General features: G+C 38.7%; 1 protein-coding gene across 1 annotated transcript; it reads left to right on the top strand.

The window, feature by feature from the left end:
- Positions 1-99,427: 99,427 nt before the first annotated feature.
- Positions 99,428-223,043, top strand: LOC122810689 (P2Y purinoceptor 1-like). The gene is made up of 4 exons (XM_044082259.1): positions 99,428-99,560; positions 120,070-120,132; positions 168,092-168,160; positions 221,055-223,043. The coding sequence occupies exons 1-4, from the start codon at positions 99,428-99,430 to the stop codon at positions 222,014-222,016; spliced, it is 1,227 nt and encodes a 408-aa protein (XP_043938194.1). The 3' UTR covers positions 222,017-223,043.
- Positions 223,044-288,358: the final 65,315 nt, after the last annotated feature.

Below are 288,358 nucleotides of genomic sequence, written 5' to 3' on the forward strand. Positions count from 1 at the left end.
GTAGTCATTATTGGCCACATTGTGGGTGCTGCGAAGAGCACTTCTGGCTAACATTAAAGATTGAAACAATACTAATTTCATGAACTTTAATCACACTTTGACTTAGGAATGGGGTCCATTCCCCTCATGGTATTAAAAACCCAAAAGACTTGAAGAAATTACAAAAGACTATAAAAATATGTTGGTGCATTCCTTTATAATGGAGGTAGCATTATATACACACACCAGTGGGGCAGCAGAGGCAGTAATACCGCATTTAGCCTGGTGGCAGCTGCAGGTATCATAGATATTTCTCACATGCTGCAGGGAAGCCCACTTTCCAAGGACAACATTTTTGGTTCTTTCACAACAGGATCTCTTAGTGCTTACTGCACTTTTAGCACTTTTATTTTAGGGAGCTTCCTCCATTCTCTGCACAAAAAGATTTCAGTTATAACGCTTTATAAAACTTATGTGTTCGCCAGCACCTTTTTTCTTTTATACGTTTTTCAATGCATACTCTTTTGTATAGACTTCCCATCATTTATTTCCTGTTCTTTAAGAATACTTTACTTTTATCAATCTGCCCATGAGTAATCCATTAGTTATATGCATTACACTTTAAACTATTTCATGATACATTTGTTTGACTTCTTTCTTCTTCAATGTCTACAGAAGGGTCACAACACTGTCTTTTATCCATATGAGCTCAAGTATATCTATTAAGATTTCTGCAGTCACCTTTTACAATAGCACAGTGCTGTCTACCAAGCTAGTCAGATGCAACTTTTACACTATGGATTCTGTCCGTTCCTTCACACACCCTGGTTCTTAATATTTGTACAGCCGCATTCTCATTTCTCATTTCTGCTTTCTTGCACATCAGACATCCTCATTTCCCTCTTAAATGTATTTTCAGGTGCAGTGTCTTTACACTATTTTGAGTTACTAAATCTTTCCTTCTTTTCCCCAAACATTCAGGAGACACTTAGTCATGTCTTTGCATGCAATATGCATTCTTTGGTAGTGCATGTGAACAAACAAAAGTTCACCATCTTCAAACTATATGACTTGTTATCCACCACATATTTTACATACTTCATTTTGCAACCGTGTATGACTGAGGTGAAGCTTTGTGCATTTCATTGTGCAAACCTGGATTTTGCAACAAGCTATTTTGTACTGCTGCCAAACTTTGTTCAGACTGATGTGCATTATAATTAAACTTTGCGTGATTTGCTTGCTCCTGTATTTGCTGTTTTTTCCTGCAAGGTTTCATCTGCTTTTTTCCATATCAAATTGTGTTGCAACATCACCCTTGATTGATGCAAATACTCCTCCCTGAAAAGCGACATTACTCAACTGCCAATTTGCATGCTTATTTATCAATCAATTGCCGTAGTGACCAAACTTGATTTTTCCATAGCTATACAAGCAACACACTCTTTTCAGAATATTTACCTAGTTCCCAGAAAGTGTCTCTCTGTTTAAAGCACACGCGTAACAGTCCTTTTCAGCTTTTCACCCTCTTATTGCCACTAGATTAGTTTCTCAACTTAAAAAAAGAAAAAAAATCCACCTGGTTACCCGTAGTCAAGCAAGAAAATGTATAGATTTTGTGAAGTTACTAGTCGCAGCAGACACCTCATATGTAGTGCACCAGTATTTTACAGTGGCTTACTATGAAAAGCAGTATTCCACTCAGTTTTAGAATTCTACAAACGAGAATGCCTGACTTGTTTGCAGTTAACACTTTCAGCAACTTGTTGAATATTGTAAACTTTAGCAATTCCCCACTTCAGTTTCCTTACTAGGAGGCCTTTTTCACTGCAACTTCACAAATGCTTGCCTTTTTTCAAAGCTACCATTTATACATTTTCAACTCCCTTTTTCACATTTTCAACATGGGGTCAGGGTGTCACATCCACCGTCACCATCTCTCGATTCAATCCCACTGTCCTACCTTCTTCAGACGTCATGCCTGACTGTCACAGGTCTTCTCTAATACAGTCTATCCATCTATTTCTTGGATGACATTATTTCCTTTTGCCTTCTTACTGGCTATCCCAGATTTTCTGCACCAGAATGTCTTCTGCTTTCCTGCACAGATGCCCAAACCACCATAATCTCTTTTCTTTGACATTCTCTGCAATTGGAGCTACTTGGGCTTCTGCTCTGATACCTTCATTTCATCATCTGTCCCACAGTGAACATCCTACCACCCATCTCAGGCACTTCATCTCCATTACCTTTAGCTTCATCAACTGCTTTGCCTTTACTTTCCAGGTTTCTGTACCGTGCAATAGTACTGGTCACACCACTGTTTTGTACACCTTACTTTCCAACTTCTTTGGCATTCTTCGGTCACATACTCCCCCTTACACTCTGTGCCAGTTTACTGCAACCCCTCTGATTCTAACTTTGACTTCCCTTCTCCTTAACCACCCCTCCCAGATACTGCAGTTGTGAACCTGTTTCACTATTTTTTTTTCTATCTCAACTCACAGCTTCTTCTGATCTCCCCCATTTGGTGCCACTACAACTATCTTATCTGTACTCAGTTTCATCCCATGTGCCTTTAGTTTTGCATGCCATTCTCCTATTATTTGCTGAAGTTCTTGTTCAGAGTCTGCTTATAATACCACATCATCTGCATACAGCGACTTTGTTAATCTGTGCCTTCCGACCTGTTTGTTAATGCAGTCCATCACCAGTATGAACAATGGTGGGCTCAGCGCTGGACTCTGATGCACACCCACTCCCACTGGGAACTGCGCTATAAGTCTGAACACTGTTTGTGTTTGAGTCATTGGGTCCTTGTACATGGCCTCCACTAATTCTAGCAATATTTTTGGAGCTTCAAACTATCATAGGACTGCTAAATTTAGCTTTATCTGGACTTTGCCATATGCTTTCTCCAAGTCTGGAAAATGCAGTTGGACTCTTTCCTCATCTTCTTCTCAACTATCTGTGTCACTACAAACTTTGGGTTTGTTGTGCTGCATCCTGATCTGAATCCAAACTGCTTATCTCCCATTGTACTTTTTACTAGCCTGCATATTAATTTCTCAATAACCTTGTGTAGAACTTTCATGCAGTGTGGCAGTAGTTGGATACCTCTGTACGGCACACAGTTGTGAATGTCCCCTTTGTTCTTGCACACTGGCAATAGAATGCATATTCTCCAATCATCTAGGATGCACCTTTATGCTGCTATGAATACCCTCTGGAGCCATTTCTTCCCTAACTCGCTCAACATCTTTTTTTAACTCACCCAACATCTTGATCATATCTGCTATGGACTCATCTGAACCTGCTGCTTTCCCTGACTTCATTTTCCCTAATGCTGTTCTTAAATCCATGGGGGGGGGGGGGGTGCTCTTTTTTCTCTTTCTTAATTGGCTGTGTCTGGGGAAAGTACAACTTCTGTGGGATTTTCTTCTTTCAGAAGTTGCTGGATGTACTCCTTCCATCTGCCTTTAATATCCTGTCAACTGATAAGTAGTTTGTTGTTGGTATCCTTTATGAAGGGTATCTGATTACTATCTTCTTTATTCTTCTGTCTTTGCCTTACAGAGTGAAAGTGTTTATTTGTGCCAGCTACTAAGTCACTTTCCAGAAGCTGGTAGAGTGCCTCTGATGCCTCGTTCATTGCTATTGTAACTGTTATCATAATTTTGTTGTTAGCCAACCAGTATTCCTTCTTAGCCTAGTATATCTTTCCTATCTCCTAGTTTTTCCTGCACTCTTTCTTCCTTTTGATGACTTCCTGGATTTCTACATTCCACCACCAGCTTTCATTATGTACATTATTCCATATCTGGCTCGGCTGCATTTCTGTTCTATTTGTGGTGCTGCTATTCTTCCTCAACTCCTTCTATTTCCATTTCTTCCTGTGGTGCTAGAACCCTAAGTATTTCCTTGAACTCTTCTGCTTTCTCTCCAGTTAACTTCCAGGTTTTTGGCCTCGTCTCTGTTGACTTTAGAGCCTTCCCTAATCATAGCTTGCATTTGATTGTGGCAACAAGTGGTTTATGCTGTGGGCTGACTGTTTCACTGAAGATGACTTTGTAATCATTGATTCAATCCCAATGCCCTTTCCTTACTAGGAGGAAGTCTACCAGACTTGCATGTTGACCATTCTTGTATGAGATCTTGTGACTTTCTCTCTTGCTGAACCGTGTGTTGGCTGCCATCAGAAACATTTGCAAGACAAAATTCTTGAATGGCCTCTCCATCTTTATTCCTGCTGCCCCACCCATGTGGACTCAGGCAGTTCTTATATCCTGTTCTGTTTTTCCTGATGTGAGCATTCAGGTCCCCCATTATCAACACCAACTATGTTGTCCTGCTTTATCTAGTAGGTCATGCAACTGCTGCCTGAATGCACTCTTTTCCTCACTATCATAACCCTGTTGTGGGGCATAGGCTGAGATTATGAATAGTGCCCTATCTTTACACTAGAGTCTGAATGCCATGAGCTTGTCACTAATTTTGATGATATCTCTCACTGTCTTCTGAAGCCTTTCCCTCACCACAATCCCCACACCATTTCTCCAGTAGTAGACTCTGGATCTCAAGCCAAGTGGCTTTGCTCCACTGCTCTTCCATCTTGCCTCCTGAATACAGTGGATATTCAACCTCCTTGTTATCATATTATCCACTTCCAAGCCTTGTTCTGTCATTGAACCTCATGTTTGACAGGCAGATTGGATTAGATTTATATGTTAACCATAATTTCCTATGGCCAAGTGCTTACAATATTTATAACAGGGTATGATTTCTGAAACTACTTTTGGAGACTTAAAAATATTATACAATGTTATTTTTTCTGGCAAAGATTCACACCTAGCTTCTTGAGGTTTGCTAATGTGATCATGAAAATTAATCACCCACAGCTACAGTTCAGTATGAATGGTGATTAATAAATTATTTGTTATAAAATACAGTTTTTTTCTGTGTGCATCAAAAAGTTATGCATTTTGTTAAATATATCATGTAAACTATATTGCTACAGGTTGGGTTTATTTATAACTCTACCTAATAACATTTACGTGAAAATAACAACTGTTCTCATTGCAATCATTTCACTCAAGAGAAAATGATTTCTGAATTTACCTTCTGAGACCTAGAATGATGTGTTAACAGACTTACTGTCAGGAAAATATGTCTGTTTAATTTTGTTAGTTTCGTTAAAATGATAAAAGTTAGCTAAAAAGGTGGTGCTATAGTTAAGTATGAATAGTACAAAATGGCATAAAGATTTGTTCAATGAATTTATGCTTTTATAAGTTTGTTTATTCATGCCAAGCATAACTAGTGAATTTTACTTGTGAACTATTGGGTATAAATGTATATATGTTTAGTTATTTTAACCTCAGTTCTGCTTTGATTAGATTTAGTACACTCTTGCATCACACCAAAGATTTAAATGGTAAATTCAAAACACACGTGCCACTACTACCATGAAGTATTACCCTGAGGTATTGGTATAATATAGCAATAACCCACGCCTGGGTGTGGGTAATGCTGGATTTACCCATAGTTGGTGTGGTTTGGTCACGAGGGCTCCAAACAAAGCCAACCATGGGTAAATCCAGCATTACCCACACCCAGAAGTGGGTTATTGCTATTATACAATGACATTATTTAAGAAAAAAAATAATTTTCTTAAATAATGGCATTATATAATGCCTCCTTGCTGCTCTTCCGCAGCTGTCTGGTATTCTGTGGCAGTTCTGATGTACTGCGCATGCGTATGCCTACGCAGTATATCAGATCTGTGGGCAAAAGCAACGGAGAAAGCAAGATCTCCGTTGCTTTTAACAAACTGTTTCGCTATGTTAAATGGGTTTAACATAGCGAGACAGCTTTAAAAAAAGCAACGGAGAATCTCTGTTGCTTTTTTTAATGCTGTCTTGCTATGTTAAACGAGTTTAACATAGCGAGACAGTGTGAAGCAACGGAGATCTTGCGTTCTCCGTTGCTGTAAAAGAGTTATAGTAATGGAAAAAGTCCGGGCGACCGGACCTTCTTCCATTACTATAACTCTGATTTACAACGTGCACGCTGACCAATCAGCATGCACGTTTTGTGAATATTAATGGGGGGGGGCCATTGTATAATTCCCCAGTTTAGCATACTGATGCACAGTCATGCACACTCATGCACACACCTGCATACTTTTATACATTGCTAGTTTACTTCATCCACTTCTGTGTGTTTTTTCTACTGGTTTTCATTGAATAAACATGTTTTTGGGGCTGTAAACATGAAAACTGTCATGACAGTTTTTTAACTGTAGAACATTGACATTTTCCTGACATTTTTTCTGAGCTGTAAATAAAATAATTTTCTCTGAAATAATTTTTTTCTAAAATAATATTTTTTTCTGAGCTAATACATGTTAGATATGATTAAACAGATATTTATATTCATAGTGTTCTAGTTAGATAATGTTTATGGTTAGATAGGTATGTGTTTTTTTTCTTGTATCAATCTAGTTAACTCTTTCTACTTATCTACCTATGTATATGATTTTAGTTCTTGTCACAGACCTGATGAAGGCCTTATTGCATTAGTTTGCCGAAAGCGATTTTAATTAAAAGTCTTTTTATGTGTATGTTATGCTTTTCTTAATACATGATTTGGGAATGTGGGTTGCAAATGAATAGGTAGTGTTTTCTTAACCAGAATTTAGTTTGACCTAATCAGTACTAGTCTGTGGGGATGGGTACTTGATATTCTAAAATGCACTTTTACGGTCCTGTTTATATTGTTTGCCATGAATAGGCTGGTTTAAAATTAAACAATATGTATATTTTCAACACCTACTTCTAAGTATATGTTTAACATTGTTAAAATATTTCTGATTTTTTGTTACTGAGGATCACTTGTCTATGATGCATAAAGGCTTGTTGCTTCGGAACACTACCTAGTTTTCATGATTTGGGGGAATTATTGTGACTGACTGCGGTGGTGGTGCTGCGGTAGCATTGTTGCCTCACAGTAAGACATTGCCCTGTTTGATTCTCAGCTAGAGTGTCTTCTGTGTGCAGACATGCGTGAATGGGCATACCTTCGTTGAAGGTTGTGTGTCAGGGCCGGCAACACGGCACATAAAAATCTACTGCCAATCATTAGCGGACCGGAGTTCCGCTGTGGCAACCCCTCACCGGGAAAAGCCGAAAGACACAACATTGTGACTGAGCTCATCAATGAAGTTTTAAGACCACTAGTTTCTCTCTTTTTTTTTTTTCTTACTTGTGAACTGTAGTATCTTACTTGCTGTTATAATTTTAAGATTATGCATGCTAATAACTAGTGACTTTTATATATTAACTGTAATAGTTGGTTGGGCTCTTTAACTTGGCATTTGCTAATTAATGTCATAGTATAAGTGTAATGGTATCCACACCTGTTTCTAGAGTTTTAATACATTGTATCATATTCCACATTACTGCAAATAGTATAGTCTAGATTGATAAAGAGGATAGTTATATATTTCAATGACTGTTTTAAGGAATTGTTTGAAAAGGTGAAGGTGCTGAAACTGTACCCAAAGATGTAATTGTGAATAAATATAAGCAGACTTGAGTAAGTTACAGAAGTGAATATGCATAATAAATGTATGAAGAATGGACATTAAGAGAGGACTAATTCAAGGTACTGTCTGAATAAGGGAAGCTCTAGAACCTAAACATATAGATTTAATATTTAATGTTTATAAGATATGCTTTACGTTATAGATGCCTCCTTGATCTATCTAGCTTATTAACATTTTGCAAACTCAGCCTGATGATTGGATCTAAACCTAGTCAGGAAAGTACTGATTGAATAAATATAAGAATTGTAATGACAAAACAAGCATTGTATAGCTGCATTAAATTTCTAGGCTGTCATTGTGCAAAGAACCACACAGCTATTATGACGTGTATAGCAATGAAAAGCACTGGCATATCAAACAAAGTACTACATAAGAAAAGTGACGTTTAGCAATAATGGAATAATCAGCATTAGGCTCCACGGCAGGACCAGCTCTACAGAAGTGCTCATGACTGATGTGATGCACATCACAACAAGTTACAGCAGTAGAGGCAATTCATGCATGAACACGTGCAATGTTGTGCCATACGGTTGCTTGTAGTGCCCATCTGGTGCAAGATGGGTAGCATAATGCTAAAATTCCAATGTAGACCTGCACAGCATACTGGCATCTCTGTTTGCAATACAAATTGAGAGAAAAGAGGTAGACAGAAAAGTAGGAAATTTGTGAAAAACAAGTAGAGGGAAGCACAGAATGGTAACCATAAGGTAAGAAAGTTGGGGGGGGGGGTATTTTTTGTTTGAAAGAGTCCAGTTTTTACTATTGCAAAAATACACAAAAACTGGGGAGGAGAGTGGATGTACACATACATTCAAAGGAGAGACAAATGGTGATGGGGAGGATTTGACAATGAATAAGGAATGAGGAATGACTCATAGGGGAGGTTAAAACAGGTTCATATTATGTTGTCGAAAGACAACAATTTCGAATGCTCAGAAGAGCAAAACGGCCAAATATCGACACTTTTATTGTGGGGGGCTGCGCACCCCCCACTAAATATATATACCAACTCTGAGATCGCACTACAGTGAGGAAAGGGCAAATATTCCAATCTTCACTGTACTGCGATCCTGCAATCCAAACATCGATATCCACCGGTTTCACTCTTCTGTGCGTTCGACATTGTTGTCTTTCGACAATGTAATAGGAACCCAGTTAAAACACTAGGATGGATATAGGGGAGGGTCCTAGCATGGATGAATACCAGGCCAGTGCACAGGTCAGCAAATACAGGCTTCACTCATCTGATTGGCCAATGTTATGGGGCAGTTGCTCCGCATTGTCAAGGCAGGCATCCATTTGACAGCACACTTTGGCAGTTATCAGCCTCTGCAACTGATTCCAGGATACCACTAGAGACTCCTCCTGTCCACTGTCAGTAGAGGAGCCTTCACCTCTCTGAGAGGCAGACATGGAAGGCACCAGTGAACACTCCAGGTCACCTCCCACAGGCAGATCATCATTTCCCTGATGGCACAGGTGAACCAAATCCATTTGCAACAGCCATCACAAACCAAAGTGACTGCAGCCTCACTTTCTTCTGTTTAATGTCTAATTTTGCAGAATTTTGTATAACAGGAGAAAATGATTTCACATGCATGCTTCAAGCACAGTCACCATTGTACAGTGGTCTGGAACAGACATTATTCACATCATGCTGCTGGGAGAGGTGATCCTACCTTTTTTGGCACCCAGTTAAGTTTGACTGCCACTTCTGTATATGGAAAACAAAGTAGGTACTCTTAAATCTACATGTGCAACAGTTAACACAGCAGAAGACTGTGGTATGAAAACATTATATCTCCTGCTCCCTTTCTTGAACCTTTGCCTCCCATTGGTGAAGCAGGTCAGGGTGGTGCCACTTTAGTTCCCTGTACCAGTGTCAGCACTGCTCACCAGTGTGGATAATGTCAGTTACATCACTCAGCATCTGTGGTGGCACATTTCAAGCATACACCTTATGGTCATCACAAGTGAACAGCAGGTGCTTGCTGAAGTTCCAAAGCAAGGAAGAAGATGTCAGTCCTGCTGTCCTTGACACACTAAGCAGGATTCCTGAATTTCTCCCTACCAGAAATAGCCATGGTCATTCAGTTAGGTCCACTCAAAGATCAAAATGGTATACCCATGTGCACAGACATGTTTGCGAATCATGTATTGCACGAAGTTGCACTATCAATTTAGGACATGGTCTTAGTCCTGCATCATGGTGCTTCAGACATACACATGTCTTATGTATCAGCGGTGGACACATCAAGTTAGTACAGCACAGTCCACTTCATGTTTGATGGGAAGCATTGATGAAGGCCCACCTGCATATCTGTCCTTCCAGGCACTTTTGGTCTGTAAATGAAGAAACCTGCATGAGAAGGTATGAGAAGGTATAACTTCCAACATATGTTACAGTTGGTTTTGCATGTTGCATGTCACATGGGGTTATAGATTCATATGTGTGTGACATGACAGTGGTATTGTGCTTATTCATGCTTTCACAAGTACCATCTGTGGGGAATCCAGCACAACGAGACAACAAAGGGATGGCATCCGCAGGTCACATGCTTCACTGCCACTGTGACATGCACAATTAACAGTACCATGTTTGGGCAGTGCACTGTGTAATGGCATAAATTCAGAATCAGTGGCACTAAATGGTTTCATTAGCATAACCACTGCACTATCATCTGTTGTTAGCCTGACATAAAATGGTAGCACCATTTTGCGCAATACTGCTTATAACTGTTCAAATCAGAATCAGAGGAATTTCATTAAAATGTATGTGTAGCTTCATACAATTAAGAGAGGAGTCATTTCTGATAAAGTACCTCAGCAAAAATAACAAACTTGTGGTGGATATCAGTGGCATGGAGGCAGATGTCATTGTGTACATGTAATTAGGAGCCCATGACAATTGCATGGCACTGTCCTGTTTGTTTGTGTTTGGGGAAGGGTTCAAATAGTGAAGATGGGAAATCATGGGAAGGGCATGTTGCATGGGGGTCCATGGCCATATGCTGAGGCATGGCTACAATATATAAATAGGGGAGGCTGTACATAGCACTAACTGTAGCTGACAACCAGGTGCATAAAGGTTGTGTGTGTGTGTGCGTGTGTGTGTGTGTGTGTGTGTGTGTGTGTGTGTGTGTGTGTGTGTGTGTGTGTGTGAGTGTGTGTCTGTTTGTGTCCATAGGTAAGTGTTTCCCACAATATACCATACAAACCCACTGACTGACATGTTTTAAACACAGATGTACAGGTACTGGCATGGCTACCCAATGGAGACAATGCCTTACAATGTTCATTAGTCAGGAGAATTAAGTGCTACTGCAGGTCCTCTGCACAGATGGCATGCACATCTTGGGCAAGACTTTGACAGACAAGCATTATTGGGACCAGATTTGGGAAGGGCTGGTGCAGGATATGAGTACTGTGGGTGGCAATAACAGATCTCTACAACAGGTTTGTCAGACAAGTTACTGATCTGGTACTTTATGCAAGGGAAAAGGCATGGAATATTGCTAAAAAAGCAAGCTAACCAGTAATGCAATACCTTGTCCATCCTGGGAAGAAGGACAGAGAGGTATGGGTACAGGCTATAGAACATAGTTAGACATCTCTGGGGAAGGCCAGAGAAACAACTGTTGAGTGTTTCCTGAAGGTGGGTGGAGCAGCAGGACCATGTGAGCTCCTTGTGGATGTGAGGAGCAATTTAACATGGTCTGACTATTGCACGTCCCATTTACAGTAAGTTACCATGGTGTTTGGGAAAGAGGCAAAAGACAGGAGAAAACACTCCTGTAAGCAGTATATAACATGAATCATCCATGCCTTGATCACCTCACCAGTCCCAGTCTTTAATAGGAGTTGATCCGGGGGAGGCCAGGAGGAGTAGGTAGTCCCAGCAGTCAAGGAGAGGCACTTAGGTCCACTGTTGATCAGTTGTGGGAGACAGAAAGAGAAGAAAAAAAATGAAATGGCTCACTGAGTTCAAGGAGTTTTTGTGGCACTCACTGGATGGGTGAGCAGGTCCCTCATGCCTGGTAGTTTTCTGGATGTGGGGGCTCTGCAGCAGCAACCCCTTATGCATCGGTGGTGGACATATCAGGTTAATACAACACAATCCATTTCATGTTTGACGGGAAGCATTGATGAAGGCCCATCTGCATATCTTTCTTTCCAGACATCTTTGGTTTGTAACTGAAAACATCTGCATGAAAAGGTCTGACTAACAACTTACTTTATAGCTGGTTTTGAATATTGCATGCCACATGGAGTTATAGATTCATAAGTGAGTGAGATGACAATGGTGTTGGGTTTGTTCATGCTTTTACAAGTACCACTGGCGGACAGTACAGCACAACAGGACAACAAAGGGATGGCATCAGCAAGGCACTTGTGGCTAACAGTAATGGCAACATGCTAGTGGCATAGCCCAGTGACACACTGGCAATCTCTACAATACTTCAAGAGGAGGAGTCACCCCATACATCAGAACAGAGGCCCTTTATAGGTACAGGATGAGCATATTACCTCACTAGTGCATGGCAAACATCCTGTACTTGATAGTCTGTCATAGGTTCTACCTACGTCTCCAGCCATACAGCTTTTGGTATACTCGCTGCCTCTGAAGTATGATTTGGAGGTTGTAGTGCCACCATGTCTCTGTCACTCCTATGGCTGTGACACTTGGGTTTAAAAGCCAGTGTGCATGTCAGTAATCCAGGCATTGATGGCTGCTACCCACAAAATTATGGAGATGCTGAGTGTGCTCCACGGCTTTTGGGATGACATGTACCAATTGCAGAGTGACATGAATATAGGAAGATGTTGTCAATAATGCTGCTGATGTCATTGTTGGTAAATGATGCCTCCACAGATGCCGTTATGAGACACACTGCAGTTACCATCTGTCTAACTTTGCAGGCCATGCAGTCTGTGGCAGTGGGAAGGTCTGGATGTGTGGTGGCTGGACACAGTGCTTTCCACCTCATATGACTCAGACCATTGGTGAGGCAGTATCAGTATTATATGTGGGCATACGGTCTGCCACCCCTGGCTGTGGCTAGCATCAGTTCTTTAGCACAGCATCTGGGATTTCTCACAGGGCTGCACACTCATGGTTCAGTAATTCTACCCCTTCCCTGTCACCTATAGAGAAACAGACTGACACTCCTGCTCATGGACATCACCCAGGTCAAGGGAGATGATGGTCTTCAGACACAATACATGGGGCACCCTGTCATGGTACACATTCATGGTCCCAGAGAATACCCCTTCTCTACTGTTGAACCCTGACACCACAACAGAACACAGTGGACAGTGCCAATGCTTACATCATGTCAGCTCAACCAAACAGTGAAGGATGTCAGCTCTGACTGGCCACACCCTTCCAGAGCACATAGCTACAGTATTCACCTCCCATGATGACTGTGTCCTGCTTCATCCCTAACCTGAGTGTATACAGTGCTGTCTGATGAACTTACTTACTTAGTCCTGAAACAAACAAATATTTTATGTGAGAGATGTAGTTACACTATGAAACTGGAGGCAAGACTCTCACATAAAGACAAATCAAATGCCAAACAGGTTCTCAGCACACACACACCTCCCACACTAAATAAGGACATGACACATAAACCCACATATAGGGAGGTACTCTCTAGTAACTTACCAAAAGATCAGAGGCCTTTCAAATGAAAACCACTTGCACACATAACAATGCAAAAAATAACCACAACATATAATAACACTCAGATCAGTGTCTCAACAAATAAGCCCATAAGGCATAGCAAAACAAAACTTAATATACTGGTCATAGGTACCTCCACTGTGATACATATGGATGTTCTCCTCACCAAGGTGGATAAGGAGCGGATTACAATTAGCTGCCTGTCAGATGCCAGGATCCATCAAGTCACTCAAGCACTCAGGCTACTCAACCACAAGTACTGATATGACTCCATAATAGTCCATGTGGGAGTGAATGACTTGAGATGTACCTCACTGGACTATATGAAGAGAGGGGTCTACTTTGCTTGGTTGAAAGCCCAAATACTCTAACTTTGTTTTTGTGAGATAAAAATAACGAAAACTGAAATCCCAAACAAAGCAGCTTTTCCCAGGTCAAGTAAATACTTGCTTAATGTGAGGAAATATGCCCTTTTCCCCACTGTAGTGTGATCCCAGATTTGGTATATATAGTTAGGGGGTGTGAGGGGTGGTGCACCCTCCTACATCGAGGGGTGTGGGGATGTAGCCCCCCACCTATCTAGGTTTCAGATAATATGGTGTGTTTTCATGAAGTTTTGGGCAAGTGTTTATTTGCCCTGGGAAAATTATGCAGTTCAGGATTTTAGTTTTTGTTATTTTCATTGTGAAAATAACATTCAAGTATTTGGGCTTTTGAGCATCCAAAGTAGATCTGAAGAGAGACATGACTGAGCTCTCAGATTATGTGTCACAGGCAGGTATAAGCCTAGCCTTAAGCAGCATTCTACCTTCTCCAAGGATGATGCCACAATACAAACAAAAAATGATTGACTTTAACAACTGGCTTAGTTTCTGGTGCTAGTCTAAGGAGATCTAATATCTGTCAGCCTGGGAAGACATGATTGACAGGCTACACTTGCCAGAGATTGTCTTGCACCTGTCTCCTCTAGGCTTTTGAATAATGACAAAGGCATTAGCTACCCCTACTGTGCCTTTTTTAGGCAGTGTCAAAAAAACAACCTCCCAACATAACAAAATCCTTTATAGATAAACTCAAGGTACTGCTGCTTAATGCTAACGGCATTCCCTAGAAGCACTCCTCATTTTGGAAAATGCTGATGTCTCTGCACTCATGGAGACATGGTTCAAAGGCACAGAAAGCACCATGGCCATGCAGGACTACAATGCCTTCCATACATTCAGACCACAATTGAGCACGAAAGAACCAAAGGAGGAGGTGTCTCCATCTTCGTTAAGGATAAGTACACCTTGAGATTGGTCAAACAGTATGACTCTCTTGAGCTACTCCATGTGCAATTAACTATAGGCAAAGCCCTCTACCACATCATAGCTAGCTATAGGTCCCCACCATGAAACAGGAAAAGCATACTGCATACCTGGACTTACTGGAGTCACTTGCCATACAGCCCAACACCTTACTCATGGGTGATTTTAATTATCCTACCATTGGTTGGGAAACATACATGACCACAAACATGTTGGCTCAGAGGTTCTTGGACTTTGTCAATGCAAATGCTCTGAAACAGCTAGTCAGCACACCTATAAATGGCTCAAAGGTACTGGACATAGTATTCACTAACATGGGAGAGCATTGCATCCCCCCTCCCCATGTGATGTCCTCCCTGGTAAGATTGGACCATAAATCAGTCTCGTTTGATGTGATTATAAGACCAGATACCCCATCAAGCTGAAAAATGTTTAAATATTTTACAAAGACAAATTACCTTCTACTAAGTGAAGGTATAGAAAGTTTCAAAGCCCCCTCAAAGGCAGATAACATAGACTCCTCTGCAGAGGTGTACACCAATGCCCTGTATAATCACTTAATCAGTTGTACAGAATCAGCTGTACCTAACCGGATTAAGATCAGGTCATGCTGAAAAAACAAGCCAACCTAGTAGACCCCTAGTATAAACAGGCTATACAACAAGAGAAATAAACTAATGTCCAAGAACAATAGGGAACTGGCCCAGCAGAGGAAGAAATCCCTCTCTAGCTTAAGCAAGCAAGTTAGAGATCTTGTCAAATCTTCCAAATCTAATTATGAAGCAAAAATAGCCTCTCTAGCTAAGGATAATCACAAGGCATTCTTTAACTATGTCCAAAATCTAAAATGGAATACCCAGCTATGAACTGAAATGGTTGTGGATGGCACAACCCATACTGAACTGTAGGTAATAGCCAACCTGCTAGCTGACAGATTTGGAGCACACTTCACCACCCTGTCCCCTCCAGTCATCTCCCAAAGTATACCTGCCACCATTCCTCAGCCTATTATTTCAGCTCTCCAAGGCCAAAAAAATGGCATCAATGGGATCAGACAACATCCCAGGTTGCCATTTATACAACTTAAAACACTTGGATCCCTGTTTAGCCAACAGTAATCCCTCTGCACAGAGGGGGACCATCAGCCAACCCTGGGAATTACAGGCTCATAAACTTAACTAGCCTCATCTGCAAGACCATGGAAAGAAACATTATGGACCTTATTAACAAGGACATAGGTAGTCTCCAAACTCTGGACCCAGCACAGTTTGGATTTGTTAAATGTAAATCATGTCTTAAACATGGTTGACTTCTTCAAGAATGTCACCAAGGCCCTGGATGAGGGAAAGACAGTACATACCACCAATCTTGACCTAGCCAAGGCATTTCACACAATCCCCACTTAGGTATTATAGAGAAACTCTCCCAGTTGGGAATTAACCCCTACATTACCAGATAGGTAGCCAACTGGCTCACCGACAAGACATGAAGTGAGTGACTTCACCTCTAGTAAAAGACCAGTCACCAGTGGCATACCACAGGGTTCTGTGCTGGTCCGCTTACTGTTTGGAATTTATTTCTCAGAAGTTTAGGCAAACCTGGACAGCCTGTGGCTGACCAGGTATGCTGACAATTGCAAATTAGGAGCAATCATTGAGTTCCCCGAGGATGTTAATATACTGCAGACAGGGTTAACGCAGACAAATGATTGGTGCCAAAGCCATGGATTAAAGCTAAATGCAAAAAAATGCATTCTTATTCCCTTTGGGAAAGCTGACATCCTTGCTAATTACATTATAGGCAGCACCCACTAAGTGTAGACCCAGTGGTAAGTGATCTAGGTACTCAGGTTTAAAGCAATCTGAACTTTGACCATCATGTATTTACAGTAATAAGAAAATCATTCTATGTGGCAGGTCTTATAAGTAAAGGCATCACATCTAGATCTAAGGATGTTATAATTCCATTATACTCAGCCCTCATCAGACCAGTGATTGAGTACAATGCTCCTGTTTGCATGTACACACAGAGGTTTCTCACCAGGGAATTACAGGGTGCACAAAACAAGTCTTACACTGAAAGACTGAGAGCCCCATCACTGTATTCTGTCTCCTACAGGTTGCTAAGGGGTGACCTGTGCCTGGTTTACAGGGCAGTCTCTGACCCAACCCTGATGAAAATGCTACACATTCATAAATCAAACTGTACAAGGGTCACTTACTCCAGGGATCTTAACCTAGCCTCTGACATGAAGAGGTCATGCTGGAGAGATAGCTGCATCTCACAGAGACTGCTACTTATCTGGAACAAGCTTCCAATTCATGTGAAACAGAGCCCCTCTCTGAACCTGTTCAAATGCAACCTAGATCAGTGGATGGGTGACTGAAAATTCACTCCTGGGATGGTGTCCATGTCCCTTCTGGACAGAGTAAGTTGGCATTAACTACCATAGATCCTTACCTCTGCAAACTTCACTTACCTAACCGCCAACAATTGGAACAACTTGGGATAAATATGGTAAGGAGCTGAGGAAGCGCCATTTAAGGTGTGAAAGCGCTTATCCATTTGTTGTATGTCACCTGTTTCTTTTATTTCTATTAAAGTGTTTAAAATTTTAAGCCTCGCTCTGCATCCTATTTTTGCCTCGTTTGCTGATAAATATGGTTAGGCTTGTAAGGGCTCTAGGGCTGTTAGCCTAGTAACCTTCTATGAACCTATGAACAGGGTGGCCAGTCCATATATTGCCTAGCATAAGCTTGTTGTAATACTACATTAACAATTTTATTTTGTGTTGTCTGTTGCTTGTGTCATGGCCCGTAGGTGTGGACCAGGCCCACCTTTGCCAGTGCCGTAATGTATTGCACCCACCTCTGCCTCGGCCATGGTACTGCCACAGCATGTTCCTCACCAGACTATCTACCCTGACCTTCTGCTGCTGCTGCTGTGATTGGTGTGGAAAGCTCTGGCATAATGTTCACCTACTGCTCCATTTGTTCATGTAATTCTATGATGCTCAGCATGGGATGCACAGCAAATGTCTTGATGCATGTGTCTGGACTGTATTGTAATACTCCTGATGAGATATCTAGGCATCAGAATCATCCCTTCAGTTTTCTGAATACACTTTTCAGTATGTAATGTGTTTCTGCATGAGCTGTGTTAAAGATCATTTCCTTCATGGTCTGGGAGAGTTTGGAATGAGCTCATCAATCAAGTCTCAGGTATATCTGACATCACCTCTTGAAACATACAACATGTGTGGCCTGATTTTTGCTTGCATAGTACCTGTATGTATGTCCTGTTTGTCTTGGATATGTGTGCACCTACCAGTCAGGTGACCCTGTGGGAACTCCCACATAGGAAACTTTTGTATAGGTTGGATGCATACTAAATTTACAAATCATGTGAACTGTTCATAAAGTGCACAAAATGTCCTGGGCATTATGGACCACCTGGCAGTTAAGGGATGTATCATGCCATCTGGGCCAGGTAGAGCCTTGATAGCAACATGTGTGGAATCTATAGCTCCCAGCACCTCATGGAAATGGATTATGTGACAAAAGGCCCACATAGTGTTGGCACTCTATTCTCTGTACTGGAGAACCAGATATGGTCCTCCACATATTGTAGTATTATATCATGGAACTGGTCAAGGATTTGCAAAGCTGATGCTTGCAGTATCCCTGATGTGCCTCCTGTAGGACATGGAAAGGCCCAGTAGCTAAGATAGTTAAGGCTACACATACTTTTATATCTACAGGAAGAGGCATACCATGCATCCCTCTACTTGTTGGTGATACAGTTCAACTAAATCTCTTACAGTATCTTGGTCCAATCAGAAATGATCTACAACCTGTTGGTCTCTGAGACGGTGGTATGTCAAGTGCTGTCTGTATCTCTTCCAGTGGTGCAGGTGGCCAGGATGTGTAACACTGTGGGACTGGCTCTGACAGTGGCTCACAACACATATTAGAGTGCTTCTGCAGCTGCTGCTATTCCTGGCACTTTTACTGTTGTACACCAAGAATCACAGAATTCAAAGTTGGTACACATTGCTGTATGGCACTCCATTTTACACATTTCTGACTGCCATTTGATTCATTTCTGAATTGGCCTGTCATTTTGTTTTCCTTCAAGTCTCATTTATGTGGAGTCATCATTTACATGTTATTATGCCCTCATTACAATGAGCTGCATACTGCATGATTTTGACCATTGTGTGGCTGTACTGCCAGTGTTTTGTAAGCACTCAAACTCTGCGTGAGCTGCTCAGACTAATTGTGCAAAGCTGTTGTCCTGGTCAAAGCAGGAGCATATATCTGACTGGTGAAATAAGGCTGTACAAGTGCAGTAAGAATGTTGAATAAAGCAAGCTGTGTGAGACCTATGATGTGTGCTAGTCAACCACTGTCTTCAGGACTGAGCTAATAAATGTGATGATAAAGATGATTTATTTATGAAAGAAAATATATGAAAGTCTTGTGCACCAATAAGAATAATGTGAGACTAGGATGCCAAGTAGTGAGTGTGAGACATGTAGCACAGAGAGGAGTGAGGTGGAGAGATGAAGTGGTATATTCAACTATATACCACTGATGGGCAAAATAACAGGCAATTTTATATATGTTTGTTTATATATATGAGTAAACATGGTTGGAAGCATTGCTTTATGTATAAAGGAAAAGGTTTAGTTAGAGGTGTTATGAAAGAAAAAAGATAAATGATGTACAATGAATAATTGTAAAGATGAAAGAAAAAGATAAACAATGAACAATGAATAATTGTAAAGAGATTGAAACATTCTCAGATAAGAATCTTGATACTTAGACTGCTACAGAGCAAAGTTGTATCTAACTTTCACACTAGAAAGGATGAACTGGATATCAGAATGAGAAAAATATTGTGATTTGTACTGCCATGCTCTTCATTGTCTAGAAGAGTAATGGATGCCCTAGATAATGTTATGGCAACCAGTGACTAAAGTAATAGTATCAAGAAAAGAGTTGTTATACAGTTGAACTTGGAATGTCTATAAGAATAAGCTGAGGTGTCATGTTTTATGCTTTGCTAAATATTGTAAATATTGGGGTATATAACATCACCAATAATGACTTTTCCCCAAAAAAAGAATAACAGAAAGAAAGAAAGGAAAACACACTGACTTGGGCCTAACCAGAGCAAGGGGTAACTTGAAGGAATAGGCCAGTAGCTGGCCTCATAGGTTCATAGGTTCATAGGTTGGTACTAGGCTATCAGCCCTAGGGCCTATACAAGCCTAGCCATAACAATTCCCTAGCTATTTCTTCCCACATTATTTACTTTCCTGGACCCCTGTCTAGCAGGGCGACTGACGTGATCCCTGGGGTGAATTTCCTTTCTCCCATCCAATCGTCAAGGTTCCTCTTGAAGAGGTCCAAAGAAGCACTCTGCTTGACATGTATGGGCAATCTATTCCAGAGTCTGGGGAGTCTCTGAGTCAGGAACCTATCTCTCCAGCATGTTTTGTTTATTGTGATGACAAGGTTTAGATCCCTGGAGCGTGTAGCTCTGAGGGATTGGGATTTCTTTAAGTGTAGCATGTCCAACAGCTCTGGGTTTGACATGGCCTTGTATGTTAAGCAGAGATCGCCTCTGAGTAGACGATATGCGACAGAGTATAGCTGGAGTTTTTTAAGGCGGTCAGCGTAGGGCATCTGCTTTAGGCCTGTGATTCTTTTAGTGAGGTATTTCTGAGGCCTTTCCAGTTGTTGCAGATGTCTTGAGAGGTACATACCAAATGGGGCGTTGTATTCTATAATGGGTCAAATGAGGGATGAGTACAGTGGGACAATGACCTCCTTTTTTCTGGATGAAAAGCCCTTCGTGATGAGATGTGCTACATAGAAGGATTTCCTGACTGTTGTGGCGATGTGGTTATCGAAGGTGAGACCACTGTCCACCTGTGTCCCTAAGTCTCTTATCACACTTTCTGTGTTTAGTGTACTGCCACCTATATGGTAATTCATGGATACATGTTTTTTCCCAAAGGGGATAACAATACATTTCTTGGCATTGAGCTTGAGCCCATGGCTCTGGCACCAAGCATCTGTTTCTGTAAGGCCCTTTTGTAGAGTATCCACATCATTTGGGGATTCAATAATGGCTCCCAGTTTGCAGTCATCTGCAAACTTTGTTAGCCAGAGTCCCTTAGTGTTGACCTGTACTTCAGAGAAGTAGATGCCAAACAAGAGCGGCCCCAGGACTGAACCCTGAGGTACTCCACTTGTCACTTGTCTGGAGATGGATTTGGAGTCGGCTACTTTTACAGTGTGGGTTCTATCAGTAAGCCATTTAGCAACCCATTGGGTGACGTAGGGATTAATGCCCAGCTTAGTAAGTTTATCTATGATTCCAGAGTGGGGGGTGGTGTCAAAGGCCTTGGCAAGGTCTAGATAGGCTGTGTGGACCACCATATTTTACAACTAAATGATTGCAGTCTTTTCTTCTGTTAGTGCAGAGGGGTAAAGCTATGATCTGTTAATGAAATAGTTCCTGGAGTCCATGGTTTGATTCCCTCAACCTCACCTTGCCTACTGTGTGACTCTGAGAAAGTCACTTTAACTGGACAGTGATCTGGGGTAATTGGAAAACTGGGCTAGGTTCCTCAATGTACTTCTTGACTGCATAGCTTGTAGCTACCTGTGCATCTATTCTCTGTCCTATTTCATGTCTATCCACAAACTGTTTAGGTCTTCTGATAAAAATGCAGACATCGTTTTGCTCTGTGTCCATCTGTGCTGGGCTGTCTACATGACAACATCAAATCACATGCCTATCTTTACTAGATTAAACTCTTTATACTGTTTTACACATATTTTAGACTAGTAGTTGCAGAAACCAGGACTGAAGGTGGAGGTTTCTCAATTTACATTAATAACAAACATACTTCTAAGGTGCAAATAGGATGAGGTGCTGGAGTTCCACCACATGCAGATCACCATAGACAAAATTCCGTACCATATCCTAGCCAGCTATAGGTCACCCTCCATGTCCCAAGAAAATCAATTACTATTCAACCATACATCCTGCTCATAGGATACTTTAATTACCTATCTATAGAGTAGAAATCCTACATAGCCTCAAATCTACAGGCACAGACTAAGGAACTCCATGACTACAAACACCACTGACCAAACTGTGAATACGGCCACTAGAGGCTCCAACATACTGGACCTCATGCTTACAAATATGGGAGAAGGCTGTAGCCCCCTCCAATGTCTCATCCCCTGGTAAGATCTGACCATAAAGGTGTCCCCTTTGAAATCAAAATCAACTTCATAATCCCCTTAAAACCAGTAACAGTTAGGAACTATTCCAAGGCAAACTACCTTTTATTAAATGATGTTGCTGTGTCTTTCAGCTTTTCCCAGTTAGGGGTCGCCACCTTTTATTAAATGATGGTTTGTCAAAATTCAATGCCCCTCCATACACCAAGAACACAGCAGCCTATGCTGAATTGCTGTCAAAAACTCTGTGCAACCATGTCAATGGCTGCCTAGAGGCTGCTATACCTACCAGAAGTAAGCCCAGGACTAGCCCTAGAAACAAACCACCCTGGTGGCATCCCAAATTAAACAGGATATACAACAAAAGAAACAAAATTATGGCAAAAATTAAGAAGGGTAATTCCCATAAAGATAAAAACTCTCTCATCAAACTAAATAGGTACCTAGTAGGGCTAATTAGTTCAAGAAAAGCCAACTTTGAGGGGAAGATAAGCCTCCCAGGTGAAAGATAACTATAAAGCCTTCTTCATCTATGTCAGAAACCTCAAGGGCAATATCTTGAACTGGCAGTTAATGCAGCCACATTCACCAAGCCTGGCAATACAGCGAACATGTTAGCAGACAAATTCAGTCCCAACTTTACCCCCCAACCATCCTCAAAAAAATATCTTCAAACATAACCCCTCCAACCATAACTAAGGAGCATTTACTGGCTGCACACCCTAAAGCCAATAATACAGCCTCAATGGGCCTTGATAATATCCCAGAATGCCTCCTCAGCAGTCTAAAATATGACTTATCAGGACCCCTGGAGTCATTACTTAACTGTAGTCTTAAAACAGGCTTTGTACCACGTGAATGGAGGACTGTTACAACCATTGTCCTTCATAAGGGCGGACTTTCAACAGATCTTGGAAACTATAGACCAATTAGTCTGACTGGTCTTATTTGCAAAGTCATGGAAAGAATTATCTTGGAAATTATCAAGAAGGGCAGGACCCCTGGAGTCATTGTTTAACTGTAGTCTTAAAACAGGCTTTGTGCCACGTGAATGGAGGACTGTTACAATCATCCTCCTTCATAAGGGAGGACTTTCAACAGATCTTGGAAACTATAGACCAATTAGTCTGACTAGTCTTATTTGCAAAGCCATGGATAGAATTATCTTGGAAATTATCAAGAAAGGGGTAGGAGACTTCCAGACTCTGGATCTATTCCAGTTAGGCTTTGTGAAAGGAAGTTCATGCTTACTGAATCTGGTGGACTTCATTGAAAAGATCACTAAGAGGGGGGCATGGCCAAGATGGTGAGTAGTTAACAGCACTGTTGTTTAACTCTGCTTCATTTTAAAATCTCTGAAAGGATTTTTAATAAAATACTCAAAAAGAACATTTCATGGATGGATTTATAATTGAACATCTGCTGAAAGATTTACTACAAAAATTACAAGTTTGAAACTCGTTTAATTGCTTTTTCCCTGTCAAGAAAACTAGAAAGAATTAATTGTCTCAGAATTAGCCCAGTATACAGGACAGTACTATGAAAAAAAGACATACAGGCAATACTAAATAACATCAGTGAATTATCTGTAAAGAAAGATAAATTAGATAGCAAAACTGATAATTTCAAAGGGGAATATAAAAAGCAAGTTGAAATGCTGAGTGAATCTCTTAAACAACAATCATCACAAATCTCCAGTATAGAAGAGGCAATATCTGATTTTGAGGGACGATTACATGAAAATTAGAATAACGCTGAATTTCTTCTGAGACAAAAAAAAAAACTGTTCTGGGATAAAAATAGAAGACTTAAACAACAGATTTAGAAGGAATAACATCAGGATTTATAGGATTCCTGAAAAAGAAGAGGGAGACGGTATGATTCAATTCCTTAATATCTCACTGCCTAAAACGTTGAACCTGTCTGAAGCTTTTTCCTTTGGCATTAAAAGGGCACAGAGATCACGTTCTAACTCATCTTTAAAAAAACACCTTCACCAAGGTCTGTCATTGTAAGATTTTTCTCAAGTCAAGATAAGAATTTAGTTTTAAAAGGTGCATGATCTAATTATCCAGTTAAAATAAGACGAAATACTATAAGATTTAACAATGACTATTCTACATTAGTGATATCCAACAGAAAAGCATGTGCACCACTTGTTAAAAGCTTAAAGAAAAACAATATTAAAGCACAAATCTTGTTTCCAACAGAAATAAGGATTCACCTTCCAGAAGGAAAGAAGACTTTTAACATCTTGGAAGATGCAATGGACTTTTTTACAGAAAAATAAAATCCTAGAAAAAACTGAAGAAATGGACTGAAATCTATCAACTTCTTTGAAGAGAAATGCAACAAGAGATGGCTGATTAATAAAAGACAAAAACAGTAAAAAACTGAAGGACACATAAAAATCAATGTATTTCATGGTTATGAATTCTTATTGATTTAAATAAGTGCTTGAATACTTATGAACAGGTGCTGGATATTACTTTATACAAGGTAAATAATTTATTTATTTATTTCCCTACTTCAAATGGTTACTGGTTCCCTTTTTAAAATGTTAGAGTTTGATTCTTTTAGCTATGTATGAAATTAAAGCCACTTATTTTCACTCAGAGTTTAAAAGTTAAACTATTCATCTTATTAAAAGTTAGTCATTATTATGATGAAACTTATGTTAGGTGGCACACTGTCTGATATCTTGGCATAGTTCAGTAATGGACTATTAAATATAATACAAGATGCAACAAATGACACTAAAAAGGCATGTTAAGTTACATTCTGGATTCTTAAAATGGTCCAGTAGTGTGTTACTGATAGTATACTTGACATGCAATAGCACCCTGGAGAGACTTGCTATATTATAAACAAAGTATAAAAATATAGATTTTTACATATATGAAAGTTACTATTGGAATGATATCAAATAATTAGAGCAACACTCACACTTTTACAAGTTAAACCTGGATCGCACAAAACTGTCATTCTTTTAATGCAAGCTTATATGCTATGCCTCCTTTAAAAAAAATGACAGTCTGCTTTTTATTAAGCACCTCATACAAAAAGTGCTCGGTGAATCATTAAATGTTATTTCTTTGAGTGCAATTACTTTTTGGTGGTTAGGATACTTTGATATATGTGTGTATATATATATATATATATATATATATATATATATATATATGTGTGTGTGTGTGTGTGTATATATATATATATATATATATATATATATATATATCTAGTTCCCCTTCACAAGATCGAATGGATAGAAAATCGAAATTCATAATCTCGAGACCAGAATCTCGAACTTCCATTCACGCGAAATTGTGAATGGGAGCCTTAGGTTTAAAAAAATAAAAAGTTAAGTTACCTTATTGCAGGGAGCCAGGGAGCCCTAAATGTGAATGTTCCATGACCGCACTATAGCGGAGGAATGGAAAATCTTCCATTTTGCGCTTACGTATATAGTGCAGAATGGGAGATTTCCCTTTCCTTCACTATAGTGCGATCTCGGAGTAGGTATATTTAAGTAGGGGAGTGGGGGGGCACCTCTGCGAAAACATTTGAAAGGTGTTAATTTTTTTTTTGTCCCTTTCATATGTTTGAGTTTCTCTAAATTCGAGATTCTGGTTTCGAGTTTATGACTTTCGAGTTTAGAGAAATTCGATCATACGAAGGGGAACCATATATATATATATATATATATATATATATATATATATATATATATATATATATATATATTTTTTTTTAGGTGGTTTGGAGGAGTTTGAGGGATTGGTGTGTGGTGTGGAAAAGGCTTGGATTCACTTGAGAGCATTTTCATGTGAATTGCCACTGAAGGATTGTTCATTTTCAAGCCCTTACCATGAAAACCAACTTGAAACAACTTAGAGTCATGAGCACTTTTTGATGCTATGGGAGTTCTGAAAATTCTAAGAACTGCCCAGGTTACTTCTTCCTGTCTAAAAGTAAATAATCATAATATTTTGGATCATATGCCAATCACACCCTACGCTGCTACTTTTATAAAAAAAAAAAGCAAAAAAAAAACAAAGTGTTTTTTATTGCTGTTTAATGAGCTATACTGATGTATTCTGTCATTCTTAACCTTTTCTTATCATATTTACTTTGTATTCCTATGAGATATTCTGTAATGTATATGTACAATGTGTACTATGTATTTGTATTTTTCTGGAGCTTTTCTCCCCAGGACTCCATTGAAAACAGGCTCCTTGTGGCCCAATGGACTATCCTGGCAAACAAACTGCAAATAAAAAATAAATAAAAAGTGCAAATATGTCAAAGAATACAAGTTAGATAATAAGCAGAAGACAGTGAATTGCATTCTAAATCACTGTCAGTTATAATATAGTTCTGAATGCTTGATGCTGATAGTATACTTTACATACAATAGCACCCAGGAAAGTTATGCTATGCTATAAACAAAATGTAAAAAATATAGTTTCTTACATATATAAAGTTATTATTGGAATGTTATCAAGTAATTAGAGTAACATTTACATTTTTACAAGTTGGCTTTATATTAAGCATTTCATACAAACAGTGCTTAATGAATCATTAAATATGATTTCTTAAAATACAATAGCTTTTTAGTGGTTAACATACTTTGAAAGTTTTTACTTGTTTTTTAGTGGTTTGGAAGGGTTGAAGGATTGATGCATGAAGCAGAGGTGGCTTGGATTCACTCATGAGTGTTTTTGTGTGAATTGTAGCTGATAAACTATTCATTTGCAAGCCCTTGTCATGAGGACTAGCTTGAAGCAGCTTAATTAGAATCATGAGCACTTTTGTGGTGCTGCAAGAGTTCTAAAATTCTAAGAACTCTCCAGGTTGCTTCTTCCTGTCTTTTTGTTGTGTCTTTCGGCTTATCCCGGTTAGGGGTCACCACAGCGGAACTCCGGTCCGCTAATGTTTGGTAGTGGATTTTTACGTGCCAAGTTACCAGCCCTGATGCACAACCTTCAATGAAGGCACGCTCATTCACACATGCCTCCACACAGAAGACGCTCTAGCTGAGAATCGAACGGGACGTCTTGCTGTGAGGCGGCAACGCTACCGCAGCACCACTACCGTGGGATTAGGTTGCTTCTTCCTGTCTAAAAGAAAATAATCATAATATTTTGAATCATATGCTAAGATGTCAAGGAATACAAGTTAGATAATAAGCAAAAGGCAGTGAATTGCATTCTAAACCACTGTGAGTTATTAAATACTTCTGAATGCTTGTGGTATACCAAAAAGATAGCTTATATACTAGCCTATAGAATGACACTTTTGATAAAAATTTAGGATTGTGTTTCTCTGCTATAGTCTTTTTTTAATAATAACAAAACTTAATATCTCAAAACAATTTATTATGGAAAGTTTGAATCTCAAAAGAGAAGATTTTTCAGATGTTTGTTCAGTTACTATTAGACATAACATTTAAGGAAACAATATAACTGATTTTAACACTAGTACTAGATTAAAGAGTATCAAATATATAAGAGTAAATGTAAATGTTCTATTATATGACATTCTACACTAGGATTATAGCTAAAATACAAAATCTAGGAATATAGTAATAGTACAAGACGTAGTATACAAATAGAAATAGGAAGATATTAAAATAAGTAAAATTTGTACATAATTAAAGAATATAAATATGCCTACATGGGTGGGAGATTGGCATAGTGATTAAAGTGTTCACCTTATAGGTACAAAGTACAGGGTTTGATTCTTACAGTGGGTAATTGGCTGGGCTTGGAATAGCCCGCAAGAACAGTTAGCCTAGTACTAATTTATGAACTTATGATCCTATGTACAACTTTGCAAATAGTAAATAAAATAGAAAAAATATTCAATCATCAATATACAATCAACTGACCTATAAATTAATAAATATGAAAATAGCAACTGACTTCCTCCCTATAGTAGACCAGGGAGATAATGTGAGGAACAGGAAAAGATGACTGTAGTGATATTCAGTTTGGTCAACTTATAATAAAGATTATGAACACCTGTTTGACTTTTCTAATTCATAATAAGTCACTGATGGGCTTTTTTAAGATGATGAATACAAAAAATGAGACACACTAATATGAATCGTAAGCATGAGGTAAGCTCTGTTAGTCTAATCGAGAATTTGAGAGGTAATTTGTTCATCTTTTTCAACAAACTAGAAATATGTTATTCTATGGTAAAATGTTTAGGGTTATATCATTAGGTAATTTTTTATTTGTTTCAAAAGTTTTGTCCATAGCTGAAGACTTCGGATTTTTATATATAAAGTATATAATACGTTCTGTACATAAATGTAATTTCATGATACCTGTTGTGACAAAAGGAGATACTGCCAGCATAGCTAGCTGGAATTCTGTAAATAATTATATGTCATTGGTGAATATTGAAATGATTTATACAAAATGCTTGTGTTACAAATGTATTGAAACTGTATGTCATGTGTATATCAAACTGCTTGTACAGACGTGTGTGTTGAAAAAATATATGTAAAGTGCTGTGTTTGAAATGTAACCATGTGTGCTCTGCTGGAAGAGAACAGAAATGTACCTGCACTATTTTAACTGTTTAAATGTATATGCTTAATAGAGGAAACTGGAGGGTCAACCTCAGTCCAGTAAACTTTAGAAAAATATTTGAAATTAAATCACTTTATAGGCTACGCCATAAAGAGACTATCTCTCAAGTTTCAATGCAGCTAAAGACAGAAAGTCTGTACTAGGAAGCTTTCTGTATTGTCTTTGGAGTGAACTAAGTGCTACTTTAGAAGTATGAAGAAATACAATTGTTTTATGACTTCCAGTATCTGCCAAAGATCTGAGCAAGAGCCCTTGTCCATGTATTTTACAGGTAGATGCTAAATGCTGCCAGCTGCCAGCAATGGGGGTTTTGGCCTGTGAACTAGAAGTCAGATGACCAGAAATTATGTAATTCTGCAAGCTATCTCAGCAGTAATATTTTAGATATTATTTTGAGAAGTCTCTTAGAGAGACAGAGCATTCTGCATACTGTCTTGGAGATGACAACAACAATAAGAACCATTTACCACATCTGCCATGCTCTAATGAAGTACGTTTCTAAGGAATAGTATAGGTCTCTTAGATTTAGTCAGGAATATAGTGAAGCTTAGTTTAGATGTTTTTCTTTATTTGTATGAGCCTGTAATGCAATGATATTTTAAATATTTTCTGTGGTTTTGAACTCTGATGTCACTGTGAATATATATGTAGTATTGTCTTGTCCTTTTATTATTTATTATTAAATATATTTAAATTTTTCATTGTGGCTGATCTGTGTAGTGATATTTAAGTTTTGAGAGTACTTGAATATTTATTTGGTGACACTGTGTGGGCCACTCCTGATAGCCTTGCTCTTGGTCAAACTACCATTTGCATTAGTATTAATATTACACAGTAAAATTGGACACTCTTTGTTAAGGGCCCTAAAGTAGCTGATAAGGAGTGACTGGTGGCAGTGATAACTAACTACCTTATAGTCTGGGCAGAATGGGGCATACTTAGTAAACCTGTGCCAGCCTTTCCCAGGTGTGTGTGTGTGTGTGTGTGTGTGTGTGTGTGTGTGTGTGTGTGTGTGTAACTCAAACCTCAAAGAGTGTGCGTGTCAGCTACTTGGGTAGGGACACGAAGCACTGGTTGGAGAGAGGGTGCTGGAGGTCTTGTCTTGGTGACTCATCTAAGATCTCAACTCTATAGCTGTGCCAGTTGGGAGTCTTACTGGGGACCTGGAGGAAGAGGGAGAAACCAGCCCTGGACTGACTTGGTCTCTGTGTGCTCTTAAGGGAAATTGCACTTGATATAGAGAGTTGCATTTGGAAATACTGCATGTGTACCTGCTATCCTCTCAGTGAACATCTTCCACTGTTACCAGTGGTGAGGATTGAAGCTCCTTGATTACTGGTCCAATGGAGGGTCATCACACCTGTGGTTTTTTTTCAGTTATATAAATGTTTGATTATAAATGCATACCTATTAATATTAATGGAGTGAATAATCCAGTAAAGAGGAGGAGTCTGTTCAAATACTTGCAACTACATGAAGCTCAAATAGTATTTCTACAGGAAACACATTTACTTAATAAAGATGTAAATAAACGTTCATTAAAGAATTAGTTGGTTTTTGCAGGTTCTGGATTTTGAGCTAAAAGAAGAGGCACCTTCATTTTATGAAAGAACTCAACAGTAATGCCTAAAGTAAAAGATACTTATGTTGATAAAAATGGTATGTTAAGAACTGCTATAATTGAGTAGAACAGGAAACTATATACATTGGTGAACTCTTACTAGATTCCAGGGGTTGGAGCTAAAGAGGCAAAAAATGCTTAGATACTATAGCCTTTTACATGAAAGGTGACGTCATAATGGCTGGTGATTTTAATTGTATTTTATCAGGCAAAGATTCCACTGCAGATAGAAAGCTAAGAATCACATCTTCAGCCAAACACTTAATTAATCTTGTAAATCTAATGAATTTAAAGGATATATATGAGCTAAGGAAAACAAACTCACTTCAGTTTATTCATTATTAATATAATAGATATGGAACACAAACCAATATTGATAAAATTTTTGTCACTAACAATCTGTTATCACATATCAGAAAAGTTTCAGTTTCATGTCCATTATCAGACCATAATGCTATAATCTTTAATATTATTTAAAAAACTGACAATCTAATACATCATATGAGATTACCAGCGTACATTATTAAAACAAAAGGATTCAAGGATTAGTATGTTAAAGAGATAAAACTATTTCCTAGAAATAAACATGAATGGTGAAATAACTGACATTGTCCTATGGGATTCATTAAAGGCTTACATAAATGGAAGAGTCACAAGCTGGTATATTAGTAAAACAAGAGAATGGGACAAAAACTGAATACACTACAGGCCAAAATAGACACACTAAAGTTAAATCTAAAACCAAATTATATTATCATTTAGTCTGAACTTAAAAACTTAAATACAAAATATGTTGAAATTCTAAATCATAAAGTTTTAATAAAGCTGGAAAAACTTAAACTTCAGGCATATTCAGTAAACACTATAAGCTTACATAAACTTGCTCTTTGATCAAAGAAAATGACAAAACTAAATCATATCAAAGAAATTATAACACATAGAAATAATAAAAAAGTAGAACACATATTAAAGGTATTCTTGAGGGCCTTAAAATATTTTATGAAAATATAACTAATACAAATAACCTAGATAATGATAATATAGTTGAAACTTTTCCAAGGGAAAATATAAATAATAAATTAACATGTGAACACATAAAAAAGATAGACCATTCATTTTAACAGAAATAAAAGATCAAATAAAAAAAATTAAAAAATAATAATGCACCTGGCTTAGATGGTCTTACACCAGAACTATATAAAATACTACCAGATGACGCAGTTAACATATTAGATAAGGTCTGTACAGAACTTTTTGACTGATGTTCTAAGTTTTGATACTTTATTTCCTCTGTATCAGTTGTCTTATGTATTATTTGTACTATGTTATTTCATCTATTGTATGTTATTATATTCTTACTCCTGTTCTTATTTTTTAATTTTATTAATATAGTAGAATTTACTCCTATGTATCTTAGTACTGTAGCTTTTTCTCCCTGGGTCTCCACTGAAAATGGGCTACTTGCCCAGTCGGACACTACCCGGTAATCAAATGTAATAAATAAATAAATAAATAACATAAAAACAACTGCTGGTCCCCCCATCATTGAAATATTCCCTTATAGCATCTATTTTTAAACAAGATAAGAATCATACAAAGTGTTCATCATACAGACCAATTTCACTTTGAAATGTGGACTATAAGATGTTCATGTCCATTTTAGCTAACAGAATTGACCTACTTATACCTAAACTAATTAACAATGATCATACTGAGTTTATTTTAAATAGACAAGTACAGGATAATATAATAAGAATGCGTACATTAATAGACTATGCAAACAAAAATAAAAAATAACTTTCTATCATTAGTCTTGATTTAGATAAGGCTTTTGACTCAGTTAATTGGTCATACCTGTTTAAAGCACATAAAGTGTATAATTTCTCACCTGAGCTAATTGTAATAATTTCTAAATTATACAATAACTCTTCTGCTTATGTTAAAATAGGTTCTTTTCTTTCCAACTCCTTTAAATTACAAAAATGCACAAAATAAGGCTGTCCATTGTCACCTTTACTTTTTGCATTAGCTATAGAACCCTTTGCTAATAGTATTAGCTCCAACAAGAACATTAACGGTATCAAAATAAAAGATTTCAAACTAAACATTTAACTCTTTGCTGATGATATTTTACTAACAATAGGAAATAGAGAAAATTCATTAGAACATATAATTAGTTCTAAGAGTCAGTTTGAAGAAATCTCAGACTTAAGATTTAATCATAATAAAACAAGCACATTACTAATTAATAAAAATTTTTAAAAAATCCTACAAAAAATATTGTGACTTCGACTGGAATAGCAATCAAATGAAATACCTTGGTATAACCGTTATGAATAATAGTAATGAATTGATGCAAACTTTCAACAGGTTCTTGATAAAATTTTAAGTTTAGTCACAAATTGGAACAAATTCTTCTTTACCATGGAAGAATGATTAATGCTTATTAAGATGGTAATTCTCCCTAAAATATTGTTTGTCTTACAATCTTTAATACTATCTTCACCAAAAAAATTGAAGAAGAAGATAAATAATATTCTACTTAAATGTTTTTGCCATCCTAATAAACCAAGGGCCAAATTCAATAAAGCCTACACTAAATGTACATACACTAAGTGTACACTGTTCTGAGTGAACAGACAACACAGATATAATGCACACCTTCTTCTTCCTAATTTTAGTTTTCCTACTGCTATTCTTGCAGCTTTAAATATTGACAGGAATTCATACAGGTTACCACAAAGAGTAGACTATATGTACACTTAATGTAATCTTTCTGAGTGACTATAAAGCACAAAAAATGTGATACGAATTTTATTGAATACATATTGTGTATACTTAGTGTAGGCTTTATTGAGTCTGTCCCAAAGAGTTTCCTTTGACTGGTATAGAAGAGGCTGGGATAATGGTGGAATTGTGAAATTCAATTGTATGCTACTGCAGCAACTGTAAATGTTACAGTGTTGTGGATAAATTTGTCTTATGAGTTAAAATGGAAACAAATACATCAAGAAATATTATCAGTAAATAATAACTATATCACAACCAGTCATAAACAAATAGTATGTAACAGTTTTATCTGGTTATTAAAAGATTTTTGCATAAATAGTATTGCACCTTCTTCTTTATTTATTTATTTAAACTTGTTGACCAGGAGTGTCTTGAACTCCTTATTTAAATAACATAATTTCCTCTTTCCAAAAGTTCACATATTCTAACCATTGTATTAAAGACTTAATATTTTCTCTGTTTACAATTGCATATACAAATGACTGCTTAGAAACTCATAACTTCAACAAAATGTTAGTATTGAAACAACAAAGTAATTTAATTTATTGGCATCAATTCTTAAATGGTACTGATATATATGTGTATATATATATATATATATACTGTTGAAAATTTAAGGTCCAAATACAATCAAGATTCTGAGAACTGGTTAATTTTACAAATATTTAGAGACTTTGTGAACACAGAGATATATAAGATATTTAACCTAGATAAGCAATTGTTCACCAGATTATTGGAATTCTTAATAAATATCAGTAATAATGCAATGAAAAATAAATCATTCTTGTCACAAATTTATAAAATTCTTAAGTCAAATTTCACAAATTTAGACAAATCCTTTTGGAACTGAAGAATGCAAGAAATAAATATTAGAATAAAACTATATCTTCATTACTCTGGAAAATTTTCACTTGGAAATTTTTACATAGTGCTTTTATCACTTATAACAAACTTACAATTATGTATAAATCAAATAGTGTTAAATGCTGGATATGTGATTCTGAAATAATAGCCAGTTGGACACATATGGTATATGAATGTGAAGTCATCTCCCCTTTTTGGAAAGAAATTAATAACTTTATTCAAGCTCTGTAGCCAGATAGAAGTAATATTTCTAAATATTTAGATTTATTTAATGCTCTGATTCCTGAGATAATTCCAAAAACCCAAGTTCCTCTTTTTGGTCTACTCTTGCTATAGCCAGAAAAGTAATTACTAAAATTTGGAAAAGTAAAAGCTACCCCTTCTAGTGTTAAATTTATTGGTATGGCAAAAATTGTTTGCAGTAGTGAATTGCATACTATAAAGAGGAGAACTTATAATATTACACATTTATATAAATCTTGGCTTAAAGTTAAAGACTTGCTTGAAAAATATTAATTGCTGTTGATGCATAATTTTGATGTATTGACCAGCTGTGGATCTATGTAAATAGTTGTTTGTTTTATAATTGATTTATTTATTGTTTTAAAACCAAATAAAAAAAAATAATAAAATGGAAAAGGTCACCAAGGCAATGGATGACAGGAAAATGGTACATACTGCCTACATAGATCTGGCTAAAGCATTTAATACAATACCCCACTTGGGCATTGTCAATAAACTTGCGTAATGCAGTATAAACTCCTTTAAAACATGCTGGTTAGCTAGCTGGCTCACTGATAAGACCCATGAGGTTAGAATCAGCGAGGCGACCTTCACAAAGAGGCGGGTGACCAGTGGAGTCCCCCAGGGTTCTGTGCTATTCCACTCCTCTTTGGCATCAAATTCTCGGATGTCAAAGCTAATTTCAGAGGCTTCTGGCTAACCTAATTTGCTGATGATTGCAAACTGGGAGCAGTCATTGAATCCCCCAAGACAAGAAGACCCTTCAGGAAAGTCATATAGCACACTAGCACATCTGCTCCCCTCACTCTACCCCTGTCCAGTCAAAACCACCCACAGGTCTTCAGTTTTAGTCCAGTACTTACCTCACTTGTAAGGAAGTTGCTCCTTAAATTAAAAACTACTTCTGTAGCTGTACACCAACTACCATCAGACAACCTAAAAATGGCTACAGAAGTCATAGCTTTCCCTGTGTCCACACTAATTAATAGGTCCATAGCAGAAAGATACGTCCCATCACTGTAGAAAAAAATCCTACATCATACCACTGCAGAAAGTCGGCACATCTACAGAGTTTAATAACTACAGACCAATAGTGATTCTCTCCCCCTCTCCAAAATATTAGAGAAATGCATCCATATGCAGCTGATGCAATACCTAACCTCAAATAACCTGCTGTCAGAAACACAACATGGCTTTAAGCCCCAGCACAGCACCACTACTGCTCTACTACATTTTACCAGTATAATAAACCGACATAGAAATGATGGTCTGCTTGTGTGCACCATGTTCTTAGACTTGTCAATGGCATTTGATACTGACAAACTCTTGGTGCCAAAGCCATGGCTTAAAACTCAATACGGAGAAAATCATTATAGTACTCTTTGGGAAGTTGTCCATAACAGGTAATTACATAATCAATAAAACATTCACTATTCAGGGATCTGGGAACTCATGTAGATAGTAACATAGCCTTTGATCAACATGTGTCCAAGGTAGTACGAAAATCCTTCTATGTTGCTCAACTTATAAGCAAGGACATGGCATCTAGATCCACAGATGTCATCATACCACTGTACTCTGCCCTCATCAGACCCATCATAGAGCAAGCAAAACCAACTTTGATGGTAAGATAGCCTCCTAGGTGAAAGATAACCATAAATCCTTCTTCGTCTATGTCAGAAACATCAAGGGTAGCACACAGCAATATCCTGAACTGGTGGTTAATGGAGCTACTTCAGTATGTACCTGACCAGACACATGCAGCAAATGGAAAGTCCACAAATGTTCCTTACAAAAAGAATACATGGAGTAAACAAAATGTCTTGTGCTGATTGCCTCAAAGCCATGTTGCTTTACTCAGTATCATACAGACTTCTGAGAGGTGATCTTTGCCTGGCATACAAGGCATCCCTGGACCCTGTTTTGATGAACCTTTTGCACATCCACAAAACAAACAGCATCAGAACTACTAGATTAAAAGACCTAAATTTTGCTTGTGACACAAACAGGGCATTTTGAAAAGACATATATGTTTCTCAGAGAATTCTCATTTTCTGGAATAGGCTCCCCATCCATGTAAAGCAGAGTTCCTCCCTATCCTTATTTAAGCGCAACTTGGACCAACAAAAATGTAATCACAAATTCACTCCTGGTATGTGGCCTATGTCTCTGATAGACAGAGGCAGTCAATAAATCACCCCATATATAAATCAAATTTGTGGGTCACATTTGGGTTGCACAGCCAGGATTATGAGGGCCCTAGTGGTTGTTAGCCTAGTATACACCTATGAACCTATTTCTTCACAGGTGATTGTGTTCACCCTCTCCCTTTCAAGTTTTTGTCCCCTATATACCAGTACATAGCTATGTCCTGCACATTACAACCATAATGCTTTATGTCATGTCACATACTTTCCCCATATAAGTCTCACCTACCCATCAGCCTCCAGTGCAGTCAGACATTCAAGCACCAATAATGAAAACATCCAATCTTCCTTGCTCAGCAAGTGTCAGAGCCAAAACAAACATTACGTAAATATGATTACAAAACACTGTAGGCACCTCACAACACAACAACAGCCCAGTTTTTATGCTCCTACTTTCCATAATGAATTTTGCAACAGCAGTGGAGCTCCTCCCTGTGCCAGGAAACTCCTACAATATTTCAGAAATATCTGTCCCTCCGAGCTTCCTCTTCCTCATTTTGCACATTTGAACAACTTCTATTAATGACAAACACGAGCAACTATGTAAGCTAATAAAAGCCATGGCCTTAGGCTGTTCTGATGTATATCTTATGAAGACTAAAGTGATTGCAAAATAAACTTTAAGAAGAACACATAACCTGGCTAAATATACCAAGGCACCTCGATGGCTTATATTATCAGGAGAGAAAAGTGTACAAAGTTGACCAGTACTGAATAACCTTTTTTAAACACCTTTATTGAATTATCACTTGTGACGCAGGTAAACTTATATTTATATAAAAGCAATCAAATCATATTAACAACTTTACATTCTAAGCATTATACATCACATATATTCTTATATGTTATATAATCTAAGCAACATTATTTAAATTATTTAGTAACTGTCTACACTTGAACCTCATTCCTCCTCCAAACCATTTTTCTGCATGAATTGTTCCAAAAGTTTCCATTTGTTTTAAACAAGAAACATTTTTATTAAATTATCACTTATGACATAGGCAATCATACATTTATATAAATAAAAACAAACCATTTTGACACATTTTAGTTGTAAACATTATATATCATTTATAATTTATCCAGTCGTCAGTCAAACATTGCATAGCTCATGCAAATCCTGCCTTTATTTAAACCTCATTCCTCCTCCAAAACATTATTCAGCATGTATTGTTCCCACAATTCCCATTTTTTCTGTGTAATTCGTTCCTGTCCTTTTCTAAAGATCCCATTTCTGGTTGTTTTATCACTGTTACTATATTCACTACTTCTAGTATAGTTGGTTTAGATTCTGATTTCCATTTTCTAGTAATTGCTTTTTTGGCAGCCACCATAATTAGACTCAGCAAGGCCTTACTATATCTAGGCAATTCAGATTATGTACCATAGCTCAAAAAAATAATATCCTCAGTTATACCAATTTGCTTACCCAGTATTTCTGATGGAGTCATCTGCATGGAATATTTAAAGTCTGCCAACTCATTACACTTCCAAAAAAATATGTTTCCAGTTATCTCTTTCTTCCTCATCACACCTTCAACATTTGCTGTCTACCTGAGGAAAAAATTATTTGGAGTCTACTTGGGGTATAAAAATACTTATGTAAATACTTCCAAGCAAAGATTCTAAATCTTCTAGACTTTGTTGCATATTTGGGAGTCATACATAAATCCCCTCACTGTTTCTTTGTGAATTCCTTATCCAGTCTCTCTTTCCAATCCTTTTTAACCTCCTCTGATTGATTCTTACAGATATCGTGCAATATTTTGTATGATCTACTAATTATTCCATTTTAATAGCATCTTCTGTTCCAGATTCTACCAAAAACTCTACCAGTGCTGGTCTTTTGCTTAGGATCCCCATATTTCTTTCTCTTTGCTTATACTCTGATCTCAGTCACTGACTGGGAAGAAAATCTCTAGCCTGCAGTCCCAATAAATTCTTGGCCTCTTCCCATTCTATTACTTTTCCTTCTTGAATTATTTCCTTGCAATACCTTGGTTCCTTTACCAGTTTTCTCTAGTAAATTCCAGTCCCCTCTTACCTATTGTCTACATCCCTAATTACAGTCATCTCTATCAGCAGAATTTCCTTTCTCCATTCCCATGATGGCTTTGTTCTTAGAATACTTTCTGCTATTTTATGCATATAATATTCTTTATGGTTATTATTATTCTCCTTAAGGATATGCATCCAAAATCCCAGTCTCTCCTTGTTTCTTGAGGTTCTTCCTGTTTCATCATCATCCCTTTCCACTTTGAATTATAGCTTACTGCTTGTGCTATATATAGGAGCCTTAACTTTGTAGCTCTGAAATAGCCCTTCAAATCAGATAATCTCAAACAACCTTGTTCTATTGGAAGGATCAGCTTATTCCATTTGACTTTTGCTGTCTTCACCTCCCACATAAAATCATTCAACTCTGTATTAATTGCTATGCACAACTGCTCCTCTGGATGATAAAAATATGCCTGACCTGTGTATGAGACAAAAGGGACTAAAAACATTTTGAGTGCTTGTATCTTGCTACCCATATCCATAAAACAGAGCTTCCAGTTTCTCAGTTTTTATATTATCTTTTGTTTAGTCTATTGCTACATATCCTTAGCTGCCATAACAGAATCCATTTTAATCCATACTCCTAAGTACTTCATTTTATCATGCCCCCATAAATATGGATATTGCTGAACCAATTCATGTGTGGGTACATAGTTTACAGCTATTGCTTTTGTTTTATTTTCATTAATTTTGTGTCCCAAAAAGACTTGAATCTGTCTCAAAATGTTCCACAACACTGAAATATCTTTTTCTGTTTTTATCAAGTATAAAATAATATCATCTCCAAATAAAGACAGCTTTTCTCGACTACTATACCAATTATATCCTTGAATTTCTGATTCCCTTATTTTCTTTGCCAATGGTTCCAAACAGAACTCAAATAATAAAGGGAAAGAGGATACCCCTGTCTGGTTCCTCTGCTGAAACAGAACTTATCAGAGAGGAACCCACCCACTTTAATTTTCACCTCTGATCCCTCACATATCCTCCTAACCAACCTTATAATTTTAACAGGAAATGCAAATGCTTCTATTGCCTGCTCATAAAGTCCCAGCTTACTCTGTCAAATGCTTTCTCTTCATCCAGACCTACCAACAACACTGCTATTTTCTTACATTCTGCTTCCCTCTGGATCATCATTGTTCTATTAATGCTGCCAAATGTTTGCCTCTCCTCCACAAAACCACATTGATCCACATCTATCAGTTTTGGCATCACCTTTGCCATTATTTTAGCCATTATAGATATAGAATAGATATAGGATCACAGGATCATAGGAGGTTACTAGGCTAATGACCCTAGGACCCTTACAAGCCTAGCCATGTATTACCCTTATTTCCACGATCAGCACCTATCACCTCTGTCCAAGAGGGACATAGGTAGAACCTCTGGGGTAAACTTACGATTACCCATCCAATCGTCCAGATTACGTTTGAAGAAGGCCAATGAGGTGCTATGCTTGACATGAAGTGGGAGTCTGTTCCAAAGGTGTGATAACCTCTGGGAGACAAATCTGTCCCTCCAGCAGATTCTATTAACGTCATATACCAGGTTAAGGCCATTAGTGTGAGTAACTCATGTACCATTTGAATTATGGATATCTAGCATTTCCAGTAAAGCAGGGTCAAATATTGCCTTATATGCAAGGCAGAGATCACCTCTGAGCAGTCTGTATTAAACAGAACAAAGTGACATTAATTTCAGATGGTCCTCATAGGACAGATGCTGAACACCTTGAATTTTCCTTGTGAGGAATCTTTGTGGTCTCTCTAATTGCTTCAGGTGCTTGGCAAGGTACATATCAAAAGGGGCATTGTACTCAGTTATTGGCCTGATGAGGGAAGAATACAGGGAGGTTATAACTTCTTTTTTTCTGGAGGCAATGCCCTTACTTATGAGATGAGCAATATAGAATACCCTTCTTACCACTGTGCAGACATGGTGATCAAAGGTAAGGTTACTGTCAACCTGTGTGGTCAGGTCTCTCACCAGTGAGTGCATACTTAGTGTGTTGTCATTGATGTGGTAGTTAGCAGCAACATCACTCTTACTGAAAGGGATGATAATGCATTTTTTTGGATTGAGTTTAAGCCCATGACTTTGGCACCAGTCATTTGTTTGTATTAGACCCTCTTGCAGGATGTTGACATCATTTGGAGATTCTATGACTGCTCCCAGATTGCAGTCATTAGCAAACTTTGTCAGCCACAGACCTTTAGTTTTAGCTTGCACTTTGAAGAAATAAATTCCAAACAGTAGAGGTCCCAGGACTGATCCTTGTGGAACACTATTGGCTATAGGTCTGCTGTTGGAGATGGATTCATCTAGTCTTACTATATGGGTTCTATCAGTGAGCCAGTTAGCAACTTATTTAATGATATATGGGTCGATACCTAACTGGGTGAGTTTGTCAATTATGCCTGAGTGGGGGGGGGGGGGGTTAGTGTCAAAAGCCTTGGCTAAGTCCAGCTAGGTTGTGTGCACAGATTTCCCCTCATCAAGGGCCTTGATGACTGTCTTGAAGAAGTCCACCAGGTTTAACAGGCATGCTCTCCCTTTGACAAATCCAGATTGAGTAGGGTCAAGTGTTTGGAGGTTACCAATGTCTTTGGTGATAAGGTTCATGATGATTCTCTCTGTGGCCTTGCAAATAAGGCTAGTCAGGCTAATAGGTCTATAGTTCCCAGGGTCAGTGGAAGCACCACCTTTGTGCAAGGGGATAACGGTGGCCATTTTCCATTTAGCTGGAATGAAGCCAGTGCTTAGACTATGATTGAAAAGTGTACACAATGGTGTTGCTAATTCTTGTTTGTGCCCATGTAGGATGCAGCCTGGGATGTTATCAGGTCCCATGGATGCTGTGTTTTTGACCTTAGGGCATTCACGACCTGCTCTTTAGATATACAGGGAAGAGGGCAGGTGGTAGGGATGTCTTAGAGTAAGTGTGGCGGGGAAGAGGGAGTGAGGTTTTCACAGAACTTCTCAGCTAACAGGTTAACAATGTCCACAGGCTGGGTATATGTGATATCATTAACTACCAGTTCAGCACAAATCTGAGCCTTTCCTTTTAGGTTACGGATGTAACTAAAGAATGCCTTATGATTGTCCTTAGTTGAGGAAGCTAATTTGGATTCATAGTTAGCTTTGGAGGACTTCACAAGGAGTCTTATTTGCTTATTTAAGCTGAGGAGAAACTGTTTCTGGTTTGGGACTTACTCCCTCTTACTCTTAGACAGCAATTTCTTCCTCTTATTGTAAAGCTTGTTAATGGCAGTTGTCTAACAGACAAGTTTGATCTTCCTCGAAGAGCTTGTTTTGTTCCTATCAGGTATGGCCATGACAATGCAGTTGTTCAGGTGTTTGTATAAAGCATTTGTGTAGAACTCAGCACAGTTGCTAGTTCCATCTGAGGGAGGAGGTGCTGTGAAGCTATTTATACCACCCTGTAAGAGGTTATAATCTCATTTGGAGAAGTTTTTTAGTTTAATTTGTGCTATAGAGGGGTCAGGTGTGACAGTAACTTTGAATGAGACTGATCAGTGGTCAGATCTCACCAGGGAAGACCTCAAAATGGGAATGTTACAGTGGTTCCCCCATACTGGTAAGCATCAGATCCAGGATGTTGGCATCCGTTGTAGGGGTGTCAACTAGCTGGTCCAGAGCACTGGAGTTAATGAAGTTGAAGAATCTTTGAGCAAGTGAGTTTCTGCATGAGTAATTTCCCCAGTCAATGGATGGGTAGTTAAAGTCACCCAAAACCATGGTGTTTGGGTGTATCTTGATAGACTCAAGTAGATCCAAATAGGCACAGTGGGTGTCCTGATACACATTCCTCTGCTTTATACAGAATTTCATAAAATTTCCAAAATATTTCTAATACCTCTACAGAATCTCTGGTTATCTTCCTTGTTATAGGGTCCCTAAGCTTGATGACAACCCTTTCTACTTTTTGTTGCCCGAGTCGTTGTGCTAAAAAAATTTTTGGGGCTCTGAATATTGAATTAATCTTGTCTATAGATGTCTCCTGGACTAATCAGTGGGGATAAAGCTCTTGCACCTTAATACACACACACTTTTAGAAATAAACTCACTGGAGCTGTAGCCCTTTTACATTTCTGAAAACCAAATGTATATACTATCTTTAGACTATAGCTAAATTGTGGACACACCTGACTGCAGAATAAGTGTTGCATTTCCCCCCACCGGGAGCTCTGCCTCTTCTGATAAGTGCATGCCCGAGTTTTATGTCTGTCCTCCACCACGGATTTCAAGTCAGAGCATGTGGCCTAGAACACTACTCCACCACTCCCCTATTTTGACAAAGGTGAGTTAACTCCGCCTTCTCATTTCTGTCCTTTCTCTTCCATCTCCTATAGCAGCTGGTGATAACAAAACATTTTTTTTTTATTTTTATTTTATTTTGCTTGCATTTTCTTGCATTTCTATGCACTGTTTCAATAAGAAAAAAAAAACTTCAGTGTTTTAGGGATGTTAAAAGTAAGACCTTTCAAATGAATGCAGACATTCAAGGTGCTAATGATCAGAACTGGAAAGCACAATTTAAAAAAAAGTATTTCTAGTGCTATATATTTTAAGAATGAGATTAGGTATCTAAGAAAATTCTCCTTGCATTTAGGTATTGCAGTCTCACAGTTAGTATGTATATATAGGAGGGATGTAGTCCCTCCATGTCAGAAGGTGAGTGGAACAAAGATTTCCTACAAAAATGCTATAAAAGTGTTACAGCAAGTTTTGTTCTTCATGGTTTCATTTACTCATCATTGTTTTGTGATTGCACTTTGTACTGTTAATTATTCATGCCTCAGTTTTTGTCATGTAGCTATTTCAAATATACTATTCTTTTGATTTAAATGTGACAGTGACAATGTTTGCTACAACAGAATATTCAGTAAGTGCAATTCAGATGGAGTTAACACTTTTCAGTCTTTGGAGGTGTTGAGTATCTAGGTGTCTTTCTTAGGTGGTTTTCCAAGTAGAATATTTGGGACACTCTGCAGCCAGCACTTCTGAAGCTGATGTACTGATAAACCCTATCAGAATATACTAGACTCAGATAAACACTCTGCATCTCACCTACTACTGCTTCTGGAAATACCTCTTGGGACATCTCTTTGGATTCTCTCTGGACTCTTCTCTGACTAATTCTTAGTTTAAGGCATCATAAACTCTCATTGTATTCAGTACACACATTGAGATTTATTATTATTTTAACAAATACCTCCAGCAACTTTCCATCCTTGGTATGAGCAACAAAACATCTGGAAAGTTCACACTGCTTCACAGCCATTCCTTCTGTATGCTTCTGTGTGGAGTTTTTGCTATATTTTATCTTTAATCTCTCTATCTCCTCCAAAGAGGATGGGTATTTTGTGTTCTTATCACTGCAGTATTTGTGTCTAGTTATTTTTTCTCTTGTCCTTTGGCTGAAGTAAGGAAGCAGAGATTGGTTGTCTTCTCTTTAAACTATCACCCATCAATATTTGAGCTGCAGCCAGCCATGTTGGAGTGCAGAAATAAAGCTCTGACTATAATCCAGGCAACCAGAGTTCAATTAATAGGTTGGACACCTGCTGGAGCTGGAGATGGGGAGCAGAGGAGTGATGTGGTTTTGCTGGCTCAATTGTTCATGGGGGGGTGCACATTTCTATGGTTGAATCTTCATTGGAGAGTGGAGACCCCTATGTGAACACTGGATTTAAGGGGGGCAGTGCTATCATGATGGGTTATGTCATTTGCTTTCATGAGTGACATTCCTCTGTTTAATGTTCCCATTGCATGCAAAACCCCAGGCACTTTATGGGGCATGAGCAGTAAGGTTAAGACTGAAAATACACCCCAGAAAAACTAACCACTACTAATGACTGCCATCCAACATATCAGAAACCTTTTTATACTTTTTATTTCCTATGTGCTTCTCATATATTCGTCAGCAATTCTTTTTTACCTCTTCAGACACCATTATTTTTGCTCCATGTGCACTGAGAGTTCTGCACAGAACAGTAAATCACAAGTTTTTTTCTACATCTTTTACAATTCCTAAGTGTATCCTGCTTTCACTTCTTTCCTTAGATGATTTGGCACTGCTATTTTATTTGTTTTCAAATGCAATCTTGTGTGCAGACGAGTTTTGTTTCACTTTAAATAAAAATCATGACTACATTTCTTTACTAGCTGATTTCTCTTCAGACCAATCTTTCACTGCCACGGCAGAGGCAACTGTGGGATTATTTAATTTACTTCCAGTTCTTCACAAAGCAAAATGTTCAGTTTCTCTGATAAATATAAATACCTGTCTGTATCTTTTTTCTGGGTTTATATTGCATAGTTAATTCATACTTCTGTAGTCTTGACATTATTTGCAGCCTTGGTAGAGTGCTGTATAATAACTTCTTAAATATCCTCTTAAGTAGTTTATGGTGTGTTTCAAAAACCTCTGTTTTGCCAAGAGTATATTCATGAAACTTTTCACAACCATGACCCCATATGCAAAAATGAGAAAAGGGATTGAGGATGGATGGATGGATGGATGGATGGATGGATGGATGGATGGATGGATGGATTGGCTACCAGTTATTTTATTATTTGTGCATATGTTTTCTGGCATTCTATAAGGGCTGGTTTGTCTCCTTACAGAATCACTGTGCAGTTCCATTCTGCTGGCATCCACCTGTAACACGAGTGACCTAGCCAAGTACAAATACTTCAGTGTGGGTGCTTCATTTACTGTTTAAGTATTTCAAAAATCTTATCCTCTTTTTTTGAGCTCCAATGCCATTTCATATCACATCTCGATGTTTTTTCAACTGCAATCGCATATCTCTGTGCATAGAATAAACTTCAAAAGATGCTACATCATTCTGAAACTTACAGCATGACCCTCTTGGAGAAAGCACATTATCCCAGTTGTTCTCCCCTGTATAAGTTAAATAAGTCATTTACAAGTAAAACTTATCAATTATTTAGTAATTACTGATCAGGAATAAATGAACGTTGATAGCTAATATTTCATTTGGGTACCAATAAAATAAATAAAATAAGGGAAATCAGAAAAGAGTAGAAATGAATCTTTGCTGGCATATCTAGTGGCTGGGACTGACCACACAAATGGCTAAAAAAAAAAAAAGACACATCTTGACCCAGTAGATGAACAGCATTCAAGGCTGGATGCTAAAGCTGCATTGGATATGATTTTAATGGCGGTGCAACAAGTCGATTCCAGTCTAGAAGACTTTTTAGAGAGTCCCTGACTAGAAATGCAGAGCTAGTCATAGAGCTTTTGGATAACTCAGATTCTATTACAAAATTGCAGTTGCAGAATAGATTACCAATGGACAGGGTGGCAGACCTGGACACATGGTATAAGGTGCTAGCAGAAAAGTATATTGATAATGGGGAATCGGGCCAGAACAATGAACCTTTGGATTTTGAACATTCCTGAGTGGCTGGAGTGTTAACACTGTGCTGCCTTTATACAATAGCACTTAATGGAGTTATCCAGTCTTCCAGAAGATGCAGCCAGAGTTGAAATAGCATATTGAGTCTACATGCTGGTGTCTAGTGCTGCACAGTGCTGGCTTATGATGGCATGTCTTGACAATTTCACAATGAAAGATATGTACGGAGGTTAACAATTTTAAATTCTGAGAGTGCAAGTCCCAGAGCAGCAACACTGAACGTGCAGAAATTGTGACTTTCATATATTAAATCTGAGATTACTGTGTCTTGGAATATTTCCCTTTTCTCTGAGGCATGGCAATCATGGAGTTACTGATACATGTAGGGTTGTGTGAGGGGTGCAGGGGCAACAACTTTAAAGAGAACATTGATTGTTGATATTTACTGTTCTGTAGTTTCACTTGTTTTTTTTTTTTTTTGTAATTCTTGTAATTATGGGTCTCAAGAATTATCATAGGAAGCCATTACCAAGCCAGTTGTAGAAACCTAGTAGCATTTTTAAAATAAGATGCCAATATGTATTCATGTACAATAACTATTCAGGGACCACCAGACAGACAAGGGCAAAATTCAGTATAGTTATAATGGGGTTCTGGTTCAAGAGAATGTGCTGCATACTATGGTATATGGTTTGTTTGAAGTTATTTCTGCCCACAGGAACAAAGATATTTCTAGAGTTTCTTAGCAGGCACTGATTTTGTAAGAGAGAAATGAATTGCTTGATAGACAGCAAAAGGAGACTGCTGTTGAGAAGGAAGCAACTGGGAATGATCAGACCACTGAGTGCTCTGCATTTAAAAGATAATGAGGAGTACACACTTTCCAATTATTGAGGAAGAAGTTTGCAGCTGGGCATAGATTTGCCTCTTCACCTGGGGTAGGTGGGGGAGGGTCCTATCCGTGACAGTCAAAGTAGAAATGAATAGAAATGATAAATGAGTATGAGCAACTGTGTCACAGAACTTAATTTTTATATTTATTAAGAAGCCACTTACAATTTTTGTGTATTTACTGGTGGCAGTGTTCCACTGCATATAGTTTGTCCCATAGAAGTTTAATTGGATTTATACTGAACCCTGAAGACAACTTTTATTTTTTCTCTCTTTTTCAACAGGTTGACTGGCAACTTAAGTATACACATAGCAGGCCCATCCAAATAGGCAGTCTAAGTCCATTCAATCCAACCACCATTTAATTAGGACAAACTGTGTACCACCTCTTGCCCTGTGCTTTAAGTAAGTGTTAGGGGCATCCAGTCGTCTGTGTATATTTTTGCCAGTATAGTGATTAGTCTGAAGACAAGTGCTATAATGTCCTAGTATGTAAGCTATAGCCTTGTAGTCTGTAAACCCTCCTCCACTGACTTCCTGCTGGTCATCTTTTACTCTCTCTTCCTAACAGACACTGACATTTTATTCCTACTACTCAAACTATTTATTTCTCTTATATTTTTCTTCATTTTCTAGACTTGTTACTGCCATTATTTATATCTTCCTGTCTTTCTTTAGTGGAACTGCATGCCTTCAGTGAAGTCATCCTTGATCTCCCCCTTCCTTTCTTATTTCGTCTTGCCTCAGACAGTTACTAAACCAATTTCAGCTCTGAGCTAGCATTTTGCAGAGTCAACATCAGCTCAGCAGACTCAACTGTCTCCTTAGTGTGTTTTTATTCTTCAATAGAAGTGTCTCTGTAAGCAAATAGATATGCATGTAACTGTGAGGTCTGCAGTTTGAACACCAGTCTGTAGGCTATAAATATATGTAAACTATAAATATTATGGCAGCCTAAAACACAGAACTTTGTCCACTTTAATTGCTCAATTTTCTTAGACCACAGCAGTTCCATTGGTACTTTCTCATTTAACTGTGCACAATTAATTTGTTTTAGCAGTCCACTGTCTCCCTTCCTTAAGTTTATTTCTCTTCTTGTGTAACCACTTTTGAGTGCTCAGCCAGTATTTTTTTCAGAGCTGAACTATTGCATTCTGGCTTACTTTTTCTCATTGTTTTGGAGGTCTGTGGGGGTTGAGGTAGGCTTTTGGACTTTGCATTTCAAAGTCCATAGAAACTTCCTTTTATTACACAATTGTTCAAACAATCAAGTGCAATTTTTTACTGTTATCACCATTAGTTAGGTCAACGTGATACTGGACTAACTCCTACTAAAACTGTGTCCTAGAGCAACAAAATCAAGATATTAATCTACTAGCACAAAGGCCTTTTAAACTGCATTGTTCCTTTTACTTATCTATCAGCAGATTTGTGGCTGTTTATGTTAAGTCACTGAAATTGTTTTCTTTGTCTCTTGACAAGTCTTCAACCCACTTCCCTTGCTAACACTTGGGCTTACTCTGCTTCCCTGCCCTACCCCAAATCCCACACCCCCCTGTTACTCTACATTTATACTTACATAGCACCACCCACATATTCCTCTAACATACCATCAGTTCCCTCCAGTAGGAAAACAGTCAATACAATTACTCCCAATAGTAACACCCACTCTAGTTTACAACCCAAGACTCTTTCTCTCAAAGTGCCTTAATCCTTGCTTCCCATAACTATTAAATTACATCTCTACAACCAACCCACTACCCTCCTAGCATTTTATTATCCTAATCTACAACAAAGATAAAACCCAAGTTAAATAAGATACTCCTAAGTCAGATTATTTTACTGTTTCTCCTCAGTCTACTAGCCTTCATCAGCAATTATCAAATCCACTTCCTTCAAATAATTTGGACTTCAACTAGTCCTCAGAAAGAATATCAACGTCTTCCCAGCCTTTCTCCATAACATCCTATCTCTACAAACAAACCACATCTAATTTATTTTTCTATAAATATCTTAAAACTAAGTATCCAAATTTACGATCAAATATCAAACCAAGACCAAAATAGAACTGGTCACACTCTTCCCTCTGTAAAATATCAATTCAAAAATTCAGCAGAGATATTTACCTCAACCCAGGTCCAACTGTTCATAAAACCATCACTTCCAGACCCAAAATAAACCAGTCACCTAATACATCTCATAAAAGAAAAACCAGAATCCAAACTTATCTTACTAAATATGAAACTAAGAAGTATGTGCAATAACATCTCTGACATACAAGCTTATCTTGACACATACAGTCCTGATGGAGTCATGGCTACTGAAACCTGGTTAAAAAAAGAAATAAAGGCTAATGAGTTCACCACCTCCCCCCAGGATACAATATACTCAGGCATGGCAGACAAAACAAGCATGCAGGTCGTGTAGCAATTATCTATAAATAGTCCCTAACCATCACCTTACTTTCACAGGAAATAGCCAAATTTAAGAATGCTGGACTACTAATAACACTCCTAAAAAATCAACAATAGGAAAAACTATATGTTTAACAGCAATTTATATACCACCAGGGAATAATGGTGATACTGCTGAAAGCATCATGCATTGGATATCCCAACAAATTAACCATGAAACTACAATATGTGGAGATTCAAATATAGACTGACAACTCATAAATTCCACTACCCCCACTGAATTCATAAACTTGTATGACTTCAGACAATTAATAACCATACCTACTAGAATTGGTAAAACTTCAGGAAGACATTCAACATTAGATTGGATTCTTACAAACAAAACCAGACAAACTGACAAAAGTAGGCTGCCTCTCAGATACCATAAGTGACTACATGCCAACATATGCTATTAGAACTTAACATAACCTAGATAAACATATTATCTGTAAACAAATATGAAATATAACCACTTTTAGTAAAGATATTTTCAATGAAACAGTAAAAAAATATAACTGGAATGTACTTAGAACAATGCCACTAGATATTGTAGTAGAACACATTAATAACGTATTTTTACAGAACTTAAATAATCTAGCACCAGTATGTAATAAAAGAGTAAAGTCCAGCCCTGCACCATGGCCAACAAAAGAAACCAAAAAATATGATAAAAAGGGACAAAGCCTGGAAAAATTGGTATAAAAATAGAACTCAAAATGCCTTCCAGCAATTTAAACACCTTAGAAACCTTGCAAAACTCCATGTCAAACAGGATAAATAAACATACTATACCAACCTACAAGAAAAACATGCGAACAACCAAAAACTGTTTTGGTCATTGCTAAATAAACTAGTCCACCCTGGCAAGACCACTAGTCCCTCTCCAGAAACAGACGATATGAGAGACTCTATCCCCATACAGTTTAATTCCTACTTTCTACAATCAATATTATCTCTCTTAGACACTAGCACATCTGCTCCCCTCACTCTACCCCTGTCCAGTTAAAACCACCCACAGGTCTTCAATTTTAGTCCAGTACTTACCTCACTTGTAAGGAAGTTGCTCCTTAAATTAAAAACTACTTCTGTAGCTGTACACCAACTACCATCAGACAACCTAAAAATGGCTACAAAAGTCATAGCTTTCCCTGTGTCCACACTAATTAATAGGTCCATAGCAGAAAGATACGTCCCATCACTGTAGAAAAAAATCCTACATCATACCACTGCAGAAAGCCGGAACATCTACAGAGTTTAATAACTACAGACCAATGGTGATTCTCTCCCCCTCTCCAAAATATTAGAGAAATGCATCCATATGCAGCTGATGCAATACCTAACCTCAAATAACCTGCTGTCAGAAACACAACATGGCTTTAAGCCCCAGCACAGCACCACTACTGCTCTACTACATTTTACCAGTATAATAAACCGACATAGAAATGATGGTCTGCTTGCGTGCACCATGTTTATTTATTTATTTATTTTATTTTACATTTGCTGACCGGTCTGGTCTAGCTGGATATATGTCCATTTTCAGTAGAGACCCGGGGAGAAAAGCTCCATGTGCAAAACAATATGAATAATACAATAGACAACATATGGTAGACCAAAAATAGAATAAAAACAATATATAATAAAAAACATTTAAGTATGGTCATAAAAAAAAGTCTACAGAATAATAGAAAAAAAACCACATTTAAAATATGGTCATGAAAAAGTCTACTGAAGAATATATGTAAAGTATATGACGGTAAAGCAGTTAAACAATGATGATAATAAAGAAGTAATTATGAAGTAATGAGAGACTCTATCCCCATACAGTTTAATTCCTACTTATGTTCTTAGACTTGTCAATGGCATTTGATACTGTCTCACACCAGCAACTGCTTGTTCAACTCTCCTCAACAGAGCTTTCACACTCCTTGTTGTGGTTCCTTAGTTACCTGTCTGGAAGGCAACAAACTGTTAAATGGCAACAAACCTACTCATCCTTTCAACCAGTTACTACAGGTGCTCCTCAGGGCCCTATCTTGGGTCCTCTAATATTTAATACATTTATTAATTATCTCCATACCTCCACTTACCATGCTAGCTTAGTTCAGTATGCAGATGACTCAAAATTAATATGTGTGGCTTCAACAATAAATAACCTCCAAAACATTACCCAAATATCTTTCTCCTCCGTAGAAACCTGTCTCAAAGAATCAAACCTCCTACCCAACCTCCAAAAAAACTAAGTTAATTCTTTTCACCTGAAAAGGTTGCCAAAATCAAAATAATCTTTTACCATAAAGTCAGCAAATAATGCTGTAATTGAAACTGTAACTCACAGTACGCTTCTAGGCATTATAATAGATGACGGTCTCAAATATGACCGCCATATACTGCACACCATTAAATCTACACACCAGAAACTAGGCTTACTTTATAGGATCAATGGATTCCTTACTGATACTGCAAGAAAAACTCTAGCCACCATCTTCTTACTGCCAACTCTCTTATATGCCTTTCCTATCATAACAAACTTCAACAATAATCAAAGAAAGATACTTGCCTACTGCTACAATAAGATAACTAAATTTGCCACCAGTCTCTCTCATAAAACCCACCATTGTCTTAGCTTAAAAAAAATAAACTTTCTTGAACTGCACAAGTGTCTAACATATTCACAACTAACTACAGCACACAAACTCATTCATCATCCATAAAAATGCCCTTCACTACAAAACTTATATACTACCCTACTGTCCAGAAAGGGACCTCTGTTCTAGTAACAAATTCTTATTACTTACAAATAAGTCAAATGATGTTGCAGGTGACTTGCTCTACAATACATTGCTAAACTCTGGAATAGTATCCTGTCAAAAGATTTTTAATACTCTTAACATATACTGGAAGAATCACGCAGCAAAAAAGGTAGGCCAAAAAAGAGTTTATTTAACATGCATGGAGATCTGCCACAAAAAGTTCTTGGTTGTCAGCAGTCTAATTTCTACACACTTTACATGGGTTTTTATACCCTCTTTCATGCATACTCAGCAGCTGGTTACTAGACAAGGAATTTCAGTCAAGGCTATAAATTCACTCAGTGGAGCCTTAGATGGTAAAAAGTCAGACACAAGATAAGTTGGTGCCTACATCAAGGTAACATCTATGCACTCCTCCTTGGTCAGAGGTCAGTCCCAAGATAGGCCTGTGCCTGGACCAAAGTAGCATCTGTGCATTCCTTTCTGGTCAGCAAATTCCTTACAAGAAAACAACTCATTTTAGCTTATTTCTTTGCACGCAATGCAGTTTCACATTTTAACCCTTCCTATACAGGATACAAAGATGTTGAACACAAAGATTCTTACTACATTTCCCCTCACACCACTTTGTATCCCCAGTAATACATTTTATTCATACAGGTTTTAACACAGTTCATTTCCTGTATATTCAGAATAATAAGCTTTAGTTGCATTGGCAGACAATACACTTGATATTATCATTCGGATGCAAGGAATGCAGCAACAACCCAACAGTAGGAATATAATGGCACCAATACATATAGCAATTAAGACATTCAAAAATACTGTTCCCCAATTTCCAAACCAATTCTGGAAAAAGTCAGTCAATGGATTCTGTCCTGGTTTTGTAAGTTCAGAAACTTGTTGTAAGATCTCCAAATGACTGTCTATATCGTGCTCATTGTCAGGAATGAAAGAACAACACTCCTCCTGGATAAGAGCGCAAGTACCTCCTTTCGCCGCTAGGGTGAAATCGAGCGCCATCCGATTCTGCAACACTACAGTCCTCATTGCAGTTAGCTCATTCGTCACCAACTCTAGTGCAGAAAAAGTTGCATTGCTCAGAGTTTCTAACAGTTTTGACAGTTTTCTGAGCTCCCAAATAGATTTTACTGTCCCATAGGCTGGAAGAATACCAGCCCAAGAAATGACATCATCGCCCAAGTCCATGTGTGACAGTCCCTTGCTGCTACTGTGGGCCAAATCGTGATGATAGATCCAGGATGCATCAATATTACCTACGGGATTAACAGGTTTATTCACAGCACGTACATTTCGTATTTTACCTTGCGGAAGAGTAAATGAATGTCTTATAGCTGGTGCCAAATAACCCAAAAAACAACTGCCTGACCAATTCCTTGGTAACCATTTGTATGCTTTTTTACCACAGACAAAATAACAGTCATTCACTTTAAGAGTGATATTTACTGGAATAGAATGATTTCCTTTGTCTTGTATCCCTTTAAACAAAAGATCATACACAGATAACATTTTTTCAACAAAACTTGTGACATTAATAAGCCCTGTACTATTAATAAGCACTCTTATAGGCTTGAAACTTGTTGCACAGTGCCCATCTAATGTACAGTTATGAATTATGGTTACATTACATTGACTCCATCCAACCTTAATTTTTCCAGATCTCTGGAAACATACAGTTCCATTCTGACGACCCATGAGGGGTAATGCTATTTTGTCCTTTACGGCTACCTCCGAAGTCTCAAATAGTAAATTGGTCCATGTATCATTTGCCCCCAAAGGGACTGTACCTAACATCAGACCACCATGTACAGTCGGGATAGCTGTGCATATCCAACAATTTGAAACATTAAAAGACAAAGCATATGCATATTTAATAGCCTGATATGTGTTAAAAGGTGGATGCCAAGCTGTATTTTCATCTCTCTTTGTTTGGCTAGTTTCGTGTGAAAATAAAATGGCCACAACAGAAAAACAACACTTACAATCACTAATAACAAAATTATTCTACAATGCCTTTGTGGGAAAGGCTGTCCCCTTCCGATATTTTCCTGCATTGCTACAACAGTCAGAAAAGTTCATACAAAACAGGATTACTGCTAATCAGTGTTCCTCAGGGTACTCAAATTCTTTTCCAACTCAAATTTCCTGACAATCTTGCAATGTGTCAGGTGGATCCAAGATGTTCGCTCCTTTATTCGAACTGCTGTGGGTGTCGAAATCAAAACCTGGTATGGACCTTCCCACTTGGAGAGGCCCACGTTTTCTTTTGACAATTTTAATCCACACCCACTCGCCAGCCTTCACTTCCAGGATCCTGTTGTTCTTCTGTTCTGAAAAATAATCATTCGTTAGAGAAGTGTTAGTTTTTGTCAGCATTTTCCTCATGTAATCTGCTATCTCTTCACCCTCACGTTCCGCAGGCAAAAGACCTTGCCACTGCGGGACGTAATAAGGTCTCCCATATAGTAGTTCAAATGGTGTGACCCCTTTTGAAGTGGGAGTGGTACGCATGGACAGGAGTGCCAGAGGTAAGCAGTTTATCCAAGACTGATGTGTCTCGGCCATGAGTTTACGTAACTTGCCTTTGAGAATGCCATTATGGCGTTTAACCAACCCTGCTGACTGTGGGTGGTAGGCACAGTGATGTTTTAAGTCAATCTGAAAAACGGCAGCCAGCTTTTGAATAACTTGGTTTACAAAATGTGTGCCGTTATCAGAATAGATGTGTGGGTAGCCCAAAATGAGGGATAATATTATTCGTAAGGGCCTTGGCTACCGACAGGGCATCTGGATGTGTTACTGGAAAAGCTTCAACCCATTTTGTAAAAGCATCAATAATGACTAATACAAATCGCTTTTGTTGAACAGGGGTTAGTTCAATAAAATTCATACAGATTGTGTGAAATGGATACGGAGGCAGCGGGAAAGCTGCTGGAGTGATTCGTACCACCACCATGGTATCGTGCACAAAGCAGGCACGACAAACAAAATCGTTTAGCATATGCTATAAAGCCCTTGGTCCAGAAAATTTGCTGGGTCATTTGAACCATAGCAGCAGGGCCCAGATGAGATGGGCCATGCGTCACTAATGAGGCATACCTAAAAAGGTTTGTTGGCAAGACATACTTATTATTTGGACCTACAAAAACTCCTTGCTTCTGAATAGCCCCATATTTAACCCATCGCTGTTTTTCCTGAACTGTACTAAGTTCCTGCATTACTTGCAAAGTTTGTAGATCAAATTTATCTGTAGGATGAAGTTCCTTCTGTGTGGTCTCGAGTGCAAAAGTAGAGGTTAAGGCTACACTTTTGCAGTTTTGTCAGCTAGTGCATTTCCAAGTGATACTGGATCCTTGGCATTTGTGTGCTGCGCACTTACAGATGGCCAATCCCCGTGGCAGTTGGACAGCTTGTAAGAGGTTAAGAATTAAATCTTTGTGGGTTATTTCCTTTCCTGAGGCAGTAACCATTTCCCTATTTTTCCATTGCTGTGCAAAGACATGGACCGTGGAAAAAGCATACTGACTATCTGTGTAGATAGTAACTGCCTTATTCTTGGAAATGGTACATGCTCTGGTCAAAGCAATCAATTTAGCCGCTTGTGCGGACAGATTCCTGGGGAGAGGTTTTGCCTCTAGTACCTTAGTCTCAGTTGTGACTGCATAACCCACTTGTGTAATACCTGCCTCATTCTTACGTGCTGACCCATCTACGAACAGGGTCCAATCTGAATTTGCCAAAGGCTGATCCTTAAGGTCTGGTCTTGGCAAGACATTAGAGTGTATTAAGTCTAAACATACGTGAGGGGCACCGTCATCAGCTGTAGGTAACAGCGTGGCTGGATTAAGAGTGGTGCATCGCTCAATGGTCATGTGTGGTTGTGATAGTAATGTTGTCATGCAGGACAAGTGTCTGCTAGGAGAGAGAAAGGTAACTTTATCCTGTAGAAGTATTACCGCGACAGAGTGTGGTACCCGTAAAGTAAGGTCATGAAACAAAACTAGGGTTGCAGACGCCTGCACGGCCAGTGCAGCTGCGACTACTGCTTGTACACAGTGTGGCAACGATTGTGCCACTGTGTCCAGTTTACTGGAATAAAAAGCTAATGGCCTCAACTTATCCCCATAAATTTGCAAAAGAACCGATGTCATAAAGCCCTGCTTACAATCTACTGTCTGAACAAAAGGTTTTGTATAGTCAGGGAAGCTAAGTGTTGTAGATCCTGCTATCAGTTGCTTTACCCTAGTAAATGCCTGTATTGCCTTATCTGTCCATTGCAGCGTCATGTGCTGCCATGGGAAGTGCAAAAATAAGTTCTGAAAGTGGACTCACTTCCTCTGCATAATTGGGAATTCAACTACGACAAAAGTTAGTTATTCCTAAAAATGACATCATTTCTTTTTTTGTACTGGGCATTGGTGCCTGTAAAATAGCTTTTTTTTTTACAGCTATCCAGTTGTCTACCAGCATTTGAAATGGTATAGCCTAGATATCGTACTTCAGCTTTACAAAATTGTAATTTAGATTTGTTTACCTTATGTCCCTCTTTCGCCAAGAAATGCAATAACCGAATAGTTTCGACTCACAGACAGCCTCGTGGGTGCAGCCAGTAAGATGTCGCCCACGATAACAGTAGATGACAGCCATGTTCGTTGAAACTGTGCCAGGTTTGTTGACATTTCTTAAAGATTGTAGGGCTTTCACAATATCCCTGCGGCAGCCTTGTGTAGGTGTACCGCTTGCTCATGAACGTAAAAGCGAACCAAAACCTACTAGTTTCCTGTAGAGGGATGGAAAAAAAATGCGTTACTGATATCAATGACAGAAAAATACTTATCTGTGGGAAGGATATTATTTAACAAAACAGATGGATCTGGGACCATAGGAGCCCTTGGTACCACAGCAGCATTCACAGCCTGCAGATCCTGTACCATTCTCCAGGTCCCATCCGGTTTCCTTACTGGGAACAAGGGTGTGTTACACGGTGAATCTGTGCATGGAATTAAAACCCCAGCTTGTAATAGAGCCGTGATCACTGGTAGAATGCCTTTTTCTGTCTTTTTACTTAGCGGATACTGACGCTTGTGAGGTCTAAAGTCGGATTTTGGAGTTATTTTAACCTGTCCTGCTGTTCTTATTAGCCCAATGTCATGTTGCCAAGGGACCATAAGGAATCTGACACTGATTGTAACTTTAATTCTTCCTGTATGTTAGGAGATATAGTCAGAATGGCCTCCCGGTGGTGTTAGCCTGTCTACGGAGGTGCACTGTTGGTCTAGCCTGGGTGACCCAATTTAGTCTTTGTACCTGTACGCCTTTACATGCCAACTGTTCTGGCGTCATTTTAGCCCATTCAGTAACTTTCCTCCCACCAGATACCATGCCATTTGTTCTTCCCTTGTTACAGAGACATGTGCAATAGAATTATTGAAAAAGTAACTGCATATCTTTTGTAAGACTGCATGTAACTGCAGAATTTCCTGCTTTATTCCAATATAGGTTTTGTAACAAGATTTTTGTGACCTTGTGTTTAAAGAATTGCTCTTCATATTTGTCGCCTGGTCCTACATACTTTTGTAGTACATTGTACAGTGTAGTTGTTTAGCTACCACTGGCGGTTGTGTGCCATATTTGCTTAAGGCCAAATTAGTTAGCTCATTTACTACATTTTGTGGTCCAGTTTCGACAAGATCATTACTGTACCAGTAGTGTAAATCACCCTGCCCCACCTGCAACATAACATCTTGAATTTCTACTGTTTGGCTAGAATCCTGATGCAGTCGGCACAGCTGCTATGCCAAATACGTGCATCAAATTTCTCCCTAATAAGTTTACAGGGCAAACTTTGGAAATAATGACTCGAAATCTGATAGTTTGGTTAGTTTCAGGGTCCGTGAACCATAAGGGTTTAGATAGTGGTTCTTTATAAATGCGGCCATTGGCTGCCTTGACTAATACATAGTCATCAGAAGTTACATCAGATGGCACTGCAGAGGTTTTTAGCAGGGTCCTGGAGGCCCCTGAATCACACAAAAATTCTACATCCTTTCCTTTTACTTGAAGTGTGATAATCGGTTGTGCCTCTAGCTGCATAGTTACAGCCAGCGCTGTTAAATTAACAACCTGATATTCGCCTTCGTCTGAAAAATCAGTCATTTCATTCTCCCATCCTGCACATTCTCCCTTACCCTCTTCGTTTATGTCCTCAAAAGCTTCCTTTTCACTCTGCCTTATTGAGTCTGGCCCATTAGCCTTTTTGTCCGGGTCTGATTCACCTTCACCACCATTATATAGTCATGCTGACTCGTGATCCGGGGTGGTTTTAGTTCTTTCAGAAGACCGGCAATCCCTGGCAAAATGTCCCTTTCTGCCACATTTGAAACATTCTCCTCTTTTCTGTCTGCCTTCATAATCTTCGGAATGTCCCACATTCCCTCTTCCTCTGCCCCTGCCTCTGCCCCTTCCTCTACCCCTGTTAGTCGGACCTTGCAGTAGCATAAGTGTCCCATCTTCACTCACCGTAAAGGTTTGAGCTTGTTTCTTTTTCCTTTCTTCTAAATATTTTTCTGCATGTCTTGCATACTCCAGTAAGGGTTGCAGACGTGCCGTCCTATGGTCTATCATATGTTTGTGAATGAAGTTACTGATTGCAGTCCTACATCCTTTTAAAAAGGCATTTTTTAACTGTTGTTTATAAGGTGAATCCTTTTCTTGATTGGGTGGTTTGTCTATTCCACTGTGGTTATCAAAGCACTGGGTAAGTCTGTGCAAGTAGTTGTCTACTTTTTCATCGTCTTCTTGTACACATCTATTGATACAGGTCCAGTCTGCCCTAGGCTTCCATTTTTCCATAATACGGTCTAGTAAATCCTTAACCTGCTTTTGGTGGGAGTCTGAATTGTAGGCAAGTGGTCTATCATCTTCCCTGGTTATGGGGTCCCAGTCCCCACAGACCAGGTGCCAGTTGGGACCCAAAATTTGTCGAACTACTTGCTCCAGCTCTACGGCATTTAGCTTGTAACTTTCTATCATGCCTGCGATATCTTCACAAAACTTGGTCATGTCTAATTTTGGGTGTGGTATGCCCTCCACAGCTTTTCGGATGTCTTCCCGTGTCCAAGGTCAGTAAACTAAAATAGTGGGACCTTGACCGGGTGTTCCTGCTTGTGGATTTGCTACTTCTATAAGGGGATATGAGTCTGCAGATACTATATTTAATTCATCTTCTTGCATTTTAGCTTCCTTACGCGTCCATTCTGATTTATCTATATTACGGTTTCGGAGTTCCAGGGTTTCACCTACTTATTTTGTCAGTACTACAGAGGGTACAGTTTTATCCTGATTCTCTGTGTCATTTTCCTGATACTTGGGTGGACTAACCATGTCTTTTCTAACTTCGGGATACAAGGGCGGGGCTGTTGGTCTACGACAGGCAACAGATGTCTTATCATCCTCTTTTCGGACAAAAAATGCATCTTTTGCACTCGAGCCACCATCTCCCTTATTTGAAAATTGTTCCCTATGTCTCTTATTAGCTTCTTCTAACCATTTCTGTGCTTGAGGAAATCCTACCTTTTTTTGTTTCTTAACCTTACCTCCTGTGTCCTCATGAGGTCTCTCACTAGATTTTGACATTCTGATTTATTCAAGGTACCACTAAACCCATAGTCTTGTTTCCATTTTTTTATATATTTCAAGTTTTTCGGATGTAATTTAAACATATATTCCTCATCCTCAGTCCTTTTATTTAAGCAGCCCTTCCTAACACAACAACTGCTTCCTGTTCCCATTTTTTTTATTTAAAAGAAAAACTGTTTCCTTTTCCTGAGATCTCTACCGGTCTTTTGTAAAATTTTAAACAAAAGAAATTCCTTTATGACTAGTCCCTTTTTTAAAAAAAAAACTTTTACAAAAAAAGCTTACCTTACTGCGGATCTTCCGCCTCGTTAATCACCGTCCACGGATCGAATCTAAGAGTGACTGGCCTCTACTTACGACTTCTTCGTCGGAGGTCTTTTCATTCAAGGGAGCCCGAGATTCGTTCTCCCTTCCTGTACAGGTTTTTCAGTCCCTCTTATGCGATTCGCATCGTGAAGAGGTGGCCCCACGTTGCCAGAAATGTCAAAAGATTTTAATACTCTTAACATATACTGGAAGAATCACGCAGCAAAAAGGTAGGCCAAAAAGAGTTTATTTAACATGCATGGAGATCTGCCACAAAAAGTTCTTGGTTGTCAGCAGTCTAATTTCTACACACTTTACATGGGTTTTTATACCCTCTTTCATGCATACTCAGCAGCTGGTTACTAGACAAGGAATTTCAGTCAAGGCTATAAATTCACTCAGTGGAGCCTTAGATGGTAAAAAGTCAGACAGAAGATAAGTTGGTGCCTACATCAAGGTAACATCTATGCACTCCTCCTTGGTCAGAGGTCAGTCCCAAGATAGGCCTGTGCCTGGACCAAAGTAGCATCTGTGCATTCCTTTCTGGTCAGCAAATTCCTTACAAGAAAAACAACTCATTTTAGCTTATTTCTTTGCACGCAATGCAGTTTCACATTTTAACCCTTCCTATACAGGATACAAAGATGTTGAACACAAAGATTCTTACTACATATCCCCATGCAAATAAAACTCTCCGACAAACTCAGTAGTTTTAAATCACTGCTTAAAAAACATCTTAACCAGTCCTGGTCCTGCACATGCTCATGTCAGTGTTGAATTCACTGTACTATACTCTCCAAATACTCCCCTTAAACATAACATTCTCAACCTCTTACTGAAATGACAAAACAATTTTTATACATAACTGCTGCCTGCACTATCCACTAAGTTGCACGTGTGCTTTCTCTTCAGTAACTTCCACCGCTGTAAAATCTTAGAATGTATAAATGTAACTACTATTTGTGTATAAATGTAAGTAGAGATGTAACTACTATGTGTTTGACTGGAACGTATTATAATGCAATGTAAGCAAATGGAGCTTTTCTAACTGGGCCTCCAATGAAAATGGGTATTACCCAGTTGGACTTTCCCAGTAAACAGACAATAAGTAAGTAAATAAGTAAATAAATAAATATTATTCCAGCTCATGAATAATGATGCATAGCTGGACAGTTATGTCTAACTCATAGACTGGCTGATGAAAAGTATGATGTAATGGTAAACTGTTTACTGGCATTTTTAATATGTGTACTGTGTTTGCAGTTGGTGATTGCTTCTCTCATAGGTGTACACGGATAAGAGGATAGCTTAGAGGTCAGTACTTTGAATAAGCAACTTAGGCAAAAGAAGGACACACTAGTTATGACTCTGGCACTCCAGATGTCTATAAACTCTGATTTATAAAGTACTTTTAAGAAAACAAAGGTATTTGTGGTAATTTGGAATAATATGATGGAATGGGATAAGTTATGCACTGGAAATGTATTGATTCTGTCTTTCTCTGGAAAGAGGCCTGCACTTGATTTTCTCAGGAGGTTATTTGAGTTTTGTTTACCCAATCAGCATGGGGTGTTCAGTACTGAATTGATACTGCAAGGCAGTGACACTGTTTGGGGACATGGAGAAATGGTGGCTTTTGGGACAATACTCTCTAGTTTCATCCCCAAACTGCAGAAGGAAAAAATTAAAAGAGAATTAAACAGTCATTACACATGAAATTTCAAGGCAGGCTCTGCAGCAAAGTGAAAGACAGTTGTGCTGATTATAATCAACGCAAGTAATAAGTCTTTAAAAGATATGGCAACAATTTAAATTTGGGCTGCTTAGTGCTTAGAATCTGCTTATCCTTTTCAGTAGGAAGGAATGAAGTTACGAAGGAATGAACAGTATTGTCTTTAGTGTTTTTCATCTTTTCGTTGTGTAACTGAATCAGTTGGTTTCTGTAATTGAATGCACAGACATAAATTGACATATGAGATGGTCTGAAGAAGGGGAGAATTTTGTATAAGAATTTGAAGTGTGATCTGTAGCAGTAAATAAAGTTATATGTTATGTAGAGCTGTGTGCCTTACAAAATCATACCCAATAAAGTGGTGGTTGGGGGCCATACAGGGGGGCACATATGAACTGGCAGTTGTGTTGTTTCTATAGAATAAAGAATTACTGTCTGCAGGCTGGTTTTGATTGGGGTGCTTAACTGTAGTCTGCTCCTACTCATTGGAAATCACAGTTTAAAGACATAAGGTTGGATCAAATGGGCAGAGATAGCTATGATATTACCAGCATGTTTATATAGTGTATTTTGTTTGCTAATGTAATTTATATTTTATTATTGTTGATGGTTTATATGTTTCAGAAGTATGTAAAGCTAGAAGCTACGATGCAACATGTCCATTGGGTATTTTCACTTGTTAAATTACAAGATGTTAAGTGTAAAAGGGTTGAACTCTGTTAGAAGGAATGGCAACAGTCCAAAGGGTAGTGTTAGAGAAAGCTATGTTAATTAGGCCAAGCTGCACCCAGGGAAATTCCCCTTAATCCGAAGTTGAGGACAAAAAAAATAATAATAATCCTCACTAAAAAACAATAATCCTTCAAAGCTGGGGAACAAAAAAAAGGTCCTTATACTTGGTTATTGCTACAAGTACAAACAAACAAACACCCCCACACACACACTAAAAATAAAAAAAAAACACATTAATTTATGCAGTCAGGATATTGGCTGCTGTTGCTTAAATGAATGCTGTTACTACTTTCATGCCCTGATCACATTCTCTAACAGCTTAAACCCAGGGCAGCCACCTTTTTTAGCCCACGTTAGCTGTGGTACTGAAAGTCTAGTCACTAAAGAAAGGCTACAGAGATGGGAAGTATGGGGAAGATATGTTAGGAAAGGCCATGAACTGTAGTTATGGGGAGGTCCTTAAAGGTATTGATACGGGGCATCAACAGACTTACTCACCTTATCAAAGGTAGTTGAATATTGCAGTATTTCAGTCTAATGTAAAGAGATGTAGTAGGTCTGTAAGAGACTCATTTGGATAATCCTAGCATTTCCAATTCTTGAAGGGGTGGAAGGTAACCTTTTCCAATCAAGGGTCAAGGAAAAGAGGGGTGGTTTTGCTGATTTTGAATACCTGCTTATTTATGGTATAGAATGTGATCACAGATACTCACGGTAAGAAAGTAGGAGTTAAGGGTAAATGTGACGCAGTCAAATACACAGTTATTAGGTGTTGGTAGTATAGAGGGATAAAACCCTGACTACAACCCACAAAATCCAAATTTGACCAGTGGCTTTTAGAATTCAAGGGGGGGGTGTTGTATGTGAGACACCAGAATGTTGTTACCAAAATAATGAATGCTATTGGAGTACCCAGAATACACAGGGTACCAAGAGTAGGCCATTATGTTGGTAGTTATTTAAAAAAGGATTGGATTGGCTGATGTCACTGACTGCCTAGACTAGAGAACAGAGTGCACTTTCTGTTTGCATAGGTTCAACACAGTCTCCAAGCTAGATAAGATTTACATCAGAAGGGAGCATACCTATCTGTTTATCAAAGCTGATACTCATCTAATAGTTTCATATCATACACCAGAAAACAGGTTGTTCAACAGATGAAAAAGCACTGGTAATTTCAGATTTACTGTTTGAAGCAAGATTTGTTTAGGGAATGGAGTAAGATCTTGATTATGGACAAGAAGATGATGGCACTTGATGAAGGATAAAAGCTGATATTGCCTTGGGGGATGACTTCAACACATTCACTACCAAGTCAGTAAATGTTCCCATAACAGACTTATGCACAAAAAAGAAGAGGCAAGAAGAAAAGAGGATGAGTGAAAGAGGTAAGGAAGCAAGTAGTGCAATAAATAGGAAATGTTACATTTTAGTGATATGGTTTTGAAAAATGTATATTTTCAAAATTCCCTCAGCTTTCAAGATAGACTAGTCCATTTGAGACATCAAAGAGTCATCAGTATTATTTATGCTTAAACTTTCCTGTAAATGGGATTAGAATGAGTTCACCACAGGAAATAGTTGAGATATTTTGTAATTATTAAGAAAATTGTTATACTGCTGAAATAAATGGGATGGAAAAAGAAACCCAAATGCAGGATTTTTTTTTTTTTGCAGGAGTGAGCCTACCTAGGCTGATGGACAAGCAAATCTTGTATGTGATCACCCTGATAACCTCACAGGAAATACAATAACATATTAGGAAACAAGATTTCAGAAATAAACATTGGATTCTTGTAGACGTTTGGAAACAGGTGGATTGAATTAAGTTCCTTATTTCTAAAACTCTTTAATAATTTTTTTGAGTATTAGTCACATTCCCAAATCTTGGAAGAGATCAGGAGTAGTTATAAGCCTAAATGAAGGTAAGAACCCTGGGCTGCTCTCTTACTACAGACACAAAATATTGTGGGACATAAAATAAATATGGATGGGACAATGGCAATAAAGCTGAACTAAGTCCAAGAGTAAGAATTTTCCATATGATATCCATATCTTTGAAAATTTCAGTACTTTAAATGCCTTGGGTTGTGGTTTTAGCTCTTCAGTACTGGCATCAAAAAACAGGACATTTGATGAGATCCTGAAAAGAGTTAAGGAGGACATTAAAAGTTGAAAAATAATTACATTAATAAAATTTGACCATTGTATATATGCAATACATTTTGTAGGTCAGTATTCCAGTGGATATAAAAAGTTTTCACACCCCTGTTAAAATGCTAGGTTTTTGTGATATAAAAACTTGAGACCACAATAAATAATTTCAAAACTTTTCCCACCTTTAATGTAACCTATAACCTGTACAATTCAATTGAAAAACAAACAAATCTGTTAATGGAAAAAATATAAAAAATAAAAAAACGTACAATACGCTGGTTGCATAAGTGTGCACACCCTTAAACTAATACTTTGTTGTGTGTGCACACCATTAAACTAATACTTTTTTGAAGCACCTTTTGATTTAATTACAGCATTCAGTCTTCTTGGGTACACACCTGCCATTAATTAAAGAGACTCCGATTAACCCCAAATAAAGGTCAGCTGTCCTAGTAGGATTTTCCTGACATTTACTCAGTTGCCTGCTACAGCAAAAGCCATGGTTCGCAGAGTGTTTACAAAGCATCAAAGGGATCTCATTGTTGAAAGGTATCAGTCAGGAGAAGGGTAAAAAAAATTCCACAACATTGGATTATACTATGGAACACAGTGAAGACAGTCATCAAAAAGTAGAGAAAATATGGGACAATAGTGACATTACAAAGAACTGGACGGCCCTCCAATATTGATGAAAAGACAAGACAAAACTGGTCATGGATGCTGCCAAGACCTACAGCAACACTGAAGGAGCTGCAGGAATTTCTGGCAAGTACTGGTAGTGTACTACATGTGACAACAATCTCGCATATTCTCCATATGTCTGGGCTATGGGGTAGGGTTGCAAGATGGAAGCCTTTTCTTACACAGAAAAACATCCATGTCCATCTAAAATTTGCAAAACAATGCATCAAGTCTCCCAAAAGCATGTGAGAAAATGAGTTATGGTCTGATGAGACCAAGTTTGAACTTTTTGGCTACAATTCCAAAAGGTACATTTGGCGCAAAAACAACACTTCGCATCACCAAAAACGCACCACCCCCACGGTGAAGCATAGTGGTGGCAGTATCATGCTTTGGGGTTGCTTTTCTTCAGCTGGAACTGGGGCTTTACTCAAGGTGGAGGAAATTATGAACAGTTCCAAATACCAGTCAGTTTTGGCCTAAAACCTTCAGGCGTCTGCTAGAAAGCTGAAGATGAAGAGGAATTTCACCTTTCAGCACGACAGTGACCCCAAGCATACATCCAAATCAACAAAAGAATGGCTTCACTAGAAGAAAATTAAAGTTTTGGAATGGCCCAGCCAGAGCCCAGACCTAAAGCTAATAGAAAATCTGTGGGGTGACCTGAAGAGGGCTGTGCACAAGAGATGCCCTTACAATCTCAAAGATGTGGAGTGCTTTTGCAAGAAGAGTGGGCAAATACTGCCAAGTCAAGATGTGCCATGCTGATAGACTCCTACCCAAGAAGACTAAATGTTGTAATTAAATCAAAAGGTGCTTCAACAAAGTATTAGTTTAAGGGTGTGCACACACAACAAAATATTAGTTTAAGGGTGTGCACACTTATGCAACCAGCATATTGTACACTTTTCATTTTTTATGTTTTTTCCCCTAACAGATTTGTTTTTCAATTGAATTGTACAGGTTATAGGTCACATTAAAGATGGTAAAAGTTTTGAAATGATTTATTGTGGTCTCATTTTTTTATATCACAAAAACATGGCATTTTAACAGGGGTATGTAAACGTTTTATATCCACTGTATATACATTCTAAGCCTTTCCAACTTAATCCACCTAAAAAAAAAAAATAATTATGAAGGCAGCTATAGGTGCTACAAGTGGATTTCATTTGGGTGGGGGGTAAACTTTGCATCTCCTGTGATTGATTAATTTTAACTAAAGAATGAGACGTGGTGGGGTTACCAGACCTATGATAGTATTATGATACAAACAGTGCATATTAACATGTTATGCCAACTAAAATCAGAGAATAAACGAAAAGCAAAACGGCTATACAGGTAAAACCCAGTATATAAAAAAGAGAAGTATATGAGAGAAAACACTATACCGGGTACCACACAATAACGTCTTTATTTAAACAAAGTAAAAAGGATTTTTACTTTGTTTAAATAAAGACGTTATTGTGTGGTACCCGGTATAGTGTTTTCTCTCATATAAAATCAGAGAATTATTATTCTAATTAGATGATATTAGCTTGGGCATTTGAGGCAAGCAACCAAACAAATCAAAGGAAATCTTTTGGAGGAAGTTTGAATGGGGCATTTGGCATCATATTTTTTAAACAACTCCTGGCAACAGTTAGATTTGTCTTAAGAAAGAAGGGAGTTTTGGAGTACAAAAAAACTTCTGTTACAAATGGGTTGTTCCCTGGATATAATAAGAGGAGAACCTAAGAATGTAGAAAAAGAAGGCAACTGTTATCTTTAGGAGTGATTAAGAAAGGGAAACAGCTGTATGGACTGGAAGTTTACCAAAATAGACTAAAAGAGGTATGGGGAACAGAATATGAGGGGCCAATATCAGCTGTAAAAAAAAAAATAAATATATGTATATATGTATATGTATATGTATATATATATATATATATATATATATATATATATATATATATATATACACACACACACACACACACACACATATATATATATATATATATATACACACACACACACACACACACACACACACATATATATATATATATATATATATATATATATATATATATAAATAATTTATATATATATTCTGAGTGTATGAAATATTTGAATATGCATGATGGCATCATTAGGAAGCTTCAGAAAATGAATAAGGAGCCAAAAGAAATACATGCTTATTTGTTGTCAGAGTTGGAGATGTTTAAAGAAAACCAAGTGGATTATGAGGACAGAGCAATATGGAAAAATATTCATATTATTGGTGTGTGAGATAATGGAGAAGGACAAGATTGTATAGTTTATGTACTTCTGAAAGTGGTTGTTTGGCCCAGACTACATGCTAGCCAGATAGAACCTGAAAGGGAATATAAACATTTTGCTTCAGTTTTGGCAATAAGGTTAAAAGAGACTAGGCACAACTTGGTTTGCTTTGAAACTTTTAAGAAAAAGACCAGATTTTGTCACTACTTTGGTGACTAGGTAAGCTGTATAAAGTTGGAGATAAATGTGTTTACTTTGACAATAATTATTCTTTCAATACTTAGTAAAAGAAAGCCCAAATTTTTAATTTTTGTGACAGAATGTCAGCTAAGGAAATAGCAATTTTGTGTGGTTTATTTGTCAATTTTCAAGTTTTTTTTTTCCAATTAGGTTTAAGACATTTGTGGATTTCTAGAAAGCTTTCATAATAATTAAAGTATAACAATAACTGTGAAAGAAGAATATAGGGTGACAGTGTCTATGGCTACTACCAAAACAGATTCTGAAGGAAAATGTTTTATCTGACAAAAATACTCCTTTGAATACGTTTTTGGACTATTTTAGGTCCCTTACCCCAGTGACCATCAGACTCTCCCTCTCCACTTACTTCATTAGCCCATTCAGTCCCCTCAAAAGTAATAGCCCTATGACCCATTTATAACCCATAGAAGTGGGAACCAAGCAGCAGATACTAGAGGTGTAAGCTATCTGAGCTCAGGGTTTCATTTTTGCTTTAAGGCTCTAGCCTCTTTGTGCATGACCAGTATTGCCCCAGGGTGTATGCAATTGGTATCAGTAAGAGCATGCTTTTTGCTTCCTCAAACATAATCTCTCAAGACAGATCCCGCAGCAGTGCTGTAAATCTTCTGTTTTTACCAGGAATTCTAAAAATGGGTCATGTACTTGGACATGTGCCCTCTCCCTCCCCCAAAAGAGGGGTGAGCTGGCAAAGCCATGTTACTCCTGTGTTCTCCCATTCTAGCTTAAGTAGGAGCCCAAACCACTGTTGGAGCACAGATTGTCAGCGTTATAGTCACTGTTTCATCCTTCTATGCCATCTGAGCTTGTCTTATTTCAATAAGTTGAACATGTTTCAAAGACGTGAATGGGAATAATTTCCTGTTCTTTAGAAGCTGGATGGTGCATAGGTAAAAAGCAGTTCATGGCATGATGAAGAAGGCTAAATGAAAGCTGCAATGCAATGAATGGTGTTCTCATTTCCAAAGTACCTTGGATGGCCTAGGGTAAAGGACAGAAGAAGCCCTCATCCCCTCCTAGGATTTTACAATGAACAAGATACTGATTTTTAGTTGGGAGTTTTGAAATAAAGACAGTTAGATATATAATTAATGAGGGCTCATATTACATGCTAGACATTGCAAACGTATCTCTTTGTTAATAATTTTTAATACAATTGTGTCCTATAGAGTAAATGTTAATATATATGGCTAATGGTGTGTGTGTGGGGGGGGGGGGGCTCTGTCCTCTCCTACTCTGTCCTGGGAATCCATAAAAGACAAGTTGTTGATCCATGCTGAGTATTTAAAAGTGAAGGTAAAATACTTTTCATGAATGGAATGAATACAAAAAAGAATACTGGATACTTATATATTTGCTATAGAAAGTAAAGAGATCATAAAATCTTGAACTGGAGTCAAGTTTGAGATACCATAGTGGAGATCGACCATCCTGATTTGCTACCCAGGATCTAATTTATTTCCCACCCCCAGGCATGGCATCATTAGATAGGTGCAGTACTCTCAAAACAGTTCCTTACAATTCTATATAAAGAAATGCAAGGGATTCCTGCTATGCCAGGAATGGGTGATAACAGTATGAGCCCTACAGGGCTTCAGCAGACTAGCCATATCTGACCAAAGTTGTCTGGTGCCACAGCTCCACCTGTATTGCATCCCATGTACTGCAGACAGTGAACCTGACTGTCTGCCTGCAGTACCACTTCTGATCTACAGGTAGAGCTGTATGGCCAAGAGGATGTCCTGCACAACAGCACCACCTACATGACAGATGGGAGAATGCATGAATGACATGCACCACTGCCATCATGTGCACATTCTCACCATTCTCAAACCAGGACAACCATGTAGGGGCACTAGCCCACAAAGGAATATCATCTATTGTTAACATTTTACCTGTCTAAGCTGTCCCTACTATAATTTCGTGAGAGCTCACACACACCTTTACTGTGCATGCACACTGTCTGTGGCCTACTCCTCAATGGCTTCCAAACACTTGTAGAAAAGCTCCTCTTGTATGTGGAACTTGCTACTGCAAGCAGTCTGCTTTCCCACCATGTACTGCTGGCAGTCTGCTTTCCCGCCATGTACTGCCTGCAGTACCAGTTCTCTCTTACAAGTGGAGCTGCTGCATCATTAAAATTACCCATAAACTTTTACTGGCTATTACATTGCTTCCGGGTTTTACATTAGTGTGCTTTGGCAATGTAAATCTCTAAAGGGTTTTAACATTTCAAGCCCAACTCCTCTTTTGGAATTAGATGTACAGCTCCACCAGTCCATATTCATATATGCCAAATGATAGCAAGTGGGACAATTGATTTTGAAAACAGGCATGGAGTAACTGCTTAGAATAGCATGTTACCGCATGCCCAAAATCTTTTGGCCTACCACTGCTTATATTACCAGGTGAATTGTTACCAATCAAAATTACCAATAGTGGCTGTTTACATGACACCCGTGCCCATCTTCCTACCTTTGCTATAAGACAGCAAAACAATACCCACAGACAACCACAATACAATGAGGCACATGGCTTCTGCAAATTCCAAGTGCAAATATTTATTTCCAATCTTCAGCTGTGTAACTGGCATATCCTAAAAAATGCCTTTAGAGAAAGCAATTTCAAAATGTAAATTGATAAGTATTTCTGAACATACTAAATGAACTTGATCCCATCAGAAAAAAAAGGATAACAATTTAACCCAGCACCTTGGATAACTAAAGAAACCAAACATCTTTTGCACATCATAGATAATTCTTGAAAACAATGATCACAAAATAAATCTCAAAGCAAGTGGCAAAACTTCATCATGTCAGAAACTGTATCCAACCCTTATCAAAACAGACAAAAAAACTTCTAGACTAACCTCCTCGAAAAGCACCGAAATAACAGAAATATCTTCTGGCCATCAATGAAAACTTTTCTCTACCCTAATCAAATAACCATACAAACACCATCAAATAATAACACCAATGAGATTGCCACCCAGTTCAACAACCACTTCATCCAAAAAGTTTTATCTCTTGTAAAAATAATGCCTCCTGTACACCTCCGCACCTACTCAACCAAATGATCTCACAACATCTTTCTCCTTAAAAGCTATCCCTACCTCAACAATCAGAAAAAAAATCCCAAAATATAAAACCTGCAGGTTTAGCTTGCAAACAACCTTCCAAGTGAATGCATCAAAATGGCAGCAGGCTCACTGTCTTATCCATTATAAATTCTTATTAACCATTCCATTACAGATAGCCATGTCTCAGCCTTCTGGAAAAAGTCTTACACTCTTACACAAAGATGGGTATTCAACAGAATTCTCTAAAAACAAGCCCATCACAATGATCTCTCTATTATCAAAAATCTTGGAGAAATGTATTCACACAGAACTCTTCAACACCTCACTGCTAAAAACAATCTCTCCCAGACCTAACATGTATTTCATCCAAGTCATAGCACCACTAATGTCTTTCTGTATTTCACCAACACAATTGATCATCATAGAAATGCAGTTCACTTAGCCTCATCCAACTTCCTTGACTTATCAAAAGCATTTGACAATGTCTGTCATCATAAACTACTAATTGAACTCTACTTCTAAGGCCTCTCCTACCCTTTGTTAACCTAGTTCAATAGCTACTATAGCAACAGGCAACAGGCTGTAAAATGGCAACATCCTCCTTGAAGGCATAATTGCCAAGGCATTAGAGGTGAATAAAGTTCTATTTCTCATCTGTGGCTGTTGTTTGGATCCTGATATTTTGTGGTGCTGTGGTTTTGCTATAAAATGGCAACATACCTTATCAGCTTTCCTTCCAGTTTCTGTAAGTGTCCCCAAGGCTATATTCTCTGCCACCTTTTATTTAACATAAATAAGTTACACTCAGCTACAAACAAGCTACCATACTGCAGTATGTCAATGACTCCATACTCACCTCCTCTGCAACAAGTCATACAAAACTCCAAACAATTATCCAAGCATCCTCTTCCTCTGCAGAATCCTAGCTAGCAAATGCAAGCTTGTTCTCAAACTCTATGAAAAGTAAATTGATATTCATACTCAAACAATTTTCTGTCCTGAAACACTCTTTTAATATTACATCAACCAATAATGCTATCATTGAAAGGTGATGACTGTACCCAAGGGTGAGAGACTGGTGATTGGAGCAGATTTCAATGGGCATGTTGGTGAAGGGAACAGAGGGGATGAGGAAGTGATGGGTAGGTATGGTGTTAAGCAAAGGAATGCAGAAGGTCAGTTGGTAGTGGATTTTGCGAAAAGGATGGACATGGCTGTGATGAATACGTATTTTAACAAGAGGGAGGAGCATAGGGTGACATACAGGAGTGGAGGAAGATGCACACAGGTGGATTATATCTTATGTAGAAGGGCCAGTTGGAAGGATATTGGAGACTGTAAAGTGGTGGCAGGGGAAAGTGTAGTTAGGCAGCATAGGATGGTGGTTTGTAGGATGACATTGGTGATCAAGAAGAGGAGGATGAGTGTGAGGGCAGCACCCAGGATCAAATGGTGGAAATTGAAAAAGGGTAATTGTGAAGTGATGTTCAGGGAAGAGTTAAGACAGGCACTGTGTGGCAGTGAAGAGTTACCAAATAGCTGGGTAACTACAGCAGAGCTAGTAAGAGAGATGGCTAGAAAATTGCTTGGTGTGACATCTGGAAAGAGGAAGGAGGACAAAAAGACCTGGTGGTGGAATGAAGAAGTACAGGAGAGTATACAGAGAAAGAGGTTGGTGAAGAAGAAGTGGGATTGTCAAAGAGATGAAGAAAGTAGACAAGAGTATAAGGAGATGAGGTGCATGGCAAAGAGAGAGGTGGCGAAGGCTAAGGATAAGGCGTATGAACAGATGTATAAAAGGTTAGACACTAAGGATGGAGAAAAGGACCTGTACCGATTGGCTAGACAGAGGGGCCGAGCTAGTAAAGATGTGCAGCAGGTAAAGGTGATAAAGGATAATGAGGGAAATGTACTCACAAGCGAGGAGAGTGCGTTGAGCAGATGGAAAGAGTACTTTGAGGGGTTGATGAATGAAGAGAATGAGAGGGAGAGAAGGTTGGATGATGTGCGGATAGTGAATCATGAAGTGCAGTGGATTAGCAAGGAGGAAGTACGGATAGCTATGAAGAGGATGAAGAATGGAAAGGCTGTTGGTCCAGATGACATACCTGTGGAAGCATAGAGGTGTTTAGGTGAAATGGCAGTGGGGTTTTTAACTAGATTGTTTAATGAAATCTTGGAAAGTGAGAGGATGCCTGAGGAATGGAAAAAAAAAGTGTTTTGGCACCGATTTTTAAGAATAAGGGTGATGTGCAGAGCTGTAGTAACTACAGAGGGATTAAACTGATCAGTCACAGCATGAAGTTATGGGAAAGAGTAGTGGACGCTAGGTTAAGAAGGGAGGTGATAATTAGTGATCAGCAGTATGGTTTCATGCCAGGAAAGAGCACTACAGATGTGATGTTTCCTCTGAGAGTGTTGATGGAGAAGTACAGAGAAGGTCAGAAGGAGTTGCATTGTGTCTTTGTGGATTTAGAGAAAGCATATGACAGGGTGCCTAGAGAGGAGTTGTAGTATTGTATGAGGAAGTCGAGTGTCAGAGAAGTATGTAAGAGTGGTACAGGATATGTACGAGGGTAGTGTGACAATGGTGAGGTCTGCAGTGGGAGTGATGGATGCGTTTAAGGTGGAGGTGTGGTTACATCAAGGATCAGCTCTGAGCCCTTTCTTATTTGCAATGGTGATGGACAAGTTGACAGACGAGATCAGACAGGAGTCCCCGTGGACTATGATGTTTGCAGATGACATTGTGATCTGTAGTGAGAGTAGGGAACAGGTGGAGGAGACCCTGGAGAGGTGGAGATATGCTGTAGAGAGAAGAGGAATGAAGGTCAGCAGGACTAAGACAGAATATATGTGTGTGAATGAGAGGGAGGATAGAGGAATGGTGAGGATGCAGGGAGTAGAGGTGGCGAAGGTGGATGAGTTTAAGTACTTGGGATCAACAGTTCAAAGTAATAGTGAGTGTGGAAGAGAAGTGAAGAAGAGAGTACAGGCAGGCTGGAGTGGGTGAAGAAGAGTGTCAGGAGTGATTTGTGACAGACAAGTACCAGTAAGAATGAAAGGGAAGGTCTACAAGAGGGTAGTGAGACCAGCTATGTTATATGAGTTGGAGACAGTGGCATTGACAAAAAGGCAGGAGTCAGAGCTTGACGTGGCAGAGCTGCAGATGTTAAGATTTGCACTGGGTGTGACGAGAATGGACAGGATTAGGAATAAGTATATTAGAGGGTCAGCCCAGATTGAAAGGTTTGGAGACAAAGCTAGAGAGGCAAGATCACGTTGGTTTGGACATGTGCTGAGGAGGGATGCAGAGTATATTGGGAAAAAGATGCTAAGGATGAAGCTGCCAGGTAACAGGAAAAGAGGAAGGCCTAAAATAAGGTTTATGGATGTGGTGAGAGGACATGCAGGTGGTTGGTGTGACGGAGCAAGATGCAGAGGACAGGAAGAAATGGAAACAGTTGATCTGCTGTGACGACCCCTAATGGGAGCAGCCGAAAGAAGAAGAAGATTGAAAAGGTGTGGTTTGTTCACTTGAATGTATGATTTGCCAGCTGAGAGGGGTTGGAGGAATTCCCAAGCTTCTCCAAGGATTATTTAACAGGACTGCAATGAAAGTGACCACTCTCAATGATAAGGTATTTAAATGTATGGAATTAGTGAAATAATTATATGATATATGAAATGCAAACGGTAGTTAATAGAGTTTTATACATACATGCATATTTAAAGTTGTTAATATATATAAAAATTAAATATTGTGTATGGTATGAGTTATGATAATAATTTTGATGCAATGGACTGATAAGCAAAATTATACCACCATGTTTGAGAAGAATGATGCAATTATATTTAACACATGTAGTCTTTGGATATTTATTATTGGTGAGTGTCTGTTTGTTATGTTATCTAAGAAAATATTTCAGTCCTTTTATACTGCATTATAAGTTTATGTTTAGACAAGGAATCCAGCATTTTGCTTTGGATGTAGAATGTAGCAGCATGCTTTCCCTAAGTTAATTTCAATGGATAAAATTGATATAATTTGCTTTCAGTAGAGGAAAGAGTGAGAGGGAGGCACTATATCACATCTAGAAATTTGAGGAAGTGTAAGGACATAACAACACTGACACCCATTGCATGTCCCACTTACAGAAAATGCAAGCTAAGCATGCATGAGAAAGGGGAAATGAGGTGGGTTCTCCAATATATCTAAAGTTGGTCCACTCCATGCCACTTGACTCTTATCGGAAGAGGAACAAATTGATTAATAAAGATCTCTGGCTAAAACAAACGAGCCATATGACTCTCATCTAGCCAGGAATATCTGGCTCTCACCTCAGCTAGAATGAATGGGCAATTGGGTCAAGGTACAGGAACATCAGGCAGGTATAGGGGATGCTAAAGAAAAAGGAATTTTATATTTACTAAAAATAAAGCAAAGAAAAAGCAGTTGCAAAAATGAGTCCAATAACTTTTTGAAAGGACAAGCAATGGATAAAACACCAGGGAGTGAATAGATTTGACAGTAAAACCTCAAGCTGAATGAAAATAAGTACAAAGGCAAAGTTACAGAGTCGAGTTACATCAGTTAAACTTTCCTTCAGTGTGTGTCTAAGGCCAGATAATGAGAAAGTCAGAGCACTGGAACAAATGCCCTCAAAACAGGATAAACATGGTTATGAGATATCTTAGCATGCTACAATATTTTTTTGAAGTTTACCATGAATATCAGAAATAGCTGTGTCATAAAAGAAAGGTACTATGGTGAAGAAAAAATGAAAACCTGAATTGCTTAAATAGTTGATTAACGTGCCTGCACTAAAGTATTCTGATGTTAATTAGCCAGTTACAAATAGATGCAAACTGGAATGTAACTGGTGAAATGATTTTGCAAGAAAAACAGTTGTTATTCATTTATTTCATTTATCCTCTGTTGACTGGGTTAGTCCCACTAGGCTATTGGCATCTTTCCAAGAGTGTTCTGTGCTGGTTTTTATGCTACTAGAGAAAATTTGGCTTGGATATAGGGGAACTTCCCCATTTATTGTTCTTGGTAGTTGAACCCATTTTGCATGAGCACTTCCTGTTTCCATCCTAGGCATGGAGTTGGCCTGGAGAAATAGAGAGGCAGATAGAGAGACAGAGAGAGAGAGAGAGAGAGAGAAGGATTGAAGGAGATAATGGAGTGGTGAGAGAAATGGAGGAGAAAGCCAATTTCGAGACCGGGGAATGCATGCAGGATTCTGAGGAGATGTTTCAAAGAAATCTCTTTGATAGTGATGAGTCGGCAAATGATGGATGTATAATTACAGCCTTCCAGTTGAGAGGTTTGTGGGGTGATTTACTTAAAGAAATAGTGATGCAGAATGAGCCAGAAAATAAAGGAAACATTTCCTGGGGGTAGATTATAGAGAAAATATGAAATGAGGCTGCAGAGACAACTCTGAATGATAGTGGTTCAATGGAAAAGAAAACACATGCACAGAAAGTAAAAGAAGGCAAAAGGGAGGTAGCAGAAAAGTAAAAGGCAGACGAAAATGAAAAAAAAAATGAAAGTAATTGGTAAGGATTCAAAGTAAAGAAGACAAAGAAATTGACAGGTATGAAGTGTGGGACAATTCGATAGCTCCTTTGGGTGTAAAAACACAAGGTAAAAGCATTTATTCTTATTAACAAAGAGAGATTTTGTGACATTATATTGGAGACTGTTTTTTAATGGAAACCTTTCTTCGAAAATATGAAAAAAAGAAAGACTGTGACTTATGGAATCTTTATGTGATAAAAGCATTTAACAGGGAAACAAAAAAGAAAATTTATGCACAATTTCAGAGGTGGAAAGAGAGACTATGAAAGGGCATTTGAAAACTCTATGTAAAGAAATACTGGACACTGTAAAAGTTTATGATAAAATGGGTTTATGAACTGGCATGATAAATGTGGAGGGAAATAGGAGTGTTGTAAAATACTGTGGCTAACCCAAAATATGTTTTTGTTTTGCGGTAAAGGACATTTGATAAGTAGCTGTGATAAAAGAAAATGTTATATTCGTGGAGAAATGGAACATGATGCAAAATATGGGAATTGAAATGTTATAAATATAACAAAATTAGACATTTATGGATGGATTGTAAAAATTAAAATAAGAGTAAGGAAAAAGGAAAATAAAGACAAGAAAAGTAACAAAGTAAAGAAACTGTAGAAGTGGTAGAAATTGCAGAAGAATTAGATTAAAAAAATAATGAACAGGACACAGAAGAAGGTTCTGAAATAAGTGATGAAGAAGACATAAATTGGGAGACAGTAAAATAAAACATTCTATTGCTAAAAGGGTAAAAGACAGAAAAACATTTAAGGTGACAAGTGCAAAAGAAAAACAAGAAATGAAATGGATTAAAAAAGAATATATACAGCTAATGGGGTTGATATAATGGCTAAGGTGTTTGACTTACAGACACAAGCTACAGTGTCTCATTCTCACCTTTGGGAGGGAATTGGCTAGGCTTAGAAGAATCCACTAAGGCTGCTAGCTCAGTAATTAGCTATGAACCTATGAAACCATGAATCTAAGGAAAAGGGAAAATGAAATGTTTTAGAGTGCTTTCTGTAAATGTGAATAGCATTAAAAATATAGTAAAAAGAATAAGGATTTTGGAGTGGTATAATACATGTGATGTAGTTGTAATTACATTAGAATCCACAATATTTTTTAAGAAACGAAGAAATATTACAAACAGAGAACTATGGGTGGAAAGATAATCTGGAATTTGGGACATGAGAAATATTCTGGAATAGCAGTATTCTGTAGAAATACAGTAAAGAAATTAGATGTAAGTTCAGCAAACACTGGAAGATTAGCAATTGCAGATTTAAAATGGAAGAGCAATTATATAGAATTATAACATATGCTTATACTAATAGTAAAGAAAAGGAAAGCTTATTTCATCAGATATTAGACTATGCAGTGACGAATACAAATATTATATCAGGAGACTTTAGTTGTGATTTAAGAGGCAAGCTTAAAAAGAAAAGAAATTATATAAGAAAAATGTAAGAAATTAAAAGAAGTGCTAAGTTAAAACTTTGTGACAAAATTCATGGACTTGCAAAAGAAGTATGTATAGAACTGAAATAGATTATTTTATAGTATCAGAAGGTTTAGTTATAGGAGAAGGGGAGGTAGTTGAAACAGGATTTTCTGGTTATGTTGTAATATGGCTAGAGATAAAGGAAAACAAGGAATACATAAAATAGGCAAAGAAATAAAAAGGTTAAATGAGAAAGCATGGAATGAAGATGGAAAGAGAATACAGTTATGGAAAGACCATATCACTATGAGAACATTTTATAATTCTTTATAAATAAAACCTTTATCTGAATAGTGGATGATATGTAAGAAAAAATATAAAACAGTTTTTTTACACTGGCTATATGATATGAGAATAGTTGTTGTTGTTGAGTCTTTCGGCTTTTCCCAGTTAGGGGTTGCCACAGCGGAACTCCAGTCCGCTAATGATTGGCAGTAGATTTTTACATGCTGAGTTGCCAGCCCTGACGCACAACCTTCAACGAAGGTACGCCCATTCACGCATGTCTCCACACAGAAGACGCTCTAGCTGAGAATCGAACAGGACAATGTCTTACTGTGAGACGACAACGCTACCGCAGCACAAGAACATATATTGATGCATTGGAAGATTTAGAACATAATGATAGAAAGTACTTTGACAAAGAAAAAGCATTACAAGTAAGAAATCAAGAAAAATACAAGAATTGTTATATAAGCAAATATATTGTTAAAAGGAAAAAGAAAAGCATTACAAGTAAGAAATCAAGAAAAATACAAGAATTGTTATATAAGCAAATATATTGTTAAAACGAAAAAGAAAAGTATTGAGTTACTGCAGATTAGTAAAGGAAAACGGTAGTGTAATAAGATAAATAAACATGTAAAAGGGAAATAGAAGGAACTCAGGAAAAGATTGCGAATAGTGTAGTACAAGTACAAGAAATATTTAAAGAAAAAAGAGGGTAGTGAAAAACATGGAAAGTAAAAACATGAACAGAAAAGGAATAAGGAGTTGGATAAGTAGAGTTCTGTATATGAGCTAGATAAAGTATTAGGGCAATATAGATTTCTATGCAAGACCAGATGGAATAGGGTATGAAATGTATAAAAAATTTAAGGGATTGGCAAAAACAAATTAAAATTTTGAATGAATGGTTAAATAAAGGTTTTATTTATGAAGAATTATGTGGTGGAATAATTAAATTCATACAGAAAAAGGAAGATAGAAGACAATTAAAAATCTGGAGACTGATAGTACTGAATAATAATGATTATAAGATCTTTATGAAAATAATACAAAAGAGATTTGTAACCAAAATGGAAATATTGTGTAAGATAGTATATATATTGCCAAGAGTTATTAATGATAGTTAAAGAAATTGTGGATGATATTATGACTAGAAAGAAGAAAAGGCAAAATCATGATAGGAGACCTTAATAAGGCATTTGATACAATTGGATATGAAATCTTATGGAGAAGAATGAAAGAATATAACATATGTAAGAAAGTTAGGAAATTATGTATATTAATCTATAGTAGTAATAATACAGTAAACATACTTGTAAGTGGCTGGTTAAGCCAAGAGGTGCACATGAAGAGTGGTGTAAGACAAAAATGCCCAATGACATGTATACGGTTTGCATTAGTTATGAAGGTGATAGTATGTGAAATAAATTACAAAATGAAGGAGACTGGGTATATAACACCTGATAGGTTAAGAATTCCAACTCTGTTAACATATGCAGATGACATTATTATAAATTGCGAAAACATTTGGATAAAGAAGTAAAAGAAGATAAAAGAAATAATTTGTCCAAATGAGTTTCTAGAGGTGATAGGGATGGCTTTAAATAAATAAATAGAAAAGTAAAGGTTTAGGTAATGTAGTAAAGATAGGCAGTATATATTTTACAATGAATTAAATTTCTGTGTTAGGTAGAAAATACTATAAACACCTAAGTAGAATTCAATGGAAAAACAATCGAAGAAATAAAACAAAAATGTCTTTTCTGGAGAACATATAAATTATCATTCAGAAAAAAGGCTTATTTGATAGATTCAGTACTAATGGGAAAAATGGCATACTTGGCAATTGTATTTATGTTGCCGACACTATTTGAAAAGGAATTATTGCAGATTTTTTTTCATTTATTTGGTGTTTTAGATTAAACCCAGTAAAAAGAAGAGTTTTGTATGTAAATAAAGAGGAAGGACGTTTATGGTTAATTAACCCAGTGGTAGATGCTGTTTCATTAAATTAGTACAAAGTGCTAAAGTGGATAAACAAAAAAGATGAGAGATTACTAGTAAAACTGTATAAATATAAGCATGATAAATTTGGGGTATGGTAAAAAGGAGAAAAAGATATAAAGAGTGCGTCAATGAAAAAATAAAATGTTACCAAGAAAAATATTTTTGTAGAAAATGAAAAATTGATGATATAGAAAAAGAAAGAAAAGTATGATATACATACCTCTCAACTGTACAGATTTGTGCATAATGCCCAGATTTTGCCTCATATTTTTGATCTGTTCTTCATAAAATTTATGATTTTCTATCAAATCACTGAGATGATCCGAGGATTGAAGTCACTAAATAATGATATACATTTGTGTTTCAGACTTCATATCCTTAAGAAAAATGCATGCTAAGACAAATCATGTTATTCTAGCAACTTTCCAAGTTTATATGTGCAATAGTTAAAATCTGTACTTATTTTTGGGCCTTTGTCCCCCGATTCTGTCAGGCCTTGTCCAGTTTTTTTGAGCTAAGAGGTTGAGATGTATGATGGTATAAGAATGATTACTATGTAAAACCACAGGAAAATCTAATGGATGAAAAAGTAAAGCTATAAAATAAGAAGCAAATGGTGTAATCGGAAAGTAGATTGTCAAGATTTTTTGTGGAGACTGGTAATAGCTAAATTACCAGTAAAAAGAAATATGCCATATAAAAAGTCATAAAATATATTTACATTGTCAAGAAAAGGTAACTACTAAATATGTGTTTAAAATGTAAAAGATTTAAAAAGGTAGGGGGAAACTATGTAAAGAAGAAAGTTAGGGGTAAATTATGTAAAGAAGTTTTTTTTCTGAAGACATAAAAGAAGTGGGTAGAATAAACATGGCTATGATTAAATACTGATATAAGAATAGAAGTAAAGAACATGTTAAAAGAATGAATAAAAATAAATTGTATATCATATGGGTTATATGGAATGAAAAAATAAATGAAGTTATGTTTAACAATAAAAGGATTTTATCAACAATATTAAATAAAATGAGATGGTGGTTTGAAAAAGGAGTGGGGGTCTAATAGCAATGAAAATGTATTATGACTGTAAGGAAAATTATGAAAGTGTGTAAATATTTTTGTATATCTATATATTTGTACATTTGTAAATATTTTTAAATATGCAACTATGTTGTAAATAAGAGTTCTTTTTTATATGTAAATAAAAGACCCCTATGTTTTTCAATGGGTGTCATAGATCTTTTACATACACCTGAGCTACTACCATCTCAGATAGATGGGATATTGGTTTAATGTGTCATCCATTTATAGGTCAAGACAATATATGTTCAAACAGAAAAAGAGCTGATAGCCAAGTGTATAGTTGTGACAATTTCCATGACTATATTTGTGTGAAGCAAGTGCTACTGGAAAGTAACCATAAACCACTGTCCAGTATATTTAAGAGGTCACTACATAATGCAGTGCCCTTGTAACAGAGTGGCTAGAAGATCTTCTTGGAGATGAACAGGAAGTTAATTATGCAATTCTACAGCTGACTTTGACTTCAAAAGATGCTTAAAGAGTTCAGTAATGTATCAAGAATGGCCCAAAGGTACAAATGACTAAATGCATTGATGTGAGAGTTTGACAAGAACATATGAATACTGTGTGGAAGAAATATAGTCTTAAATTTAATTTATGGAAGAATTTGATTGCATATTAGGCATAATGGTCAAACCACATAAACAAAGCATGCCATATCAGTTAAAGAAAGGAATGTTGTCAAGAATATACATCTCATATGGTACTGTCAAGTGTAAAGAAAGCACTCTGAATGTATGTATAAATTGAATAAGACATTAAAACTGTGTTGTATATAATGATTATCAGAATAATAATCCAAAAGAAGCTATGATATCCTTTTCATTTCCAGGAAGGTTTTGTAGCAAGACTGGAACTCATTTGTTTCAGTATCAGAAAATGTTGTAGTTGATTTGAGTTAACTGTTATCCAAAGGTTTTGGAAACCATGAAATTAACAAATACTATGAATAAAGCTGCAATTAATGCATTGAAAGTATATATATTCAGGGGACAGTATTCAAGACGTATGCATATCTGACAGTGATTCATGACATACAGACATGAAGTTCAAAATATTTTTGGAACAATGGGAATTCAACATACTGTATCTAGTCCTATCTAGGCGCATTCTAATAGTCAAGTTCAAAGGGTGGTGCAATCTATAAAGAATTTAATGAAGAAGTTGTCAAACATCAAATGTTGATATTATACAGATTCTTGCTTAACACTTCTGTAATATAGACATGCTAAGTAACAAGATATTGTTCAATCATCTTCTCAGTTACATATGGGCCCCTGTTAAAAGTAACAATTCCTACATCTCCTTTGCTGACTTCTGAAAACCAGAATCAGGTTAAAGAGACTGAGGCAATGTTGAACCCATAAGTTCTTAGATATTTGTATTGATCTTCTAAAGGTAGTTGGTCTGCTTGCAGGAAAGAAAATGCACTGGAAACTGCAAGAAAAAATATCCACAAAAGGAAGAGAGGTTATGGGATTATTGTGGAAGAGAACATGGGCAGAATTTTGGCAAATTTGGATGGAATTTCCTTGAAACTAACTGTCATGTCTGAGAGGTTCTGTGATTTTGTCTCTGAGGTGGCTGAGTTACAGGGGGCCAGAAGGAACATGGCTCGGCAACAGGGCATCATAGATAGAAGCGTTAAGGAGAATGAAATAAGAGGTGGTGTATTTTAATACTCAGCACACTTTTTGGCCTTATATTCCATCCAGAAGGATTATCCAGCATAAGTTGTTCCACTACCTCCAGTTATCTATAAAACAAGAATGAACGTGAGAACAGGAGCTAGCAGGATAACATATGCCGGATAATCATTCTACATGTAATAAAAGGCCAGAATGTGTGCTGAGTATTAGAATACCTGAGTGTCCTTATAGCAGAACACTCAGTTTATGTTGACATATAACAGAGTCATAAAAATAGGCAAGGTAAACTAAGCTGGCTGAAGAAGGGTCAGATTCAATCTACTATATGCAACCAAGGACAGAGTTTTAGTTTAGGAGTATTTTAGAAATTGTCAATGGTTCAACAGGCAATATACTCATCTTTGGTACTAGAACAACTGGAGGCTATATGTTCTATTTCTATTCTAGGTGCTTTGGTTAATTTTCTAATACTAACACTGCGGTGCAGAATAAAAGAGTGTTGAGATACTTAACATGCCATCCTTTCAATGAGATGTTAAACTGATGTCCCATCTGCCTGAGTTGGTAGTAGCTTATGTGGTTGTAAAAGATTCCACGGCACTTTTCGAGTCTTATTCTAATGGTCTTGATGCCGAGCTATCACGCACAAGCTAAAAAACAAAGTAGCATTTTGACTTCATTTTGCATCCAATAAACAAGAAAGCATGCTTATTCTATTGCTCTTAAAGTCACAGCACTATTGAATTCAGTTTTGAGTAGGCTCTGTCATTTTTCTGTGTTTTCTATGTATCTGAGGTCACAGGTATTAATTGAAATGGTTCTACATATTGCACTGCTTTTCATATAGTTTTTGTGCTAAGTGGATTAATTAGTGTTGCTGTATTTACTTGCTATGCTTTTAGCTACTTTTCAAACTTGCAGCAAGCAGCCAACTAGAACTTGCAGTAGTTAGTCCTGGTGTCAGTGGTGCCAGATTACTACAGTTCTGGGAAGATAAACACTACTGATTAGAGCTTTATCTATTTTTAATATGTTCTTTCATTTTCTATGTTTAATTTATATTTTATATTACATGAGCAGTCAGCTACTGTTGTCTTATTCTAAGACTCTTGAAGCTGAGCTCCTGTGCTCAAGCTAAAAAAACAGTGGCAATTTTGTTAGAATTTTAGTTGTTTTTCAATGGCTTTTTCATTTTCTCAGTTTAATTTATATTGCACAGAGCTAAATTAAGCACAGAGAGTCTGCAATATGCACTCCATAGATACAGGTACTTTCAGTTGTAACTGCATTTAAAATAACCTGACTCATTCAAATCTTATCAGTATTTAGACTTCTGCTATGTACAGGTGCAGCAGGCTATACTCAGCTTCATAACATGCTGAGTCATGCACCTAACACCTAAAAAGTAGCTCATAGCAGTCCTTACTGGTACTACATTGTGCAACTCAGCCCAAAGTTGCTACAAATAGCTTATCTGCTATTAAGGAAGGCCCCTGAGCTGTGTTATTACAGTTGCATATATACCCAAGTTACACTTAAAACGGCATACATACGTAAGTGCACCATCCACTCTTTAACCATTGACTATCTCACTCTCTATCTTATTTAAACTCTACAACTCTCTATAAATCAATCCAATTTACTTCATGCTAGACAATATGGAAGGTCAGCCTGCTTGTCTTCCCTCTGTTGCCAGCCTCATACTATTAGATATCCTGAAGAAGTATAGCAACAGCATTATGCTCACAGATGAACTACTATTAACAACGCAAATAATTCTGTTTGTGACACATGCAAATATTTAAAGGTGGTGGACTCATTCTCATAAAAAACACAAAGTGTGCATTGTACTAAGACGGCACATACTATGCACTCAAACTTGACACATAAAGTAATGTCATATGCTGAAACTGTAAAGACACCCTCCCCTAAGCCTCATAGACTTGCAAGGATTAATTGTCAGCAAAAATCAAAATCAAACATCATGAGACAAAGGGTTTTAATTCCAGTACACTAGACAACTCCTCAAACAAAAATGTTTCACTGATTGGTGACTACACAGTGACACCCACCAATTTCCTACTTACAGGCTGGACAAAGACAGGGTGACAGTGAGTTGTCTTTCAGGTGCTAGGATCCCAGATGTCTTAAGGGCCCTTAGGACCCTTGCACCTAACAAATATAACTGCAACATGGTAGTTAGGCATGTGGTGATGAATGACTTGGGTCAAAACACCCTGAAGGAGAAACAGAGACACAAGTGAGCTCTCTTTGCATGTCATAAATCCAAGCAAGTCCCTGATACTGAGAAAAATATGTCCATATCCATGAATGATGCTTAGCTACAAAAAAAAAAAGAAAAAAAAAAGATGATTGGCTTCTACAACTGGCTAAAAAAATCAGTGCCATTCTGGTGTAGCCAGTATGTGTCAGCATGAAATGAGTAAATATGGATTTAATTTAAAACTTATTTTTAATTTTACAGAAAAAAACACTGACTCATATTTTCTAAACAAAACACTCTCATATTATAAACAGATTTAGCATGAGGAACACTAAATTTTTCTTCCCTTGAAACTCGCTTTTATTGAAAATTCATCTGATCTAACAACCCATTAAACTGTAAGAGATACTCTAGGATTCATCCTCAAATAGCATATAGTGAAGTACTAATTAATGTCTATGTGAAGGGTAAGAAATTCAAAAGACAATTGTATAATGCATTTCCTAACAGCCGAGGGCAGCCCACTGAACACAAGTACTTAAGCAGATGCTGCTCATTAGAATCCATGATCATCTGCACATTCCAACACTCTCATACTAAGTGCTGTTGCTATTGCTGTTTTAAAGTGAAAGATTTGCATTTTTAAAGTGAATTAAATTTTTTATTTTATTTATATATATTTTTTTACAGCTAATCAAGCTCCTCCACCAGCCAGCACTGGGCCCTAGGCAGCTGCCTAGGTTACCTTGTGCTGGATCCAGCCCTCCTCACATATGCAATCCTACCTTGGTTTGTGAGTTATTGATCTTTACTGTTAAAAATAAGTGCAGCTGTGAGCGATAGTGAGCAATTACAACTTTTGTCTGGCTTGCAGAACCTGTATGTTCAGAACTTTACTGTACTTAATTTTGTTATTTAGTTGTATATTACTAGTGTGATTTTTTGTCAAAGAAGTTGATTTAAGTTATCTTTGAATTCTCTCATTACTGTTTTTGATTAATCTTTTCTTTTACAATATTTTATTCATTTGAAGTTGAATATGGATTCCTTAAATGAGTATGCAATTAATTTGCTAATGCACAAATATCTTGTACAGTGTAATAAATGCTATGAATATTTAAAGGTAACAGCTGATAACACTGGTGATCTGTGTCCTTCATGTCAAAAGTTGGATGATTTGCTTACCATTGTTAGAAGTAAATCTAGACTTAATGATGATGATTGCACTTGTGCAGTTGGCATGGCTTGGAGAACTGTTGTTTCATATATTAATGAATTGACTGATGAAATAAATAATGTTAGGCATAGAACAAACTGAACACATTTAGGAAATGATGCATCTATTGTCTGCAAAGATCATTCAACCCCTATGAAACAAGAGGTTTAAATATATTTAATAATAAATAATAAAAGAACAAGACAATACTCAATAACTCAACACAGTGACTACAGAGTTCAGAATCACAGGAAATATTTTAAAATAACATTGCAGGGCAGTCTCAAATAAATACAGAAAACATCTAAACTAATCTTTACTGTATTCCTATCTATATCTAAGAGAGATTACTGTACCCTGGTTACTTACTATTAGCAAGGCAAGTGCTGATGAGAGGATGTTTCCAGGTCCAAAGACAAATTCAAAATGTACAGTCTCTGAGAGAGTTCTTAAATTACTATCAAACATTACTGCTGGGTCAGCTGGATGACATCACTCTTTGTCACCTGCCTTCAGTTCCCAGGCTAAACGGTTCCACTTTATAATCTCAAAATACTTAGACCTTAAAGTTGAATGCTTGAAATCCCAAAACCCCAAAACCGTGAAACACAAAATCGCGAACATAAGCACACCATACACCTTGCAACACATACACCATCCGACCCACACTATAACAAATAAACAAACAAAACACACACAAACACAAAAACACAAATCAACAAACCTACACTACATATAAGCGGGGGGCAAGCCCCACTGCACTCCCCATACACCCCCCCACTTATATATACTAACTCTGAGATTGCACAAACATGAAAAGACAGTAAACTCACACCCAGACATTCTACAGTCCCTCGCACACACACACACACACACACACACACACACACACACACACACATATACAAACACCACCATCCAACACTTAAACACTCATACTTTTACCTGCCTACCCTAACCCACACATACAACTAACAAACACACTCACATACACTCAAACACCTACCCAAAACCCTTACAAAACATTCACTTACCTTAAATTCCACCTAAATCCACACACTACACCAGACACCATCCAGACAACACAGTACATGTCACGTAACGTAAAGCCACAACCGCAAATTCGACTTAGTTGATTCATGATTATGCTCTTTTGCTATTTTGAAGTATCGACTTTATGTTCTCAAGATACTGAAATTCGTCCTTTCAGTATTTTGAAATTATAAAGTGAATCCGGCTAAACAGATACTTAGAGTTTAGCACTTCTGTGTTAAAAATACTTGTCTCTCAGATGTGCAGCTGCTAAGAACTCACAGAGCCATAAAAACACTTCACATTTTAAACCTAGCAATTATTTCTGTTTCAAGACAATAGGAAATCTTCTATCTCTAAACATTGTGTCTGCTTCAGTGAAACTGAGAGATAAACATAATCGTAAAACATTCTGTTCTTTTTCAGTAGGGTACACTGTGGTTACATTTTTGAAGCTCAGTACATAACATACAGTTCTGTATAAATCATAGCAATATTCACAAATAACATAGAATTATTTACAAAATTCCAGCTAGCTGGTCTGGCAGTGTCACACAGGGTATAAATGTTTTTACTGTAACAGACATTCTAACAAAAAATCAGGTGGAGATGTTATGATAGGAATTAAAAATAATTATGAGACCTGTGATTATTACATGCTCAATGATAACACCTATACTATAGACTGTGTAACTGCAACAATAAAAACAACCCTAGAAGATATAACAATTGTTGGAATGCATAGACCATTAAAGTCAAGTGCAGATGGCCTAGAGGAATTCATACTTTTCTTGCATGAAACACAGGAGGGAAGAATAATATTAGCTGGGGACTTAAATTTACCAGAAACAGACTGGAATAATATTGATTCAACAAAGTTAGTAAGGAAATTATTCACAACATATATTCAGAATCAGCAATTGCCTTAGATTGTAAAAAACCTACCAGGGGAAGGAACATACCAGACATTGTTTGTGCTCCTAAAGAAATTACTGTTACTTCAAGTCAAACTTTACCACCACAGATGTGCAGTGATCATGGGTTTATAAAGATTAATTTGTTGCTAGATAATTCTGCCAAACTGAAATCTAAACCAAAGCACAGAAGGTTAATTACAGATTATATGGAAGTAAAACAGTGACTATGTAAAACTATCTGGAGTGAGGTGTTCCATGGAGAAACCGCAGATTGAATGTGCAAAGTTTTGAAAGAGAAATTGTTTTGAGTACAAAAAAATAAAAAAAAATGCTTACAATCAGGATCTAGGCATACAACATCAGGGGGATATATTTCCATAAGAACAAGATATCTGATTAAGGTGTGAGACAAAAAATACAAGAAAATGAACTACAATTTTGAAAACTGAAATAAACTGGACAAACAGATTAAGCATAATGTGAGATAAGATCAAGAAAATGTTGATGAAAATGTGTATAAAGATGTTGAGCATAATAGGAAAACTTTTTATAGATACATAACATGTGGAAGGAATAAAGACACACAAACTGATAAACTGTGTGTAGACACTAAAATTTATTCTCAGGCACAACAGATTATAGATATATTTACAAAATCTTATGCAAAACAGTTTGGTTCCACAAAAGGGGTGATAACTTGTCCTACTGAAAACCAGGTAACCCCAGATACTGGAATCAAATTAGATTGTATTGAAAAAGAACTGCTCAAACTGCATACAAACAAAGCACAGGGAGGAGATTGAATTATTAACAATGACCTGAGAACACTTCAGCAAGAGCTTACAGTACCATTATATCTATTATTCTCTAGGTCATGTAAATATAGGGAGATTCGTCAAGATTGGAGACATGCACTTATTAAACCTGTCTTCAAGGGAAAGTGGAGTATGACAAACCCAGAGTCATATAGACATACTTTCATGTTGTGGAAAAATAATGGAGAAGGTAATATTGGATACGTTATTGTCAGAACTTGTAACATGATGTTCTATAACAATATAATAACAGCTATGAATGAAACATTGTGCTGTGATGTAATTTATATAGATTTAAATTCAGCATTTAACAGGGTCATACAGAAAACACTGATCAATAAATTAGTACAACTAGGTATTGATGTACTCTTGGTAAGATGAATAGCTGCATGGCTTACTAATAGGACATGGCAAGTATCATACAGCAACTGGACAGGTGAAATCCTTGGTTACAGTCAGGGTGTCCCACAGAGCTCTGTCCTAGGCCCTTACTTGTTTAAATTGTATCTTTCAGATCTAACTTTTTCATCTGAGGTGTTCTGCAATCTATATGTAGATGACCTGAAATTGGATTACATGTGTTACAGATAAGGCATGTGTGCTTTCATGTCTGGGACACGAATAAAGTCTTTGTGGGTTCTGTTCAAGCAGCTTTATTTCATACAAACACATTACTACTACTGACTATTAATTATAACTTAAGTAACTTATATACAATCAATGACTATGATCATGCATGCTCACTCGCTGGCTGCTCCTTCAAAACAGCACTAGGGGTATGCACATGTGCGGGTTATATACATGCATGTATAGCCTTCCATGCTTCTTAAAGATATGAGTACACACTTTATACTATGATCTACATCCTCCCTCTTTTGAGAAATAGACCATCCAATTGTTATGAGACTGTTTGGCATGCAGAAATCACAGATTATCCATTGTCATGCATTATACAATATTAAATATATAGGTATGTACAATCAAGTCCACGTTGCTGCGTATTTCACACTTGGTTTAGACACTCATCCATATTGTGTGTAATAAAATTGGTTTAAAATGGCTGACATGCGGAATGTTTGAATTACTTTCTGGAATGGAGTCAGAATACATTCTGGTCTGGAAACAGTGTCTGACTCACTCTTCAGTTTAGAGTCCACATCACAGGTACAATGTTGTGATTGCAATGATGATGATGATTCTGGTACAGGAAGAAGATGTCTGCTAGTCCTCCTATACTCCATTCCTTTGAAATTTACCAAGTAAGATCTCAGCTCTGCACAGATGCCCGTAATCTGTCCTATTCGATCAAAATCTTTTGTTATTTGGATTCCTACCATCTCTCCTTCCTTCAATGGACAAAGTAATACGCTCGATCAGTTGTAACTAGATTTCTGGATATTACACTTTTTAAACAATTGTGCCTTGATGGTTTTAGTGTTCTTAGATTTAGGCTGCAACAAACTTGTAGAAATAGGTAGCGTAGTTCTGGTTTGCCTGGAAAGTAGTCTTTGAGCAGGTGAGCCAAGAATATCATCATGGGGTATGTTTCTGAGATTAAGCAAATTCAAGAATACATCAGTACTGTCATGCTTTGACCTTTCAAATAATTGCTTTGCACTTTGCACTGCTCATCAGCTAGACCATTGGACTAAGGATATTCAGGACTACTAGTGACATGTACAAAGTCCAATTCTTTTGCAAATTTCTGAAACAACTGGCTAGTATATTGAATACCATTGAGAGAAAAAGGTTTGTGTGGACTACCATGAACTAAGAAATGATGTTTCAACTTAGTAATAACAGCAGTTGAGGTTAGGTTAGGTAGTAGATCAATCTCAAACCAATTTGAATAAGAGTCTACTAGAGCTAAGTAGTGTTGATTGTTCCACTCAAAGATATCAGTTGCTACAGTAGACCAAGGTAGTTCAAGAACTGGACTTTGCTGAAGTGGTTCTCTTTGCAAATGCTATCTGGTACTATTGCATATTGAACAAGAAGAAAGAACTTTATCAATGTATTTCAGTAATGAAGGCCAAAAGACTAATTCTCTTGCTCTTCTCTTAGTGGATGTGGACCCTGGGTGACCACGATGCAAAATCTAGATATACTGTTGTTGTAAGGAAGCAAGAACAACAATTTTATGACCTTTGAAAATAATACCATATTCCATCAACAATTCATCTCTGTAAGGAAAATACTTTTGCACTTCAGCTGATACACTAGATTGCTCTGATGGTCATCCAACATTAATATAGTGAATGAGCTTCTGCAAAATTGGATCAGTCTATGTGTTATTTCTTAACTCATCAAGTCTAATGGTGGAAAAATTACGCACTGACATCACATCAAAGTCAAAAGTTTCTGCTTTAAGCTGTTCTGTTGTAATTCTGAGAGATCTGAATAAGTATCAGCCAGATAAAGCAGTTTGCCTTAAGTGCCTGGAGTGGAATGTATAGGCTTCTTTAGAATAGCAACTAGAGGTTGATGATCAGTTTCAATCTGAATAGCTCGACCATAAATATAATCATGAAACTTGAGGCATGCAAATATTATTGCCAAAAGTTCCTTCTCAATTTGAGCATATTGCATCTCAGCTTGGGTTAGCGTTCAAGATGCATAGTCTACTGGTCTACCCTCTTGAAGTATAACTGCACCAAGACCAAATTTTGAAGCATCATAGGAAAGAGTAACTGGTTTGTTAACATCATAGTATCTTAATGCAGTTGGAGTGGGAATTTTCTGCTTAAGGTCTTCAAATGCCTTCTGGTGCTGTTCCAACCATGACCATGCAACATTTTTGCTTGTGAGCTCTCTTAAAGTTGCTGTCATCTCACTGAAGTCTGGTATAAATTTGCCTAAATAGCTGACCATGCCCAGAAAACACTGTAAAGTTTGCACATTATCTGGTGCTGACATTTCAAGAATAGCTCTTTGCTTGGTTGGGTCTGGTCTCAAGCCTGTACTTGTAAACAAATGACCAATGTATGTAACTTCTGGAAGTCTGAATTTGCACTTCAGAGGATTGAGCTTCAAGTTTACTTCATGTGCTCTGTCTAGAACTTTCATGAGGTTTCTGTCATGCTCTGCTTTACCATTGCCTTCAACCAATAGATCGTCTGCTATTATGGCACAGGGATAACCCAAAAGTGCTTACCACTGTTTTGTAAGGATTTATTCTTTGTAACTTTGTTTTGATTTTTTCTTTATTTTTGTAATACATTTCCTAGCTGTGGTACTGTCAGTGCTCTTACTTTTGTTGTTTTTCACTTTTCACTGACAGTTTTATGCTTAGAGAGAGGATATTTACTTTTATAACCCGAAAAAATTTGTTCTATTACATGCTGGAAGACTTCACTTGCAGAATGTATTCCAAATGGTATCCTTAGGAATCTGTATCTGCCAAACAGAGTACCAAAAGAAGTTAGAAATGAGGATCTGCAATCCAGCATCAGTTGCCAAAATGAACTTTTTGCATCTAAAACAGAAAATATATTGACATTAGGTATTAGAGCCACAACCTCTTCAACTGTGCGCATTGGATGATACAGTCTTTTTAATGCTTTGTTTAAATCTCTTGGATCAATGCATATTCTGATTTCAACTCAGCCTTTTTTGTTAGTGGCTACTATGGACAACACCTATTCAGTTGGTTTTTTGACTGGACAAATCACATCTTCCTGCACCATTTTATCCAGCTGAGCCTTAACTTTATTTTGCATAGCTATCAAAACTCTTCTTGATGGTCTGACTACTGAAGTGAACTTTGGGTCTAACTTCACGGAATACACAACTAGCTTAACTTGTCATCGAAAACATCAGTATACTCTGAGAAAATGGCTTCTGAAAAATTTGAGCTCAGAAATGCACTTATGTGATGAACTTCTTTAGCAAAAGAAAGCAGCTTCATCCTTAAATTATCTATGAGACCCAATAAAGATTGCACTGGCCTTCGGACTATGTAGAATAACAAGTTGTAACAGTTCTCAGCCAAATAACATGAAAGTATCACTGAACCTATGGTTTGAATTTCTTCACCTCCATAAGCAACATGTCTTGCACTACTGGTTACATTGAGTTGTTCATTAGTTCTCACTCTAGCAAATGCATCTGCTGATATAACATTACACTTTGAACCAGTGTCTACTTTGAGCTCTGTGGATGTTCCATTAGGACAGTACAAAATACTTCACTTTTTATTGATAAGTTTCCTGCATCAACTCTTTCACCAAGCACTGATACACCATCTACATAGAAAGCTGACTGTTTTGGAATCGGCTCTACTTGATCAACTTGCTTCTTTGTGCGACCTTTCTTTACAACTGTGTGAGGCTTACTTGATTTGCAAAATTTTTGGAAATGGTTCAATTTTTTACACTTCTAACATTGTTGCTGAAATGCTAAGCACTTCTCTCTTTTTGACTCATGATTCGCACCACAGTTGCAACAGTTAAGAATAAAGCTAGATTTGGGTTTTGCTGATTCATGCTTATACTGCACCAAGCTGGCACTGGAGCTTGCACCATTTTTGGAACTTTCTAGAAAACCTTGTGGCTTCTTTGGACACCCTGTAGCTGCCATGTGCTTAGACCTGCTCTTGTTTGCCACATGTTGCATACTATCTACATGTGCCTGCAGCCAAATGAAACCATGCTTCTATCACTCGCAAGCATACTTGTGTGTTTCTCCGTCACCTCATGGATTTGACAAATCTCTGTGGCTTTGCTTAATGTTAAATCACTGTCAAGAAGCAAAATCTTTCTCACAGCAGCACTGTTAATACCACATACAAGCCTGTCCTTTATCATCTCATCTTTTAAATCACCAAACCAACATGTTTTAGCTCTGTTTCTTAAGTCAGTTATATAAGCTGCAAATGTTTCCCCTGGTTTCTAATCTCATGTGTAAAACAAATGCCTCTCTAATGTAATATTCATCTGGGGGTTACTCTTTTCTCTGAACTTGCGCTTCAAACACTCAGGGTCTTCCCTTGATTCAGCTTGCACAATATGGCAGTCTGTACCTTCTCCTTCATACACTGCTGGTGCATACAATGTTCTCTTTCTATGGCCTCTGACCCTGCTAGGTTTAGCAAAATGAATGCTCTTGTGCTTGCATCTCTATCTGCATAAGCTGCTTATATAAAAATATCATACTTTTGCTCAGATATTCTCCAGTTCTCTGCAATATTCTGATCAAATACAAGTCGTAGTGGTTTTCAAAATCCGTCTGCCATATTAACACATACCAGTGAAGGGTTTTGCAAATAAGCATAAACATACACATGCACATATGCCAGAACTATTGCCAGTAATTGTCCAATGCCTTTGTACTCTAAAGTTGTATCTTTGTTAGTATCTTCGGAATTATGCGAATAAACAAACTCGTAGTGCTTTCGAATAACTGGAATTTGAGAAATAAACTTCTCATGTGTTTTGGTACTTTTTGTAATGTGGTAGGGGTGAAAATGCTAAGGTCGTTTATCATCATGTGCTAAATTCCTTTACCATCATTTTAAGAAACATTCGAAAAGTTTACAATGCGACTGAATAACCCACGAGCACTGTAATACTCTTGTAATGTAGTCTTGTCTAAGAAAACACCTCTTCCTCTTATCAGTGTAAGAAACATGCCAAGCAACTGCATAATGCAAATAAATTGAACATCTGTTGCCTTGAACTCAATAAATTTTCGAATAATTGCACTTTGCAAATAACTGCATACAGCACACTGAAATTTCCCCAAAATGGTGGTACCTTACTAGGCAACTCTCTACAGTACAAAAAGCACTCTGTAATGGCGGTACTTTATGAATAGACACACTCAGCACAAGAAACTTTTCGAAATGGCTATACTTTGACTATATTACATGAAATAATTTCACTTTGTACACAGTAAACTCTTTGAAATACATGCACAGTAATAAGCACACAACTGTAAGCACTTGTACACACTTTGAGATACTTCAAATAACTCTAGTTATGTCCTTGATACAATGCAAAGTTGTAGTTATGCCCAAATACAGCACTTTGCCAAAACACATACAGTTGCCTTGCTTTATTTTTGCTTAATGTGCCCTTTTTCTTTTCTTATTATATTTGTTTTGCTTGTTTAAAACCTTTTTACACCCAATATACTTTTCTTGTGCTTATTTTATTCTAAACATGCCCAACTTTGCCTTGAACACACTCGTTCTGCTTTAAACATGCTCATTTTTTCTTTAAACATACTCATTTTGCTCTATAGTTAATTGTTTCATCGAATACTTTTATCTTAAACATTTACATTAATTAACAAACTTTTCATACTTTCCACTTGCCTGATAATGCAGTTTGTGCCCTTGTAATGCCCCTTTAATGTATTTCGTATCGAATAAATAGTTTGTGTTATTTCTCATTAGCTTTGATTCTTTCTAGCTGTGTTTGTGCAATTTTCTCTCGGTTTTCCCTTTACTGTCGTCTTTGCACTTCATGGCTCGAAACTTTCTTCTCTCTTCCATCCTGGTTCTGACACCATGTCACTTTCATGTCTGGGACACAAATAAAGAGTCTTCGTAGGTTCTGTTCAAGCAGCTTTATTTCATACAAACATGTTACTACTATTGACTGTAACTTAAGTAACTTATATACAATCAATGACTATGATCATGCATGATCACTCCCTGGCTGCTCCTTCAAAATGGCACTAGGGTTATGCACATGTGCGGGTTATATACATGCATGTACAGCCTTGCATGCTTCTTAAAGATATAAGCACACACTTTATACTATGATCTACAGCATGCCTGCAAAACAACTTGACTAAATTGACAATTTGGGCACAGGAGAATAATATGCTGATAAATACATCATAAACTAAGCATATGAGATTTGGGCGACATAAATTGAAAGGTGAATATTTAATACAGTACATAGTGATTGAAACTGTAGACTTATTTAAGGACCTGGGTATATGGGTAGATTCAGCTATGAGTTTTTCTAATCATATCAACTAATTGGTTAATGATAGTTATAAAACTATAGGCTGTATAAAAAGATTTATAAAGTATAGGAAAACAAAAATGATGAAGTCATTGTTTGTTAGTTACATTAGACCCAAACTTGAGTATGGAATAACAATATGGAAACCTTATAAGAAAATAAGCATGAGTAAACTGGAAAGAGTGCAGTTGAAATATACCAAGGGCATCCATGGATGTGAAATTTTAAATTATTATGAAAGACTAAAATATCTGAACTTGTACAGTGTTTCTTACAGATATCTAAGAGGAGATCTTATTCAAGTATATAGGGCATTTAGAGACAACTACCTCTGGGCATGTTTGGGGTTATCAAAAAGTACTAGAAAATCATCAGACAACCTATGTAGAAGATTCTATAGGAATGAGAAGTGTACTAATTGGTTCTCTGACAGAGTAGCTGATGCATGGAACAGACTACCAAATTACATTAAAGCAAGTACTAGTTTAGATTTTTTAAGAAAAGCCTGGATACTTATCATGGGAACAAGTGTTCTGGCATATTGGCAAGTTAGAAAGGCATTAATGCCCATGCTTAAAATATTTGTATGCATTTATATATACGTATGTATAGGCAAGTGTTTGCATGGGTATGATTTTCTGTTACAGTGACATAAATACACAGGTTGTAAGGTTCCTCTGCCAGGTCTTGTCCTGGAGAGTGGAACAGAATGCAAATTAAAACAAATTGACATAATTTGCACAAGGTTCTTTCACCAGATTTTGTCCAGGCAAGTAATAAAACATACAAAAGGTAAATTAACATATAGTCTGTCTCACCACACCTCTTACTGGTGTGTAATAATGATCCTGAGCTCAGGAAAATTAAGTTAACACATTACCCCTTATTCCATGTTTCTCACCAATGTACAATGTTGGTTTCCTTATAGCGTGCCTTTTCAAGAGTTCTTATCCGTCAGACTTACAGCTGTTTTATATTTACAGTGAGTATGAATCATAGTCACACATAAATGCAAGCTCTACTGCACCACTTGTAACTTAGGGCAAACAATGTTTTAAATAAGCAAAAGAGTCTCTGGTGAACACCGTTGTATGCAACTCAAAACCTTACAGAATACCTTATTGAATAAAGAGGTAATGGTCTACCTCATCACTCCTTTATGGAATATATGGCTCAGCATTTGGATGAATAAGACATCATTGCTTGCTCAGTATTCCTTCCAGAAACATAAGGCTGAGCATTCCAATTTACTGGGACTTCCACTGGCAAGTACGCAGTAAAAACTCCCTATCTTAGAGTCATTTGCTTCTGCCTCATTGCGTCTTTCCTCTCAGAGAACACTTCCAGGCTCCTTTGAAACCAGGAACACTGGAACCTCATTGACTTTTATTGATTCTGCCCTGCTGTCAATGAAGCTGCCTTAAATAAGCACCTCATTCAAAGTGCCATCAATTTTACCTGAACCATAAGTAAATTTCTCTAGAAAGGACCCAGTTCCAAATCCTGCTTCCCTATTATGACTGCTGCTAAAACTAAAAACCCTCAGATATTCCACCTAGCCTAATTTCTTAATGTGTCCATGGAGTTCTACCTGGTCTTATCAGTATTAACTGGTATCATATACCAGGCAATCCCAGTGGCACCATCATATTATGTTGCATAATGTGGCATCCCCACTCTGATCCAGTAATCAAGGATCCTGAATCCTCACCACTGACACTGTCACTTGGAACAAAAATGGATACACCCAGTATTTCCAGATGCAGCTCTCTGCATCAAGCACAATTTCCCTTAAGAACCTACAGAGAACACGCTCAGTCTGGGATCTGGATTTCTTGGTGCCCCGATGAGACTCCTCATTGGCACAGCTGTAGAGTTGAGTCTTCAGCCAAGTATCCAAGCCAAGTCCTCCTGCACCCTCTCTGTAAAACCAATGCTTCATGTCTCTGCTCCAAGCAGCTGACATACACTGTTGAAGATTTGATTTGCAGACACACACACACACACACACACACACACACACACACACACACACACACACACACACACACACACACACACACACACACACACACACACACACACACACACACACACACACACACACACACACACATACAAAACACTGGGAAAGGCTGGCATAGATTTACTAGCTGTGCACCCTTCTGCCCTGACTATAAAGTTGTTGCACTACCACCAGACACTCCAAAGCCAGCTAGTCTACAGCTCTTACAATGGTTCCTGATTATACTGACTGAAATTAATATTAATATAAATTATAGTGTTTGATCAATGCATTAAGGCTTTCAGGAGTGGCCACACAGTCACCAAATATAAGCACTCTCAAGGGTTAAAATATTCTCTAGAAGACCAGCCACAATGAAAAGTTTGAACATATTAAATTATAAATAATAAAATAATATGAAAATATGGAATCCCCAGGATTTAATAAAATCTGTGTAGGCACTGTGTAGATCCTACACAGAATGTATCCATGTACACGGCCACAGTTCCCCCTCAGCAGCGCAACATGCATATTAATGATGGCACTCTGCCAAGGGAAAGCTGAGAAACATGGATATTCAATTAGTGTAAGGAGAGGTGCAGTGGCTACCCATGGCTGCAGATGAGTTTGAGGCTCCCTGCAATGCTTCCTGCCACTGTAGTAATGGTGTAAAGTGTGTCAAATGTGTAATATGTCATTTTTATGATGTTTTATGTTTTTTTCTAAATTTTTTTAACTGCATGTCTGCATGGCGTGGTACAGAGAGCAGCAATGGCAAGCTGTGCTCACATATAGATAGCTGACACCTGCCAGACATCTAAAAATAAAAAACAGATGTAATTAATTATCATAATTACATTTATGTTTTTTGTTTTTTGTTTTTTTAATTGTCATTTGCATGGTGCAGAGCACAGCGGAGCTGAGTGGAGCTCATAGATACATAACTGACACCTGCCAGACATCTACAACTAGAACCCAGATGTATTTATTTATTTCCAGGTTTATGTATGTTTATGTGTGTTTGCGAGGAGCAGTGCGGTGCTCAGCAATGCTAACAGGTAACTCAGTAGTATATGTGAAGGTATAGTATTTTTCATAATTTCCAAGTAGCTAAATGGGTAGAGTTACAGCTATATGTATAGTAGGTCCTGGGTTTGAATCCATAGCAGGCAGAACATGTCTGTAATTTAATGTACTAATTTTGTATAATTTAATTACAAAAATTATAAAATATGGCACTGCTGTGCTCTGCTGAGCTCTGCTCAATCATGCTAAGCGCCGCATAAACATGATAATGGCTGCTAATGTTTGTTTGGTGCTAAGCTTCACTAAAACCACAGCTCTGCGAGTTTTTGCACTGCTCAGCTCTGCTTAGCTGGTTTGCACACTGCTAAGCGACGAGGGTTTTTTTGAATGTTGCTCAAGGACATGTAAGGGCAGTAAAACAGCCTATATTAAGCCTAATAGGCGGGAATTCTGCAGTATTCATTGGAATTCAATCAACTGCTCATATGGCTGATGGTGTTGGAGAAGGTGTGCATTTTTGGATGCAGAGGTGGGGCATTCAGGAGTCCAAGGTCATGGTTGTCTTCCTTGTTAATGACCATGAACCCCAGCTGATGCAGGGTGGATTTCAGAGCTCGGAGTGTAAGGCAGAGGCCTGGGACCGTTTGCCCAGGGAAGTCACCAGTGTTACTGGTATCCTCTACACAGGTGAGCATTGTCGTCACCATTATGATGACCTGAAAAGGAGAAAAAGGGGAACCCTGGACACCTGAGTACAGGAAGCTTGAGATGGGAATGCCGCACAAGTATGTAAGTATGTCTTCCTCTGTCTTACCAAAATGCAAACTGAATGTCTGCAAAACTGGTATGTATAATGGTGTGCTTCTCTCCCAACAGCTGCAGCTGAGAGAGCTAGATAGGTTGTGCCTTGAGTGTGGTAAGTGCAGATTTATTATGCCAACTGTAGTGCAAAAAGCAAGAAAGAGTAAAGCATTTACTGCAATAAAGTATACACAAGAAAAAGTGTAGTGCAATAAATGGGTAAGTAGAATTGTAGTGTAATAAATGTGCAATTAGAGCTGTAGAGCTGTAGTGCAATAAATGAACAATATGAACTGTATTCCAATAAAACAAATGACAATATCAATAACAGTAAGTAAAATATTGTTCAGCAGGGTTGTGTTGTCAAAACCATTGCTGTAGAGCTGTATGCATTAATTGTATATGGTAAGGTTGCTGCAGTCAAGTGTAATACTGTAATAGCTGTAGCCTGCAAATCTAATGGCCTGCAAACAGTATTGCTTAACTCATAGTACTGTACAAGGCTGTCTCCAGGCCAATATCGGTCACATAATGCTCTCTCTTCCTTAGACATCAGGTAATAAAAGTATATAGATGAGTTATCCAGGTCCATGCGTAGATATTGTGTGTGGACTTCACAGATATTTCAAACCAATAACAAAAAATGTGTTCACTAGCATTGTTGATTCTAAAATAAAGTTTTTTAATATATGCAGTATGTTTGTATTCCATGCATGTGTGTTCTACTGTCACTGCCATCTAGTATAACACTGTAATAGTAGTAAAATGCCAGAGGAATGTCCTGTAACTTGTATTGCTCAATTCATAGTAAAGTTTCAGGTGAACTCCAAGCAAGTGCCAGTCACTCAACAGTCAACAGTGGCTCAGTAGCTCAGTCTGTAAAATGCTTTGCATGCAGTATATTTTGCCACACACATTCCTGGGTTTAAATTCAGTGGTATGTAGTACTAAATTTTCAGTATCAGTCATGTAATGCTGACATTTTCTCTCTTACCAGGAATACAACAAATATATGAGTGAGGTAGCCTGTATTATGAGCAGATATTGTGTTTAGATTTCACAGAATGTTAACATACAAAGAATGTGTTCACCAGCATTGTTGATTCATAAATAAAGCTGTGTAATCCCAGTATGGCTATATCCCTTCCATGTCTGTACTAAGTTGCTGCAGTCAATTATTACATTTGTTGCAGATGTCCCCTGCAGTCACAGCTATTGGGTTCTTCTCCCATGCATGGCAGCTAAGACATGACAGCTGTCTAGTTTACTTACTGTACACAAACATGCCTCTCAAGTGTCATGATTTCTCATAATGTAATTAAAACTGCCTAATCTATCACATGATTAGCAGTTAAATTATTACCTGGAATACAAAGTATTACCAAATCCATATACAGAACACCTGGATAGTTATATAAGCCCACATTATGTGAAACGGTTCTGTGTATCAGTGTACTTACACTTGTTATTGCTTGGCCCACAGTGACCCATGCTAACAGCATGAGAGATATGTATGTGCTACATCAGCTATAGGAGAATTGTAGTCACTGTACTCAAAACTGACACTACACATCTGTAGAGTATTTATTATCAGTGTTTTCAAGGATATAATTTGCAATGTCAGTAATGGAATTTTTTTCTCTCTCTCCACACCCCTTATCTTCATTTATTTATTACTGTTATTTTTTATGATTTAATATTAACATATTTTGTTAAACTAACTATATTTTGGAAAACTGTGGTTGATTATTGTTATGTTTTATTATGATTTAATAATAACATATTTTGTTTAACTATATTTTGGAACATGTGGCTGATTATTGTTATGTTTTATTATGATGCAATATTAACATATTTGGTAAACTATCTTGTTGACCCTATGGTTTACTTTGTACTGGCATGCTGTTACCATACTGACTACTATGTTACTTAATGTTGTGTTGCACATAATATACATTAATATGTATATGGATGAATAAATATGATGTTCGATTCTGTTAATACTAACAATGGTTTGGTTATTACTAATTGCTATACCTCATTTACCACAACACATCAAGGTAGGCCGGTTCAGGCTGATTCTCCTACGTTGCCTCAACAAGCTGTGGCACCAGGTCCCAGCATGTCTGGGACCCATACTGGTGGTGCTTCCTCTGCTGCCCCTGCATTACCTGTGGCATTGGGTAGTATTGCCATGAGATGGGACCAGGCCACCTTTTGGGAGTAGTGGCATTGGGGTGTTGTCACCCAGGTGTAGCAGCCAGGATAGTCCACCGTGGCTATGACTGCAACCTGCACCAGATTGAGGGCATGCTGGTCAACCTGGTGGGGCAGCCTTGCCCTGATGCCCCACCTCCAGCACAGACATCCTCAGAGCAGTTATGGAGAAGTGCCGATAGTCCCAATGGTGGGGACGTGATTCACGTTGCTGCCATCCGAAGGCACATGAGACTCAGATTCCACAACACCCTCCCTATCCAAAGTGTTCACCCCCCTCATGTGTCACACACTGCCTCTGTCTGCTGTCTTGCCTGTTTACAAATACATCCTCACCTACCCAACTTACCTCTCCCACACGTACCTATGTCACTTCTCCAACATTCCACTCTCACCTTAAAAAAAATGGGCACCTGTCCCCCAAAAAAATATCATCCCATACATAGCTCTCTGTTTTGCACACATGCCCACTGGACATACATAATCCAGTCCAATTGGCTTGACAATGCAGTTATGTTGCCCTCATCCCTCTCTCTGAGGTGGGAAGTTTAAAGCAATTTACAAATTCTGTCAAAGTGGACAGTTGTTGCTGTACAAGAAATGGATAGCTATGGTTCTTTCCTACACCCATCCTTCATATCCCTACCTGCCTTTTGCTATGTTTTCCCCCTGCTTGCCCCCATTTCACCACTTTCCTAGCTACCCTCTTTTCTTTATATTTTTTATTGCAGCACTGCGCAACATGCTGCATTGCACAGCTTTTTTTAGCTCAGCTAAATGGAGATATACTGTCTGTATGTGGTTATTATATCCTAAGACACATATACAAAATAAACACCTCTGCCATGTATCGGACATGAGCGCATTACACTTGCAGCACACTGCATTAACCCCCCATGCCACGCAACTCTTAACTAAAACAGGTGGTTTTAACAAAACATAGTAATTGCCAATTACAGTCATTAGGTATGTTTCAGCAGAGCTGCACGCAGCACCATATCATGCAAACTGGAGTAAATAGTAATGGAAAAAATGAGAGTGTACCTTGGGCTCTGGTGCAATAGTACACCACTAGACCACCAAAGACATGATTATGGATGTAAGTGAGGTCTGAGATAGCAGGCAAATGTGCCCTTTTATCAGCAACATGAAGAAAGACACCTGCTAAGGCATCAATGGCAAACTACATGTACAACTGGGACCATAGTGCAGAACTACATCCATATAAAACCAAACACATACTGATAGATGTAGAAAATGATTGTCACAGCCTATATGTGTGCACATATATCTTGCAAATACACCTGCTGTAGCAGTGACTTGCATACAGTACATTTTGTACACACAGTCCTGGGTTCAAATCCAGTGTTGTGTTGCATTTAAATGACATTATTCTGAAGACAGCAAGTAATGAATTAATCAGATACTCTTTATTCACATAAAGCATTGCACATGAAATAACTGCCTTCACTGCTGGAAGTCACAGGCCTGCAGGTAGGGACACACTTCACATACCCTTACAGCATAACTCTATGTCGCTTAGTACTCTGTTAGTGACACAGTTGCCTACCATACATACCATATACACATGCCTTAATTGGAGTGTAAAGGGTACCATCACCCTGGCTCTGCCTCTACAACAAGGCTGACATAGCTGACACAGGTACAGCTACAGCTTATTGTCCTACAAAGTGTTCACACTCTCAGCCTATGTCTATTACCTGCAGCAGCAGCTGCAGCCTGTGGTAAACACAGCTCTATGGAAAAGCTTCTGCTACAGACCTGCCCTCTATGACAATGTAGTCGCCTCACTCCAGTAATGTCTATCTCAACAGCTAAGAAAGGGGCCCTGATGTATGTGAAGGCTTTATATATTGCAAAGTGGTTGCATGACATTGGCTAATGATAGTACAATTCAGCTGTTTATGCTGCAATTAGCATATCAGAGCCACAGATTGGTTTAGAGGCAATTACCTGCTAATTAAAAGCATTTTAAAAATGCAAGCAGCTGCCTATGGGGAAGCATTCTGATTGAGACTTTCTCACACAGAGCATGCCTTTGTGAAGCAGTACCAGATGCACATTTCAACAGAGGAGTACTGCACTCCACCAGGTATGTAACTGTTTTTTGTGTATAACAGGATGCATATGAGAGGATGGAGGTATGGGGAATAGGGATTACAGCAGTAAGCCTGTCTTTAACCTGTGGTAATGACATGTCATTGATACCCTGCTGTCTTACACATACAGGGGACATACGATATCTCAGGTTTGCATTGTCTTTTGTCATTGTGGCACACTGGTGTTGTTGGACTGTCCCTATATAGTGGTCAAAATAGCAGATTGCTATTTGACAGACACTGGTCTTTTGACATATTATTGGGTGGCTAGCCTTATTGGACACACCACAGTGGACCGGAGTGTTGGGTGTATGTTCATACAGCAGAATCTCTCATGGCACACAGGGAACTACCTCAGTAATGATACTATCTTGGTTGTATCCATACAAGTAGTATGTTGTCACACTGTGGGGTATGACACAAGTGAGCAAGCAGTGGATAGTGCCGGCCATTTTGTTCTTGCTGTATCTATACATAGTAAACATCCATGTATTTGATCCTGTAATGTGTTTCTCTTTTGGTGTCTTTCAGAACTAATGTATCATAGGTGCCATGCCCCCTTCTCAGATGCAGAGAATAAACTAATATTTCAAGTACTACAGCAGCATCATCACATCCTCCTATCCCAGGGGGAGGCATAACAGGGAACAGTGGGTTACATTGTGCACAGACCTTGTCCAGGAATGTGAATAACAATGGCCACCAGGACAGGACATATGAGCAGGGTTGACATTGCGCTATAGACATGGTGATTTCTGCATGACAAAAGGCAGCTGATGTAGCCAGGGATCATGCCATCACTGGTGGAGGGCCTGCAACAGAGACAACCACTCATGGCCACTGAGGAATTCCTGGTGAACCTAGGGACACACGACAGCTCCCAGGTATCCATCACACCATACATCATGGAGGTGGGTGCCACAGATTCCACAGCAGAGGAGTGTGCAGGTAAGCTTACTGTGCTCACCACTGTAATACTGTAGCAGTTGTTCTGTCAGGCTGTACATACCTTTACATGGGTGTCAGGTCTATGTGCTGGGGGGGTTAAGCTCAGTTGTACACTCATACTCAGAATGTCATCAATACATCAAGTAACACAGTAGCTACTGTACATGTGAGATATATGCAAGTATTACTTTGTTGTGCTGCAACATGTGGTAATAATGAAATTACCTGACCCTCACCTTTTTACAGGTCCATCAGGAGTTGTCCAAGGCCATAGTCCTGCTCCTGGTAAGCTTGATACTGTTTTGGTATTGAACATATATATGCTATTAAAGTTAAAGGCCAGGATGATTCCCTATGTACACTTAATGTTGTGTGTAAACAGAGTAGAATGTTTGTATGTTCCAGTCTGGAACATTTACCTAAGATTCCTAGACTGGGTAATCACAGGAGTGTAGCTGAACATGCAGAAACACTTCCGCAGTTATAATCCAGAGTGAATAAGCCTCCTGGTGTACATGAGATAATTAATCTGACATGCCTTGTAAAAACAGAAAGGTTGATGGTATATAGCTTAGGCAGTGAAACTTGTATTTGTATATATTTGTTAAGATAGGTGTATGGAGTTTCATGTGTTGTTTTATCAAGTATAGTGTCATACTGCAAACCTAAAAGGTAAATTGTACTGGTCATGTTTCACATGATTTACTTGAAGTGCTTGTTACAAAGGCCTTGAGTCGAATGTATATTTTGTTGGGAGGACGTCTGCTGTGCATGAAAGCGGAGATGAGAAGATCTGAGACTGGTAATGCAGTTGTGGATCCTCATTATTATGATTCTTTGAAGATTTTCCATACATAATGGTGCAGGTAGTAATGTACTGCTTTTATCTTGGTTTCCACAAGTGACTTTGAAGGTCTCTCCCTCACACCACCTGATGTCAGTGTCTCTTCAAACTCTGATGATGATGGTAGCCACAGTGAGGCACAGGTGGGGTTGCAGGGGTTGAATCTGTCTCAGAAGTTGACATCCCTCTTCTCACCTCATTGTCACTTCACACAGTCAGTATGCCCACACATACTCAATCCCCACAGGCCTCAAATATTGAACAGTCAGAGGATGGAGAAATTGAACAGGCCAGTGTGGCAACTATGGCTTCAGTGAGTGTAGACAATGGCCATAGCCAGAGCGGTGTGAGGTCCCACATAGGCAGATTAACAGGGGTGCAAATAGGAGGACTGCTGTCCATCCAAAACCTGGTGCAGGTGTCACATCACGGGTCACTCTGTGTATGTTTTGGGTCATCATGGAAGCACAGGCATGTTCTGAATGGAACACCAGATGTATGACTAGGATTATGGATGCAGCACAGTCTGACATCAGTGACTACCGCCACAGCATTAGGGACATTAGGGACACCCTGGATTCGTTCATTGATGCAGTGGACAGTCAGAGAGCTGAGACAGTGTCTGTCTTGGACTGCACATTGTCTGTGCTGGAACATCTGGTTGGAGTTGGGCATCGGATCCATGGACATAAGTCAGCAACACGATTTGCTGACATTCCACAGGGCCATGCATAGTTACGCTCCCATAGTGGCAGTACATCCAGAGCTACAGAGGGAAGTGTGCTGTCCACACCACGACATGGCAGGCCATGGGCACATGGTTCTAGGCAGTCCCGTGGGGAACATGGCCCCGGCAGACAGCAGTCACTGTCAGGTACTAGCACTGCATCTGACCTTGGGCATGGTGGTGCCAGTGCAACTCCTGGCAGAGCCAGTTCTTGTGTTCAGGGCCAGTGACGGTGAACTGTCAACTCTACCATTTATGGTCCAAAGCTGTCCAACATACACATGTGTAGGGCTAGCACTAAGCTTGACTGTGTACACTCACACACTCACACACCACTGTTACATGCAGGTCACCTGCATACACACACGGCACCTGTCCATGGTCCATCTAACCCGCTCCCCTTCCTGACTCACACACATGCTGTCAATCATTTAGGCCAGTCTAGTTCTCCAGGACCCTCACACAATACCCTGTGCAAGTGATTATAACTGTGCCACATCCCTGTCATCCTTCTCATCAATGCAGGAAAATGAAACTATGTGTCTGATGCACAGGGTGACTATATTACTTGACATGTACTTGTGTAATACAGTATTGTTCTGCCATGCCATTTGTGATGGTCACCAACATGCACTGTATTCTGGCATGTGTTATGAGTATGCAACATACTTTTGTGGACCTTATGTTGTATGACGTTGTACTGGAGGTATTGTTCCACAATGACAGGTATGTCAAGGACCTGTGTATGTTTCTGTTTGAGGAGTCTGAGGGGATAACCTATGGACACATGGTGGCAGTGAAGTGGCAAAGCATGGCCTGGCATGGCAGCACAGCAGAAATATGACTTCAGCAAGGTACAGCAGTATACGTGCATGGCTCCATAGGTTCAAATCTGTATGATAGTCTACCAAGGACAGTGGCACTGGTCAGCATACTCATGCATTCATAATTGGTGATAAGGTCAGCTACAGGGCAAGGTGTGACCCTGCTGGAGTCCATATGCTGCCTACCTGTAGGGAGCATAGTAGATGGATGACTCACTGTAAGGAATTAACCTATTATGTGACATTAGTACTACATGCTTGTGATAGACATTTGCTAGCAGACATAAACACACCCTTGAAACAGACCCTGCCTAATGGTAGACAAAACACCTCAGTGCACCTCAATGCATGCCATCTGTTTGATTGGCTGGGCGGCCGTCATCTTAACACATGGTATCTGCCTAAGTCTCTCATGGACTGGGGCAATATGTGCTAGTCCTGCAGCAAGGGGTATACAGATGTCTCTGATTGTGAGGGCTGTATGGCCATTATGCTAGTTATGTTCACATGTTCTTTGGCTCCATAACATTATGTACACTGCTGTAACACCCTCACACACAAACATGGCCACATTCAGGCTAGCACCGCTTCCACTCACTGCATGCAGGACATGCCAAGGCACACACATAGTGCAAGTTGGCTGTATGTAGATTAGAACACTTACCTATGTACTAGTACATACTACAGATCACAGTACCTGATGCATACAACACAACTCATGTCTGCTAGCACTATCAGTTTAGAACATATAATGCTTGTTGATATCAGCAAGCCTTGTTGTGGTCTATCATTTGGGTGCTGTCATCTCAACACACGGCATCTGCCTGAGTCCCTCTTCGACTGGGGCAATATGTGCTGGTCCAGTACCAAGGGATATACAGATGTCTCTGATTGTGAGGGCTGTATGGCCATTAAGCTAGTTAAGTTCATATGTCCTTAGGTTTCATAACATGATGTATACTGCTGTAACAGCCTCACATACATACATGGACACATTCAGGCTTGCACCACTTCCACTCACTGCATACAGGACATGCCAAGGCGCACACATACTGCAAGTTGGCTGTATGTAGATTAGAACACTTACCTATGTACTGGTACACACTACAGATCACAGTACCTGATGCATAACACACAACTCATGTCTGCTAGCACTATCAGTTTAGAACATATAATGCTTATTGATATCAGCAAGCCTTGTTGTGGTCAATCATTTGGGGGGGGGCACATCAACCAGTACAAGTAATATGATGCAAAATCCTAACTATTTCTAAGTTACAAAGGTTATCATATGTATGCCATATGGGGACACACACACACACACACACACACACACACACACACACCATGTTGGGTGGAGTGAGATTAGAACCCCTACCTCTCTAAACTTATAAAGTATAGTTCACAATATGTATCCATGCACCATGGCTTATGTCTAACACTACCCTGTCAGCTGGTAGTCTTAAGGTAGCTGTCATCATCAGGCCTTGTAGAAGAGGGCAGTTTGGAACCCAGCCACAAGATACAAGCCCAAAAAGTGTATAACCATTACTGCTGGATAGCCCATGAGGGCATGTCCATTATTTTGCAGGGGTATGAGTTTAAATACTTGGGGTCAATAGTTCAGAGTAATGGTGAGTGTGGAAGAGAGGTGAAGAAGAGAGTACAGGCAGGATGGAGTGGGTGGAGAAGAGTGTCAGGAGTGATTTGTGACAGACAAGTACCTGTAAGAGTGAAAGGGAAGGTCTACAAGAGGGTAGTGAGACCAGCTATGTTATATGGGTTGGAGACAGTGACATTGACAAAAAGGCAGGAGTTTGAGCTGGATGTGGCAGAATTAAAGATGTTAAAATTTGCACTGGGTGTGACAAGGGTGGACAAGATTAGGAATAAGTATATTAGAGGGTCAGCCCAGGTTGGAAGGTTTGGAGACAAAGCCAGAGAGGCACGATTATGTTGGTTTGGACATGTGCTGAGGAGGGATGCTGAGTATATTGGGAAAAAGATGCTAAGGATGAAGCTACCAGGTAACAGGAAAAGAGGAAGGCCTAAGATAAGGTTTATGGATGTGGTGAGAGAGGACATGCAGGTGGTTGGTGTGACAGAGCAAGATGCAGAGGACAGGAAGAAATGGAAACAGGTGATCTGCTGTGGCGACCCCTAATGTGAACAGCCACAAGAAGATAATTATTTATATATATATATATATATATATATATATATATATATATATATATATACCCACACACACACACACACACACACACACACACACACACACACACACACACACACACACTTAATGTGGCTGACATCATCAAGCCTTGTAGAAGAGGGCAGTTTGTAAGCCAGCAGCATGCTATGGACCCAAATTGTGCATAGCCATTGCTGCTGGATAGCTCTTGAAGGCATGTCCATTGTTTTACAAGGGTAGAAGAGAGCACTTTGGAAGCCGGCAGCAAGGTACAGGCCTAAAAGTGCATAACCATTGTTGCTGTATAGCCCATCACTGCATGTTCATTGTTTTAAAGGGGTAGAAGAGGGTAGTTTGGAAGCCAGCAGCAAGTTATGGGGCCAAAAAGTGCATAACCATTGCTGCTGGATAGCCCATGAGGGCATGTCCATTGCTTTGCAGGCTAGAAGTGGGCAGCTTGGAAGCCAGCAGCAAGTTACAGGCCCAAAGAGTGCATAACCATTGCTGCTGGATAGTACAAGTCGATTGTTTTGCAGGGGATACATTCACACGCACACACACACACACACACACACACACACACACACACACACACACACACACACACACACACACACACACACACACACACCAAGTGGGCTGCAGTGAGATTAGAACCCCTACCCATCTAGGCTTATATACTATAGTTCACAGTACTTATCGCATGTGCCATGGCTTACATCTAATACTGCAGTCTCAGCTGGTAGTCTTAAGGTGGCTGACATCATCAGGCCTTGTAGGAGACAGCAGTTTAGAAGCCAGCAGCAAGTTACAGGGCCAAAAAGTGCATAACCATTGCTGTTGGATAGCACATGAGGGCATGTCCATTGTTTTGCAGGGATATACACACACACCAAGTGGGCTGTAGTGAGATTAGAACCTCTACCTTTTTAATCTTATACACTATAGTTCACAGTATTTATCACATGCGCCACGGCTTATGTCTAATACTACACTGTCAGCTGGTTGACTTAAGGTGGCTGATATCATCAGGCCTTGTAGAAGAGGGCAGTTTGAAAGCCAGCAGCAAGTTATGGGTCCAAAAAGTACATAACCTTTGCTGCTGGATAGTCTATGAGGACATGTCCATTGTTTTTCAGGGGTACTGTATATACTTACACACACACACACACACACACACACACACACACACACACACACACACACACACACACACACACCCCAAGTCGGCTGAAGTGAGATTAGAACCCCTACCTATCTGGACTTATACACTCTAGTTCACAGTATTGATTGCATCCTCCACAGATTAAGTTTATTATATATGTGATTGCAGGCACAGTACTTGTGCATTACACAAACAAGGCTTGTGTTGAACAGCATCTGTGGCCTGCAAAGTGATAATGGTTCATACTGTTATCTGCATCTAGTAACCTAGCAATGAGATAACTGCTGTTATCCTAGCTATGTGTGTACAGTTACCAGTATGGCCATATGTGGCTGTTTGCAGTTAGATAGGTGACACTGTGGGCAAGGACAATGTGCCCTGTCCATACGTGCATTGCTCACCTGTGTCTGTCTATGTGATGACATCCATCAAGCATAGGGGTCTGTAGGTAAGTGGATTGTGTACTGTTGCACCCTTAGTTTGAATCCTTAGAGCAACATTACAGCTGTGTGATAGTGCAGTTTACTCACCATTATTAGGGTATGTTGGACAATTCAGATATCCACACGCATATTTCTGTATATCATAGGATCATAGGAGGTTACTAGGTGAATGGCCCTGGGGGCCTTGCAAGCCTAGCCAAGAGATTATCTCCAAAAACAGAACCCTTAGTCAGCATCTGTCACCCCTGTTAACGAGAGACAAAGGTGGAACCGTTGGGACAAATTTGTGTTTTCCCATTCAATCATTAAGGTTGCGCTTGAAGAGAGTTAGCGAAGTACTCTGTTTGACATGTATGAAAAGTCTATTCCAGAGATGAGGCACCCTCTGGGAGACAAACCTGTCTCTCCAGCAGGTTTTGTTGATGTCACATATTAGATTTAGGCCTATAGAGGGGGTAATGCACAAGGAGTTAGACTTATGGATACGGAGCATCTCTAGTAGTGCAGGGTCTGATATTGACTTGTAGGTGAGACACAGATCACCTCTGTACAATCTATATGATACTGAGTAGAGTGATAGTGATTTGAGCCTGTCCACAAAGGACATATGTTAGAGGCCATGGATTCTCTTTGTGAGGTATTTCTGTGGTCTTTCCAATTGGTGCAGGTATTTGGAGAGATACATACTGTACCAAATGGGGCATTATAGTCAATTATAGGCCTAATGAGAGAGGAGTACAGAGAGGTAATAACCGCCTTTTTTCTGAATGTAATCCCTTTACTTATGAGATGAACCAAGTAAACAGCTTTTCTGACCACTGCCACCACGTTAGTCGAAAGTGAGATTGTTGTCAACCTGAGTACCCAGGTCTCTCATCACAGATTGTGTGCTTTGGGGGTTGCCATTGATGTGGTAATCAGATGGGGCTGTGTTTTTTCCATATGGTATGATAATACATTTTTTTGCTTTTAACTTAAGGTCATGGCTTTGACACCAGTTATTTGTAGCTGTGAGACCCTCTTGCAGTTTGTTAACATCATTTGGAGAGTCAGTAACAGCACCCAACTTACAGTCATCCACAAACTTGATCAGCCACAGACCCTTTGTCTTTGCCTGAACCTCTGAGAAGTAGATGCCAAACAGTAGGGGTCCCAGGACAGATCCCTGGGGAACACCATTAGTCACAGGTCTGCTGTCGGAACAGGGTGGCACCTATTTGGCCACCCACCTGACAAGATAGGGATTTACACCAAGTTATATTAGCTTTTCAATGATGCCCGAGTGGGGGGTTGTGTCAAAGGCCTTGGCCAAGTCAAATATATATATATATATATGTGTGTAAGGTGTATGTACTGACTTTCCCTCATCCAAGGCCTTGGTGACAGTCTCAAAGAAGTCATTCAGGTTCAGTAGGCAAGATCTGCCCCTGACGAATCTGAACTGGGTGGGGTCAAGTAATTGGAGATTACCTATGTCCTTGTTTATGAGATCCATAATAATACACTCTATGGCTTTACAGATCAGACTTGTCAAGCTAATGGGGCGATAGTTTCCAGGGTCAGTATTGGCACTACCTTTGTGCAAAGGGATGGCAATGACAGTTCTCCCATCTGCTGGAATGAAGCTGTAATTAAGCTGTGGTTGAATAGGGTGCTCAATGGTGAAGCTAGTTCTTGCTGGAGATGGTGCAGAATACAGCCTGGGATACTATCAGGTCCCATGGAAGCTGTGTTCTTTGCCTTGGATAGGACCTTTAACACTTGACCTACAGAGATGTGAGGTGTGGGAAAAGTATTGGGGATGTCAAATGGGCCTTTGGAGGGGATAGGGGTGAAGTTAGCACTGAACCTATCAACTAGCAGGTTGGCTAAGTTAACAGGATCAGTGTAAGTGGTACCATTAAGTACTAATTTGGAACAAACCTGGGCTTTTCCATGGAGGTTCCTGACATAACTGAAGAAGGACTTGTGGTTTCCCTTTATTTTGGAGGCTAGTTTCAACTCATAATTGGCTTTGGAGGTTTTCACTAGTAATCTAGTGTGCTTGTTGAGGCTAAGGAAGGAGTTTTTCCAATTTGGAATTTTTTCTTTTTACCCTTGGACAACAGTTTATAATAGGGATGTATATATGTAAATGTAGCTGTGTGTGTGTATGATATGTATATATGTTATGTAGATATATAGGGGATGTCTGTGTATCATTTATATATATATATATATATATATATATATATAAATATACTATGCATGTGAGAGAGTTACTGACAGATGGATATGTATACATATATGTCTGTATGTATAGACATTTATACATAACAGGGCCAACATAATTGCGCTCATGTTTACTAAGTGTACGGGCATGCCCAGTGGGACTGTCATCACTTATACTGTGACTCCAGGCCACACCTACCTGTATTCCAGTCCAGGATTTTATATGTTACAGACACTAACATCCACCCCTGTTACTGCAGTACTGCACTTCACTCAAAATGTCCACAGCATCCCCCAGCTGTCTGTTGTACTTAATGTGTGACTGAAGTTGGTAATGTTACACCACCAGCAGACTGACAGTCTGGATACCTCTCAACCATTCTGATTTTCACAGAATGTCTAGAGTTTTGCCTCATATGTTTGATCTGTTCCTCACACATCTGTGGTCTTCTGGTGCTTTATTGAATGTTGACATCAATATATTCTACTAACTACAGACAAACAATTGTGTGTCAGACTTTATATCCTTCAGAAAATATGTACTAATGCAACACCTTTAATTCCAGCAACTGTCTAGGTTTATTTGACCAATATTTAAAATCTGCCCCTATGTTTGGGCCTTTGTCCTCCCAATCTTTCTGGCTTTGTCCAGATTTCTTGCACTAAGAGGTTAGGAGGTATGACATTCTGTGAAAACACCAACATACTACTACCTTACATACAAGATATGTGAGTAATTCCAGATTAGAACCATCAACACCATCACCCATTCTAGCTTCCCTAGTCCACTGAGCCACACAGCTCGCTAGACAGAGAGGGATCATTCATAACACAATCAACAGCAAAACAGCATACACATGTACACTGTTATCCTGCATGAAGAGAGACATACAATGTGTGAGTGATGTCTATGTTACAGCCCTGAGATTGCTTGGTCCACTGATATACCATAGTTGATTTTCTGTTAAAGCAGTTATATGGGTACACAACTGTGTTGGGGGGTGGGGAGCAACAGCACATGATCAGCTGGATAGACAGTAGTTCAAATATCATGTGTGCCTGCTGTTTAACATCTCCCTGGCCTGATGTCATGAATATTTCAACCATGAGGCCTAGTGAAAATTAAGGAACACTTTCTATTTGACTGGGTATCAGTAGTCCCATGTGGATGGTAAATCTGACCAAATAGCCCACTATATTTCCTTGCATAACAGCAGCAGATCCATACATATGATACTTTATTATAGTAATCCTTACAATTAGTGTGTTGGTTAGAGGTTTACCTTGAAAATGCAGCAGTTCACAGAACTGTAGTTCAAGGCTGACTCTGTATGATGCAAGTGGTAAACAGCCAATACATGGCTAGGTACAGGTTGCATGGGTTGCCTGGCATCAGCTATTTTAATATATGTATATGAGAAGGAGTAAGGTGTCAGGCCCTAGGTTCCTAGGTTGTCAGTGAATATCCTACGCATTGTCTCTTAGCCAATGCCAGGGCATACTGGGGATGCCTACATCTGCCTACAGGGACATCATCAGGGGGCTCCTCCTCTGAGTCCTCCTGTGAGTGTAGCTGTGGTGACCTAGGCACTGGTGGAAGGCTGTGTATCCCTTCCCTATGCTGATCCTGCTGCAGCTAATTCCACAGGATCATATTGTGTAGCATGGCACATACTGTGAACATATGTGCACATGTAGCTGGAGAGTACTACACAGCTCCACCAGCTATATTGAGACACAAGAACCGTGACTTCAGCAACCCAAATACATGCTCTATGATGTTCCTAATTTCTGTGTGTGCCTCATTATGGCATTTTTCCATGTGTGTGTGTGTGTGTGTGTGTGTGTGTGTGTGTGTGTGTGTGTATGTGCATTTCTGATGGGTGTCATAATCCACAGTTCTAGTATGTAGCCAGCATCCCCCACTAAAACGTCATGTGGGATGTCCCCCCTAGCAAACATCTTTTACAGCTATGATACATGCCAAATGTGGGAGTTGTGATAGCTGCCAGGGTTGCCAGCAAACACATTCATGATATGCACATGACCTAGCAGTTGATGGAGTGGTACCCCTTGTGGTTGATGTAGATTCGACCCTCCTCACCGGGTGGTGCCTTGATGTGTACAGGAGTGCAATCTATGGCACCCAATACCTCAGGGTAGTGTGCTACATGGTAGAAGTGTGGCATATTGTTGGTCCTCACCTCAGGGCGTGATGGGAAAATATATGTGCTCGCTGGCATGTGGTAGCATGGCATCCAGGAACTGGTGGAGTACCCTGGATGCTGATGCCTGTTAGACCCCCATCATGTCCCCAGTTGGTCTTTGCAAGGTACCTGTGGCTATTATCCTAAGGGCTACACATATTTCATTTCCACTGAGATGGGTTCCCCTCTGTTGGGTCTGGGTCTGAGCTGAGGCCAGCAGAGCTCAGTGAGTTCTTGTAGTATGTCCCTGTCCACCCTGTAGCACTCTACAATCTCCAGCTCATGTAGCTCCTAGAATGTTACCCTGGGCCTGAACACTCTTCTCCTTCTCTGCCTAGCCCTTTTGTCAGCAGCAGCAGCATTGACTTCAGCATCTAACACATACAAATGTAGCAGACCTGCAGCAGCCCCTAGCATTCTTTCAGTTAAAATTCCCGAGTTTGTACTCCAATGGTTGCAGAATATGTGGGAAAAATCAGATTGTAGGGTGTATGAAAAACAAGTAATCTCCGTGGTATCCCCGAAGTCTCAAAACAACCCACTAAAGTGTAGTGGGTCTAAAAACAAAACATTGTAAGAAACTTTTCTGTGTGGAAGATTTTCAGTCCATATATTTCTAGTTAATCACTGTATATTAATCAGATCAGACAATAGTAGTAGAAGTAGCAAACGTAAACTCGTCAAGTCAAAAAGTAATAATAGAAAATATATAATTCTACAGCATTACTAAGTATTCGAAAGTAATCCAAGCAAGGCAGGCAGTCTGTTTCCAGTCGAAAATCCTTTATTAAGTACACAGACAAGCGATCCAAGTAAAACAAAAATAGAGTAATAATTTCCTCACAAGCTTTCTAAATATATATATACTTTTTATCAGGCATGGGAGTGGTTTATTGTGCTGTAAAACAAAGTGTTATTGGTACACATGTTAAATTCACATCCCTTCCCCCATCAGTGTGACATTCGAGCTGGTCCTGCCCTACCTAGTAGCTGTCATAATAATATATAGCCCTAATGTATTTTAATGGTACATCTTATTTAACTAAATTATTAAGTCTGTGATTTTATACAAGGCAATATACTACATGGCTGGAAATATATCAACCTTAGTTCATTTTGCGATCAAAAATTATATATAAATATACACATATACATTTTGCATGTAAAAATCAGTTTCTATTTTCATAGCCTATTGTTAACAAAGATCACTTTCGTCATTCTAGACTTCTTCAGGTCTGTGTACAAGAACCCTAAAAACCTATATAATTGTATAATTAGTTAGTATTGTTATTACCATCATTTTGAATAAAGTGGAAAAAAGAGAACCAGAAAAATATATATATATATATATATATATATATATATATATATATATATATATATATATATATATATATATATATATATATATGTATGATGATGGAAACAAAATATACACTTAAATTTCAAATGATTTAAAATGGTATTTAAAACCAATTTGTAGAAAAAAAAATTAAATAACAATTAATCATGTAAAGAATGTGGCAATTTTCTAAGTTCCAGTGCACTTTTAATTGAACAGTAGTAGTTTAGTCCAGGCTTTCTAAAAGAGTTCAGCTTTAATTGCCACATGAGTTCCTGTTTCTCCAGGATATTCGGGATGTCTCCTTCAAGATCACCCATGTCTATGTGATCCAGGATCTGGGACTTAAAACCTGTGTTTCTTTTATGAAGAGAAAGGTGTTAGGCAGCTATGCACCAATCAGCTCGAAGTTAGTGGACTCACCCTCTCCCAATGTCAGCTACCTCTTCTGTGGACACCAACACAGATCTCTGCCTACATGGAGGGGATCTGCGGACACAATTACCCCATTATGCTATTCATTTGCACAGGGATCTGTGCTCACAACCTGGATACTACATGCTTCCAAGCTCTACCATGTTAGCAACAGCACCAATGTACCATTATAAATATTGCACACAGGGTCCTGTAATACATTTCTGTCTCATGATATTATTTTTTTATTTTTCCACTTTTTTTTTTATATAAGGCATGTTTGCCCACTGCGGAGCACCATGCAAACATGCCCAGATTATTTAAAAAATATATTTTAACCTATTTACTGTAACTTTTGGAACACACAGAGGATAGTTTCATGCATATCTGTGTGTGCTATGCCATTTCTGTTTATCTACCTACATTTCTACAGCCCTTTTGTCTGTCTACAGTCCTGTATACAGATGTTTTATGTGTACTCTACAGACACTGACAAGGGGTCTGCAGGGCTGCCTATCTGCTTGCTGGATCACTCTACCTGCCTCATTTGCATGAGATTCACCTGCTTATGAGGTGATTTGCATGCTACGGAACTTCCTGTGTTGGTGTGTGCATGCGCACTGCCCAACAGTGCTTATTGAATCACAAACCTACTTACTTTCATGTAAGCAGAGTGGCACAGTGCCTACATGGTAAAAAAAAAACATGTAGGCTTTATTAAACCCCCCCCCCCCCATATCTATTTACAATAAAAACCAGAGTTTCAGCCACAGGAAATATTAGAATAACACAGATGAATAGAATCACACAGATATAGAAAAATAGTACTTAGCTAATCTCACTATATTTTCCTGACTGATCTAAACACTTTCTATTCCCTGGTCACTTACTACAGCAAGGCAAGATGAAGTGGGTGAGATATACTTCTATCTCAGTTTCAAAAAAAAACAGACTGCTCTGACACTTTAGTCTCATCTGGTGTCAAAACATCATTTTTGCCCTGAATTACAGAATCACATACATCTGGTAATCTGACTTCTGGTTCCCATACTACCCCCTTTCCTAGCAAGTGACCCAGAATCTTGCACACATGTGACAATAAAATACACACATAGAGCTTTGCTAAGATCCGTTGCAGCTTCTGGAAGTCATAAAAGAATAAAAAAGCTACCACTATTCCTACAGGAGCTAATAAAGCATTCTCCGTCACAAACATTTAATCTCTGGCTGAAATCAGAACTGTAAGATGCAATCTTTATGGCATAAATTTAAGTAATTTAATTTCATACTATTTTTCAAAGTTAGCTGGAGCTGAGCTTAACCTCTTCTCTTCCAGTATCCTCTGTTACAATATTAATTTCAGTAGTTATAACAGTCTGACATACAAGTGTATTTCTTTTTCTGTTCATCAGGACACACTGTTGGTACATTTTAACACAAGCAGCTTTACAAATACATTTTTCAACGCAAGCATCTGTACAAATTGATATACAATGACATATAATTCTTTACAAAACTCCAGCTAGCTATACTGGCATATGTTACACATCCACTGCCCTACTTCTCCTGGCATAGCTGGAAATACCTCACGTCATCACAAAGATAGTCAAAAAAATGTCCAGAGAGATATTCAGTGGTGTTCCTAGATGAATTTCTGACATGTTTGCAAAATCACTGAGTCCTGAATCTTCCACATTTTGAGTCTTAAAATTCCATGTTCCACGCTGTTGTACACAGAAAGTTTGGAACACAGTTGGTAAGAATTTTTTTTTTTACAAATATCCATGTGTAATAATTCTGAATAATACTGATTCATATTAGTTCATCTAAAGAACTTTTCTTAAGAATGACAAAACAGTTAATAACCAGGCTGTGTGAGCTCCTTAGTTGAAGTTGTCAGTAAGTGTTCCATATTTTGCCTAGTTATTTCATATGTCAGGCAATGCTCCACATTTTGAATATTTTTTTTAACTAGGCAAACAAAGCTTTACTGCTGACAAATTTCAATTTTGTATTAAAAATAAAAAGTCCAGTCCTTACACTTACTGAATTATTGTTGTTAAATCCAAATAGCTGAAGTGATCACTTAGTGTGCATTACTTGTATGCTAAGTATATATGGACTGGTTAGTAAGCAATAGCATATTTGAAATATCTAACTCATTATCCGCCCTAACAACATCTCTAAGCATAACGTCATGTCTAGTTTTCAGTATTCAAGTAATCCTTTATGTAACAGAAGGCCAGAGCAACTCTCTACCTTTTGGATCAGTAACTAAACACATGAGAAAAAAATAGGGAAAGGAAACAATCCTAGTATGTGTTTCAGAGTGCTGTTAGCATGCTTTTTATTATTTTTTTTTTTTTTTTGCTGTTTACAGAACACACAATTGATGTTTCACAGTGTTACTACATTATATGGAACTTATTCTCCCAGTTTATACCTTGCATCTTTCATAATGTATTGTGAAACTATCCCTTATAGCATGGAATGCAAATAAAAACAGTGCTGCTCTGATTAAAGCAGAAATAACTGGAAACTATTTTCAAAAGGGGCAGGGCTGGAAGGAGGAACAGGTAGCACATGTTTAGGGCCTGACAGTTGAGTAGTCCTTGTTAATGTACATCCCATTTACTTCACAGTATCTACCCAGCTGAAATCTGGACAAACCTGTAATGGGAGTGGTCACTTAAGTTTACTAACTTTACACTTGGTTGTTTAGCTGCTTTAAGTAGTAAGAACTGATTCAGTCTAAGGGTGTTACACCTTGGAGATTTCTAAAATACTTCAGACGCACATCAGGTGAGGTGTATATTTTATTTGACATTTTTGAGGGTCTCTGAATCTCTTTCTAGCAAAGGTGGCAAATCTGTGAATGCTACTTAGGTTCCAAGATATTTTGTCTGTTTTTCAATACTGCTGCTCTAGTAGGTGATTCACATAAAGACAATATGAAACAGATGAAATCTTGCAGCTTTTTTGTAATAGAAGCATATTTGGACAGTCCATCTTTCACATGGTATCCAACTTTGTAAAGCAATTATCTTACTTTACTGTATTTCAAAGAGGCATACTGTTCTTGTGTTTTATCTAACCATGGCTACAGAAGGTGCATGATATAGTCTGTAGCTTCAAAATTATACGGTTAAGAAATTGCCATGCACTATTATTTGAAGTTAAAAAAAATCCATAAATTGCTAAAGTCATGCAGTCCTCTTATTACAGATCATGCTGTCATTTCATCAGTGCTTTACAGAGTCTATTACAGGTGTTTTCTAGAAATTTTACAGTAAGCCTGTGATACAGGTTTGTTTCCATGAAATACCTTTCAGATTTACTACTGTGATTATTTAATTGTAATGTTATTTCATACCCATATTGCATAATTTTATATATATATATATATATATATATATATATATATATATATATATATGTTTCATATCTAATGCATTTTAATTCTCCATAAGTTATCCTCAGCAGCAGTAGTAGTAGTAGTAGTACTTTCAGCATTTGTAGTATACTTGTTTTAACTGCAGCTGTGTATATACCTTGTTATTTTAATCTTTTTGTCAGCACCACAATATAACTTCTTACATCTTGGTTTTTACAGTGCTGTGTTTGTTAAAGTGGTATCACATTTGTATGAATGACAGTAGCTCAAGAAAACTGCGCATCACAGACTGACCCAAATGTTTCAAAATGAAATTCACCCCTTACCACCAAAATATATTTTTTTACAAAGTATGTCAACTTTGGAGATACTAAATTAAGCTGAATGAGGGGCAGTGACAGGCACAGATCCCAACAACACACTATGATCATTTACTGTTTCAGCATGCAGGATCTGATTTAGCGTGCATCTTGCCATCTGGTCTGACCTGTAACCTACTGCAATGTGTCTCCCTGGGCTACCAATGAAAGTTGGCAATGTCTAATTGGACATGTCAGTAAACAAAATACAATTTATTAATTTTTAGTAATGAAGATGTTCTTAAGTAAACATACAGTACTTAATGCTAAGTGCCAAGAGATATTGAACTTAATGCCTTACAAACTGTAGGGTTGGGTACAATCCTTTATGGAAATGGACTACTAAATTCCACGTCTGTGAGAATTTATTTCATTTACTTGAACTGTGTTGCACTGTGCTGCTGATATATTCATATGCATTGTTCAAAGATATTTATGACTGGACAGTATGCTATTTTTGTATCACTCCTTTATTATCTAGAATGAAACCATTATAAACCTGTAAAACAGGAAGTTCATCCAGAACCAGGCACCAAAGTTATATTTCAAATCGTTCAGATCTTGTAGATGGAAAAACAAACAGTAGTCAAACAGATAATTATTAGTCAAAAAGGTATACCATTTAAAAAAAGTATACCATTTAAAATATATATTATGCAGTACATGCGAACAAGAGTAGTAACATATGTTGACATTTTGTGGTCCACAAAAGAATCTACAAAACTTGGTTAGTGGTTTACACAGAATTAATGTATTTTCTTTTTCCTTCTTTCCTCCCTCCCTCCATCTTTATCATATTTGTTTTATATAATATATATATAATTAATTTATTAGTTTTTGATAATCAGGTAAGTACTGTAGATGTAAGTTGCTTATTATTAGATGACTCCAGGAGAGGACACAGAGGTGACAGATTTACATACATTGATACATAACAGTAATTCAGGTAAATGCAGGTTTTGTGTATAATTATAAAAGGAAATAAAGAAGAAAAATGAATTACAGTATGTAAGGCACTACTTAAAACATTAAAAATATACATGTAGGAGTGGGGCTTTCCAAAAAGCAGTGGTTTGCCAGATGATAAGAGTTCATACTGTTCTATAAGTTAACTTACACAATAAATACTACATCAAATGTCCAAATGGCTAATAGACAACTTACACAGAGTGGTACACATGTGGGTTCTAAGTACGTAAGTTAAATGAATCGAACTAAAACATGAAACAAAAAATGCTAAATGGGAATTTTGTATGTCACGTCAGCAGTGCAGCCAGAGTAAACCATGCTATATTTCACAAATCACTCAAAAAATGGAGTGCTTTTGCTAAGACTGGACATTAAGAAAATACATTTAACTGTTTATTCCAGTACTCTCACCTGAATGACAACTAAACTGGACCAGGACTGTTCAGTACATGGCATTTATGTGGATTTCTTTAAGACTTCTGACTTAGTGAGTCAAAGGAGGCTGACAGGAAAGCTGGCTGAGATGATATGCATATGCATGGCATCTTGAAGGAATTACTTTTTTACTGACAGGGAACAAACAGCATTGGTTGAGACCTAGTCCCTTGAATGGTAATAGTTGCTGGTACCCTTTGTTGTGTTTGTGATAGATACTATATGGCAGTATTTGCAGACACTAGTGGAAAGTGAGGGTCTGATCCTTCAGAGGGATATGGAATGGCTTGCAGAATGGTTATGGAAAAGATGATGATGGCTCTGTTCAGAGCAGTGCAATGAATTGTATCTTGAAATGTACCTTGAAATAAATGGGCCATACAAATGGTTAGGACTTGGTTGGGGTCATAGCTTTCAAGGATAGATGACAAAAAATATGTTTGGCTTGACCAGTTATAGGTTTATAGATTCACAGTATATACTAGCTAACAACCACCATGGCCTTTATAAGCCTAGCCATGCAACCCAAGTCAATTACATCTCCTGGTGACATATGGATCTTAACTGGGGGTATGCTTCTTAGGAGGGGTATGTTAGTCAGGAGATTGCTAAAAAGTTATGTGTGGGGGTGTGACGACACTCCACTAGACCAGTAATCAAGGAGCCTCAATCCTCACCACTGGCACCAGTGGGAAATGTACATTGGGAGGATCACAAGATGCACACACAGTATTTCCACATGCAGCTCTCTGAATCCAGTGCAATTTCCCTTAAAAGCACACAGAGATGACAGTCAGTTTGGGGCTGGTTTCTCCCTCTTTTTCCAGATCCCCAATAAGACTCCCCACTAACCCAGCTATAGAGTTGAGGTCTCAGCTGAGTGGCCAAGCCAAGGCCTCTAGCGCCCTCTCTGTCCAACCAGTGTTTTGTGTCCCTGCCCAAGTAGCTGAGACACATACTCTTTGAGGTTTGATTTATGCACACATACACACACAAACACACACACACACACACACACACACACACACACACACACACACACACACACACACACACACACACACACACACACACACACACACGCACACACACACGCACACACCTGGGAAAGGCTGGCACACATTTACTAGATATGCCTCCTTCTGCCCAGACTATAAGGTAGTTTTCACTGCCACCAGCCAACTCCTTATCAGCGACTTTAAGGCCCTTAACAAAGGGTGTCCAATCCTACTGTGTAATAGTAATATTAATACAAATGGTAGTTTGACCAAGAGCAGAGCTATTAGGAGTGGCCCACAGTGTCACCAAATAAATTTGCAAGTACTCTCAAAACTTAAATATCTCTACACAAATCAGCCACAATGAAAGGTTTAAATATATTTAATAATACCTAATAAATATATATTTACAGTGACATCAGAGTTCAAAATCACAGGAAATATTTAAAACAACATTGCAGGAAAGTCTCAAATAAATAAAGAAAATATCTAAACTATGCTTCACTATATTCCTGACTAAATCTAACAGAATTACTATACCCTAGTTAACTTATTTAAGTGCAAGGCAGATGTGGTGAATGGATCTCCTAGTTGTTGTCACATGAAAGACAGAATACAGAATTCTGTGTCGCTCTAAGAGACTTCTAAAATTAACATCTCAAATATTACTGCTGGGCTAGCTTTCAGAATGACATAATTTCTTGCTATCTGACTTCTAGTCCCCAGGCCCAAAACAACCATTGATGGCAGCTGCTAGCATTTAGCATCTACCTGTAAAAATACATAGACAAAGGCTTTTCCTCAGATCTTTGGGAGATGCTGAAAGTCATAAAACAATAAAACACTTCCATATCTCAAGCCTAGTAATTATATCTCCGTAAAGACAACACAGAGAGCTCCCTAGTATAGACATCCTGTCTCTTGCTGCCATAAAGTAATTTAATTCAGCTATTTTTCTGACGTTTTGCTGGACTGGAGTTAACCTCCTGTGTTCCAGTTTCTACTGTTAAAATATATACATTTAAACAGCTACAATGCATGCACATTTCTGTTCTATTCCAGTAGGGCACACTGTGGATACAAGCACTTTGCAAAAACATTTTTCAACACACATGCCTGTACAAACAAGTTTGATATACACATGACATACAGTTATACAGTTTTAATACATTTGTAGCACAAACATTTTAAATGAATTGTGCTGATAATCACAAATACATAAAATTAATTACAAAATTCCACATAGCTGTGCTGGTAGTATCTCCCTTTGCACAGGGGGTATGTTAGTTAGAGAATGTTTACTATTGGCCTCAGTCTAAACGAGACATGGGGGCCAGCCCTGGTATGAATTTATGATTACCAGTACAGTGTTAGTTAGGGAATGTCTACTGTCGGCTTCTGTTTATAAGAGATATGGGGGCCACTCAGGGATGAAGTTGTGATTTCCCATCCAGTGGTCAAGGTTACATTTTAATAGGGTTAGGGACGGACTCTGTTTCACATGGATGTGGAGCCTATTCCAGAGCATGGGGATCTTTTGTGTCATATATCTGTCTTACCAGTATGTTCTATTTATGTCACAAACAAAGTTCAGATCCCTAGATCTAGTGTTTCTGGTGTTGCTCATTTTGAGGATGTGCAAAAGCTCCATGCGGGTTGCATTTAAGGAAGCTTTATATGCCAAGCAAAGATTACATCTCAACATGTAGGAGACCGAGTACAGAGACAGGGCTCTAAGGTGATCCATACAGGACAGTGTTTTAATACCCTGGATTCTTTTCATGAGGAACCTCTATACGCATTCCAGTTGTTGCTTACGCCTAGTCAGATACATGTCAAAGGGGCATTGCATCACATTTGAAAAAAAAGTGACTTACACCAATAAGAAAATAGATTTATTTGTTTGTTTGTCATCTGAGATGTAAACCAATCCTTTTCAGATCTTCTTTAAACACAACATGGGTCAAAAGGGAGAAGCAAAATGCCTTCTGTAATGCCCTCCCTCCCTCCTTGGAGGAATTGTAGCACTGGGCAGCCTTGGACTGCCTCCTCCTAGGATGGACACATCTATCCTCCAATATCAGCTCCATCAAGGGTTCTACTTGCTAATTGTTCTAAGGTCACCTGGATTATAGCCAGAACTTTACCCCTTTCTGCCATTGGAATTGACATCTTTTCATATGTATCTGTATTGGTAATACATTGCAGTCACTTTTTCTACATTACATCAGGTTTATGAAAAGATACAGTAAGAAAACAACCTAATGTGTTTCAGTGTTTCACTCAGACAGAAAGAGAAATAAACATACTCGTAATGAATATTATAGTACTGGTATGGCAGTGTTACATGATAGTTGTGCAGTTCTGAATTCTTTATCTAGGGCAGGTTTTGAATTTGCTACTATTTAACAGAATAAAGATTGCCTAAAAAGTCAGACTAATTGTATAGTGTAGCTGGAAATAAAACTGATTAAACATCCATTGTCAAAGGCAGTGTTTCATGGTTCCATCCTGGACTTTTTTTTCTTTCTAGTAATTGTTATTAGATAAGCATCAAAGTACCAAGTTCATAGTGTGAGCAGGGACAATGTCAGAATATCATATCATTTAGTAGGGGAGTCCTCCAGGAAAACATAAATAATGTTTGCTTTTATGCCAGTTTAAAAATGGTTTATGAAGCATTCACTGCAGTTAAAAAATGTCAAGTGCTATATGTATACTGCAGATGATGAGCAGCAGTTTGCCAACTAAGACAGTTAATTATTAATGTTTCTGTCTTGATTTGTTTGGTGCTTTTATTAGATCAAACATACATACTCCTGCCTCAGTACTTGATAATCCCTTTGTCACTCCTGCCTCAGTACTTGATAATTCCTATGTCAATCCCTATGTCACTCCTACCTCAGTACTTGATAATCCTTATGTCAAGGTTGCTTCACTGTCTAATGTCCTGCACTGATGCCTCCAGCTGGCACATTAGGGGAGACAGGAAGCAGCAGTTTTTGTTTTTTTGTCTTTATATAAGATTCCTAAATTGCCTCAAAGACGATTCTGTTACTGTCAGACCCGTGCAAGATAAGGTGGCTTCATTCTCTGAGATAATTTATATCATACAAGCTGATGTGTTTTATGTCTCCATCTGGGGTTGACCATCCCTTGTTTCTGTTTCCAAAACTGGTCTTAGTTGGTTTCCTTGTCTTTCTGGCTGCTCCCCCCCCCCCATATTTCATAAGGATTTTAGACTATTCTTGGAGTAATCTAGTTATGTGAACTATATAGATGAAGGATGATTTGTCAAACATGATTCACTGTCTCTCAGTCTGACTACTTTGATTCTGTGAAAGCAGTCTTTATGTCTCAAAATCTTTGCTCAAGAACCAGGGACAAAGCCAAAAATAATGAAGGACAATGGCCCAAAATCAGACACGCATTTTTATTGTTACTGTAATTCACTTAGAAAGCTAACAGAACAACAGGTTTTGCATCAACATATATTTTCTGAACAATATGATATTTGAAATTCTAATGTCTAGTATTATAGACTGACTGTAATACACAGTGCTTTAACAGAACATAAATAAAAATTATGAGGGTCAGGGCAAAAATATGAGGAAAATCAAGGACATTTTGCAAAACATGGGGCAGTCTTACCTGATAATAGATTTTAAAATTGTATGCACATCCATGTCATTGTAATGAGTGACATTAATAAAGGTTTTAAAAAATTCAAATTTATATTTTCAATGGTGGCAGTGTCCCCCCTACCCATGTATTGAACATTGACTCCTGTACCTACTAACCAACTTCAGGATTAATGCTTCTCAGGGAGAGGGACATTTCCCTTCTGCACCTGTCTCTGTGAGTAGGGTAGCACAGTAATGGACATATTTCATTAAGTATTTCAAACTATTGTTAGAGTAATCTGGCTAAAACAGTAACACAACCTAATGCTTTATTACTGAACTCTGCTTATCAGAAAACACAGTTTCAGGAGTTTCCGAAGACAATGCCCAAATAATTCAGCTCTCTAGTATCATAATTCATTAACATAAACTGAAAAAAAGACAAAAATTAAGCAATAAAAAATGCAACAAAACTCCAATCATAACTAGCCAATCTGAGAAAATTTGAAGACTGCATTTTTGAAATGGGCCCATGAGAACCTAAAGGATCGAATTTCATTTTGATGAAGTGTACAACTGTGTTTTTTTTTTTGTTTCCCTTCTGCTCATTCAGCATTCCCCAACTCTTCTATTTGCCCCGTTTATTCTTCTTGGGGACAAAATCCACTGGGGAAGAGGGTTGAGTACACTGTGAGTGGCACAACATCCATGTGTAGGATCAGAGTTTTTAGTTGCAGCCTGGCTCCTCGGGTGTTCTGGCTTATTAAACACCATGTCTGGTCATGCAATGGGACAATCCAAGAGGACCAACCCACCTCTGTGTTGATGTATCCTCTATCTGGGACCCCAACCACACACCTTCCTGACAGATGCCAGATTCTGTGATCTCTAGTCTCAACAGGGGCAATACTGCAGTGTCATTCTTCCCCAGAGTGCTCCTCTCCCTGTCCTTGGCAGGGGGTGAGAGGGCACAGTAACCTGGGTCATAATCAGTACTATATCCATCTGTGCCAGAGACCCAACTGATGAAATGTTTTATTATAGAATGACATATGCACAAATATGATAAACAACACATTTGCCACATACAAATTAAATATTGATTGTTTAACCTTCATCTGATCTTCATTAGGATACTAGCATCAAGACTTTAAGGTTATAACTTGATAGTATTTTTGTGCTATCATGTAATTTATGCAGATTATCTTTAGTAAAATTTTAAAATTTGTGACATATTTACAATGCAGTATATACTAATGTGACTTAAACATTGTATTTGCCTTTCTTTTCAGTTATCAAAAATTAAATTCATATTTGTTTTGTTTATGAGTTTCATATTAACATAACTGCCAGTATTCTCAGTTCTTTATTTGTTTCAAATGTTTATGAGACTGTCCATTCCTGCATTTGGTGTAGATTTGTTTTTGCCATGAGAAATATTTCTATTACAAAATGATCTGGTACTGTTAGTGCATTATGCAAGTAATAATACCCAGCAGATTGAGTAGTACTAAATGATATTTTATTGCCCAGAGGCATTCTGAGGGTTGACTCTGCAGACGGGGGGGGGGGGGGGGCTTCATTGCCTCACAGAAGTCAGGAAATGCCCAATACTGGTCATTCAGGAGGCCATTATTATGCTTAGAAACATTATATGTAAAGCTATTTTACAAGTAGTTATCTTGTATATCTTCATGTAAAACAGTTGCTCTGTTGCCCATTGCATTAAGTTGTACAATGTCTGTACAGTATTTATGCAGGTATATAAAAGAAAAAATATATATTTGTTATTATGTACAGCATTATCAAACACTCTTTAAAAGATATGAACCTGGAACTTTACCTCCTCCAAGCACACAGTTAAAATAAATTGATGTTTGCACACTCTCTCTCTCTCTCTGTCTCTATTTTTTTTTTTCATTCAGGGGATCTTTTCCCCCTTTCACCCCCCCCCCAGGATTTGCCCAGTGGCTCTCTTGCCTGTAGGCCTTTCACATCTATCGTCTACACCCAGCCCCTCCAGTGCTGATGTCACTAACTGAATATGTGTCTCATAGAAAGAGCTTTATCTATGCCATAGCACCAGGTTGCCATTAAAGCACCTTAAGAGAGAAATATATGTGAAATTTGTGGTAGTTACTAAGGAAGTGAGAATCCCATTTAAATGTATATTAGCCAGAGGTAACCTGGCTTGTTAATAACAAGTGTGTTCTCAATTCTAGCAAAATATTCCATAATATTCAGCACTACTGTACATATTTCTGACCTGTTGTATAACCCTGTTAACAAAAAAAAAAATCTTCAGATTACTAAAATAAATAAATAAATAAACAAACAAATAAATAAATAGCCCATAAAATATGTGCAAACAAGTCTACATAATTTGTACAAGACAGTACTGGAAAATTATGGCATCTTGGTTTACATAACTATTCATTCCCTAATGCTTTTAACTTAAAATACACTCATATAACCAACATTGGTTAATAAACAATTATTATCCTAAAGTCAGAATTTATAATAAAGCTTTGCCAGACAATGTTGTATTTAAACTAGTTGGAGCAAGTGCTGCATACATCGGCACTATTTTATCTTAGCACATTTTGTTTTGCTCCCTAGTCCACAGTTTATTTTAAACAAACATGAACTACTAAACACTTTTGTTTGTTGAGGTACCTGAGATCATTCGATTGTGGGGAAACCCTATTAAATAGATTCCAGTTGCAAATATCTGAATGTTTGACTCGACCATGGTCTAACCTTTAAGTATTACAGTCAGACTGCAGTGGTAGGGCTTTAAAGCAAAGTTACAGGCTCGTCAGTTTTCATACCTAGTAGTAAGAAAGGTAATAGGGTTAACATTCTTATATATAGGCTAGAACATGCCCTTCTGAAAAAAACACCCTCCACTAATACTAGTTATTCTCCACTTTTCTACTAATTCTAGCATTTTCCAAACAGTGCAGAATAAGAGTTGCGTGTTTAGTATTATCAGGTGCTAGATAATGACATTATCTGTGAGTGCAGACTTTGAATTTGGAGCCAGGGCCACAATATTTGCTACCATTCCATTTTTTTAATTATGTGACAGGTTTAGTGTCCATTTCTGATGAGTAACCTGAATATTTTTTCACATATTGCCTACCAAGGTCAAGGGAGCAGGATGGTTTGTACTTAAACTGATGAACTGTAGTGGTGGCAGTAGTAGAGAGACTTGAGTAAGGCCGATCCTGTCCACTGGAGCTATCTTCACATGGATATTAAAAATAAATTAAATTTTGGAGTATTTAGATCTAAAATAACATGACTATCTTTATTCTCATTAGCAAAATAAATTCTGGAACAATAATGGATGATGGTGTTTGCCTGTAAGCACATTAGACAAGTTACTTATGTTCACAATATTGCATTGCATTGCTGTACTATAATTCCTACCCAACTGTTTTGTTTTTGTGTATATTTTGCATTGTAAGTTAAAAAATTATACTTTGTTACAGTGCTATCTGGATTTTGTCTGGTTTGGAATTCTTGTTGTTTCTGTTGCCTTCAGACTCACGGTCATCTCATGCTGTACAAATTTTGTAAGTTGGAATGCTGTTACTCTGCTTTCTAGACTCTAGTGTTGTGGCTGCCTGTAGGCTCATGCTGTGACTGAAGTGAGTTTCTGGATGGGCCTACCTACCAGCTTAGCAAATAAATAAGTTCATAGGTAAGTACTATGCTAGCTGCCCTTGCAGGCCATTTTAAGCCTAGCCAGTTTTCCTATTTGTGCTCAAATTAACCTATCCCATTTGGTTAGAGATTGGCCTTAGAAATTTCACGGTCAATAATTAAATATTACCCCTAATGAGAATAACTGGGATCATAACACAGATAATTTGAGAGGCTACCTACATGGGATAAAGCATTTGGAAGCTGCCTGTGTCCATTAGTAGTACAGGAGGTAGTACTGGCATACATTTTCTGTTTCCCATCTATATATCTACATTGCACTTGAATATGGTCAGGGGTGAACTTTGTTTTGTGTGAACAGGGAGTCTGTTCCGGGGCAGTGGTATCCTTTGTGAACTATTCCTGTCACTCCAAAACATTCTATTGACGTTGCAGAAGAAGTTTATATCCCTAGACTAAGTATTTCTGATGCCATTTGACTTACTGATAAACAGTACATCCATCAGTACTGGGTCAGAGGATGCTATGTATGCCAGACATAGGTCACCTTTTAGCAGTCTGTAGGATTTTGAATATAGTGACACGGCTCTGAGTCAGTCCATGTAAGACATATTGTTTAGGCCTTGTATTCTTTTAGTAGGGTATCTCTGTGGGTGTACCAGTTGTTCCATGTGTCTGGACAGATACATGCAAAAGTGGGCATTATATTGAATGACTGGCCAAATGAGAGCTGAGTAAAGGGGGAAAATGACATCCCTAGATCTAGACATAATCCCTTTGTTTATAAGCCTAGCAATATAGAAAGAATTAAATAAATAATATTAAGGTCAATAGTTGGTAAGGTACATCGTAAACTATAAAAGAGAAGGTGGGTGCAGATGCAGAGTTGACTAAACAATGATTCTTTTAGATTTCTAGCCATTACAAATGTTTCATCAGCACCTATTTCACTGTGCATTGCAGTAGTGGAATAAAATATGCTGCCCCTTTTGAAGGCAATGTTTTCTAAAGGTGGCTAGTAGCCAGTTGAACTGGAGGTATTCAAGGCAAAAAAAAAAAAAAAACAATCTGGGCTGGAATGTATCTGAAATTGTTTCATTTGCATAAAATATTACAATGCTTATTGTTTCTTTCTGGTGCAGCCCGATATATTATCAGTCTTTTCTCCCTCTGACAATATTCCAGTTCTACCTTTCTGTCCATCCTCATTAATTTGAGGACCTCTGAGATGGTGGTGAGTTTAATCTATGTCTTTATCTTGAATCCCACCAGCGTGTACAGGTCAGCCTCTTAATACAATAAGTCTGGACAAAGGCTAAAATAATGAAGCAACAAAGGCCAAAAAATATGAACAGATTTTAAATATTATTCTTATAAACTTAGAAAGTTAGAAAGTTGCTAGAATAACATGATATGTGTTAGTATGCATATTCTGAAGGATAAGAAGTCCAAATCTGAAATGTATGTTGCTATTTAATGACTTCAATCCTCAGTGATTTGTCAAAAAAACACACATTTTATAAGTAACAGATCAAAAATATGAGGCAAAATTTTGGACAATTGAGAGCAGGGTTGCCAGATTTCCGAATGGCCAGGTAGGGACTAAAAAAAAAAAAAAAAAAGAAGAAAGGTCTTCCACATCTTTAATGCGGAACATCAGAGTTCCGCATTACACAGAAGTAGATCTGTGTGTTTATTTTTTATTTGATTGGCCCGGGCCAATCAAAAATAAATAAACACAGAGCTACTTCTGTTTAATGCAAAACATCGCAGTTCCGCATTAAACAGAAGTAGCTCTGTTTTGCGATGTTTTGATTGGCCCGTATAGCGGTATACGGCCCAATCAAAAATCACTAAACACGGAGCTACTTCTGTTTAATGCAGAACATCGCAGTTCCGCATTAAACAGAAGTAGCTCTGTTTTGCGATGTTTTGATTGGCCAGTATACCGGTATACGGGCCAATCAAAAATTGCTAAACATGGAGCTACTTCTGTTTAATGCAGAACATCGCAGTTCCGCATTAAATAGAAGTAGCTATGTTTTGTGATGTTTTGATTGGCCCGTATACCGGTATACGGGCCAATCAAAAATCGCTAAACAGTTAGCTACTTCTGTTTAATGCAGAACATCACAGTTCCGCATTAAACAGAAGTAGCTCTGTTTTGCAATGTTTTGATTGGCCAGTATACCGGTATACGGCCCAATCAAAAATCACTAAACACGGAGCTACTTCTGTTTAATGCAGAACATCGCAGTTCCGCATTAAACAGAAGTAGCTCTGTTTTGCGATGTTTTTATTGGCCAGTATACCGGTATACGGGCCAATCAAAAATTTCTAAACATGGAGCTACTTCTGTTTAATGCAGAACATTGCAGTTCCGCATTAAACAGAAGTAGCTCTGTTTAGCGATTTTTGATTGGCCCGTATGCCGGTATACGGGCCAATCAAAAAAAAAAAACAAAGCGGAGGCTGCCTGGGATTTAAACTGGCAGTGCGGGACTCGAGATCAGGCTGCTGATCTCAGGAAAGTCCTTCCCAAATAGGGACGTCTGGCAACCCTGATTGAGAGGTACGCAGCAGAAAATAAGGTACAGAGTTTTCACCAAGGGAAATTGTGGAATCAGTACCATAAACAGGAGTTGTATTAAATTCATAAATGAGAGGCAAAAGCAGCCATGAGCAACAAGTTTGGATGGAAAGGCAAGATAAAGGGATCTATAGAGAAAACAAACATCTTTATTAACACTTCAGTAATAAAATATTCCTCTTCTTTTTTTGTTCCTTCTTAGTGGCTGGCTAATTATTTCTAAGTAACGTTCAATCTTAAGCCTTAAATTTTATTTAACATTTTGACTCACCCCACTACTAGGGTTTGCATATTTTTTTATGAAACCTATCATATTTGATGTAACACATAGTACTTTTTCATAAGCAATTGATCTGCCTGATGTGAAATTTGTTATAAACTGTTTTTTCTCTCTCTTTATGTGCTACTTCATTACTTATGTGCCTTTGCTGGCATTGGTTTGTTTAACATTCTTCATTTTTGGGAGGTTTTTTGTTATAACCGTTACTGAAACATCATAGATTGACCATGCTGGTGATTATAAAATTTCAAAGATGAATCAAGATTTCTTTACAAAGCACAACTGTCCTCTGATTTAAATTTTTGTAGTAGATACTGTAGCTGCAGACTTTAAAGGAATTCATTTCTCACATTTAGCTATAGCCACCCCTTTGTATTATATCTCATGCATAAAATGCCACATTTTCCATGCATAAAATGCCACGTTTTCATAAGCATGATGTGAACTGGGATCTTGATTATACTTATAGAACATTTCACCTTGCACAGGTATTTTACCATTTATTGTTTTACATGGTGAGCTCTCACATATGTAAGCCACATTTCAGTTATATATAAAAAATGTGAGTTTTCACATATGTAAGCTACCTTTTAGTTACATACAGAAAACTTTAGACTATTGTGTCACTATTCACAAATCATGTCTCCACTTTTGATGGTCAGTTTCAGATCTAACGAGTACAGACATAGTTGGTATGTATAATGAGGTTATCATTGTAATTTCTGACTATAAAAGAATGGCATCAGTGCAGTTTGCTTGATAAACAGTTTTGTTTTAATAAACACAAATGTTTGGCTAAATTTAACATCTGTACAAACAGATGTTTACTTTAAACATTTGTTAACTTGAGGAAGTGGGCTATTCTGAAGATTCTTTTCTGTCACAAACTGTGCTACACATAAGAAAATACATCACAAAATGTAGCATATGGAATTCACTTACAGTATTTTCAAAGACTGCAGTGATGGCATGTGAGTATTTTGTTAAATTTTGGTGACAGCAATATTTTTGAAAATAACATTTAAAAAGGTATAAAATAAATATATAGTACCTTATAAATGTATAGAAAGTAAGAAATGGTTAAAACGGGGAATATAAATAAATGGCAAAAGAGTATGTGTAAAATAATTAGAATGTATTGTTTCATTTAAATGTTTAATGAGGGCTTTACTGTTTTAGCTTCTTTGTAATGTGTAATGTGCATTTGACCTGCCAGCCTATGTATTACTACTTTTATTTATTTATTTATGTTTAACTCTGAGTGTCCTCATGGGGGCAGACATGTTGATGTGATCTTGTTTTTTTTTGGAACACTACTACTTACCCTTAATGATGTGAGGGCACAGCTGATGAGATTACATTGCCTAGTCTTCTCGTCTGATCACAGGCCCATCCAGTTAGAATGGAAGCAGTGAGAAGTATTATGATGTTTGAGAATCCTTGGTAAAATTTAAGTGATTTGTTTGCTGTGACTCTGACATATTTGTTTTCCATAGGGTGTTACACCATATGTAAAAAGTTTTTTTAAAAGGATAAATAAATAATGGAGAGATATTTTTGTGAGCCTCAAACCTTGTTTTGTTTTCCTGAGTCAGTCAGTGACCCATTTCCTGGCTTGCAAAGCTCATCTAATTAGTGAAGTTGCTGTCAGTGGGTACTAGATTTATCTCCCTTCAGAGTATTAAAGAATTAAGTTTACCACACAGAAGGGAAAGAATGGAGGTTTATATAACAGCACAAAGACAAAGAGTTATGAATTTTCAGCCTGAGTAACTTTATGTTCTCGGTGGGTGTGAATATTAAAAAATAGCTATGTTTATTGCTGTATGCACTTTTCTTGGCAAAAGACTTTCAGATGTGATAAGCAAAATTATGCAAGAGCAAGGGTGACAGATTCCTAAAGAAAATACAAGGGTGACAAATTCCTAAAGAAAAGTATCATGAAATTTCATTCAGTTCAAATATGGACAACACTGATAAAGCTGACTAGGACAGAATTACCACATAGAACAAACTGCTTTTTAATATCTAAGAGTTTGGAGATCATCCTCTAGTGAGGAAAATGCACTCTGTGGAAAAAATAAATTTAGGGCACAGTTGTCCTTTAAGTGTGCATACCTGAAGGGTGCATTTAAGCTTGTGTGGCAGAGGTAGAAAAATCTGAAGCAAAGTTGTGCAACATTGTTGAGAAAAGGTTAAGTGGCTTTCATTGTAATAGAAAGAATACTTAATGGAGACTGTCTCTCACTATAATATGAAAAATATTAATGGAAAATAGTGGAGGCATTAATGAGTGAAAGAGTCATTGATGCTGATAAAACAAAGGGTCAGAATAATAGGTCCTGTTTACATTTTTTTGGAGGCTAGTAGTTTTGATGTCAAAATATTCATGTGTGGGTGTTTGGCAACATAAATGCTGTGTGCTGGATAGTGTTTCAAACTATCCTTTAGATCCTTAAAGATGGCTCTAACCAGTCTGTCACTTCTCTGGCTATACCATGTGATCGTATTTGTAGCCCTTGGTGTTCTCATGTACATGATTGCAAATATAAGTAATAGATATTTATTAACAAAAACTTTAAGACTAGCTAGAATTTACATCTAAACTTCTAAACAGACTTTGCTGGTGGTGGATAAGGTGTGGTGTAGCCAGCAACCTATGACAATGGTCACTTAAAGCATTATACTTTCTTTGCTAGGGAAAATGTCACTCTATTTAATGTTTAACTACTCATTCTTGTTCCATAAGGCTTGAAATACCATCTATAATAATAATTACATTAAAAAGAAGAACAGGGCTAGAATTAAGATATGTAATGTACACAATACTATAACATTGTTAGAACAATACAAGTGAAATAGAGAACATGAAATAAAAAAGACAGCCATGGTATGAATATTACATATATTGATGGTAAAGTTGTTAAGCATATAGGATGGTTGGTCCTAGAACCACTTTTCAATCACATCCTGGCCCAAAGACAAGCATGTAATAAATCATAAGCACATAAAATAACTTGGATTACATTCAGGCAAACAGCAGGAGTCAAAATGTACAAATTAAGTGCAGTTAGACTTCATATATCCTTTAAATTTCTAGTCTCCCACCAGGACACAAGTGCTCCTCACCTATTACTTTCTGCTTGCCGAACACACTCAAGCAAATCTGCAGTCTGCAGCTACCACTCCACCCATACAGTATAAGAAAGAATCAGTACTGCAAACTAAACAAGGATATACATTTTGAGCCTTAAGAGCAGGAGCACACTCAAGCAAATCTGCAATCTGCGGCTACCACTCCACCCATACAGTATAAGAAGGAATCAGTACTGCAAACTAAACAAGGATATACATTTTGAGCCTCAAGAGCAGGGTCAGTCCACCCAGGCATTCTACTTAGCACACTCAAGCAAATCTGCAGTCTGCGGCTACCACTCCACCCATACAGTATAAGAAGGAATCAGTACTGCAAACTAAACAAGGATATACATTTTGAGCCTCAAGAGCAGGAGCACACTCAAGCAAATCTGCAGTCTACAGCTACCACTCCACCCATACAATATAAGAAGGAATCAGTACTGCAAACTAAACAAGGATATACATTTTGAGCCTCAAGAGCAGGAGCACACTCAAGCAAATCTGCAGTCTGCGGCTACGACTCCACCCATACAGTATAAGAAGGAATCAGTACTGCAAATTAAACAAGGATATACACTTTGAGCCTCAAGAGCAGGGTCAGTCCACCCAGGCATTCTACTTAGCACACTCAAGCAAATCTGCAGTCTGCGGCTACCACTCCACCCATACAGTATAAGAAGGAATCAGTACTGCAAACTAAACAAGGATATACATTTTGAGCCTCAAGAGCAGGAGCACACTCAAGCAAATCTGCAGTCTGTGGCTACCACTCCACCCATACAGTATAAGAAGGAATCAATACTGCAAACTAAACAAGGATATACATTTTGAGCCTCAAGAGCAGGAGCACACTCAAGCAAATCTGCAGTCTGCGGCTACCACTCCACCCATACAGTATAAGAAGGAATCAGTACTGCAAACTAAACAAGGATATACATTTTGAGCCTCAAGAGCAGGGTCAGTACACCTAGGTATTCTACTTGTATGTTTTATGAGAGTGAAGCTATTACATTAACAGTATTTCTTAGTAGTTCTTAGCTTGCTAATAAAACTGACTGTTGTAGCCTTGTGTCCTCCCCCCCCGCTAGTACAGTAATCCTAACTGCCCAATAGACAGTATACATTTAATTCACATCCCTGTGACTAAATTAACCATCAAGCAGCCCTCTCAGTGCTTTCTGCCTTAGTTTGTATCACTTGGAGGCCCACCTGTTTATTTGCATCTCTATACATTCCCCTTCATTGCTAATGTATCTCCCTACTCTAATCTGTGCACAAACTGGTTACTAATCAGCAAGTCAATGTGAAGACACACTCCCAACCTTAATAAATGTTACTGTCTCTTCTCTCCTTCACTTTACAGGTAGTTTGAATTATTATTTACCCCCTCTGAGGCCTTCACTGATTTCCACTGATTGCCTCTCTGGTTTCTTTGCATTCCACCTGGTTTACACCCCTTGTGCTATCTCCCTCCCCCAGTACAAAGTCTATATTAGAATCCTGCTGAGCATGGAGCCATCTTTAAATTTCTAGTCTCCCACCAGAACACAAGTGCTCCTCAGCAATTACATTCTGCTTGCCGGTAAGCCATTAGACCTCAGGAATTTGTTTTAAAAGTGTTCAGATTTGTAAAGTAATACTTACTTTTTGTCTTGGTTGGCTCTGCCCTGCTCCGTTCACCCTCACTAATGCTCGGGCTCTCTCTGCTCCCCTGCCCCCTATTTCCTCCCACCCCCACTACCTCTACATTTATAATAATCACAGCCACACCCACATCTCACCCTCACATCACCTCCACCAATCACAGCTCCTCAAGTCATATCACATTATACCACACCAACTTGCTCCACACAAAATACTCCCAATCACTCTCATTCCCACTAGGCATTTTTTACATCACCCACACTACTTCCCCATCCACATATAGTACAACCCTATAATTCCTATTCAGACCCCCCCACCTAGAAGCAACTTAAACTTTATAACCATGACTATCACGCAACTAGGTCTAGTCTGTCTTCTCATAATTCTTTACAACACCACAAGTTATCACTCTAGCAATATCCCTAAACTTAGTAGCACAACACTGCATTATGCACTCTCGTATACAGACACCACACATTATAATAATATCTGCCCACAGTTATTCAAGAACTACATAACGGACCAATTCAGGACTAAACACATATGCTCTCATTCCTACTCCAAAAAAACACAATACTTTCTCACACTCCTCACCAAACTCCAACATCTGTATAACCATTTTAACTCCAGGGTCACCATAAGTGGGGTATCCACCCCAACCCAGGCCCAAATCCATCCTGTCCAACTCAAACTGCTCCAACACAAATGTCAGAACATAACATCCCCACTTTCTTCATCCTTGGGCAAATCAACAACAGCAGCAAAACCAACCATCTTTTAATGCTAAATATTAATATTAGAAGTATCAAAAATAAAATACCTGAACTCCAGGCCACAATAGCACACAACTCCCCAGACATAGTTGCTTTAACAGAAACCTGGATAAATAAAAACATAGCTAACTCAGAAGTTCTCCCTACCGGCTACAATATCATTAGACAAGACAGACCACTTTGTAAAGGGGGTGGAACTGCCTTACTGTACAAGTCAAACTTAACTGTCCATCAATTACCAAACTCCTACCCCTCCCCCCATAATTGGGACATACTTATCTCACAACTTCAACTTCACTCTAAAAAGGTCATCACCACAATTGTGATCTACATTCCACCTGGTAATACACCTGCTAGCCTTGAAGACTTCTTATCCTGGTGTTCTTCCACATACTCGCAAGAAACCCTTATTCTGGGGGACTTCAACCTAGATTGGTTCACCTGTATATCAGAACCACCAAGTAATCTAATACATCTCCATGGCTACCAGCAGTTAGTCCAAATTCCAACTAGATGTGATAAAAAATCTAAAAGGTAATCCATCCTTGACTGGGTCCTAACTAACAGCCCCACATTGTACCCTCACACAGGCAGTCTCCCAGACACCTTAAGTGACCACAACATAATATACTTTATACGTAGTACAACAAGCATATGCAAAACCACTAACTATATATCCACTAGAAACACAAAAAAATTATCTCCTAAGGTCCTCAACACTTTACTCTGTAACTGTGACTGGACCCCCCAAAAAACCTTCCCACTTGACCAGGCTGTAGCATATTTCAACAAAACATTTCTACAACACCTAGACACTGTTGCTCCATTGCGCAAAATCAAGGTTAGAACCTCTACAAACCCCTGGCTCAGTAAATAAACCAAACAAATCCTCAAGTCCAGAGACACTGCCTGGCTTTACTATCAAAAAAACAAAAAAACACAAAGCCTAACTAAGTACCAAGAACTGCGCAACCGTGCAAAAAAATGCATTAGGCTGGACAAAAAATCCTACTACACAACATTACAAACTAAATACCAACACAACCCGCAAAAATTTTGGAAAAATGTAAACCAGCTACTAAAATCCACCCAAAAGGCTACCCCCAAACCAACCACCCCTGACACTAAAGTTTCCATCGAAACACAATTCAACTCCCACTTTGTGAACTCAATTCTGTACTTAGTATCACAGGACAGTTCCTTCCTCACTATCCCCCCAACACAAATAACACTAATACAAGCTTTACCCTCAAAACAGTTTCCACCACTTCAATCAAAAGCATGCTCTCCAAACTAAAAAACCTCATCAACAGCAGCCGACCTACTCCCCAGCTATTTTTGAAACTCACAGCAGATGCTATTGCTATCCGAGTCTCCACTCTCATAAACAGATCAGTTGTTGAAAACTATGTGCCCAAACTCTGGAAAATATCCTATGTTACACCCATATATAAAGGCGGGACCTGCACTGAACTTAATAAATACAGACCCATTGCTTTACTCCCCCCCCCCCCGGCCAAAATCCTAGAAAAATGCATCCATACCCAGATGCTAAACTATCTCCTAGGCAGCAACATCCTGTCACCTACTCAGCATGGTTTCAGACCTGCCCATAGTACCACTACAGCCCTCCTCTGCTTCACAGACACAGTAAACCGTCTCAAAAATGAAGGCCTACAAGTGTCAACTCTTTTTTTGGATATGTCCAAAGCATTTGACACAGTCTCACACCAAATCCTGCTACACAAACTAAACCAATATCATCTATCAAATTCCACTCTTACCTGGTTCCAAAGCTACTTAACTGACAGGTACCAAGCTGTGAAATGGGAAAATTCTCTCTCTCTCCTCAGCTGCCCAAAACTATAGGAGTCCCACAGGGTTCTATCTTAGGACCACTACTATTCACAATCTTCACAAATGACCTCCATACCCCCACACAGCATGCATCTATAATTCAGTATGCAGATGACACTACCTTATTCTGTGCTGCACAAAACATTCCCACCCTCCTGCAAACAACTCAACTAGCATTCTCTAACGTTAAAAACTACCTTACCAAAGCCCAACATATCCTCAATCCAAAGAAAACTCAGCTTATGATTATAACCAGTTCTAACAAAAACACTAACAGTCAATTCACTATCTACTCCACAAATGCTACTCCAATTGCTCCAGTGGCACAGGCTAAGCTAAGCTATTGGGAATAACCATAGACTCCCACCTAAAATTTGATAGTCATCTCAACTTAACTATTAAAAAAGTACATGCCAAACTGGGGTCACTCTACCGTATCAAACTATTTCTTACCAACAACACAAGATCAGCCATTGCTTGCTCCCAACTTCTATCCACCCTACTCTATGCATCTCCCATTCTGCCTAATTTCAACGAAACTGAACTAAGCAAAATGGAAGCCTGCTATAACAGAATTGCCCGCTTTGCTGCAAATTGCTCATATAGAACTCATCACTGTACTGCTTTGAGACAGCTCCACTGGCTTGAACTGCCCGGCCTCCTAACCTACAATCAGCTCTGCCTCTGTCATTCTATCTATTACCTCCCCAATAAGTGTCCTGCCCTCAAAAACCTAGTACAACATCACTCAGCCAAAAGGCCTCTTAGATCATCAAGCAACCTACTACTAGAAGTCACCAACAGCTACAATAGCTTTGGAGATGCACTATATAGTAGTTCAGTGGCTAAAAAATGGAACTCTGTCCCTGCAAGCATTCAAAACACATAATCCAAAGCCTCCTTTAAACACCTCATCAGGCAACATCTCAAGGAAAGTTGGCAGTGCCATGATTGCTCCCCAGGCTAGTGAAAGCGGATAGCACATACATACAAAATCTAGAGCACTTGATAATAGTTTTCAATCTTACTCACAAACACTGGCTAATCTACAATGTATGTACTGTACCTGTGTACTATGTATGTATTCTACCTATGTTCCAAATGTCAACTGTACACCACAAATCTATTAATTACCTTTATTTTTAAAATTAATATTTTTTTGTCTGTTTATGTGCCGCATACCACTGTAAAAACATGTCTCCTGTAATTTGTGTGTATACTGATCATGTTTAAATAACTAAATGCATCTGTAATTTTTCTTTGTGGAGCTTTTCTCCTCGGGCCTCTGCTGAAAAATGGCCTTTTCGGCTCAGTCAGACACCCCCGGTTAATAAATGTAAAATAAAATAAATAAAAAAATAAATATACAAGAAGATTTACAATAATATGAATTACCTGCATAAGACTGTGATTTACAGGAATATGTACAATAATCTGAAATACAAACAGATATATGGTAGCATATGCAATAACTTGATTTACAGGTAGATACAAGGCATTCAGTTAGGGAGTATTCAGTTTACAGTTATGGTGCATTTTGGAAATAGTATACAAGCTGAATGAGACAAATTGCATACTGTGAAGGAGTTTGGAAAGAGATAACACAGAAAAAACTTAGGAGTATGTACTATATACATGTATTGGGTAACAGACTGAAGTTGAAGAGAGTGAGTAGGAAGTAATGGAAGGTAGAGGAGAGAGGGGAAATGATCTAGGACGTAGTGTAGGGAAGGAGGCACAGCATGGGTGGGAATATATGTGTATAGGGATGATGTGAGAGGTATGGAGATAGATAGAGAGATATGTATGATGGAGGACCAAGTAGAAAGTCAGAGAGTAAGGTGATGGGAGGAAAGAAAACTGTGCAAGTCTGGAGAATAAGAAGGGGAGGGAGGTTAGAAATGATATGGACCAGTAAGGATGATAAGAGTGGAAACAGGATATTACAGTTTCACAAATTTGTGATATATATTACTGGATTCAAATCATTGGAGTAGCTCTGAAAGGGAATGCATTTTAGAGTACAAGAGGGAGGACATTTTATTTTGAATATGTTGTAATCAGTCTTCTGAGAAAACTTGGGTAGATCATTCCATTTACCCAGAAATTGTTTCTGGAAGCTCTTGTCACCAACTGATTTCTTAAATGAGGCCTGTGTAAGGTAAGTTATCCATTTGAGTTATGTGGAACATAAGGGACCATAAGCAGAGTGTTTTTAAAGACGTATGTTACACAGTGAGGGGCAAACCTTTTATGGAGAAACATGAATGAGGCAAGATATGGGGGCTCTGACAGTGATTGGAAGCCACTTGTCTTTGTTTAGTGTTGTGTGGTGGTATTCTCAGTGTCAGGCTTGGGTAATGAATCAATGTATTTTATTTATTATAGTCTGCAATGGGTTAGTGTTCTGGGATGAATATAAAGAATTCTTGTCCCTTCATGAATCCACACTGATCAAGGTTTATTATCTATGGCATCAGCGGCTTAAAACAATTAGTAACTATTGTCATGTAGGTTTATTTGTCAAGGTTGAATATTGTCATAGGTCTGCAGCACACTGTCTCTAGTTTGTTTTTACCCTCATTTTTAATTATCTCTATAACTTCTTGCTGTCCCCCCATATTTTGGGGATGATCCTCCTTTCCAGATCATATTAAACAACTCTTTCTAAAGCTAAATCACAATTCTTTTTGCAGTTCCCATATTCCAACTGCTAAACCATCACTCCCTGTTGTAGTACCCTTTCTTGTAACTTCAATGCCCATCTTACTTTCAATTCTGTTATTTTTCCCTTCATTATTTCTGCTACTTCAAGTCCAGTTACCCCTAGTTCTACCTCCTGCAGAAATTGTCCTATATCCTGCTTTTCGTCATCCTCCCGCTCTTCCTTCTTATACAAATTCTGATATAAATCCATAAATTCCTCTAGAATTTCCACCTACTCCCCCAACAATATTTTCCCTCATGCTCCTTTTATCCTGTAGATTACCTTCTCCACTTCCTGTTGCCATAATCTTAATGCTACTGCCCTCTTTACTCCTGGGGTCATTATTTGCTATATCTCTCTAAATGCATTTCCTTATGTCCATGATCTGCCTTCTGTGTTTCCCTTTGTATGGCCTCTAACTCCTCTTTCTCCTTCTCCATCAGTGATTTCTTTTTGAGTTGCAGTTCCTTTATTCTTCTGAGATTGAATTCTCTGCCCCTTTTAACCTGCTCACAACTTTCCCTGATTTTCTCTCATCCTGTTTTGCATCTCGCATTTCACAGTATCCCATTCCACCTCATTAACTTCAGCCCTGTCCCGTAGCAGCCCTTCCATTTCTACTATTAGCCACAATGTGAATTCCTTATTGCTTATCCATTCTGATGTCTGATCCCTCTCTTTCTGCCTTCTGTATCTAAGTCTAGGTGCATTGTGGCATGATCTGACAATAAAATGAGGCCCATGTTGACATCTGTTACTTACTCGTTTTTCTTTTGTTATACAAGCAAGCTTGTTAAACAGTGTAACATTGTACCTTCTGGGCTAAACATATTTCAGTCTATTATTAGTGAAGATGTTCTGATTTGCTGCAAATTCATTTATCTGTGTTTTGGTAATCAGAATGTCTGAGTGGCACAGCCTGTTTTCAGTGAACGCAGTGTGTGTGTGTGTGGGGGGGGGGGGTGCAGTAAAACCACAAATTTTGAGATCCAGAAGCACAAAGGGGAACAGACAAGGAAATTGCTATCAGAACATTGATAAAAGTACACCAGCACTGAGCAATGCATCTGGAAAGCCAATGGAATGAAAAAAAAAACTACAGCAGTTTTGGGAAACTTTAAGTACATAGTAATAGGAAAATATATGTGCAGATGCAGTAAAAAAGGAAACAGAATATATAAATTAGCATAATTGATCTAAAAGTCAACTAATGATAAAAAACAAAAGCTCAGTTATGCTGAAAAATACAGTAAATTTGCAAATGTCAAAAGTATTGGGGCAAGCAGGGAATGAAACAAGGAGGGAGTAAGCAGACAGAGAGGTGGAGAAAGAAACTCACAGGAGGTAAAAACTAAAAAAAGGTAGAGAAGAAGAATAAAGTTGTGATGATTTAAGTTGTACCACTATTATAATGACATGAGTCTTTGCCACTGAATCAAGTTTTTAAACATATTGATTTTTCTTCACTGATGTGAAATGCTGAGTGGATGTTATCCTTTTTTCAGTGGTGGCTTAGTGAGAAAATGTTAATATAATACATATTTTATATTAAATTGGGTGAAAATATTGAAATGGTCAAATATATATAGATGCATACACTATACAACAAAATACTGTCATAAATATATACAACCATATTCAGTCATCATAATATTTTATTAGAAAATTAAACAGTAAAAATCAAACTAGCATAATTTAGAGTGATTTAAACACATGCTCAATAAATCAGTGGATCAGTGGATCAAGTTCTTTTTTACATGATTGATATCATTTTGGATACTTTATAGTCGTGTTTCATAGAGCATCATATCTAGAAAGATTAAGGAGGCTGCCTTTTAACTGAGGAAAATTGTGAAGTAGAAGCTAGACACAGGCCATAAGGGTACCTTCAGCGAATGTCAATACAATGAAAGCAGTTTTCAGTGATTACTGACTTTGCATTTTCCACATATGGGGGGGTGAAGGAGACAAGCATTTCTGAAAAAACATATACTTCAAGGTCCACTGAAAGTGGTTTTCAGAGATTTAACGCACCTAGCACACACGTGTTGGGGTCATTTATTGCACTGTTCTGACTAGTTTGCTACTTGTGTGTCTCTGCTATCCTTAAACAAAAACAAAAAAAAAAATCTTGCTATTTTCCCACTTTCTATAATTTAAAAAAAGTTCAGTTACAGAGTTGCTGTTCTGAACTGTTTGTAAGTTTCTTGGAGGCCAGTGCTTACTTGGGCTAAAGGGAAGTCCCTGTGTTCACCAGTGGCAATGGTCAGCACTGAGCAGCCTGCCTGTGCCTGTAGGAGTGGTTACTGCCTAGAAACTGTAGTTTTATTGGCCATTTTGGGTCAATTCCAAACTCCTTGATCTCTCTCTCTCTTAAAACCCTGCAACCTCGTGGTTTTGGTGTCTTTCCAGGCTTGATAGTTATCGCTGAAACACCTACCAAGAGGAGAAAATGCTGAGAGAAGAAAGGAGCCACTTTTGAGATTTTAAGTATTTTCTTCTGATTTATTTCTTAGAAAAACTACATTGCCGCCTACTTTTCGGCATTTCCCTGCTTGCAAAAGTTGATATCTGTGTTAGAAACAATATTTAGAACATACCTAGAGCCTGCTTATTGCATTTTTTTGTGTTGCACTTAATTTAAAATTGTTTTTTTTCTTAAAATTGCATTTTACCTGCCTCTAACCTAGCACATACGTGTTGGGGTCATTTATTGCACTGTTCTGAATAGTTTGCTACTTGTGTGTCTGCTATCCTTAAACAAAAACAAAAAAACAAAAAAATCTTGCTGTTTTCCACTTTCTATAATTTAAAAAAAGTTCAGTTACAGAGTTGCTGTTCTGATCTGTTTGTAAGTTTCTTGGAGGCCAGTGCTTACTTGGGCTAAAGGGAAGTCTCTGTGTTCACCAGTGGCAGTGGTTAACACTGAGCAGCCTGCCTGTCCCTGTAAGAGTGGTTACTGCCTAGAAACTGTAGTTTTATTGGTCATTTTGGGTCAATTCCAAACTCCTTGATCTCTCTCTCTCTTAAAACCCTGCAACTCTCTTTTTGCGCAGTCTTGCGCACAGAGCAGCGTCGGGCAGCGCCAGTTAGCTGGGGTATACTATTCCTGGCTCCACAAAGTTTGCACTGCAAATTTTCTCTTAGAACTAGGCAAGCCTCAACTCAAGTGCTTCAGATCAACTGCTCTTTTGCATCACTTGCATAACCCAAATCAGCACTTGTCCAAATCTCCTAGACAGCACTATTATTTTCCAAATCTCCTAGACAGCACTATTATAATACAGCATAAGACCCTCGACTGTCTGCAAGACAAGTGAAACTCACTTTTCCAAGCATGTCCAGAGGTCAGCTTCAGGTGTACTCTCCAGTTCATCTGGTGGAATTGGGCATCCTGAGGCAATGTCACAACTGCCTCATGTATACAGACAACCCTCTTCTCTTACCTCTAGACACAAACACTTGTGAGAGATGCAAATACACAGCCAGACTGGAGGCTAAGCGCTCTCAACCCATGACTGTAACAGACAGTCAAGAGGAGAAGAGACACACTAGCATCACACTACCAGTCACACTTGGATCTACAAAACAAGCACCGGCAAAACATACACATAAATACACAAAAACATATTCGGAGGCACTAGCTACCAATCTAAAAAAGAAACCGTGCCCTCCAAAGCTGACAAGCAAGCAACCTGCACCTCCAAATACAAGCCAGGAAACACATAATTCACCTCAGCAGTGTGCCTCACGACAGCCCCTAAGGCAAAATACCATACCCAACACGCTAGTAATAGGAGACTCTATAGTAAGGCACACAGATGTTCCACTCACCAGGCTGAACAAGGAAAAGGTTACTGTCAGCTGCCTGTCTGGTGCTAAGATCTGCCACATAACACAGGCACTTAGGTCACTCCAGAACAAGTACAAGTATGACGCTTTCATTGTACATGTTGGTGTGAAGGATCTAAGACGTACCTCCCTGGACTACATGAAAAGAGACATTGAGGAGCTCTCTGATCATGTAGCCCAAGCTGGTATGACCCTGTCCTTAAGTAGCATACTACCTTCACCTAGAATGATACCACAATACAAAGACAAAACGATCAATTTCAACAATTGGCTAAGCTTCTGGTGTCATTCTAAGGGGATCCAGTGTCTGTCTGCCTGGGATGACATGACAGACAAGCCTCGCTATTCCACCAGAGATAGTTTGCACCTGTCACCCCTAGGCTTTCGAATACTGGCCAAGGCTCTTGCCGTCCCCATAGTGCCTTTTTTAGGCAGGGCTCAAAGGACAAACCAACCACTGTAACCAGCACAGGTAACCAAAAACTAAGGGTAATGCTACTCAACGCCAGAAGTCTCAACCTCAAAATGCATGCACTTGAGGCACTCCTCAGTATGGAGAAAATAGATGTTTGTGCAGTGACGGAAACCTGGTTCAAGGCTCCAGAGAGCACCCCAGCACTACCAGGTTACAATTCATATCATACCTTCTGGCCTCAGTTACTGGATCACAGTACAAAAGGCGGAGGTGTATCCATATTCATCAAGGATATCCACATCTCCAGGTTATTGGTGCAGCATGATGCCCCAGAGATCATCCATGCGCAACTATCAGCAGGCAAAACCACATTTCAAGTCATAGCCTGTTATAGATCACCCACCATGTCCCAAGATGCTCACTCAGCATTCCTTGAGGCATTGGAAAATGTAAAGGTCCTACCCAACATCATAATTTTGGGTGATTTCAACTACCCTGGTATAGACTGGATGAACTACCAAAGTTCTAACTCCTATGCCCAGCGGTTCATAGAATTTATAAATTCAAATGCCCTTGAACAACTGGTACGTTCTCCCACTAGATGGGACAACATATTGGATTTAGTCATCACAAATATGGGTGCCCATTGTACCACACCCGTTATCACTCCCTCTCTGGTCAGATCAGACCACAAACTGATATCCCTGGACGTCCTCACCCCTCCACCTCCCCCAGTCAAAGAAACCATCGTAAAAAACCTTTCCAAAGCAAACTTCAAACTACTTGCAACAGAAGTGGAAAGCTTCACTATTCCCTTGCAGAAGGATAATGATGTCCAGGATGCAGAATCCTACACAAAGGCACTTTATATACATCTTCAGGATTGCATGGACTGTGCTATCCCAAATAAAACCAATACTCCTTCCTCAAGCAAGAAGAAACCAGTCTGATGGACCCCGGCCATAAGCAAACTATACAATAAAAAGGAGGAGACTTATGCAAAAAAAGGCCAAATCTCAAGTAGAAAAATCATCCCTGATCAGCATTAGTAAGAAATTGAGGGCCCTCATCAAGTCAACTAAAGCCAATTTCGAAAAGAAGGTTGCCAAGGATAACCATAAGGCCTTCTATGGTTACGTCAAAAACCTAAATGGCAATGCTCAAGTCTTTTCTGAGCTAGTACAAAATGGAACAAAATACACTGACCCCACTGACATTGCCAACATCTTGGCTGATAGGTTCAGTACAAATTCACCCCCCACCACCACCTACACAGCCTATTACTATTCCAGGGGATTGTGTAACTCCAATTATTACTGATACACTGGTTAATAAGGATCTATCTAAAGCTGAAAACACTGCCTCCATGGGAACAGATGGTGTCCCGGGCTGTGTCATACGCGAGCTCCAAAATGAATTAACCCCGCATCTGAATACCCTGTTCAGTCTCAGCCTCTCAACAGGATATGTGCCCTTAGAATGGCGCAGAGCAACGGTGGTTCCGCTTTACAAGGGTGGGCCCACAACCGACTCTGGGAACTACCGACCAATAAGCCTGACCAGTCTAATCTGTAAGGCAATGGAGCAAATCATTACGGAACTCATAAATGGAGAGATTGGGAACCTCCAAACACTTGACCCCACACAGTTCAGCTTCATCAAGGGCAGATCATGCCTCCTGAACCTGGTGGACTTCTTTGAGACAGTTACTCAGGCTATAGATAAGGGAAAGGAGGTGCACCCGTCTTACCTTGGCCTTGCTAAAGCATTTGACAGAATTCCCCATTCGGGTATTATTGATAAACTCACCAACCTGGGCATAAACCCTTACATCACAAGATGGATCGCAAGTTGGCTCTCAGACAGATCCCACAAAGTAAGAGTAGCGGGATCTATGTCCAAATCCAGACCAGTAATGAGCGGTGTGCCTCAGGGCTCTGTCCTGGGACCCCTCCTGTTTGGCATACACTTCTCATAAGTACAGGCAAGCACTGAAGGGCTGTGGCTGACCACGTATGCAGATGACTGCAAACTGGGTACTATAATAGAGTCTCCAGCCGACATGGATATCCTCCAGAAGGGCCTTAATGAGACTGATGCATGGTGTCAAAGCCATGGTCTCAAGCTAAATGCTAAAAAATGCGTAGTAATCCTCTTTGGAAAAAACAGAGTACCCACAAACTACCACATAGGAGGTAACCCCCTGAAATCTGAAGAAGTAATAAGGGATCTAGGGACCCAAGTAGATAGTCAGCTTTCCTTTGATAACCATGTTGCCAAGGTGGTTAGAAAATCCTTCTATGTGATCCATCTGATCACGAAAGGGTTCGCATCAAGATCTAAGGATGTAGTGGTGCCACTCTACTCTTCCCTCATCAGACCCATTATTGAGTACAATGCACCAATTGGAATGTACCTGGCTAGGCATCTCTAGCAGCTGGAGAGACCACAGAGGTATCTCACTAAGAGGATTACTGGCCTCAAACAGTTGCCCTATGCAGCACGATTGAAAAAACTAAGGCTTTTCTCTGTTGCATACCGCCTTCTCAGAGGCGATCTCTGTCTAACATACAGAGCCATGTCCAACCCAGAACTGTTGAACATGCTCCATCTTAGCAAAACAAAATCTACTCGAGCTACACGCTCTAGGGATATAAACCTCAGCACAACAAAGAACAGAACATGCTGGAGGGATAGATTCCCTTCGCAAAGACTTCCCCTGTTGTGGAACAAGGTCCCGGTCTACATAAGACAGAGCCCCTCACTATCACTCTTCAAGAGGAACCTTGACGAGTGGATGGGTAACAGAAAGTGTTCACACCAGGGATCATACCAACAGCTCTACTAGATAGGGGCCAAGGGTACTAGCTGCTAGATCTAGGGCCTAGGGAACTAACCAAAGGGGCGGTGAATACCTCACAACGTGGCTGGGCTAATATATTCCTTCGGGCAGATAGCCCAGTACTTACCTATGAACCTATTGTTACTTGCTGAAACTTCTTTTTGTGGGTTAATATAAAATGTGGGAGGAATGTGTAGTCAGTAATTTAGTAATTAAGTTATATTGGTGTTGATCTTGCAGTGTTTGACAACTTTCCAGAAGGAAAGCATATTAGTGTTTTCCATATCATGTAAAGAAGGTTATTCTAAGCCTTGGAAAATATAGTTGGAAATGTACACTTACCATGCTAGCTGAGGAATCAGTGGGTTTTGTAAATTAGAATGTAGTGAATGTTTTGATGTGTACCACTATATGAGAGTTTAAGGGGGGCATTGTACTTCTGGTGAAGAATGCAATGAACTGTCTTGAAGTTATTTATTGTCAACCGGTTCTCCAGTTCTAACTAGTTGTTGACCTTGGTTGATGAACATTAGAGTATTTCTGCTAAGTGACTTGAGGCAAACATGCAGATTCTGCCGTACGGATGTTTTAATTTGCGAATTAAAATGGAAATTTGGTTAGGACACTTGTGAGTGGGCATGTGGGGTCATGAATTAATGATGCCATGTCTATGAAATTAATCATTGCTAGTGTCATTTGAGATGACTTTTGCTAAACGTACTGTCGTTGGCTATATAATGTGCCCTTTGACTCACCCTCACTGAAGATACTTTCATCTTTGATAATCTTACAGTCTCACTCAATGGTCATTCTAGTGCTTTAAACCAAATCACCCAAAGCACTTAAAGAAAATGAATCAATTAATAGAAATTAAATAAAGGAGAGTGTGGCAACTTTTCTGAAAGAAAGTATATTGCTGATTTTTCCATTTCATATAAGGAAGACTATTCTGAGCTTTAGAAAACATGGCTGTGAATGTGCACTCACCATGCTGGCCAAGGAAACACTGTTTTTTGTGAGTTAGAATTATTATTTTAGTGTGTACCATTCTATGAGGGAGTTTATGGGGGCATATTTTTGTTTGATTTGGAGGATGAATGTTTTGATATAGTAGACAGATGTTAGATTGTGATCTAAGATAATACCTAATAGTTTGAATGTGGTGAATATTTCTAGTGAGATGTTATCCTTGGATATGATTGTAAAGTTATGGTGTAGTGAGAGGTGTGTGCTGTGCTACTAGCAGTGATCTTTGGGGAATTTATAATGCAACTTATAAAGGAGGAGCATTTATATGTGAGAATCTCATTTCTTGCATTCTGTTTTTTTGTAGCTGCTGAAGCACTCTTTTGATGTGACAGACACATTGCAATTAACAAGTCTGCGCAAATGTATATGATAATCTTATGAATGGCTTCTGACAGGTTAAGAAAAACAGCCATTGCAGAATTCTCCAAGAATGAGTCTGAAGTACAGGTAGGTCATGAAAGCTAATAGTGCAGTTGTGCTCTATTGCTAAGGCAGAAACCAGGCTGGGAAGCTGAGATGACGTTATTCTCATTTAGATGGTTAAGTAGATGTCTTTGAAAGCATTTTCAAGATGTTTGGACAAAGGAGAGTGGAAGGTCATCCTTGGTAATCAGGAGTTATGACAGCTGGTATTCAGAGTTATGAAATGTAGCCTTCTGTACCTGACAGTTGGCTGATGTAGAGAAGGGGATACTCTTTTCTCAGGTAGCATGGTGGTTGGCCATCTGAGGAGAGATGTGGATATTTCAGGAACCTGTAATGTACGCTTGCTGGGATGGTGGATACATATAATGCCAATGGGATGATAATTTGATTGGTGCTACCACTGGTGTTATGCTGATTGAAGTAGTAGAAGTTCTTGTAAACATTTTTAGTGAACTGAGTTGCTACATCCAGTGGACTGAGATTGGGACTTGCATTAGCTTGATAAGTTTTTTACTGGAGCTATGAACTGATTATTTTTTTTCTGGATTTATGAGAACCCTTGCAGTGGCAGATTTAGGCATGGGTTCAGGGGCATGCGCCACCCTCTTTTTAAAGCCGTGGTTCTGTGAGATAAAAAAAAACACTTCACTGTGCTTTTGTTGAAACTGGAAAATGTACCACCAAAATGGAACATTTCCATTTCAACTTAACTTTTTTTTTCACTTTTTGGCTGAAAGATGCTTCAGAGGTGCAATTGGAGGCTGCAGTCAGGTGATCTATATGACTATCCTTAATTGTTCCTCCAACTGCACCTCCATCGTATTTGAGTAGAAGTCCGTTTGGTGACAGAGAGGATTTAATACACGGACGTAGTAGCTGGCAGAAGCATACAGTTAAAATTAGTCACAACACCACTCACAGGGAAACGCATCTTGGAGGTTTCTGATGAAGGCCATTTTCATGGCCGAAAGTGCTTAAGCCTGTATTTGTGTTAATAAAAGGGAGTTTTCTTTGGGATTCACCACTTGGCAGCTTTTGGAATTTATTGCAACACCTTGCAAGTGCTTTTTGTATATTTAACTGTGAATCTTCACTTGTACAGAGGCATATTTTCAGTTTCTTTTTCATTTGTGCTATGTTTTGGCATTTGCTCTGCACAGATTCACACAAATTGTATAAGTTCTGTCAGTCACCAGCCACTGGACACTGCAAAACAGTTCGCCCCATACTGTTTTTAACCGGGAGCACTTACTACTAGCATTCATTTGTGGGTGACTAAAGAACACATTAACTTGCTTAGTGTTGCACAATGAACAAATGGAGATTAATGGAATTATTTCTTTATTTTATTATGTATCTGTATTTGTTGACCGGATCTTTTTCAGACTCTGCCTGGGAGCGGTGTCTGGTTATGTCACCTGCACAAAGTTATGTAGTTAGACAATGGAGGCTGAGGGAATCAAACTCTGGACCACTGGACCACAGGAAACAGGTCAGAAGAATAAAACCCAGAGCAGCAAGATGAATCTCTTTTTCATCTTGTAGCTTTAACCTTCTCCACTAGGTTAACATAAAAGTATTACTTAATGCAGTCATATGCATTAACTGTATGCCAGTCTTTCAAATAGTAAACAGCACATTGTTCCAGTCTAGTTGCTGTACTTATACTCATTTTAATGACTGATATTTGAGCTTCAGCATGCATTTTTAAACATGAATGTATTTCAGTAGTAGTAATATATCAATAGTCATCATTATACCAACAATACATATTTCCTAGGCTCTGTAATAAGCTAATGTTAGCTAATTGTGTCTGGAGCTTTTCCTGGCCTCCACTGAAAATGTGCATCCACCCCGTCAGAGTTTCTCAGTAAAAAAAATGTCAAATAAATAAATAAGTGAAAAACAATACACCGATTGCAATACACTTATGCAGGCATTGTGTGGACTACTGTTTTATACTCAGTTACTAAAAACATTATAAAGTTATGCATCACAATTACTCAGTTACAAATATAAAAAATGAGATGCACATTATAGTTACTGGTGAGGCATACTGTTTTAAATGTTTACAAAGTTTGTTACTAGTTTAACGGGTAAGTCACTGTGATGTTTGTGGATAAGTGGCCTATGACCTACGTGAGCTCTATATAGTATTTAATAGTCTATATAGGAAAAGGTCTACTTTAATTGCATTCTTTTAGTTTATAAAGTGAGTTATAATGTGCATCTATATGAGTTTTACAGATAAAAACAGTGCAAGATTTGTGTATCAAAGGGAAGTACTAGTGTATAGCAGAATTAACCAATGTTAGGAATCAAGTCTAGGAAGAATATTCAAATATATGTTTGGCTTCTGAATTCTGCAGGAAGGTGATTATATGTGTCAGGACCTATTTTTTTAGTGTTCTTTCTCCAAGGGTTGTTTTGAACCCGAACTGATCAGGGTAATTGTGTGTGTGTGTGTGTGTGTGTGTGTGTGTGTGTGTGTGTGTGTGTGTGTGTGTGTGTGTGTGTGTGTGTGTGTGTGCACTTATTTATTTATTAGCTTTGTTGACTGGGTAGGTGGGCTGGTTCACAGACCATTTTCAACCATGACTTGGGCCAAAGAGACACCACATACAAACACACACAGAGACAGAAAGATGTGCCATTTAACATCTATTGAAATAAAAGAGCAAAGCCAACAAGACCTAGAGCTCAGCTACGGTGTCCTTGGCAGTGAAAGTTTTAGAAGTTCTTTGTTGTCATCAGAATTCAGTTTGGGGAGTTGTAATTTAAAAGGGAACACATTCAGTGCTTGACTGATGTACGAAGGTGAGCTGTACAATTTAATATGGTATCTCCTAAAATCTTCTGTGTCTACGTGTGTGTGTGTGTGTGTGTGTGTGTGTGTGTGTGTGTGTGTGTGTGTGTGTGTGCACTCTTATGCATTCCTGCATGGAGCATGCACACCCCTCATTTGTCCCTGATTTTGCAAGATATCCCTTATTTTTCTCATAATTTTTATGTCCTTCAAAAAAGTTTTGATTTTTCTGGTTAACCACTGAGGATTTTCAACAAGTCAGCAATGCTAGACATTAGAGTTTCATGCTTATGTTTGGAAGCTACTTGTTGATACAAAGCCAGTTGTTCTATTAACTGTTTAAATAGGGTAATGTTTAAAAAATTGTCCCTAACTTTGTCCCTCTGTTTTTTTTTTTGCTATGTCTAAAAAAAGGAGGAGACATGCAGGGAGTAATACCTCTCAGCTGTGCCCAATTCTGCGGAACATCTTTTGACTTTTGCCTCAGGCTTTATGCCTTTCCTGATATTCTGATAGCTCACTGGTGATTGCAAATAAATTAATAATGTCCAACATTAGATATTCATATTTCTTATTGTTTAGAAAATGCATAATTATGCAAACTTTGTTCTATTATCTTTTTAAGTGACTTACAGAAATAATAAAAAAATTGTCCACACTTTTGCCCCCATTATCTTTAGCTATGACAAGAAGTCTTGAGTAAGGATGCTAACCATACCACTCAGCTATTTCTGATTTTGCCTTATACGTGTGTGTGTGTGTGTGTGTGTGTGTGTGTGTGTGTGTGTGTGTGTGTGTGTGTGTGTGTGTGTGTGTGTGTGTGTGTGTGTGTGTGTGTGTGTGTGTTTGTGTGTACACTTTAAATTAGCAGAAAAACACATTGTCTACTAGCAAAATATCAACTACACTGTTGACACGCCAGTGCACATGCTCCAAGAAACAGCTTTGGTGCATGTAAACTTTTAGTTTTTAAAAATTCTAAAATGCATAATTTTTGCAAGGGCGCACACCCCCTGCTTATTATATATCCTAATTCCAAGATCACACAAACACAAGGCAAGGGTTAATTTACAAACCTGGGAATTGTGGGATCTCACACACCTGTTGATCAGCTGCGTAGTCGACAATATGCGATCAACTAAACAGCCCTCGGCCTATCATTTACATTAGTCCACACACACACACACACACACACACATATATATATATATATATATATATATATATATATATATATATATATGTGTGTATGTAATTAGATAAATATATGGCACTGTTCCTGATTATCTGGTAAATCACTGAGGATAATAGACAAGGCAATAATGTTACAAATTACAGTTTCATACTTACTTTTCAGAAAATGCATGTTGATGCAAAACATGTTCTATTAATTTCTTAAGTGAATTAAACTAATATTTTACATTGAAGGTTACAAAATCATATATAAATAAACACATTGCATGGCTTTGCAAACTGAGAGGAATGGTCGTGTATTCATGAGTGTGTGTGTGTCTGTGCTTGTGTACATATGTGATTGTGTGTGTAGTAGAGACAATTATTTAAATTTTGCTTATCTATTTAAGTTGCATTTATAGTGCTCTGTGTAGTGATACTACTTTGTACTTTCTGCCTTTTTTCATGTTTTAGCCAAAAAGTCATCTGTTTGCATTTTTAGTTTGTTCTGGGACTTTCTTCTTGTATTTTAATTTACAGTTGTGGGAAGATTGTGTTTCTACATTATTCTGCATTTCTATTTCCCCAAGTAGACTTACTTATAAAAAGCTAGCCTTTTGTATTTTAAATACTGCTTGCCATACTCTTATAGTTTAATTGACAGTTGTGGCAGGACTGTGTACTGCTCCCAAATGTGAACCTTATTTAGGTATGTATTGCTGCATTTTTCCATAAACTGATAAATTTATACATAATCTGCTGCCTTAAACTGTTGTAGGAGTTCAATAGTGAGAGAATTGTTTTCCTGATCCAGTTTGTGCTTCAGCACTTTTATTTTCTGCTTATCATTTACCTGCTTAAAGTTGCATTCTTTGTGCCTGCCCCTTCCCCACTCGTACATTAAGATAAAGTCTCTGAAGGAGCTACAGTATTTACTTTTTTTGACTGGATGCCTATCAAGCTTGCTTGCTTGTTCCCTTGAATTTTTTCCCAAGTCTCACAACCCTTTTGCTGTTGTGTTCTTTTAAGGCTGTGTCTCTGGCCTCTGCCCCTTATGGTAATCTGATTTCCAAAGTCCCTCACTACCCTGTTTCATTGCTGTTGTTTGTTGTTTAAGCTATTTAAGTACTCTCTCCATTCACTTTCCATAGATCTATGATAGTGAGTGCCATCCAGGCAAAATAAAGTACTTTTGATTGCTAAATCATAACTCTTAAGTTACTTTAAGTGATCAGTGCAGTTTCCTGCTTTTATTTGTGCATTTCAGTGTATTTTTGAAAAAAAATGCTCTTCCTCTCATTGTTACTGCTGTAAGACCATCTTCAAATCTCATTCAGCAAGGGATTTCCAGTTCACTGTTTAATTGTTTTCTAGTAGCATTGCACTTGTGGGTATCTTCTACTGTGATTTTAGATTAGGAGGACTGGGTTTCTTCATCTTGGGGCAGGAGGTTTTTGTCTTGTCTATCTGAGTTGAGAAATGCACAAAAGGACTTGTAGTATTGTGACAAGGTGAGATATTGACATCTGTGCTAGGGAGAATAGGGCAACATATGCCAGCATAGTTAGCTGGAGTTTTTTGGAGGATTTTTGACTATCATACTGATTTGTGCAGGTGCCTGTGTTAAAAAATGTATCAACAGTGTTATTATAATTGATTAAATGTTTATGTTTAAACAACAAATTCTAGATGGAAAGAGTAGAAGTTTTTGAGATAGCTCTGTGGCTTTCAGATGCTGCAACAGATCTTAGCAAGGCTCTGTGTGTGTGTGTGTGTGTGTGTGTGTGTGTGTGTGTGTGTGTGTGTGTGTGTGTGTGTGTACACACACACACCACACACACACATTTGAATTTCTTGTATGTACTTCGAAGGAATGCATTTATGCAGTTATTTACATATTAAAAGAATTTTGCTGTCTGGGATTTTGCTTAAAAGAAAACAATGCCTTCTGCTTTCACTTTTCTCATCCTGTTAGTATTTTTCATCTTTAGCTGGCAATGTCATAAGAAGTAAAGACAGAGCATGTTTAAAAAGTAATTTTGACTGTTTTTTCCACACCCTGTGTATTAGCAATGTACAGCAACTGCTCGGCACTTAGTCTTCCCCCAGCGATCGGAAAACTGTACCTGTTATCACCATTTTGGTCACGTCACGGCTACAATTAAAAGTAAGAAGTATTTTTGTATTCTCCGCCCCCTATGCTGACATTACAGCTCTGAAACAACACAGGGCCACCCACGATGTGATGTCAGCCACACAGAGGGTCTGTTTACATCCCAGGGTTAAAAATTTGGACCAAGTAATTTAGACAGTATTCCCACCTAGTTTATCTATATCATCTGCAGTCCCACGTCAACTGTCTCAATACTTTAAAAAAATGGCCTTTTATCCTGATTCAGCTCTGATCTCCCAGAGAGAACATAATAGTCTTCTTTCCTGTTCCTATGAATTTTATTCAGTTTTCATCTTTTTTTTTCCACTGGATGGTTTTAGTGTTGTAATCATAACACAGGTGTTGCTGTAATAACATGTTTGTCAGTGTAGCTGAGAATTAAAAGGCAGTGCTTATTCATTTTCAGCTAAAAATGTATTAACAATATATATGTATATATATATTTCTGCTGCCAATTGCATTATGGCAGTTGCAGCAAATGAGGGTGATAGAATGCTCCTAATATGCGTTCATGCAGATTTTTGCAGAGTATCCCTGATTTTGTCTCATGACATCATTATTAATGATCATTAATATGAGGCACAATAACATACTGTTTATTTTTTGTCTAAAAATTATCTTCTCTTTGATTTTATGCTGAGTATCCCTCTTTATTGCACTTAGCAACAAATACCAGGGATCAAACAATCTCAGTACATGTCTTAGTACATTCTTTAACTGTCTCAACAGTTTTGCATCATTTGTTTACCTGGTCTCTCGTGAAATGTTGGATGTTTCTGGTAAATGACAAAGGGTTTCAGTCAGTCAGTAATGCAGTACAGGGATAGTCCCAGCGCTCTACTTCTAATTTTGGTCCGAACTCCAGTCTGTAGGGGCAGTGACATTGTCCTTATGTTCTTATTAGTAACACCTACTGCACCATCATCATCATCAATCTTTTTCAAAAAAAGCAAACAAGCCTCAGCAGTCTGTACTTTTTGCATGATGTTGAGCTCGCAGAAGAAGGTAAAAACAGCAACTCTTCATTGTCAACAATTCTCTTTTCCCCATTCTTGCATAGTCATGTCATGTTCAGCTTTTACAGATCTTCTTTCACACAGTCAATTCATCTGTTGGCTGGACATCCTCATTTTTTTGCTTTCTTCCCGTCTCTCCCAAATGGGCAATATATATGTTTATATATATATATATATATATATATATATATATATATATATATGAATATATGTATATATATATATATATATATATATATATATATATATATTCTTATGCTGCCAATTGCATTATCTTCTGCTTCTGCACACATGGCCAAACCATTGTAATGTGTTCATCTTGATTTGTACAACTAGGATGACTTTAGCTTCTGCTCCGATGTCCTCATTTCTTCATTTCTCTCACAGTATACATCCTAGTACCTATTTCAAGCATTTCTTTTCTATCACCTCAGGCTTCCTCAACTGTTTGGCCTTCACTGCTCAGTTGTGTGTCCAGTGCAGAAGTACTGGTTGCACTACTGTTTTTTGCACTTTAATTTTCACCTTCTTTAGCATTTTTCTGTCATGCATTACCCCTCAGATTCTGTGTCACTTTGCTACAGCACCTCTTATTCTAGTTTTGTCATTTTCAGTCAGACTTTCCTTCCCCTCAAATCACACATTCAAGATACTTAAAGCTGTTAAACTTTTCCACTATTCCCTTCTGTCTCACGTTTCTGCTTTCTGATTCCCCCATTTGCTACCTTGACCATTGTCTTGTTTGTACTTAGTTTCATTCAATGTGACTTCAGTTTTGTATTCCAGTTCACTACTATTTTCTGTAGTCCTTGTTCAGAGTCTGCTAGTAGTTCCACATTGTATATAGCAGCTTTGTTGGTCTGTCCTGTGTGCTGATGTAGTCCATCTCCAGTATGAACAGGAGTAGGCCCAGATCTGAACTCTAATGTGCACCCACTCTCTGTAGAAACCTCTCCGTGAACCAAAAGACTATTCATACTTGGACTAGACTAATTCTACCAGTGCTTTTGGTATTATTATGCTGTCACAGAACTGCCCAACTCAGCTGCTTTGAGACCTTGTTATGTTTCTTTGATGAGTGGGAATGTCCAGTTGGACTTTTTTCTCATTTCCTGCTTCTCTGCTGCCTGTCTGACTGTAAACATCAAGTTGTTTTACAGCACCTAGATCTGTATCCAAAATACTCAATTTCCATTTTACTTTCTACTGCTCTGCATATTTATGTATGTATCACCTTCTCTAACACTTTCATGTGGTGTGACAGGAGAGTTTGTTATGTCTGTCCTGACTGCAGTTGTATATATCTCCTTTGGTTTTGTACACTGGCACCAGAGTGCTTATTCCCTAGTTATCTTGAATTTACTTTTCTCTCTCTATATATATTATACTGAGATTAGTGTCCTCAAGTACCATTTCTCCCCTAATGCAATTGGCATCTTGATCATGTCTGTCATGACTTCATCTGAGCCTGCTGCGTTCACTGACTAAATTTTCCTTAGTATACGCCTGTCCTCTTCTAGGGTGTTTTTTCCTTCCTCTTTAACATAGGCTGTGAATGTGGCAGTACAGCTTATATAAGGCTGTCTTCATTTAAAAGCTTCTGGAGTACTCTTTCTACATGCACTGGATGTCCTCCGGCTTGCTGGGCTGAATCTTATGGAAGTTTGCTTTCCCTCTGCCCTTGATATCCTCTGACCTGGTAAGGCAGATTGTTGCATGCATCCTTTATGAATGGTGTCTACCAAATATCTTCTTTATCTTTTCTGTCTTTGCTTTATAGTTTGATACAACTTCTTTGTGGCGTCTGCTGTGTCACTTTCCAAAAGCTGGTAGAGTTTCTCTGCTGCCTTGTTTGTCACCTTGACTGCTCTGTTAGCCTGTTTGTTAACAAAGTAGAAAAAATGGACCATGTGAAGGTGGAATGCTTCCACTCATTAAGTCCCTCCTTCCTTTTAATATCTTCTTGGACTTCATCAATGCACCACCAACTTTCCTTGTGTTTCTTATTTCCACACTCGGCTGCATGTCACTTTTAATGTCTTCACACGTGCTGTTTTGCAACACTGCCTTTCCTCTTTATCCCATTATTTCCTCTTCTTGAGGTGCTAGAGCCTTGAGCAACTCCTTGAACTGCTGTGCTTTCATCAGTCAGTTTCCAGATCAGCAGCCTAGTTTCTGTTGTCCTTATAGCTTTCTCTGACCATTGTTTATAGCTGATTGTGGTAACCAGAGGTTTATTTTGGGGGCAGACCACTTCCATAGGGGTGAGTTTGCTATCTCTAATTTGAGTCAATACCCTTTCCTTACTAGGAGGAAGTCTACTTGAGTTGCATACTGATTACTATTTAATGCTGTTTTGAGACTGTCTTTCTTGGTGAACCATGTCATATCCACCATTAAACCGTGATGTCTCCATTACTGCTGTTAACCCAGTCATGTATACCCAGGCAATCCTATCTTGTTCTGTCTGTTCCGACATGAGCATTTAGGTCTCCCGTTATTGAGACCAACTCATATTCTCCTTCTTTGTCCAGGAGATTCTGTAACTGCTGTCTGAATGCTGTCTTTTCCTTCCAACAGCAGCATTGCTGTGGAACACAGGCTGAGATCATAAAGACTGCTCTATCTGAATTCTGAGTGCCGTGAGCCTGTCACTGATTCTATTGACACCCCTCACTTTGTTAGAACACACTCCCATACCACAATTCCTTTCCAACACTATTTTTAGTCAGTCCTCTTTCTAAGTAGCAGATTGTGGATCTTGGCCAAGAGACTTTGCTGCACTCCCCTTCCACCTTGTTTCCAGGATACACAGAATATCCTGTTTTGTACTTACCATCATGTCATCCACTTCCAAACTGCATCCCATCATTGAAACTACATTCATTGTAGAAATCCTTAGCTCGTTGTTGGCAAGTTGATGAGTTTTACGTCCAGCTTTTACTCAACAGAGCTATCCCAGGTAATCAAGTCTGTACAACAGGGCATCAAGCATCGACTGACATGTGGCTAGTAAAAAAAAATGAGAAAATGTTGATGTTTTTTAAAATTTCATGTTACTGGAAACACTGGAGCTAATGAATGATTATCAATATCATCATCATCATCAACATCAACCCCACCCCGGTAGTTGACTAACCAGACTGCGCCCCCTTTCACAGATTCCTGGATGCACCACTGCGTTATGCTATTACAGAGCTGTCTTGGGTTGTCATGGTGAGCATTCTTTTGAGCAATGAAGTAGTTTCTTTTGCTGTATGCAAGTTCAGATGTTACTTTGCTATGGAGCTGCTTATACTGAAGTGTGACGGGGGTTTTTTTTGAATGATGTGAGGCATTAATTTTATATTTCTGATGTAACCAACGTAAGTGGTTTTATTCTGATGCTTCACATTCTAATGGGAGCCATAGAAGTAAGCATACTGAAAAATTTTTTTATTAAACTATTAGATTTTACTATTAAGCTCAAGATATACTAGCACATTCATCTTACCACCATAAGTATGAATACAAATTTAGAAGAGTCATATGTGAAGTATTCCTGGAGTTGTAGTCATGAAGGAGTTATGGTGAATACAGTTTGTTCCTGCAGGCAAGTACTGGATAATGGTCACTGCAGGCATCAGATATTACTCTTGCTAATAAAACGTTATTAGACATAGTTCATAAAACCCCATGTATTGTACCTTCCTTAACTAGTTTTTCTTCTAGTCTAATTGTGTGATTTATAAACTGGAAAATCCTGAACAGCTATACTGATGAATTTGTAATCTCATCTATGGATTACTTTCAATCCCACAACTCACTCATTTTATTAATCTACGTTAATTTGTAATTGTTTACCATTTTGTATGTATTTTGAATTCTGAACATATTATTTCATTTCAATTAATTGATTCCTTTTCTGTAATTGCTTTGAGTGCTTTGGTTTAAAGCACTAGAGTAAGCAGAGTGAGATTGTAAGATTAACCAAGACAAAGTATCTTTAGTCGTATCCTCTGGTGAGTCAAGGGGCACCCAATATAGCCAAAAACAGTATGTTTAGCAGAGGTAATTTCAAATGACACTAGCAATGAGTCTTTTTATAAAGACACTGATAGCTGAACAGGGTTAATGATATAGGGCATCGATAGGGAATATGCCACCAGCATTCCAACTGGGAGCCTCTCTGTGACTCTGTACACTGTTCATTCTTGTGTCATTGGGTCTATGTACATTGCTTGCAATAATTCTACCAATGTTTCTGAGACTTCAAACTATCGAAAGACTACCAAAACCAGCTGTCATGGGACCTTGTCATATGCTTTCTTCAAGTCTAGGAATGTCCAGTTGGGGTCTTTCCTCATCTCTTGTTTATTCTCAGCACTGTGTTTCACTGCAAACATTGGGTCAGTTGTGGTGTATCCAGATCTGAATCTGAGCTTCTCATCTCCCATCTTACTTTTTACTACTTGGTATATTTATTTATCAGTCACCCTGTCCAGAACTTTCATGCAGTACTACAGGAGTTTGATACCTCTGTGCTGCCCACAATTGTAAATGTCCTTTGTTCTTGTATATTGGCATTACAATGCACTGGAATGTTTATTCTCCAGTCACCTGGGATATGCCTTTCTTTCCATACTGTTATGAGTACCCAGTGGTACCATCTCTCCCCATTTCTCCCCAGCAGGGCCGGCCTTAGCCGAAATGGCGCCCTAGGCAAAGTAGTGCTCCGGCGCCCCTTAAGCCCCACCCACACCACACATGAAACACCCCTATTTAAGCCACACCCACTGGGGCATTCCCCAAGAAAGCCACTCCAGTCATTTCCGTAAATTATTTAAATGCTTAGGAAGAAAAAGATACCTTGTAATGTAGTTAAACTGCAGCTACCTTTGCATATGTATTTTCTACTTCAAATACCAGAGCCAGATCATGGTCAAGTAGAGTCCTAGGAAGGGTAATAGACCACCACCCCAGAGCAACCCCCAGCAGCAGCCCCCTCCTCAGCCATTCAAGTGTTCCATTATTTGGTTATCTCACCAGTTACCATGCATACTGTTCTATTTGCCTCTACAATTATTACAGATATTGAAATAAAGTAGCACAAAACACAGATAGCCATTTGCTAAACAAACATTATAGTCTCACAATGAAAACAGACTTGGCATGAGCAGTACACTTCTCTGTCCTTGAAACTTACATTCATTGAAATGGCAAAACTCACATTCATTGAAACGGCATGAAAACCCACATTCATAGAAATGGATCTGGTTGGTGGAGAATTAAGTTTACCTTTGGGCTGTTTTCAAAACAGACTCCTTGCACACATTTTTTAGGGCCATGCATACATGTATTTATTCTTTAATTCATTTTCCTGATTGTATTGAATTATATTCCTTGTATAATACAGCACCACTTGTCAGAATGTTTTAAATTTGTAGTTTTAAACATTCTTTTAATAAGCAACGAAACAAAATGTATGAACCAATAACTACCTATTCCAGAAAATTTCAACAATAAAAGGCCACTCAAGACTTCTATCATTACAATCCATCAATATTACAATCCATCAATATTATTCCACACGCACAATCTCTGCAGAAGTAAAATCATCTGAATTCCACATTAAAGAAATCTGTAACTAATGAAGAGGTTGCTACTGGCAAACAACTTTACACATCAATGTTATCTACAAATTCAGTGCCTGCTGCCCTTGAAAAATTAATTGCCTATATTACATTACAAATTAGTAAGTTGGTAATATTGCAGTAGGAAATGACTAACAAGTTCACAGTCACTAGGCATCTCATACAAAAGGACATACTCAGGAGTGTAGAACCCATATCCCCCCTTATAATACACCAAATAATCAAGTCATATAAGCACTGCATATCTGCACTTCATCTACATGATGTGGAAGTAGAATCCACATCCTTCTGCAACAAAATCAATTATGCTACTAACACTGCTTTCAGATTTTACAACACTGCATGCCATTTGATAAAGAAAAAACAGCTAGTTGCACACTGAAAACATTTACATTTGTTACAGTGTGTTCAGTTTGTAGTTTTGAACATTTTTCCAGCAAGTAATGAAACAAAATGTATGACCCAATAATGACAAACCTGCCCATTTTAAAAATTAGCATGTAGAATATTTTCCTGGGTCACCACATTCTTCTTAAAATATATATTTATTGACACCATTAATGGGTTCATATGGTCTGAAATAGATGAGCTATGTCAATAAACCATATTCCACTGAGGCTTAATACAACTTTAAAAGAAAGTGTAAGAAAAATGGCAAAAGGTATTTTATTTTGAGCAGGTTGAAATGCAGCATTACCCTAAAATCAAATATAAATACATAAAACAGCAGCATATACAGTCTTACAAATTCTGCACTAAACAGATTGTTAAAGGAAAAACAATTGCAGAAGTGTTAATGTTTCAGAACTGTTTGGAATTGCTGTGCTGCATTTTCTGTAAAAATGCTTCATTATACTGTACTGTAGTAACACCTCTTAACTGTTATAATTTATCCATAATATTGTAATTTTTGCAGTGATATGCAGACTTGAACCATTTATTTTTATTAAAGTCCCCAATAAAACTGGAACTATTTACTGGGTATATTAATTACTAAATCGCCAAACTAATTCTGTGTGAACCACTATCCACTATTTGATCCAGTATGCACAGATATATTTTTGGAGTAAATTGAATATATCTTTCTCTTTCTGTTTGGATTTTTTAATGCCATTTACATGATGTTCACTGGTCATAAATTGACAGATGTAGCAGTTGTTGTTCTTGTCTACCGCATTTACATGCCAGCACTCCTTTCAGTATGAATGGGGTAGCTGGCAGGGGGCAAAGAAAGGGCGCACAAACTGACCTTTACCAGGTAAACTTGGAGGTGCAAGTTGTACATTGGAAATGACAGATAAGCGCTGCACTATAGAAATTAGTCTTCTCTGCGTTGTGGTCATTATCCATAGTGGATGTTTTCATTATTTGCTACATTCACAGATATTCCTGTCCTTATCATATCCTGTCTGCCAATACAAGGTTAAGTTGCAATACTTGTCTTGAATTTACTCTTGTATTCATTATACGAATTCTAAGCAATAAACTACATATCTAGAATAACTCTCATATCTGCGTAATACATTTGAATCGATTATCACAAAGCAACGTTCAATGCATTATATATCACTTACAATAATCCTGTAACTAATTTAACTTACTTAACTCTATTTTTTGTAAATGGGAACTTTAGAACAAGTTGTGTACACATGATATTTGATTGACTAAATGTGTATGTGCCGGACAAGACAACGAGAAAACTACTGAATTTCTACACACACATACTTTCTCTTGCATACAGAAACTAAGTTTATACTACACAAACACACACGAATACACTTACTTACCTTCTTTTTAAACGAAACGGCCACACGCATACACAGAATTAATCCCTTTCAAAGTGCTTGTTTAATTTCCACGCGCCACCATAAAACGTCTTTATATCAGTATTGGCGATTGGCGAACGTGCATACGAAACGCATATATTTCTCCTTAAAGATAGTGGAAGCCTCCTCATCACAAAGCAGGGATAAAAGTGGGAGTGCACTCCTTCCTCCCCCTCGATCTACGATTCTGGCACCCTATGGTTTATTTATTCATTTTAATTACTGTACTTTTCTTATTATGCGTTCGCATAATAAGAAAAGTAAATTAATTAAAATAAATAAATAAATGAGCACAAACTGCACCCTTTACTGTACGGCACCCTAGGCGGTTGCCTAGTTCGCCTATGCCTAAGGCCGGCCGTGCTCTCCATTCAAAGCAACATCTTGATTTTACCTGCAATCTCAGCCTGTTGCTTTCCTTTACTTCATTTTCCTTAGTGCTATTCTAACTTCTTCTAGGGTGAGCTCCTCTTCTTATTTCATTGTACACTGACTGGGCCAATAGAGCTTGTGTGGAGTTTTCTTCAATCAAAAACTGTTGGGTGTACTCCTCCCATCTGACTTTTGATGTTTTGTGGACTAGTGAGTGGGTTGTTGCTGGCATCCCTTTTGAAGGGTGTCTGATAAATATCTTTATCTTTCTATCTTTGTCTTGCATCCTCTTTGTGCCATCTGTTAAGTCTCTCCCCAGAAGATGGTAGAGTGAATCTGATGCCTTGCTATTCCAAAGTCTCTCTTAGCCTCTTTGTTAGCTAACTAGTATTCTTTCTTACAAATACCCTCATCTGAGGACAAAATCTGAAGCTTGCTAAGGCCTAATAAAATGCTAACACTATCCCTATTTGCACAGCATATAAAGGGTTGTCTTAAGGTATGAGAATATACTTCCAGCAGTCCTTCTGCATTGGTCTCACATCTGGCATCTTTGACTTAGTGAGGTGGAGACTTTTGCTTACTAGCCACAAGTTATAAGTGTACATCCTCTGCAGGTCTCATGCACTCTCTGCATATTATGCTTTGTTATATGTATGAAATCCTGCGTCATATACAACATCCTGCATATTATACTACATTATTTCCTGCATGTCTCCATGCTGCTAATGGTAATATGGTGTTGATGTTTTATTGCAGAAGCAGCAGAGATCATCAAGGATAGAGGCCCCTATGTGCATTATCTGGAAAGAACCTTGCATGATTGTGGTAAGTGAAAGCTTGTTGCAAGCATGCCATACACAGACAGACTGTATCATGCTGTAAGAGTGTTGTTTTAAATGGTCTCTTTGTCACTGTTTGTATTGTTAGGTGTATGACCTTCAAAAGTATTACCCATTAGGAAACTTTTTGGCTTCTACTTGGTTAGTCATTAAAACAAGTGTGATCTAATGTCTGATAAATGTTCAGCAAATAAAAAAGTGTTAAGATTTTCTCTGCTACCAGCTAATATCATCATGCTTGGCATGTTATTCTTAACATTTGCGTTCAAGAAATAAAATCTTCATTTGTCTTACACTTAATTTTTCTTAAAAAGCAAATGTTACAATTATGCTACACATTTTTAATTATTACATTTCAGTCATCTATATATAACATGAATCTGAATAACAGTAGTGTCTAAATAATTTTTTTTGTTACCTCTGCTTTTAACAGGATAGTTGTAGTAAGTTATCCTTTCAGTTAAATGCAACAAATCAGAATACAATCACTGCCTAAATTAATTTTGCGTTACCTGTGCTTTTAACAAGATATTTGTAGAAAGTCCTCCTTTTATATTTTTTCTTGTTCACATACTGCTTTCTCCTTTTTTGCACAGAAAATTAATTTAAAAGTTTTAAAAGGATCTGTTTTGAAAGAGTGTCTAAAAATATGCAAAGTAGACAAAATATGCCTAAATTCTTGATTGAGAGACTTTTTAGAAACTTTTTTTGTGGGAAGTGTCAACCCATGTAGGCGACTGTTGGGACTGCTGCATTTTAAGCAAAGGAGAAAAAAAATAATCTGTCGATAATCCTAACCTTCTCAATCCCACCTGGTCAACTTTTATAGCAGTTTGCCAAAAATCAAAATCTTACTGGATGGCACTTTGCCAAATTACCTACACTCAGTTCTGAAAAAGATCTTTGTTGTCAGAATTATGAAATAGACTTTTTTCCTCAGAAAACAGTATGAAATAGGCATTTGTTCTGTGAAAGCAGCATTGCTGCATTCTTTTTTCCCTCTTCAGTCATTGGCATGCTTACAACTGACCATCAGCTGATTGGTGCTGCTCCTGTGTTGCTAATTACAGCAATCAAGAGTTCAAAAGTCAGTCTTACTTAAAACTTTTATTTTACCTACCCTTATATCGTGAAACAATTCTGCTGTTAATTTCCAGTTTTTATACGTCTGTTTTAAAGCTAAAAAGTCATTCACTAGGGATGGTGCTTTAATATGGAAGTGACACCAATCTTTATTAAGACAAAAAATAGTGTTAACATTTTTTATAATTAAATTTCTGACTTTACTAAAGGCAGATTCTGTGTGCAGGTACTCTAGGAACAAGAGTAATCTTTTATAATCTTACCATACACATTATGACTTTGGTAAACAGATAAAACATTTCAGATGATATTTCTTTAGAATTTATTGTTTCTCAGTTAAGTTAAGGGAATCTTAGCCCAACTGTAGTTCATACACCTATTTGCCAGACAATGCACTTAAGAACTACTGGTGAACTGAAAATCTTTGGTGTAGATTACTTTTCACCTATGCTGTTAAAATTGAAAATATTCACCTTTAGGTGTTCTTGCCCGATGATGTTGCTGTTTAGTTGTTTTTTGTTAGACTGTTTTCATTTTAATTATCTCCTTAACAGTACTACTGAAAAATACTACTTTCATATTATCTTGTGTTATTAAGATTCACCACTGTGTTTTGTAAGCATTTTTTACTTCTGTAAATTTACAGAAGCTCTTCTTAATATAAATGTTGCCTGATTGTATTTGGTACTGTCTGAGGCCCAAGCAGTGTTTGAAAAGGCTGAATGCATGGACCAGTTAATGTACTTATTTGAATAAAATGAATGATTTAGACATAAGCTATGTAAATGTACATAATACATGAGATCTGCAGATAATAAAAAAACACTAACAGAGTAACTCAACAGGTCTTTTTATCATATTGGAAAACACGCAGCAAGTAGAACCAAACCAGTCCAGACTGTGTATATCTAGAAAACCAATGTATGTTAAATAAAAGTAACTGAATAACTGAATAAACAGTTCTTAATATATACTCCATAATGCTTAAATAAGTTGACCAAATCAACACAGCCCTGCTCCGAGTAGTTTAATTCATGAACCAGTTAATATTTAGTTGTTTAAGGTTTTCCATGGCCACATTTACATGCATGACCATTTGCATTTCATTTTTGCTCTTAACTGAAATAATTCCCTCAGAAAATATGCATATACACAACAATAATGCTTCTGTTTAAGTGTACAAATTACTGCACATTATCAATATTTCATACATGTAAAAACATAAACTGCATTTTACTGTCATTAAAACTCTAATAAAGGAGCTACCTTCTTGATTTTTATTATCTGGTTTGCAGGTTAGTGAACTGGAGCAAGATCCAGTTTCAGCAGTGACCCGGGTACAATAACAATAAGATAAAGGCATTGCAGCCTGACCGGCAATAATGCAGACTGGTATAAATGCAAGAGAAATAATAAACAATATGCAGAATTAATTATATCCTATCAGTTTGCAAAGGGCTGTGAAATCAACAATAATGAATTATTATCAGCAGCACTTTGGCTGCTATGAAGTAAACCAAATCACTTAATCTCACTTTAAAGAAATAAAAAAAAAATAAATAAAACATTTAAAAGTACAAAATGTTTTATGTGTATTTATTTCACTGCAGTAATACTGACTAGGGTGGGCATTTCTGATGAATGCCAGATTTTCTAGGAGTGAGGATCCCTTCTTTGTGTAGAGTTGTTTTATGCATGCTTTGTTGTTCCTGTAAGGGTAATTTTGTTCTCTGTGTACATTTGTCCATTTGAGAAGTGCATTTGCTTAAGTTGTCTCTGTTCTTTTGTCTATGCTGATGTCGCATAGGTCATATACATGTGTGTGTGTGTGTCTATGTGTGTGTGTGCCTATGTGTGTGTGTGTGTGTGTGTGTGTGTGTGCGTGCACGCGTGCGCACGTGTGTGTGTGTGTGTGTGTGTGTGTGTGTGTGTGTGTGTGTGTGTGTGCGTGCATATGTGGTTTGCATGTGTGTATCTGTGTTTAGGTGTGTTTAGGTTCAGCTATACAACAATGCTGTGTGTAGATTTATGGTAATCACTGCATGTTGTTCAAAGATGTTGAGGGACTGCACCATATTACGAGATTGAAAAGACCGGAGTGCAAATAGCTTAAACATTGAAAATGTCATACCTCGAAGTCACTCTTGTGGGGAGCTGCACAATAGATAGATGTATACATATCATATGCATACATACACACACACACACACATATATATATATATATATATATATATATATATATATATATATACACACACACACACACACATACACCAGTGGTGTATTTCCACAGTTGGGTGGCTCATTACTTGTACCAGTTACACTGTAGGACATTATTCTGTTCACTTCTGTTTGTATGCATGCTGTTTTCCATGACTAAAACTGTTGTAACAGTGTAGATACATTAGGATAGGGCCAGAAATGTGCAATATGCATGCATATGTCACGTGGATTACACACAGGGAAAAAAAAGGATATGTTATGTTCTCCATGGTGTACATTGCACAGACACACCATCCTTTGATTGAAAACTGCTATGTAAGCTCTAAAAGGAAAAAGATGTTGCACATATGTGTTTATTATATTTGTTATTGATGTGGATATCATAGCTACATATATCACATTGTTTTTGAACTCATAGAGTTCTAAAGGCCCCACCAGACAATTTTTATTTCTATGGTCTTCTTCATCCTAATCTGTCTCTCTCCTGCCTGCAGCTTAATTGGCATTGACTCAGCACTTATCATTTGCTTTGAAAGTGTCAACTCTACGTGTCAGTTCCAAGCAGTTTTTTTAGACTGAGCCTTACTGAGCTTCATGGGTCACCTAACTACTAACTGCTTGCCACAGAATATCATTGCCAGGCCTAGCTCCACAAGTACTGATCCTCTAACAAAACCTTTATGCTGGACAAATCTCGGATCATTATTTGTCTGGCCATTCTTTTCTAACAAGCTTGTCAGGGAACTTGTAGTTTGGTTGACAGCTCTTTCACCAGGTGTCAACAGAGTTTAGTAATTCTGATGAAAAAACTTTTGTTAACAGTGGAGTTTTCTCTTTCTCTTTAGAATAGGTGTACAAAAGATTTGGTGGTGTGGAGAGTGTCACCCCCCAAGGGTGTCCAAGAGGGTTTGCCCTCCTGAAAAAAATTATGTCTGAGGTTCACCAATAGTTATTTCAGAATTATTTTTTTAATCAGTTGGCACTCAGAGAAAGAGCTGCTGATCAATCAACACAAACCCAGTTTGTCAAGGGTGGTCATGCCAGGAATATGATATGCCAGAAGACATAGTTCCTAGGCCCACAAGAGAATGCAGACCTTCCACTGAGCATGATGTGAGCATAATTCCCGAAGGGGAGAAGTTTAAGCATCTCGGGGTATTGCTGAAGTGTGAGGGTAGAAACAATTGAGAGATTGACTCAGGATAGCAGACAGGCTTAGCATAAGTATATGAGGAAAAAACACCATAGCACTGGATGTAACACAGCAGAATATCCAATTTATTGTAAGTAAGCGCTTTCAAGGGTCACCTCTTCATCAGACTTAGACAAGCATCCAGTGCTATGGTGTTTTTTCTCATTTGCTTCTTTTTGCTCTAGTTGTTTTATTGCCTGAGGCTATATTATTTGTTTATATTAGCATAAGTATACTTGACTTATAACCTAGAGACTAATGGATTGAAAACTTTCTCTGTTATATGATCATGACAAAGACCACTGAATGGGTAGAGTGGCAGCATAGCTTTCAACTCACCCTGATCTCACCTCATTTTTTCTGTTTTGACCTTCATAAAATTTATGATTTTCTGGACAATCACTGAGCATTACAGTCAGTCAATAATCCCAGACATTAGGGTTCCATACTTTTATTCTTTAGAAAATGCAGGATCTGTGGCTCTATTCATTTTTTGAACATAGTAGAGTGAAATTTCAAAATAATCATTGTCTTTGGGCCTTTGTCTCCACTATTTTAGCTTTGTTCTTGATTCTTAAGCAAAGAAGTTGAAAGCTATGAGCAGCAATAGAACTGCAGGTGCTGTACTGGACTGAAGTGAAGTGAAAGATAAGTAAATGGATAAAGCTCTCAGTTTACCAATCATTTGAAGCCCCTATTCTCATTTTTGGTTACAAAATTTGGATAGTGGCAGAAAAGATGAGACCATAGATATAAGCAGTGCAAAGGCGGTTCCTTCACAGGGGAGCTAAGCTCACTCTCTGTGTAGGGTTGCCACCTTTTCAAATGTCCAAAGTGGGACATTTTTGGTACAAACATCAGATTTTGCAGGCCGAAACATACCCACGGCCAGTACAAAGGGTAGAACTTCACTTTTTTGCCTAAGTAAAAGATTATTCTTGTAGCATTTTAGTTGCTTATTCTGTTTCTTATAACATTTAGATGTTTCAGATTCAGAATAACTGTTTTATGCAACTATTACATAAAATATAGGAAATCATTTAGTCCTAAAATCTCAGGACATTTTCAATTTTTATAATTTTTTTGTACGACACAACTGGCCAAAGAGGGACTCTCCCTCGCAAAGTGGGACAGGTGGTAACCCTATCTCTGTGACACAGTGAGAAGCTATGCAATCTGGGAAGATCATAAAGTAGAACCACTGCTCTTTCAATTTAAAAGGAACCACCTTAGATACTTTCTTAAATGCCTCTTTATTTGCTCAACATAAAAACAGAAACAAATTACAAATAAAAAAAGAACAGAACAAACAATAATTTCAAGAAACTACAAATGTAACATTCTTCTTTGCCTCATGATGTGATGAACATTCACATTTACTACATGGCAGTCCCTATGACACCTCTCATTATTTAAGAATGCACTATGCCAGCATTTTAAAAATAATTATCAACAAAAGGTATTATTACAACATTTAATTTCTCTTCTGAATTTCCATACACACCCCATTCTTACATTTATATGTTTTTCTTAAACTTGCATGCAATCATCCACCAGAATTATACTGCTGTAGGGTTTCACTTATTTTCCAACAGTATCAATAATAAAAAAACACATTTTTCTTTCAGGGGTCCCTGTCAATTCACTTGGTCCTCCACTCAGTAATAGAACTCAGTTTCTGATTGTTTCTGTATGCATGTTCAACAGTTACCTGTTTAAACATACTTTTGCCAAGACAACTTATTTGCTGCATGACTCTAAGTTTCTATTTCATCTACCATTATTATCATCACATGTTTAACTGTTGGCACCATCTTAGATTTCTACATTTCAGCTAAATAAGAAACTGAAAATGGACATCAGAAATATAAAGGCGCCCTGTGAATTCAATCTAGCTACAGAAGCCAAAGATAACTACAAATCCTTCTTTAGTTACGTCAGGAAAGAAAGAAATAACACTCCAATGGCTCAACTATTATTTATAAGTGCTCTACCTTCTCTGATCCAGTGGATATTGCCAAAGCACTAGCAAATAAATTTAGTGTCAGCTTCACCTCAGAGATGTCCATTTCAAGCCCACTGATCCATGACGGAATCAAGCCACCAACCATAGTGAAATATCATGTACTCTCCAAATGAATACTTCATCCATGGGACCTGACAACATACACAGTTACCTAATTAATAGCTCTAAACAAGCACTGCCTGACCCACTTCTCAACCTCTTTAACCTGATAACACTCCTGTGATTCTATAATCCAATAATACCCTAAATTATGAAATCTGCTAATTCATCTATATTCTAATTCATCTTTTAGTATTACTAAACTCAAATAAAACTAAAAGAATATGTTCCCATGTACCAAAAATACCCACTTTGCACATCCAGGGCTGAACCTGCATTTGGCATGTGGAAACATCTTCCTCAACCTTTGAGGTGTATAAAATTCTTGTAAAGATACTTACATGCACTTATTCTGAAAAAAGAGGATTTAGTAGCATATCTGGGCAATCAGACAAATAGTCTCCCATGTATTCATAGCTGGCTTTACTTCCAACAACTGACCCCATTCCAGTCTAGTTTTCTTTACATTATTTATTTTAAGCTCTATGAGTATTTTGCATACCTTATTAAACAGCCTTTTTATTAAATGAGCATCTCCCCTATCTTCCAATACAACTGTAACAAAAGTGGTAGTGTTTTTTTACAAGAAAACTCTGAACTCTATATGGCAAGCAACATTAATCAGGCCTTCATATTCCATTTGCAGAAAATCCTGTAATTTATGTTTCTGCTGTACCTGGGCTGGCTACGCTTCTTCTGAAACATTGTTTCTGTTTTTATATCTTTTCAGTGATTCAGGCCACTCCTTTCTGGTATCCCCAGCCTACTGTCTCCTATACATAACAAATAATTTGCCCATGATACTACATTCTTCCAATTTAGTAAATTATGCCTAAAGCTTATTGCCTGTCTTATCACATATGCTTGCTCAGCCTTCCTCTGGCATAACACCCAAAAGACAGTCCTATCAAATATTTCTTCTTGTCTTGTCAACAAATGAACTAACACATTTCACCTTGTATCTTAGCTTTGTAGTGATAACAAAGACAATGACTTAACCTGTACAGTGTCAGAATATAACCTCTGATGCACTATGTTACATCCACACCATTTCTTCAGCATTATCAACTTAGTGCACTATTCTGGATGTACCTCCTTTCCATATAATCACACATTATATTTCAAAAAGTCCCTTGAAAATATATAGAATAATAAAGGCAATATATATATATATATATATATATATATATATATATATATATATATATATATGGATCTACTTTCAAATATATAATTATAAAAATCCCGAACTACTAAATATCGAGACCAGAATGCTGAACACACAGTTTCCTGAAAGTCCATAACATTGGCACTCAAAATATTGAAAAACACAAAGCAAAACCAAACTTCCTGCCATCCACCAAACTACACCAACAAATAACTATCTACTCTACATTTAAGCAGGGGGGCAAACCCCCCTGCACTCCCCACACCTCCTGCTACTAAAATGTATCAAATCTGAGATTGCACTACAATAAATACAATGGTAAATATAGCCTTACGAGCTGTACGGCTGCATGTCTAAAGTTTAACAGACTCTACTCTGTTCACATAACGTAGCTCTTAACACTTTACCATTCACTACAAATGTAAAACACCTCTGCTGGTAATTCTTTCAAGCTTGCACTTAAAACAAAAATATGTTTTAATTTTTACAATCCAATCTATAAACTACACTTACTCTTCAATATTAATGAGTACAATTTCTTTTTCAAAGTTTAAAACACTCCACATCAACTTTACAGCTGCCATACCTTTTTCCAAACACTAGTAAACCTTAAAATTATACCGTACCATAATTAACTGCATTTCGACATTCTACTATGTGATATTATGAACTTTCTGGAAAACTGACTTTCAACATTCTGGTCTCAATATTTAGAGTTTCGGGATTTTGGTAATATAAAATAGATTGATAGATAGATAAATATAGATATAATTTCATTCTTAATGTCTGATTCAGCTCCAAATCTATTCTTCAGTTTTTCTATATGTTTCCCTTATCAGTTTCTCTGGTGCTCCCCAACCAAATTACAAAATATCTAATATATTCATTTTTCCATAATCATAATATTTTAACAACAGTGGACAGGAGCATAATTTATTGCTAGTACTCTTTACTTTGTTTTACTACCTTCTAACCAGTAATGTTTCCAAAAGCATATAGTATCCTTATGTAGGTCAGTTGATTACACCTGTACTTTATTCACAAACAATGAGGTTTTTATCTCTGCCTGATTTACTTTATATATCTTTGTTATTTTCTAACTAGCATAGCCAAACATTTTAAATACATGATAAAATGTATCAGTGACAGAAGACAGCCTTACCAAAGCAATGGATGAAGGCAAAAGATTACACACCACATAACTTAACCTGGCCAAAACTTTTGACAAAGTTCTGCACTCAGGCATAGCGGAAAAGCTATATAAACTGGGAATAAACCCATATGTCACCTGCTGGATTTCCAACTGGCTCAAAGATATGAAGTAGATAATCAAAATGGGGGAAGTTACTCCACAAACAGACCAGTCACCAGTGGAGTCCCCCAGGGTTCTGTGCTGGGGCCCCCGTGCTTGGCATCTACTTTTCTGAAGTGAAAACCAATACCAAAGGGTTCTGGCTGAATACATCTGCAGATGACTCCAAGCCAAGAGCAGTCATTGAATCCCCAAATGACTTAGCCATGCTGCAGGAAGGTTTTCTCAAATAAATAACTAGCGTCAAAATCATGGACTAAAACTAAATGCCAAAAAATGCATTATTGTATCCTTTGGGAAGTCATCTACCCCAGGGAACTACAACATTGACAATACACTCCTAAGAGTTGACCTAGTTATTTGGGATTTGGGAACTTATGCAGACAGTGACCTAACGTTTGACCAACATGTGTCTATTGTTGTAAAAATGTCCTTCTATACTGCAGAGCTTATAAACAAAGGCATTGTATTTAGATCCAGGGATGTCATTGTCCCCCTTTACTCACCCTTCATTAGACCAGTCATTGAATATAATGCCCACTTTGGCATGTATCTGTCCAGACAAATGCAACAACTGGTATGCCCACAGAGATGCCTTATTAAAAGGTTACAAGGCCAAAGCAACACATCCTACATGGACTGACTCAAAAGCCCTATCACTATACTTAGTATCCCACAGACTGCTAAGCGGTGACCTGTGTATGGCATGTAAGTCATCCTCTGACCCATTCCTGATGGATTTATTGCACATCAGCAAGTTAAATGGCATCAGAAATACTCGGTCAAGGGATCTAAACCTCTTATGCAACATCAACAGAATTATTCTAGAGGGACAGGTATATATCACAGATGATACCACTGCTGGAGAACTCACTCCCCATCCACATAAAACTAAGCTCATCCCTGTCCATTTTCAAGTGTAACTTGGACCTATGAACAGGAAACAGAAAATTTACCCCAGGACTTCCCTCTGTACAACTAATGGACAGATGCTGCTCCTAAATGTTTTATCCCATGCATGGGTTTCCTGAAGTTATCTATGGTATGATCCCAGTTATTCTCATTAGAGGTAATATATAATTATTGACAATGGGATGGATAAGGTCAGTCTGTAACCAAATGATATAGGTTAATTCAAGCACAAAAAGTGAAATTGGCTAGGCTTAAAATGGCCTGCAACGGCAGCTAGCCTAGTACTTATCTATGAACCATGTATCTCTAAGTATTCTTATACTCATTGACTTAGCATATATTTTAACGTTTGCCTTTGGTTTTGAATAAATGGCCTTAAGCATCTCTGCAAAATCTAATGAAAAGCCAAATTCTAGCAAAACATGCAACAGATGATACCATTCCACTCCTTTAAAAGCATTTTCATCACCTAGACTCCCTATAACCAATGGTTTATTCAACATTGCAGTCTTCAGTACATTGTTAAATGTTTGCCTGCCACTAACAAACTCCATTTTGGATAGTGTCCACTAAGTCTGATATTGTTTTATTACTCTACCCACTCATTTTGCCAAGGCAGCCATAAACAACTTATAATCATGATTTAGCACTGATGTTAACCTATATGATGATGGCATGCTTGAATTCTTACCTTTCTTTGGTATCACAGTCACAACCATCTCCTGCCATGATGTAAATATTTGTTTAGGTTTCAATACTGCATTAAATAGCAATAATAATGTAGATATTTCTTCTAAATGAATTCTCCAAAACTCTAATGGAAGATAGTACTACTTGGTGTATTTCTTTTACCCAACTTTTAAAAAACATCCTTTAGTTCCTCTAAACCTGGAGGCTCCATTTATCCTTCTAGAATCCTCCTGTGTAAATCTTGGTAACCTCAGGGCTTACAGGACTCTTTTTCCATGTTCTGTTTCACTCCATTTCATTTTCATTTCATTTGTGGTTTATACAGCTACACATAATGTTGCCTAACATTTTCTGCAATCATCAAGGGATCCCTATTAAAGTGCAAACCGTCTTCACTTTTAAGTCTTGTTATAACTCTCTGTTCTATTTCCTGGCACAGTCTTGTTGCCAACATCTTATGATGGTCAAGGGAATTTTAAAAATGTCTTTCAGTGAATGTCTCATTCATTTGTATTTTATTATCTAATAATCCTTCCATTTCCTGCTTTGCTTTCTCCATTAAAAACTTAAACATTTCTTCACCTCCATAAAATATTATTTTTAAATCCTGTAGCTTTTCCACTTTATTCATAGTTACTCTAGAGTTTGTCAGTAATTGCGGACAGCACAGTTGTGCAGCTGTTAGTGTTGTCACTTCACAGCAAGAGGTCCTCCGGTTCAGTTCTCGGCTGGGCTGCCTTCTGTATGGAATCTGCATGTCCTCCCTGTGTTTGTGTGGGTTTCCTCTAGGTACACCGGTTTCATTCCACATTCTAAAGACATACATCTGAAGCATTTCTCCCTGGGCCTCTGCTGAAAATGGGCTCTGTCCCAGTTGGACTTTCCCGGTAAACAAATATTAAAAAAAATGCTGTATCCTCATCTTTACCTTTATCTTAAACTGATCCAGCTCTCAAATTAATTTCCAGTTTTCTACTTAAAAAGACCCCCATTAGTCTACAGCAAAGTGTTATACCAGATCAACAAAGGTTACAGACTTCATGAAGCAAATACAGAATGTTCACTGTTTCTCCAACCTTGAAGGCACCAAACTCATTATCCAAATTGAAAATCATAGTTAAGTACAATAAAATAAATGCTGCATCATCTCCAGATACAAAGTAGTTTGTAGACCAGATAAATGTGCCAATTTTTGAGAAACACCAGGTTTTTGATTTCAGGTGCAGTCAGCACCTTTACTCATCCTGCTTGGGGTCTATTGCTTTTGCAGTGTACATGCTTTGAAAGTTACCATATTGTCACCTTGTAATGATATTATGAATTATTTTAGTTTGTTCAAACCTGGAAGCTGCAACTTTTTTTTCCTTTCCATTTCTTTCCCTCTTATTTTCCTCAATTCTACTCCTTTTTTTGAATCACACTCTCAAATCTTTTCACAGTTTCCTGTACAACAGTGCATATCTTAAATCAACATGAGTAAAATCTAAAATGTGGTCAGGTAATCCAGTCTAAATATAACCTTTCTCATTCTGCATTCTGTTGATGAAGCCAGAAACTGCACTGTCTCTCTTATGTTGTGTGCAAATGATAATCATTATCAAAGAACGCCCACTTGAGCTCTCCTGGCTCATTGACCTATTCACTCCCATTACTAGGCAAGGGTCAACCAGAAGATGGCCATCATTTAGGCAGCCATCAGAGGTCATTCAGTTTTTTTTTTACTTTAATCCCTACATCCTCTGTACATGCTTGATTTCTGCAAGTAAAGGGGACATGCGATAGGCTGACTACACTGGTCAGCAGACAGACAGCATAGATGGTAGTTTCCATACTACCCCATGTGCTCACAGAGCATCTGCAACCCACAGTCTTTCCCAGCAGAGACAAGAAGGCCATACTAGTTTACTGCTCCCCTCCATTCCTATCTGCTTCATTGCAACAGCTGCTAATTAAACCCGAGTCACCTGGGATGCAGTCAGGAGTTCATCCCTCTTCATCACACAGTCACACTAGTAATTGTGGCTTTCTGTACGTCTTCAATAGTATATGTATGTGAATCCACTCCCTCGATCTTCTCTGCCTCCCATTCTTTAGCATCCACCATATAATCAGCAAACTGTGAACTTACTTTACATGTTTCACTTTGAAAAGTATATTTTATGTCTGACCAGAAATCTTCCATAATTTCCCTTTTCTGTTCATTCATTAACTTAATTTTACAGCTATCTGGTGCAAAGTTATCACTTGCCATTTTGAATTCCACAGCACTCAACAGATGATGTTCATCATTTCCACTGCTGCAGTACCCCTTAGGCTATATGGGTTGTTTCCCCCCTTAAACAACAACCAACCATCTTCAAAAAGTTCTGTCTTACCTCTACTCATTCACTCTGACTGATGATTGGCTAATCCCATGGAGTGAAATCAGCAGTCAGAGTGAAGCTTTCTTCAGTACTTTCTTGCATATTGAGAAGAAGCAGCTGTTGGACTTTTCAGGAGCAGTAATGGGCCAAAAGCTTAATTTCTACAAGTCCCCATCATTGTTTTTTTTTTTTTTTACTAAATGATATTTCCCCTTTAAGAAACCTGGTACTTGTTACAGTGTTAGAAGTTTCCTGTCAGGAACCCCGCTAATTTGGATTTAGAGTGTTCATATTAGCATTTGAAACTAATTTTGCAAATAATTGTGTATTGCTTGTGTACACTTTGAATTTTGCGGGACAGAAAAGTTTACAGAGGAGGGGACAGGAAATTGTCAGTCTAATGCTTATGCGTAATATGTGGCACCCTACCTGCCATTTTGATTCTGTCAGTGTGTGTGTGAGTGACTGAACAGTACTGTCAGGGAACTTCTGTTCTACTTATATTTTATTTTTTAAATTAGGGACTGGGGAAAGTGGTATGAGTGTACATGTGCTGCTTGTGAAAAGTTAGTGGCAACTTAGCTTTCAACCAACTCACTCCAGCATTGCTTACCATTTTTGGTGCTTCTTCCTCAATTTCAGCAAAGATGCTCACCCTGGTCCAGCTGTGTCTTCTACCACAAAACCTAGAAATTAAAAAAAAAATCACTTGCCAAGGAGTCACTGTTGTCGTGGACTTAGTCTATGCCTCAGCTGATAGTGGGTGAAACTGAAGTGACAGAATCTCCCTTTAATGAAGCCAACCTGGGTTGCGTTGAGTGTTTAGATGTCTTCTATATCTTTGCTGATAAGGTTCATGATTATTCTTTTCATAGCCTTGCAGATTAGCCTAGTCAGGCTTATGAGTCTATAGTTCCCAGGATCTGTGGAGCCACCTCCTTTATGTAATGAGATAGGGGTTGCTGTCTTCCACTCAGCATGTACAAAACCATTGCTTAGACTGTGGTTAAAATAGTACCCAGCAGTGTAGCTAGTTCCTCTTTTAATCCATTTAGAACACAGCCCTGGATATTATCAGGTCCCATAAAGGCTGTGCTTTTGGCTTTGGAGACAGCCTTTACAACCTGCTCCTTGGAGATACTAGCTAGAGGGCAGGTGGTGGGGATACTATGGGGGATATGTGGTGGAGACAGGGAGGAGAAGTTTTTGCTGAACCTGTCAGCTAGCAGTTTGGCTATTTCTGCAGGTTTAGTATATCAGTGCCATTAACAACCAGTTCTGAGCAGATCTGGGTTTTTCCTTCAAGGTTTCTGATGTAGCTAAAGAAAGCCTTTTGGTTATTCTTAGTGAAGGAGGTTAATTTGGATTCATAGTTAGCTTTAGAATGCCTTACAATGTGTCTTATTTGCTTTTTTAAGCTGAGGAGGGACTGCTTCCAGTTCAGAGACCATTCCTTCCTGCTCTTGGACAGCAATTTCTTTCTCTTATTGTATAACCTTTTAATGGCGGATGTCCACCAGGCAGGCTTGTTCTTTCTTGAGGATTTTTTTTATCCTATCAGGAACGGCTGAGTCAATACATTTATATAGATGCATATACAAGGCATTGGTGTAAATCCCAGTATAGGTGTCCATGCCATCAGTGAGGCCAGGAGCTATGAAGCTATTAATACTGTCATGTATTAGGTTGTAATTGGCTTTGGAGAAGTTTTTTAGTCTAGTTGCTGCTAATGGGGGGGGGGGGTCAGATGTTATTGTTACTTCTAATAAGACTGGTTTATGATCGGACATCACTAAGGAGAGCCTCACATGGGGTGGTACAACAATCACCCATGTTAGTGAGAACCAGATCCAGAATGTTTGGGGCACTTGTGGGGGTGTCAACCAACTGTTCCAGGGCATTGGAGTTGATGAAATCCAAGGACCTTTGGGCAAGTGTATTAGTATGCATATAATTTACCCAGTCTATGGATGGGTAGTTAAAGTTACCTAAAACCACTTTATACACAATGTCTTACTTCCAGAGAATAGATAGGATACTCTACTTCTGCACATATGATCTGAATTTCTCTGTGATGAGTCTTGGCCTTCTACTTAATGACCCCAATACAGATTTAAACCATAGAGTAAACTCAATGTTTATGGAGCCACCTGGTAAACCAGTTCATTCAGCCAAATATTTACTGATAAAGTCAGTACAGTCCTTGCATTCCATCTGCTCTGGTATTCCCACAAACCTCATATTCTCACATCTGGATCTGTCTTCTAGTCCCACAACTTTGTGTAGTAATTGTTCCTGTATCATTTCATGCTGTACTAACTTCTGCTTCATGTGTCTTTGTGCTGACTGGAGTTTGGAAATGGCATCTGAGTGTTCTGTGAGGGTTTCATCTATCTCTTAGACTTTTTTTTGTCATAAGATCCATTATAGTCTGCTAGTAACCCATTTATTTCATGATCTTTGTATATACCTAGTCAATATTTGACTCTAAGGACTTCTGTAGCTCAGCTTGACATGAATCCATGGTGCTACCAATTTCCTGCCAAGGGGAGCTGTCTCATGCCTGGTATTCTACCCTTAACTATTTTTGTCTTTGTTTTTCCATTTCTTTTATAAGCTTTACTTCTATTTCTCTGCTGCTTGGAAGATTGCAGCATTATGTATTACCAAGTTCCAACGTGTCACCTGTGTTTTTTACAGAAGAGGGGAGACAAGGACTAAGAACTCAACTCTGAGGGACCCCAACAGGTAGAAGCATGGGCGAGGTGGCAATGATGGACTCAAAAGAATATAACAGTGCTTCAGGCATGAAAGGAATGCTGAAACCAACGAAGAATAGCCTGACTGAGTTTGTAGGCAGATAACATTTGGAGAAGTCTGAGATGAAATAAGGTACTGAAGTGTTGGACAAGATCTGCGAGTGCTGCCCTTGCTTGACAACCAAGTTCTACTTTTCTAACTTTTTAAAAAAAACTTTGATATCTTTGACAGAGAAGTATATTTTTAACGTTTATTAAATTATCATTTAAGACATAGGCACACATACATTAATAGAAAAGAAAAGAACAAATCATATTAACATTTTTTTCATTTACGTACATCATACATTTCATATGTTTTCTTTTTTATAACAACTTTCATTTAGTTCAATATTACATAAATTGCTCATTTCCTGCCTTCTCCTTATACCTAGCTCCTCCTCTTGAACATTATTTTGCACACAAAAGGTCTTTGGCTAATGAAGTTCACAGATGACTGCAAACTAGGAACCATAATTGAAACTCCTAATGATGTGGGAATCCTACAAAAGGGCCTCACTGAGACAGATGCCTGGTGTCAAAGCCATGGCCTCAAGCTCAATGCCAAAAAGTGCATTGTCACCCCCTTTGGTAAAAACCCTGTACCCATGAGCTACCACATAGGTGGTAGTCTACTTAACACCGAAAGTGTGATAAGAGAACTTGGGACACAGGTGGACAGTAGTCTCTCCTTTAATAATCATATCGCCACAGTAGTCAGAAAATCCTTCTACATGGCATACCTCATCACAAAACGTTTCTCACCCAGGAAAAAAGAGGTCATTGTTCCCCTCTACTCATCACTCATTAGACCCATTATAGAGTACAACGCCCCTTTTGTTATGTACCTCCCAAGACATCTACAACAACTAGAAAGGGTGCAGAAATACCTCACAAAGAGGATTACTGGCCTCAAACAGATGGCCTACACAGACCATCTCAAAAAACTCCAGATTTACTCGTTGCATATCGCCTACTCAGAGGCGATCTCTGCCTAACATACAAAGCGATGTCAAACCCAGAGCTGTTGGACATGCTCCACTTAAAAAAATTCCAATCCCTCTGAGCTACTAAGGCTCCTAAACCTTGTTACCACAATAAACAGAACATGCTGGAGGGATAGATTCCTGTCCCAGAGACTTCCCATACTCTGGAACAGACTACCTATATATATCAAACAAAGCTCCTCATTAGCACTCTTCAAAAAAATCTTGATGATTGGATGGGAAATAGGAAATTCACCCCGGGGATCACCTCTGTGGCTCTGCTCAACAGGGGCACAGGAAAATAATTTTCTTGGGTGGCGAAAGCCAGGGTACCTTTTTGGCTAGGCTTGTATAGCCCTTAGGGCCGATAGCCTAGTCCTCACCTATGAACCTATGTATTTCCCCACAAATTCCAGTAATTTCTATGGAATTTGTTCCTTCCCTTTTTTAAAGAGCCCTCTTCCAGTTCTTTTATCTGTTTTACAATATTGAGTTCCATTTTCTACTAATTGCTTTTTTGGCAGCCAACAGAACTAAATTTATAAGGCCTTACTATGTCTCGACAATTCAGAGCCTGTGTTCCAGCTCAAAAAATAATTTCTTTAGTTACAGCCATTTGTTCCCCAAATAAGCATGCTGTATGGAATTTGTAAGCTCATTACCTTAAAAAAAAACATGTTCCTAGTTACCTCTTTCTTCTCCCATTGGGCATCCAACATTTGCTATCTACCTGAGGAAAATTAGTAGGGCATATAAAATATTACATGATAACTATAAGAATCAATCAAAGGAGGTTAGAAAAGATTGGGAAGAGAGACTGGAAAAGCAATTTACAAGAGAATGATTGGAGGCCATATGTATGGCTCCCAAGTACGCATCAAAATCCAAAAGGTTTTGATTTTTTTTTTTTCTTGGAAGGGTTTGCTTAGGTATTTTTATACCACAAACTGACTTCAAAACATTTTCCTCAAGTAGATAGCTAATGTTGGAGGTGTGTTGAAGAAGAAAGAGGTAATCAGGAACATGTTTTGGGAGTGTAATGAATTGGCAAATATGGCTATAAATAAGGAAATTATTCCTTTGAGCTGGCACACAGGATTTGAATTGTCTAGACATAGTAAGCCCTTATTAGGTTTAATTCTATTGGCTGCCAAAAAGCAATTACCAGAAAATGGAACTAAAAATCCTAACCAACCGTATTAGAATTATTGAATTTTGTATAAGAGATAAAATAACTGAAAGAGGGATTTTTAGAAAAAGGAAAGAACAAATTACATAGAAATAAATGGAATTTGTAGGAACAATACATGCAGACTAATGTTCAGGAGGAGGGGGAGTGAGGATTAAGGTATGCCAAGAATTGTGTGATTTCTATAATGTTGGACTGAAAGACATTTGTGATAAAGAAAGAGATGTAATGTATAATGCATGTCAATGGAAAAAAATGCAAAACAAAGATTAATTGTTTGTACCTGCAGACAACTGGACTCCATGTAAAAGCAGTCAGCAATGATAAAAAATCAATAACAACTCTGCAGATACATGAAAGAGTCTTTGTAAATTTTACTCAGAATACAATTTACAAAATTTCCCTGGGCAACTGCCTTCAGCTGCAGACATCATATCTCCCACTGAGAATATTTGCTAATGGAAAAACAACAACTATTATCCTTCAGATGCAAGAAACTTAGCATTTTCATGCCCTTCATCATTATGTTTTATTTGTTTAAACCTATTTGCTTACAAAAACTTGTTTATAGCTTAAGCCAAGAATATTAATCTAGACATCCACCCTCATAAAAACAATGGAACTTATTATCTTAATTCTACAATATAACATAATCAGTACACTTTTACACCACATCCCCAAACCAGCAGTTTAAAATCACACCACTGTATTAAGTTAAATTTATATCTGTCTAGTATTTATCTTTTTATAGTATAAAGTCTATATTTTTTACAGCTAAGAAAAAGCACTTGCTTACTTTAATGTCTTTAACACACATAACAGTCACTGAAAACACTTGTCCAGATTTAAAATACCCTTGCTTGTACCCTGTTTGCAATGCTTTACAATATAGCATGCAGTTTATATATCAGGAAATTTTTATACAAATACTAATAAGAACAAAATTGTTTTACTTACTGCAGCTCAACATCTTGAGAAATGATACCTCTGGTTTGGAGTTCACAACTCAAGTAACAGCTTCCCCTACCATCTTCTCTATTACTGACAACAGCAGCACATTTCATGGCTTCCCTTTTGAATGTTGCTGTTTTTCCTACCTCATATTGCTACCCACCTGGGTTATTTTGTTTGCTAATGGCATAAATTGGGGTATATACTTTACAGTCCACCCAAAAGTTTAACAAAGTCAACAAAATTCCAGTCCTTCTCAGACACTTTTTTTTGCAAAGCCATATTTCACAAATATGGTTTATATTTTATAGTCTCCCACTTATTCACTAACATCAGTGTTGCTGGTCTTCTTCCTGATCATCCCCATCTCGCAACTCCAGATTCTGGTTCAAGCCCTATGTTCACTTGATTCTTCTAATCACGTCCTGTGCTTTTAATTGTCTTTCAAACATTTTCATTTGGAACGATGGAAAATGTTTCACTGACAAAGTCTCTCTATGAGCTTTACTGTCAGAAGAATGTGAAGAAGAGTCCCCTTCTGCTTGATGGCTCACTTTTTTTCTTGGATAAACTTTATTTCCTCTTTATCCTGATCTGCATCCAAAAATGTATTTTATCCTCCAAGAAAAAATATTCCAAAGACAGCTGGACAGAGTTGCTTGAATCTCACACCTGCCTTTTAACATTTCCTGATTGCTTCGATACATTTACTTGTCTTCTGCCTGGTATATGGTGAATACTCATTTTCCACAAACATTGTACTGTCTCCAGTTTTTAATACTTTTCCTTTCTGCTACAGTTTTGCCAGGATCAGTTTTTTTTCTGCAGGTAATATTACATCTGTAGTAATATAGATCTTGGCTTCTTCTCATGGAAATGTTTGAAATTTAGTAAATCCTGCTGTGGAACACAAGTCCAGTTGCTTGTGTCTGCTTTCATAAAACTAAACCAGTCTCTTCCTTCCACTTTCTCTAGTACAGAAGAAAATCTCAGGTTTTCTCTGTGTACTCCATGTTCTAACTCTACTATTGTTTGAAGCCTCTTAGTCAGCCAGCATTTTCTTCACTTTAACCTCTGATTTTTGCAGTTTTATCAGTTAATCTGCATGTCTAGTTAAAGCTTATTCTATTTTTTCATCCTTATGTTATTTGAGTTTATATATTCCTTGATTGTTTCATTTATTTAATAACATCTGGCTGCATTTGATTTATTTTATCCTCTAAATTACTGGACACCATCTCTTGTGCCAAAGCTGAAGCTTGAACTGCCTTTTGTTGAACAGCTACAGGATTCTTTCCAGGGAGTGTTTTCTCCCCATCTTTTCTGGTTGACTTTCTTTCATGTTCTCCAAATTTCTTCTTTGCTGGCATCCAGGCAGTGTCCTTATCGGCCAGTAACCAAATTTTACCCAAACCTGACAATTTCAGTAACTCCCTTTCCTCATTTTCTCTTTTCAAACTGGGAGAGATGAAATTAAGCTGTTGGTTACTATGCAGCCATCTTGGAAGGCAAGAAAGAACTATATTTTGATCCAGATGAGCTAACTGAGTAGCTCTAGCTTCTTCTGTTTTAGGCAGAGTTTATAGATATGGATGTTAAGTGATCAGGGGAGTTGGATTTTGAAATTTTAAATATGGGAATAAGTTTTCATATGTCACAGAATGTGGCTGTAACCAGAGAAGTGTTTAATAATTTACTGTAAAGAATGGTGATGAAAGTTTTGTCAGCTTGCAAAAATTAGGATACAGGCTGTCTGAGCCTGGGGATTGTTGGAGATTGATACTTTCTCATTTCTTTATTCTGGAGATGTAGGTGGGGAAACACAAAAGTAGACATAGTATTATTTAATATTAAGTGATGGGATTTTATATGATAAAGCTTACACTTTTGCATTAATATTAGCAATGTCTGAGACCAAAGCAAGTTCTCTGTGTGTTAACAATTTGCTGGAACTGGAGCATGGATATGATTTAGGTTGTAATTACTTCTGATAGCTTTAAATTCTTTCCATGCCAACTTTTTTGAATTTGTTATGTATGTTTTTGACTTTTTGGAAGAACTAATAAGTTGTGGTAATATTTTCAGCTTCATGGACAATTTTGTGTTTTAGATTTGTTCAAGCTGAATCTTTGTTTTGTAATTCTTGTTGTGGGTCAGAAGTAAACCAGGGAATGATTAGTTGCCTTAAATATGTTATTCTTTATGAGGAAATACTTATTTTGTAGTAGATGCAGTATGTTTAGGCGATATCTATTGAAGCATATCAAACATGCACTTTATCAATCTAAAGTTATCTAAAAATAGTTATCGAGCAAATTCATCAAGAAAGCCAATCATAGCACTCCATCTTAAGATATATAGCCACCACAAAGCTTACACTATAGCAATACAATACTGCACTTTCTATATAAATAAAAACAAAATTATGCTTTTATAAGGAAGGCTTTGCCTTCATATTCCCTAACTTTTATATGTGTGTGCTTGTATATATATATATATATATATATATATATATATATATATATATATATATGTGTGTTTCCCCTTCACAAGATCGAATGAATGGAAGCTCAAAATGCATAAGCTCGAGACCGGAATCTTGAACTTCCATTCACTTGAAATTGTAAATGGGAAGTTTAGGGTTAGAAAAAAAAAGAGTTCAGTTACCTTTTTGCAGGGAGCTAGGTCCCCCTGCACCCTTGCAGCTGTCATCTAAGAGCTGCGTGACTGCACTATAGCGGAGGACTGGGAAATCTTCCATTTTACGCTTATGCATATAGCGTGGAACGGGAGATTTCCCTTTCCTTCACTGTAGTGCGATCTTGGAGTAGGAATACTTAAGTAGGGGGGTGTGGGGGGCATAGCCCCTCATGTGAGAGGGTGCAGGGGGGAGAAGCCCCCCTGCAAAAATATTAGAAAGGTGTTTGTTTGTTTTTTTTTTTTTATTTCCCCTTCACATTTTCGAGTTTCTGTAAACTCAAGATTCTGGCTTCGGGATTATGAATTTCGAGTTTATAGGAATTCAGACTTGTGAAGGGGAACCTTATATATATATATATATATATATATATATATATATATATATATATATATATATATATATAGGTCTACTTCACATCACCTAAAACCCATTTGACTGACTTTCATTTCACCAAGACCAAATCACCTAATTTTCAAATACTGAAAACTCATTTGACTGAATGTCATTTCACTGAATTGTAAGCCATAGACATGATATGGGTTTCCATTCACCTGTGACTTGTCTGTGATAAATAGAATTTCTGTAACTTAGAGTGTTGACTGCCAGAATACCAATAGTCATGTTGAAAGTAGTATTGTACTGTTTTTAAATTTGGGTATGTCTTTACATTTTTATGGGAAGTATCTAAAGTAATATGGTGGATGTTTTGTGCATTCCCAGCAGTTCTGGCAGCGTGTAGAGTACTGTAAGGCAAGTAAAAGGTATATGCCCTTTTCCCCACTGTAGTGCAATTCTAGAGTTACTATATAAAGTTGGGGGTGTGGGGACACAGAACACATTGGTGGGTACTTAGTTTGGTTTTATATTATCTGGTTTCCATTAAGAGGGTAAGTAAGTAGTTTTTAAGTTCTGGAAAGAGGTAGTTATTAGTGTTGTGAGTATGTTTGGTCTATGGTTTAGTCTTTTGAAATTTAGCATTGTAAGCTTTTGGTGAAATGAGATTCAGTCAAATGAGTTTTCAGTATTTTGACAAATTAGGTGATTTGGTCTGGGTGAAATGAAAGTCAGTCAAATGGGTTTTAGGTGATGTGAAGTAGACTCATATGGATTCACTTCATAACACTGAAAGCTCAGAACACTGAAACTCAAAACACTGAAACCAAAACACTGAAACTTCAAAATCTTGAAAACTCAAAACACTGAAACTCAAAACACTGAAAACACATATCATAGATATACTGAGTTTAAACAACATAAATCATAGCACTTTCCACCATTCCTTATTTGCTTGTTAATTGTACTTAATTGTATTTAAGGGGGTGAGATATTGGTTGCTTCTGATGAAGTCCTAGAGTATGAGACAAAAAATGCAGTGATAACGTTAAGCATTTAATGTTTTTTATTTATTTTGTCGTTTTAATAAAAGTTATAATACAGTTTTTGGAGAATACTCATTGGTGGTTCACTGGTTTCTGCACCTCTACAGTGTCTTTAACTGTTTTTGGAGTTGGCACTTTTGTGCTCTTGGCACTGGTTTCTTTGCTGTTTTGGAATATATATGGCACATTCCACACTGTCACAAATGATATCCATGCCATTAATGTTGTCCAAAACCTATGATGTATGTAGTGTGTGTGTCAGCAGAACACGTAGAACACATGCAGTTGCTGAAACAACTTGACAGTCATGTATATGCCACAAAAGGAGTACCTCAGTATGGCCAATAAACTGCGTGACAGCTCACTGTGACAAAGATGGTACACTTCATTTACACATCTCTGAAGGATATTTAGAGAGATACATGAAGAAGGGCATATTGTACTCAGTTATTGGTGCAATGAAGTCTTGGAACTATGAAGGTATTATGGCCTCTGATGTGGATGTCCTTCACATACTCAATAGTTGTGTTACATGCAAGGGAGTAGTATTGCAAACACTGGTAACAGATGTAGATAGCACTCTGAACTTCAACCACCAAGCGTCCACACTGGTATTGAAAGCCTACATTGTGGACATCATAAGTCATGCCATCATATTCAGATCTTTGAACAGTACTGTACTCAAACCTCATCAGAACACTAATATAGTATAATGCTGTATTTTACATGTACCTCACAAGACATATGCAACAGCTGGAGAGCCCACAGGGCTTTCTCATCAAGAAAACACAGGGCCTACAAACCATGCTGTGATATATGTTAGTAGATTAAAAGCCTTGTGACTGTATTCTGTCTGGTATAGGATGAGGTGACTTCTGCCTAAACTCCATGCCAGTCTCTGACCCTGCCCTGGTGGGAATACTGCATATCCACAAACCTGATATAGCTGATGATATCAGCAGTGTCGGTAGAGGAGAATATGATAACAGTGTCCCACATGCTGGTGTAAAATGCTCTCTGTAATGTCAAGTAAGAGCATGCAGACACACACACACACACACACACACACACACACACACACACACACACACTTGACTGCAATGAGAATAGAACCCTACCTAAGTACACAGACTACAGTACTTAGTACTTTAGCCAAGTGCCACAACACAAGTCTGACTTTTATAAGAGTGCAGGTCAACTTATACTGGATGACATCAGCAGGCCATGTTGGAGACAAGATGGGAGGCCTGCATTAAATGGATGTGTAGGCATGTGTAAATATCAAAATACTGTCAAGCCATGGCATTGGAGCAGTAACTGTAGGATACAAATTTCTGCTCGTCTGTCTAGACACACACGCACACACACGCACACACACACACACACACACACACACACACACACACACACACACACACACACTTGACTGGAGTGAGAACAGAACCCCTACCTAAGTACACAGACTACAAAACTCAGTACTTTACACAAGCACCATGGCACAAGTCTGACTTTTACAAGAGTGCAGGTCACCTTACAATGGATGATATCAGCAGGCCATGTGGACAGCAGATGTTGGGAGGCCTGTCTCCCTAGCATGTTCTGTTTATGTCACAGGCTAGGTTGAAAACCCTGTAGCAAGTTATTCTTGTCCATTTGATTTGCAGATGTCCAGCATTTCCAGTAGGGCAGGGTCTGAGACTGCTCTGTAGGCCAGGCATAGGTCACCTCTCAGCAGCCTGCATGATACTGAGTACAGTGACAGGTCTATCATTCTTTCCATGTATCTCATATTTTGGAGGCCCTGGATTCTCCCAGTCACAAATCTCTGTGTTTTCTCCAATTGCTGCAGGTGTCTGGTGAGGTACAGACAGAAGGGAGCATTGTGCTCAAGTAGTGGTCTGATAAGGGTAGAGTACAGCAGAGCTATGACCTCCCTGGTCCTGGATGTGATGTCCATATGTATGAGGTACACAATGCAGAATGTGTGTCTTACTACTATGGACACATAGGTTCATAGGTGTGTACTAGGCTAATGGCCCTAGAGCCTTTACAAGCCTAGCTCATAGGCAGCAGACATTAGTTCCCAGTGCCTCTATCAAGTACAGTCACTGGAGTGATCCCTGGGGTGAACTTTCTATTTACCATCTATACGTCAAGATTTTCTTGAAGAGGGTCATTGAGGTGCTCTGCTTGACGTGTATGGGAAGTCTATTCCAGGGCATGGACTGTCTCTGGGTTATGTACCTGTCCCTCCATCATGTTCTGTTGATTGTGGTAATGAGGTTGAGGTCTCTGGAGCTTGTGGTGTGGAGGGATTGGGATTTCTTTAGATGCAGCATTTCTAACAGAGCTGGGTCAGATATGGCTTTGTAAGTCAAGCAGAGATCACCTCTTAGTAGATGATATGAGACATAGAATAGCTGGAGTTTTTTGAGTCTGTCCATGTAGGATATGTGTTTAAGGCCTAGGATCCTCTTTGTGAGGTACTTTTGTGGCCTTTCCAGCTGTTGCATGTGTCTAGTGAGGTACAAGCCATATGGGGCATTGTACTCTATGATTGGTCTAATGAGAGAAGAGTAGAGAGAAATGATGACCTCTTTCTTCCTGGATGCAAAACCCTTGGTAATGAGATGTGCCACACAGAAGGACTTTCTGACCACAGTGGCAACGTGGTCGTCGAAGGAGAGGTTGCTGTCAACCTGTGTCCCCAGATCTCTTATAACGCCTTCACTGTTCAGGGGGCTCCAGTCGATGTGGTAACTAGTGGGAACTGAGTTTTTCTCAAAGGGGATGATGACACATTTTTTGGCATTAAGCTTAAGGCCATGGGTTTGACATCAGTCATTGGTCTCAGTGAGGCCTTTCTGTAGGATTTCTACATCACTTGGGGGGTTAATAATGGCTCCCAGCCTTGCAGTCATCTGTGAACTTGGTCAGCCAGAGTTCCTCTGTGTTGGCCTGGACTTCTGAGAAGTAGATGATGAACAGGAGAGGACTCAGGACTGATCCCTGTGGGACTCCACTCATGACTGGTCGGCAGTCTGACTTGAAGTCCACTACTTTCACACTGTAGGTTCTATCTGTGAGCCAATGTTCAACCCACCTAGTGATATAGGGGTTGATACCTAGTTTGGTGAGTTTATCACTAATTCCTGAGTGGGGAATGGTATCAAAGGCCTTGGCCAGATCGAGGTAGGCTGTATGAACTGCCTTACCCTCATCCACAGCTCTGATGACTGACTCAAAGAAGTCAACCAGGTTGAGTAAGCATGATCTACCTTTCACAAAGTCAAATTGTGTGGGATCTAGAGTTTGGAGATTACCTATATCCTTGTTAATTAGGTCCATGATGATGCTCTCCATAGTCTTATATATCAGACTCATCAGGCTAATGGGGAGATAATTTCCAGGGTCTGTAGTCACTCCCCCTTTATGGAGAGGGATGACTGTAGCAGTGCACAGTTCAGTAGGGACAAAGCCTGATTAAAGTGTAAATTACTATCAACATGTGTTCCCAAGTCTCACAACACTGTGTATGAGCTTAGAGGGGTGCTTTGTATATAATAATTAGCAGGGGTACTTCATTGCCAAAGGGGACAAGAGGCATTGTTTGCTTTAAAGTTCAGTCAGTGAGTTTGGCACCAATCATTTTCTCAGCCCCTTCTGTAACATGTTATCATCACTGGGGGACTCTATATGACTGTGTCCATTTAACAATCATCTGCAAATTTGGTAAACCACAGGTCATCTACCATTGCTTGGGCTTCAGAGATATAGTTTCCAAACAGTTGAGGGCCCAGTACAGAACCTTGTGGTATTCCATTGGTAAGTGGGCTAGTGGTGGAGGTGCAGTCCCCAACTTTGACAGTGTGTGTTCTGCCAGTGAGCCAGTTGGCTATCCATCTTGTAATGTTTGGATTAATTCCCAGATGGGAGATTTTCACTATGAGACATGAATGGGGGATAGTTTCAAAGGCTTTGGATAACTCAGCACAGGTGGTATGTCCTGTTATCCCTCAAGTATTTGGGGTCAGTATCAAAGAAATCCACTAGGTTTAATAAGCAAGATCTACCCTTGACAAAAGCAAAATGGGTCAGGTCAAGTGTGCTGTAGGTCACCTATGTCCCTGAGGATAAGGTTCATGCTGGTTCCTTCCCTAGCCTTGCAGATAAGGCTTTTTAGGCTTATGGGTCAATAGTTGTAGTTCTGCATGCTAGCAAGTAGATGTGCATTGCATATAACACAACATTGGATATTACTTTCTGTAGTGTGGGTGACATATGTGGGGAAAAAGTACTGAGACACCAGGGTTGCAATGTTTGGGGGAGGCAACATATGGCTGTATTATAAATATGTGACATATTGTTAGATAGGCCCTTCAGTTTGTTATGTTTCCACATGTAATTTCATATCACAGACAGAAAATGGACAGTAAACAGCAGTAATACATAATAATATTTACTTTTTCATAGCGAGGTGTGCAGCGGGTTTGCACTACAGTTGACAGAGTGTTCACACATGCAAGATACACATTTTCATTACTATTCAGGTTTGCCGTAGCTAAGCAGTGTGCAAACATGAGCTGCATTGCTAAAGTCTGACAGTTAGTAATGACTCTATAAAAAGCAGCTGCTGCTTAACTGGCTCTGTGGCAATACATGTTAATGCACTGATACATGTCTTTTTGAACCCAGATGATACTGGGTTTGAATCCAGGTGTGTCTACTACTTTTAAATACTTTTCAATAAACACTGATAATGCAGTGACATGAATTATTTATAGTATATGTGTAGCTGTGTGTTGGGATATCACAGCAGGGATAAGCGGCATTGAGCAGAGGTAACTACTCACTGTTGCTGTGAGTTGGTGGGAAATACACACCTCCATGCAAACATGGAGCCCAAAATGTGAAGGGATCCATTGCTTTTTCTGCTATTTATATGTGTTGATTGTGATTTGATTTTTTGACCAGATTTAAGTGGTGAAAATGGGGTAGATAGGAAAGTGGTGAAATGAGGAGCAAGAGGGGGAAGAAAAAGGAGGGAAGCAGTATAGGGATGTGCAGGAGAGAGGTAGGGAAGAACCACAGCTATCCATTTCTTTAACAGTATAAACTGAAAATATGCGCAGAATATTAACTGAATTTGGATTGTCACCTCCACAAAGAGGGGTGACCATAATGCAGTCATGCTGTATAGCCAATTGAACCAAATCAAATGTGTCAAGATGACGTGTGTGAAATGAAGAGCTATGTCTGGGATGATTTTTTTTTTTTTTGTAGGACAGCTGCTCATTTATTTTTTATTTAAGAGAGAGAGAGGAATGTTGGGGAAGGGACATAGGTTTGTCTGTGTCAGGTAAGTTGGGCAGACGAGGAAGCGATTGCAGACAGACAAGAAAAACAAGACAAAAGACAGGGACAGTGATGGACACAAAAGTGTGGGAAACACAATGATTGGGGTGAGGATGGGGACAGACAACCCAGGCCCATGATCATCAAGCTTGGAGACAGTGAGAATCGAGTTCTCACCCAATGGACTATAACCACTGTCACCTTACTCCACTGGTGGCCGGAGTGCTTGACATCTCCTCCTCCTATGAAACAAGAGGGAGAGCAGCCTCTCCATCTAGCTTAGGCATGCACCATCGGTGCAGTACACAACCCTGCACACCATCCTTGGCAACTCACTGCAGGTGATGAAATCACCACCTCTGCCACTGCTTCTGGAGGGTACCACTGGACCAGCCTTTGGGGAAGGACTACCTGAGGGTGCTGGTAGTGCAGGGGCAGCACAGGCAGTCCTGCTCGGTTGGCTCCCCAACATGCTAGGCATCGGTGCTGGAGTTGGTGGAGTGGGGTGAGGTTGATCCACTGGGCTGGCCCACCTCACTGTATTGTGAAGCATTTAGTGATGTGGTACACATGGATGACTTGGACACATTTTGACAACACATAATACAAATTAAAAAAGAAAAAAATTATTTTTGAAAATAAAATGAAATAAAACTAAAGAAAATAAAAAAGAGAGATAAGGGTGGAGTGAGAGGAAAAAAAAGAGATAAAATTAGTACAATCATATGTGACAAACAGCACAATACTACAGTTATACAACTTTTTTATCACAAGTTTTACATTTAAGTATACCTCCTAACAGATACACACTATACTACAGATTGCTGCAAGTAATCCTTGAAATGTTCATATATTGCACATATGCATGTTCCAATTTTACCGATTACAGTTTACAGCAGGGCATTTGTGCCACTGGTATGGAGTTTTTAATTTAATGTAAATACTACTGAAGAAATAACAGTATTGTATAGTTGTGAATTGTGGTATTTGAACCCACAACCTCTGACTAGAGTCTAATATTAGACTATTACAAATGGTTTGTGCTACAGACTAATGCATGCATACTTGCTTTTACAGTTGGGATATGCATGCTCAATTTGACACAGCTGTATAAAATACCAAAAAAGCTATCTTTAACTTTTAATGCTACAATAACACTTCTGTTCTGCTGCATACATACCACTTGCTTCCCTCAGTCTCTCCAATCGAGTCTCATGGGCCTGGACATTGAACTCCCAATATCTGGCAGCTGGGGAAAGAACAGAAAAGAACAGAAGAGCATTATGCATACCAGTCTTGCCTATATTAAACTTTCTAAGTCTTAGAAGTACTCTCTTTACTTGACACTTAAGCTGTAGGATCTCCACAATCCTAAATTTCTCCAACCAATGGTTGAGAGTATCCCTCTTTCTCCCCTGTAGGTCATTAAAATGATGCCTACATTGCTCTCCAGTGCTCAGGATACCAGTGGCACTGGATACAGCCTGGGCTAAACCATTCTATGCCTCAGACTTGTACTGGGAGCCAAAACAGTCCCCCTGCAGAAGCCTTTGGCTGTGGTGCTTTACCAGTCCAATAAATATCCTGGACTCCTGGACACCCCACCTCTGTGCCCTAAATATGTCACCTTCCCCACTAACACCAGCTATGTCTACCAGCAGACCTAGAGCAATGGAGACTAATGCTTTTCCATCAATTCCAGTTATTGCATTTACTGGGAGTGCACACACCTGAACAATGCATTTGCATGACAGTAAGTGAAGAGCAGCAGTACCAAGCAGTGAGAAATTAAATAATTGCAATTGGAAGGTTAATCTGACACTTGGCCTTAGTTTGAGGGGTGTCTACTGATGTAGCCTGGAACTACATATTGGAAACTAGAAGGTAACTGTTAGGTGAGGTAGATTTGCAGGCAGGCAGAAAGGGCATAAATGTAATGACCTGACACAGGAATTTGATTTTTATACTGTGGGATTCAAACCGAGGCATAAGGGACAACACATTTTCTTCCACAGCATTGATTTTTTATCTTTGCCACTGAAGAAGTGCTGCTCAGACATAGTCAGGAATCATACATAAATACAGGCAACAATCTGAGCTGTTACACATGTACGTGTATGACCTGACAAGGTTATTGGGTATAGATCCAGTTGCCTATGTGTCTTAGGCAAATGTGAAGCCCATGCAAGTCCAGATAGCAGAAGTATACTTACAGAAATATAGTTTGTACACAGTATACCCTCAGTCATACATCTGAAAACATAATAGTACTGTCTCATCCCTCACACATATAATTCATATCAGCTCCACTATCTAAAGTGTTATAAGTGAAAGTGAATATAATGGGACGTGAATCAACAGTGCATGGAATATCCTCTATTAGAATCAAGGGAGACAGCTAGAAAGGTGCTTGGTGTGACATCTGGACAGAGAAAGGAGGTCAAGGAGACCTGGTGGTGGAATGAGGAAGTACAGGAGAGTATACAGAGGAAGAGGCTTGGTGAAGAAGAAGTGGGATTGTCAAAGAGATGAAGAAAGTAGACAGGAGTATAAGGAGATGAGGTGCATGGCAAAGAGAGAGATGGCAAAGGCTAAGGATAAGGCATATGGAGAGTTGTATGAAATGTTGGACAATAAAGAGGGAGAAAAGGACCTGTACTGATTAGCTAGACAGAGGGGCTGAGCTGGGAAAGATGTGCAGCAGGTAAGAGTGATAAAGGATAGTGAGGAAAACGTACTCACAAGTGAGGAGAGTATGTTGAGCAGATGGAAAGAGTACTTTGAGGGGCTGATGAATGAGAGAGAAGGTTGGATGACATACAAAAGGCGGGGGTGTATCCATTTTCATCAAGGATACCCACACCTCCAGGTTAGTGGCACAGCACGAAGCCTCAGAGACCATCCATGTGCAACTAACAGTGGGCAAAGCTGCTTTTTAGATTGTAGCTTGCTACAGATCACCCACCTTGTCTCAAGACCCCCACTCAGCATTCCTGAGAACATTGGAAAATATGAAGGTCCTACATAACACCATGATATTGGGTGATTTCAACTACCCAAACATTGACTGGGAAAACTACTTAAGTACTAACTCCATTGCCCAACGCTTCCTAGAGTTTAGAAACTTAAATGCCCTGGAACAACTGGCCACCACTCCCACAAGAGGTGACAACATATTGGACCTGATCATCACCAACATGGGGGATCAATGTTCAACACCAGAGGTAAACCCGTCGCTGGTAAGATCAGACCATAAACTAATCATACTGGACATCCACATCCCGACCCCACCCACAGTCAAGGAAACCACTGTGAAAAACTTTTCTAAAGCAAACTTCACACTACTCAAGACCGAGGTGGAAAGTTGCAAAGCCCCCTTGCTAAAGGATAATGCTGCCCAAACTGCAGAATCCTTTACAAATGCATTCTATGAGCACCTACAGGAATGCATGGATCGAGCCATCCCAAGTAAAACCAAGACTCACTCCTTCAAAAAGAGGAAATCAGTCTTGTGGACCATAGCCATAAATAAGCTATACAGCAGAAGGAGGAAATTATTACATGATAGAGCAAAATCACAAAAAGGGAAGGCATCCCTGATCAGTATTAGCAAGAAACTACGATCCCTCATAAAATCATCCAAGGCCAGCTTCGAAAGAAAAATTGCCAAAGACTCTAAAGATAATCACAAAGCCTTCTTTACCTATGTCAAGAATCTAGGTGGCAACTCTCAGATCTGCTCTGAGCTAGTGCAAAATGGCAAAAAATACACTGAACCAACTGACATTGCCAACATCCTGGCTGACAGGTTCAGTGCAAACTTTACCCCCCCACCCCCAAAAGGGCCCATGTCCATCCCAGAAGAATGTAGAGCCCCAGACATCACAGACACACAGGTGAAAACAGCCCTTTCCAAAGCCAAAAACACAGCATCAGTGGGACCGGATGGCATCCCAGGCTGCATCTTACACGAGCTCCAAAATTAACTAACCCCTCACTTAAATTCACTGTTCAAACTCAGCCTTACCACAGGCTATGTACCCAAAGAATGGCGTACAGCAACAGTTATCCCGCTCCACAAAGGTGGTGCCACAACGGATCCTGGGAACTATCGCCATATAAGTCTGACTAGCCTGGTCTGCAAAGCTATGGAACGCATCATCATGGAACTCATTAACAGAGACAATGGGAACCTCCAGACACAGGACTCTACCCAATTCAGCTTTGTTAAAGGCAGATCTTGCCTCCTAAACTTAGTTGACTTCTTTGAAACAGTTACCAAGGTCATAGACGAGGAAAAGGTAGTCCACACAGCCTACCTGGACCTCGCAAAGGCCTTCAACACCATTCCCCACTCTGGCATTATAGATAAGCTTATCAGCTTAAACATTAACCCCTATGTCACGAGATGGGTTGCCAACTGGCTCATGGATAGAACTCACATGGTCAGAGTTGCGGGTGCCATGTCTGACTCTAAACTGGTTACAAGTGGCATCCCATAGGGCTCAGTCCTGGGACCCCTCCTGTTTGGTATATACTTCTCTGAGGTACAGGCAAGCACGGGAGGACTATGGATGACCAAGTTCGCAGATGATTGCAAACTGGGGGCCATAATCGACTCTCCGGCTGACACAGACATCCTCCAGAAGGGTCTCACGGAGACGAATACCTGATATCAGAAACATGGCCCCAAGCTAAATGCCAAAAAGTGCATAGTCATCCCCTCTGGGAACAACAAAGTGCCTACGAACTACCACATAGGTGGTAATCCACTAAGTATGGAAGATGTAATTAGGGATCTGGGGACCCAAGTAGATAGCAAACTCTCCTTTGATAATCACATTGCCAAAGTGGTTAGAAAATCCTTCTATGTAGCCCACCTAATCACAAAAGGGTTCACATCTAGATCGAGAGGTTATTGTGCCCCTCTACTCATCGCTCATCAGGCCCATAATAGAGTACAATGCCCCATTTGGGATGTACCTTACTCGACACCTGCAACAGCTGGAAAGACCACAGAAGTACCTCACCAAGAGGATCGTGGGCCTCAAACAGATGCCATATGCAGCTCAACTAAAGAAACTCCAGCTTTACTCAGTTGCTTACTGCCTACTCAGAGGTGATCTCTGCCTGACATACAAGGCCATGTCCAACCCGGAATTAATGGACATTCTCCACCTCAAGAAAACCAAATCTCTTAGAGCCACTTGCTCTAAGGATTTAAACCTGAGCACAACAATAAATAGGACATGCTGGAGGGATAGATTCCTGTCCTGGAGACTTCCCTCACTCTGGAATAGAATCCCAATCTATGTTAGGCAAAGCCCCTCACTGACTCTCTTCAAGAGAAATCTTGACGAGTGGATGGAAAATCATAAATTTACCCCTGGGATCACTTCAGTGGCCCTGCTGGACAGAGGCTCAGGAAACTAATCTAAAAGGGAGGTGAAAGCCAGCACATTCTGGCTAGGCTTATAAATGCCCTTGGGCAGATAGCCTAGTACCTACCTATGAACCTATGTGGGGATAGTGAAACAGATTAACAAGGAGGAAGTAAGGACAGCTATGAAGAGAATGAAGAATGGAAAGGCTATTGGCCCAGACGACATACAGTGGAAGCATGGAGGTGCTTAGGAGAAATGGCAGTGGTGTTTTTAACCAGATTGTTTAATGCAATCTTGGAAAATCAGAGGATGCCTGAGGAGTGGAGAAAAAGTGTTTTGGTACCTATCTGTAAGAATAAGGGTGATGTGCAGAGCTGTAGTAACTGCAGAGGGATAAACTTGATCAGTCACAGCTTGAAGTTATGAGAAAGAGTAGTGAAAGCTAGGTTAAGAAGGGAGGTGATGATTAGTGATCAGCAGTATGGTTTCATGCTGGGAAAGAGCACTATGGATGTGATGTTTGCTCTGAGAGTGTTGATGGAGAAATATAGAGAAGGTCAGAAGGAGCTGCATTGTGTCTTTATGGACTTACAGAAAGCATATGACAGGGTGCCTAGAGAGGAGTTGTGGTATTGTATCAGGAAGTCAGGAGTAGCAGAAAAGTATGTAAGAGTGGTACAGGATATGTATGAGGGTAGTGTGACAGTGGTGAGGTCTGCAGTGGGAGTGACGGATGCATTTAAGGTGGAGGTGGAATTACATCAAGGATCAGCTCTGAGCCCTTTCTTATTTGCAGCGGTGATGGACAGGTTGACAGACGAGATCAGACAGGAGTCCCCGTGGACTATGATGTTTGCAGATGACATTGTGATCTGTAGTGAGAGTAGGGAACAGGTGGAGGAGACCTGGAGAGATGGAGATATGCTCTAGAGAGAAGAGGAGTGAAGGTCAGCAGGACTAAGACAGAATATATGTGTGTGAATGAGAGGGAGGATAGAAGAATGGTGAGGATGCAAGGAGTAGAGGTGGCGAAGGTGGATGAGTTTTAAATACTTGGGGTCAATAGTTCAGAGTAACGGTGAGTGTGGAAGAGAGGTGAAGAAGAGAGTACAGGCAGGATGGAGTGGGTTGAGAAGAGTGTCAGGAGTGATTAGTGACAGACGAGTACCTGTAAGAGTGAAAGGGAAGGTCTACAAGAGGGTAGTGAGACCAGCTATGTTATATGGGTTGGAGACAGTGGCATTGACAAAAAGGCAGGAGTTTGAGCTGGATGAGGCAGAGTTAAAGATGATAAGATTTGCACTGGGTGTGATGATGGTGGACAGGATTAGGAATAAGTATATTAGATGGTCAGCCCAGGTTGGAAGGTTTGGAGACAAAGCCAGAGAGGCAAGATTACATTGACTTGGACATGTGCTGAGGAGGGATGCTGAGTATATTGGGGAAAAGATGCTAAGGATGAAGCTTGAAGCTACCAGGTAACAGGAAAAGAGGAAGGCCTAAGATAAGGTTTATGGATGTGGTGAGAGAGAACATGCAGGTGGTTGGTGTGACAGAGCAAGATGCAGAGGACAGGAAGAAATGGAAACAGGTGATCCGCTGTGGTGACCCCTAACGGGAACAGCCGAAAGAAGATGATGATGACTTTGGGATATATCTGTACAGAGAATAACTGAACTTAAGAAGGTATGCTTGTATTTTGTCAGCTACATATTGCATATGCTAGAATGTAATTAAGAAAAATCTGAAGCAAAAGCTTTTACACTTTTATGTCTATACATTAGTTAGAAGTGTACTGATGCCATAGGCATGTTTGTCAAGGCATTTCACCGGTCTGCGTGATTGCCAGTACTGTAAAATGGAATGCTCTGTGATAAATATGTACAAATGCTTTAGGGACAGGACATTTGATAGCACTTTTACCATTTCAAAAATGGTTTGTCAGCAAAATGTGTCATTTGTCTGATCTTTTGGGGGAGAGCAAAGCTGTGTTTCTGTTATGGCACAAACAAGGATACGTTGCTATTGTTGCTCTCCTTTTTTTGCATCCACACTGTAATTTGTATTTCACATCTCTAGAGTATTTTATGTTTCTCCAGTGGGTAATACTGAAATGCTACCTTTTCTGTTTTATCTGGGAACAGTTATTTTGTAGTTATGTGATACTTATGCGTATTTTAACCTTCTGTTGACTTTTAGGACACTTAGGAGAATGTCACTCAGATGTGTCAATCCTTGAAGACCACCCTTCACTGATGCTGAAAACAAAGTGATAGTGGATCATAGGAAGTTACTAGATGAATGGCCCTAGGGCCCTTACAAGCCCAGCCAAGCTCTATTCTTATTTCCATGATCAGCACCTATTGCCTCTGTCCAAGAGGAACACAGGTCGTACCCCCAGGGTGAATTTATGGTTAGCCATCCAATCATCCAGATTGAATTTGAAGAGGGCCAATGAGGTGCTCTGTTTGACATGAAGTGGGAGTCTATTACAATGGTGTGGTAACCTCGGAGACAAATCTGTCCTTTCAGCAGGTTCTATTAATGTCACATATCAGGTTAAGATCTTTAGAGTGAGTAATCTGTGTACCATTTGACTTGTGGATATGCAGCATTTCCAATAAAGCAGGGTCAGAGATGGTCTTATATGCATGCAAGGCAGAAATCACCTCTAAGCAGTCTGTATGAAACAGAAAAAAGTGACAGTGATTTTAGACAATCCACATAGGACAGATGCTGAAGACATGCATTTTCATTATGAGGAACTTTTGTGGTCTCTCCAGTTGTTGCAGTTATTGGAAAGGTACATATGAAAAGGGGCACTGTACACAATTATTAGCCTGATGATGGAAGAGTACAGGGAGATTATAACTTCTTTTTTTCTGGAGGCAATGCCTTTACTTATGAGATGAGCAATATAGAATGCCCTTCTTACCACTGTGGAAACATGGTGATCACAGGAAAGGTTGCTGTCAACCTGTGTGCCCAGGTCTCTCACTACTGAATGTGCACTTAGGGTGTGCTATTGATGTGGTAGTTAGCAGGAACAATGCTCCTACCAAAAGGATAATAATACATGTTTTTGCATCTAGTTTAAGGCCATGACTTTGGCACCAATCATTTGTTTGTGTAAGACCCTCTTGTAGAATGTTGACATCATTTGAAGATTCTATGACTGCTCCTAGTTTGCAGTCATCAGCAAACTTTGTCAGCCAAAGACCTTTAGTTTTTGCTTGTACTTTGGAGTAATAGATTCCAAACAGTAGAGGTCTCAGGACTGATCCCTGTGGAACACCAGTTACAGGTCTGCTGGTGGAGGTGGATTCCTCCATTTTGACTGTGTTCTATCAGTGAGCCGGTTAGTGACCCATCTAATGATATAAGGGTTGATACCTAGCTGGGTGAGTTTGTCAATGATGCCTGAGTGGGGGATAGTGTCAAAAGCCTTGGCTAAGTCTCGGTTGGCTGTATGCACAGATTCCCCCTCATCCAGGGCCTTGGTAACTGTCTTGAAGAAGTCCACCAGGTTTAACAGGCATGATCTCCCTTTGACAAATCCAAACTGAATAGGGACAAATGTTTGGAGATTACTTATATCTTTCTTGATAAGGTCCATAATGATTCACTTCACGGCCTTGCAGATAAGGCTAGTCAGGCTAAGAAGTCTATAGTTCCTGGGGGTCAGTGGAAGCACCACCTTTGTGCAAGGGAATAACGGTGGCCATTTTCCATTCAGCTGGGACAAACCAGTGGTTAGACTATGACTGAAAAGAGTACCCAATGGTGCTGCTATTTCTTGTTGGAGACCATGTAGAATCCAGCCTGGGATGTTATCAGGTCCCATAGATGCTGTGTTTTTGGCCTTAGAGAGGGCATTTACAACCTGCTCTTTAGAGATACAAGGTAGGGGATAAGTGGTAAGAATGTCATAGGGTACATGTGGTGGGGACAGGAGAGTGAAGTTTTCACAGAACCTGTTGGCCAACAGTTCAGCTATATTCACAGGTTCAGTATATGTGGTACCATTAACTACCAATCTGGCACAAATCTGGGCCTTTCCTTTTAGGTTACAGATGTAACTAAAGAATGCCTTATAGTTGTCCTTAGTTGAGAAAGCTAATTTGGATTCATAGTTTGCTTTGGAGGACTTCACCAGAAGTGTTATTTGCTTGTTTAAGCTGAGGAAGGAGTGTTTCCAGTTTAGGGCTCACTTCCTCTTACTCTCAGACAGCAATTTCTTCCTCTTGCTTTTAGGCAACATGGTGCCTTCCTGCTTGAAAGGGTACAGGGAGATATGGCATGTAGAATGCAAATTTGGCAACAGATTTTGGATGATGTGAATGATGTGGATGGCCACGGCAGGACATATGAGTAGGTGCGCCATAGGGCCACTGACATGATCACATCTGCACGGAGGGGAGCAGCTGCAATGGGCCATGATCAGATGGGTATCGGGGGAGGCCTGCTACAGAGCCACCACTAGTAGCAAATGAAGAGTTCCTGTCCATTGTCAGGGAAAAAGACGGGTCCCAGGAAAGTGCAGAACAGCATGTACTGGATGTTGGTGCAACAGTTTCAGGGGCAGCAAGCATGTCCAAGAAGGAGCTTCCAGGTAGGCTTTGGTATCTCAACTATTTAATACTATTGTATAGTAAAACAAATGAAATAATTAGATAAGGCTTCAGGTAGATTCAGATGTAAAATCCACTTTTATTAAAATCCATGTGAAAAAAGGCACAAGCGCTTTTGCAGGAACACTCCCCGCTTCATCAGATGCATATAAAAACTACAAAACTAACTGTGTTATATACAGCTCAGAATGTTGTCACATGATCACCATCACATGATGATACACAATCATTATGATACACAAATACTTGCATTAATTTCAGCATCTCTCTCCAAAAAATGTAAGATATATATCTTTAAAATACAAGTATATATATATATATATATATATATATATATATATATATATATATATATATATACACAAAATATGTAAGTTGTGTATATATTATATTAAAAGACATATAAATGTATACAGTATACATATATTCATCTAAACAGCGGTCTGGATTTCAGCCTGGCTTTTAATGGGACATGCTCATTCAAACCATGCCCCATGTCACTTCTTAATCTTACAATCCATTTTGCCTCCAAGTTCTCAGTCAAATTCCGGATATCCACACCCCTAGCATTCTCAAATACTCTGCCTATTACTAGAAATTTAAAAGTATGCTTGATGTCAGTGTCCATAACATGCTTAGCTAGGGCACTTTTTATTTATATAATATATATGTTCACGTACATGGCAGGTAATGTGGTCATGGTAATGGGTGTCCCTGTGAAAGAAGCAAGTCCAGCAGACATCAGTCATATGCAGGTAGCAGCAGTGCATTTGATTGTGGGAGTGGACATGCCAGTGCTACTCCTGGCAGAGCCAGTTCTCATTGTCAGGATGACAATGGTGAACTGCCACCTTTATCATGCAAGAATCACACCTGCCCAGCATACCAAGATGTAGATCTAGCATAGAGCTTGGCAGTGTTCATGCAGACACTCACAAACCAGTTTCACCTGGAGGACTCCTACAGACCCACAAACAACAGTTACATGGTTCAGCCGTGCAGCTTAAAACTCGTTTAGTCTTACTGGCCATTTATTGCTTTATCCAAATGTCTGCCTGCATCACTTTCTTACTAACACACACTCACCGACTTTTTGTGTCAGCCTAGGCTTCCTGCCCCCCCCCCCCCCACACACACACATAAAACACCTTATGCAAGTGATGATAACTGTGCCATATCACTGTTTTCTATCTTTTGTATTTAGGGATACATAGGTTTTGTGTCTAATGCTCAGGGTGCTTAGCTGACTTAGTGCTTAGTATATCTGCATTTGTGGTGTTGAACTGGTAATTGTACCTTTGACTTATATTGGCCTTAAGAAGTTAGACAGTTGAAATTTCCCAACTTTATTGTGAATGATCTTGTGAGGGTTGAAAAGTCTGAAACGGCAATGTGTATCATTACTTTCTAACTTCTCTCTTTAATGATTTTCCAGTACAAATGTATGGCGCTAAACTGAGGGCATGCAGTCATCATCAGTACTTTTGGGAGGTATGACTGCCTGAATCTTTGATGCCTGACACCTACTGCTTAGTAATGGACACATATATGTCAAATAAGTCCCTGCTGTCACATGTTAAAGTCCTTTCTGTACAAATCTCCACCTTTTACTTGCTTACAGTACCAAGTAATGAAATAAAAGGATATGTCACTCATTCATATTATTACACAATACACTCCAGGTTTAGGACTTACCTTGTAAATGCAGCAGTTGCCACAGCTTTAGTTCAGGGCTGACTCTGCCTGATGCAAGCAGTACAGAGCCAATACATGGGGAGGTAAAGGTTGTGAGAATTGCCAGGCATCAATGTTAGTATATATATATATATATATATATATATATATATATATATATATATATATATGTGCGTAGGAGGAGGGTTTTAGGCCCTTAGGTAGTGAATGAGTGTGCTATATGTTGTCTCTTTGCCAATGCAAGGGCATATTGAGCATGTCTAAGTCTGCCTACACTGACAGCAGCTGGTGGTTCCCCTTCTGACACCTCATCTGCATGTGACTGTGGTGACCTTGGCATTGGTGGTGCTCCTTCCCTTTGCTTATCCTGCTGAAGCTGTTTTCTAAAGATGGTTTTCAGTAAAATGATACATACTGTGAATATTTCAGCACATGTCTATGGATTGTAGTGCAGGGCTCCCCCAGATGTATCTAGGCACTGGAATGGCAACTTCAGCAGCCCGAACATGTGCTCTATGATGTTTCTGGTTTGAGCGTGTACCTCATTATGGCTTTTTTCAGCAGGTTTGTGTGCATTTCTGATGAGTGTCATCAGCCACACTTCCAGTGCATAACCTCCTTCCCACAGGTAATGACCCTGTGGGATATCCCCCTAGTGAACAGCTGATACAGTTGTGAGGTGTGCCAGGTATGTGAGTCATGGTAACTGCCTGAGTTGCCAGCACACACATTCAAGATGATTCCCTTAGCATTACAAAAGATATGGCAGTTAATAGAGCAGAAGCCCTTTCTGTTAATGTAGAGCCTACCCTGTTCCCTGGGTGGTGCCTTAATTTCTATATGTGTGCAATCTATGGCACCCAGTATTTCAAGGTAGTGTGTTGCAGGGTAGAACTCCTGCATATTTGTGTCCCTGTCCTCAGGAATACAGGAAACATATATGTGGTCACTGGCATGTTGGAGCATTGCATTTAGGAGCTGATGGAGGATCCTGGATGTTGATACCTGTGACACCCCCAGCATGTCCCCTGTAGGTCTCTGAAAGGTAGCTGTAGCTAAGATTCTAAGTGTTACACATACCTTTGTCTCCACTAGGATGGGTTGCTCTCCGTTGGCCCTGGCTCTGAGTTGAGGACGATAGAGGTTGCAGAGTTCCTGTAGTGTGTCTCTCTCCACCCTGTATCACTCTACAATTTCCACATCATGTAGGTTATGATAAGTTAAACAGGTCCTGAAAACTCTTCTCTTTCTTGGCCTAGGTCTATTGACAGCAGCAGCAGCAGCATAGGCTTCAGCCTGTTGCACATACAAATGAATTAAAGCAGCAACAATTCCTAACATTCCTTCCATGCAGACTCCTTTCCATGGCTGTATTCCAATAGATTTTGAAATTTGCAGGGAAAACTAGCACAGAGTCTACATAGTTGCTTTATAGCTTGTTGAATACCTGTTCCATGTTGGATTGGTTGATTAGCATACAGCTGCTTATGCTGTAAATAGCATGCTATGGTGTTTACCTTGTTTGCATGGTGGTGTGCAGCCCTACACACAGTGTAGAGCCGCTTACTGATTCTAAAACACTGTGCTACTGTGTAGGTTTTATTGAATTTGGCTGCTAGAGTTTGTCAACTTTGTCAACTGCAATATACTGAAAGTCATAATACTGAATGTACAATGTTGAAATATCAAAATGCTGTAGTGTTGAAGTGTTTGCATCAAGATACTTACCTCCATACATATGCAGAGAGCTGAGCATTTCTCCCATGATACCACTTGTTTCTGAGTTACATTAAGAGGGGAGTGATATTGTTTGTTTATATTGATGCAAAGTATGTATGTATGTAGTACATGTATGCTATTAGTATATATACTTGTAAACTTTCAACATTTTGACATTTGTGGATATTGTATTCAGTGTTATGACTTTCAGCACTATTCAATAAGTTGTCACATACCCGTTATTGTGTGTGTGTGTGTGTGTGTGTGTGTGTGTGTGTGTGTGTGTGTGTGTGTGTGTGTGTGTGTCCATCAATTGACAAACAAGTCTCCCACATTCGATAACATTCATAGACATTATCACCTATTCACCCACACACATGCTCCAAAATAGAACACATCTAGAATCTTGATTCTCTACTTAACCCCCCAGTGTGATCACCCAGGTAAACACACCTTTTACACACACACACACACACACACACACACACACACACACACACACACACACACACACACACACACACACACACACACAATTTTATTCATGCCTCCACAGACACTCAGACACAATGCACATAGTAAGTAACTAACACCCCAAAACCGTCATCTTCTCTGAACTTACCTAGAACACAACTGCTTCCATAAGAGCAAATGTGTTCTAGGTCTCGGCAAAGTAAATCGGGAGATGCTGTCATTTCCAGGGAAGAGCACATGGCAAAGTCGAATTAGCCATTCTCACAGATTGCTGTATTAGCATACAGGTCTGCCAGCAGCACCACTCTGTGCTGAGGCTCCCATGAGCGGAAAACATCAGTTGATGGGCAGTCTAAGAACTGGAAAGGCTTACTACTTGTGGGAAAATGGCCATGTTAAGGCTTCTTGCTCATGCTAATACTTTTTGAATCCAAAGGTTTGTCTTCATACATGTAGTTTATGACACATCTGGAAATACGGAGGCTGTATTTCCCCGCACAACCATAGAATGACTCTTGCAGCCAGTAGAAAGAGAATTCAAGTCTCAGTTCCTATTAACCAGCACTGGCCTACTGGTTTAAATAAGAATAAAATGTCTTACCTGGACTCTTTTGTATAAATTATCATTCCTATTTTAGAATTTTCAGCAGTCTTCAAAAACAAATAGATACTCTTCCCTTTCCACACTGTTAAAGGTCATGACACTTGACTTCTATTAGCCTTTATTTAATTTTCATGGCTCTGTCTCTCTAGGTTTACAGCAGCTTAGCCTCTTTCATCATGGACTTTGATGCTGTACAGAGCTTTTTGCACACCATCTGCATTCTTTCCAAAGATTTTGCAGCTTAGGAATATCCAAATTTATGTTCAGTACATTTTCCTAAGTCCTGATTCATTTTTTTGATAATTAATTGTTGGTCCTCTAAAAACTCTTTGCAAAGAAGGAACATAACTCTAAATTCATTGTCTGTTTTCTTACAATTGACCATTACCAAACTGTTGATTCCTATGTCCATGTTTAACTTTCTTTTCAGACTTTCCTACAGGAAAAAATGCCCAGAGAAGAACCAGAGGCAGGAAAAAAACAAAAACAAAAAAAAAGATAAAACAAGCTATTAAGGTTTGGGTGTAAAACACAGGTTTCAGATTGTGCCTCCATCCTGTGAGTAGCCTTACTGGGGTTTAATTGCTACTATGCATTCCTCCTCTTCTCTGCTTGTCTCAGAGCATATTACAAAAATCTTTCACACCAAAAATTAGTTTCTTGTCCATGACATTTGCACATTCACTGAATACCTAATTCCCAAAACTCAACCCGTATATGCTCTATCACCTTACTTCATGTTACCACTATTTATACTTTATCTACCATCTCTTCTTTGCCCAGTCTTTCCAGCCTTCAATTCATTTCTGGTTTTCTATGCTATATCATTCCTTTTCTTATTCAACAGCTGGTATGAATCACACATATCGAGTGGCATGTTTTTGTACTGATGTGTATATTAGCTGGGTGCAGTTTAATAGTTTGTATTTACAGATATAACACTTTTTTTCTGTAAAATTGTACTTTATTATGCAAAGCTTAATATGCAAGTAAAGACTGACATGCATAACAAGGTCAACAGTTACTGAATTTGTAAGATTGATGCACTCTGTGATATAACCAACTGGATGTTAATGCTGAGACTGACATATGCTTTGATGTCCTCTGCTCAGAGTTAATATATGACATGGATATGATGAAGGAAGCAAGCAAAACATTCAATCTTCATCTGGAAGCCTTTTTCTTGATTTACACCACAAGATATCTGCAGAGGTATCACAAAGCATTACTCTGTAGTAAGTAAATAGTAAAGGTGTGCACATAGTTGTCCTGTGCATTATCTTATAAAAACTATCGTTTCCATTCTAGCATTTGAAGCTCTCAAAAAAAAAAAAAAAAAAAAAAAATTCCCAGGTTACTGTTTATGATAGTCAGTGTTTGAATGTGATAACCAGGGCTTATGAAAAGCTTTGTTTCACACAGCCAAACATGATAAAATCAAACTTTAAGCAACGTAGTTGAAAGCTCATTCATGTACATGGTGTTTCATGGCACCTCATAAATGAATAACATTTTATACGCATCTGCTAGTGACCTGACAAACAAGCTTTTGTTCATTCTGACAAGCAACTTCCCTTTCACAACAAAATCATAACATAAACATTTAGAATTAGTTGTATTTTATTTTTATTCTAGTTATTCTTTTTTACTAGGACAGTCCAGCTGGGCACAAGACCCTTTTCAATGGAGGCTCAGGAAGGAAAAACTCCATGCACATAACATTAAAGAACGATACACTGTACAATCACAATTTTCACATTCTTTGCAAATACATTGCATGCACATAATAACAATACACAAGACATTATTCATTTGTACATAATGGTTTGACATGATGATACAGAAGGCTCCTGAATGCACTTAAAATATCTTAGGAATAGGACACTAGGAGTATTTAAACAATGCTACAGTTTCAGTACTTAGGTGATTCAACAAAATTTTAAGTACAGCACATTATGGTGGTAGTTCTGGTGCTAGTTGGAAATCTTATCCTGCAGAGTAAAAGTTGTATAACCAAGAGTTACGGAGGGGTTTTGTTTTCATTTTGAAGATGAGTGGGTTTTCAGTGACCCTAATAGGAAGTGGGATAGAGTTACAGGCCTTTGAGACATGGCTGGAATACACAGCATCTCCAGCTATGTTTCTGGACTTTTAAACCAAGGAGTTGTTTATCACTAGAGTTAAGTTGCTGTTTTGGTGTGCACTTTGTTGCAAAGTGCTAGGGCAGGGTACCTCTCAGGATGATGCACTACACTGTGTGCTATTTGTAGTAGAGGCAGAGTGAGGTAGTGGGGTATGCCTAGCCAGCTGAGGTGCTTAAAGGCAACACAGAGATGAAAAGAGGAACCTTTATTAGGTGCTAAAGTGGCTATTTTGTTTTAGCTCAGCTCAAGCTTGCTCTTCTGTGCGACTTTGAGGTTGGTGAAAATTGGGGAGGTACATAGGAATGTGGGAAGAAGATAGGAAGAGGAAAGGGTTGTCATGCTACTTTCACTGAGATAGTGTTTAACTCTGGATAAGATACCCAGCTTTTCATGTGTGTTTTTTGATAATTTGAACATGTAAATCAAATTTCAATTTAGTGTCAATAGTGACAGACTACTTCAATTATTTTATTGATGGAGGAGATGCTTTTGAAATTTATTTTGCATTCAGTATTGGATTTAGGAGTGAAAATGAGTAATTTTGTCTTCTTTGGATTCAGGATGCTGTCTGTTTTGGCCATCCAAGTTTTGATGGAGGTGAAAGAGTCCTGAGTGAGTTGTTGAAGCTAAGTAGGGTTCTGGGCTGAGCAGATAAGAGTAGAGTCATCAGCATTTTGGATTAGGTTGGCATGTTTAGCAGCTGTGTGCAAACTGTTGATAAATATATTAAACAATATGGGCCCAAGTACTGATCCTTAGGGTACACTGACAGATACTAGTAGGAAGGGGGAGTAGCTTGACTGCCATTTAACAGCTTGTGATCTGTCTGACACATAGCTTTTTAACCAGAAAAGGGAGGGAGGGATGGGACAGATCTAAGAATCTTAGATGAAAGAGTAACTTGTCATGGGAGACTGTATGAAAGACTTTTGAGAAGTCTAAGAATAGTGCAGTTACAATATTACTTGTGCAGTTACAATATTGCTTGGGTTGCGTTTTTAATTGGTTTCTATGAAGTTGAGTGATGCAGTATTAGGGCTGTGGTTTGGCCTGAAACTGTGGTGGAACACAGTGGAGGAATATTGCTTTTATTTCTATATATTCACTGATACTTTAACATTTTATTAGTCACACACCTTTACTTACTGATGCGGCATTCCACCTAGAGGCCAAGTTAGTAATCACATCAGCAAATGTTTAATTTTTAATGTCTTATACAGGGGAGCTGTTCTGCAGGAAATCAGACAGCTTTGGTTTAATACTTACTGACTTATTTATCCGAGTCATGTGACCATGAAGGAGTTTATAAATTAATTGGAATTGTTGATTAGATTTTGTTCTGTTGAAGTCCGGTTTGTCTGTCTAGTGGGACGAAAAGCTTTAGTGCTTCAACTTCACTTGTTCTTATGTTTTCTGGCCATTTTTGGTTGCGAATAAACATTTGTTTTTTATTTTTATCTGGTGTTGGTAGTGTCACATTTATCCCTCACATTGGTGCAGTTATCCCATCAGCATATCAGCTAGAAGCCACTGAGGTAACGTGGTGAATAAAGCTAACAAATGTTTAAGGAAGAATGCTGTAACAGCTGGGTATGATAGTTACTGGAAGGGTACGACCTCCTCTGGCTGTCACATGGCAAATCTGATTTGGAAAGTTGTCTCTTACAAAACACTTGAATATATTCATATATCCTTGTAGTGTAGTGCATTCAGCAGAAAACAATTATTCATTTATTGGAAAGTGAGAGAAACCTCTTAAGCAGGTGGTGTTCTTTCTTGGTCTTTGATATTTCTGAGCCTTTGAATTGATCACCTTTTGTTTTTCAGACTGGATAAGCTGAGTAGTTCAGCCTGTTTTGTGAAAAGCTTTTTCAGCCACTGAGTGTGAGGCAACTGGTTGATTCTTTGTTGATACGACTGACCAGATGAGACTTGAAATTCTGCAAAATGCCTGTACTGAATAAGACTTGGGAAGACTTTTGTTACAGTGCTTGTATAGAGACTGGTGTTAACTTCATGTCTTATTCACAGTGGACCTTATTTTGAGTCAGCCACTGTAATTGTATCATACCTGTATGTCCTCAGAATACCAGTCTTACAAACAGTGGGATCCTCCTTAAAGATGAGTATATTTCCTTAAGTGCTTACATATTATCACATAAAGACAATTGATGATGATGACATCAAATGTTTGCCCCATCCTGAACTTTACCTTTATTGAAAATCCTATTCATGAAGTTTTTTGCACATAGCCCAATTCCTTTCTTGTTACTGGTCTTATTAATCTTGCTTTAGGAACCATCACAACTCTGAAACAGCCTTATTAGCATTGTGGTCAACCACCTGTGCTGAATGATGAAGAGCTCTATTCAGCCTTAGTCCTGTTTCATCTCTCTGACAACACCTGGCCTACTGAAGCACAGAATCCTAACTGAATGTCCTCATTCCCAACGTAGTGTTTCTTCCTCTGTTCATGATAAAACCAAAAAGCAAAAAAGTCACACAGACAAACCAATTAGTAAAAACTAGAAGACAAACCTAGCCAAATGAGAATGTTCACATTGTGATACCTTAAACCCCCTGTAACAGAGGTCCATGGGATATATACGACCCCTTAAGGACAGCAGGTGTTTTAGCTATATGGCTTCTGAATGTCCATGACTTTTTACTTTTTGTTTTTAAGTCTTTACCGATACATTCAGGCCAATAAAGGCAAATCCCATTAGCGGTGAACATGCATGTTTCGGCCTTCTTATGACCTCATCAACACAGCATAAGTGGACTGTTTGGCTATACTTCAGAAACTCAAGATCTTTACACCCAATTGATATCCGTAACCATTAAGATGTCTGCATAATATCCCAACTAACATCCAAAACCAAAAAGTAAAAAGGTCACACAGACAAACCAATTAGTGAAAGCTACAAGAAAAACCTAGCCAAGCTAGAATTTTCACTATGTGATACCTTAAACCTCCTGTAATAGAGGCCCATGGGATATAAGTAAATGACCCCTTAAGGACACCATGTGTTTCAGCTATATGGCTTCTGAATGTCCATGACTTTTTACTTTTTCTTTTTAATTTTTTGTGGAAACACTCAGGCCAATAAAGCCAAACCCCACTAGCTGTGAACATGCATGTTTCAGCCTTCCTATGATCTCATCACCACAGCATAAGTGGACTGTTTGGCTATACTTCAGAAACACAGTGTCTTTACACCCAGCTGATATCCATAACCATTAAGATGTCTGTGCAATATAGTAGAAACCACTTGGTATCCTTAAGGGGTCATTTGTATGTATCCCATGGGCCTCTATTACAGGAGGTTTAAGGTATCGCACAGTGAAAATTCTAGCTTGGATAGGTTTTTCTTGCAATTTTTACTAATTGGTTGTCTGTGTGACCTTTTAACCTTTTGGTTTTGGATGTTAGTTGGGATATTATTGGGTTTTAGTAAATCCTCAAGTGGGGTTCCATAGAGCTCCATCTTAAGTCTATTGCTGTTCACAAACTCTGTCAAAGTATCAGCACAACTTTGAGATGTCATGAGAAAGAGAAGGAAGGAGAAAGGGTTTGGGATACGACTGCTATGAGGTTGAGATTGCAATGTATCTCTCTTTCCCTCAGAAGCAGATGGCTGTTTTTGATACCCTTCAACTTTACATGGATGCCATTGTTAACTGAATGAGGGGTAGTCAGCTAGAACTTAACCCTGCTAAGATGAAACCTTTATCAGTACCTGCAACAACAAGGTCTTCTGCATCTCCTTATCCGTCATCCATATTCATTTATGGTAGGAAACAGAGGGAAGTTGGTCTGTAATATGCTGAACCTATACATTATTCAGAATGGCATACTGCCACTAAAAAACATGTGTAAGCAGATTAATAATATTTTTTAATCTCCAGAATATTGCACTTATCTTACTTAAACTGCTGCAATGTTCTTTATGCAGGGCTTTAGGATTCCAACCTTCATTGTTTTCAGTGGGTGCAGAACACCATTGCCAGACTCTTAACAGACATGTCTCATCAAGATGTTATTAAACTTGTGCTGCAAAATCTTCACTGGCAGCTGAGAGTTTTGAACATGGCATACCAGCTAATACTGCTAATAGGTTCAGGTGCCTAGGCAGCGAGACATTTCCCTGTGTTACATTTGGCTGGGGACACATGACTGAAGTGACATTCAGCTGCAGAAAAATATGGCTGTTTGCAAATTCCCTGTGGGCAAAGAAAAGCTCACTCTGCCATGCTCACAGCTTTAATAACCAAATTATGGTGGCAGAAGAAGTAATGTGTGTTGTGCACAGTGTACAATACATGCTTATGTAAATACAAGATACAGAAGTGTGGTACAGCATGGAGGAAATTCTGTAGGCTACTGTAGTCACATTTATGCTCCAGTATGGATTTTAGGCAATGTTCCCTAGATACTGTGAAGGGGGTAGTGGTCCACACACACCAATTTTAAAGGCAGTGCCCATTATGCACTGCATTTTTACTGCCGCTGACATGCCCTCTGACCAGCCTGCTGCTGATGCCTGCCATATTGCCTGCTGTCTCATGTTCCCTTGGGGACCTTGGACATTGTTTTCCCCCTGTGCATTTGGTTATTGAAGTTGTGGGCATGGCAACACAGTTTTGTCTTTGCCCACAGGGAATTTGCAAACAGCCATATTTCTTTGCAGCTGGCTGTCACTTCAGCCATGTGTCCCCAGTCAAATGTACCACAAGAAAATGTCTCGCTGCCTAGGTGCCTGAACTCACTGCTGGGTTAACTTAATACACAGAGTACTACGTGATCTTGATTCTGCCTGCTTTAAGGAGCTTTTGACATCCTACTAACTTATATCCATTCTTAACCAATATTTTCATATCACGTCTAATTTGCTATAGTTATTTAAACTATAGTTCTTTTCTGTATTGTTTTTAAAGACTGTAAAATTATTGCTCTTCAAATGTTTTGTAATACTCTAGGCCTCTGCTCCTACCCAATCAAACTTTCCCAGTAATCAAATACCAATAAATAAATAAATACTATGAACCTACGGCCCCACCTATTCTGCTGTACAGGGGTGGGACTATTAACACCTCCACAAAATGCTTCTGGACACATCTTACAGATGCTCAGTTTCTTATCAGGCTGCATTGCTGTGTTGGCAAACAACTTTATCAGCTTCAAAAATATGTCTTAGTGGCCACTTTTTAAAAATGTTTATGAAGACCTGTTTATTTCACAAAGCTTTTTCTCATTCATGATTGGTCTTGCTCAGTCTGATTTTAATCAGTATTGGTGTCAGCTTTATTCCCATTAACAACATTTATTTATGTTTTTTAACATTTATTTATCTGTTTAATCCATTATTCAATATCTAGGTATATGCATTAAATACATTTTTGTTGATTTGCTGGACTAATAAGTAGAATAGCCCTTTTATCTGCAAATCACCAAAAATGGAGCGTTTTCTTTCCACTAAAATATGACAGTCTTGTCAGTTATTGTTTACCAGTCTGCAAGAATCACAGACTTTCAAAAAAAAAGTATGCTCAAAGAAGTATTTTGGAAAACACAGTTTTTTTTTTTCAAAAGAAAACTTTATGTTCTCTACATTTAATTCAGTGAAGGTCAATTTTCTGCACTAAATTTTGTTGAACTGTACACGTACTAAAATGGTGCTTTAGATATATACAGATAATTTAAAAAATTATCAGATTTCCGGAGTATATAGAAAATCAGTTCTACTACATTACTTGATGTTTTATGCTACCTTCTGAAGATGTCCCAGTATGTAGTACCCAACTTTGTCTTTCTGAAATGATTGTGATCCAAGGTTTAGTAGAAGAATCTAAAGCAAAACTGTCTCTGTGTCTCAAAAATATCCTCATTATCTGCCTTTGTCTTGGATATTCTGGTTTCAGGAATAGACTCGATTTGGTATGGTAAACTAGGGAAGAAAAACATAGTGTTTCATGCATTTCTTTTGAAAATGATGGAGTATATAATACAATGGTGACTCCAATCATGTCAGGGATCATTACAATAGCATTAGTTGTTGGAACTGAAATTAAATTTAATATGGAGACTAAACATAGACTGGTAAAGAGTTGACTAAGATGTCCCCTGGGATTCATAAAGGTTACCACTAAGTGTACACTTTTTGTATTCAGTAACATTCCTACCACATTGCTTGCGCTTTCTATTCACTCAGAAAGGTTACGCCAGTGGTAACATTTATGAATCCCAGGGGTCATCTCATCTTCACATAATGGCCTAAATTACACACATTTAGATGTGATTTTTGAGAAGAATAGTAAAATAAGTTAAAACGTACTAAACGTATACAAATACATGTTTATGGAACAAATGCAAAGGCTTAGAAATGTAGTCTGATTTTACATAGTCAGAAATGTTTATATTGGTCATAGTCCTACTTAGGCTGACAGATCAATGACAAGTGATAAAATGAGGTGGCTTACTGATAAAATTGTGCTCTGGAAGAGAAGAGAGCAAAATGAGGAAATCTGAGATTATGGAACTTCTTTGGTCTTAGAGAAGCCGTATCGAAAGAAACTGAACACTTAGAAAGACAAGTTAGTAAAAGCCCAAAGAGAGTAGGACAGACTCTTCCAGAAGTGAAGAATGCCAGGAGACAAGATTCTGGAAATTACAGTGAGTTTATGGAAAGGAAGGCAAGGAGATATTGGAGACTGTAAGTATAACATGGGGAACTCTGCAAAACTGGCAAAAAAGAATGTTTATGCAAGTGGGTTGTACCAGGTGAGGATGTAAAACTTGAATACTTTTGAGACGCTATTGTGTGTTGCCCTAGACAGTATGTGCTTAACATTTTTCAGTGGCATTGCATTTCTAGAGAAAGAGAACCATAAATCTGCCTATGTAATCTTATAGCACCTGTAATATGGAAGTACTGGTGACAGCTGAAAAGGCAGTAAGGGTGGGTCTATATTCTAAACAGGGGCACCAAGCCAATTTACCAATGTCAGGATACGAGATTCTCCTCAACTTGTAACTTCAGGATACAAGATTCTCCCAATACTAAGTGCAACTTTAACTTGTTTGTCATATATATATTGCAGATAATAAAAGTGAGGAGAGAAGAATGGGAAACAGATGAATAAAGTAAGACTGCATTAACAAAAAAGATTTCATTTCAGACTTGTATGAATAAGCAGTACATATGGTGGCTGTATGCAATCTATGCTGTAACTGAATCATAAGGTTAACCACATAGTGGAGGTAGGAGATATGACGGTTAAGCATGTGATGTCTGTTGGTACCTTGAATGAGGATATTTTCAGGAAGAAATCTGTGCTGTATGAAGAATCACAATTGTAGCTGTGTGATCTCTACTACTGAACTCCCTGTGCTTCTTGCTTATATGGCAATCCCTTCAGATAGAATTTTACTCAGGTCTGTCAATGTTTGAAGAGCAAGTCAGAAACCTGAATGAAAATTTATACGATGAGATGAAATGTTTCAATAACTGACTGATTGATAGGGAGGAGTAAAGAAGTGACAATAACTGAGGCAAATAATTGTATGTCAAGCATGAATAATACAAATGCATGCTTCTTATATGGTTTGAAAATAAAAATTGTATGCAGGATTATTAGGCATCTGCTTTACATAGAAGTTGATGCACTGTCCCAACTCTGGTTTTGGAAGAAAGATGCATCACACAAAACAATTAATTGTGGTCAACAAATGCTGATAATAACTCTATGAATGAATCAGAAATCACTAATATTGTTGTCATGTTTTTTTTTTTTTTACAGGGGTACTGCTGATGGAAACTTGGCAGCTGAACATCTCGAGGAATGATACAAGTGGTTTGGAGTTCACAACTTATGTTACAGTTTCCCCTTCCATCTTCTCTGATATTGCCAACGGCAGCACATTTCATGGTTTCCCTTATGAATGTCTCTACACTTCCTACCTCATAGTGCTACCCACCTGGATTATTTTGCTCGTTCTTGGCCTGCCACCCAATGTGATTGCTCTGTGGGTCTTTATTAAGCAAAAAGCTTGGAACTCCTCAATGAGCATTTTTCTTTTGAATTTGGCAATAAAGGATGTCTTATTCTGCCTACTTACTCCATTGCAGATAGCATCTACATTTGTAAATAACACAACACTACAAGAAGCTGTTTTTGACATTGTTATTGCAAACATGATTGCGGGCATCATCTTTTTGACATGTGTATGTGTTGAACGATATATCGCAGTTGTACATCCACTCAAATCTCTCCAGCTAGCCAGTGTTAAGAACAGAATTATTGCTTCTGTGGTAATATGGACTATTGTAGTTTTCAGCGCCATGCCAATTCCCTATGGCAAATATCCAAAGCTACTTTTTATTTTCCTGCTTATATTTTTGATTGCATTAGTCACAATACTCTTCTGCAGTATTTCTGTTGTAGTAAACTTATTGCGGGTCTCACCTGGGGGACAGGAAATCCACCCCATGAAAAAAAGGGCCATGAGGTCTGTCTTGATATCACTTATTGTTTCACTTGCCTCCTTTGGTCCTTTCTTCAGTTATGTTATGATGTTCACAATTGCTGAAAATCTGAACTTGCTGGATTCCTCATATTGCCGCTATTTCAATGTATCATTGTGCTTGGTTAGCTTAAGTAGTGTACTTGACCCAATAGTTTATGTACTCATGGGGGAAAAATTCAACTTCCGCAGTCTTTGCTGCTGTTGCAAAGAAGAGTCACAAAGCCCACAACAATAAACTTGCTATTTCTTATCAAACAGAATTGCAGCTGCTTTGGTCTTTGCATAAATCCCAATTGGATCTTTGTTCATAGGCATTTGTAATGCAGAAGTCTAAATCTGAGAGTGAGCAGGAGTCACAGACATAGTGGTGGGAAAGTAAATCAATCTCCTGGGGATTCAATTTTGTTCGTTTGGAATTTCCAGACCTGCTGAACACTGCTGCCTGCTTGACTGCAGATAAGAATGTAGGTATAATGTCATGAGGAGGAGGTGCAGGATAGCACTATGCTTAGTGTGGTTGTTTACTCCTGAGTACATCCATGGAGTCTGCATATGTAAGGACCAGGCTCCCAAAATGTACACACGATGAATGCAAAGCTGAATACCACCTCCATGCAGCCAGTGCACCAAAAAGAATTATTTTCTCAAGAACTGATATGCGCAGCATTACATCTTGCTTACAACTTCTTGTATCATGTGGTAAGAAGAGCTCGCAGCTGGAAGGACATCCACAATCGCTCTAACAAAGTGGTAGACAATGGAGTCAGTATGATCAGGGACTAGTAAGAAGGAGGTTGATCTGAAAGCCCCCAAAAGACCATTTTCAATTTAGAATGTCCCCCTGTTAATGGTTGCACTTTATGGAACCATGTGGCTAGAAGTAATGTCACCATCAGACACAAGCTGCTAAATATTACTTAAAATTAATGTATCCATAGCAATCAAGTCTTTCAGTTCAAATGAATGTAACACAGCTGATGCAACCATTTGGCACCAATACATTTCTAGTTCATCAAATAATTCATCCAGTTGGAACATACAATAGTTTTCCCACATACAGATTCAGTATCAACAATAGTTTCTTGTATAATCAATATGTGATTATTTGATCCCAAAACATCTAATACCTTGGGAGGTCACCACTCAAACCACTCCAAAGCAAGTCCACCTACACAATCTGATGTGAAGGCAAGCCTCGTAGCCCCAAATTATATACACAAGTGTGTGTGTGTGTGTGTGTGTGTGTGTGTGTGTGTGTGTGTGTGTGTGTGTGTGTGTGTGTGTGTGTGTGTGTGTGTGTGTGTGTGTGTGTGTACACACACATATATATGCATATATATTCACACTCTCAGAGTACACAAACTAAGAGAAGAGGAAGAAAGTGATAAAAATTTGACAACCACCTTTTCCTTCTTTGCATCTAATCACCCTTGCAAGATGCAGGTGACCTTCCAATCATAATGCTCTGGGCACTGATCATCTAGTTGGCAATAGATAATAGATTTCTTATGTGCAGTCTGTAGAGAAGAGTTCCTACAGAATAATTAAATTTGATAACTTTTTTAAGTATTAACCATGAATACATGATAAATCATCTAATCTTATTATAAAATAAAATTATACAGATTATGAAAAAGAAAGTTATTACATTTCTGGGAAGGTAAAGAATGTTTTTCTGTTTCAAAGTGCTCTTAAAACATAAAAGTGATACCAGGATCCACTGTGAATTATCATATGTCATATAATCAACACGTTTACTGAAATCTAAAAGGTCTAAAATCTTGGGAGGTTGCAAGCTTAAAACAGCAACACGGCCAAAGTTGCAAAACCCACAGAACTGTTTTTCCTGGGGGGCATGCTACTCCACACCTCACAATGTGGGGGAAAATCCCTATGTCCCTAAACTTTACATATATTAACTCTGAGGTCACACAAGGTCAGATTCCAAAGCGCATTTCATATGGAGCAACATACTACACAGAGCAGTCTCCCAACTGATTCTAAAAGATAGGACACTGGCAGTCTCAATCCAGTTTAAGATAATGAGTGGTTGTCAGAACTGTACAACCAATTCCAAAAGAGAAATCAGGCTTGCTACTCCAACTGAAGGCACAGCTGTACATTGGTGAACCTCACCAATGTACAAGGCTGACTAAATGGTGACTCCTATTAACATAAATGGAATTTATCAGTAAAGTGGCATCTCCATCTGTATGTGGGACTAGGCATGCAATTTGAAACAATGAATGCTCACAGGAGCGAACATTTTTTCAGGCTGTAAATAACAGTGAACCCTCTTATAAAGAAAGGTTGTTTTCAATGGAGTTTTTGTTAGCAGCATTTTGTATGGGATCATGGTGCAGCGGGATAAAGGAATTTGCCCTTATTATGCTGTTGTGCAGTCTCAGAGTTGGTATATATAATTAGCAAGGGGTGTGGGGGTGCAACGGGGTTTGCTTTCCTGTGAAAAAAATGACTTTTAATTTTTGTTGTTTTCAATCATTTTAAATTTGATATAAAAGGATCATTCTTTGGATGGTTAGTATTGCAAATGTTTGATGTTTGATGATAGACTTTGGACTAAGTACTGCAAGCGGTACCTGGTGAGAAGCTGGACTGCCTTCTTTACCTATTCCTACATAAAGGTGGTGCTGTACTATGGTTGCCAGGAGTCAGGGGAAGAAATTCTAGGTCAGTGTGTGCATGTGTGGTTATGGGTACTGACAACCATCCCCCAAAATCCTTTGAAGATGGATCATCTTGCTGTATTGTTAAAAATAGATTTAAATTTGTGAGGGGCTAGTGGTCCTGCATGCCTCTCTCTCTCTCTTCTTGGATAGGATGAATTCAGATATGACATTTGTGCTGGCTGTTGTATCCACAGTCATCAGTCTTCCCTACTGATGGAGCTGTTACACTGAAATGGCACATAGATATGTAGCCCCATCTGTATGTAAGGCCTGGTGTTACAAGCAGGCTCCCTGCTGGCAATGCCAAGTTCAATGAAGAGATTGAGTTGCTGTATCATAGAAATTCAGCCAAATTCAGTAGCTATGCTATATCCTTTGGTAAGTACAGACTATGCTCAGAGCAAAAAGCAATGTCTTTTGGCTTCTCCTGTTAGAGGTCAGCACAGCAGATCACTAGTCCACAGATTGATTGGCAGTGGAGTTTTTATGGTGTTGATTTGCCAGCCTGATGTTCAACCTTCATAGAAGGCACACGCACATCTTTAAAACTCACTCAACTCCAGGGAGGACATGCAGACTCCACACAGAAGGCACTCCAGCCAAGAATCGAACCAGAGAACCTCTTGCTGTGAGATGACAATGCTAACCACTGCACCACTGCTGCCAGCCTGCAGACTCTACACAGAATAGGTAATGATATTCATTAACATTGACTGTTATGGAATCTCTTTGTCTGTTCCAGGCATAACAAGACTCCATTCAATTAAATACCACACCATTGCAAGCTATTGAACTGGGTGAACCCTGCCCCCAGAACGAAGTCATCTGGAGTGTGGTTTTCACACCTGTGTAGCTAGAGTGCCCCATTCTCACTATGCCAGACTTTCAGAATCTGGCACATAAACTCAAAGGAAGGGAAGAAAGTAGAAAAAATACAAACTTGCCTTCTTCCTATTATCTGACTCCATCAAACCTCAAATAAGGATTCAATCTACAACTTCATTGACAGGGGTGACGGGTGCTTACTGAGGTTTATTTTTGGGGATAAACTCTTGGCTAGGCTTGTAAGGGCCTCAGGGTCATTAGCTTAGTAGCCACCAATGATCCTATGAACTTAGCCAGAGCTAATGCATTCAAACATCAACACCCGGAAACAGTTGAAATTTCTACTTTGATGTTTTAATCCCCAACAAAGTAGACACAACAAAATGTAGGTTTCCTGTACTATTACTATTTGGGGCAAGAACCAATAATTAAATACTAAGTGATAATGCTGATGTAAACAAAACTGAGGTGGAAGTTTTGAAGGCTTTCTTGCGTTCACATTGCTCCCCATTTTTGTGCAGAAGACTGTTGGTTCTTGGAAAAGACAAGAAATGGAACATATGCCTCTAGCATCTGTGGCAGGTAAAGGAAAGAATCAAGTTCTCATCTTTGGGTCTGTGTGTTGGTTTCAGCTATGAAAAGAAAAAAAAATCACTGTTTCCAGACAATATGAGTCCAATATGACATTATTTATACTACCAAATGAAACATATACTCAACACTGGTTTATATGAATTATTCTACAAAATAAGGCTCTCTAGTTCAGTTTTCAGCTGGATGCTTTCTGTGAAGAATCTGTATACCCTCCTTACTTTCTGCCTCTAGCTTTCTGCCTCATCTTAAAGATATGATGCAAGTGATTTGACACTTTAAAAAATATTTTAGCACTTTAAAAATGTCAGTATAATGAAGGTATTGTCACATGGTATGAGGTATATTTAAGTATGTTGTAGAACTGGATTTGTTTAGACTCACTAAGGAAACCACTCTAGTGGCAAAACCAGTCTCCTTTTGTCTTTTGGTCTCCGTAATAAAAGCAAAATGTACTTTAAAGCTTAGTGCTAGAGTATTTTTTGTATGGATTCATCGAGGTCTATGGATTTCATAACAAAAAAGCATGCTGTGCCCTTTCTTTGACTTAAATGACAAGAGATGTACAAGCTGTGTAAGAATGAATGAATGTGTGTGCCTCACAGGGCTGGTGTCCCATTCAGAACTATTTCTCATGCCTTGCATTCAGTGAACACCTACATAGGCCGCATCTCCCTTATGACACGGAATTAGATTAAAAGGGTAATAAGAGAATGAATAAATAAAATTTGGAGACAAATGTATACCAAAAATGATGGCTGGTACATTACTGTATAGTACATACACAGTGAATCTTCCACTGTTATATCAGGAAACAAAAGAAATATTATCCATAAAAGATTACCTTTGGGGCAGGTGCCAGATGAAGTCCTTGTAACAAAGAAAATTAGAATATTTACAGATATCTCATAATGTCCAGCACAGTGAGATATCAGCAAATCACTCATTGTTATTGTTTAGTTGTTTAGCTGAATCTGACTTTTTGTCACCACAAAGATATGCCAGACCTGTCTGTCAAGAACTGCTTCTATAAGTTCTTGTAAATTCATATTCTTCACTTTGGTAATACTGCATATCCACCTTGGTGCCCCTTTTTCTTTTGCCTTCAGTCTTTCCCAACATCAGTGTCTTTTCTAATGAATCCTGTCTTTGCATTATGTAGCCAAAGTATATGAGCTTTACTTTACTATCAGGCCTTCTAGTGGACAGTCCAGATTTTTTTCCTTGTATTGACTGATTTGATTTTGTTGCAGTCTGCAGAAATCTTTTAGTCCAACTCTCACAGCTGTGTGTTATTATTGGAAAAAACATAAATATTACTATAATGAACTTTTGCGACAATTTGATGTCTTTGTTCTTTAAAATCTTATTCAAATTTACCATTTCTTTCCTTCAAAAAATGTAATTTAATAGTCTTTAATTTCATGACTGCAGTCACTATCCGAAGAGATCTTTGAGCCAAGGAAAACAAAATTTGTCAATGTTTCTGCTTCTTCTCATCTATTTGCAAAGAATTGATAAGATAGATTATATAATTTTATTTTATTTTATTTACAGCCTTTGTACTTTCTACTTTCAACTTCATTTACAGGCTGTTGCACCCTTCCTCACTTTCATCAGAGTGGTTTCATCTGCATATATGAGGTTATTAATATTTCTTACAGTAGTTTTAATTCCAGTATCTGATTCAGCTCACCCAGAATTTTGCATAATATATTTAGCATATGAATTGAATAAGCAAGGTGACAATATACAGCCTTGCTGTACTTTGTTCCCAATCTTGAACCAATTAGTTATCTACATACAAATTCCTCAGAGGACAAAAGGTGACCCAGTATTATCAGTGCTCTAAGAACTTGCCATATTTTGTTATGTTCTATACCATCAAAGCCTTTAAAGTAATCAAGAAAAAGGAAGTAGTTTTCTGGAACTCCCTTGCTTTCTCCAGTATACAGTGGATGTTGGCAATTTAATTTCTGTTGGCTCTGCTCCTTCTAAAACCAGCTTGCAAATCTGAGAGTTCTAGGGCCATTTAGTGTTGCAGTGTAGCTTGTAGGATCTTGAGCATGTGGAATTTAAGCACTGTTTAGCACTGCCTTGTCATGGGCTGGAATTTAAATCTACCTTTCCAGTCTAATGGCCACCTTCATATTTTCCAAATTTGCTGGCAAATTTCAAGCAGTACTGTAACAACATCGTTTTGCAGGGTTTTAAGTAATTCAGCTGGGGTCCCATCACTTCTTGTGATCTTGTTATTAAAAAGGTCTTCTAGGGACCATTAAATTTCACTCTCTAGGATGTCTGGCTCTAGATCAGATAGCATATCATCATATGTATCATTAATACTAGATTCCTTCTTATATGGTCCTAAACTATATTCTCAACATCTCTTCTTTGCATCTTCTGCTTCTTTTATATCCCTCCAATGTTCTTGTTTTGTTATAATCCTTTTATCTGGAAGTTCCCTTTAACATCACTAAACTTCTCGAACATATCTCTTTGCAGTTCTATTGTCTTCTTCCAGTTCTCCGCACTGCTAATTTAAATATGCTTTCTGTCTGTCCTTGATCTTCTCTGAAACCCTGCATTGAGGTTGACATATCTTTTTCCTTGTTAGTTTCTACTTTTCCTTTCCTGGTCATTTCTAAAACTTCTACACAGAGCCATCTTACTTTCTTAATCTTCTTAGTATTTGGAATATTTTTGATTCCACCTATTGCACAATATAACAAACTTTTATTCATAGTTCTTCAGGTGCTCTATTCACCAGGTCTAATCTTTTAAATCTATTCTTTACTTCCTCACTGCTCATTCATTTGTTATATTACTGTGCTCCTGTTTCACTGCCCTAGATACTTTTCTTGTTTTTTTCACTTTAACCCTCAACTTTGCAATAAGAAGCTGATAATCAGAGACACAGTTAGTTCAGGTCTTGTTCATGCTGACTGTATAGAACTTTTCCATCTCTGACTGTAAGGTGTTTAGTTAATCTGATTTTGGTTAATCTGATTTCTGGTGATAGCCATGTGTAAAACTGTCTCACAGCCTGTTGAAAGAAAGTGTTACCATGACCACTGAATTGTCTGTTTTTTTTTACTCACCTAGGACTTTGCCAATGGCTTCACTTCCAACACACCAATTTTCCAGGACCACAGCTGGGGACCCCTACAGTAGATAAGAGCCCCATAGATCATTTGTTCCTACCCAGGAGACCCATTCAGTTCTCCATTTCCTTTTAAGGGTCAAGTGACAGGTAGTAACCCAGTTTGTTCAGCCTAGGTTTGTGGCCTATTCTCTCTCTCTCCTGTTAGCAACCCTCCCTGATATCAGATCAGCTGACCCTACTAATGAAGTCCCCACAAGGGGAAGTTTACCCCTGCTTTCCACTGCTAGCAGCCTTCTGCGGACTTCTTCTTACCCCATTATTAGGCCCTTACAGTACTTATTACCTTTCCCTACTCTGCTCTAAGTGCTCTTGTCTTCTACTGTTTCACCACTAGGTGGCATCACATACCTATCTTGCTTAAGTATCCACCTATCCCCTAAGTTACCATATATTGAATCCTCATTAATTCCCTGCCACTAGCCTCCTATCTCTCTGACCCTCTCTGTTCGTACCTTACTAACAGTTACACCAAACAAGTGCTACATCCTCCTTACTTTCCTTATCTCTGATCTCACTTACCTAATCACTAATTGTTTCTTCTCAGTCTTGCCTTCTTCCTTTCTCTTTGTTTCTACCCGCTCCCTACCCCCAATTCCCACCCACCCCAGGGGTCATACTCTTATACTTTCTAACCACACCCCCTCCTCTTCTCATTAACCTCTACACATTTCCAATTGGCCAATTTTTCTCTTATCTTCCCATCTCTTTACCAATCCACTCCATACTCACCACACCCTCATATCTCTACACACTCTCAGCTTAAACACTTCCATCTCTAAATATATTTCTAACAAATAGCCAATCCTTCCCAATGGCTAATCATACCATCCCTTCTCTGATTCCACTCTGCTTTACTCTTGTATCACTACCACTTTTAACATTTGCCTATTTACTTTCCTCATATGAACAGCCTATATATCCATACACTGACCACCCCAACCAACATACTAACTCTCAACCCTTACCATACCTACATAACCATGCAAACATAATATGCTCACCCAGCTACCTACTTGCTAAGTATCATAGAACACTACATATTAAATATAATTCACTACATCTCAAGAGACTGTTATTTCCATACAGCAACCTCCCTAACCTAAGCTATCTAGGACAACTCCTCTCATTAAAGGATGGTGATATTCATCCTAACCCAGGCCCTACAGCAACCTCTACCTCTCTCCAAAAACAAAATCAATCAACCAATTACTCCCTCACTAAGCCACCTAACTCCCTCCTACTAGCTCATCTAAATATACATAGTATTAACAACAAAGTAACTCAACTCCATGCTCTCCTACAAGTATACTCCTTTGACATTATCTGCCTAACAGAAACATGGCTAAAACCTAGTATCAAGGATAATGAAATTATCCCACCTGGATATAATATGCTAAGAATTGACAGAGTAGCTAAGAAAGGTGGAGGGGTTGCTATTTTATTCTAATCTGGATTACAATTACCCACATACAACTGTAATCTACCTCTAGATTCCCATATTGAAATTCTCATCTCTAAACTTGAACTTAACAATGCCAAATCAATCTACATTATCTGTATCTATCTGATCCCTGGAAATAACATAGCCACCATGGAAAATATCCTTTCCTGGCTATCCCAACACATGCCTCAAGAAACCACAATCCTAGGCGATATAAACTTGGATTGGAATTCCTATTGTACTAGCCTTCCTACCTCCCACATTAACCTACATGTTTTTTCTCAAACCATTACCTCACCCACCAGAATAAATAAAGCTAACAAGAAAGCTAGCATACTAGACTGGATTCTTATAAACAATCATACTCACTACTATAATTCTGGAACCCTCCCTGATGATATAAGTGACCACTCACTTATCTACTTCATCAGGCATAAAACCAAAACTCCTATTCTAACCTCTATCAGAAGTATTAGATCCAAAAAGAAATTCAACCCTGATTTATTTTGAATGGAACTAAGAGCATGCAATTGGGTTCCCTTAAAACACCTCCCTTTAGATGAAGCCGTTAATTTATTTAATACTACCTTCCTTTCCAGTCTCAATCATCACGCTCCAACCAGATCTATTAGAATTAAGGCCAACTCTGTCCCATGGCTATCCAATGAAACCAAACATAAAATTCAACTCAGAAATAAATATTGGGCCAAATGGAGAATGACCAAAAACCCTGTTGATCAACAAACCTTTAGACAACTTAGAAATGACACTAAGAAGGCCATACTTAATGATAAAAAAATATTACTTACAATTTCAACAACCTAATCACAACAAACCACAAAAATTCTGGGCTAGCATTAAGCAGTTACTCCACCCAGGTCAATCCACTACACCTAACCACCAAAATACAGACCAGAAAAACCCTATCCATACAGCTAATGCCTTCAACACCTTCTTGACAGATGTTATCCAAACATTAGCTAGTCAACTATCACCTAATACCTTCACACTGCCTTCTTACACCTCAACCCCATCCCCTCCTTTTCAGTTTCAGCCAGTCCCAACCAAACTTATTAAAAACCTTTTGAATAAACTGAAACCATGCTCTCCTTCAGCAGACCAACTGCCTTCTGAATTTCTACAGTTATCCTCCAATGCTATTGCCTACCCTATTTCCATATTGATAAACAGAACTATAAGCGAAGGTCACATCCCCACCTTATGGAAAGTCTCCCATGTTATCCCCCTGCATAAAGGAGGACACTCCATTGAGCTATCAAACTATCGCCCTATTGCCCTACTCTCTCCATTAGCTAAGATTATGGAGAAATGTATCCACAGGCAATTACTCCACCACTTAATTGAAAACAATTTACTTTCCAACTGTCAACATGGTTTCAGACCCTCACATAGCATTACCACTGCCCTACTTTCCTTTACTGATTACATCAACAAACAACAAAACCTAAATAATCTTTCTTCTGCTCTATTTATCAACCTGTCTAAAGCATTTACATGGTAAACCACCAGATTCTCATAAACATACTAAAATCTCTGTCATTAGACCCACTTTTCATAAAATGGTTCCAATCCTACCTTGACAAACAGCAGCAAGCAGTACTATGGCATAACACTCTATCCACCCATCTACCCATTATCATAGGCATCCCCCAGGAGTCCATACTAGAACCTCTTCTCTTCTCCATATTTATAAATGACCTTCATCTAGCTATCCCCCAAGCCACTTGCATACAATATGCTGACGACTCCACACTACTATGCTCAGCCACATCCTCCCAAGACCTTCACTCTCTCACCCAGAAGGTATTCAACATAGTAGAACAATGGTTCACTCAGCGTTGCCTTCTTCTGAACCCAAAGAAAACCAAACTCCTCCTCTTCACTCCTACTCAAAAGTCCTCTCCTCTTCATTTCTCTGTGACATCCACCAATGGTGCCATAATATCTCCAGACTTTACCACTAAACTTCTAGGTGTCACCATCGACAATAATCTGAACTTCGACATCCATATCAACAATACTATAAAGACTGTCAACAAAAAAATCGGCACTCTCTATACGATTAAACCCTTCCTTTCTCCTACTGCCGAAATTACTATAGCTCACACTCATTTGATCTCTGCACTCCTTTACGCTTCTCCTATTTTTACTAATCTATCCAAGACTGTCTTCAGCAAATTGGAATCATCCTATAATAACATTGCAAGATTTGCAACAGGAAACCCATTTAGAACACACCATTGTATAAATCTAAATCAGCTAGGATGGTTAGAACTACAACACCTGATTAAATTTCACCAACTAACCATTGCCCACAACATTCTTTACAAACCTTCTAATACTCCTAGTTTATCTAGCCTCATTACCCCCTATAAAAATCTGAAGTCTCTATGCTCCTCACACAGTCTTCTTGTACACACCTCCAAATCTAATAACAGGGCTGGGGATTCTCTCTTCTCTTATACTGTAGGTAAATCCTGGAATCTTCTCCCTAATGACATCTCCTCACTTACTTCCTTATCACTCTTCAAAAATACACTTAAACTTTACCTCAAATCATACTGGCTATGCCCCTGTACCAAACCAGATTAGCCATCTATCTCTTTATACTTGACCTTGCCTATCTTGTGCTTACTATCCACTGTTACATCTTCCTTCTTCCTATACTTCTCTCATGTCTCCCTATTAGGCACCATTTCACTTCTTCTTATATACCTTTTTATCTAATAAATGCTTGTAAAATCACTCCACAACTAACTTCCTTTCTCCACTATTGTCTTTACCTGTAATTAGTCCCTGTACCTTCTTTTTGCACTGTTTATGACTCTTGTCCTCTTCACAAACCCAGTGCTAACCTCTATGCCTTACTGCACATATTACCATTGCTTGGTTATTTTTATTATATTTTTTTACTATTTTTGCTATTTTTTTTTCTTATAAATTTTTTTTTGCTTTTTGTAGTTTGTAATTAATTATTTGTATTTGTATTTTATTCATGTCTTGGAGCTTATCTCCCCGGGCCTCTACTGAAAATGGACATATATCCAGTTAGACTAGCCCGGTCAACAAATATAAAATAAAAAATAAATAAATAAATAAAAAATGCTGAAGTCCCATCAGCTAACTGGTGCTAAACATCATGACTGCACAGGCTTGGCTGGCTTTTTCTCTACTAAGCAACCCAGAGTTCTCCCACTAGGTGTCACCCTATGTAGTGAGCTAATACCACCCCTCCACCCTCCACCCCCACCTCCCAGTGTAGGAGAGCTGTCAGAAGCAACTCAATCCCATCTTCCTTCATCAGCTTTTACAGGTGCCAGAACATCCCCCTCCATCAGCTCTTATAAGCCCAAGTTACCTGTGACATAGTCCAAGCGTTCTCCCGGTATGCCATGCAGGTGGCTGACTAGTGATTATCTCTGCAGAATTCTGCTAGTCTATGTACAGATTCATTTTGTATTCCAAAGCCAAACCTGCTCATTATTCCGGCTGCACTTTGACTACCTACTTTAGCATTCCAATCACCTTTGATGAATGTAATGTCTTTTGTTATGTTATTTCCAAACATTGCTGCAGATTCTCATAAAACTGGCCAACTTCCTCATCTTCAGCATCTGTAGTTGGAGGATAAACTTGTATCACAGTAATACTGAAATGCTTACTTGACTTACATAATTCTTTTTGGGGTTGTAACAGAGCACTGGTTTTGATGATCTTTTATTAACTACAAGGGCTACTCCATTTCTTCTGCAAGATTCTTGACCACAGTGGAGAAAATCTGATGATCATCTGATCAAAAATTACCCATTCCAGTCATACTTCAGCTTCAGGTCACTATTTCCCAAGTCATTTCTGTTTATTCTTGTCATCGCATCCTTAACCACTTCAAGTTTACCTTAATTTAGAGTGCTTACATTCAAATTCCATTGGTTTATAGATTCATGGGTAAGTTATAGGCTAGCTGCTTTTCTGGACTATTTTAAGCCTAGCCAATTTCTTTAAAAGATGAGAATCAAACCATGTACCATGTACCTTGTGTTTGTGAGGTAAACACCTTGGCCACTATGACTGTGAGTTTAGTACCTCAACCATTATGCAGCATCAGACTGTCAGCAGATGGCCATCTTTCTGGCTTTATTCCACCTGCATCATAAACTCTAGCTTTACTCGTACTTTTTCCCTGCTCATCTGGACACTTTCAGACCAGAGGATCTCATCTTTCAGTGCCATTTTGACATGTCGACTGTTGTTATTGTCCATAGGGTTTTCATGACAAAGTACACTCCTGTACTTTGTCATGAAAACCCTATGCATTACCTTCTCCAGTGGATCATCTTTTGTTTGATTCCTCAGTCATGAACTGTCTTGGGTGGCCCTACATGGTATGGGTCTATATTATATAAGCGAATGCACTAAATTGCGAACGCTATATAATCGACCCACTAACACTGAAAAAACAAAATGTTGAACAAACAGATCAGCGATATTTTTCCCAGGGAAAAAAAATTGCTGATCCATTAAAAAAAAAAATACAAAATAAAGTGGGGGGTTTCACCCCCCACACACCCACCGATGTGGGGGCAGTGCCCCCCACACCCCCTACTTAAATATGCCAACTCCAAGATCGCACCACAGTGGAGGAAATGGCAAAGTCACGAAAACGGCCCAGTGATTTTTTTTTTCCTAGGGAAAAAAAATCGCTGTTCCGTGCTTTCGGGATTTTGCCATTTCGGGTAAGTAGGTTCGATTAAGCAGCGTTCGCTGACTTAATAGGGACCATGGTATAGTTCGTGACTTCATTGAGATACATAAGCCCCTTCACCATAACAAGTTAATATCCAAAAAGGGGGCCATATACTACTATCAATCTGCTTGCGTCCTGTAAAGATGAGTATTGTGAGAAGCTTATAAGTATTTTTTGTAAATTCTATTTGTTACAAAGCTTTTTCCCCAAGTACATTTTCAAGAGGCAGTTTCTGTGTATATTTTGTCTTGTGTCCTGTTAAGAAACATTTTGTAAAGTGGTCTTCATGATGCTGTATTAGCATTATTTTCTATAAAAATTTAATGAATTATGCAGATATAATCTGGGTAGAAAGGCATAAACATGGATATTTTTTAGATCTGATGAAAACTTGCACTGAAAAAAGGCACAGGCACTTTGTTAATTTGAAATGCTGGAGATGAAATCATCAGTGGTATGGAGAATTTGTAAGCATGCCATGATGCTGTGTAATGTGAACTGTCTACACATTTTAAGTAATATTTTATAAATATACCAAGCAGATATCTACTGTTTTGGTTAGTAGTCCTGATTTTTCAGTTCTGTTCAGAAAAAAGGAGCATAAATTTCATGGGAACACCCCTACATTTTGGGATTAAAGGTGTAATTAATGTGTTAAACTACAATGTTATCAGGTTAATATGTTTCCAAAATCAATGGTTACTGGATATCAATGTGAAGTTTCAGGTAGTCCCTAGACTTTGTTTTAAAAAGATTGTTTGATGATACAAAAGATCTCCCATGTGATGTGCATGGCTTGGATACATTATTATATTCTGACTGCAAGGTGACAAAATATAAAATATAGTAACATGTTCCAGTTAATGCTAGCATGGCAATCTAGGTAGCTGTAAATTTCAAAAATGCATATTATGAGCATCTTGTTATATTGCGAAGAAAACTTTAAACTATGTTCCAACTGCCTACCCCTGCAAGGGTGGTCTATGCAAGACCTTAGTAATACACTTTATTCTTTTTTTTATTATTATCTAAGTGCTTCTTAATTCATAAATTAACACAAAACATACTTCACTTATGCAACCCACATGCTTGGTGTGCTTCTACTTGCTGCCCTGGAAGCTGTCTGCTTAGTTGTTAAGTACCCTTCCATTATCACAGTTCAGCCTAAAACCACAGCTCACACTTCTTATGTTTCCCACTCCCCCTTTATTTAACTTCTTCTCCACATGTACCTTTTTCTTCATCCGCTTTCCCCCCTTACTACTTTAGCCTCACTCAGCTTTGCATTTTCTGTATACCATTTGCCTCCTCTATTTTCTACTACTTAACTACTACAAACTTAAAAAAATTTACAATAATCCTCCTTTTTCCCATCTCCTCCTTTGCTTCTCACTTCTCTGTTTTCCATGCATACAACCATTCTTTTCCCTTTGTTCTCCCCCATTTTCCTCCATCATTACTTTTTCTCTTTTTTCTCATCTTTTACCTTTTTGTACCTTCTCTTTCTCTTCTTCCCCTTCATTATTGCCCATATTTCTCCTTCTTTCCCACTCTTCTACCTTATTCATTAAATCAGTGACTTTCTCCTACTTTTGGCACTTCTCCTTTTCCATTTCCTTGATATCACTTTCTTTCCTTTTGTCATTATTTCTTTTACTTCCTCTGGTATCCCTTTTCATAACCTAATAGGAAAAGCATTGCTGTTAGATCACCTTTATTTAATACTGTCTCTTTCAAAATCCTGCCTAATTCTCCCTCGTAATCCTCTAATAACATACAGTCCCAAAAGAGGTGAATATCCTTTTCCTCTATGAATCTCCAACACATCCCATCCACTAATATTCTAGTAAGTTTATTTGGTGTATAGACATATCTATGGAGGCATTTCCATGCAAATGTTTGAACCCTTCTTGCCTTGCTGACATATTTTGTCAGGCTTATTGCCTACACCTTTCTTTTTCCCTCTCTTCTTTTCTAAATCATTTTCCGTCTGTCTTTTATTGTTTGTCTCACTCCTTCCTGCCATTTCCTTTCATCCATCTCCATCCTATTTTTAGTGATCTTCTTGCTGCTTTCCCCTTGGGGTCTTCTTAGATCTGACTCTTGTATTTTATGTGGCATTTCTTTTGCTTCCTTAATGCTTTCTCCATTTCACTCCAGCTCTTTTTGCCCACCTGATATTCCCATTCAAGATTTTCTCCAAAGTGAAATTCTTCCTGTACATCTTTCCATGTTTTTACCCTTTCCTATTTTACCTGTGGTCAATATCTTATCTTATTTTGCCTTGCTTTCCATCTCTATATGTTATTTCATTATTGGACATCTTTTCTGAGTCCTCTTATCACTACAACTCTCTCCATCCTATTTACCATGTCCTCCTCTTTCCATCTTCCACTAATTAGTTTCTGCTCACTCCAGCTCGTGCCTTAGTCAGTATTTCTGTAAGCATTGCTATTATATCTCCTCCTCCTTTCCCCCAGCTTTCCTCTTCTCCAATATCGCTCTTTTCCAGTCTGCCTTTTAATGTATATCTGCTAAGTTCAGTACATGTGTATTATATACTGTGTACTATGTAAACTCGTAAACTGCTTTTTAAATCTGGCACTCACAATTATCTATTTTCTTTTGTCTCAGGCATCCTATCCTTTACCACCCTTGGATAGCCCCCATCACAGATATTCAGTGCACAATTGTTTAACTTTTTTAAACACAGCTGCATCTGGTAACATCCAGAATGCTTTCCCTGTAGATACAAATTGTGATATTATGCACATTTGCAGCACCTGAATTATCCAGTCTATGTCCATGTTTATGGTTTTCTACCTTTGTATTTGTTGTTTTCTTTTGTTGTATATGTTCTTATGTGTGTTTCTTGCTATCTACCCCACCTGATCACTTATTCATATTCCCAAGTATTTTATTTGTTCCTCCCAGAATCCCCTATCCCTTTATTGTTGCTCCCTTCCTCCTCTTCATGATAGCAATATTGCTTTAGTCTTCTCTCTACCAACCGCATAGCCCAATTATCTTCCAACTTTTTGTAATCATAGGATTGCAGGATCATAGGATCATAGGAGATTACTAGGCTACTGAACCAGAGGTAATTTTAAACCTAACCATTTCATCCCAATGTAATACCATGAAAATGCTAGTCAGTACCCAGAATTGCATTTAGTGATGAACAAGAAGGTTGTGGGTGCTATCCCTGGTAAAACTTTACTGTGCCCCATTCATTCATCCAGGTTCCTCTTGAAAAGTGTCATAGAGGTGCTCTGTTTCTCATGAATTGGTAGTCTGTTCCAAAGACACGGCAGTCACTGGGAGGTAAATCTGTCCCTCCAGCATGTGCTATTTAAGTCGCATGCCATATTCAGGTCCCTGGAACAGGTAGCCCTAGTCCCATTTGATTTAATGATATGCAGCAAGTTCATTAGGTTTGGGTCTTGGATTGCTCTGTGGGCCAAGCATAAGTCTCCCTTAAGAAGTCTATATGACATGAAGTACAGTGACAGGGACTTTAGTTGGTCTGTGTAAGACACATGCTAGAGCCCCTTGTTCTTCTTTGTTAGAAATCTTTGAGGTCTCTCCAGTTGCTGCAGGTACTTTCTATGGTACATGCCAAACGGGGCATTATACTCAATTATGGGCCGGATTAGTACAGAGTATAGAGGGGGTTATAACCTCTTTAGCTCTCAAAGTGATGTCTTTACTAATCAAGTGTGCTATGTAGAAGACCTTCCTTATCACAGTAGACACATGGTGGTCAAAGTTAAGGCCGCAGTCAACTTGTGATCCCAGGTCCCTTACCACTTTGTGGGTACTAAGGGTATTATTGCCTTTTTTGATAGTGTGAAAGGCCATTGTTTGTGCCAAAGGGAATTATGATGCATTTCTTTGCATTCAATTTGAGACCATGACTAATACGCCAGTTGCTTGTCTGCGAGAGACCCTGCTTGAGTATACTGACATCATTTGGGGATTCAATGATTGCACCTAGTTTGCAGTAGTCTGCAAACTTGCCCAGCCTCAATCCCTTAGTTTTGATCGGAACTTCAGAGATGTATACACCAAACAGTAGGGGGCCTAGCACTGACCCCTGTGGCACCTTACTAGTAACAGGTCTGCTGGCTGATGTGGAGTCACCCACTTTGATAGGTTTGTGAGCCAGTTGGCAACCCATCTTACAACAAAGGGGTTTACATTCAATTTGCTAAGTTTATCGGTAACACTTAAATGTGGGATTGTGTTGAAAGCTTTTGTCAAGTTGAGGTATGCTCTGTGCACTGATTTGCCCTCATCAATGGCCCTGGTCACATTTTCAAAGAAGTCCACTAGATTTAACAGGCAGAACTGCCCTTGACGAAGCCAAATTGGGTAGGATCCAGGGTTTGGAGGTCAGCTATATCTTTATTTATGAGGTCCATAATGTTACATTCCATGGCCTTACAGATGAGGCTGGTCAGGCTTATGGTTCTGTAATTCCCCAGGTCTGTTGCTAGGCCACCTTTGTGGAGGGGAATAACTGCTGCTGTTCTCCATTTTGCAAGAACAAAGCCTGTGATTAGGCTATGATTGAAAAGGGTACTTAATGGTGATGCTAGTTCATGTTTTATACTGTTTAGAGGACAGCCTGGGATATTGTCTGGTCCCGTAGTGGCTATGTTTTTTTGTCTTGAACAAGGATTTGAGGACCTGCTCTTCAGATATGTAGGGCGGGGGGTGGGGTGGGAATATCTCCAGTAATCTCTCTTTATACTTAGTGATGTTTATTATGATATCGTCTGATACGGGACATTTTTTTTCTTTTTTCCTCCCTACATAAATTCCCCTGATGCTTGCTTTCATATTGTCTCTGTAAGAAGCTCTATGTACATAGGAAATAACAGGGGTGATAGTGGATATCATTGTCTTTTCCTCTCTTTATTTTTAGTTTTTCTGATAGTCTATGTCTTATTTTACCCTTACTGTTGCCCCGTGTATACCTTTGTCAGGATTCCTGTCCATCCCTCTGGGAATTCCAATTTCTCTGCTACTTTAAATATAATTTCACCCCACCCCATTGAAGGCTTTCTCAGTATTTAATGAATTTAATGGCAATTCTTCCCCTTTGTTTTAGGTGTCTTGAATTATTAATAGCATCTTTATTAAATTGTCTTATGTCCTACCACAAAACCCATTTGATCATCCTATATTATTCTCTTCAGAATTTTTGCTAGCCTGTCCACTTGTATTTACACAATCTCATATAATCATGGATTAAATTGATATAGGTCTGTAGGAGGATTGGAGAAGCAGATACTTCCCCTCATTATATATTACCATGATTACTGCTTCTATCCAAGATTCTGGAGGTTCATCTCCTTTCATTATTCTATTAGACAATTTTACCCATCTTTCCACCACTGATTCCTTACTCAATTCCCAAGTGTCTATTGGAAAACCATCACTCCTTGGGGACTTAACCTTGGCCATTCTGTTCCATGCCTTTTCTTTTTTCTTATATTCCTATAGGGTTTGTTAAACTTTCTTTTTCTACTTCATCTAAATTATTCTTCTCTGGGAACTGCCATTATATCCTATCATCTCTTCCTCGCCTGCCTTTCTTCTCTGCACAAGCCCTGATAAAATTCGTTAAATCCTTCGAATATATTACTCAGTGTTTCTTGTACTGTCCCTTGCCCTTCTCTTCTTATCTTACAAAATCCCTCTCTACCCATTTCTGCCTCAGCCTTACACCAACAACTTTGTTACTTTTGGGTTTGAGCTGATGTATAATCTTTCTACTGCTATTTTCATCTCTCATACTCTCTCTTCTTCCCATGCTTGCATCTTTTCTTTAATTTTCTCTTTCTTTCCATTTCTTATTACCTTTCCTTCTTTCTTGTTTGTATACTTACTAACTTCAATAATGCTCTTTTATTCTTTTCCACCCATCTGTTCTTTTCCATCATCTTTTCTTGAATCTAATTTCTTAGTCTTAGTTTTATTTCACCTCCTTTTCCCTGTTACCAATTAACTGTTCTCCTTGTTCCTTTTCTATCACCTTCACTAGCCATTGTTTGACTTCCTGTTTTTCTAAAAAACATGGATGCAATCTCCAATGTCTCTCCAAGTTCACTTCCTCTGTTCTTTGCAATCTCATGGATGTGTTATGGGCTTATTTATAGTTCATTCTGTCATATGGGCATGGTCTATTGTAATGTAACCTCTATCTTGCCTGGCCCAATTATTGTGCCTATAGGAGTAGAATGTATACCCATTGAATATACTGCTCTCTTTCCACAGCTTCCACATGTCCACCATCCCCACTGATTTTAAATGCTCCTTCAAGTACTTGCCTTTGTTTGTAATTCTCTTGCTTCTTGGTCCTTTATCTACCTGTTTTCTACTTATGCATGCATAAAAATACAGTTAAACCATCATTCAGACCAGTGGTTGCTACCAACCATTATAAAACTGAGTTGATTTCTGTATTTTTGGATCATTTGTTAAAGCCAGTAGTACAGAGTTAAGAATTTTATATAAGAGACTCATGGCACCTTTTGGAATTGTTAAAAGAGTTCAGGAAAAAGAATGATGGGTACATTTTTATTTCCCTTGATGTGATCACTTTATATACCAGTATTCAGCAAGACACTGGTATAGACTTTGTGGGGAGTTATTTAGTTAAATTTACTGATTTTGATAATACCCTCATTAATACCATTTGTGCTTTATTAGAGATTGTATTAGACAACAATTTTTGTGTCTCTGGGTAAACACTTTAAACAAAAATCAAGATTCGCTATGGTGGCAAGAGTAGCCCCTGTATTTGCTAACCTTGTAATGGCTTGGTAGGAGCAAATACATCTTAAGTCTCACATCCTGTTTGAGAAAGTGGTGATTTACAGGAGATTTATTGATGATATAATCATTTTGTGGAGAGGGATGGAAAATTAATTTAATAAGGTTTTCCAATTTGTAAATTCTAGTACAACCTTCTAAAAATTTACCTTAAGTGGAGTTAGGAAAATGATAAATTTTTTGGATACTACTATTTCTATTGAAAATGAAGGTGGAAGTTTTATGAGCAAAATATTTAGAAAAGATACCTTTGCCAGCCAGTACTTACATAGAAGGAGCCAACACCCTTTTCATATGAAGAAAGGGGTGGTCAGTGGTCAATGGGTTAATTTATCAGACTCAGTAGGCTCACGAGTGATGAAATAACTTTTGTCAATGAAGCAGAACATTTAAAACTTCTCTTTTTACGGAGAGGTTATAACAGTCACTGGTTATCAAAAATTCTTTGTGAAGTGAGTGTTTTAAGGTTAGACAAAGCTAAACCAATTTTAAATAAAAATAAAAACAATACTTCACCTGAGTTGCCTACACATAGCAATGATGAACTGATGTTGCCTGAAGCTGGTAAAATATGATTTAATAGGATTTTCCCCCTCCCAGTCACCACTGATATGACTTTGATAAAAAAATATATACTGAAGGAAAATTGGAAGATAGTACTTAGAAATGTGGGTTTAGTTAGAGTTCTTGGGGATTGTCCCTATTTTGCTTATAAATATATCAATAATATAAGATATACTTTGGAAAACTCTTCATGTATGTTATGAGGTATGACAGGCACAGTAGGCACCTATAAATACGGAAGGTGTAAACAATGTACATTTATTACTAACACTTTGAGTGCTCATGTTAAGGCACTGAATTTGACTTTATGGGGTAAAAACAGATTTGATTGTAATTCTCAAGGTGTAGTATAATTGTGTCATTCATGCCCAGGGTATTATGTGGGCAAAACAATTAGGAAACTTTCAAAAAACATTTATGAACACACCCTTGCTATCAAAAGTAAAGATCTAAGTAATTCACTGGCTAAGTATTCTTTGAGTTGTTCAGATTTTAAGAAATTTCAATTTTTTTTATAGAGGCAGTATGTCTGAAAATGTTTCCAGGGAACCAGAATGTTTTATTAGAAGGCCATGAGACACAATGGCAAATTAGACTACATGCAGATAAAACACCAGGGCTGAACAAATCTATAAATATAAAGTGCTTTTTGCAAGCACAAAGGTTTTAAGTTTCTGATTAATGTGGACTTTGAAAGATATTGGTTGACAGATTTGCCGATTTATTTAGGATTGGTGATATTTTGTATTTATTTTTACTCAGTTTTATCATTGTTTCTTTAAGAAACTTAGGAAATTAATTAAATGAAATGATATATTTAAACTTGGTATGGTGATGTTTATTTATTTTGAAAAGTTCTTGTTGAAATTAAAAAGAACAAAAGCGCTTAATCTATAAACCTGCTTCTGTTCTTCCATTGTGCTTGTGTTCAAGTAGAACTTTTATTGGTATATATATATATATATATATATACATAAAACTAACCCAACCTGGAATTTGTTTAACTCCATCATTAATACATTAATATTCTCAATACTTTTGTCTTTATACCTGGTGGGATATAGTGTGCTATTATTGTGACCCACAATACCTGAACCATTACTTTTATTCCTACCAGACTGCCCTTCCTAATTCCTATTTTCCCCTATATATTTAATGGACACATTTTCCTTTTTAATATTGCTCCCCCCTTCTCTTCCTTTTCTCCCAAACCAAATTTGCTACTATGTTGCACCATAACCCCCAAGTCTCTTATATTCTTCATTACTTAAATGTGTCTCCTGGGGGGGGGCATTATGTGTGCCCTCATTTTTCTGATATAGCTCAATATCCTCTCCCTTTTGTAAAGGTTACCTTCCATGATTTAGTATTATGTACCTCCAAATGCATCTCTTTGTACTTTAATTTCTTCTCTTTGTTTTCTTTCCCTCCCTTACCCCTCACATTTCCCCCACCCCATTCTATTTCTGTCACTTACTGTTCTTTCTTACCTAAATCTCATATGTTATTTAACTTTAACTATTTTGCCTTCCTGGTTGGATGCTTCTTCCCCCATTTATTTCCTTCTGAGAATATACATATGTACAAATATGTCTTCAAGTTCTAGAATTATTCCATTTCTGTGTGGTGGGGTGTGCACCACGACCTCATCTGTCATGACCATGACAGTACAACAATTTGCTTAGGGTCCTTGTTTTCTCTGTTGCTTTTTGTTTACCCTTTTTTGCTTTGATTCTTTCCTTCTCATTTTTTGCAATTTCTTCTGGATATCCACTTGTCTCAATTACCTTCAGTTATCTTGTTATGTTGTGTCCCTTACAGCCACCTTGTTGCCTAACAGTAATTAGGTGATCTATTAGTTCCCCCTAGTTTTATTGTTTTCTCAACTTCCCCATCTTTTAGTCTTCCCTATTTCTGTTTCTCTTTGTTTTTTTTTCTCTCTTATCTCAGTTTGCCAATGCTCTCATCCTCTGCCACTCTTGATTAACTTTATCTATGTTTCTATTGTGCATCTTTCCATTTGTTTCCCTCTGTCCTCACTCTTACCAGGATTCACTTTTTTCTCTCTTAATATTCCCCAGTTAGGTTCATAGGTGTGTACTAAGCTAATGACCACAAGGGTTTTTTAAGCCTAACCATGCATTCCAAATCTGACAAGTTCTGGTACCCTTGATAACGTTCATAGGATGATAATAGGCTATTGGCCCAGAGGTCCTTATAAGCCTAGCCAAGAATTTTGCCCATGTTCCCACAAAGTCAGCACCTGTTTACCCTGTCCAGCAGGGACACAGGTGGGATCCTGGGGGTGTATTTTCGGTTTCCCATCCGGTCATCTAGGTTCCTCTTAAAGAGGGCTAGAGAGGTACTCTGCTTGACATGGAGAGGGAGTCTATTTCACAGATAGGGGAGTCTTTGGGACAGAATTCTATCCCACCAACAAGTTTTATTAATGTCACAGACCAGGTTAAGGCCTTACCTGTGGGTTGCATGAGTGGAGTTTGATTACAGATATGCAGCAACTCCATCAAGGCTGGGTCTGAGATGGCCTTGTCTACCAGACACAGGTCACCTCTCAACAGTCTGTATGAGACTTAATAGAGGGATAGGGCTTTTAGCCTATCTTTATAGGATAGGTGTTTGAGACCCTGGATTTTCCTGTTCAGGCATCTCTCTAGTCTCTCCAGCTGCTGCATGTGCTTGGCAAGGTGCATGCTGAAGGGGACATTGTACTCGATAATGGGTCTGATAAGGGAGGAGTACAGGGATGTTATGATCTCCTTGCTCCTGGATGAATTACCCTTACTTATGAGATGACCATGTAGAAGGCCTTCTGTACAACGGAGTCAATGTGGTGGTCAAAAATCAGGTTGCTATCAACCTGGGTGCCGAAGTCCCTCATGACTGATTGCGTGCTTAATACATTGTTATTAATGTGATAATTAGTGGCGATACCATTTTCCCAAAAGGGGATAATGATGCATTTCTTGGCATTCAGTTTGAGGCCCTGCTTCTGGCACCAGTCATTACTTTGGGTAAGGCCCTCTTGGAGGATGTTCACATCACTAGGGGAATTTAAGACAGCGTCCAACTTACAGCCATCTGCAATCTTCATCAGCCACAGACCACAGGTTTTGACTTGCACCTCAGAAAAGTATATCCCAAACAGTAGAGGTCCCAAGACTGATCCGTGGGATGCACAACTCATTACAGGTCTACTATTAGAGGTGGCTTCCCCTATTTTGACTGAGTGGGTTCTATCAGTGAGTCAGTTAGCTACCTGTATGTTAACATATAGGTTGATGCCTAGCTGAGAGAGTTTATCTATTATGCCCGAGTGGGGAATAGTGTCGGAGGCTTTGGCTAGGTCAATGTGGGTGGTGTGCACCGCCTTCCTCTCGCCCATGGCTTTGGTGACTGCTTTGAAGAAACCAAGCTTAACAAGCATGATCTCCCTTTGACAAAACCAAATTATGTGGGGTGAAGCTTTTGAAGGTCGCTAATGTCCTTGTTGATAAGGTCCATGATAATGCGTTCCATGGCCTTGCAGATCCAGCTAGTTAGGCTGATGGGCCTATAATTGCCTGAATCAGTGGATGCTCCACCTTTGTGTAGAGGGATGACAGTGGCTGTCCTCCATTTGCCTGGGACAAAACCGGTGCTCAGATAGGGTATACAGATACGGTGTCTAATACAGTGTGTGTGTATATACAGATAGGGTGTCTAAAGCAAAGTGTGTATATACAGATAGGCTGTCTAATACAGCATGTGTGTATACAGACAGGATGTCTAATACACCACTGAATATATACATATGGTGCCTAATACAGTGTCAGTTTATACAGATAAGGTGTCTAACAAAGTGTGCGTGTATACAGATAGGGTGTCGAATACAGCTTATGTGTATACAGATAGGGTGTTTATTACAGCATGTGTGTGTATACAGATAGGGTGTCTAATACAGCAGGTGAGTACACGGATAGCATGTCTAAGACAGTATATGTCTATAAAGATAAGGTGTCTAAAGCAGAGTGTCTGTGTATACAGATAAAGTGTCTAATACAGAGTGTTTTTGTACAGATAGCATGTCTAATACAGTGTCTGTATGTGTGTGTGTGTGTGTGTGTGTGTGTGTGTGTGTGTGTGTGTGTGTGTGTGTGTGTGTGTGTGTTTACAGATTGGATGTCTAATGCAGTGAGTGTGTGTGTGTGTGTGTGTGTGTGTGTGTGTGTGTGTGTGTGTGTGTGTGTGTGTGTGTGTTTACAGATTGGATGTCTAATGTAGTGTGTGTGTGTGTGTGTGTGTGTGTGTGTGTGTGTGTTTGTACTGATATGGAGTCTAATACAGTGTATATGTATACAAATAGGGTGTCTAATACAGTGTGTGTGTATACAGAAAGGGTGTCTAATGCAGCATATGTTTATATAGATAGGATGTCCAATACAACATGTGTATACACAAATAGGGTGTCTATTTCAATGTGTGTGTATACAGACAGGGTGTCAAATATAGTGTGTGTATACAAATAGGGTGTCTAATGGAGCATGTCTGTATGCAGATAGGATGTCTAATACAGTGTATGTGTATACAGATGGGATGTCTAATACAGCATGTGTGTATACGGATAGGGTGTGTAATACAGCAAGTGTGTGTATACAAATAGGGTATTTAATACAGTATGTGTGTATACAGATAGTGTATAGTACAATGTGTGAGTATACAGATGAAAGTGTCTAATACAGCATGTGTTTACAGATAGAGTGTCTAATACAGCGTGTGTGTATATACAGATAGTGTGTCTAATATAGTGTGTGTGTGAGTTTGTGTATACTGTAAGGGTTTCTAATACAGCGTGGTTATAAACAAATTGTCTGTATACACACATGCCATATTACACATTCTGTGTGTCTAATAACGTAGGCTGTATACAGTTAGGGTGTCTAATACAATATGTGTGTATACAGATAGAGTGTAAAAGACAATGTGTGTATGTATAAAGATCAGGTATGTAATACAGCATGTGTGTGTATACAGATAGGGTGTCTAATAGTGTAAGCAGAGTCTTAGGAGGTGAAACATTTACAAGCAGAGACCTGGGAGATTAACCATTTATAGGCTGTCTGTGTCCATTAGAGACACAGGTGCCAAAGCAGGGATGAATTTCCTGTTCTCCATCCAATTGTCCAAGTTACACTTGAATTGGGTTAAGAAGGAACTCTGCTTCACATGGATGGGCAGCCTGTTCTAGAGATGGGACAGCCTCTGGGATGCATTACCTGTCTCTCCAGCAGGTCTTATTTATATCACAGGCAAGGTTTACTTCTTTAGAATGGGTAATACTGGTGCTGTTTGTTTTGCAGATATGCAGAAGGTCTATCAGGGTAGTGTCTGACAATTTCTTGTATGCCAGACATAGATCTCCATTCAACACCCTGTAAGAAAAAGAATACAGGGAGAGGGCCTTGGGTCAGTCTGCATAGTTTATATTACTTACTCCTTGCATTCTTTTAGTGAGGAACCTCTATGGATATTCCAATTGTTGGACGTGCTTAGTTAGGTACATACCAAAGAGGGCATTGTACTCAATGACAGATCTGATAAATGCTGAGTACAGTGGAACAATGATCTGCTTGGACCTAAATGTCATACCTTTCTTTATAAGTTGCAAAATATAGAATGATTTCCTCACTACTGTACCTGTACCTTTTGTTACTATTTATGTTACCCTGGCTCATTTTGTATCTGCCTCCTTATTTTTTCCATCATTTATCTTCCTATCTAGTTTCCCTGATCTTTTCTGCCCTTCCACCACTTATTGCTCCTCCTTCTCTTTTTTAACCACTTTGGGTGCAGTATCTTATCATATTTATCCCTCCCTTCTCTATCTGGTCTAGCTTTTATTCCATTTCTTTTGTCCTTTTTTTCCTTTGTTCCTTCAAGGGTTCATAGGTGTTTACTAGGCTAATGACCACAAGGGCCTTTTTAAGCCTAGCAATGCATCCCAGATCTATGACAAGTTCTGATACCCTTGATAAGTGTAAGCAGGGTTTTGGGAGATAAATCATTTACAGGTTACCTGTGTCCATTAGAGACATAGGTGCCAAACCAGGGATTCATTTCCAGTTTCCCATCCAATTGTCCAAGTTGCACTCGAATTGGGTTAGGGAGGAACTCTGCTTCACATGAATGAGGAGCCTGTTCCATAGACAGGATAGTCTCTGGGATACATACTTATCGCTCCAGCATATCATATTTATATGATAGGCAAGGAGGCAGGGTTTAAGTCTTTTGAACAGGCAATTCTGGCGCTGTTTGTTTTGTGGATATGCAGGAGTTCCATCAGAGTGGGTCTGACAACACCCTGTATGCCAGGCATAGATCTACCCTCAAAAGCCTGTAGGAGACAGAATACAGGGATAGAGGCCTTGATGCGGTCTGCATAGGACATTTTACTTATGCCCTGTATTCTTTTAGTGAGGAACCTATGTGGACTTTCCAATTGTTGGATATGCCTGGTTAGGTACATAGCAAAGGGGGCATTGTACTCATTCATAGGTCTGATGAATGCTGAATACAGTGGAACAATGACTTCCTTGGACTTAGATGCCATACCTTTGTTTATAAGTTGCCCAATATAAAATGATTTCCTCACCACTGTAGACACATGATGGTTAAAGGCTAGATTACTATCTATGTGCGTCCCTAAGTCCCTGACTACTGGGTCAACTTTAAGGGGTGTGTTGTCAATATGATAGTTACCAGGGATGGATAACTTCCCAAAGGATACTATTATGCATTTCTTGGCATTTAGTTTTAGTCCATGGCTCTGACATCAGTTGTTTGTCTGTGTCAGGCCCTCCTGGGGAACATTTGTGTCAGTGTGAGATTCAGTGACAGCTCCCAATTTGCAATCATCTGCAAATTTAGTCAGCCAGAGACCACTGACATTGGCCTTGACTTCTGATAAGTAAATGCTAAAAAGGAGCGGTCCAAGGACTGATCCCTGAGGGACTCCAATTGTGACTGGCCTCTTTGTAGAGGTGGACTCCCGAATTCTAACTTCCTGGGTCTTGTCTGTGAGCCAGTTGGCTATCCACTGGGTCCCTTATGGGTTTTTACCTAACCTCTTGTCAACAATGCCTGAGTGGAGTATTTTGTCAAATGCCTTGGCCAGGTCAAGGTAGGCAGCGTGAACAATTTTGCCCTCATCCATTGCTTTGGTGACCTTCTCAAAGAAGTCCACCAGGTTGAGTAGGCATGATATGTCCTTGACGAAACCAAATTGGGTTGGGTCCAGTGTCTGGAGGTTTACTATATCTCTATTGATCATCTCCATAAAAATTCTTTCCATGTCTTTACATATAAGGCTAGTGAAACGTATGAGTCTGTAGTTTCCAGGGTCTGTAGATAGCCCACCTCTGTGCATAGGGATGACTGTTGCCTTTCTCCATTCATGAGGCATGAAACCTGTTTGGAGGCTACAGTTAAATAGTAATTCCAGAGGTCCTGATATGTCATGTTTCATGGTATTTAGAAGGCATCCTGGGATAATGCCTGGAACCATTGTTGCAGTGTTCTTGCTCTTAGAGTGAGCATTAAGGATCTGTTCCCTAGAGATAGTAGGGGAATTATATTTAATGATATTTCCTGAGGGAAGGTTGATGGGGAAGAGAGTAAAGTTGGAGCTGAATTTATCAGCCAGGAAGTTTGCTATGTCTTCTAGCTCAGTATAGGTGGATCCATTTACAATTAGCTCTGCACACAATCGTGTACTGCCTTTGAGATTGCGGACATAGCTAAAGAATGCTTTGTGGCTATCCTTGGCCTGGGAGGCCAAAGTTACCTCAGATTTGGCTTTGGTAGACTTTATTTGTCCTCTGAGTTGTTTAGTTTGATGAGAATGCTTTTATCCTTCTGGGTGCTGTACCTCCTAATTTTTGCCACGATTTTCTTCCTCCTGTTATACAGCCTATTGATTTTGTGATTCCACCAGGGGCTTGTTTTTTTAATTAGTTGTGTACTTCTTCCTGGTGGGAACAGCTGCCTCTATGCAGCTATTAACATGCTTGTACAGGGTTTATGTGAACAGTTCTGCATAAGCAGTAGTGTTCTCAGGGTTTATGGGGGCTTCAAATTTTGCCAGATTCTCACTTAATAGCAGGAGGTTAGCCTTAGCATAGTTCCTGAATATTCCTGGTTTAACTGGGGGTCCAGGTTTTATTTTACTTCAAAGGAGACCATTTTGTAGTCTGACCTTACCAGGGAAGGCATTACAGTAGAGAGTGTGCAGCAGTCTCCCATATTAGTGAGGACCAGATCCAGTATGGTTGCACCCCTGGTTGGTGTATTGACTATATGGTCCAGAGAGTTTGTGTTTACAAAATGCAGGAATCTCTGCATGTACATTTGGTGTCATATAGGATTCCCAGTTAATTATTGCGCTGTTTATTTTCCTGTGAAGATGGCCCTTCTTAGTTTATTTATATCATATCATATATCTGTTCATATTACTCAATCCCTAACATCTTATCTTACCCATTCTGAGCATAATTTCCTTACTTTACCATTCTATAACCTCATAACCAGGCATAACAGGGTTATTGACCTTTACATCACTGATCCTATTGAAAAAGATCCTAGTTGCTTGTTGCAACAGTTATTCCTATGTACTGTACTGAATTATACAATGATGGGTCATTGTTCTTCAAAAATGTGCATGCTGATTGGACAGACCAATCAGCATGCCCATTGTAAACTGAGCATATACCAACAGAAAAAAGTCTAGCTGCTAAAGTATTATTGAGCGTACAGACTTTTATCTATTGATATATGCTACAGAAACATACCTCTAAACTCTCTAGGTTTTCACCTCATATTTTTGGTGCGGTTCCTCATAAAATTTGTGGATTTCTGACAAATGATGGAAGAGTAAAGTCACTAAATAATGGCATGCATTTGAGTTTCAGACTTCATATCCTTCAGACAATGCATGCTAACACAAATCATGTTATTCTAGCAGCTTTCTAAGTTTATGAGATCAACATTTACAATCTGTCCCTATTTTGGGGCCTTTGTCCTCTGTTATTCAAGGCTTTGTCCACATTTCTTGAGCTAAGAGGTTGAGAGGTATGTGCAGAGGGCAGACCAAATACAAGAGTATGTTCTGCAAGACTAAAGAAAGGTACCTGATTTTCCTTGTATTTCTCTGCTTTCTTGGCAAACTCTCATATTGCGAACTTTTCTGATTTCTATAGTAAAAAAAAGCAATGGGGATTCTCTTTTCTTTGTTGCTTCTACTGAACAGCACTAATGTACTGTGCAAGTTTGGGAAAAGAAGTCCCATACACATGAGCAGTACATCAATAAATGAGAAAGTACTGGAAACAACACAGAGGAACACTATGGCACCAGGTATTCTTTAAGAAAGGTAAGCAATTTCTTTCTTAAATAATGTCATTGTATAATCCCAATTTCTGACTTGTGGGTGTGGGTATATGAGGATTTACTCATGATTGGCTCTGTTTAATCACGAGAGCTTTTTCTGATCAAACCACTCCAATCATGGGTAAATTCTCATAAAACTACACCCACTCATCATTTATTGCTTCAATATACTGTGCACTAAAGGAGTTAAACCTATAATTTGAAAATTACGCTCATCACTTTAATTCTTGCCATCAATACCCCCCACTAGAGTGTATATTCTCATCATGTCTCCTTGCATCTGTTTCCTCCTTTGTTTTCCACCCCTTTGTGGTACATCACAGTACTACTCCTTCTCCACCCTTTTTTAACTTATGGACTACACGTGCCCATCTTTGTTTACACTTTTTCAGCACATAGGTTGTCTAGTGTATGCCCTTCTTCACTCTCTTTGCGTGTGTCCATGTACTGAATTCCACTTTCCCTCATAATAGGCGTGTCTAGTATTAATGTTACAGTCTATTATCAGACCTGCTCATATCTTTGTAGAGTCGCCATTCATGCATGACTCCTCCCCACTCCAGTATTGACACTTCCTTATTCTTTTCTCATGGTGACTGTTAGAAGTTCCTGCTGTATATAACTCCCTCCCATGTATCACTATCCTTTACAAAAGAATAATGCATTATTAATACCTTACCCTGTTCAGTTGACTGCAGTTGCCACTATACCCTGATTATTTTTTATTTGATACCCCCCTTTACCCCTCATTTCAGTCCATTACATTCCTCCTTCTCTCTTTTACACCTAGTTATCTGTCCTGATGTTGCCAGTCATTCTGTCTCTAATGTAATCAGTTTATGTCTCACTTTTTACCTCTCTCTCTCTCACTATATGTTTTCACCACATTCCTTTTCACACTGCCCTGAGCTCAAAGCTCTCTCCCTTTCATTACAGTTAAGTGCTCAGGGTCCTATCTTATCCTAGTTTGTCTCTACTCTTCTCCTTTTCACTTCTTACATCAATTCTACTTTTTCCCTGAGTCTTTGCTGTATCTGGAATAAGGGAAAGCACCCAAATTTTCTCCACTGCTTGGATTACCCTAATCTTTTTTCATCTATGTTCATATCCTTGTTCCGCTCCTCTGATGCTGTAGTTCCTAGTCTCAGGTTCACTGGCTTCTTCAAAAAGTCTAAATAGTTATGATTTTTTGTTAATTTTCTTGTAATACAGGCTTATAATGTTTTGTTTTTCAAAAATTTAATAAAAAATCATTTAACAAAAAAGTCTAAAGCTTCTGCAGAATTAACAAAATACTTGGTTCTACCTTGAGCAAAAATCCTTACAATAGCAGGATAGAGCAGTCTCCATCTTATACCTTTTCCTTTACAAGCTTTACTAACTGATAGCATTGCATCCCATTTCACTTTTGTCCTATATGAAAAATCTTGTTCTCAATAAACATTTGCATCTCCCACTTTTAGCTTCTTCCCAGTTTGCCATATATGTCTCAATATTTTCAGTTTTAACCCATATGCTTGCAGTCTAATCATCACTGGTAACATCCTTTTATGAGTCTCCTGTTCCAGGCATCACAGTGCAGTGTGCTGTCTCAAACCTGATGTCTTCCTATGGTATCTTAGTCCATTTGCTAACAGGCTGAGATTGACTTCCCACAATCTGCTCCCTCATAGTTTTTTGGTAGTCCGAATATTTTGTATTTTTCCTCCTCGTGCAATCTTCAATGATAACTGCCTTCACCTCAAGGCAGTCTAGCGTGGCTTCTGCAGATTCTATCCATGCCTTCAGCTCCTTGTTTTCAGCTATTAATTCCTGTATGACTGCCGTATATTCACTGAGTCCCTCCACCATCTCTCCTAGTATTTTAGTCTTGTGTGCCAGGTTATCTCCACCTCTCCTAGTATTTTAGTCTTGTGTACCAGGTTATCTAACAGGGTTTTTAAACTTTTTTTATTTCTCTCCATATCTCTCTAGCGTAATGTGTTCATCAGGCTTGTCTTGTGAGTCTGCCATTGGGAGTTTTCCTCTGATTTTCTCCTCCTGTTTTTGTCTTTTTTTTATTTATTTATTTTCTCTTTCTCACCAACTATTCAATAACTTCATCTTTTCTCATTTATTACTTTCTGTGCAAAGGTTTATCTGGTCCATCTGATTCCTATTTTCACAGCAGAGCACCATGGTTTCATTATGATCTGGTACAGCACCATACTAGAAAGCCACTTCAATTATTCTTTGACACCACCTTGTAACTATATATGTTTTTCATTTATTTATTCAGTTTCTGGTGTTATCTAGATGTGCAATACTGTCTAGCAGGGCAGTGCTTTTTGAGACAATCTTATTTTGTGTCAGTATGGCACCAAATACTGTTGTATTGCCCTGACAATAAGGAAAACTGCATATTTTTGCAGTGGTAATATTATCCAAAGGGACTAATAAATATCCCTATAGGACGGCGACAGCTACGTTGGATGATATGTCCAACAGGACTGGCAAATTCTATTCCACACATATTTTATTTTTAAATTTAAGCAATAAACTCCATCACGTAATGTAACTCCTCCAGATGCTATACTAAGAATAGAAAGGGTTACAATTAATTATAACCACAGCAAAAGTGCTTCCAATATATCCTACGAAAGAAAACTAATGACACTTCAAATGTCAGTATTCAATTAATATAAAAAAACAAAACAAAAAAAGACAAATCACCACTACTGTGAGTTAAGGGTTTTTAAAACAGTAAATACAGGACTTCCCCAGAACTGGTTAACACAATTATGTTACTTCCTTATATAATCATGTTAACTACACATAGCATTCTTAAAGAAATCAACACCATTGTTTATCAGACACATGCAGTTGCATGAAAAAATATACAATACTTTTACCATAAATGAATAAAAATATTTCTAAAAAGGTTATTGATCTACCAGAATCACTAAATATAAATAAGTAAATATTACCATAAATACCATAAAATATATTGTACACAGAAATTACTTTATAATAAATCAATGTACAGAAAAATGTCTTTTAAAATATCTTCCAAACAAAACTATAGTTAATTAATATATTCAGTTAAAAATTAAGTAGAGAACTGTTCGTGGCCATAGTGTTAACATTTAGCTGCCTGTAATTTAATTAGTGGGATAATTAAATTATGTTTGTTTAAACCTTAGGCAGTTGAAGCATTCAACTTGAAATGCCATAGCAAGTCATTATACTTTATCCTAGTCTACTAGGTACCTCCACATGGGTTTGGAACAACATTTACTAAAATGGCAAAATTAAACTTCCAGAAATTGTCACAATTCTCTATATACGTAGACAATGTATTATCAGGATTTCTTTTCCTTATTCATGTCTTCACTTTGTTAAAGGCCTCTCCATTTTGAATGTAGACATTTGAAGTATCATTGGTTTTCCTTCATAGGATTCACTGGGTGTATTTTTGCTGTGGTTATTGTTATTTATTCTGTGCACTCAATACTTTTCTGTTGATTATAATCAACACTCGAGGAACTACTGGTTGGACCACTTGTTTTTCAAATCTGTGTTTACCATTTTAATTCATTTTGGATTTAAAATCGAAGTTTATAATAATAATTAAGTGGAAGTCATGGGGGTGAGAATATAAACATTTTTTTACAAACTTTGTTGTTTTTTTATATGGAAAGGTTGTAGAAATTTAAACAGAAATGACACAGTGATGCAGGCCTTGTGTTTACATCTTGAAGGGGTTATTGAGCAGCTTTGTATGTGTTTATTTGCTAGTTCTTATGACTTCCATCATGGGTGTCTGAGTGCTATTAATATGATTTTGCATTTGATAGTATGAGAACTGTTTGTTATATATAAACATGCATGTATATTTTATTTAGGTACTTACTATGTTAATTTTACCAGCTTTTCAGCTTTGCATTGTAGGCTGAATTTTTTATATTTGTTTTTTTATGATGAATATGCTATTTGTGATTTTGCAAGCTGGAGTTTAGGTCAGGTGATTAGTATAACTGAAGAGTCAGCTGACTGTTTTATATGTCATGTGAATACTCCTAGTATTTTTATTGGTTTATGGAGACTTAAATACAAGTATTTTGAGATGTTATTTTATTGTATCTGAAAAAGCGTTGTGGAAGCAACATGAAAGTACTCATACTTCATTAACCTCAAGTTATCTTTTAACTGTCATGTCTACCGCCTCCTTGGTTTTGCCTTTTGATTATGTTTTGTACTAGGAATTGGTTTAATCCATTGATGTGGTGAAATTTCTGTGACTTTTTAATTGTTTTATAGTTTTTTCTATTCGATACTTCCATGATGGCATTTGATTTCTCCCCTTCCTTTTCCTTACTGCCCTGCGTTTTTGTGGTAAGACTTTATCTGTAATTAATTTAGCTACACAGTAATATATCCTATTTACATCTGTTATATTGTGGGAATCTCTATGAACAGTCCTAATTACTGTGTTCATTTGTTTAATCAGACTTCTAACTTTTTTGAGTTTTATTGACTTTCTGTAGTCTATTTCTTTCACTGATCTTAAAATGTCTGTCCATCTCCAATAAATCAAGCAACTCTTCTCTTAGACCATTGTCTTCTAAACTGTGGGCACATTCTTTGTTCTCCTATCATGTGGGCATTCTACAGAAAGTTCCAGAGCATCTTCCTGTGTCACATTTTCTTCAGTTTTATCCAGTGTCATCTATTGCTCTTTCATATGAGTACTGAGTTGCTTATCACTCCACAATATTGACTGCATCAGAGTTGCCACAGTTTCCTGTTCCTTCCCTTGCTGTGCAACTCCAATGGAACTTTTATGCTGGTTTCCTGTGGAAGGCTCCAAAGTATCTTCATACTGCAACTGATCAGATGTTTCCCACTTCACTGATTTCTTCTTAATTTAGGGATCCATTGCTCTGTCCAACTGTGATGTTATCAGAGGTAGATTTTCTACACTAAATCCTTCAATTCGCAGGTAATCCATATCTTCAGTTTCTATCTCTTTAACTTCTGCATTAATAATCCTCTTTTCTAATTTTCCTTTTTGTTTTCTTATTTATTGTATTGTAACATTTTCCATATCCAGCTACCTTTCCCTATATTTCTCATTAAATATCTTTAGTGCTGCTATTTTTGTATTGATTAGTTTTGCTTTCTTTTTTGCATAAATATTGCACATATTAAGTCCCTTTTTTTCTTTCCCATGTCCATATTTCTTCTTCAGAGATCTCCTGCTCCTCTTGTGTCTCCTAACTTGGGGGACTCATTGTTCAATCATGTTGTGATACAACCTGTGTTAGACTTTCTACACTAAATCATTCACATTGCAGGTACTCCATAACTTCAGCTTCTATTTTTTTTAACTTATACTTTACTAACCTTCTGTTCCATATTCTCTCTTTGTGATCTTAGTTTTGTATTGTGAAATTTTCCATATCTGGTAGCCTTTGCCTGTATTTCTCTTCAAATATCTTTTGGGCTGCTTTTTTGTATTGATTAATTTGGCTTTCTCCTTTGCATAAATATTGCACCATATCAAATCTTTCTTTATTTCCCATGTCCATATTTCTTTTTTATACCTTTCAAAAATCTCTGGTTTTATTCTTTATATTTTCACACTTCCTCAGTCGCTTCTTTTTCTAACAGCCCAAAGTTTCTTGGTTTTTATAATGTTTTTCATAAATCTGTTGTTAATGAACACAAACCCAGGGACTTAATAAATTCTGTGTAGACTTCGCACAAAGCCTACATAGAGTTTACATGTGTGTGCAGTGAGCGGCAGTGTGCACCACCATGCAATGCATATTCATGCCATGTGGAGCTTCTAAGTGAGGTTTCACAGCTGTCAACAGTGTTGCCAGCCAGGAAACCATGTAAGTGAATGCAGACAGCAATTCTGTTTAAAGCAGAGAGCACCTACAGTCATGGATTTGTGTGGAATGCCACAATGATCACCAGGGCTTCATAGACAGCTGGCAAGCTGTTAGTGCAACACATCTGCACAAAGGCCAACATAATGCAGGGACAATTAACCAGAAATAGGGACATATGTGACATAGATGTCGCATACAAATGTGGTAGAATGAAATCCACACATAACTCTCAACCTCTTACAGCAAGAAATCTGACAAAGCCATAAATATTTGGGAGACAAAGGGCCCAAAATAGGGACAGATTCTAATACTGCTCTTCCAAACTTAGAGAGGTGATAGAATAATAGGTTTTACAGTAGCATGAAATTTCTGAAGAGTGTGAAGTTTGAAACTCAAAATGTCTGTAATCAGTTTCTGACTTCAGTTCGCAATGACATGCCAATGAATTGCCAGAAAACCAAAATGTTATGAGGAAAGGATCAAAAATATAAGACAAGAACTTGACATTCTGCACAAATCAGGACAGTTGAGAGCTATGAACTCCAATGTACGTAATACTGACTCACATCAGTCCTGAGATCATCCCAGTGATATGGCAGGAAGCCACAAATTTGATAAGGAATACATCTGGCCACCCTAGGAATATCCGGACAGTTGAGAGGTATGAATGTGAAGTATATAGTCCAAACATAGTACAGGACAGTGTATCTACAGTGCAGAGTATTGTGATATCCCATTCCTGGCATTCTGTACTGAAGCTGTGTAAATGATCTGTAACGGGACATGGACTGCCATGTAAAATGAACACTCAGGGGAAGTGTGTGTGTATTAAATAAGGACACACAGATGAATTGTAGGAATGAAAGAGGACAGGTGAAACAACTAATGTACAGCAGAGGAGGGTATGTCAATGAAAGGCGGCATCACCAATCACATATCTATATGGTACAGTAGGGACTGTACAGTGAAAATGCATTTTATGTGACTGTCACACAAGGTGACATAACAATGGGGAGGACATCTGTGTGAGATAAGCATCCTTCATTGAATAATGCAGAGTACATCTACCTGGGATCTGACATATAATTGGGGTAGGGTGCATATCGTGAAGCTGTGCAAATTGATACGCCTGAATATGAGTGTACTCTCAGCACAGGTCACCAGTAAGGTGGGCACAGATAAAGCCTCAAGGAAAACATTACAAGAACCAACCACAATCATGGACAATGTCAGAATAATACCACCAGTAATCCCATGCCTCTGACATAACATGGTTTTTAGAGTGATAAGAGATGATTCTGCACACATACACTTGAAAAACTATTATGATGCATCCATACTCTATGAGGGTAGCCATGCACACTGTCCTGGCACTGTAATATCTGCTGGGGGTGTTAGGAAGGCCACTGCTATATCTGTATGCTACATTATGAGCAATACAGGCTAGTTGACTTGTGTGCATGACTTATCTATATATATATATATATATATATATATATATATATATATATATATATATATATATATATATATATAGCACAATCCACACTATCACAAATAATATACATGTCATTAATATTAAAGAACCATGTATGTAGTGTGTGCATCAGCAGAACAGGTAGCACACATGCATATGATGTAACAACTTGATTGGTACTCTCCGCACCATCAAACAGTCATGTATATGGCACAAAAAGAATACCTAAGTATGGCCAATAAGCTGTGTGACAGCTCACTGTGATAAAGGTGGTACACTTCAGTTACACATCACTGGAATATGTGTAGGGAGGTAAATGGAGAAGGGTGCATTATACCTAGTTATTGGTGTGATGAAGGCTGAGATTCATGATGGTATTATGGCCTCTGTGGATGTCCTACACATAATCAGTACTTATGTTACATTCAAGGGAGTAGTCAGCACTGTGACCACATGCTGGTGGATGTACCACTTACCATCTACCCCAGGACACAGGTCACATGCCTATTGGTGTGATTATAGGATGTGATGTCCACATTATACTTGAGTGGTGCGTTTGTTTCCTGACATAACAAATCCCCCCATTTTTCTTGTCAATGCAGGTATTGTCATGGCTGTGGCAGCATTTTTGGTATGTGTTGATACTGTCTGTATTATACTAATATCAATGTTGGAGCTGATGATTGCCCACAATCTGTAGTCTTTCAGGCAGCTCTCTTGACACAGGATCTGTATGTCATCTGTGATGTCCATAACCTAACTAAAGGACAGGAAAGGGCTTAGCAGACAGCCCTGATGTATGGACCTGAGATATAGGTCACATCACGCATTTCAACATAGTGAGATTCCACGTATGTGATACACAGGTCTACCGATTTAGTGATATAGCTGTTTATGGCCACATATGCTAGTGTTGATTGAATACATCCATGTGGATTTGTGTCAAATGCCTTGACCTGGTCAAGTTCCACAAGATGATCAGATGTAACAGACATGATGTAGCATCAACAACTCACACAGGCCTGTTGCACACAGCTGGAATATTACTTGTGTACCTGTTGAAGAGGTCCATAATAACATGTTGGTCTACCTCACAGATGAGAAGAGTCAGGATGTCTCTATACATGCATGCATCAGGTGCTGTTCCCCCAACTCAGATGGATGCATGTCGATGTACACCCTTGTATGGCAACATAGCCCATGTGGAGGGTGTATTGAAATATGTATTCAACCATATCAGGAAGGTGTATGTGCTGAGTCTCTCCATAAGTGATCTGTAATGTTGTCACAGCCCATTGATTCCATGTGATAGGCCTGGATGAAGGTAATACTGCCTATTGTGATCTGGCCTAGGGTTTTGACACAATCCCCCATGCAGGTATCTTTCTGAAACCCTCCCAGCTGGGGATCAACCCTTACACCAGTAGATGGGTAACTAACAGGCGCACTGACAGAGCACATACTGTGAAAGTTGAAGAATTAACCTGTACCAGTAGAGCTGTCACCATTGGCAAACCCCAGGGATCTGTGCTTGGCCCTTCACTGTTTCGGCTCTATTTTTGGACAGTTCAGACTAAAGCATGTGGCCTTTGGCTTACCAAGTTTGCTGACTCTTGCATATTGTGTGCAATCATAGAGTCTACCAATGATGATACCATGGTACAGGATTATAGGATAATAGGATCATAGAAGATTACTAGGCCAATGACCCTGAGGCCCTTACAAGCCTAGCGAAGAGTTTATCCCCAAAACAAAAACCTCAATCAGCACCTGTCACTCCTATCAGTGAGAGACACAGGTGGAAGCACTGGGACAAATTTGTGGTTTCCCATCCACTCATCAAGGGTGCACTTGAAGAAGGTCAGTGACATATTTTGTTTGACTTGTATGTGGGGTCTATTCCAGAGATAGGGCAGCCTCTGGGAGACTAACCTGTCTCTCCAGCAGGCTTTGTTAATGTCACATATTAGATTTAAGCCTTTTGATCAGGTAATGCGTGAGGAGTTAGACTTACGGATATGGAGCATCTCTAGTAGAGCAGGGTCTGAGATTGCCTTGTAGGTGAGACACATATCACCTCGGAGCAATCTATACAATACCAAGTAGAGTGATAGTGACAGGTGTTGGAGGCCATGGATTCTCTTTGTGAGTATTTCTGTGGCCTTTCCAGTTGGTGCAGGTGTTTGGAGTGGTACATACCAAATGGGGAGTTGTACTCAATTATAGGCTTAATGAGGGAGGAATGCAGAGAGGTAATAACCTCCTTTTTTTCTGGATGCAATCCCTTTACTTATGAGATGAACCAAGTAAAAGGCTTTTCTGATCACTGCTGCTACATGATGGTCAAATGTGAGATTGTTGTCAACCTGTGTACTCAGGTCTCTCACCACAGGTTGTGTGCTTATGGGTTCAGTTGATGTGGTAATCAGTATGGGCCGTGTTTTTGCCCAATGGTATGATAATACATTTTTTTTACATTTAACTTAAGGCCATGAGTTTGGCACCAGTCATTTTGTGAGACCCTCTTGAAGTATGTTAACATCATTTGAGGAGTCAATGACAGCATCCAACTTACAGTCATCCACAAACTTGATCAGCCACAAGCCTTTCATCTTTGCCTGGACATCTGAGAAGTAGATGCCAAACAATAGGTGACCCAGGACAGATCCCTGGGGGACACCACTAGTGACAGGCCTGCTGTCGGAGGGGGTGGCACCTATTTTGACCTTGTGGGTCCTATCAGTGAGTCAGTTGGGCACCCACCTGATGAGACAGGGATTTACGCCAAGTTGTGTTAGCTTTTTGATGATGCCTGAATGGGGGATTGTTTTAAAGGCTTTGGCCAAGTCAAGGTAAGCTGTATGTAATGACTTTACTTCATCCAGTGCCTTGGTGATAATCTCAAAAAAGTTAACCAGGTTCAACAGTTATTTTATTTTATTTTTTATTTTTATTTAACATTTGTTGACCAGGAATGTCCGACTAGGTTCCACAGAGCCTGTTTTCAGCGGAGGCCCGGGGAGAAATGCTCCAGATGCATGTCTTTGACATGTGTCAAGTTAAGATCTGCCCTTGACACATCTGAACTGGGTGGTGTCAAGTGCTTTGAAATTGCCTATGTACTTGTTTATGAGGTCTATAACAATATGCTCCATGGCTTTACAGATCAAACTTGTCAAGCTAATGGGGTGATAATTTCCCGGGTCAGTAATGGCACCACCTTTGTGCAAAGGGATGACAATGGCAGTTCTCCACTCTGCTGGAATGAAGCCTGTGCTTAGGCTATGGTTGAATAGGGTGCTCAATGGCGAGGCTAGTTTTTGCTGGAGATGTTGCAGAATACAATTTGGGATACTATCAGGTCCCATGGAAGTTGTGTTCTTTGCCTTGGATAGGGCCTTTAACACTTGCTCTATGGAGATATGAGGTGCAGGGCAAGTATTGGGTTTGTCGAATGGGCCTTGGGAGGGGGGGACAGGGGGTGAAGTTTGCACTGAACCTATCTGCTAGCAGGTTGGTTAAGTCAACAGGAGCAGTGTAAGTGGTACCGTTAAGAATTAATTCAGAATAAACCTGGGCTTTATCCATGGAGGTTTCTGATATAACTGAAAAAGGCATTGTGGTTAGCCTTTGTTTTGGAGGCTAGATTTGATTCATAATTTAGCTTTGAAGGTTTTTCACTAGTGATCTAATTTGCTTGTTGAGGATAAGGAGGGAGTTTTTCCAATTGGGAATTTGTGCCTTTTTACCCTTGATCAACAGTTTATTCCTTTTGTTATAAAGCCTGTTGATAGAGGATTTCCACCAGATAGGTTTGTGTTTCCTTGAGGAGCAGGTTTTAGTTCTGTTGGGTATGGCTGAGTCCATGCAGTGCAATAGTCTTCAGCATATTTGTCTGCATCCTCTGAGGGGTTGGTGGTGTAAAGCTACTGATACCCTCCCTTAGAAGGTTGTAGTCAGTTTTTGAGAAGTTTTTTAGCCTGGTTATGGGGGGGGGGGGTTGGATGTGATAAACACTTCGAATGAGACAGACCGATGGTCTGATCTCACCAGGGAAGTACTTACCCATGTTGGTGAGAACCAAGTGTAGAATGCTATCTCCCCTTGTGGGGGATGAGACAAGCTGGTCTAGTGTGTTAGAACTGATGAAGTCAATAAATCGTTGGGTGAGTGCATTAGAGCAGGAATAGTTCACCCAGTTTATGGTGGGGTACTTGAAGTCACCATGGATAAGGATGTTAGGAAGTACCTTGATGGAGTCAAGATGGTCCAGGTAGGAGGACTGGGTGCCCTGAGTCATGGAGGGGGGTCTATAGCTGGCTATGACTTGGATGGGTGTCTTACCAATTGTCAATTGCACCTAGCAAAGTTCTAGTGCATCATGCTGGCAAACCAGTTTGAAGGTGTGCTTATCTTTAAGGAAAATAGAAACTCCACCACCCCTAGTCTTCCCAACCTCATTTTGGGATCGGAATGTGTGGAATGAAGTATAGCCTGGTAAGGCAGGGGTGCTCTCTGCAGCTTTGAACCAAGTTTCCATGACTGCACAGATGTAGGCATCTTCCAGTGCTAGGAGAGCCTCCAGTGAGTGCATTTTCAGGTTAAGGCTCCTAGCATTAAGCAGCATTACCTTCATTTTGTTTTTTGACAGATGTTTTATGTTTGAAGCTTTGTCTGTGGGACATTGCCTAAAAAAGACACAATGGGGGGAGGCAAAAGACTTGGTCAAAATTTTGAATCCCAGGGATGACAAGTGGAGGCCATCTCTGGCAAAGCATTGAGGCCTGTCAACCATGTCATCCCAGGCAGACAGATTCTGGATCCACTTGGAATGACACTAGAAACTAAGCCAATTGTTGAAGTCAGTTTTTTTGTTGGTATTGTGGTATCATTCTTGGTGAAGGTAGGATGCTGCTTATGGCTAGGGTCATACCTTCCAGGGACATATACTCTGACAGCTCAATTATGTCTCTCTTCGTATAGTCCAGGGGGGTATGCCTCAAGTCATTCACGCCAGCAGGAACAATGACAGAGTCATACTAGTACCTGTTGTGGAGAGACTTAAGTGCATGCGTGATGTGGCAAATTCTGGCACCTGACAGACAACTGACCATGATCATTGGTGTGTCTCACAACTGAGTCACCAAAGACTAGTATGTTTGGTTTATTGTTGTGCCTTATGGGCTGTATGAGTTTATTATGTCTTATGAACTGTGTTTGTGACACACTGGTGTGTTGTCTGTTGTCTGTGATGTGTTTGGTGTTGTGTGTGGAATGTTTGTGAATGTGTTTTGGAGGGCTCTGCTATTTAGGTAAGCTTTTATTGAGAACCTCTGTATAGGTGGGTATGTGTTGTGCTTGGCTATGTGATGTGGGTGGTGTGGTGTTTGTGCTGGCAATCTCCTCTTTATCAGGAGTACTGACTGTGGCATGAGAGAGCATAGATTCTAGGTTACTGATATAGATGCATTTCTTGCAAGTCAAATAATTATGTGCTAGGAGAAGAGGGGAGGGTTATCAGTGAAAAAGAGGCAGTTGCTACACTGTCTCAGTATGCCCATGTCAATCAGGCTGGCAGGAGAAACTGATGGGAATTGTCCAGACATTGTGTTCTGAAACTTGGATGAACTTGGGGAAATACGCTTTTGATAATGGTTTGTCTACAAGAGTGTAGACCACATAAACCTTCTTAAATGTAAAATAACTGGCCTGAAGCATACATGCTAAAACCAAAACTAAGAGGGTTAAAATAACAGACAAATTTAATCAGGCTAACAAGCAGTAACAAATGCAGGAAAATTGAAGCACTTCAACTCTTAAGAGCAGCAGCAAGGCAAAATAAGGTAATAAAGTAGGAATAATACAATTACAGTAAAAGAAGATGAATAAAATGTAATTTTTTGGGGGGGGAGGGAAGGAACAGAAGATAATTCAAGATTAAGAAACTAAGGGGTTGGCCTTCTCAAATGCTCTCTCTGTACACAGTAGAATGAGCTGATGAGATGGGACTGGGAAGAGTGTTCAAAATCAAGCAAGGGGGGTAGTCCTACCCAAATGATCCCACGGTATTCAGTACAGTAGGCAAATGAGATGGGACTGGGAGGAGTGTCCAAAATCAAATTTACAGCAAGGGCGGGCAATTCCAAAGCCACCAAGTTTAAGAATACAACAATACCTGGGTGGGAGGCTGGGAAAAACAAAATGCAGACACAGAGAAAAGCAATCTCAAGCAAATCAATAAATGAAGCAGTTTTGTTAACTATCACTGAAACAGATTAAGTGCAAAAAATATACTTATAGGCTTTCTGTATCCAGATGGCTATTGAATCAGTCACAGCTAGGCCACAAGGAGCAGCTAAGATACTGATACAGTCTTACAGAATTGTAAGTCCTTATACAGTAGTATAAAGGAAAACTTAAGAGCCTCAGGAAATCCGATAACACAAAAAGCTGTGCTCACACCTTGGATAGGCTGGCTAACATAGACAAATGAATAATGACAAAGGCACACAATCTACAGATAAATGCAGAAATATGTAATTTCTTATGTTATCCATCTAAAATGTGGAATTTTATGTTAATCACAGCAGTGACAACAGTCCCACTATGCTGAAACCTCGTGATACAAACACTGGGAACACATGCAGATAGCAATCTGAACTTTGACCACCAAGTGTCTACACTGGTCTTGAAATCCTATGGTGTGCACATCATAAGACATGCAATCATAGAGTATAATGCTCTCTTTTGCATGTACCTCACCAGAGACATGCAGCAGCTGGAGAGACCACAGAGCTTTCTCAGCAAGTTAACACAGGGCCTACAAACTATGCCATGATATACGTGGATAGATTAAAAGCCATTGTCATGTATTCTGTCTTGTATAGGATGAGATGACTTCAGCCTAGCCTCCAGGCCAGTCTCTGACCCTGCCCTGGTGGGAGTACTGCATATCCACAAATCTGATATAATTGATGACATCAGCAGTGTCTATTGAAGAGACTAACAGCATTCCACATGCTGGTGTAAAATGCTCTCCACAATGTCAAGTAAGAGTGCTCATAAATACACACACACAGTTGACTGCAGTGAGAACAGAATTCCTACCTAAGTACACAGACTACAGAGCTCAGTAATTTATGCAAGTGCCACTGCACAAGTCTGACTTGAAGTGCCTCAGACAACACTTTATAGCTGATGACATCAGCGGTGTCCGGTGAGCAGAATATAACAGTATGTGTAAAATGCTCTCTGTAATGTCAAACAACATCTCTTATATACACACAGTTAACTGCAGTGCAAATAGAACCCCTACCTATCTAAGTACACAGACTATAGAACTCAGCACTTTACACAAGTGCCACAGCACAAGTTTGACTTCTGCAAGAGTGCAGGTGAACTTTTATCAGATGACATCTGCAGGCTATGTGGGAGACAAGATGGGCTGCATGAAATGGATGTGTAGGCATCTGCAAGAGTCAAAATACTGTCAACCCATGGCAGTGGAGCAGTAACTGTGGGATACACACTTCTGCTCTTCTGTCTAGACACACACACACACACACACACACACACACACACACACACACACACACACACACGCGCACACACACACACACACACACACACACACACACACACACAAACACACACACACACAGTTGACTGCAGTGAGAATAGAACCCCTACCTAAGTACACAGATTACAGAATATGGTACTTTAAGCAAGTTCCATGCCACAAGTCTGACTTTTATAAGAGTGCCGGTGAACTTATAGTAGATGGCATCAGCAGGCCATGTGGGAGACTAGATGTTGGGAGGCCTGCATATGTTCATAGCTTCATAGGTTCATAGGAAGCTACTAGCCTAATGGCCCTGGGATGTTTAAAAGCCTAGCTGTGTAAAAACACAAGTACTCTTATTGAACATTGTTAGATGGTCATTGTTAGCAGAGTCATTTTGTGAGCAGCACCAACTGGCCCTCTCCATGAGGGGCATAGGTGCTACCCCAAAGGTAACTTTACAGTCACCCAACTAGTACTCAAGGTTGCACTTGAACAGAGTCATTCAGGAGCACTGCTTCACACTCAGTGGGAGCATATTACAGAGAAGTGTCAATCACTGGGCGATATATCTGTCTCCCCATCATGTTCTGTTTATGACACAGGCTAGGTTGAGAACCCTGGGACAAATTATTCTTGTAACAAAACAACCAAGTAGACCAGCAAGAGCAAAAGTGGAGGTAAATAGTAATCCTTTATTGAATACAAACCGGTTTTGGCAAATGTTGCCTTCTTCAGTGTAGGACAAAACAACAGAGTCCCATCCATCAAACATTAAATAAGAATTTTCAGCCAATAAGCCAACAGAAATCATAAATATTAATGATATGATAAAATGTAGCCATAGCCCAAAAATTTTTTTGTTTGGAATGGCTAAATCCTGACTAAATAAATACATTGCTGAACCATAGAGTATCACAGTGACCTTCAAAGACCCCTGAATTGCCCAAAACCAACCAATATAAAAAAATAACAATAAACATATTTTCCATAAATGAGTATATGTTTAAAGGAAATACATGAAAAAAATATATAGCATGTATGGTGCCCCAAAAACCAATCTATGTATTATTTTGGATTGTATATAGCACAATCAGCCATCAGACATCCAAGATAGAGAAAATACTACAGTTTGTTAAACAAAGATCATGATCATAATACAGGACAATATGATGTGCAAACCCTCCATATCATAATTATCCATTGTACCTATGATGCCTAAAAGTGTGATTATACACTGAACTGTATTACGCTAATTATCCACTCTGCCTAAGTTACCTAAAAGGCAAATTAAATATAGCACATAAGTAGTCATAGCCATAATGTATTATAATACAGGAACAGCCCATCAGAAAAACCCAAAAGGTTCTCCTGTAGCCAAATGGACCCACCCCCATCTAATATCAATACAACCTGGGGATGAAAAAACATTAGACAGGAATAGGGACCCTAACATGGAAAAAAGTATAGGGTAGGCCCATGAAACTAATACGTTCATACATGAGGAACCAACTATAAGTGATCATTAAGCCCAGGGTAAAACAGACCCCCTAATGTGACTATCCAATATTTCTCTTTATGATCTAATAGGCCATGCCAGCCTTGTTTATTACTTCTATCACCAGAGATACGATCTATGATCATGAAATTGAATCTAGCCTGTGGATGTTTAAAAGTGTGTTGGTACAAAGCACTGGTCACTTTATGATTTCTAATATCACTGCGATGTTCATTCATTCGAGATCTAAGTGCCTAAGTTTGACCTACATAGAATGCACCACAATGGCAAGATGCTAGGTACACTACCCAATCACTACTACAGTTGCCAAATATTTTGATGTTAAATATCTTGCTGGTGTTGCGACTTGAAAATTCCTTTGATTTAGGCATATAAGAACAAGATCCACAGTGACCACAGGGAAAAGAGCCAAACAGCTCATCACCTTGTAAAGTAAGTTGTTTATGAATGGTACCTCCGCTAGCCATGTGTTTATAATGTGACAAATGTGAACCCAAGGTTTTCCCCCGCTTGTATGAAAACCGACATTGTGGTCCCAAAACTGACCTCAACTGGTCATTGGCCAGTAAGATATTCCAATGTTTGTTGATAATATTCCTAACCATATTGATATTTCTTCCATAAGTCGTAACAAACCTTACAGGAGTACAAGATATATTGTTATTCCTAGTTTTATATTCTAATAGTTGTTCCCTGTTCATACGATTTGCCCTACATCTGGCTAAGTTAATGTCTTGATGGTCATAACCCCTACTGGCAAACCTCTGGCTCAGATCAATACTGGCTGCTTGATATTCCTCATCCCTTGAGCTGAGACGTTTGATGCGTATGAACTGTGACACTGGAATACTTCTAATAGTGTGGTGCATGCTTGAAGCATGAAGCAAGGTATTATATTGTAAACACCTTAGTAGATAAGGTATAGTCAAAGTTTCGAGACTGTGACATCAAAATTGATGGAATTTTGGTCATGTGTAACTGAAAATTCCAGTCCCCATATATTACTGTTAAGATATTCCACAAATTCGTGCAAGTAACCCAAATCTACACTAACCAGCAGTCATCCAGATAGCGTCGCCAGATATCCATCTCCACCTGATAGATGTTGTGTAAGTTGTCATATATCATGTACTCCTCAAAATAAGCCATGAAAAGATCGGCATAAATGGGAGCAAATGATGCACCCATGGAGTTGCCAATAACACTGGCCTTGAAAGTATAGAACATTTTTGTTGAGTACATGTTCTGACATACAAATCAATAAGGTATTGAACCCTGGTGTGTAGAGATTCGCCCTGTCTAGCCAATATTGAAGGGATTGTAGACCTGCCCAATGTGGGATACTAGTATATAGTGCTTTTACATCTAAGGTACACATGTACCAATCAGGTTCCAACTGAGTATCTTTAATAATCTGTAGGAATTGGGTAGTGTCCTGCAATCTTGACCTGATCAAACCTAAAAGTGGCTTAAGATATTTCGTGAGGAATGCAGATAAAGGTTCAGTAAGAGATCCTGTTCCAGAGACAATAGGTCTGCCGGGTGGTTTATTCAAAGATTTATGAATCTTAGGTAAAAGGTACAAAATCTGCTTGGAAGGTTCAGACACCATCAGTGATGACAAACATTTTTTACTAATAATCCCCTCCTCAAATGCTAGCTTCAAAAACGAATCAATTTCTTCTTTGAAAACAGGTGTGGGATCTATGGACATATGCATATAACATTTTTTGTCCGATAGTTGTGTCAACCCTTCTTGTATATAATCAGCAGTGTTAAGAACCACCACAGCTCCCCCTTTGTCAGCTGAAACAACCACAATGTCTCTGTTGTTACATAGTTGGTCTAAAGCCAACTTGTCATCAGTAGTAAGATTACTTCCTAGCATAACATGCCCTAGGTTCTCAAAATGGAGGTCCCTCAAAATTGAATCCATAAATATGGAGACATATTTATTCATGGGTGGTTGGAAGGATGACTTGCCAAACCAAAAATCATCAGATGTGCCTGAACTATCCTCAGCAAAAAACAATTTTAAATTAAGAGTACGACAAAAAACATGTAAATCCTGAATGATATGATATTCCTGGCAAAAAAATGAAGGAATATAATTTAAACCTTTGTTCAATAAGGCTATTTGTTCCTTAGATAATACAACATTTGACAAATTTAATACATTCTGATTTGAAGTCTGAATAGACACTAGCTCAGAAAATTGTTCAGTAAGCCCTGAAACGAAACCTGTGCGGTTTGTTTTCCGGTGCTTCCTGCCCCCCCGGTGTCCCTTGCCCCTTCTAAAGGGGAAATTCTGTTAGTTTTCTTCCTATTGGGAGACCCCCTATCAGAAGTCCCCTCACTGTCAGTTACTGAGCAATCATCCCCTGATGTACTGTTGGAAGATTCACCCCTATTCTTCAAAATGGATCGAGGTCTCTTTTTGGTACCACTGGGCCCCGTCCTAACCTGATTAGTATCAGCAAACCTGACAGACCGGCTGAAATCAAAAGGTCTGCCCCGTTGATAATCCGAATAATCCCTATGAAACTTTTTGATTTTACGTTCCTTAATAGTTTTCTCATGTTCCATCAAATCATGGGAAAGTTTTTTAATATTGTCTTGATATTTGGGAGAGGATTCGAACTTATTGACATCTGAACATAATGTCTTGATGTCCTGTATATTCAAATCAACCGTTCTTTCATAATATTGTAATAGAATATTCACAAATGACATGGATCCCAACTGTAAAGCTTCCTTCCAATCTTGATTCAATTTTTCATCTGGTCTCCCCACTAAAGGTTGGCCTAGGAGCCATGTTCTGGGTAGAATAAGTTCTAAACAGTTTAAGATGCCAAATGTTGGATCTAAGTGTTTTAAATGCTTTAGTAACCGAATGAAAAAACATGTCACAATCCACCGTCAGTGGTTGTGCCGAGTTTTCCGGATCATTGCTTGGTGGGGTGTCAATCCCAAAAACACCTATATCCTGCCGATCAGCACATAATCCGGACAAAATATTGTTGAGATCCATGCTGCGAATATGAGTTCAAAATGCCCACCCAATGAATATAATGAAACACAGAAAACTATTATACTAATAAAAAATTCCTAGAAAAGCTGAGGACCAGATGTCCAAGACGTACCAAAAATGATGATTCCCCAGTAATACCAAATGCCAATTTCTAATGATCCCACTTAAGGGTCAAAGGAAAAACCGGATCAGCAGGAAGCACCAGCAATAGACCACCTGAAAAGACTTATATATTCCAAAAACCATCAACACAATAGAAACAAAATTGGTTACTAGGTCATAATAATATGATGAAAATGAGTCATCCGAAAACAAAATTCAATACTCCATATATAATTAGATAGAAATGTGTGCGTTTATTCTGTGGGACCAAGCAGTGGGTGTAAGTTCAATTTCAGAAGTATAACAACTTATACTACAATAATCAAGGCACCTTAGTCATAATGCAAATATAGAATACAAGACCTTTGAATAAACTTAACAAAGGTATCCAGAATCAAAAAGAGACTAGATGCCCTTCCATCAAAGACATCATGATAAACTTTGAAAGTATAAAGAATCCTGTTAGTGTAATAAAAGGGCTTAGCAATAACCCTGAGATAGTCAATGAGGTAACTAAAAAGTCATACAGTTGAATCTGTTAGGGGATCAAACAAGCCCTGATGGTAATCATGTCCTAATATTCCCATACATAAACAATGTAGTGTGGCAAAAGTTACATCCACCACAATTAAAGAACTATGTTAGTAGAGTTTAATTAGGATTAAACAGTTTGCTTTAGAAAGGACCAAGTTGTCTATTGTATTACACCAGCCCCAATAGAATTGTATATCAGAACTATAACTGCTCACTGGAAAACAGTATAATAATCTGATCGGAATCAAAGGCCTTAACCTATTTCTGGCATTGGCTTAACATAGTTATCATCAAAATACACCAAAATGTGAAAATAACATCCATAAAGGGGTCCTAAAAAATTAGAACATGTGTGGCACAATACCTGTAGGTCAGCAAAATAAATTCAATAAAAGAATTTTTTTACATACAATGGAACTGTATCATAAGAAAGTAGAGTCTAACCCCACCCCTGATGTCCTCCGGCCAAGTTGTTAAGAAACCATACAATGCAGAAATAATTGACAAAACATACAATGCAAAAAGAATTTAGACAATCCGTCTAATAATATACTGATTCAATTGGTGGTACCGTATTGTAAAATAATGGTGTCCAATAATTGGAAATCTAAAATTTAGACATAGTCCAAACGACAAAATTGTTACATAAATAAACTATGCATACACCAATATTGAACAAACATTATTCCAAATAGAGAGCCATGTAAAATTTTGTCATTGAAAAACTGAGTACATATAACTTGGTTCAAGTCCAAACAAAAATACCGGACACAATGTACTCCCTTACAGTGCATCAAACTTCAGTCATTAGAAATATTAAATGAACAGTTAACTCAAACTAAAAGTCCACTAGTTTCGGTAACCAGCTGATCATCTACCGTTCATGCTGAGGGTAACCAGTCCTCATAGAGAAGTACCTATTACTCCGTGTAAAGGCCCAAATGCAAAAGAATTACGTTGAAGCAATCAGGGAATGTAAATGATGTTAAAATCCCAGTAGCGCCAGTCCATCGATAAAGTTCACAAAAGAATGTGTATAAATAAGGCACCAAACAGGTCTGTACACACAGTTGAAATCAATAACCACACCTTCGCCGTAGTAACACAAGCCCAGAATGACAAGGCGTTGCGTAGTGACTGCTTTGTCAGAACAGAAACCGTAGTCCCTTTATACAAGCCCAAACTCGCAAGTCTCGCTTTTTTCAGAAAGTAAAAAAAGTTGAACACACCTTCGTCTTTTGTTACACCAACCAAAAGTTATTTCAAAATGTCAAAATGTTAAGCCGCAATTGGTTTCATATGGCAAAAAATGTGTTGACCCTTTACTGATGTTCTGTCCGGTGACACTAGATGTAGGCGAGCTGGCAATATAGGACTCAATCCCCAAATACAGTGGCAGCCATATAAACGGTATATAGTATTGACGTTAACATTAGCGTTATAAGGCCTCTTGAACCACAGATGAGATAAAAAGAACACTCCGCGCACACAAATGCTGGCTTCTAGGTGGAGTCGGGAAATATAAAGTATATGGAAAACCATCCACAACACAAAGGCTTACCATATGTAATATGGTCCCAAAACTAGTGCACAACCACTGACGGTGGATTGTGACATGTTTTTTCATTCGGTTACTAAAGCATTTAAAATACTTAGATCCAACATTTGGCATCTTAAACTGTTCAGAGCTTATTCTACCCAGAACATGGCTCCTAGGGGACTTCAGATACGTCTCCAACCTTTAGTGGGGAGACCAGATGAAAAATTGAATCAAGATTGGAAGGAAGCTTTACAGTTGGGATCCATGTCATTTGTGAATATTCTATTACAATATTATGAAAGAACGGTTGATTTGAATATACAGGACATCAAGACATTATGTTCAGATGTCAATAAGTTCGAATCCTCTCCCAAATATCAAGACAATATTAAAAAACTTTCCCATGATTTGATGGAACATGAGAAAACTATTAAGGAATGTAAAATCAAAAAGTTTCATAGGGATTATTCGGATTATCAATGGGGCAGACCTTTTGATTTCAGCCGGTCTGTCAGGTTTGCTGATACTAATCAGGTTAGGACGGGGCCCAGTCGTACCAAAAAGAGACCTCGATCCATTTTGAAGAATAGGGGTGAATCTTCCAAGGATGATCCCTCAGTAACTGACAGTGAGGGGACTTCTGATAGGGGGTCTCCCAATAGGAAGAAAACTAACAGAATTTCCCCTTTAGAAGGGGCAAGGGACACCGGGGGGGCAGGAAGCACCGGAAAACAAACCGCACAGGTTTCGTTTCAGGGCTTACTGAACAATTTTCTGAGCTAGTGTCTATTCAGACTTCAAATCAGAATGTATTAAATTTGTCAAATGTTGTATTATCTAAGGAACAAATACCACCTATGAATAAATATGTCTCCATATTTATGGATTCAATTTTGAGGGACCTCCATTTTGAGAACCTAGGGCATGTTATGCTAGGAAGTAATCTTACTACTGATGACAAGTTGGCTTTAGACCAACTATGTAACAACAGAGACATTGTGGTTGTTTCAGCTGACAAAGGGGGAGCTGTGGTGGTTCTTAACACTGCTGATTATATACAAGAAGGGTTGACACAACTATCGGACAAAAAATGTTATATGCATATGTCCATAGATCCCACACCTGTTTTCAAAGAAGAAATTGATTCGTTTTTGAAGCTAGCATTTGAGGAGGATTATTAGTAAAAATGTTTGTCATCACTGATGGTGTCTGAACCTTCAAGCAGATTTTGTACCTTTTACCTAAGATTCATAAATCTTTGAATAAACCACCCGGCAGACCTATTGTCTCTGGAACAGGATCTCTTACTGAACCTTTATCTGCATTCCTCACGAAATATCTTAAGCCACTTTTAGGTTTGATCAGGTCAAGATTGCAGGACACTACCCAATTCCTACAGATTATTAAAGATACTCAGTTGGAACCTGATTGGTACATGTGTACCTTAGATGTAAAGCACTATATACTAGTATCCCACATTGGGCAGGTCTACAATCCCTTCAATATTGGCTAGACAGGGCGAATCTCTACACACCAGGGTTCAATACCTTATTGATTTGTATGTCAGAACATGTACTCAACAAAAATGTTCTATACTTTCAAGGCCAGTGTTATTGCTTGGCAAGCAGACGGCCATGGGAGCATCATTTGCTCCCATTTATGCCGATCTTTTCATGGCTTATTTTGAGGAGTACATGATATATGACAACTTACACAACATCTATCAGGTGGAGATGGATATCTGGCGACGTTATTTGGACGACTGCTGGTTAGTGTGGCGTGCAGATTTGGGTTACTTGCACAAATTTGTGGAATATCTTAACAGTAATATATGGGGACTGGAATTTTCAGTTACACATGACCAAAATTCCATCAATTTTTTGGATGTCACAGTCTCGAGAAACTTTGACTATACCTTATCTACTAAGGTGTTTCGTAAGTACCCACAATATAATACCTTGCTTCATGCTTCAAGCATGCACCACACTATTAGAAGTATTCCAGTGTCACAGTTCATACGCATCAAACGTCTCAGCTCAAGGGATGAGGAATATCAAGCAGCCAGTATTGATCTGAGCCAGAGGTTTGCCAGTAGGGGTTATGACCATCAAGACATTAACTTAGCCAGATGTAGGGCAAATCGTATGAACAGGGAACAACTATTAGAATATAAAACTAGGAATAACAATATATCTTGTACTCCTGTAAGGTTTGTTACGACTTATGGAAGAAATATCAATATGGTTAGGAATATTATCAACAAACATTGGAATATCTTACTGGCCAATGACCAGTTGAGGTCAGTTTGGGACCACAATGTCGGTTTTCATACAAGCGGAAAACCTTGGGTTCACATTTGTCACATTATAAACACATGGCTAGCGGAGGTACCATTCATAAACAACTTACTTTACAAGGTGATGAGCTGTTTGGCTCTTTTCCCTGTGCTCACTGTGGATCTTGTTCTTATATGCCTAAATCAAAGGAATTTTCAAGTCGCAACACCAGCAAGATATTTAACATCAAAATATTTGGCAACTGTAGTAGTGATTGGGTAGTGTACCTAGCATCTTGCCATTGTGGTGCATTCTATGTAGGTCAAACTTCTAGGGCACTTAGATCTCGAATGAATGAACATCGCAGTGATATTAGAAATCACAAAGTGACCAGTGCTTTGTACCAACACACTCTTAAACATCCACAGGCTAGATTCAATTTCATGATCATAGATCGTATCTCTGGTGAAAGAAGTAATAAACAAGGCTGGCATGGCCTATTAGATCATAAAGAGAAATATTGGATAGTCACATTAGGGGATCTGTTTTACCCTGGGCTTAATGATCACTTATAGTTGGTTCCTCATGTATGAACGTATTAGTTTCATGGGCCTACCCTATACTTTTTTCCATGTTAGGGTCCCTATTCCTGTCTAATGTTTTTTCATCCCCAGGTTGTATTGATATTAGATGGGGGTGGGTCCATTTGGCTACAGGAGAGCCTTTTGGGTTTTTCTGATGGGCTGTTCCTGTATTATAATACATTATGGCTATGACTACTTATGTGCTATATTTAATTTGCCTTTTAGGTAACTTAGGCAGAGTGGATGATTAGCGTAATACAGTTCAGTGTATAATCACACTTTTAGGCATCATAGGTACAATGGATAATTATGATATGGAGGGTTTGCACATCATATTGTCCTGTCTTATGACCATGATCTTTGTTTAACAAACTGTAGTATTTTCTCTATCTTGGATGTCTGATGGCTGATTGTGCTATATACAATGCAAAAATAATACAAAAATTGGTTTTTGGGGCATTATACATGCTATATATTTTTTCATGTATTTCCTTTAAACATATACTCATTTATGGAAAATATGTTTATTGTTATTTTTTTATATTGGTTGGTTTTGGGCAATTCAGGGGTCTTTGAAGGTCACTGTGATACTCTATGGTTCAGCAATGTATTTATTTAGTCAGGATTTAGCCATTCCAAACAAAAAAATTTTTGGGCTATGGCTACATTTTATCATATCATTAATATTTATGATTTCTGTTGGCTTATTGGCTGAAAATTCTTATTTAATGTTTGATGGATGGGACTCTGTTGTTTTGTCCTACACTGAAGAAGGCAACATTTGCCGAAACCGGTTTGTATTCAATAAAGGATTACTATTTACCTCCACTTTTGCTCTTGCTGGTCTACTTGGTTGTTTTGTGGCATTTGGTTTGGACCGTGCATCTCCCCCGTGCATAGAACTTGGTTGGTTTGGTCTTTACAAATTATTCTTGTCCTGTTTGATTTGCAGATGTTAGCATTTCCAGTAGGGCATGGTCTAAGACTGCTCTGTAGAACAGGCATAGGTGACATCTCAGCAGCAGCCTGCATGATACTGAGTAAAGTAGCAGGTCTTTCAGTCTTTCCATGTATGTCATGTCTGGAGGCCCTGAATTCTCACAGGCAGAAACCTGTGTTTTCTCCAATTACTGCAGGTGTCTGGTGAGGTACAGAAAGAAGGGAGCATTGTACTCAATTAGTGGTCTGACAAGGGTAGAGTACAGCAGAGGTATGACCACCCTGGTCTTGGATGTGATGTCCATATATATGAGGTGTGCAATGCAGAATGTGTGTGTCACTACTATGAAGACAATGATGAAAGTGTAGACTGCTATCAACATGTGTTCCCAAGTCTCACAACACTGTGTTTGAGCTTAGATGTTTGCTGTGTGTCTCATAATTAGCAGTGGTACTACATTGCCAAAGATGACAATGAGGCATTGTATGCTTTAATGTTCAGTCCCTGAGTCTGGCACCAATCATTTGTGTGTGTCAACCCCTTCTGTCATATGTTACCGACATTAGGGGAATCTATATGAGTGTGTTCAGTTAACAGTCATCTGCAATCTTGATAAACCATAGGCCATCTATCATTGCCTGTACTTTAGGAAAGTAGTTTGCAAACAGTTGGGGGCCCAGCAGAGATCCTTGTGGTATTCTAATGGTAAGTGGCTAGTGCTGGAGGTGCAGTCCACAGGTTTGAGTGTGTGTTCTGTCAGTAAGCCAATTGGTTATGCATGTACTACTGTATAGCTTATTTCCTACATGGTAGATCTTTTCTATGAGACATGAATGGAGGATAGTGTCAAAGGCCTTGGCTAACTCCACATAGGTGGTATGTCCTGTTATCCCTCATCCAGGTCTTTGGGGTCAGTATCAAAGAAGTCCACAAGGTTCAATAAGCAAGAGCTACCCTTGGCAAAAAGAAAATGGGTCGGATCAAGTGTGTTGAAGGTCAGCTATGTCCCTGTGGATAAGGCCCATGTTGATTCCTTCACTAGCCTTACAGATATGGGTTTTTAGGTGTATGGGTCAATAGTTGTAGTTCTGCATGCTACCAGGTTGATGTGCATTGCATATCACACAGCATTTGATATTACATTTTGTAGTGTAGGTGATATATGTGTGGAAAAAGTACTGAGACACCAGTGTAGCAGTGCTTGGTGGGGTGGCAACACATGGATGTAATGTAAACATGTGACATACTGTTACATAGGGCCCCAGTTTGTAATGTTTCCACATGTAATGTCATGTCATAGACAGGAAATGGACAGTAAACAGCAGTAATACAGAATAATATCAACATTTCCATAGTGGGGTGAGCAGTGGATTTGCACGACAGTTGGCAAAGTGTATATGCTTGTGAGATACACATGCTTGCAAGTAGTTAAGCAGTGTGCAAATGCGAGTCACATTGCTAAAATCTGACAGTTAGTATTGAGTCTGTGAAACACATCTGTTGCTTAATTTACTCTGTTGCAGCACATGTTAATGCACTAATACATTCCTTTTTTCAGCCGGATGGTATTGGATTCAATCCAGGTGTATCCAATACATTTAAATACTTTATTACAGTGTGATATTGCAATGACACAAATTTTTTATATTATATGTGTTGCTGTGTGTTGGCATAGCACAGTGATATCAAGCGGCATTGCACAGAGGTAACCACAGCAGTTTGCTGCCACTCACTGTTGCTGCACATTGGTATATGATGCACTGGGCACACACAGAACCCAAAAAGTGAAGGGATCCATTGTTTTTCCAGCAACTTATATGTGTTGTCTGTGATTATTTTTGTTGACCAGATTAAAGCTGTAAATGGGTAGATGGGAAAGTGGTGAAATGGGGAGCAAGCAGGGGGAAGAACAAAGGGAAAGCAGGGCAGGAATATGCAGGGGAGAGGTAGGAAAGAACCACAGCTATCCATTTCTTTACCAGTGTAAATTGAACATATGTGCAAAATATTAACTCAGTTTGGACTGTCACCTCCAGAGAAAGGGGTGACCACAACACAATCATGTTTTACAGCCAATGGGAGTGAATCAAATGTGTCAAGAAGATGTGTGTGAAATGGACAGCTATGTATTGGATGATTTTTTTTTGTAGGACAGGTGCCTGCTTAATTTTTATTTCAGAGACAGAGAAATGTTGGGGAAGGGACATATGTATGTCTGGGTCAGGTAAGTTGGCTAGGTGAAGAAGCAATTGCACAGAAACAACACAAAGAAGACAAGAGACAGGTACGGTGATAGACACAAAAGATTGGGGGATACCATGATTGGGGTGATGGTGGAAACAACCCAGGCCCATGGTCGTCAAGCTTGGAGACAGTGAGAATTGAGTTGTTACCCACTGGACTGTCATCACTGTCACCTCACTCTCCTGATGGCTGGAGTGCTTGACGTTTCCTCTTCCTCCTCCTAGTACTATGCAAAATGAGGGAGAGTATCCTTTCCAGCCAACATAGGTGTGCACCAAGAGTGTGGTGCACCACCCTATGCACCATCCCTGGGAACTCATTGCAGGTGATGAAATTGCCACCTTTGCCACTGCTCCTGGATGTTAAGTCTGGACCAGCCTCTGGGACGGAACTACCTCAGGGTTCAGGTAGTGCAGAGGCAGCAGAGGCAGTGCTGCCAGGTTGGCTCACAAGTGTGCTGGGAATTGGTGCTGCAGCCATGGAATGGAGGCAGACTGATCCATTTGGGCTGGCTTACCTCATTGTGCTGTAAAGCATTTAGTGATGTGGTACACATGGATGACATGGACACATTTTGATGACACATAATAAAAAAGAGAATAAAAACTAAATTAAATAAAATAAAAAAACAACAAAAAAAGTAAAATAAAAATTAAATAAAAATGATTTATAAAATAAAATAAAAATAAAGAAAATAAATAAAAGAAAAGGGTTGGGGTGAGAGAAAAAAAGAAATAAGATTAGTACCTTCATATGTGGTGTGCAAGGCATTAATACAATTATACAACTATATTTTATCTTAACTTTTTCATTTTATGTCTATTACCTTCTAACAGATGCACAGTATACTACAGATTGCAGCAAGTAATCCTTGAAATGTGCATATATTGCACATATGTGTGTTCCCATTATGCAGATAATTTATAGCAGGGCATTTGTGCCATTGGTATAGAGGTTTTAATTTAATGTAAATATTATTGAAGAAATAACAGTATTGTATAGTTAGAAAAGTGTGGTATTTGAACTCACAACCTCTGACTAAAGTCTAATATTAAACTCTTACAACTGGATTGCGCTACAGGCTAATGCATGCATACTTGCTTTTACAGCTGGGATATGCATGCTCAATTTGATACAACTCTATAAAATAACAAAAAAAACTATCTTTAACTTTTAATGCTACAATAACACTACTCTTCTGCTGCATACATACCACTTGCTTTCCCAAGTCTCACCAATCTAGCGCAGTAGGCTCAGACATTGCACTCCCATCAGCTGGGAAAAAAACAGAACAGAAGACCATTATGCACTAGTCTTGCCTATATGCAGCTTTCTACATCATACCAGTACTCTTTGGAGTTGATACTTACACAGATGTGGGATGTCCTCAGTCTTAAATTCCTCAGTCCAACGATCAAGTGTATCCCTCTTCCTCCTCTGTAGGTCATTGAAATGATGCTAAAATTGCTCTCCAGTGCATGGGATACCAGTGGCACTGGATACAGCCTGAGCTAAACTATCCCATGCCTCAGACTTGTACTGGGAGCCAGAATTATCCCCCTTCAGAAGCCTTTGGCTGTGGTGCCTCACTAGGAGTCCAGTGAATATCCTGAACTCCCGGCCACCCCTCCTCTGTGCCCTAAACCTGACACCTTTCCCACTAACTCCTGCCATGTCTATCAGCAGAGCTAGAGCAATGGAGACATGCTTTCCTACCAATTCCAGTTATCATGTTTACTGGAGCATACACAGCCATGCTATGCATTTGCATGATGGTGCATGGAAAGCAGCAGTACCAAGCAGTGAGGAATGAGAACATTGATTTTTACACTGTGGGATTCAAACCTAGGCATAAGGGACAAAACATTTACTTCCACAGCAATGATTTTCCATATTTGCCACAGAAGAAGTGCTATGCAGATATAGGCAGGCATCATACATAAATGCAAGTGACAGTATGAGCTGTTACACATGTATGTGTGTGACCTGACAAGTTTATTGGATACAGAGGCAAATGTTCTTCATGTTTCTCTGTTGCAGTCATCACATTTGGGTTATCTGCCTACAGGTAGCCCTCAGCCAGGCTGAATACCAGAGTCTTCGGATTCCTGCATCAGATGCTGTCTCTTCTTCCATGACGTCAGGTCATCAGGGGTATAAAACATGCAGCCGATGCCATTACATCAGTCTTTCTTGCCGTGTGGTACCCGAAGCAAAAGCAGTTCGCAAGTGCCGGTCTGCCAACTCCTGAAATTTTCAGATAAGTACCCTGTTGGGGATCCTTTTTCTTGTTCCAACCGATGTCAGTAAAAGTTAACAATTGTATTTGCTGGAAAGCAAATACCTCATAGAGATTTTCATTCGTACTGCATCCCCTGTTTAGGTCCAGGCCATGGCATCCCTCGCTGTCGGTTTTGTGCCTTGTTCAACCCCCGAACTATTCATGATCGGGCTATCTTTGCAGAAAATTACTTTTGTACTCGGTCTCAGTACTCTGAAATGGCTTTGTTAAGCCATCAGACTACTGATCTTCCGAAAAAACGTAAGGATAAAGACAGAGACAGACTGCATAGGTCCAAAACTGCCAATAATGCTTCCGTTAAGCTAGTCACCAGTCCACCGGTACTCAGTGAGGCGCTTTTGCAGCCCGATACCCGCCACTTTAGATTCGTAGGCCTCTACTGAGACCCATTCAGAGTCTGGTATGCCACGAGATGCTTCTTTGACTATGGAACCTGTGGACGTCTCTACCTTGGATGAGTCCGGAGCCGCTGTGCATGCACTGGCTTCTGAAGGTGTATTCAGGTCTACAGACTTGCATTTTAAACCAACGTCATCGTCTTCATCCAGGGCTAAAACCTGCACCACGCCTAGAAAACCGATGACCAAACTGCAGGCTCAGACCCATATGCCTAAAAAACAAATGCTTAGAATGGCTGAAGACCTTGTTACCTTAATTAGGGGAAGCCAGCCTTCCCCCTCTAAGACACCTAGAACTGATTTTCCTTCTGATATTTCTGATCAAGAATCTGATATTTCTGCTACTTTTGATTACCAGGATTTGCCCTTATCTACCTATGAGGATTCTGATGCAGAGGATTCTATTCCCTTTGCTTCCCCTCCAGAAGATTTTTCTTTCGGTGAAACCTTGCACTCTCCTAGGGAGCATTTCCCTGGGAAAGCCAGGATTACTCTGACTCCAAAAAGAGACTTAGGGAATTCTTACTCCTTCATCAACACAGGCTTTTAGCTATCCCTCCTGTTCTGGACATTGTAGATTATGCTTTCTTGGAATCTAGCTTTTCCCCAGACACTTTACCTCCAGCTCCCAGAAAACCTGACAGGTATTACAAAGTACCTGACTCTCACAAGTTCCTCTTCAAGAATCTTACTGAGGATCCAGAGACCATTTCCCAAGGACCAAAAGGCATTAAGGCTACTGTGCCAAAAATCCTACCTCTTCTGATAGAGATTCTAGAGCCTTAGACAGATGAGGTAAGAAGGTATACACTTCTGCTACTTTGGCCATTACGGCTTTAAATTGTCAGTTTCATATGTTTAAGTATCAGCAGCATATTATGGGACTACCTAGACAGAAAATGATGTTAATTCCTGACTGTGCTGAACACAAAGAAATACAGGATTTAATGCATTCTGCAGAACAAGTTGGTAAACATACTTTGCAATGTGGTTTTGATGCTTTAGCAGGGCTGCTGTCACTGGGTCTGTACTTAGAAGGTATGCTTGGCTTAAGGAGCAAAACTTGACAGATCATGTTAAAGCTAAATTACTGGATGCTCCCTTAAACCAAGACCACCTTTTTGACAACAAAGCAGAAGAAGTCCTCAAAAGGATGGAGGAAAAATCTAAATCTATGCAAACTGTTAAAGATTTCCTGCAAGTACAGCCTCCCAGATTTAGTAGGCATTGGCCTTCAAAGAATTGGTCCTTTCCAGTCTCTTCCAGGCCTTCTCAGTCCAAACCCAGGAATAGCAAACCACCTAGGTTACAGTCTCAGGCTGTACACAGACCTAAGCAGTGGGGGGCTCCCACTTCCAAAGCAGGGAGTAGTAAGCCACCACCCTACGGAAAAATGGCACAATGACTTAACCTTAACCTTTCCAAGCCCTGCTCAACTGCCTGCTCCCTTAGGAGGAAAGCTCGCCCTGCATGCAAAAAACTGGGATCTCATTACCCAGGACAAATGGGTTTTGAACATAGTTTCCCAAGGATACAGATTTCACTTCCACACACTACCAACGCCAAACAGTTGGCCAGACCTACCCCCAAATCAGTGGGCAGAGGCCCAAATGCAGGTTCTCTCTTTTCTAAGTATCAGGGCTATTCAGCCTGTCCCAGCAGAACAAAGGGACAAGGTTTTTATTCAAGACCTTTCCTGGTACCCAGAAAAGACAGCTCCTGGCATTCTAACCTGGACCTCTCTATTCTAAACACCTTTCTGGTAATTCCAAAATTCAAAAATGCTAACACTTCAACAGCTTCTTCCTATTCCAGGCAAAGATGCATGGCTGCCAACCTTAGACTTAAAGGAAGCTTACCTGCACATCCCAATAAGGGAATCTTGCAGGAAATACCTACACTTCAGGGCAGGCTCCATGCACTACCAGTTATTTGCACTTCCCTCTGGCTTATCTATTGTGCCCAAGGTATTTACAAAGTGTCTAGCTCCAACCATTGCATTTTCCAGGCAGAGAAATATTCAAATATACCCATACTTGGACGATTGTCTGATTCAGGCAGAAAGCCAGGACTTGCTATTACAACATCTGGCATTCGTAAAGAAACTTCTAACCTCACTGGGGTACACCATAAACTAAAAGAAATCTCACCTAGTACCCTGCCAACAGATTGTATTCCCGGGAGCAAGCTTGAACACAGCTTCCCAGATGGCTTTCCTCGCTCCAGAGAAACAAGTTTATTTGACAACCTACTTCAAACTATTGGCCACAAAACCCCAGCTATCTGCAAGGAAAATTCTGCAAGCCCTGGGGTTCATGACCTCTTGCATTCTACTAATTCCATATGCAAGACTGCATATGAGGAAACTACAATGGTATCTAAAAAGCCTATGGTGTCAACATTCTTAGGACCTGGAATTAATGATTCCTATCATTCCTTGTATAAAGACAGAGTTCCTTTGATGGGCAGAGGCCCGCTACCACAACAAGGGGCTCCCTTTCACTCTACCCCCTGCCGCCCAAACCCCAACAACAGACGCATCAGACTATGCATGAGGGTCTCACTTGGCAGGGCAGTGCATTCAGGGCAAATGGAACCCGAGACAGATGCACCTGCATATCAATCATAAAGAAATGTTAGCTGTACAGAATTCCCTGACAGCCTTCAAAGACTGCATTCTTCCAGGACAACTATTGGTAAAGACAGACAACACCACAGTTATGTGGTACATAAACTAGCAGGGGGGAACCTACTCATACCCTCTCTGCAGACTAACCATGGCTCTGTAGAACACAGCCTTAAGCTACCAAGTGCACCTACAAGCTCAATTCCTGCCAGGCAAGCTAAATTCACTGGCAGATGACTTAAGCAGAAATCTCATGGACCCACAAGAATGGAAACTAGAACCAAAAATATTCAACATCTTGAGGAACAAATGGGTGACTCCAGAGGTAGACCTGTTTGCCTCCTCTCAGAACTACTAATTGGACAAATTCTGCACAAGGACTCTCCACAGTCAAGCTTGGAAAGTGAATGCCCTGTCCTTTACCTGGGAAAGCCTCTCGGTTCATGCCTTACCCCCTCTGCCTCTCCTCTCCTCTCGAAGGTTCTGCTAAAGATCAAACAAGGACAATACTGATTGCACCAGACTGGCCACGCCAGCATTGGTACCCCCTCTTGCGCAGTATGACACCGCTGGAACCATGGCACCCACCTCAAACCCCTTCCCTACTGTCCCAGCAGGTGGGTCAGATTCTGCACCCTCAGCTTCAAACCCTGAACCTTGCAGCCTGGCTAATTCCTTGAGCTCTCCAATAGCATCCCTCAGTAAGCAGGTGCTAGATGTCATTCTGGAGGCAAAGAGGCCTAGTACTAGAAAATCCTATGCTGAAAAGTGGAAAATATACTGTTCCTGGAGCCAGACTCAGGGGATGGGCTCAACGGTGCCCAGCTTACCTCATATTCTTCAGTACTTAACAGAAATGCTCCACAAGGGCCTATCCTTCTCATCAATTAAAATTCATGCCTCTGCCATTTCAGCACATTATAATACTGAGTCACCCTTCTTCTCTCACTCCCTGCTAAAACAATTCCTTAGAGGGGCCAAAAATTTAAGACACCCCCCCAGGAGAGCCCCCACTCCAGCCTGGGACCTTAACTTTGTATTGGAAAAGTTCACCCCCCCCCCCCTTTGAGCCAGCTGCAACAACAGAGTTGAAATTCCTTTCTTGGAAAACAGCCTTCCTTCTAGCCATCACTTCAGCAAGAAGAGTGTTTGAATTACAGGCCCTCATGGCAGTGGCACCCTTCATTATCTTCCATGCAGACAGGGTTTCCCTTTATGCCCAAGATGGTGTCTAGTGTGGCCCTAAATCAGTCCATTCATTTGCCTACTTTTTTCCCTAATCCACAAAACAAAAGGGAACGAATACTGCACTCTCTGGACATGCACAGACAACTCAGATTTTATTTGGACAGGACTAAGCCTCTCAGAAAATCTGAACAGCTGCTAGTTGCCTTTGCTGCAGGGGCAGAGGGGAAGGCAATTTCAAAGCAAACTATTTCCAAATGGATAGCCCATTGCATTCATTTCTGCTACAAGCACAATGGAAAACCTACCCCATAGGGGATAAGATCACATTCCACCAGGGCTGCAAATACCTCTGCATCCTTTCTCAGAGGAGTCCCTACCAGGGACATCCTAGAAGTTTCTACCTGGAGCTCTGTACATACTTTCACCAAGCATTACTACATGCCTATTTTTTCTAAATCCAGTGCTGGTTTTGCCACTGCAGTCTTGCAGGGCTTAATAGCTGGCCCTAATGCTCCTTAACTTCCTCCTCCCTTCCTTAGCTTTGGGAATCAACCCAAATGTGATGACTGCAACAGTGAAACACGAAAAACATAGTACAGTTGTGTACACTTAACATAAATGTAGATGTTCATGTGTATTCACTGTTACAGTCCTGGTTACCCTCCCTCCAGCCCCCTGACTTCTCTTGGCTCTACCTTTCCTTCTTGTTTGATATATTTAAGTTTTTCTGGTGTATTTGCTTTTTGATGGAGGTATACCATAACATATAATTGCTTCCCACTGTGGGGGCACCTGACATCTGGGGCAAGAAAAACTGATGTAATGGCGTCGGCTGCATGTTTTATACCCCTGACGACCTGACGTCATGGAAGAAGAAACAGCATCTGAAGCAGGAATCCGAAGACTCTGGTATTCAGGCTGGATAAGGGCTACCTGCAGACAGATAACCCAAATGTGATGACTGCAACAGTGAATACACTTGAACATCTACATTTATGGTAAGTGTGCACAACTGTACTTTGTGTATGTGTCTTAGCCAAATGTGAAGGCCATGTAACTCCAGATGGCAGAATTATACTTACAGAAATATAGTACACAGTATTGCCTCAGTCATACATCTGATAATAAATTTGATAATATATAAATAAATGAATAAAAAAACACATTAATAGTGTGTCATCCCTCATACATATAATTAATATCAGCTCTGCTATCTAAAGTCTTATAACTGAGAGTGAATATAATGGGAAGCGGAACAACAGTAAAAGTTTATGGAATATTATAGCAATAACCCATGCCTGGGTGTGGATAATGCTGGATTTACCCATGGTTGGTGTGGTTTGGTCACGAGAGTGAAGCCTGAGTGGCCAAACAAAGACAACTGTGGGTAAATCCAGCATTACCCACACCCAGAAGTGGGTTATTGCTATTATACAATGACATTATTTAAGAAAAAAAATACTTACTTTTCTTAAATAATGGCATTAATGCCTCCTTGCTGCCCTTCCACAGCTGTCTGGTATTCTGTGGCAGTTCAGATGTACTGCGCATGTGTATGCATATGCAGTACATCAAAGCTGTGGGTGGAAGCAACGGAGAAAGCAAGATCTCCGTTGCTTTTTACAAAGTGTCTCGCTATGTTAAAGGAGTTTAACATAGCGAGACAGCTTTAAAAAAAAAGCAATGGAGAATCTCTGTTGCTTTTTTTTAAAGCTGACTCTCTATGTTAAACCCATTTAACATAGCAAGACAGCTTTAAAAAAAGCAACGGAGAAAGGAAGATCTCCGTTACTTTTTTTAAAGCTGTCTCGCTATGTTAAACTCCTTTAACATAGCGAGACAGTGTTTAAAAAGCAACGGAGATCTTGCGTTCTCCTTTGCTGTAAAAAAAAGACTTATACTAATGGAAAAAGTCCAGGCGACCAGACCTTTTTCCATTAGTATAAGTCTGATTTACAACGTGCATGCTGACCAATCAGCTTGCATGTTTTGGAATATTAATGGGGGACGTTGTATAATGTGTATTAGAGCCCAGGACCATGTGAATGGC

The sequence above is a fragment of the Protopterus annectens genome, chromosome 9.part0, assembly GCF_019279795.1.
Source record: "Protopterus annectens isolate FY-2018-M chromosome 9.part0, PAN1.0, whole genome shotgun sequence".
In the NCBI taxonomy this organism is placed as follows: Eukaryota; Metazoa; Chordata; order Ceratodontiformes; family Protopteridae; genus Protopterus; species Protopterus annectens.

What these genes read in the sequence shown, in the direction of transcription:
- LOC122810689 (XM_044082259.1), top strand. Translation starts at nt 99,428, where the DNA reads ATGGTTGTCTTCCTTGTTAATGACCATGAACCCCAGCTGATGCAGGGT. An exon ending in TACTGGTATCCTCTACACAG is followed by an intron (nt 99,561 to 120,069) that starts GTGAGCATTGTC and finishes TTAAGTAGTAAG; the next exon opens with AACTGATTCAGTCTAAGGGT. An exon ending in ATACTTCAGACGCACATCAG is followed by an intron (nt 120,133 to 168,091) that starts GTGAGGTGTATA and finishes GTTTTATTGCAG; the next exon opens with AAGCAGCAGAGATCATCAAG.